Source organism: Rhinolophus sinicus, linkage group LG02 (genome assembly GCF_036562045.2).
Source record: "Rhinolophus sinicus isolate RSC01 linkage group LG02, ASM3656204v1, whole genome shotgun sequence".
Taxonomy (NCBI): Eukaryota; Metazoa; Chordata; class Mammalia; order Chiroptera; family Rhinolophidae; genus Rhinolophus; species Rhinolophus sinicus.
The window spans coordinates 151,085,761-151,348,023 of NC_133752.1; the positions used below are offsets into that span (position 1 = coordinate 151,085,761).

The window sequence follows — 262,263 nt, forward strand, 5'->3', positions numbered from 1 at the left end:
TCTTTCCTGTATCTCCCTATATTCCTTGCTTCTGGTGAAGAAAGCCCACTCTATAGCAGAAACCTGGAAGTGTGGGGAGGTTAATCCCTGAGAAGTGTCTGTAAGCGGCGGGAGGAGATCAGGACATAAGTGATAGACTGTGGGCATCTCGTGACTCAGAAATAAGCTTCTCCAAGCACTGCAAACATATAGGGTCCAGAAATGAATTATAGCTTGAATTATAAGTATCCCCCATAATTAGGAACTCGGAGGTATGTGGAAGTTCAGAACAGGGCAGGAGACACTGCGCTAGGGCAAACCTCTCCATTGGTGACATTTTTCTCCAGTGCCCTTCATACACTTGGTTTCACCCAAGCCCAGGGTGTCCAAATCCCTTACTGGTTCCTAATTAGATATGTTCTCTGTGCGCAGGAAAGCCCTAGACTGTGCTCCTCCTGAGTCTCATTCATTCACTGACTTGTTCACTGATTCACACATTCGCTTTTGTTTTTAAATAACAGTTTTTGAGCAACTCCTTTGGGCCAATGATAATGCTAAGTACTTTTGTATGTTTCCTTTTAAAATGAGTTCCTCTCAGGCAACTAGTCTTTGGAAATGATACAGTCAGCTAACTCCACTTAATTGTGATAATAACTGAAAACATATAGTGCTAACATTCTCAGAGCTGTTTCTATTCTAAATTTGGACCAGTTTGAATAATGAAGCCTTGAGAATAGTGAAATCACAGTGGCAGGTAAAGGTGAAGATTTTACTTATTTCTGTGACCCTTTAGGTTACTGACACAGTGCATCTCTACCTGTGAGGGAATCTGGCCTCTGACAGGATCCAGTTTCCAGGCTTGTCCTTCATGAAAATGTCCTGTGCATGATTTTCACATTTTGGCCTTTATCCCTAAGAGAGAAAGTATCCCCAAAGTTTAGAGAATTTCTAGTGCTGGTATGTGGGGCTCCATTTGGAGATGAGTAGAATGGTGGGAACCTTTCTTTTTACTGCCCTTCAAAATATTAATGGATGGTTCTCTGTCTGTATTTTATGGCTTGATTCCTTGCTTTTCCAGCATCTTCTGTCAATGATGTACTCTTCTCAGGATCAATCCAGGTCACTGTAGCTAGAGCCAGAGTGGTGAGTGAAAAAAAAAAAAAAAAAGTCGTAATAATAGAGACTGAAGTCTCCATATGATTGAAAGCATTTAGCTTTTTAGAAGCAATATATGCAATTTACCCATTTCCTTTCCTCTTTTAGAAATCAAGGAGATCTATATGCAACAAGAATTTTCAGACTGCACCTTCATACCAAACTCTCACACTGACGTTCAAACTTACTCATCTCTTGGACCACTGGATTTGAAAAAGTTTTTCTTTAATTCTGTGCTAGTTATTGCTCAACTTGATGAGAAATATAGGTAATGTGGACTTGATTCCTAAGATAGCTTTAATTCTTTGTGTTTTTTGGAATAACAATGGGAGAGAAATCATAAGTCATGGGAGAAATAGAATGTGCTGGTTTTGCAGTATGAACACAAGTGACAGAGCAGTATGTGAAGGTCAAGATGGTGTGGTTACTGTGTGGAAGGGTTCTCCCGAGTCATAGCTGTAATCTGGGTTGTCAGTTCAGGGTCAGCAAAAAAAAAGGCCACGCTTTAGAAAATAGGTAGATAGTCTATATTTACACAAGGCACGAGGGCACAGACCAGAGCTGAAACTGGACACATCACCCAAACTCGCCACGGAGGTTATGTCCAGGGTACGTTTGCATATTGGTCAACACTTTTCTTGTGATAAATTACATAGCATCTGGGATATCTCTGTGCTACTTTCTCTCTAACTAAGTCCCTTTCTTCTCACTCTTGTAAATGTCCAGCCACTACCCCTCTTCACTTTCCATTAATGATCTTATTTAAATATTTGTTTAAAAATAAAAACTATTAGATGAGAACTGCATCCTTTCTGACACCAAATCTGCTGACTTCGTGCTTGTTTGATGCCATGAACTAAACCTGCTCTCATCTAAGGCCACGCGCCGCTTATGCTCTGAAACCCTGCTGCTCTCGGAGACGCCATTTCTGAGGTTTATCTTACTCATCCTGCAAAATTCTCTCTCTCCTCGATTATTATCTACAGTTTACAAGCATCCACTGGTAGATTGAATAATAAAACAACAATAACAAATAAAGTCTAAGACATTAAGGAAAGAACAATAAAGGTGGACAGGGAGCTATCAGGCTCCTAACGAGCCTGAGGAAATATTGTTACAGGTTTTAGGAAATCTAGGGATTTAGGAAATTTGTCATTTAGAAACACACGTTTTTGAGGAAGTATGAAACTTTGTGAAAGTAGAAGATTAAGACGCTGGGATATTTGTTAGACGTAAGAAGAGGCTCCACCCAATTCGTTTCTGCCATTCCCGAGGAAATCTCAACGGCAATGGGAAACCACAGTGTTGTCTCTGAGTTCATCCTCCTCGGGCTGTCTGCTGACCCCCAGGTCCAGGCCCTGCTCTTTGTGCTGTTCCTTGTTATTTACCTCCTGACCCTGATGGGGAACCTGACGCTGCTGCTGGTGATCAGGGTTGATTCCCGTCTTCACATCCCCATGTTCTTTTTCCTGGGACAGTTGTCCTTCCTGGATCTCTGCCACTCCTCGGTCACTGTGCCCAAGCTGTTGGAGAACCTCCTGTCTGAGAAGAAAACCATCTCAGTGGAGGGCTGCATGGCTCAGGTCTTCTTTGTGTTTGCCACTGGGGGCACTGAATCCTGCCTACTCACCGCAATGGCCTATGACCGCTACGTTGCCATCAGCTCTCCCCTGCTCTACAGCCAGGTGATGAACAGACAGCGGTGCATGGGGCTGGTGTGGGCCTCTTGGGGTTTGGCTTTTCTGGATGGTCTCATCAATATCCTTGTGGCTCTCAGCTTAGACTTCTGCGAGGCTCAAACTATCCACCACTTCAGCTGCGAGCTGCCCTCTCTCTACCCTTTGTCCTGCTCTGACGTGACTGCAAGTTTCATTACCCTGCTTGGCTCCAGCTTCCTCCATTTCTTTGGAAATTTCCTTCTGATATTTTTCTCCTATGTTCGCATTTTGTCCACCATCCTGGCCATCAACTCCACCACAGGCAGAAGCAAGGCCTTTTCCACCTGCTTCTCCCATGTCATAGCAGTTTGCTTCTTCTATGGCTCAGGTCTTCTCCGCTATCTCATGCCACCCTCAGGCTCTCCCCTGGAAGCCGTCTTCTCTGTGCAGTACAGTGTGGTCACTCCCATGCTGAATCCTCTCATCTACAGCCTGAAGAACACGGAGGTGAAGGCAGGTGTGAGAAGGTTTTTGCGAAAATGTTTCTAGTGTTTCAAATAATAGACTACAACATGAGAATGAACAGAAAACTGGGTAGAATTGCAGTAAGTAGTCCCCAGATATTAAGGAGAATTCTCTGATATCAGGTCTGCCGGATACCTTATAGCTTTTTTAAAAAAGTACTTAAGAAGTGGTGGTGTTAATTTTCTTGGAATAAAAATTCAAAGTTCAGTCCTCGTCAGAGGAAGGTGGGTAAATAACCTTGTCTAGCAATTTTTCTTACAGAAACATTGCATTTATTACAGACCGTATGGGAGACATTGTCATTGCCTGCTCAGGCTCTTTACCATCCTTCTAGTGGCTAAACTCCACTCGTTCAATATGGTTCCAAGGGACTGTTAATCATGGTGTCCCCAAATCCTTCTTCTCCACCCCCCATCCCCCCATTTTCTACTCTTTCTTCTCTGCATAGTGGCTGATTCTGGAACGAGCATATTGCCAATGTTAGGCCATTCACTCAAGGAGGAATTTTAATCTTGAGGAGAGATTCAGAGAGGCAGAGGTCAGCCATTTGTTTGCAGCAGTCTGACAGGCTATGCCAGTGTCCCTGCTGATAAGATCACTAGTGTTATCTGGATTCTATTCAAGGCAGATTTATCAACATGAATTGTAATAAGAGCACATGATTAGACATTTGCATCATGTCAGGTACTGTGCTAAGCCCTTTACATACATCATCCCATTTAAATATCACAACAACTGCTTTAGGTGAATGCTTTAGTTGTCTTATTTTAAGAAGAGGAAACTGACTCTGAATAGTGAGTGGTGGGGAGTGGAATTTGCAACCAAAAGAACTTACCCCAAATCCTATTTTCTTTACCATCTGGAGCTACTGACTCTCCTCTTGATGTTGTGAGCTACCCCAGACACAGTTCATGAATTTCCTTTTTAATGCTTTATTATTTTAGTTCTCTTTTTTTATTTTGCTTAAGTCAGAATTAGATTCTGTATTTGCAAGGAAAGGACCTACAAGATATAATGGAATTGCAGGTGTAGACGTCCAAATACAATGAGAATATTTGAAACTATTTGTTGGACCTACGCATATCTAATAGAGACTACAAATAACACATTTGTTTATCCCGCTTCAAACCATTTCTCCAATGGCCAATCATCCAGAGCTGTGGGTGGCCTCAGGACAAGAGGACATTCCTCAGCACACTGCTAGACAAGTGGTGCTGCCTCTCAGCCCTAATGATGCTGCAGCAATGGCAGAACATGAGAGCCTCAATGGCAGAGCAAGTGCTGCACAGGGCCTTTGGCATCTGCAAAAAGAAACCAACAGAATTTCAGCAAAGGTCCCTTAGATCTTAAAACGTAATTGGAGAATTAGTGAGAAGGAGATTTGGAAGAGGTGTGTAGATTAAAACTATCATGGTCAAAAATTAATTAGTGGTTTTTTTTTGAAATTACCTTTTAATTTTTGCTTATTTACAAGCTTCAACTGTCATCATCCCCTTCACGCTGCACTCCCCAGCAGCGAATATAAACTCAAAGAGATCAAGGACATTTTTTGGCAACTTCACTAACACTTTAAAGAATATAAAAATAGTTTCAAACATGCTTGTTCCACAATAAATATATTTTGAATGTGAAATTATGGGCAAAGAAATGAGAATACATCTAGGATAGCGTCTCACCAGAGGGACTCCACTGTTAAAGCAGTTTGAAATAATTACATGAGTAGAATAGCCTACCACGTGAATGCACATCTCTTTCTTCCTGGTGAGCCTACTTCTGGTTCATGGAGCCACAAACAGTATGGCCATGGATTGGCAAGGTGGTGGCTGTGCAAAGGTTCAGTAAGAGTTTTATGCATGAAGACTGTTCTGCTGTTGCCACTGCGAAATTTCTTTTGATAAAAGTCACACACAAATTTTGTTATATATATTACGATACTTTCTTGTTTTGGTTTCTATTTTGAGTAAAAAATTCAATTACATTTACTACTTGGCTATTTTTAGTATATAGGGATGCTGTGGTATTTCGCACACTGATCTTGTTGAAATATCTTCCTAGTTCTAATGGCTTGTTTATAGAGACTACTGGATTTTTAAATTATGTTTTCATTATTTCATCTTAAATAAAGGGAAATAATTTATTTTTCTAGGCAATTTTTATATATTTCATATTTTTTAATTCATTCACTAGCCAGGACTTTAGTACAGAAGTTTTTTTATTGGGATCAATGAGAAAGCTTCACATGCTGCAGCATTAAAGATGATGTTTGTTCTGGTTTTGATCAATACCTTTGACTTATTGTAAAAGTTGTCTTCTAACTATATTTTGCTAAGAATTGGTATAACATTTTACCAAATATATTTTCTGTTCCTATGGTGGACCAGAACTTTTTCTCTTTTGTCTACTAATGTATGGTGTCCGTCACATAATAAGCACGCAATAAAAAATAAGTTTATTGAGATAGTCATATGGTTTTTATTATTTAATTTTTAAATAATAAGTTGTATCAGTAGTTGTTCTGGTGTTGAAGAATTGGTGCATTCCTGGAATCACCCTACTTAGGTGAAATAGTGAAAACGGAATTAACTTTCATCAGTATTTAATTTAAGAATTTCCTCTTTATGTTCATAAGTGAGATAGTGTAGTTTATTCTTACATTCCTCTGGTCTTTTCTTTTTAAAAGCTTTATTGAGATTATGTTTCACACATCATAACATTTACTTATTCAAAGCATATACTGCAATGGTCTCTAGCACATTCCCAGAGTTGTGCAACCATCATCACAACCCCATCTCAAAACATTTTCATCACCCCAAACTCATGGGCAGTCACAGGCCAAACCATCCCCCTAAGCAATCACTCATCTATTTTTTTCCCATGTAAATTTGCCTATGCTAGACGTCTGATCTTGGCATCAATAGTATACTTTATTTCATCCTTGTATTTTCCTAAAATAGTTGCATAAAAAATGAGAGTTATCCTTTCCTTGAAGGTTTTATAAAACTCATCTATAAAATTTTGAAGACTTCTTGTCTTTTTGTTATTGTGGAAGAAAAATTTTGATTGCCAGTTTATTCTTTGAATGGTTAGTGATGTATTTAGGTTTTATATTTGTTCATAAATCAATTTTAGTAATTTGTAATTTTTGCCTGTTATTCATTTCATGTTTTAAATTTTATTGGTATTTTGTTACTTACAATATTCTAATATTTTCTGCATTCATTTAATTTGAAAATAAAAAACTTCAAACATAGAGCAAAGTTGGACGAGTTCTACAGTGCACATATATATAGTCACATCTAAATTTTACTATTAATGTTTTAGTATATGTGCCTTATCAACTACCTATCATCTATCTATTCACCAATCTACCTTTTTTTAGTGCATTTCAAAAAGTTACAGACATCAGTGCACTTCATTCTAAATACTTCAACATGTATATTATTAGTCAAAGTTCAAAATTTGACTACACCCTCTCCTCTTCTTTTGAGGTAAAATCTACATGCTGAAATATTAAAAGTATCAGTCAGTGAATATTGAGAAATGCAAACTTCTATGGCTATATAACTCAAATTTCTATTTAGATATGGAGCATTACTACCATCCAAGAAAACGACCTCATGTCCCTTTCCAGTCAATTTTGTCCCCACTTACCCACTTGTTAACCATTGTTCTGCTTTTTCCATTATAATCTTGCCTGTTGCAACACATCATATAAACAGAATTGTACAGTATGCATGATTTTGTGTCAAACTTTTTTCATTCATCATGATTTTGAGATTCATCGTGTTGTTCCATGTATCAGTAATTTGTATATTTTTATTGTTGAGTGTATACTTTTATGAATCCATCTCCATTTGTTTATCCATTCTATTGAGCTGCTTCTAGTCTGGGGCTATAATGAATAAAGTTTCTATGAACATTCTTGTAAAAGCCTTTTTGTGCATAATTGTTTTCGTTTCTTCTGGAGAATATCTAGTATTGAAATTATTTGGTCATAAGTAGATACAAGTTTTATAAGAAACCATCAGATATTTTTCCAAAGAGGTTATATTCGTATCATTCTATAGTTCCATCAACAGTGTTTGCTAATTCTGGTTGCTCTATATCTCACCAACCTTTGATGTGGTCAGTTTTTTCATTTTTTTTCATTTTTGTGTCTGTTTAGTGAAATATCTGTGTGATTTTAGTTGGCATTTCCCTAATGACTAATTTTGTTGAACACTATTTCATACATTTAGTAGTTATTCATGTATTTTCTTTTAGGAAGTGTTTAAGACTTCTGCTCTTTTTTATTTTTTTATTTTATTTTATTAAATTTATTGGGGCGACAATTGTTAGTAAAATTACATAGATTTCAGGTGTACAATTCTGTATTACATCATCTATAAATCCCATTGTGTGTTCATCACCCAGTCAGTTCTCCTTCCATCACCATATATTTGATCCCCCTTACCTTCATCTCCCACCCCCCACCCCCCAACTTCTGCTCATTTTTAAATTGGATATTTTAATTAAGTTCTTATATATCTTGGACACCAGTCTTTTTCAGATCTGTTTTGTAGATATTTTCTCATTTGTGGTTTTTCTTTTTGTACTTTTAACAGTGCCTTTTAAAGTGCTTTAAAATTCTGATGAAGTCTAATTCATTTTTTTTTCTGTTATGTACTTCCTGCTTTTTCTATCCTGAGAAATCTTTGCCTGACATAAGGTCACAGAGATTTTCTCCTGTGTTTTTTCTAGTTTTCTTTTTTTTAATTGAGGTTCAATTGACATATAACATTATGTTAGTTTCAGGTGTGTAACATAATTATTCAGTATTTGTATGTTTTGTGAAATAATCACCACAGTTAACATCTGTCACCATGTATCTATAGTTACAAATTTTTTGAGATCAGAACTTTTAAGATCTATGCTCTTAGCAACTTTCAAATATACAATACAGTATTATTAGCTATAGTCACCATGCGGTACATGCCATTCCATGACTTACATATTTCATAACTGGAAGTTTGTACATTTTGACCTTTACCAATTTTGCCCAAACCCCATCTCCCACCTCTGGCAAACACCAATCTGTGCTCTGTATCTATGAACTTGGTTTTGTTTCTTTATTCCATATATAAGTGAGATCATATGGTATTTGTCTTTCTCTGGCTTATTTCATTTAGCATAATGCCCTCAAGTCCCATCCATGTTGTCTCAAATGCCAAGATTTCATTCCTTTTTACGGCTGAATAATATTCCACTAAATATATATATTTTCTTTACCCAGTCTTCCATCAGTGAACACTGTGGTTGTTTCCATATCTTGGCTATTGTATGAATAAGGGAGTATTTTGAGGGGGATTAATGGCAAAGTGTCTTTTACTGTAATTTTTTATTTATTTAAACATTCACCATATTTTTTATCACACCTCGTAAATAATGCTGCAATGAACATGGGAGTGCATATATCTTTTCAAGTTAGTGATTTTGGTTTCTTTGGATAAATACTCAGAAGTGGAATTGCTGGATCATATGGTAGTTCTATTTTCAATTGTTTGAGCAACCTCTATCCTGTTTTCCACTGTGGCTGCACCAATTTACATTCCTACCAACTATACACAAGGAGTCCCTTTTCTTCACATTTTCATTAATACTTATCCTTTTCTTTTTAATAGTAGTCAGTTTAACAGGTGTGAGGTCATATCTCACTGTGGTTTTAATTTGTATTTCCCTGATTAGTAGTGATATTGAGTATCTTTTCATATACATGTTGGCCATTTGTGTGTCTTTTTTGGAGAAATGTCTATTAGGTTCCTTTCCCCATTTTTTAATCCTAAATTCAGTTTCTCAAAAGACTGATATTCTGAACACATCTGATGAAATAGTTCTGTATGGTTAACCGGGGGTGGAGTTGGGGATGTGGGTAAGGAGTGAGGTTGACAAGAGTGATAAGATAGGAACCAAATTTTGGCCATGTCAAAATTGGCAGTTTTCGTTAATAAAATAAATAGCATCTTTAAATGTCAGAGAGTGTTGGAAAGAGTACTTGGATGTTGTAGTGGTTAAGTAAAGGAGAAAGTATAGAGGACTAATGTCACGGCTCAAGATGGAGTTTATAATTCTTATTTTGAAAAAGTACGGTGTAGTGGTATAAGCTTTATATTAAGTCAAATGGTCTTTAAGCTCAAGGCCTGAAGCTTTCCACTGCTCCAAACAAAAAGAAATGCAGGGATTTTTATTTACCATGTTTGCCCCAAAATAAGACCTAGCCGGAAAATAAGCCCTAGCATGATTTTTCAGGATGACATCCCCTGAACATAAGCCCCAATGCATCTTTTGGAGCAAAAATTAATATACGATCCAGTCTTATTTTTGGGGAAACATGGTATTTGGTTCACTAATGTGTTCTTAGTAATGAGAACAGTGCATAGCAAATGGTAAGCATTCGATAAATGTATGTTTAATGAATCTGCAGAAATGATTATATCATTTTCAGTTTCTTTGTTATTGTAGGATATTAATAAATTTCCTCATATTGAACTATCTTTGCAGTCTCACAAAAATAACGTTAGGTCACAATTTATCATTTTTTGATATCATGATATACTTTCTTTGCTAATATTTTATTTAGGATTTTTACATCAATGTTAGTTGTCTTTTTTTTCTTTGAGCTATTTCATGGAGCTTTAATATCAATGGTATACTCACTTTATAAGAAGAACTTGAAAGTTTTCTTCTTTTTCTATTCCATGGAACAATTTATGTAGTGTTAGGATTATAATTTCATTAAATATTTGGTAGAAATCACAATGAAATATCCTGGGCTTACTGCTTTTGGCAATGGGAGAAGAGGAAGAATTTCTACTGAGGAGAGGAATCTTTAACAATATATTTCTGATATTTATATGGTAATTAGTTGGTAATGGATTCTGTTTTTCCTGTATCTGTGGTTATTTACACATTATTATTTCTCATTTCAGTGATTTTTTCCCTCCCTCTTTTTTTTTAAAATTCGAGTTGTTAATGGTTTATCTATTTTAATCAGAATTTCTTCATGAGACAAACTCTTGGATTTATTAATTCAGATGTTTCTTTGAATTAATTTTAGCTTATCTTTTTACTGACTCTCCTTTTACTTTCTTCAATTTATTTTGTTTGTTTTTAAGCAGCTTTTAAGGTGAATACTTAATTCACTTATTTTTATTCTTTGTTCATCATTAAGATAACTAATTAAGGCTATAAATTTTTCTTCCTATATCTGCTTACTAATATGCCATCATAATTGATATGTAACTTTTCAAAACATTTGTTAGATATTCTTAAATTTTGATTTCAATTTTCTCTTTGCCACAAGTTTTTATAAGAGTTGTTTCAGATGGCAAGGATGATTTACTACTCCTATTGCATTTGACAAAATGTCATCTATGTTTTTTCTTTTTGGGAATATTTATTAAGGTTTTTTTTCTAGCTAAATAAAATATATAGTACATCTAAAAACACTCTATGAGTTATATAATCATAAATATATAATTAACTTTTATTACTAAGATCATCTATATCTTCATTTTTTTCTTCTCTGGGTCTAGGATAAATTGAATAGTTGAATTAAAATCTGCTTTTATTAAATTGTTTCAGTATATTTCTGGTACTTCTGATTATTTTGGAGGTTAATTTTTCCTGTTTTTGAAAGAGAACTACTTACAATTATTAGTTCTTTATCATAAAGAATAGTCACTATTATATAAAACGCTCTTCTTTGATGGGAGTAATATTTTTACCAACAATCCAACTTTATCTGTTACTAAGATCTTAACCACATGCCTTCTGTTTGTTTTTGTTTAGCTGGTATAACTTCACCTATCCTTGTGCTTTCATTTCTTTTGACATTCAGTATTATTTTATATTAATTTCAGGTGTACAGCATAGTGGTTAGACATTTATATAATTTAAGTTATGATTCCCCTGACTAGTCTAGCACCCAGCTGGCACTATACACAGTTATTACCATATTATTGACTATATTCCCTAAGCTTTACTTTACATCCCCAAGACTATTTTGTGTTACAACTACCAATTTGCGTTTTTTTATCCCCTCACCTTTTCCACCCTGCCCCCAATCTACCCTCCCATCTATCACCCCAATAAATCTAGTACCCATCTGATACCATACACAGTTAATACAAAATTATTGACTATATTACTTATGCTATACTTACATCCTCATGACTACTATGTAATAACCAATTTGTACTTCTTAATCCTTTCCACTTTTTCACCCACCGCCCAATACCCCTTCCATCTGGCAATCATCAAAATGTTCTCTGTATCTATGAGTTTTTTCTGTTTCATTTGTTTGTTAATTTTGTTGTTTAGATGCCACTTATAAGTAAGATCATATGACTTTGTCTTTCTCTGTCTGACATACTCCACTCAGCACAATACCCTCCATGTCCATCCATGCCACTGAAGATGGCAAGAACCCATGCCCTCCCATGGCTGAGCAATATTCTATTGTATATATGTATCACCTACTCTTTAGCTATTCATTTATCGACAGACACCCAGGCTGGCTCCACTTCCTGGCCATTATAAACAATGGTGCAATGAACATATGGATGCACTTGTCCTTTTGAAGTAGCATTTTGAGTTTCTTCAGATAAATTCCCAGAAATAGGATTACTGGGTCCTTCTTTGTCTCTTTTTATAGCCTTTGTTTTAAAGTCTATTTTGTCTGGTGTGAGTTTGCTATCCCAGCTTTTTGTTGTTGTTGTTTCCATTTTCATGAAATATCTTTTTCCATCTCTTTGTACTCCATCTCTGTGTGTCTTTCTGTCTGAAATGAGTCCCTTGTAGGCAGCATATGTATGTGTCTTGTTTTCTTATCCATTCAGCCACCCTGGGACTTTTGATTGGAGTATTTAATCCATTTACATTTAAAGTAATAGTTGATAGATATGTAGTTACTGCCATTTTATTATTCATGTTTTGATCTTTTTCTATTTTTATCTTAAAGCAGTCTCTCTAAGATTCTTTGTTATATTGGTTTGGTGGTGATGAACTCCTTTAGCTCTTGTCTGGAAGCTCTATATCTGTCCTTTGATTCTAAATGATAGCATTGCTGGGTAGAGTAATCTTGGTTGTAGATCCTTGCTTTTTATCACTTTGAATATTCTGTGCCAATCCCATCTGCAAAGCTTCTGTGGAGAAATCAACTGATAGTCTTATGGGAGCTCCCTTGAAAGTAACAGACTGCTTTTTTCTTGATGCTTTTAAGATTCTCTCTTTCTCTTTAACTGTTGACATTTTAATTATGATGTGTCTTGGTATGTGCCTCTTTGGGTTCATCTTGTTTGGGACTCTCTGTGTTTCCTAGGGTTGAATATCCCTTTCTTTCACCAGATTAGAAAAAATTTCCATCATTATTCCTTCAAATAGGTTTTCAATTCCTTACTCTCTCTCTCTCTTTTCTCGTTTCCTTCTGGTACCCCTATGATGTGAATGTTGGTATGCTTGATGTTATCCCAGAGGCCTCTTAAACTCTCCGAATTTTTTTTTGGGGGGGGGATTCTTTTTTCTTTTGGTTGTTCTGATTGAGTGTTTTCTGCTACCTTGTTTCTAAATTGCTAATTCGAACCTGTGCTTTATCTAATCTATTGTTGAGTCCCTCAAACGTATTCTTTGTTTCAGTTATTGTACTCTTTATTTCTGACTGGTTCTTTTTTATGTTTCCCATCTCTTATTTTTATGTTTCTTATCTCTTTTTTGAAGTTCTCCCTGAGATCACTGAGCATCCTTGTAACCAGTGGTTTGAACTTGTCATCTGGTAGATTGCTTGACCCCATTTTGTTTAACTCTTTTTTTGGAGCTTTGTTTTATTCTTTTCTTTGGGACATGTTTCTTTGTCTTCTCATTTTGGCTGCCTCCTTGTGTTTGTTTCTATGTATTAGGTAGGGCTGCTATTCTCCCAGTCTTAGTAGAGTGGCGTTATATAGTAGGTATACTGTGGGGCTGTCTCCCTGGTGACCAGAGCTGGGTGCTCCAGGTGTGTCCCTTGTGCAGGTTGTGAGTGCCCTCCTATTGTTGCTGAGACATAGTTGCTGTTTGCACGTCAATAGAAGGGATTGACCCTTGGGCTCACTAGTTGTGAGGACTGGCTATGACGACAGTGGAGGAGCTGTTGTGTAGAGGCTGAACCTACAGAGCAGGACTTACTTTAACAGGGCTCTGGTGCCTGCTCAGTCTTCCCTTTGGGTGGGTCATCCTTGGAGGAGGCTTGGTGATGCTTTGGCCAATCTGATACAGGCCACTGAGCATGCCAGCCCCAGGGCCTCCTGGGAGGAGACCCACTTCAGGACAAGTTTAACTGCAGGCTGTACCCTGCCCAGGGCCCCCTGGCATGAGCCACAAAGTAGACCACAGATGGCTGTGACTCCAGTTGTGCTTGGAGGTGGCTGGAGAGGCCAATCCATGAACCTAGGCTGGCTGTCACTAGTGCCAGGCTTAGGGCTGCTCAGCCAGAGGTATGAGACAATGAAGCCAGATGCTGCTTATTTGCATTTTGTGAACCTTTGAGATATTTTAGGAAAGTTTTCAGCATAAGCCAAAGCAGGTTGTTTGTACAGAAAAGCCACTGGGAGTGGTTTAGCTGTGCCTGAAAGTTGGGTAGGACAGGGTTCAGAATCACCAGGGTGGGGCAAACGAACAGTGTTAAATAGGTTGGTGGATGCTCAGATATGGTGACTGCCTGAACCTAGGCTGGGAAGGGGGTGGGCTCAACAAAGAAACATTGGCTTTCTGCCAGCTCCTGTGTCTGGGAGAAAATTGCCCTTCCAGCCCTTGCCAGACAACTCAGTTCCTCCCCATATGTCCCTGTTGCCTTTCAAGCTGCTGCCCCAGAGCTGGAGCTCAGAGTAAGTGAGTTTTTCAGTAAGTCTTTGTGCAAGCCCTTTAGGAGGACAGCAGCTGCCCTTTGTCTCACTCAGTAAAAATGTCAGCTGATTTTTACAACTAGAAGTTATGGGGACTTCTCTCCCTGGCACTGAAATCCTGGGCCAGGGAGCCTGGTGTGGGGCTGGGACCCCTTGCTCCGATGAAGGTGTCCTCCATAACTGAGATATCCCTTCCAATTTTCAATGGTCACACAGGGTGTGGGACCAGCCTGTTCCATGTCTCAGCCCCTCCTACCCGTCTTGAAGTGGCTTCTTCTGTATGTTCTTAGTTGTAGGGCTTCAGTTCAGCTAGACTTCAGGCAGTTCTCAGTGGTGTTTGTTCTGTAGTTAGTTGTAATTTTGATATGGTCATGAGAGGAGGTAAGTACAGCATTTACCTACTCTGCCATCTTGACCTATTTTCTTGAATTTTTCAACACTTATAATATGTTTTCATATCTGAAGGACTTAGCACCCATTACACCTTTTTTTTTTTCTGGAAGTTTGCTGAGTATTATCATTGACATGAGGATAGAGCAAACTTTTCTGAGGCACTTCCACCCATTCCCACAAATACTTTTCAAGCTTTGCTAGTATGGGTTTGGAGATATAAGGTACCCTTGAAGGGATCTTGAAATGTTTGGAAAGCTTCTTTCAACCTCTGATAGCATCATTCAAGTCCCTTTATACAAAACTAAAATGCCTATGATAAGATGGTAAATTCTATAGTTCCTGGCTCTAAGACCCAAACCTAAACATAAAAAGACTTGCAAATAAATTTTCTAAAACAATTTCATTTGAAGCATCCTTTGTTTGTTCTTGTAAGTATACTCTTAATTGTCAAAGCATATAATCCAATTTTGTTTCCAAAATGTCTGCTATATTCACTGACAAAATTAAGAGGCCTGCTGGGAAGGACCAAAAGGGCAGAAACTCTGAAAATCCCTGAATTTGTTTCCTAGGGCTGATGTAACAAAGTACCAGAAAATGGGTCTTAAAACAATAGAAATTTATTGTCTTACAGTTCTGGAGGTTATAACTCTGAAATCAAGGTGTTAGCAAGCCATGATCCCCCAAAACCTATAGGGAAGAATCCTTCCTTGCTTCTTCTTAGCTTCTGGTGATGGCTATCAATCCTTAGCATTTCTTGGCTTTCAGGTGCATCATTCCAGTCTCTGCCTTTGTTGTCACAAAGATGTCTTCCCTCTGTGTGTCTTTCTTCACATGGTATTCTCCTCTCTCTTATAAGAACACCAGTCATATTGGATTAAGAGCCCACCCTACTCCAGTATCATTTCATCTTGACTGCTACATCTGCAAAGACCCTATTTCCAAATAAAGTCACATTGTGAGTTAGTGGGGGTTAGGACTTCAACATATTTTCAATAATTCAACCCATGGTAGTCACAACTGGAATTACTCAACTGCTTTCCTTTTCTATTCTGAAGCTGAAAGAAGTATTACCTGAGAAGTTTTAGGGTATGGGGATGATATTGTGATCACTAGAAATTACTCAGATTCTGTAGTATGGTTGATTTATTTCTAGGAATGAAATTTATAAACAACCATAAATGGTCTCACTTTCTTCACTGAGTTCCTCCCTTTGGGCTGTCTGCATTGCCACATCCAAGCTCTGCTCTTTGTGCTGTTCCTGGAGGTTTCTCTCCTGATCCTGATGGGGAATCTGGTGATGATCCTGGTGATCAGAGGGGAGTCTCACCTCCACATCCCCATGTATTTCTTCCGCAGATACCTGTCCTTCCTGGGTATCTGCTTCTCCTCAGTTCTCATGCCCAAAATGCTACAGAACTTTCTGTTTCAGAAGAACAGCATCTCACTGTGGTGTTGCATCACCCAGAGTTCCTTTTTTCTTCTATCTGGGTGTGCTGAAGCCAGTCTTCTCTCTGCCATGGCCTATGATCACTATGCTGTTCTCTGCCACCCTCTGCTCTACACCGTGGACATGAACAGGCCTGTTTGTACTGCAGTGGTCAGTGAAGCTTGGGTGATGGGGTTTCACCCAAGTCACTATTGACTAATGTTTTCATCCACAAGTTACATTTCTGTGGGTCCAACATCATCTCCCATTTCTGCTTTTAACTGCCTTCTCTCTTCCCTCTGTTTTGTATTGATCCCATAGCCAATGCGTTCCTTATGTCAGGGTCCAGTGCATTTCTGGGGCTGCTGACACTTTCCCTGATACTCTTTTCTTACTCCAGAATCATTTCTGCCATTCTGAGCATTTGCTTCTCTGAGAGCCAAGGCAAAGCCTTCTCCACCTGCTCCTCACACCTCACTGTGGTGCTTTTGTTCTATGGGATGGCTCTATTCAAGTACATCAACCCCTCTTCTGGCTCAGTGTTGGAACAAGTGGTCTCCATTCAATACAGTGTGATCACATCCTTGATGAATCCCCTCCTCTACAGACTCAAGGAGGTGATAGCAGCTCTGCGGAGAATGCTGAGGCAACAAAAGTGGGCCTTAGGGTAAGCAACGGCTGTGTAATTCTGCTCAGAAAATAGAAAAATTATCTCTAACAGAAAAAGATTTTTATAGGCACAGAGCACTTGGGGAAATTGCCTTTCAATTCAGCTCAAGTATTTGTCTGGACATTGAAGTAAATAAATTTCCACAAAAACGGAGGCTGAGGGAAAAGAGTTTGATGTACAGGCTGCTATCCAGCAACCCTTTGCAAAAACAGTCTGAGAATGGGATCTTGGCTCCATCTGAGGAGATAGCAGGGCTGACACAGATAAAGTGTATTGGAGCAGAACAGGGTCTCTGGGCAAATTGCGGACTTTTTCTTGGAATTTTCACAAAGATACACAGTAAAGAAAGGGACCTACAACAATTGAAAGAATCAGGTATAGATGATGCTCCAGAAGGGAGACAGTCAGAGCCATTCACTTACCTGACCTCGTGGTATTCATTGGCATCAAACGGCCTGCATGTAGGCTGGTGTGATGGTCAATTTTGTGTCAACTTGACTGGGCTAAGAAGCCCAGATAGCTGGTGAAACACTTATTTTTGGGTATGTCTATGAAGTTGTTTCCAGAAGAGATTAGCATCTGAATCAGTAGACTGATTAAGAAGATTGCCCTCACCAATATGGATGGGTATCGCCGAATCTGTTGCCGGCCCACATAGAACAAAATGGCCAAGGTAGGGTGAATATGCTTTCTCTGCTTGCACTGGAACATCCATCTTCTCCTGCCCCAGATATTGGTCTCCTGATTCTCGGGCCTTCACACTAAGATTGGGACTTCACCACCGGCTTTCCTGGGCTTCTAGGTTGCAGATGGAAGATTCTGGGACTTCTCAGCCTCCATAATTGTGCAAGCCAATACCTTATAACAAATCTCTTTATAGTCTATTGGATTTTTTTTTTTGAGATCCATGACCAATACAGCAGAGAAAAAAAGAATGAACAGACTGGAAATCAGTATATTGTGCCTATTTTATTTTTCCTAAGCTCTCCTACCTGAGGCCTAACCCTTTGCATCTATTTAATTAATAAACATAAATATACAGAGGGTGACAAAAAATGTATACACATTTTAAGAAAGGAAAAAACTGGGCCGGCTCGGTGGCTCAGGCGGTTAGAGCTCCATGCTCCTAACTCTGAAGGCTGCTGGTTCGATTCCCACATGGGCCAGTGGGCTCTCAACCACAAGGTTGCCAGTTCAATTCCTCGAGTCCCGCAAGGGATGGTGGGCAGCGCCCCCTGCAACGAAGATTGAACACCTTGAGCTGCCGCTGAGCTCCCAGATGTCTCAGTTGGTTGGAGCACGTCCTCTCAACCACAAGGTTGCCGGTTCGACTCCCCCAAGGGATGGTGAGCTGTACCACCTGAAACTAGCAACGGCAACTGGACCTGGAGCTGAGCTGCGCCCTTCATAACTAAGACTGAAAGGACAACTTGAAGCTGAATGGCACCCTCCACAACTAAGATTGAAAGGACAACAACTTGACTTGGAAAAAAGTCCTGGAAGTACCCCAATAAAGTCCTGTACCCTTTTCCCAATAAAAAACAAAATCTAAAAAAAAAAAAAAAAGAAAGGAAAAAACTATTAAAATTGTAATACTTAATATATACCGATAACAAAAGACGAATACAAGTCGCGTTTGACTTCAGCAATTACAAGAGGTGCTCAAAGTGGTTACCATCAGCATCCAGAAGCTTCTGATTACTGCTTGAGCAATGTTGACCAGTGTCATTATTTTGGCACCCCCGGTATAATAGCAGCTTATTGAAAAACATTAGAGAAGGCCTAAATAAATGGAGAGTAACACTCGTATACTATGCTTGTGGGTTGGTAGATTATTGTAAAGTTGTCAATTTTTCCCAAATCAATTCATATGTTCTGTATAATGTCAATCAAAATTCTAGAATATTTTATGAATTTGAAAAGTTGATTCTAAAATTTATGTAGAAGTAAATGGTCCAACAAATGCCAAGCTACTCTTGAAGCTAAGAACAAGGTAGACAGTCTTTTTCTACCAAATATCAAGATGTATCATAAAACTATGTAATTAAGACTTTTTGTTACTGACACACAAACAGACAAATATACCAATTTGTATATTGGAAAAGGAGAGAGAGCTCAAAAGTGGACCCCAAGTACAGAAGTACACACTGAGGGGCAAAGCAGATCAATTCGTTCAGGGTGAACTTTTCAATCATTAGTGCTTAGTGCAGGGATGATTAGGTATCCATGTAGAAAATTAACCAGATTTTATCCTAACCCATGATATGCAAAAATCCTCAGTAAGCTGAAGTACTAAGAATGAAAGGCAAAACTATACATCTTTTATAAAATAGTATAGACAATGTATTCATGATGGAGAAGGATTTTTTAAAACAAGATACAAAAAGCACCAACTACAAAAAAAAAAGTTGATGAACATATTAAAATTAAGAAGTTTTATTTATCAAAAATCCTCATAAGAATGAAAAGACAAGCCACAAAGTGGGAAAAATATTTGCCACACATATGAACATCAAAATCCTAGCATTTTATATTATCAAAAGAAAAAAAAATCATTTCACTAGGAAAATGGGCAAAAGACTAGAACAGGAACTTGACAAAAGAGGAAATCCAAATCCCTAAGGTTGTCAGCCTTAACAATAATCATGCAAATTAAAACTGCAATGAAAAGTACCATTAGACAGATATCAGAATGGAAAAAATTAAGAAACCCAATAAAACGAGGTATTGGCAAAAATGTAGCACAACGAGAATTCTCATTTTACCCACTATGTTGTAAAGTTAATTCAGCCCAGAATTCTATTACTAGAGAAATTCAGAACCACTGCACCAAAATAAATGTATAAGAATGTCCATAGTAGCACTGTTTGTAATAACCAAATCCAGGAAATAATTCAAATGGCCATCTACAATAGAAATAGACAAATTTTTCAAATATATGGTGATGGAAGGAGAACCGACTCTGGGTGGTGAACACACAATGGGATTTATAGATGATGTAATACAGAATTGTACACCTGCAATCTATGTAATTTTACTAACAATTGTCACCCCAATAAATTAAAAAAAAGAAAAAGAAATAGACAAATTTTGATAGATCCATATTGTGAAGTGACTACAGCCAATGAAAATGAATCTATTGTAGTCACATGGAATAGCATGGACAAATCTCAGATATAATATTGAACAAAATGATATGTAAAACATTATTCCATTCATATAAGGTTCAAATAAAGGCAAACAGGACTATACTATTTAGGGATGCATATATCAGTAGTAAAACAGTAAAAAAAAAAAAAAAAAAGCAAGGAAATCAGTAGGAATGTTAGGGCATCCTGGGTTATCATTAAGAGGGGAAGGAGCAGAGTGGTCTACATTCCCAGGGCTAGCAACGTACTATTTCTTAATCTTTAAAAATTTTTTTCTTTTTCACATCTATCTTCACTTTATCATTATTTATTAAATGATACATAAATGTTGCATGTATTTTTCAGTATGTATGGCATATTTCAAAAAATTTTTTAAACTATAAATATCAAACTAAATGGTGAAATACTGAAGTAATTTCTATTAAAACCAGAAACTAGGGAGAGATACCTGTTTCCTCCACTATTTCATAACATTATTTTGAAGATTATAACTAAGATAATAAGACATGAAGATGAAATACTTAGAATAATTATAAAAGACCAAATTGCTTATTTCGTATGCAGATAATATGATTATATTCCCAGATAACTCAATAGGCTGGGGGCAAATATGAAAATTAATGAGATTAAGTCAGCAAAATACAAAATAAATACAAAAAAAGAGCCTTTCACTATCTTATCCATAACCGATTTGAATGAGAAATGGAAAAAAATTCCATTCTCATTAGCAAAAAAAAATCATAAAATAACTAGTAATAAATTTAACAAAAAAGGTTCAGACTTTATATGAATAAAACTATATTGAGTGAATAAAACAAGATCTGAATAAGTGGAAAGACACCACATAGCCAACCTAAGTAAATATAATAATAATGGAATCTGTTTGAAGGACTTCAAGAGTCTCACAAAATCAGAGACAGCTGAAGGTTCAGGCTTTGGGACGATCAGGAGCCAGAGCACCTGTGGAGATCTAAGTCATGGAAACGAATGGATATTCTCTTTAGATCATAGATATTCTCTTTAGATCATCCGTATTGGACAACCATACCCTTTGTTGATTCAAATTCCTGGGTAAAAGTGTCCAATTGGCCTAGATTAAGTCATCTCTTGCCTAGAAAAGGACATTTAAAGTTTCTCTGTAATACCATTTTCCCTACCTAACCCTCCTTTTTAACCTGCCCTTTAAAAGGACCTACAACTCAGCATCACAAAGAAGAAAACAGTATTGCTGTTTTAGTGTGTGTGTGGTTGGCTCAATGTATAAGCTTGGTTTGGTGCATGTGTCTTGGGGTCAGACAGTCATGTCCATAAATTATCAAAGTTCAGGCCTGTGACCTTTACGTGTTTTCCCCCAGCTTTAAGGCTTATTTCTGCATCATTGCTTTGATTCTTGTCAGTGATTATATTGATCTATTTTTCTCAGCCTTCCTGAGTGGCCAGTTTCTTTCCAACAGTGATCCTATTGGAAACCTGTTTAAGTGGCCAGGACAGGTCTCCTTCACCTTTCACTTCATCCTGAGTTTCAGCTGTGAACCATTTTGAAGTTGCCCTTAGCCTTCTCCCTTCTCACCAGAATTAGGCCTCCTTAGCAGGCCACTCTCCTTACTTCCTACTGGTGCATTTATTGTTCTAGAGAAGGTCCTACTATGTCCAAGGGCTCAACAATCTTTGAACTCTCCTTGACACAATGGCAGTCAATGAGCCGAACTATGTAGCCTTGTCCAGAGACAAGATCCCTTCTCTGTCTTGAGACTCAGGTGCCTCTAAAAGGCCTGGTCTGATGACACAGAATTATCCTTCCCAGCCCTGGATGTGACCAAATATGATGGAATCTACTGCAACTGTGGTTCTTTTGCTTCACATCTAATCTTTTCCTTTTCTCCAATATCCTGCATCCTCACGGCCTATATTCAAATTAGGATTCCTATATCTCCTTCTGCTTTTCATTATTGCCTCTTTATATTTATTTTGAGTCTAAGTTGATTTTCTTTTTCTTACTTCTTAAGGTAGAAACTTAGACCACTGATTTAAGAACTTTCTTCTTTTCTAATATAAGCATTTAATTTCTCTTTAAATATTAATTTATCTGAATGCCACAAATATTGATATTTTCATTTTTATTCAGTTAAAAAATATTTGCCTGTTTTCTTTGTGGTTTCTTCTTTGGCCCATGGGTTATTTTAAAGTGTGTTGTTTGATATTTAACTATTTTGGATTTTCCAGATATTTTCAATTATTGATTTATAATTTAGTTCCATTGTGATCAATTTTCATAATGGCTCAGCATAGTTCTAGCTTCAGATTGTTCCATGTGCACCTGGAAGACACAACACAAACTGCTAGAAGATTGTTTGCAACACATGTAACTTATAAAGGATTAATAAACAGAACATATATTAGAAAGAACTCCTACAAATCAACAAGAAAAGCTTAAACAACTCAATAGAAAAGTGGGCAAAAGACAAAAACAGGCATTTCACAGAAGAGGAAGCATATATAGCTAATCAAATATGAAAAAAATGTTCCATTTCATTAATGATTAGGGAGATGCAAATCCAGACCACAATGAAATATCATTCATTTAGCTGTCTGACAAGATCAGGTGTTGGCAAGGATGTGGCTCAATGGGAAGAAATTCTCATACACAGCTGGCTGCTAAAAGTATATACTAATACAACTACTTTTGTAATTTGATATTATTTTGTAAAGCTAAACACTCCCATACTCTATGGTTCAATAATTGTAATCCTAAAAAAACTCTTGAAAATGTGCACCAGAAGTAACATACAAGGATGTTCACAGTAGCATAGTTCAGGGAGGGAAAAAAGAAAAACAAAAAAAGGGACAACTCAAATTTCCATCTACAAGAAACAAGGTAAATTTAGTTCCTATACATGCTCAGCCATAAAAATAAAAAACGGGATATACAAAGCATTCATTCTCTATTATTGAATAACAAATCAGCACAAATTTAGGAGCTTAAAACACGGCAAATTTATTATCTCACAGTTTCTATGGCTCAGAAGTCCAGGTATGAGTCAGTTTGATCCCCTGCTCAGGGTCTCATCAGGCTGAAACCAAAGTGTGAACTAGGGTTATGATCTCATCTGAGACTCAGAGTCCTCCGCCAAGATCATGTAGAGGTTAGCAGAATTCAATTTCTTGTGGCTGTAGGACTGAGGTCCCCACTTTTTTGCGAGCTGTCAGACAGGGACTGCTCTCAGCTCCTAGGAGCTGCCTTCAGTTCCTAGGCACATGGCCCTCTCACAACATGGCAGCTTCTAATCTCTCTGACTTTAGGAATTGCCTACTTATATGGGGTCACCTGCTTAGGTCAGTACTACTCAGAATAACCTCCCTTTTGATTAACTCAGAGTCAGCTGACTAGTACCTAATCATGGAAGTGAAATCCCACCGTGTTTACAAGTCACACCCATATTCAAGAGGAGGGGATTATACAGGACATACATACCAGGGGGCCAGAATGTTGGGGGACATCTTAGAACTCTGCCTACCACAGCCACATAGTAGGAAAATAATCCTAACCTGATGTGGGAAACAATATTATTACAGCCATTACATGCTGCAGGCATTTATAATCTCTGAAGAATTTTTAACCCAGCTTCTAATTCTTTCTACCACTTTCTGGGTATTCGATTGTACCAGGTATTTGTCTACAATGATTCAACAATCTGCTCTACTTTAAATAAATATTAAGAGTGAGATAATAGAATTAAAGATTATCTTTTCTGTAATTAAATTATAATTTCTTGTAAGTATAATGTGTTGTTAATAACAAATAGCTAAATTAAGAAACTCTACTATATCAATGAAAGTCTGCTCTAATTAGAGTGTTTCTGCACAATTAAAAAAAAAAAGACACTTCGAGATTACAGTACTTTGAAGCTGTCCCAGTGTAACATGATGTTTTCCAAGTGCTGTCTTGACCCAGTCTTGATGTCATGGCTAAAACTCTCAATTCCCCTTTGCTGGCAATTTGTCAGCTCCTGCCCCAAATACTTCCCTTATCAGACTCTAACACTACTGGGTTACAATATACACACTCAACTGCCAGAGGCCCCCAGATACCAACACCCAAGGGGAGCTTCTTCTTTCTTACCCCGACAGAATTATTCAAAATACACAATCCCCAGAAAGCCAGTGAATGCTAGCTAACTCCATTCTCTTTGTCATACAGAAACACCTCCTACAGTTCCAGCTTACTGGAACTTGTCCTTGGGTGCAACCCCCTGTGGCCACGCATGACAGCTTTCTCTGGTTTGGAGCTGTAAGTAACAGAGTTTTGCTTTTCATCTAGCTGTGTTTGAGTTGTATCCCACCATCAAAAACCAAACAAACAAATAAAAAACAACAACAAAACTTTAAATCTTATAAAACATCTAGTCTTACCTTGATTACAACACCAGGTGTCACAAACTGACGGTTGCCTGCACTCGGTCCACTATTTGCACTGACTACAAATTATTTCTGCCAAGTAATGCCCACAGCCAATATCTTACTTTTGAATAGGGCTTCATACATTTTGTACCATATGCCTAATTTTCAGTTAATTTATTCCTCAGAACAGCTTTTCAGGAAAGGAAGAATGACATTATGCCAATTTGACAGATGAGGTTAACGCTCTGATCCGTAACCTAAAGGCATAGCCGGAGCTAAAAAAACAACTAATTTGGTTCTTAGTTTAGTGCTATTTCTAGTACACCTTTGTGCACACTATTTAATGTAGCACTGTCTTTTTAATTAAAATTTTCCTACTTAAAGAGTACACAAGAAACTTTTACCATCTTGTGAAGCCACTCTTTCCCTCCCCATCAATATCAAGGACAGTATGATGTAAGCGTAAGTCACAGAACTTCTTCTTTTTTAAATTTTATTTATTTATTAGTTTTAGGTTTACAAAACAATGTAATAGTTAAACATTTCACCCCTTGCAAAAGGATAACCCCTCTCCCCCAATCTATATTACCTCTCTGACATCGCATACACAGAACTTCTTAAGCCTGACACCACCATGACCACCCACTGCCAAGCATGATTTAAGGGACCCTCAGAGCTCTGGCACTTTTGGAAAGATACCCCCTCTAACTTTAACTCAGTCCACAATAGGATTGTAAGAAGGCCTGCAGAGCTCAGCACTCTTCTAGTGAGACCCTCATTCTATCACCTGCATCTCATCTACCCAACCCCCTTTACACCTCACCTCACCACTGACAAGCTAAGAGACCAGTCCCCAGAAGGAGGCTACAATTAGAACTGATTATCCACTTCCCTCTGAGAGTACTAATTCCATCATGCCCTATATCTCTGCTTACAACACTCACACGAGAATCCTTGGTCTCCAGCTCTTCCTTGGTCATAGAGATTCTTACCCTTTTATAGTCCTCTACGTTGCCTAATTTGAATCAAACTCTTACCCCCAAAACAACCTCTAACTCCTTCTACTATGACTTCTGGAATTCGTGGTCTGTCATTAACAAAGTCCTCTTGTTATTGACTGAATGTTTGTGTCCCTGCCCCAATTCATATGTTGTTGAAACCTAATCCCCAATGCGATGGTACTTGGAGGAGGGCCCTTCAGGAGGTGATTAGGTCATGAGGGTAGAGCCCTCGTGAATGGGGTCAGTACACTTATCAAAGAAGCCTCAGAGAGCTCCCCTCACCACTTCCATCATGTGAAGACACAGTGAAAAGACACCAGAAAGCAGATTCTCACCAGACACTGAACCTGTCAGCCTCCAGAACTGTGAGAAATAAATGTTTGGTGTTTATAAGCCACCTAGTCTATAGTCTATGGCATTTTATTATAGCAGCCCGAAAAACTAAGACACCCCTATATCCTTCAACATCTTTGATAGATGTTTCTTTCACCTCTTTTATCTAACAAACCTGGCTATCCCTTTAGGACAAAGCATGCTTCCTGTGCATTCCTCTCAAGGGGTGGCTATTTTTTCTCCTACAACCAAGGCTTTTCAAGTGGTAAATTGCAACCTGTTATCATGTTGTGAAATCAATGTGATAGGTATTAAATAGAAAACTTTAAAAATAAAGTAATAGACTAGAAAACATCAGCATATACTGTATGTAGTTAAGTGCTGTTTCATGAAATTTCTGTTTCAAATGTGTGTGTGTATATATATATATATATATATATATATATATATATATACATATATACACATTCATATATATATTTGACAACCACTGCTTTATATCACCTAGAGTTAGAAGTGGAGTAAGTGTTCTCTTTGCTCTTCATTGTTGCCTCAAGGACCATTTCCCTCCTTCCTCCCTAAATAATGTCCTGCTACTATGAAGCACAAGCTATCAAACCACTCGCTACACTACGCTCCCTTGTTACTATCACTTACCATATTCCTGGTCTTTCTCCTTCTTTCATTAAAGACTCCCTCAACTGGCTTGCTATCTCATTTTCCCCAACTCCATCATCACTCTTGGTGACTTCAATATCCATGCGGACAATCCATCTCATGCCCTGGGTTAAATTGCACAATTATGGTTATTAAAATACTGAAATATTTTCACAGCCACTGGTGCCTCCAGGACTCTGCATCAGCACCATAGGCTCCATCCGTTTTGATGGATCCATGTTCATGCTAGTATTAAGTATTAAATACTTTGAATATTATCCCTCCTACCACCCTAGCCTCTCGGCTCCTTGACTTTTTCTTACCTTAAAGGATCTTGTCTACCACCTCAGCCACTCGCTCTCACAGTCATACCCTAGGCCTAAATATTACCAACAATTGCAACCCTTCCCTATCTCCAGTTCAAGCACCCCACTCTGCTACCTACATCTTCTGCTCACTTGATTTCAACCAATTTGTCTCCTTCACTGAGACTCAGGAATGAAATTTATCTTTCATCCCATCTTTGCATCATCCATAACCCTAGTAAATCCTCTTTTCACACATTATCCTGCTTCAATTCCTAGGTCTTATTTGAGTTCTTACTCTGTATTAAATTGTTTATTTACATCATCTTATTTATCTTCACAACAACCCTATGGAGTAGATATAATGACATTCATATTATTGATTAGGAAACATGTTTATATACATACATCTGCCCAGGATTATGGAAAATAAAAAAAATAATAATTTTAAATGTCTGAACTATTTCCTTAACCTTAAACTAAGGATAAAGATAATTTATCTCCCTGAGTAGTGAAGATCACATGTACAAAAAAGTTCTTTGTAAATTGTAAAGTGCTCTACAAGTGTTAGTTATAATTAGTAACTACTGACTAGGGAGGGGCCCTTACCCTTTCTCTCCACAGGAGTCTAACCTGACACCTCCCTCAACCTTTCTCTTTCCTTTATAACCATGGACATAAAGGATGCAACTTCTCTATGTCTTATTGGTAAAAAATTCATCTCTGACATCAAGCTTCAAAACTTTGAATGGAAGAAACACGTTGTCATAAATGGTGGTTAGGTTCTAATTAGCAATTGAAGGTATGGTTCATTATGGCTGAACAGGCTTTTATAAGCCAAGCTGATAATTCATTATAATCAACTGACTAATAAAGGAACTTTTATAACACAATCCTAAACTTGTGAACAATTGCATTGTAGTTTCTTATTCAAACCACAGCAGAACAAGACTTCAGAAAGGAGGGAGCCAAGGCTGATAAGCAAAAGACTTATCATAAGGTCCTGTAGAGAACTTGGAACCTTAAATGTTTGGGATCTCTCCTTGATCCCCAGGAAGACACTGCTTGTCCTAAGGAACTCTATATTCCACATGCTAGAATTGGCTATGGGACCAACTCATCACTTTATGTTGTTTCGAACTCTATCAACAGGGCCACCTTGGACCACCAAATTTCCTTAGAATTATATAATTAGACCCATCAGATATATCACTTCCTAATAACACTAAATATAGTGGCTCCCTATTATTTGAGGTGGCTAATAAAAATCCTGGACCCACTATTCTAACCTTTCTATCAGTTTCCCCATTTACTATCTTCTCTGCTCTAGATAGACACTCCCACATCTGTGTGTTTTTCATCCCACAGCATCCCACAGCATATCCATTTTTGCCTTCTGATTCTATCCACGATGCTCTTCCTACATTTTGCCTTCAATGATTATCTAGAAACCCTACCATCAGAAGGTCTTAAAAAGATGGAATCATCTGCCTGCTGCTCACTGCCTATTTAATTACTCTACTTTGTAACATTATATAGGAGTTTGGACTTGTCCATATATTACTGTGAAAGGTAAGGTACCACTTTGATGACAAGTGCACCAGATTATAAATCTAAGGCCAGGGCTCAATTCCCAATTTTGCCTGTTGGCTTACTTAATGCCCCTGAACCCATGCTGAGATAATATCTACACCTCACAGTTTGTTAATTGATAACTAAACAGATGGCACATCAAAATACAATATAAAGAAAGGTATTTTACATTTTTTCCCAGTGATGTTTAAGACAAAGTTCTGGCATAAAGTAGATGTTTATTATAAATATTAATGACCCATTATCATGCCATTAGGCCAAAGCTCATTTGCCTTGGTTTTTTGTTTGTTTGTTTTGGATACAATCTCACACTGGTTTGTTTCCCAAAGAAGAGAGGAGGGTCTGGGCTGCTTCTCATATCTATCTGCCAGCTCCCTCCAAATGTCCCTTTCAAGTAAAGTCAGGTTTAAGTACTTGGTTATGTTCAATTTAATGTTGTGTGGCAGAGGCAAGGCTAAGTGTTCATGAAACCACATTTCCTTTTCTACTAGGCACACACACTTTACTTCCCAGCAACCCCTGCAGTTAGGTAGGACCATGTGACCATGCACTTGAATTCTGGCTAAGGGAATGGGGTGAAAATAATGTGCACCACTTCCAGGGCTGGCCCCCAATATCTCCGACAAGTCATCCACAGCTCTCCTCCCTTACCTGAGGCTCATAGATTGGATGATTCCAAGGCAACAGAGGAGGGTAGAGCAACAAGATAGAATCAACCTGGTCGTTTCAGTGATGGCAAGGAACAGACTCCCCACCCACTGGCCCTAACCAACCTGCTACACACTGTGATTTGTATGAAACAGAACCCTTTATTGTTAAGCCACTGTGATACTGGTATTGTTAGCCTACTCCGAGTAACATACCATGTATTTGTCACCATCATAAATGAAAAGCCTTATTTATTGATATGTGTTTCCACAGACTGAGTCCTTAAATCCACAAACAGTTCTTTTGGGACTTTTGACTCCAGCATTTAGTTGCAGTGCTGGGCACACAGAGAAAAACAAATACATATTAAAAGAATAATTGTCACCTATGACCTTAAGTGAATCACTTACTTTTAAGTCTGTACAATTAAGTTTTAAAGAACTGTGATGATGAAATAATGAATGTAATTTGTGGATTATAAACAGATTCTGATGATAAAGGTGTTTCTTCTGTTCTGTAGGCCTTTCTCATCTTTTCCAGTCAATTCATCTTACTGCTTTGAGTTAGCTCTGTCCAATAGAAATACAATGCAAGCCACATACGTAAAATTTAAACATTTTAATAGCCATATTAAAAAGTTAAATGAAGTACATAAAATTCTTTTAAATAATATATTTAACCCAATATATGCAAAATACCACTTATTAGCTCTTTTATATTTTGTTAATGAAGTCTCCTAAATCTGATGTGTACGTTACAACACACCTCTATTTGGACTAGCTACGCATGGAGAGCTCAGCAGCCACGTGAAGCTGGTGGCTCCTGCAAATTGGACAGTGCAGCTGCGAGGCCTACGGTCTTGGTGAAGTCACCCTGACCATCCCTCCTACACAATTAGTGACTCCCTCCACTGCTCTTTCAAGGCCCCTCTCCTCGCTTTCTTGAAATCTAGAAGGTAAGCTCCTTGAGGAAGTCCAGACTGTTGTTTCGCGAAATCGTTCTCACAGAGACTCTCTGGCATATAAAGAGCGGTTATTAAATATGGAGGTAATTAATGAACCCGTGTGCGAAGAACCCCGTGGGAGGCCGAGTGGCCGGGACAGAAAATGGCCAGTCAGGGAGAGGGCGCCGGCCAGCGGCCACGGCAGGCCGGGATCGGGACGCCCGGGCCCGCGGCGTCCCCGGGGTGGCGTCCCCGGGGTGGCGGGCGCGGAGGACTGGGGCGCGGCAGGCTGACCCCGGGCGCCGGAGCCGCGGCCCGCCCCCTTCTACCCCCCGCGCCGCCGCCGCAGCCGCAGCCGCCGAGCCCCGGAAGCGGGCGGGGATTTCCTGTGCCCGCCCCGCCAGCGCCCGCTGGGCCGCCGTCTCCGCCTGTCGCTGGCTCCGCGGCCGCCGGCTCCGACGAAGCAAAGGGCGGAGGGGAGGGGCAGGCGGCGCCCAGGAGGGAGGCACCGGGCCGCAGGCCAAGCCGACCGGGGTGAGTGGGGACGGGCTGGAGGGACTCGCGGCTAGAGGGAGGGACGCCTGGCTTCCTGGGGCGGTGGGTGGGGGCCCTGTCACCCGTGGGGGCGGGGAGGAAAATCGACGCGGCCTCTGGGTCGCTGCCTTTCCCTGGGGTCGGCCCCACTGACATCCTGTGTGCGCCCGTCGCCCTGTGTCCCTCGTCCCCATCGTCGCTGTCAGGCTCGCGGTTTCCCGCCGCTGTCACTCGAGCACAGGTTACCCCATGGCTCCTTTCTCTTCACTTGCTTATGCCCCAGTTCACGGGAAACCTGTTTTCTGATCTCACTTCCCTTGCTCCAGCTCTGCCTCTCTCGGATTCTCTGAAATCTGACCCTCGTCAGGGGCACTGTGACAAGAAGGAGAGAAGAAGCAACCTTACTCCGGAGCAGGCGCCCGTCCCGCCCACGCCCCACCCGAGGCAGGGGCCAGGCTTCTCGGACAGAGCGCTACTTGTCCCTGTGCCCTTGGGCTATTCATTTCGATACCCTCCTTTTTCTGTCCAGCAGCGCTGGCTGCAAAACTAACTTCTGCAGGTGCCTTCTCCTGCCCCTCCCCACTCCCCCCACCCTCAGATATGTGAGGAAAAGGAGGGCATGAAAGCCCTAGAACCCGACTCCAATAGGCCTGGGATCATCCTGGATCCAGGAGAAACCAGGTTAGCGCTGACATCTTGACTGCCCAGGTGCTGGCTCTGACACAGCGAACATCTTATAATGCAGTCAGAGGATAAGTACCTGCCCACTCCCTTGCTGAGATTTTTGCCAGCACTTCCACAGGTTTTGTGTCAGTAGTCTGGGTGGGCTCTGCATAGAGAGGCCTTCCATCAAGGGACTCTGCTGCTGGGGAGATGCAGAAATGGGTTTGAGGTAGGTGTCCGGATACTTAGAGGTAAAGCCCTAAGGGAGGAATGGTGGAGGGAGCTAGACAACAAGGAAGAAGGACTCTGGTGAAGAGGGGAAATTGGTGTCTTATATGTTGAAAGTGAAGCAAATACAGGTGCCAGAATTCAGAAGAGAGCTAAAATGGAAGTTTCCCTGTATTGTTTTATTGGGAATTTTCCTTTCTTATGAGAAGTCTCTGAAAAGGAAACCTTCTAAACTGGGAATCAGTCCAGGATACTCCCATGAGACCTTGAGACATCTTTGGACTTCACAGATGAAAGGAGAATTTGTTCCCTTCCTGTGCATTGGGCTTAGGGTTCCCACCTACCTCTTTTATCAAAGACAAATGGCAAGAAAATAAACAATTTGATATCTGTCGTTACCTATCCTGGGCTCTGAGGTTCTTGCAGACGTTACTGGGTGGATGTGGGTGAGCAAGGGTGGTTACCAAGGTTCTGACCTGTTTTTGGAAGCATTTCACTGGCTCTGATGGCTTGGGTATTGGATAAGAATCACAAAAATATTATGTTGCCAAGGAGAAAGGGACTCTGCACAGTCTCATAGACTGTGTCTTTACCAGAAGGCTGCAAGGCCCGACCACAGCGCAAGTGGCACTTGTCCTGCTCCTGAGATGTCCAGAGAAAAGAAGAGCCCACAAACCCAGTCCTGTGCACCGGCGAATTATTGTTAATAATCTTTTTTAAATTTTTTTTATCTAACCTGAATCTCTTTTCTTGAAATCAAAAGAAAAGACCTGTATAGAGATAGAAAACATCTATCTTTTTATTCATTGGTAGCGTCATTCATCAGCCTTCTTCCCTAGGCCAGAGAAAACTACGTGCATCATTTTTAACTTTTCCCCAGTGGCTATAGTTCCCATCCTTTTCTTCATTTGTATTTCTTCTGAGGTACATATTCTGGCTTCTCCGTGCCCTTCTTTAAAATTGAATACATTTTTCTAATAAGATCTGACTGGTTCTTCCCTGTGTCTTAAATGACAGGCCTGTTAATTCGCTGCAGGTGTCGAGTTAGCAGTAACTGCTTCCCCTTTTTCCAGCTCTGGCCCAAACCCTTTCTGCTCTTTTTCGCTTTTCCCAATTAGACATGAGCTCCTCACTGAGCAGTAATTTCTCTTATCTGTTGAGGTTGCTTTGGAGTCTTATACCGCTTTTCCAAGTTATTGGTCTTTCTACCATATTTACTATCAGTTCTCATTTTCTCTATCTGAAGGACAGGTCACATGTCTCTTTGTTGAGACTTGTTCTAAGTGAGATACCATTTGTCCTCAGTATGAGTCGCAGCCAAAGGGTGTATTTGTGTTATGAGCACACGTGACACAGATACACCCTTTGGCTGGGAGTTATAGTAGTCATTTCATTCTAAACTAATTGATGAGAATGGGATTTGTGGCAGAAACCTTATCTGTGATTAGATCCATTTTTGTTGAGTGCAAGTCTGTGCATTCCTTTCTGCATGTTTCTAGATTGCTTACTTTAGTGTATTTTCAGTGGTTGAAATTAATGGATAACTTTTGAATTTACGGATTTTTTTTTTTTTTATGAAGTTCTTTCTGCTTTTAGGGATATTCTATTTCGACCATGAGGTTCCTAAAATAACCACTAGTGACTTTGCTTTGTAGCACCTGTTCATTTCTTAGTTCCTCCAAGACTCTTGGCTCAGGCTCAGTTGATTGGAACACATCAAGCTTTTAAAGTTCATCTTCCAGCAAGCCCTTCTTATCCAGTTTCAGCTTTTATCCCTGGGCTGTTCTCTATAACTCCCTTAGGAATATCAACCCGTCCCATTTTCATGGGCAAAGCTGATATGAATTTGTTCCAGGTCACAATTTGGGTTTGCAGCAAAAATGCTTTCAGAACAGACAACAGCCCTGGGGACAGGATGGGAGTCGATGAATGTTCAGCTGGATGGAACAGAGCCCCAGGTAGAAAGGGGCAGCCAAGAAGAGGGGCCGTGGAGAACAGCACCAGGGCCCCTGGAACACCTGTGCTGTGACCTGGAAGAGGAACCACAGTCCCTTCAAGAGAAGGGTGAGAGCCTGGAGGGTATTTGTGGGGTGGGGAGAAGCACAGCGCAGAGAGTAGTCTCCTAATCTCTGTTCAAAAAGTAGTTAAAAATTCCCAAATTGCCATGGACTGAACAGCACAATCAATACCAGTACTAGTCCATTCTTCCTAGGCCCTAGTCATGGGAATATAAGGAGCTCCTGGATTCTACCAACCACATAACTAGGCTTCTCTCCTCCTTCCACATGCTGCAAGAGCATGCTTAGTGACACTGAATGTGGAAAACAAAGGAAGTGACAGCAGCACTGATTACTGTTGGAGAACACACCCAGTAAGTTGCACTTTGCAGGATGAAAATTACATTCAAATAATACAAATTCAAACCATCGCTCGTCTAGTAGAGATGGGTGACATAAAAGCTCTACTAAACACCACTCAATACCCTACAGAACATTTTGAGTGAAGATCTCTTTTACTACATTTATGCATTTGAGTTTTACCAATGGGCATAGGTGCAGGAAAAAATGTGACCCCTGAGCCCCTCTAAAATGGAGCCTAGGCTCTTATTGGGAGAGGGTGGACAGTCCATCTCTAATGGTTCCTCTCTCCCCTCACCAGCTCCGTCAGCTCCCTGGGTTCCTGCTATTCCCCAGGAGGGGAGCACCGGAGATTGGGAGATGGCAGCTGCACTTCTTGCAGCCGGATCACAGGTGGGCTGTGTGCTTCCCTCAGCCTCTCCCAGGGTCTCACCCCTGCTGCCTTTCCATCGCCTTAGTACCATCCCACTGATTTGTTATTTCACATGATCACGAATATTATGTTCATCTTATAACTGAACAGATTCTATCCCTTTCCAAGGGGTTCATTACACCCTTGAACAAAATGAAGGGAGGCATAACAAGAAGAGAGGAATTCCTAGAGGTTAGGTTTTTTTGTTTTTGTTTTTTTAATAGATGGCTATGCTATCTGCAGGGGGATTTTAAGAATAATTCATTAACGTCCTTTAAGAAATAAAGCTGGAAAGGTTAGAAAAAGAGAACCTGAAGGGAGCTTGAAAGGACATAAAACGGACAGGATTGGGTGGATGATGGGGCACTTATGGAAAAGGACAGGAAGAGATTGAGGCCATAATGCTAATAAATGGCAGAGCTAGGAGTCATTTGGCTCCAGAATCTGGGCTCCTAAACACCATCCTATGCTGCCTCAAAAGATAAGGATGATGGGGGTGGGAAAGAATGTTGTATCTACATCATTTTGTGCTGATAGAAAAGGAAAGGTCAAGGAAAGGAGGGAGGAGATAGTAGGCGATTTCAATGAAAATCGTAAGGCAGGTGAGTAGAGACTGGGCAGACACCTGTAGTTAACAGAGGGCGCGGTAGTTTCTGGTGCCTCTGACTTCTCATGGTCCCACTTGGGAAACTCCTTAGAGATACTCCTCGCTTACTCATTGACCATTACCTTTACCCTTCTCTTCATTTCCCCTTCACCAAAACTGTGTGCCCTCCCCAGGGACCTCTGGGAAATTCTTTTTCTAGATCCTCTTTTGCCCTCTCTTCTATACTACCCTGGCCTTTTATACTGAGATCACATTTCCTTAAGGAACAGCTGGTGACAGATGATGCTACATTTTGTTTCAGGGCCTGGTAACCATCAAGGATGTGTCACTGTGCTTCTCTCAGGAGGAGTGGCGGAGCCTGGACCCTTCTCAGACAGACTTTTATGGAGAATATGTCATGCAGGAAAACTGTGGGATAGTGGTCTCTCTAAGTAAGCATGACCTTCCCCAGCCACTGAAAGACTGTACTCTGGGAGGTTGCAGCCATGTACTCCAGGGCTGTTGGATAGCGTCTATCTAGGGTTCTTTTCTTGGCGGGGAATCTGTCTAGACTTCCTCCAGAGGAAGAATACTAGGGCTAATCCAAAGAGGATGGAAGTGAGGAGTCGTTTTTTAAAGACAACAGCGAAATAATGCTGAGTTACGGAAAAGAGAACTAGGCTCTTCTTGGTTTGGAATTGGCAGGATCTTACCAAGCTGAGAGAAGGACATCTAAGAGCTGGAACAGAGTCCTTGGGAACTCAGAAATCATCTAGGGAAAGATGGGAGTGCAGGGGTGGCGTGGCTGTGTTGGAGCTAATTAAATGAAGTTATGACCAGAAAGGACAGTTGGGCTAGAAGTATTTGAAATATAACTGGAAGAGAACAGACTTGTTGGGGGAAAGTGTGATTTTTCTAGAAGAAAGAAGAGGGATTTAAGAAATGGGAGGGGGGAAGAGGGCCTTCTTATACCTGGCCTTCTTTTCTCTAGGGTTCCAAGGAATAATCTAGGAAACAGCTTTCTTCAGAAATATAGAATTACGGTTGAACTAATTGACATCTTTATTTTCCTTTCCCATGGGTAGGGTTTCCAATCCCCAAACTGGACATGCTTTCTCAACTAGAAGGAGGGGAAGAGCAGTGGGTCCCTGACCCACAGGACTTAGAGGAGAGGGACATCCTGAGGGTCACATATACAGGTAAGAACGTGGAGTGGATTTTTAGCCATGGCCTTCACCCCTCTTGGAGTGTCATCATTACATGTCCTTCTAATCCCTCCTCTGCCCCAGGGAGTTGTAAAGTCAAAAGCTTTAGAAATCTTTCTCTTCAAAAGCAAGCCAGTGTAGCAGAGTGGTTTAGAGAGCAGGCTCTGGAGCCAAACTTCGTGGATTTGAATTCAGGACCATACCTGTGGGACCTTGGAAAAGTAATTAACCTACCTCTCTATGGGTTTCTCATCTGTAAATTGTTGTGAGATTTAAATATGTCAGCGTAGTAGAACAGTACCAGGTACATAATAAGCACTTAATAAACGTTAGTTGTTGTTATTGTTGTTGTTGTTGTTCAACTTCCCACCCATTGCAGAAATGCCTTCCACAATGTCTCTATTATTGCTGATGTGTGGTCACCCAGCCCGTTACGATCACAGCACATTCCTTAACTCCATTTATTCTTAGGCAGGAAGATGATGATTAATAGTAAAAAAAAAAAAAACCAAAAAAAAACCCATGGTGAATAAATAATAGTAATAAATAAATAAATAATCACAGTAGCATAGACCACTTCCTAAGTGCTTACTAGTGCAGATACTGTGCTGTCTTATAATAATTCCCATTTTCACAGAAGAAGAAATGAAGGTTCACAGAAGTGGGAAAGCTGAGATTCAAAATTGGGTAGTCTGTCTCCTAAGCCTAGGCTTTTAAGTTCTACACCTCTTGCACTTGTACAACATTAAAATCTGTTCTCTCAGCCCTGGTGCGGTGAGGTTTAGGCCCTAACAGACATCATACAACCTCACCTATCACTTGGGTCCTGGGGTACTCTCTTGTGACTCCCCTCTTGGGGTCGGTATTTTCCCTTCTCCACAGGAGATGGAAGTGAGCACGAGGGAGATACCCCTGAACTAGAAGCAGAACCTCCCAGAATGTTATCTAGTGTGTCCGAAGATACTGTTCTCTGGAACCCGGAGCACGATGAGAGCTGGGATTCCATGCCCAGGAGCTCCAGAGGAATGCTCCTGGGCCCACCTTTTCTACAGGAAGATAGCTTCTCAAACCTTCTGTGTAGCACAGAGATGGATTCCCTATTAAGACCGCACACGTGCCCCCAGTGTGGGAAACAGTTTGTGTGGGGCTCCCACCTGGCAAGGCACCAGCAAACGCACACTGGGGAGAGGCCCTACAGCTGCCTCAAGTGTGAGAAGAGCTTTGGGAGAAGACATCACCTGATCCGGCACCAGAAAACCCACCTGCATGACAAGCCCAGCAGGTGCTCTGAGTGTGGCAAGAATTTCCGATGCAACTCCCACCTGGCCAGTCACCAGAGAGTGCACGCGGAAGGCAAATCCTGCAAGGGCCAAGAGGTCGGAGAGAGCCCTGGGGCTAGGAAACGGCAGCGTGCCCCACCCGTGCCAAAGTGCCACGTGTGCACGGAGTGTGGGAAGAGCTTTGGCCGCCGGCACCACCTAGTGAGACACTGGCTGACCCACACCGGGGAGAAGCCCTTCCAGTGCCCTCGCTGTGAGAAGAGCTTCGGCCGGAAACATCACCTGGACAGGCACCTGCTGACTCACCAGGGACAGAGTCCCCGGAGCAGCTGGGACAGAGGGACATCTGTCTTTTGAAATCTGTTTGTGCTGCAGCTGTGGTCACATCTATCAGCCAGTGCTACCAGGAGTCTGTGCGGGAGCTGCCCCTGTCCTGCACCCAGGCCACGATCATGAGCCCTGGCCCTACCCCCGGAAAGACGAGGCCAGCGCTGACCAGAGCATGTGTCACCAGTTCTGTGATACACCACACAAAATGGAGTTCTTTGGGCAACATGTTTGGGAAACAGTGCTTACTACATGGGCTGATATTCAGCCTGAGCCCTTTCTCAAGGGTACAGTGGTACCAGTGGTTTATGGCTGAGGTCCGTTTGATTGGTAGGAGCCTATGCCATACTAGTTGTTAAATATTTTGAGTATCACCGTTGTATACTATAACTGTTATATTCTCTTTATATATATGTATGTATATGTGTATGTGTGTATATATACATATATACACATATGTGTGTATGTATATAATATATATACATGTGTATATAATATATACACACATACATATATGTATGTGTATATATAATATATATACAGAGGGTCCCAAAAAATGTATACACATTTTAAGAAAGGAAAAAACTATTGAAATTGTGATATTCAATATATACCAATAACAAAAGATGAATACAAGTCACGTTTGACTTGTGCAATTACAAGAGGTGCTCAAAGTGGTTACCATCAGCATCATTTTAATACAGGTTTTTCCCTTTCTTCAAATGTTTATACATTTTTTTGGCACCCTCTGCATATATATGTATATATATATATAGAGAGAGAGAGACCATATTAGCATGTTAAAAGCTCCGACAACTTACATAGTAGAACAAATTGTTAAGCTTCTTTTAATGCAATGTTTCCTAAATGTATTTGACCTCAGTATCCTTTCTATCTCACATCCCACAGAACTGGTGACTCCATGAAACACTCTGGTGAGCACTGGGTTAGAGCAATGAGGGAACAGGAAAGAGATAGTGACCAGGCACCCAGAGCCCCCTTTTTTTACTCCAAATGAAAGCTGAGGGGCAGACCTCATTCCTGTGTGGGTCTATCACCCTTACCTCAATCATCCAAATATACATCCATACCTCTCACCCCCACCTGCTGAAAAATAGAAACACTTTCACCCCCTTATTCCTACTCCTTTCATCCCACACATACATAAATCCAGCTGAGAAATCACACTACCATGCTAAGAGGTGGACCTTATAGCCCCAAGTAACCCAGGCCCACACAGAAGAAAAAAACTTTATCCCCTTGAACAGACCCCTCTCCTCTTGACTGTGTCTCTATGTGTCTATGTGTATCTGTGTGCCGGGTCTTTGAAGAGCGCATGTAAAGTGCAAACTGTACAAGCTAGATTTTCTAGGGGCTGTGTTCTGGGGTTAAGGGTAGTGGGGATTTATGGGGATTTTTGTTTTGTTTCAACATAGGAAGTAAGCTGAGCAATTAAGGGAACCCTAGTGGAAAATGGTTAAGTGATGTTGTGGAATTTGAGGTATAAAGCTGTTTTTAGTGTCACTGAGATCAAGATAACTGTGGATTATACATATACATATACATATACATATACATATACATATACATATACATATACATATATATATATATATATATGTCTAAATCTCTGGGCTGCAAGTTCTTTTTGCCTGGGTGGAGAGAGAAAGAAACATCCTCAGTCAGGTGAGCTCTTTGTTGTTGATTTCAAGCAAGATGCATATAGAAGGTTACTGCTGAGTGGGTTTTTTGTCTTGTTTTAAGTGCTGGGAAATTAGGGCAGGACTCACAGTGCTTATAAGTTGTTGTCATTACTCTTGTTGGACGGTGATTGCCCCATCAAGAGGGCAGAGTTATTTTTGAGGATCTCATTCTCCCAGAAACAGAACTTTAGGGGAAATGGCTGTGGTTTAGTTTTTCAGCTGATGCAAGGTAATGAGCTTTCCAGTTGGTTTTCTTCCTAATTCTGGGAATGTGTCCATGCTAAGACTCTTAACTTCAGGACTTGCATTCTAGCATCTGTTAGTTGATGCCTTGGTCATTGTTTCTCTTTTTGATGATATATTAATACCAATCTTATAATTTAAAAATTATCTTGTATGGAAGAGCAGTTTGGGATTAGAGAGGAAAAGGAACAAAGAGGATGAAAGTGGGATATTTTCTCCTCAATGCTTAGATTCTGGTTTTTCCTTACACTTCTTTTTCAACTATAACTGGTAGAATTAGCCAGAGAGGCAAGAGGAAGTGAGCTGCAACAATCTTGTTTAATGATTGTCCCATTTGCTTAAGGAAAAACAAAGTGAATCACAGCTCCTCAGAGGCCCGGACCCAAATGGAGCTGAGAACAGGGTCATTTTGCTGACTGGGCTTCTTAGAGTGGGTCTGACTTGAGCAAACCAGCCCCTGCCTCCCTTCTGCTGTTCAGAGCAGCCTTCCTTCTTTGCCTGGAAGGCACTTCTCTTGCTTATGTTCCTATGAATAGAGCAAAATCGCCAGTCATTTGCAAGATGGCCTTGTCCTAGGTCCTCAGAGACAGGAGCATTTTAGGATCGGTATTAGGAGATGCCCCAAGGAAAAGAAAAGTATTGGATTCCAGTGGTAAAACTGAAGTATGCCATTTCTTTTTCCCTCCCACTATGCCTCTTTCATTAATGCAAATCAGCACTATATAAGCAGTGGTTCAGAACCTGTTTTGGATCACAGACCCTTTTGAGAATCTGATAAAAACCAGAAACTCATTTTTGAGAAAAATAAACATTAGCAATCCACTCAGTTTTGCATACACATTTAGCAGGTTCAGAGCCTATCCATGGAATCACTAAACTGGGGTCAAAGAAAGGGAGTTACCCTGACCCTATATGGTCATTATATATTTGTGTCAAGAATTACAAGGGAAGGGTCACTAAATATTTTAAGGACTAAGATACCAGAGGCAGTAGGCTATAAGGATAGAGCCTGGTCTTTAATGACTAGAAGGGTATTGCTTATAATCTATATATTTTTTAAAAAGATACTCGTATATGACATGCTAACAAATCCAGTTCCTCACAAACCTTGTTTTAAAGACTTGTAGGAAGCGACTCTCCATACTATCGGATCACACCTCTTAATAATCAGATGTTAACCTCTGACCTTTGATCTGTTTCAGTAATTGTAAGGCTAGAAAGTGAAGCCCCTAAAGTGTAGGTGCAGTCACACCACCCAACGGAAAGGCATCATGGAGGCTGAGGCCTTCTGCAGATGGGGCATCTCTTTAGGTCATTTCTGGTGCACCACTGCCTTCTCTACCTCGATCCAATACCACTTCCCTTGGACGAAAAATAAAATAAGCAACACCCATCAGATAGGTGAATAGATGTTAATGGTTTTTCCCACAGGGAATCAGCCTCAAACTCCCATCTTCCTCCCAACTCCATCTGCCACATGTCCACCCTACCCCTTTAAATTAAAAAAAAAAAAAAAAAAAAAATGTCTGTTCTCACTGGGCAAAATGTAAAATAGGGAAGTCTCTTCTTAAGGAACCTGTCACCTTACGTGGTGCTACTGCCCTATTCAGTGCCCAAGTATCCTCCCCTTTCCACCCCATCAAAATATCTCTGCAAAGAACCCCTTACACTGGAGAATGTAACCCAAAGTGTTCAGTCTTCCCACATCTATTTTCACCTTAAGCCTTAGCTCTAATATTGGAAGTGGAAGGAAAAGGTTTTCCCCTATTACAGTGATATTACTACTTTAGGGAGCTAAAGGGGTGATCATTAAACCAGTTTCCTATTTCCATTAAAGTCAGCCCTGACTCAGAACCATAGGTGGCAGAAGACAGGTTCTTTCCATTTGTATCTGAGTGGGGGCGAGTGGGCTGTGCAGTAACAGAAGAGTGAAATCTATTCCCTTAGACCCCTTAGAGATCCTGAGCAGGCAAAATTTCTTTCTCTTCCCTGTAGCGCTATACTAGGCCTCGGTCTCACAATGTGGTCCTTGGACCAGCAGCATCAGCATCACCTGGGAATTTGTTTCAGAAACGCAAATTCTCATGCTCTACCCCAGACAAACTAAAAGCAGGAATTCTGGGGGTGGAGCCCAGCAGTCAGTCTTTTCACCTGCCTTCCAGGATCTCTGAAGTATGCTAACATATGAGAACCTCTGTCTTGGAGATTCAAATTCCATTTCAATCAGTGGTACCTTGCCCTCTTCAAACAGGGAGAGAGGATCTTTATACACCCTTTGTCAAATTGACTTTCTGCAACCTCTCTAGGCTAGTTGCTTCTCAGTTCTGTTCCTCTTGAATCCCAAGGTCTTCTGCTACTCTTCAACCAGTGAAAGGTCTGGGTCAGTCACCAATTTCAGAAACTAATGGGGCAACTACTCAGCTGCTATGATTGGTTGGGGATGGAGCTTCTAAAATGGGCACTGAGGATTTGTGGGTCCAGAAATCTGAAAGGACAAAGAGGAGCAGACACATCAAAGATGGGAAATCCAACATAAAACTGAAAAACTGACATCCAAGGAAATGGTTCTCTTTGCTAGTTCTCTAGTCCTTTTCCAGGTGTACTAAGTTCCCCAGGAGACAGGCGGGGTGGGCATTCAGCACAGAGGTAGGGAGTAAGGCCAACTGTCCTAAGCCCTTAAGAACCCAAGTTTTCCAATTTCACAGTGCACTGGAGAACAGTAAGGTGCCATGTAAAGGATTTCTAACCATGATTTGGCCTGGTTAGAGGGAACCAGGCTCATGTCGTAAGATGTGACATGAACGAGATTTCAACCCAAACTCTACTAGGTAGAGGTTGTAATCAATTAAGCCAGGGTACCTATGTCAAAAATGCATTCCCCTACTTTGAAGATTCTGTCCAATTCAGGCTTCAGGAAGGGATCTGTCTTACAGGCCCTGGCCCTGTAACCTACTCCAGCTCTCCTCCTGGCACACCCACGAGGACAGACTGAACTGAAAGTTGCAAACCTGCCAGCCCTGTGGGGATCTCCAAGGCCAAAAGATTAGAGTGAACCTAAGTCTCTTTGGGGGAGGGGATCAGCCCCTCTCCCGTAAGGCAGAGAAGCTTGATGGTGGCTTTCTTCAACTCCAGGCCTCAGGCTCTCTCCCTCTTTCCTCTCACCGCCTCCATTTTCCCAATGAGCGGAACTCTTCTTCCACTCTTCACTCCCACTTCTTTTTCAGTTTGATTCGTTTGGTTTGGTATTTTTGTTTTGCCTGGGTAGTGCCACACCTTCCTGAGGCTGTTTGTTCTTCCCAATTCTTATTTTTCTCCTTCCATCATAGTTCCTCTTTTGAAGCTTCTGGCCAGTTCCATTCCACTCACTACTTGCCCCTTTGCCTGTCGTCCAGTTGCTTTTCTGACAGCTTTAAGCCTACTAAGCAGGGATCATTCCTCGTACTTCCCACTTTCTTTTCTCAAATTCTTGGCTTGGTTATAGCAGCTCAGCTGCCACCTCACCACTGTGCATCTCTCTCATACACACCTCCCCACATCTGGATTTGCCCAAGGTTGCTGGTACTGTCAAATCCAGGCCCTTTATGCCATTCCCTACAGGCTCTTCTTCCCTTCATGTCGCTTCCTAAGTGGCTTTCTACTTTCCTCCATTTTGATATACTCAGTCCCTTCCTGTGTGTTGTGGTTCTTGAGAATCAGTCTCAATTCTACAAGTCATTTTTTATGTGCTTACTATGTCCCAGGCACTGGCTGCTCCAGGCCTGGGAGATTGAGTGTGACCATGGTTCCTGGACTCAGTATGTTCCTCAGCCCAGCTGTCCCCGCCACCACTTTCCTGCCGTGCTCATGACCCTGCCCACCAAGGTGCTCTTTTCCAGGAAGCTTTAGGGGTGTGTGCCCATTCGCCATCCAGCCCAGCTCGTGCCTGCCAGGTTTGTAGCTATTGTTTGACTTAATTCCCTCTGACGGACTGTGAACTTCCCACAGATTACCCAATGGGGAACCTTTGTCTGTATCATTAGGGATTTACAATTTGCTCTTTATGGTCCCTGTCGGTTGAATAAAAGATGTATTGGCTGTGTTACTGATTTCCTCTACTCTTCCTTCCATTCTTAGCTCTTCTCTCCTGACAAAAAGGCTGTAACAGAATGGGGGGAAGCTGTGCGAGCCCCCTTGCTGCCACTCCTGACACAAACCTCAAGACATCACAAGTTAGGCCTCCCTCCCTCCCTTCTGATGTCCTGGCTTCCCAGTCAGTGGGGGCTCAACTCATCCTGGAGACTGGGGCAGCAGCGCCCTGAACAGGGCCAGGCCTAGGGTAAGGCCAGGCGAGGGAGGGCCAAGGGCACTCATTTAAGGACGTCCTTGGTCTTTGGGTCATTCAAGTGCCGACTCTGCTCTTGGGAGCCCCTTAGAGTCTGAGCCTTAGACACTTATAGTGCAGAGCCTGGAGCACATTGAGCCCCTCACAAATTCACAATAATTGGTGATTTGGGGAGAACCAGAGGAGGTGCACAGGGATGGGGTTAGGCAGGAACTGAGTCCACCAGACGCATTCACCTTAGAGGGTGAAGAAGCCGGGCAACTGGCAGAGGGTATCAAGAGGATAGATAGGGGAAGAAATAGTGTGGGAGAAAACATGGAAGCTTGCATGGGGGAAACCAGCAGCCTATGACCCACTCATACGGCCTCCCATGCCTGGAGCTGCTGTTTTGCAGGCCTCAAGGGCAACCCAACGGCTTTGCTCTTCCTCCATGGTAGTTGCCTTAAAGAGCTTCCAGCCTACTGCTTAGGGGCTGTTCCGCCTCTGCAGCTTTTCCATCACCAGCCAGGCTGTTCTGTCACCTGCCTCCATGCCTCATATGTTTTCCTATTTTCTTGCAGTTCACTCTCACTTCCTTTCAGTTATTGAAGAGTAAAACTTTTGACAAGTCTGGTCTTTCCCCTAACCAAAAGGGGGAGGAGGGAAGGAACATATAAAAAGGGGCAAAGAAACAGCTGTGATTGTTCATGGATGCGCCTGTTCCCTCAGCGAGCTCCAGTGGACTATTGAAATCCTGACTTCCTTCTTGCTCTCAATGCCTTTACTTATCCATGCCGTTCCCAGCCTCATCCAAGGCGTCATGCTGACAGTGCCTCAATCTTCAGTTTCTCTCTTCCAAGTCCTTTGGCTTTTTTTTTTTTTAAATAAGTCCTTTGCTGACCTGGTGTCCCTATATTAATTTCCCAAACATCCTGTCTCCCTGTGCTTGCTAGGCACTTAAGTTTTGGCTGAAGTGAACTCAGCCTTTCTATGTCAGAGCTCCCCAGAGGAGGAGGAAGAATAGGAGAAAGATATCTGTTGATTTAAGACCACTAACAAATGGAGATGTTCACTTGTTCTGAGAACAACCCCTCACGAATGTGTTTGAGCACATCCTCCGCCGCAAGAAACCTCTAAATCATTAAAACACTTTGTAGAAATGAATTCTAAACTTTTGACCTGCACGTACATAAAAAAGATGTCTCATAGAGTTAATGAGTAGATGGTGAGGCCCCATTCAACATATATAATTGTAGTGGAGAGAGCACTGGATTTGCAGTTAAGTCAATTTCTAGATTGTACATATTCTAAACATTAGTTTTTTTACATAGGATCTAAGACATTGAGGTGAAGGTGAAATGAAATAATTCATGCAAAAGTAGAAGCCACCTTATAAATGAAAAAGCTATAACTGACAATTACGTGGAAATTTCTACCTTATTTTTGAGCAAGTTACTATTTATTCTGAAAACATACAAAAAAAGAGTCTCATTTCTAGGTCTCCTCTACAATTTCCATTACCTTCCCTTTACAATAGAGAACCACTTAGTTTTTTGTGTGTATCCTTCCACAATTTGTTTATACAATTACAAAGAAATATATTTTCCTTCATTTTACACAAAAGGTAGTTTTGATATACTCAATGTCTTGAATTTTGAATTTTTTCCTTTTTTTTTTTTACTTAGGGAGTTTGTCATAACAATACATAGAGAATCTCCCCTTTTCAGCTGCATGCTATTTCACTGTATGGAAGCTTTGCAGTTTAACCAATCCCCTAGTGATATTTAGATTATTTCCGTTGTTTTTTTTTTAACTGCAATGTTGCACTGAATACCTTTGTCATAAATCTTTTCACACTAATATCTAAAAGATAAATTCCTAAAAGTGGTTCTGCTGGGCCCAAGGACATTTGCATTTGCAATTTGGAAAGCCAAATTCCCTCCATTGGGGTGGCGGAGATTTACACTCCCACTAGCATTGTATGTGAGTGCCTGTTTCCCCACAGCCTCGCCAAAGGAGTAGGTAGGTTCTTTAACTTTTTGGATTCAAAAAGCTATCTTACTGTTTTAATGAGCATTTATCTTATGAGTGAAATTGCACCTTTTTCATATTTTCAAAGGCCATTTGTATTTCTGTTAACTTTTTTCGACAACGATTGAATATTTGATGCTAGAGGGCATCTAAGTTTCATTACAATTTTCTGATCATCATTGCACCAGCCAGCTGAGATAAAAGGGAAGCAAAGGATTGAGGTCACGGATATTCCATTTGCTCTGACTAAAGTTAAATGCCCAAATATGCTACTAGAATGTAAGCGGTGGAAAGTGGGGATTATGTTTTATCCATCTATATTCCCAGCAAAGGGCCCAGCCTTTTGCAAATACTTAGACATAGTGAACACTAGGGATGAGATTTGCTAGGGGAATACCTTCCATATAAGTACCCAGCTAGGCTTATGATCTAGATAATCTGGATAGCCTGCCAATGAGTTAAGGTCATTTCTTCTATTTCTTCAGACTACAACCACCCCAAAGTTTAGCAAAGCAAAATAATCTAAAATGACCATTGTTAGTTACATAAGGTCAGGTTCTGACACAATAAATTTGATAAGTTTACTAGTGAATGAATGAAGTTTGCTTACATGAAGAAACCATCATTATACAAACAGAAGTGTGATGGTTCTTAGGAAATCTAGAAAGCAAATTGTTGCCAGTGTCCATTCCATCCTATCTTAGAGGGAAGGGCTTTCTAATTCTAGATCATCTGTTCTTTAGGGAAAAATATCCGGGACTATAAAGAAGCAATACATGTGGCTATCATAAGGGCATTTGTTAAGTTTGTTCTAATTGTGTTCAGTAGTGTTTCTCACGGCCTCTTTTCAGATGGCTCCCTATTCTGATTCTGTTTGCTTCATTCTGCCACTCACAGACAATTCAAGAGCACATACACCTAATTATAGTGGGGGGAAATTTCAAAGGTCAGAGCATCTATAGATGAGATACACTGCAAGCATTGTGCTGTTATGTAGCTTTGCACAGGCTTAAAGCAATGATTCTCATTTAAAGGTGAATATTAGCATCACTTAAGCTTTTTTTTAAAAATATACATACCGTTTCTCCTTTTAGAAGATATCAGACTCTCCTGGGAAAAGCTTGGTCAGGTATACTCTGCAAGGCTCTCCATGTTATTCTAACACCTTCCCACCTCCCACCTTCACTCTCACCTCTTTTCAAGAATGAAAAGCACCTCCCAGGTGCTTCCCTTCTCCCCACTCCTTTGGCTTCAGCTGGAAACAGCAAGTTACTTCCCTGAATCAGGTACTCTGCTCTTTCCCTCCTGAGGAACCATTTCTGTATCCTGTCATGGCCTATACAATAAGAACTACTTCCACGCTGTTCTTAACCCCTGCATTCAGAACTAAAATGAATCATACATTTGCTCCATTTGGTATATACGAATTAAGTTCGCGAACTTGTTGCAACGATGTTGCTAATCTTTTTTTGATATCAGAGGGATTATTCATTATGAATTTGTACCAACAAACAGTTAACCAAGTTTACTATTTGGAAGTGCTGAAAAGGCTGCGTGAGAAAGTTTGATGACTTGAACTTTTCGCCAACAATTCATGGCTCTTGCATCACGACAATGCACCAGCTCACACGGCACTGTCTGTGAGGAAGTTTTTAGCCAGTAAACAAATAACTGTATTGGAACACCCTCCCTACTCACCTGACCTGGCCCCCAATGACTTCTTTCTTTACCCAAAGAAAAGGAAATATGGAAAGGAAGACATTTTGATAACATTCAGGACATCAAGGGTAATACGTGGCCATTCCAGAAAATGAATTCCAAAATTGCTTTGAAGTGTGGACTAGACGCTGGTGTCGGTACATAGCTTCCCAAGGGGAGTACTTCAAAGGTGTCCCTGATGATATTCAGCAATGAGGTATGTAGCACCTTTTCTAGGCTGAGTTCGTGAACTTAATTGTCCAACCTCGTAGTGCTTAATACATGTTTTTAAGACAATCTAAAGAGCTAGGTATTCATTATCTAATGTTCCCCATCTCCTTATAATTGCAATATGCATTCTGTTAATCTTAATAGTTTATTTCCTAGGAGTTGCTACTTGCCCAGTTGAGAATCCCATTACTGCATTTTATCAATCAAAGCATTTGTCATGATAGTTAACTCCCTCGTATCATGTTACTGACACTTAAATCACTTAAAATCATCCTAATCCAACCCCCAAGTTTTTTTCTTGGAAGGAAACCAAGACAATGAATGTAATGACAGCTACAGTCACAGTAGCAGAATTTTGACTAGAATCCTGGTCTCATTAAATACTGATCCAGTAGTTTTCTGCTATAGCATATTATGACTCCATCATGATTTATTCATACTCAGATTTCATTCTCAGGGATGAACACCTACCCTATGCCAAGCCCAGTAAAGATGCTTCACACACACTGTCAGTTAACTGATAACATATAAAACTTTTTTCTTTTTTAAGATTATCAAGTGAGGGCAAAAACTACAAACCTATTACATTACTCTCAATTCTGGAGAAGGGACTTTTTCCTAAAAGGAATTTCAGGTAAGAACACTGGGTCAGCGGGACCACTCAACTTAAAGGCTAGCTACTCTTCTCTTGCCCCATTGATGCCCCCAGTTCTCTCCTTACGTGCTCTTCACCCCAAAACTCATTTTGTACTTGTTGGGGTGTCTAACATTAATTCAACACTTCTGTCTAATCTGGTGAAGTTGCTGGTTTTCTACCTGTTTTCTTCCTTCCTTCTGAAAGGCATTTTCCTGAGTCCTGCAGCAGAAAGAATTTCAACGCCTTTTTCACCACCCCACAATGCCCCTGCTACAGGCCTCGCATTAACACACCACCACCACCACCACCACCACCATCTTTCCAGGTGCGGCAAAGAGGAAACAGACACACGTGGTAGTGGAAAGGTCTCATGAATAGTTTGTCCATTACAATGAGTGTGAGAGCTGCTCTAATTGGAGCCTTATGGGGAAAGGCATCTGTGCCTGTTGGAAGGGAAATTGCTCTCTAGCTACAGATTCCCGGAGACTGCATTCTGAGGATTTTCAGATTTAGTGCAAGTCTTTGTGCAAGCAGCCCTTGGGACGGTTTTTACTGAGGCTGACCTCTGCTTGGTCCGTTTTACCGGCTTCTCGGGGTCATGCTTCTCTTCCCTTGGCTTTTTCTCCTTTCGGGTCCTAGACCTGTATTCCTTCGTGGTGCGTCCTCTCCTCTCGTCCATCACCTTGGCCCTCTTTCCCTCCTTGGCTCTGGAACGCACCGGGTCCTTGGCTCTTGGCCTTATCCTTCTCACCGTGGCATTCGCCCTCGCGCTTCGTCCCCGTCCTTCCCTGGCCTTCTTGGTTGCCCTGCCGCGAACTCGGGGCTTCCGGGGGCCCCGCGGCCCTGCAAGGCTCCTCCTCCTGGAGCGGACGCCCACCTCCAACCTTGGGCGTCCAGGCTTTCTCTTCGGCTTCGGAATCTTGCAAACTCTGAAATAGCCCGCGGCGTCGCTGCCGCTGACCCGGATGAGTGTGCCCTTAATATCAGATTTGGGCGCTTCGCTCGAGTGGCGGCAGCACTTCCTGCGCACTTGGTAGCCAGCATTTCCCAGCTCCTTCTTGAAAGTGGCCAGAGTCAGCCTTCTGTGCTCGGTGATGGCTCTGAGCAATACCTGGGACACTTTGAGCACGGAGCGCTGGCTCCGCCTCGGCGGTCGCCCGAAGAATTTTTCCGTGGGCTGCTGCGTTTTAACTTCAGCGCCTTGGGATTCGCCACTGGGTTCGGCCACCTCGGCCATGGCCCAGCTTCCCCCTCCGTGGGGCCTCTGGTTTGGGGCCTCACCCACCGCTATATGAGCTAAGGCTGAGGCTGGCTGGGCCACGTCACAAAGGCAGATTTTCAGGGCTGGCAGATCCTACCCTTTTAGGTCCCTCCCCCCCTCACCTTTTTAAACTTTTAAATAACCTATCAGGCCGCTTTCTTCTAGGTCTAAACCAATCCAGATCTTCCACACCTATGCGAACAATTATGAAACAATCAACCTTTATAATCGTCAGGGTTTTGTCGTTCCTTGCTCTCTTATGCTCACACTTATCGTTGATCTTGATCTCGGCCACTTTTTGAAGTTCACCAGTTTTCTGTGAAAAATAGTGCTTACCATCTACCCACATTTCTCTAAGGTGAGAGACTCTCTTCCCAACTATCCAAAACAAGTCATACAATGCCTTAAAAAACTAAATGTTGTCTATAAAACACAACCCGGCCTAGAAACACCCACCGTTAGGTCCCACTAGTTAAATATCTGCAGTCATGCCTCCCTGACCCTCCACTTGGTGGATTTTGTGCAAGAGTATCAAGCAAATGAAAGAACCACTGTGGTTCCTCTACCCGAAACAATAATTCCCACACCTAGGACGTCCAGGTGCCTCATTCAGTTGGATTGAAACAATCAGATTCCAAATAGACTAAGAACACTGGTCTAATCATTATTCTTTGAACAGACTTTGTGCTTTTCTAAAACCCCTCTTCTTGGATTGCCCATCCCCTTTCTCTGCCCAGATAAATCCTGCCCATTGTTCAAAGTTCTGCTAAATCATTTCTTCACTAAAGCTTCCTCAGACTTCCAGTCAAATGATTTCTCTCCTATCACAATTACTTTTGCAATCCTATACTGCTTTTTCTTTATTTTAAATAAATTTGGTATTAAAGGGTGCAATGTGGCACAATATTTTAAAAAAGAAAAAAAGTGGACTTGGAGCTGGAAAACATGGATACATATTCTGGTTAATATTTGGATCTGATTTCTTTAAAAAAAAAAATCTAATAATCCCCTCGTACCAACATTGCAGAATTATTGCAAAGGTTCAGAGAAAATGATGGTAGTTGAGAAAATCCTACCCATAAAAATATTTTAGGCATAAAATTATTTTACTCTGATCATTTATGTCTTTCCAACTAAATAAAAGGGTCCCTGAGCGCCAGATTGTCTTTGAACTTCTACGTCCATGTACTTAACAGTATCTTTCATTGTACGTAGCAGTCATTTGAGTTTACTTAAGCTCCTCCCTGGAACTTGGTTGATTCAGAAAATAAGCAACCTTTACTTACTATACTAAATTCTAAGAACATCAGAGGTTTCAATGAATCTCACTCATACAGAGTTATACAGCTCTAACTTCACCAAGGATAACTCCATGCCAGAGCACAACAAAAGTTAGTAGCACACTGATTTAACCTCAATCTGTATGTCACTGCCCCTCCCTAATCCCCAGGCCTAGGGTTCTAAGGTGCTAAGTCTTTCTGACTCAATTATCTTGTAGTGATTCAGTTTATCTCTCCCCAAACTGAATGACAGAAACGTGTTCAACAATGTATTACAACTCCCCTACTGACTTTAAACTGCTGGTTCTTTTTTCCCAAAAGGAACTTTTCTTCTCATTTTGTTACATATTCTAAGACCCTTTCCCCCTCCTGAACTACAGTGTGCCTTCCACTTCAATGCAAATGACCCCACAATAGTTATTTCAGCAAATAAGCCCACCAGTCCACTCATGGCTTTGGGGAAGACTACAGTAGTTCACAAAACGAAATGCAAAAATAAAATAACAAGATTTCTTACAAGCATAGAGGCAGTCTGTCAATTGAGCATTCATCCTGTTACTAGGTCAGAGAATCGAGATCCAGGTGATCTCACCGAAGAACCAGGCAAATCTCTCAGCAATTAGCCTGAAACTATGAAGTTCTGGTCTCCCTGACTCCTCCCAAGAAGCTCTAAACACCCCATGTAACACCCCCCCAGCCCCACATATATAAAATCTATACCACCCCCCAAATGTTAGCAAGAGAGAAATATGGACTTCAGTATTACCAAAGTCCTACCCAAGTTCTTACAGGGCACAAGAGAATTCATACTGGAGAAAATCTGTATAAATGTGTTTGATATGGAAAGGCTTTCAGCATACGTTGTACCCTCACAGCACACATAAGAATTCATACTGGGGAGAAACCCTACAAATGCCATGATTATGGAAAAATCTTCAGGAAGCATTCACATTTGATATGCACATGAGAACTCACACTGAAGGAAAAAAATCTTACAATTGTAATCAAGATGGAAAATCCTTCAGGAGAAGCATTTCCCTTACTGTCTAAAGTAGAATACAAAATGGAGTTCAGTCATTTTGGGAAAGCCTTCAGTGTTACTTACCCCTTAGAAAACATGACAAACCACACCAGAGAAAAGCCCTATGAATGTAATCAGTATAGAAAATCCTTTCACTGTAGTTCTTTACTTACTATGAATAAGAGAGTACTCAGTGGGGAGAATCCCTATGAATGCAACAAGTGTTGAAAATCATTTATTTCTCTTTCATTCCTTACACAACAAAGGAGAATTCACACTGGACAGAAGTCTTATGAATGTAACCAATGAGTAAGAGACAATTTCTTTTTACTGAGGTAATGGACGAGCAATCACACCATAGAGAAATACTTTGGATGTCACCAATGTCAATGAGCCTTCCATTTTGCACAAGATAAATCACACAACAGAAATACATAAGGAAGGTATATCCCTCATCTTTTACATTAGGAAAAATTCCTTTAATGTAATTAGCAGGGCCAGCTTGATGGGCATGTGACTAGTGTGCAATTACACAGGGCTCCGTGCTTGAAGTTTAATACTGAGGTTGCCATGTTAAAGTTCTCAATAATCTTATTTTTGAGTTTGTGTTTTGCAAGTGAAGTTGTATGGGACAATGAAGCCTGTTCTAGAAGCCTGGAAGCTCATGCACCGTCCTGCCTGCTGTCACCTCACTGCCTCCTGGGGACAGGTTCTATATATATCAATATACGCAAGAGCTCTGAAATTATTTTTACAAAGTTTCCTTTGACACAAATATGCCAAAAAGAGGTGCAGCCTTCTATACAAATTCTAAAAGAAAGAAATCCGTGGACCTGTAGACCTAGGCTAGAATTCTGGATTATTTACCAATACAACAAACACAAGCCAACTACAAACTGAACCTATTAAAGAGCTAACTTTGCAAAGCACTTAAATTGAGTCAGGAGTTATATTCTTAAAAACAGAATTCTACTATTCATATATTATAAACTGCCACAAAATGACAGCAAGTGCTGGAAACAAATACCACATATTTCAACCCCTTCCCTCATCAGCACCAAAGCAGCTTTGTCCCGCAACAATCAGACTGCTCTTCTAAAATAACACAGTATTCCTGTTGACCTGTCAGCTTCCACCTTAGATTATTGGCTTGAAATTGCACCACCTTTCTCTTTCATAATTCTTATGTGTCTCGTGGACCACCATTTTGTAGTTCCTCTGTTAATACCCACTATATTCAGAAATAAATTATTCCCCTGGCTGGCCTCCTTCAGAGACCCCTTCCTCCCATGAAGGGCCCCTCCAATCAGAGTTGACACTGATTATTGCTGGGTCAACAGTGATGGACCTTTAGCTGGTCAATGTAAATTCAGTGGAATAATTTACCTTAGAAAGTACCTTGGTTCCTGATATCCTCAAGTACCTAGAACTCTTCCAAGTATTAGACATCAACAGTATACTTATTCACACTGACTAATTTATTTCTTTTCTTCCTGTTTTTCAGTTTGAAGTTTTTTTTTGGTTTGTTTGTCTGCGTGCTTGCTTCTTTTTAACAACATTGATGGAGCTCAGCACTTAATTGGCTTAAATTGTAGCAGTTACTTCAACACCAGAAGACATCACAGCACATTTGCCATTACCTGCAAAGCCTGGTTTGCACTGTTGGAATGGCTAAGAAGAGCATGGTTTTGGAGTCAGGCAAACTTGGGTTTGAATCACACAGCTCTGTCACGTATTTGCTATGTGACCTTGGGCAAGTGACTTAACCTCCCTCAGTTTCATCTATAAAATGTGGATGTTAGGAGGAATAAATAAGGCTAATATTTCTAGAGTATGTAAAAAGTGCTTTATAGACAGTGTTGTTATAGCTTAAGAAAGCAAATACAGTACAATACATACTTTTTGCCTTAGTTCTTAATATCCTCCTTCTCATTTACACGTCAAAATCATAAACCCTCCTCTACTTTGAGACAAATGTCAAAATGCACCTCTTCATGAAGTTGTCCTAATTCCTTCAATATATAACCTTTGCTTCTGCTTAAAACCCAAACATTTTGTGCCTCTTTATAATATTTATTTTGCAACCTCAAAAGATTATAAGCTCCTTGGCACAAATCCTCCCTAGAACCTAACACATTACCTTGCATAGGCTGCCTAAATATTTATCGAAATTTACCACTGGTTACTTTTATATTTATGCTACTGTCAATGCCCTTCAATTAAAGACCATAAGAACACCTGCAGTTAAACAAACTAGATCTAGTACTCCTTGTAACAAGGGCAAAAACACACCATGGGGTATCTCAGTAAAAGGATGTTAGAAAGAACTTATTCTGGGCTCTGGTTGGATAATTTTGGGGAGAGTCTAAGGAAGCGAAGGTTCTAGATTTGGTATTGTCAAAAAGCAGGAGCAGCTCTATGACTAGGTATATAATAAATTTTATCTATAGGGAGTGCAAACTAGAGCAAAGGGAAAGCTGTAATAGGTAAAGAAGTAGCAGTCATTTATTTAGGTAACAGGGAAATGTTTGGCATTTTGTGGGTTGTACAATGATCTTGTCTGAAGTGGATGTTCTTGTTATATTGTTTATGTCCAATAGGAGGACAACACGTATCATAGCTGTGTCAAGTCAGTGACTGGATATTAAGAGTAAGTTTTGTTTTGTTTTCTTTCTCACTACATTCCATTTATGGAAATCTCATATTTGATGTTTCTCATTCAAGAATTATAACAGGTAATTTTTCTTTGCTCTTGGTGTTGAACTCTCCCAGCTAACTCGAGGGCTGCTGCTGCTTTATCAATTGCAGTTTTATCCATTCGATTCCTCCCATCTCTTAGATGGCTAAGATATCCAATCATAGAATTTCCCCACTTTCTGACAGGCTCTCCCCAAACCTAACACAAGTCCAAATCACAAAACAATCCCCTCTTAACCTCCTCTTACTGAGATGTCCCACAGGTTCCCCATGGTGCAATCTCTCTTGTTGCAACAATAAACCCAACTCTTGTTTGCCTACAGGTGCATTTCCTGGTACTTTAGGCTGGTGGACACAGACATCTGGATGTTAATTGCTGTCATGCATGATATAGGTATCTTTTTCCTTGTCTTTTTCTTGTCCCTTAACCTTGCTTATGGAATCTTCTGCTATTGATAAATTTCTAATTTTATGTTGTTAGTGTTATCAGTCTTCTCCTTATGACTCCTTAGTTTTGTGACATAAATGTATTCTATATTTTCTATTTTTAGTTTTCAACGTGTAGCTTTTTAATCCATCTGGATTTAAATTTTGAGTGCAGATAATAAGGATTGAAGTTCTTTCCAAATCTAGGACACTTCAGGATTAAAATTCACATCCATGGCTTTCTCTGGGAGTCTTTCCTTGACTCTCACCCCCTCCATTTCAACAGTCTGGGTTATAAGTCCCAGTGTTTTATTCCCATAGTACACATCACAACAATCATCACTTCTGTCTTAGAATAGTCTGCTTGAGAGCAAGGGCAGCGTTTTGTTTTATCTCTGTGTCTAGTGTGTTACCTTCACAGTAGGAGTTTAATAAATATTTCTCGATTGACCACCTGTCCTCCTTACTTCAACTCCTATAGAGCAAGGGCCAGACCTTATTTGGTGGGACTTTACTGGTGTTTGCTGATTTGAAAGTGAAGAAAAACTAGAATTTTAGTCCCTGGGTTATTGCCATGGTAATGAAGTGGGTTATTTAGGTCTGCAACATCAATTCTGCATTGAGGTTGGCTAAGAAATTGACTGCTTATCTCACTTCAGTACGTATTTTTCTCTCCACCTACTATGCAAAACTAAAATTATGCAAACTGCATAAATAATTTCCATGCAGTCTCATCGAAGCCCCTTCCCTGGGGCTGTAACTTCCTTCTTGCCCTGAGGCTGAGGGGATGCATGCAGCGGACTCCAGGGATCACAGAGGGACCATGAGGGGTCCCAGGGCTCCCGCAAGAGCCCTTTCTCCTGCTGGAGAAAGATTAGGTGCCTCGAGTGGGTAAAAGTTGAAAATTCGCGTTTTGTCGCGCACCCCTTTCCCGTACTCTGAAGGTTGGATGTGACTGACTTGTCCTATGCTCCAATGGCCTTGCCATTTCCATTCATCTTGTGCTAACGTTCAGAGCATGCGCACCCCTTAGGAAGGCCGTTCTGAGACTGGAAGACCGGAGCGGTGGCTTGTGGGAAATGTAGTCTCAGGGCCTCTTGTGTCGAGTCTGAGAAGGGGCCTGAGAGGCTGCTCCCCTTAAAGATGCTGTTGCAGTTATTAGCCCCTGAGAGAAAAGGCTGTTGTGTTCCTTATTTACGAGGCATAGAAGAATGAAAAATGGTGAGAGACTAGCTATAGGCAATCTGGGGTAGAATTTGGCAGCCTCCTAAATTCCAGCTGTCTGAAGAACTGGTCCTACTCTCTCCTTCAGTCTCTTTCCTTGAAACTGCTGAGGGTTTCAGAATCTGACCAGGACTTTTATTTTGCTCACCTAAGCACGGGAGGGGAGAGGGTAGGGATTGTGCTTAGTTTTTGTCTCTTTCTCCCTGATAGTGCTCACCGGAAAGCCGGAATACATGAAGGTGCTCAGCACAGCGCTTGACAGAAAGAGGCCAGTGGTGTGTGGCATTTGAGTCTCACATGGTTAAAGACTCTGGTAGTAAAAGTGACGACCCATTCTAGAGTAGGGGCTTGGGAAGGAGGAATATATGGTGTGAGTCAGAGGATCGGTAGGTCTGTCCTTGCCTGTTTGACTCCGCACAGTAGATCTTGGCCAGCTCCCCCGTTTCACAGAAGAAAAAACTGAGAGATAAGGGGCCCCTGCCCAAGGTCCCACCACTGCAGAGCAACAGCATCGAAACTAGTACTCAGGGCTCTCCCTCCCATTAGTTTACCTCTAGGGGAATCGGTGAAAGGAGAGATCAGCTTCTCACAGCCTCTAAGGATGAATAAGGACTAGGGAGGCAGTGTCAGGGAAAGGGGTCGTCAGAATCTGACCTTTCGGCCTAGACAATGGAAGTCTCCTGCTCCCTAGGAATCTATTGTGTAGCTTGGCTATACAAAGAGAACTTACCCTTCCTGTGAGCCTCAGGAAGGGAGGAATAACTGCTTGAATCCCCAATGACAAGGAACCTGGGACCCATGAAATTGGAAAAGTAGATATATTCAATTGTATCATACAGTCCAGCTTAAGCTGTATTATCCCTTCCATTTCATGTCCCCTTTTTCTTCTAATGGTTATTATTAATATGATCAGTTCTAAACTAGTCTCTGGAATGATGGAATTAGAGGATTTCATTCTTTCCTTCCTGGAAACCTTTAGAAATTGAATTACTAATTGAGTGATGACCAGAAGCAGGGGAAATGGTAAGAGCCTTGACCTTAGAAAAGCCTGGATTCGAGTCTCAACTCTATCATTAACTCTGTCATGATCAAGGCTTTGGTAAAGCACAAATGAGATTTTTGACAAAGTAAAGTACTTAATACATGGTAGAAGCTATATTGGTTTCAAGGGTTTTGAACTTGGGCTCTCTCAGGTCCCTAAATGTCCCTGAATTGTAATAGAAGAATTAGAAAAGTAAGAAACACAAATAGAAGTTTTTAGAGGGAGTTTTGGGAAGCTCTTTCTCCCTGGGAGGATGACCAGCAGGGGTGTATAACAGGAATTTGAAATGTTAGCACATAGATTGAGATGGTGTTTAATTTCCATGGAGCTCCTATACTTGTGCCATATAGGAAACTACAGTTCTGAAAGTCTGTATCTTTTCTTAGAAGCGGGCTTCCCTCTGGCTTGCAGTTGTCCTGTAAGCTAGATAATGCTTTCAAGGCCAGGCATTGGAGCTAGAAGAGGTGAAACTCAGGAATATTCCTCCCTGGAATCAGGAGTTCAACCTCAATGGTAATTCTTTTGGCTCTGAGATTTCCTGCCATAGCTTCTTTGAATTAGCCCTGACTCAATTCTAACAGCTATGCCTTAAGGGGTTGAGGGCAGAGCAACACCAAAGAACAGATCGTGGAGTTACAGGTGCAAATTCTTAATGTTCTTCCCAAGGATAGCTAGTCCTGGGTTTTGTAGCAGCATCCAAAAAGTGATGAGGAATTTGTGACCACGACATAGGAGAAAACTTGCTGAAATAATCCTGGAAGCTCATACAGTAGGTGAGATGGGGCACTTGGGTGATGTGGGAGGGAGGGGTGCTAGAAGGGCAGCGTTGGAGAGAAGGAATGGGGCTCATTGCCTCTTTGTTTCTCATAAGAACACATACAAATTCAGTATGTGGAATACTGGTAAATGTTTTTGAGAATTTTCTGCCAGAAAGGAGAACAGTAAGCAGTAAGGAAATGGTTTATGGTTGGGGCAGTATCCTTCTTCTGTTATATGAAGATTTATATTTATTTTGAGTCCCTAATATTTTGAGAGAAGAGGTTAGTGATTCCTTCCTGAGACCCTATATCCCCTAATGTTGTCTCTTTGCTTGAAGTTATTAACTAATAAAGCACAGCAGAGGTCATGATGGGAATGAACGAAACTAGAGGTATAATCCAGGGCAACAACGTTGAGTAGAGATTAGAAGGTCCTCCTGCCAACTCTCAGTTCTCCTATATTTCAGTAGATCCTAGCTCTTGCTTTAGGCCAGAATCTTTTGGAAATTTCTTTAATGTCCTTAACAACCCCTGAAAACAGGACCCTTTCCCCTTCTCTTATTCCTCAGGTCTACACAAAACTCAAGCCAGTTTTCCAAGCAGCCTTAACCCTAAATGCTAAAGCAACAAGGAATGGCCTTCAGGTCACAATCCAGAACAGGACCAGAGAGTTCTTTTGGTGGAGCTGGCATCACTGAGTTCCCCAGTAGAGTAAACTGAACAATAACATGAAGAACTGCTCTAAGAGGATGGCTCACAACATCTGTCTCCCAGACTAGAGGAACAGGGAAGGCCCAGGTAAGTGAGTAGAAATGTTTCAGTTGAACTGACTCTGGGTGGTGAACACACAATGGATTTATAGATGATGTAATACAGAATTGTACATCTGAAATCTATGTAATTTTACTAACAATTGTCACCCCGATAAATTTAAAAAATAAATTAAAAAAAAAATGTTTCAGTAGTTTGAACCTGATATGGACCAACAGGACAGAGAACAGTTTATGACCTCTATCCTCTGCTCCCACCTGAAACTTCTTAAGCTCACTTTCTGAGAGGCAAAGTCAGATTGGGACTACCCTAGGGCCTACCAAGAAAAAGTCTAAAAGTCAAACTATCTTTCTAAAATCAATTGTATGGAGAATAGACCTAGATTTCAAATTAATGATGAAAAAAATACAAAAAATACATTTCAGCTTTCATTTTCCCAGCGTTGCTAGTAGTGCTACCTTGGGGGAGATAGACCCTATTTAATGAAGAAAATCAGGATATTGCTCATTTCTAATTACTTCCTTCTTTTCTGGATCACCCACCTTTCTAATGTCCCTCTCATCCTGCTCACAGTAATGCTAGAGACTGGAAGATGGCATCCCCAATTTTCTTACAGTCAGATCCTAAGTAAGTTTTTCTTTGTTCTTGTGGAGAAGATGACCGGCTATATGTTAATAATTCAGAAATCAGAATGCTGGGAAATGGTACTGCCATGGAATTTCTGTGATGAAATTTGACATAAAGCTACGATACCAAAGCCAGGGGAGATGGTTTTCTGATAGTTTGGAGTGTGCGTTTGCTTATATGTCCATGTATTTCTGGAATAGATTTCAGAAGGGTGCTAAAAGAGGACAGGTGGTCCTACACATACCATTCTGTGATACTCAGTCACGAGTCAGCAAACATTCCCTGTAAAGGGCCAGATAGCAAATATTCTTTACTTTGCTAACCAGTCACTGTCACAACTACTCAGCTCTGCCCCTGTAGCACAAAAGCAACCATAGACAAAATGTACACAAATGAGCATGGATACAATTTTATGTGTGATATCATTTTACATCACAAAATATTCTTCTTTTATTTTTTTTCAACCATTTAAAATAGTAAAAGCCATTCTTACCTCATAAGTCATACAAAAACAGGCAGCAAGCCGATTTTGCCTAAGGGATATAGTTTATCCCACCCTATTCTATGTCCATGAGATTTCATTGTGCATTTTGGAGAGTAAGGAGGGGGATGTAAAATGTGGACATTTACAAGGAAAGAGCAAGCTGGATATTCAGCATGAGTATCCAATGTCAGTATAGGCCAAAATCAGGCATATGGCCTCAATTTAAACCCAGGGGTTTTAAATATTACTTTTGATTTTGATTAACATAATACATACACTAAGTATAAAAAGTCAAATAGTATTAAAAGACTTATTGTAAATATGATGGCTGTCTACCCCAACTCCTCATTGCTTCCCCAAGTGTTGTCTCCTGAAAGACAACTTCTGACACCTTTTCTAGCTATATCTTCTGACTTTTATATATATCCCAATTTTTTAAAAAAATATTTTTACATTTTGTTTTGTTTTTTCCTCTTTTATTTTCCTTATTTAAAGATTTTTATGAAACATATAGCTAACATATAATATTATATTACTTTCAGGGGTACACCATATTTATTCAACATTTATATACCTAAAGAAGTGATCACCATGATAAGTCCAGCAACCATCTGACACTGTACTATGCTATCACAATATTATTGATTATATTCCCTATGCTGTACATTACATTCCCATGATTTATTTTTTTTATACCTGGAAATTTGGACCTCTTATTCCCCTTCCCCTTTTCCCCCCCTTTAAATTTATCAATTACAATTGACATTCAACATTATTTTATATTAATTTCAGGTGTTCAGCACAGTGGTTAAACATTTATGTAATTTAGGAAGTGATCCCCCTCACTAGTCTAGTACTCACCTGGCACTATACACAGTTATTACCATATCATTGACTATATTCCCTATGTTGTACTTTACATCCCCATGACTAGCAATTTTTACTTTTTAATCCCTTCACCTTTTTCATCCTGCTCATTTCGAATTATTTCCTTCTTCCATCTATCAACCTAACAAATCTAGTACCCATCTGACACCATCCATAGTTATTACAATATTATTGACTATATCCCTTATGCTGTACCCTACATCCCCATAACTACTTTGTAACAACCTATTTGTACTTCTTAATCCCTTCCCCTTCTTTCATCCACACACCCAAACCCCCTCCCATCTGGCAACCATCAAAATGTTCTCCATATCTATGAGTTTGTTTCTGTTTTGTTTGTTAATTTTGTTCTTAGATTCCACATATAAGTGAAATTACATTGCGTCTTTCTCTGTCTGATATACTCCACTCAGCACAGTACCCTCCAGGTCCATCCATGCCACCGCAGATGACAAGAATACATTTCCTTCCCTGGCTGAGCAATATTCCGTTGTCTATATGTACCACCTTCTCTTTATCCATTCTTCCATCGATGGACTCCACATCTTGGCCATTGTAAACAATGCTGCAATGAACATATGGATGCTCATGTCCCTTCTAAGTAGCGTTTTGGGTTCCTTCAGATAAATACCCAGAAGTGGGACTACCGGGCCCTTCATTGTCTCTGCTTATAGTCTTTGTTTTAAAGTCTGTTTCTTCTGGTATAAGTATTGCTACCCCAGCTTTTTAAAATTTTTCTTTTCCATTTTTATGAAATATCTTTTCCATCCCTTTACTTTCTGTCTTTGTGTCTTTCAATCTGAAGAGAGTCTCTTGTAAGCAGCAAATGTAAATGTTCTTTTTTTCTTATCCATTCAGCTCTCCTATGTCTTTTGATTGGAGAATTTAATCCATTAACATTGGAAATAATTGTTGATAGAGATGTAGCTATTACCATTTTATTATTCATAATTTTGATCTCTTTTTTTCCATCTTAATGAAATTCCTCTAACATTTCTTGTAATACTGGTTTGGTGGTGATGAACTCCTTTAGCTTTTTCTTGTCTGGGAAGCTCTTTATCTGTCTTTCTATTTTAAATGATAGCCTTGCTGGGGAGCATAGTCTTGGTTGTTTCATCACTTTGAATATTTTGTGCCAATCCTTCTGGCCTGCAAAGTTGCTGTTGAGAAATCAGCTGACAATCTTATGGGAGCTCCTTCATAAGTTACTAGTTGCCTTTCTCTTGCTGCTTTTAAGATTCTCTCTTCGTCTTTAACCTTTGCCATTTTAATTATGGTGTGTCTAGGTGTGGGCCTGTTTGGGTTCATCTTTTTTGTGACTCTCTGTGCTGCCTAGACTAGTATGTCTATTTCCTCAGGCAGGTTAGGAAAGTTTTCAGTCATTGTTTCTTCAAATAGGTTCTCAATCTCCTGCTTTCTCTCTTCTCCTTCTGGTACCCCTATGATGCAAACGTTGTTACTCTTGATGTTGTCCCAGAGGTCTCTTAAACTATCCTAATTTTTAAACATTTTTTTTCCTTTTTGTTGTTCCTATTGGGTGTTTTCTGCTATCTTGTCTTCCAAATCACTGATTTCATCCTCTGCTTTATGTAGTCTGTTGGTGATTCCTTCTAGTGCATTCTTCATTTCAGTTATTGTATTCTTCACTTCTGATTGGTGTGTTTTTTTATGGTTTCTATGTCCTTTTTTATGCTTGCTATCTCTTTGTTGAAGTTCTCACTAAGTTCCTTGAGCATCCTTATATCCATTGTTTTGAACAATGTCTCTGGTAGGTTGCTTGCCTTCATTTTGTTTAGTTCTTTTTCTGGGTGTTTCTCCTGATCTTTCATTTGGGACACATTTCTTTGTTTCCTCACTTTGGCTGCCTCTCTGTGTTTGTTTCTATATACTAGGCAGGTTTGCTGTGTTTCCCAGTCTTGGCTGGGTGGCCTTATGTAGTAGGTGTCCTGTGGGGCCCAGTGGCACAGTCTTCCTCATCACCTGAGCTGGGTCCAGGAGTGTCCCTTGTGTGGATTGTCTGTGCTCTTCTGTTATAGTTGAGCCTTGATTGCTATTGGCATGTCAGGGGGTGGGATAGACCCTCAGGCTGACTGGCTGTGGGGTTTGCCCACATCCACAGCTTATGGGCTGTTGTGCAAGAGGCTTACACCAGTGAGTGGGATTTGCCTCAGTGGGCTCTGGTAGCTGTTGAGACCACCCTTTGTGTGTGCCACTTGTGGGGCTAATTGGGTGGTGCTCTGCTATGATCTGAAGCCAACCTCCAAGTATGTTGGTTCTGGGGCCTCTTGGGAGTGCCTTTGGTGTGGGCCTAGGTCAGCCACTGCCTGTGACTGGCTGGGGGCTACCTGGTAGGAGCTAATAAGTGATCCATGGTTGTTTGTTGCCTGTGCTAAACCTGGAGGCACGTGGGAGAGGCCATGCTGTGAACTGAGGACAGCTGCCACTAATACCAGACCTGAGGTAACTCCAAGAAAAGCCAGGACACCTGGATTCCTGCTGCCACCTGCCAGCTAACTTAAGGCTCAGCCACTGATAAAGTCTCGTGTGGTATGTGATTTGGATGAGGCAGGGTCTCAGGGAGTCACTAAAGTGGGAAGAGTTGTGGTCCCCAGGTTCATGTAGACTCTGGTTTGGTGCCAGTGCTGGGCATGGAGTGACTCAGCAAAAGTCTCAGAGCACATGGAGGCCAGTCACAGCCTGCCTGGGGCCCATGGACTCTGATTGTTTTCCAAGAAAGAGTGTGATGGGGGAGGGGCTGGCTGCTCTCAGAGAAAGTGCCTCCAGTGGTGCATGAGTTGGTGCAGTGGGGTCCCAGTTGAGTCAGCAGGGCGGAGCAGTGGAGCACACCAGGCCAATCAGATTCAGGTTTGGCATGTGGGGCGGGCTCAACATAGGAAAGATGGCGCCCGCCTGCTGGCTGCAGGGGAGGAATACTCTTCACTGGAAAAATGCCAACTGTCCTCTAGTCCTCCCCCTGAAGACACACATGTCAGTCTGTGCCCCATATGTCTGCGAGGCCCCCTGAGTCACCATCCCTCCACTGGAGCCAAAGGTGAGTGCCTGTAGGTGAGTTTGTTTGTGGGCTGTTTAAGAGGATGTCTGGGTTTCCCACAGCCTTCTGTCCCACCCGAATGGTTGGAATTACCACTGTTTTCACAGTCAGATGTTGTGGGGGCTCCTCTTCCCGGCACCAGTACTCTGGGCTGGGGAGACTGGTGTGAGGGGCTGGGGTCCCTCGCTCCTCTGGGGGGAACCTCCATGGCCAAGATATTTCTCCTGATTGTCAACAGCCACAGGGGGGTTTGGGGCCCATTCTGAGTCTCCACCCCTCCTACCAGTCTCAGCGTGGCTTCTTTATAATTTTATTTCTAGGATTTCTGTTCAGTTAGACTTTAGTTGGTTCTCCAGGTTGATTGTTTTATATTTTAGTTGTAATTTTAATGTGTTCATGGAAGGACATAGGCACAGTGTTTATCTACTCTACCATCTTGGATCTCTCTTATATCTCCAAATTTCTAAATATCACTCACCTTGTTTACTCAGGTGAAGAAGTTAAGTTTGGAGTTGTGTTCCTGAGAGAGGCATTGTTTAGCTGGAGGAGCAAATATTTTGGACATTTCTGGGGACTGGAGTGAAGATAGAGAGAATTTCTGGAATAAGGTAGAAGAGATTCTCTAAATGGTATGAGTATTCATGGATGGCATAATGAATCTGTGTATTGGTGTTTCCTGTGTAGTCATTCATTTAATAAATTGTTAGAGAATAAAGTTCCACAAGGACAAGGAACTTTGGCTCTTGTTTACTGATGTATCTCTGGCCTTCAGAACAGTGCCTGCCAAATGATAGGTATTCTGTACCTATGTGTACAATGAATAAATGAATGGGGATGACACAAATAAATCATCATGTCAGCCATGAATACTAATTCTGGATGATGCCATGTGCTTCCTATCAGTGGAATAGCTCCCCTCTGTCACTCCACATCCCTGCTTTCCAATGAGGGGGGGAAGCTCTAGAGGAACAAAGGGGGAAAGAAGCTACTGAGGGTGAAAGTAGCTGGGGAAAAGACTAGAACAAGCAGCCCCAGGCCTAGAATGCCCAGCCATAAGTTTCCCTCTGATTTTTTTTTTTCATACTCTTGCTCTAACCTCAAGATAATACCAAAAACACAGCGTCCTAAATTTGTGTGGTTGGGGTTGGTGGCTGGGAACACAGATCTGCTCCTAATTTGCATATTCAAGTGCAATTTAGAAAATACGCACAGATCTCTCTTTTCTCCAGCTCAAATGGCTTGCTCTAGCTCATGTTAAAAAGTTTTTTATTAATTTCTGATTTTTGCTCCTTTGATTATGCAAAGCATTGTTGGATATTAAAAAACAGATCCTCTTCCATTTCAGGAATTTATCATACAGGAATAGTTGTTCAACTGTGTCAAGGATATGTGTATAAGATGTTCATTTACTTGTAACAGTGAAAGTTTAGAAACCTAATTATCCAACAATAAGAGAATGGTTCAATAAAATATGATCTATCTGGAGGCAGGGCATGGAATAGTGGTTAAAAGCATGGGCTCTGGAAGTAGAATGTCTGGCTTTAAATCCTGACTCTGCTATTTACTAGTTGTGTGACTAAACCTCAATTTCCATATCTATAAAATGGAGAATATACTAGTCCATACCTAATACAGTTATTGTGTGACTATGAATAAATTATTTCATCTGTTTGATCTCATTTCTTTCACCAGTAAAATAAAAGTAATGTCTTCCTCACTGGGGTAAACAAATGACTATGTAAGTTGCCTAATTTACTGTCTGACATAAGTTATAATAATGTCTCACATTTATTGCACCCTTGTAATGTGTCAGGCATTGTTCACTTTATGTACGTTGATGGATTTAATCTTTACAAGAGATATATTACATAGATACTATTATTACTCTAATTTTACAGGTGAAAAAACCAAGGTAAAGACATTAAATAACTTGTTCAACAGTTAAATATTCTGTATGTGATAGCTGCTATTTAAGAAATAAGGCACACTATTATCTGTTGGGATGCTTTCAGTTGCATGTAATATAAATCCAACCAAAAGTGACAAAATAATAAATACATTGAATCCCTTTCCCGAGTAGACATAGCCAAAAACATTGTTAAATCACATAACAGGGACTGCAAAGATGAATGATCCAGGATTGGTTACCGTATTTTGCCACATATAATGTGCACTTTTTTGCCCAAATTTGTGAGGGAAAAATAAGGATGCACATTATACAGGTGTTATACTAATTCCGTATCTATATAAATGTTTTTAATTCTTTTATTTATGCTTATGAGTTAAAAGTGTAACTCTAGAAATCAATAATGATATTCGTATGCAAAAGAATACACTGGAATATGATAATTGGTTTTGTTGAACTTATGATGAACTTGCAGTGACAGAGTTCTTGACCTTCTATGATGCATAAATATCATAAATTTGTTACCGATACATAAAATTTTTTGTACCTTGTATTTGTTCTTGTGTTTTGTAATTATTTGTTACATAACATTTCTTGTACCATAATATGTTAAAAAATAAATGATAAAATTCCTTTATAATACAAAAAACAAGTACCTAAATGTAGACAAATAAAAATTTGAATTGAAAGATTTTTTTCCTGAAAGTTTGGGCCAAAAATGTGGGTGTGCATTACACTCGTATACACGGGAGTGCATTATACATGGCAAAATACAGTAATTCAACAACTCGATGATCTCTTCAGAATCCCAGATGCTTTTTAAATCTTTCCAGTCTGACATTCTCACTTGGTTTGCCTTCTTAGTTTGAATGCCCATGTGCTTTCAAGATGGCTGATATAGTTCTAGACAGCAAATGCCCAAAACTACATTCAGAGGATCAGGAAGTGTCCCTGTCTGTATCCCCCCCTTTTTTTAAATAACGTTTATTGGGGTGACAGTTGTTAGTAACATTACATTGATTTCAGGTATACAATTCTGTATTACATCATCTATATAGTATCACATTATGTGTTTACCACCCAGAGTCAGTTCTCCTTTCATCACACATATATTTGATCCCTTTTACCCTCATCTACCACCCTCTCCCCTACCCTGTGGAAACCACTAAACTTGTTTGTGTCTATGAGTTTTTGTTTCTTCATTTGTCTTGTTCCTTTGTTGTTTTCAGTTCTATATACCACATATCAGTGAAATCATTGTTCTCGACTTTTTCTGTCTGACTTATTTTGTTTGTATCCCTTTTAAGAGTGAGGATGATCTCCCCAGAAGCCTCCGAGGAGATTAGCTTTACGTATTTTTTACTAGATTTTTATCGTACTCATACAAATACTTAAAGTAACCCACGGCAAGGGAAACAGGATCACCATGATTGGTTAAGACTAAATTAGATTGACCCAACTAGCGCTGGGAAGGGACCCAACTACCTCTAGAGCATTTGGTCATTGGGAAGAGGGGGAACAAAATTAGGAGTCTATTAGAGAGAATGAAGAGGGACAGTGTTGTTTACATTTTTGTTTAATTCTTTCCCCTTGACTGTGGACTGGACCTACTGACTTGCTCTTAATAAACATAATACAGGAAAAATGATGGGCTGTCACTTCCACAATTAGGTTATAAGAGATTCCAACTTCCATCTGGGTGGCATTTTCTCTCTCTGGCTCTTCTTGGGTGCTTATTTTGATGAAGCAAAATGTAAAGGCCCATGTGGCAAGGAACTGAGGGCAGCCTCTCACCAACTACTAGGGAGGAATTGAGGCCTCAGTCCAGACAAACATTCTTGACACTAATAAATATCCAATGTGCTGGATATCTCTCTTTTTCCCTTACAAATCCATTCTCCACCCCGCTCAGTGCTCACAGCAGATGACCAGTATGATCTCCATCACGCGCTCTGGCTTCCATTTGGGTTCTACCAAGAGGGGCACTGGCTGGAGATGAGAGGTAGAACAAAGAGCGAGTTCTGGGTATTTATTCTCTCAGCAACTTCTCTGTGAATGTGACATTATTTGGAAATAGGGTCTTTGCAGATGTAATCAAGTTAAGATGGGGTCATATTGGATTAGGGTAGGCACCTGTCCAATGGCTGGCATCCTCATAAGAAAAGGGAAATTTGGACACAGACACACAGGGAGAAGGCTATGTGATGATGGGGTAATGTGTCTACAAGCCAAGGAATGCCAAGGATTTCCAGCAACCATCAGAAGTAGAAAGGCATAGGACAGATTCTCCCTCAGAGCTTCAGAAGGAACTAACCCTGTCAACACCTTAATTTTGGACTTCTAGCCTCCAGAACTATGAGAAAATAAATTTCTGTTTTAAACTACCCAGTTTGTGGTAATTTGTTATGGCAGCCCTAGGAAACGAATACATTGATCAGTGATTTTTCTTTGGTGTTTTTTAGAAAGTCATAACTCTGTGCTAAATGGCTCCATTACCATTTTAATGCATTTTTTTCCTGATTATGAAAAAAATAGCTATTGAAACTATAGAAAATTTTAAAGAAAAATAACAATTAGGAAATAGTATTCATAGTACTTCCATGGTTATCATTTTGGTATATTTGTATTTATCCCATGCCTAAATGTTATTTTATATAGCTTTTTCATAGGATATATAGAATTCTTCATCCTGATTTTTCATTAAAGTTATAGGTAAATAGATATTCGTGGCGTAAACAACTCATAAATATTCTGATGACTGTATAAAATGCCATTATATACGTGTTCCATATTTCACTTAACAGTTCATCTATTGTTGAATAATTGGATTGTTTTCTTTTGTGTTTTTGTTGTTGTTGTTGTTAGCAACAATCTAATGCAGAATACAATGAGATAAAGGTCTTGTTTTCAGAAAGGGATTTAATCTGGCTATTCGTGATTGGGGTAAATTGGAGAAGTGCATGTTAACAGAGATGTCGGAAAGTCAGAGACCAACCTCTCTTTGCTAATCCAGAAGTAACTGCAAAGGAAAGATTTAGGATGGGAGTACAGAGGGCCTTTTGGGAGCAGTCTTTAAGTTACATAACCCAGCCCTGAGAGCTGGCCCTGGAGCTGCCAGGTTACTCATTATGGGCGGAACAAGATCTGCAAGGATATATGCTGGACGTGTGCCCTTTGCTCACTCTTTTAATAAATCCCAGCTGTTCCTGATCCTCTTTGGGCTGTCTTTTGGGGAGTTCCTGTAGGCATCTTCCTAACTAACCTCCTGAGACTCATTTAGAGTAAAAGCAAAACTCAGGCTGATCTTAACTGACCTGAACTAAAGCTGCCTATAGGGATTTCCACACTTGAAACCTCTGGGAATCTCTAAGTTGCAAATGCTAATGAGCCACTGAGCGTTCCAATTTGACTCTACCTTCTCCTCCCCTTAGGTCTATTCTCACAGATACCAGAGAAGGAGGGAGGATGAGAGGCTGGCTGGGACCCAAGTGCGTCCTCAGTGTGCTCAATACTATTACCAGGCTTCCCCAGGTAGAAAAGTTTCGCAACTCAAAGTCGTTTCTATTGGCCTAACTGGGATGTGCTGGGAAATGCTCTGTATTATAATTCATTGGGGGAATAACAGGCTTTTCCTTGAGATTATTAAATCTGGAAAAAGATCAATCCATTATTTGCATCTTTCTTTGGTCAACACCGGAAAGAAGTATGGCAAGCTCATGCTCTGGACAAATTACCTTTGTAATGAGATTGGAAAACTTACAAGCAGGATGGGCCTCTCCCCAAAAGGATGAGTCACAGCGAAGTAATCCAGGTACTCAATCTATGGAGACCCCTTCCCCTCAAACCTAGAACTGGAAAATGTTCAGATCATTCCCTCATTCTTTCATTCAAAACACTTATTCAGTCTACTATGTGCCTAGCAGGGTGCTGCATATTATGAGAGACAGAAGAATAAAATACAGTCTTTGCCTAAGATAGATAAAAATCTGGCAGGAAAGAAGTCATTCAAAATAATCACCGTGAGAGTTAGGGAATGTTAAGAACCACAAATGAGGCCTCAACAGAAATCGGAGGACGTTCAGCCATGGGACACTATACTCAATTTCTGACTGAAGAGATAAGGATAAGCCTTGGAGAGGATGCGGCATTTAACCTGAAACTTAAAATTTTCAAGTGTTCTCTCCTTTCTTTCTCCATGGCCACTGCCCTGGATCAGACCTTTGTTATCTCATTTATTCATTCTTTCACTAATTCAACATAGAAAAACCAAAACCAAACAAACAAAAAAAACCTACAAAGTGCCAGGGTCAAGGACAGATGTGGGGCTATGACAATGAACAACACAGAAATGGCTCATGCCTTTCTGGTGCTTACCCTCTAGGTGAGGAGATCAGTAAACAGACAAGTCAGAGTTAGGAGAAAATCAAAGAGCTAGGTAGAGAATAGCAGGGGGACCAGCTTTGAGAGGAGGGTAAGAGAAGGCCTATCTGAGAAAATGATAGATATCACTATAAGCTGAGACTTAAGGAATGAGAATGAGCTAGTCATAGCAAAAATTAGGGAAAGAACATTCTAGATAGATGCAACAGCATATGCAAAGGCAATGAAATAGCAAAGAGCTTGGAAACTAAGTTTCTGAAATAAGACTCATGTGGCTGGAAAATAGTGAATAAAGGAAAAACCAGAATGAGATGAGATTGGAGAGATAGGTGGAGGGATGACAATACATGGCCTTGAATGCTGTTTTTAGGAGTTTAAATTTTATTCTAAGTGCAACAGAAAGTTATTTTCGAAGTGAATGAACAATGCAAAGTGATTTACATTTTAGGATCAGTCTTGCTGCATTAAGGAAAATTGATAGAAGGAGGGTAAGAGTAAAAATGAGAAGACCAATTAGGAGACTCTTGGAATCCGTGCAAGAGGTGATAACATCTTAGGTGAGGGTGGCAGGAAGAAAAAGTATGAATTCTATACGTACTTTGACAAAAGGTTTAGTAGGCTGTCCTGATGGATTAGATGTGGAGAGTGAGGAAAATGGAGGCGTCAAAAATGACTCCTGGGTTTCTGGAATGAGCTATTACATAGGTTGACTTAATATACTAGTTTCCTTCTTCTTGTAACAGGATAATAATCCCTATCTATTCTTATGTGACTATACAGTTCTGCTGATTGAATCTGGGCTTCACTATGTGACTTTCTTTGACTAATAGAATGTAGGCAGAAATGATAGTATGTTAATATCCTCAAGGTCATCTCATAGTTGCAAAAGAGCTTCTGGATTCCAATGGTGAGGTCTACATTCCAGGCATAAAAAAGGGGAGTGGGACGGGCAAGGGGCAAAACCCAGCAGAGTCAGCCCCTACCCCTTTTAAAGGAAACCCCATCCAGAGACTTTTGCTTATATCTGTCTCACTGGCTAGGACTTAGTCAAATGACCATCTCTATATGCAAGGAAGCCTGAAAAAAATGTCTTTTCAGCTGATGACAATCTGTATTCAATACGACTAGGATTTTGTTAAAATAATAATAATAATAACAACAACAACAAGAATAATGTGAATGAATATGGGGTAGGAAGGAGTCTGTTGTTTCAAGAAAGAAAAAGGAAACAGCTGAGAGACTGAATACAACTCGGATAAATAAGAGGCCATCTACATTATTGGAGACTTTCATGAGAACAGTTCCACTCAGCCATAAAAAAGAATGAAATCTTGCTGCCTCCAACAACATGGACAGTCCTGATGCCGTGCTAAGTTCCGGCTGCCTGCCACTTGCAAATGTTCAAAATCAAGAGACAAGGTTGGTGGAAAGAAAAACAGGTTTCTTCAGAATGCCGGCATTCTGGGAGGATGGCGGACGCCTGTCCAAAGGCCACCTCCCTGTTCCTAGACAGGTCAGAAGGTTTTATAGGTACACAAGAAGAGCAAAGGACAGGGGGAGTCAGTCAGGTAGGTCTGAGGGCTGACATCGCTTCCCAGGGTCTGGTCTGTTTTAAGATAATGTTATCTCTGGACTCCTGACTCGGCCTGAACCACCAAGGTCTGGGGCTTTATGTGTCTTACAGTGTCTGGACACCTGAAGATTAAGAAATTGCTCTAAACAAACAACCCAATTGAAAAATGGGCAGAGGACTTGAAGAGACATTTCTCCAAAGAGGACATACAAATGGCAAATAAACATATGAGAAAATGCTCAACATCACTAATCATCAGAGAAATGCAAATCAAAACCATAATGAGATCTCACCTCACCCCAGTCAGAATGGCTATCATCAACAAGACAAATAGTAACAAGTGTTGGAGAGGCTGTGGAGAAAAAGGAACCCTCATACACTGTTGGTGGGAAGGCAGACTGGTGCAGCCGTTATGGAAGGCAGTGTGGAGGTTCCTCAAAAAATTATGAATAGAATTGCCATATGACCCAGCAATCCCTCTCCTGGGTATCTACCCAAAAATCTGAAAACATTTATACATAAAGACAAGTGTGCTCCAATGTTCATTGCAGCTTTGTTTACGGTGGCCAAGACATGGAAACAACCAAAATGTCCTTCGATAGATGAATGGATAAAGAAGTTGTGGTATATATACACAATGGAATACTATTCGGCAGTAAGAAAAGATGATATAGGAACATTTGTGACAACATGGATGGATCTTGAGAGTGTAATGCTGAGCGAAATAAGTCAGACAGAAAAAGCAGAGAACCATATGATTTCCCTGTATGTGGTATATAAACCAAAAACAACAAAAGAACAAGACAAACAAATGAGAAACAGAAACTCATAGACACAGACAATAGTTTAGTGGTTACCAGAGGGTAAGGGGGGTGGGGGGTGGAAGATGAGGGTAAGGGGGATCAAATATATGGTGATGGAAGGAGAACTGACTCTGGGTGGTGAACACACAATGGGATTTATAGATGATGTAATACAGAATTGTACACCTGAAATCTATGTAATTTTACTAACAATTGTCACCCCAAAAATTTAATAAATAAAATTTTTTTAAAAAATTAAAAAAAATAAAAAGTATCTTTACCAACAGACAAAATGATTGTGCACATATAAAATCCACACCATGGACACAAGATTTATAACAAAGGTGCTGCAAAGAAGTGAGGAAAGGATATTTTTTCAGTTGGTGGTTATTAACTACCAATTAACTTGTTAACTAGTTATTCATACAGAAAAAAGTGACATCTGACTCCTATTTGATGTTCTAGATTACAAAAACAATTTTCATTTAAATTTAGATCTAATTGGTAAAACAATAAAGCTTTAGACATAATACTGGAGAATATTTGCATGATGTTGGATTAGGGAAATTTTTCTTAAGACACAAAAAAATGCTAACCAAAAAAAAAAAAGAAAAAACAGAGAGAAAATCTTAAATATGTCTACGTTAAAATTAAGAACTTCTATTTATCATTTCCCAAAGAAAGGCATGTACTTCTGTGAGTTGTGCGTAGTAGCATGTTAGTTATTATACTTCTCTACCATCTGTTAAATATCATTAACAGAGCTGAGCCATCCATCAGACTTGAACTTTAGCTAGCGCCGTTAGAAGAACTTCATAAAGTGTGGTAAAGACAAAGTTTTGCCATCCTTCTTGTACAGCTATGCTATTTCTAAAAGAAAAATCAAAGTTTTTGGAGTTAATCATCTTAATTCAGGAAGGCTCTTTCCCTTCAAGATACTCCACTACACTCAGCTTGAAAAATTGTCACATCACACAAGTTACTTGTTAAATAATTTGATCACCCTAAAAAAGTGGATGAGGGTTGTTTTTTTAACACTAATACCTCCAGATGGCGCAATATGTTTGATATTGCTCTCTCAGACTTAGTGAAAAGTGAGCAAAAGACTCAGGGCTTCATTTGTGGTTAAAGAACTAAGGGTCCGAGTTATTCCTATAGAGAGGTCTGTTTACCACCACGGAAGTAATTTCCCTCAAGAATGAATCCAAGGATGTGGGGAAAGGTTAGAATATGTCTCTTCACCTTGATGCGAAGCTAGAGAGATACATTCAAAGCTATCTCCATACTATTTGGATTGGAAGCTGTTTATTGTCTTCATTTCACAAATCATTTCCAAAATATCAGCCCTTCTCTAAAGAGACTCCTAGAAGAGGCTGACCCTGTTTCTCACCTTGTTCTGTAGATGACAGTCTCCTGACCTCCTGGCAGGAAGGCTGTCGTTTGCCTCATTCTCTCTCTGGTTTCTCCTCATGTTGCACTAATGTCCTAAGCGCCTGCAGTTCCTAAAGAAAGGCTGCTTTCGGCATCCAAATAGACTGTCCCTTGGCACATGGTATCAAAGATTGTTTGAGGAGAAGATGCAAATGGGGATAGAGATTTATGTGTGGTACACTAACTCATTACCAGTCCGGAAGTCCCTGGCAAACCTCACTGCAGAGACTGAAATGCTGCTCCAGTGGCTGCAGCCCTGTGCAATTGCTAAGCCCCTCTGAACAAGGCGGGACAGAAAATTAGAACTCCCCTCTGCCAGCAGAGGTGCGCCGAATTAGTCTTGTTGGGCCCACTCTTTCTTGTGCGGCTTATAAGTTCTGGGTCTTGTTTGGATTCTCATTCTATAATATTAAACCAACTTTAAAAAGAAACAAAAGAGTATGGGACAAGCTGAAAATTTTGAACATGACTGTATAGTTGATTCAATTTAGGAATTTTTCTGAATAGACATTTTTTCCAAAGAAAACTTACTTACTTACCCTTTATATTTCCTGGAATCTCATGTTGGACTGGATCTCCCTAAACCCTTTGGGTTGGGGGTCAAGGTGATTGGTTCTACCTGAGGATGGGGGTTCTTTGTCTGGCATAGGGGGTAGGAAACATCCTGACCCTTAGTTCTTCCAAACAGCAGTCCAAACTAACTCAGAAAGTCCAGGACCCTCTGCCAAGGGACCAGTCTCCCTGAGGATCCTACAACTGGTCTGATCTGCTTAAACTCCAGAGACCTGGTCAGACTCTGGCAGACCAAGAATGGCTTGTTCATCTGTTACAGTCAGTTTCCAGTCAGTGACCAGGGAGAGGCAGCTTCCACCTCCCTGATGTTGAGAACCTGTTGGATGTCCTGCTACGCTGTGTGTGTGTGTGTGTGTGTGTGTGTGTGTGTGTGTGTTGGTGTGTTGTGTGTGTGAGGAGACAGTAAGGAGACAGCATGGAGAGTAGAGTCAGAAGGAGTAGAGAATCAGGAGCTCATACTCCATGAGTAGCTGGTTTACAGCAGAACTCCCTGCTCCCCATTCTGGGCCTGATATCAGCACAGACAATGTCTTCACCTGTACATGCCAAAGCCCATAGAGAAGGTCAGTAAATGTGCTCACTTCTGTGTGGAAAGCTGCCTCTGCCTCTGTTGGCATCCATTGGAGATGAACACTCACTGGCTCCATCAGCAAACAACTTTGTTCAGATCACACCAGGGCTCTGCACAGTGGCCGTGGATGCGATATCACAGATCTTGACTCCATTAACCTCTCACTTGCTGCTTCTTTCTCTCTAGACATCTAGCTGATGTCTCTGCTTTCCCAACTCTCTCCAGTTAATTGCTTTTTCCTCTGTATCTTTCATCCATGTTTCTGTCAGGCTCTCTGAGACTGTCCACCTGCCCTCATGGCTCTGGCTGAAGGGCAGATGGCTTAGATGAGAGGGCTGGTCTGGTTTTGAGCCCAGAGAACAGACCAATTCTTCTCAGAGTCACCTGGTTGAAGTGAGAGGGTTCTAAACCCCTAGATTGGGAGGTTGGTTCCATATCATCCAAGAGCATGTGTCATTATGCTTCTGTGGGCTTCTCAGTCTATTCCTATTTGGCTTTCCATCTTTCTGGAGGTTTTCCCACCTCTTTTTCTAGTCTCTGTCTGCCTTCATGATGTCCTTCATCTCTCTCTCTAGATCCCCCCCTTTCCTCATTTTTCCATCTTCTTTCAGCATGAAGAGCAGAAAGGGCACTGTCCCAGGAGTCAGAAAGTTTATTTTGGCTTTAATACTTTAATGATGAAGTGGCCTCGATCCACAGAGGTTTTGTGGATGCTAAAAGACCACAATTAGAGTCTTGCCCCCATCCCTCTCTAGCTACTACTTGACAAGTCACTTACTTGACAAGGTCACTTACTCTTTCTTGAGGCTCCATTTCCCCATCTTAAAGTCGTCTTAGAGATGCCTTTTTAGAGCACGAATTTCCTCACAGGTTGTTGTGAGGAGCTTATGAGAGAATCTAAACCATGGAAGTCACAGAGAGGGGAGGGATTGTTGTGATTATTATGTTTTTCAAAAGCTCTTCTTATTTCTAACTTTTACATCATTTCCCTAATTAACATAATCTTTTGTTTTTTTCTCATCCACATTTTTTCTTTTATCTGCTTCACAATTTATTTCTTTTCTTCCTTTCCCATTTGTGCTTTTCTCTCAATCCATTTGCCTGCATGAATAGTTTTCCATTTTATCTGTGCATTTTTCTTTCTTTATCCTTTGAAAAAAAGATGGCTGAGGAGTCTCAAAGAGTTTGTGATATGTTACAAAATAAGGTCAGTAACATGAAGATTCAGTTTTTCATATTTTCTCTAAGATCAATAGAATGAATAAAATTAAAAGGAAATGGGGCAAGGAGTCAGAGATGGGACAGGAGTTTAATCTGCTATACAAAAGAATTTTCTGATCCAGATAAGTGATTTTTTTAAAAACCATAGTTTCCTCCCAGGAATTTTCCATGGCAGTGGAATATGGTTCAAGACCTTAAAAGATCTCTTCTAACATATGAGGTGCAAAGAAGAAAAGAAGGGAGAAAAAAAACAAAGGAAGAAGGGAGAAAAGAAGTAAAGGAGAAGCTAATGAACATGTATTAAGTAATTACTGTTTGTCAGTCACATTAAGTATATTATTTCCATTATCAATCTTTACATTAATCGACAAGTCAGAGACATTATCCCAAAATGCTATTAGTAAGTTGTAAAGCTGAGATGTAAGTACTAGTTTATCAAATTCCAAACCCTAAGATTTTTCTACATTTCTGCCATATATATGTGAATTTCAAATGTGGTTATTGGGTCTCAAAAAAGTATCTATTTTACCTCTTAATACTATTGATGTCATTGACCTGATAACTGTCCAGTTCTTTCCAAGACTTTCAGATGGGACAATCTCATCTCCCTATCTTTGTGTTTCTGATTGTTTTTACAATTAGTGCAATTTTTAGAGACAGGGTAGTTAGTTCACATTAACCATGACCACTAAGACTGCTGAAAAGAGCCAAGCTAATGCTCAGCTTTGCCCTCAGTAATCACAAAGTCCTTCTACATAATTTCCTACAAATCTATCTTACACAAATAGCTAAACTCTTAATAATCAGGAACTAATCATTCTATGTGTATATGAACTGGTCACCATTTCATCTGGTTTTCCCTCTATCTTTTAGGGTGTTTGAGAGGGAAGGAGGAAGTTTGGGGGGGTTGGCTTTTCCCCCCTAAATTATTTAAACCCCCTTCTAGAGGTGGCTATTTTCAGGAAGAGAAATGTATTCTCAGATGTATTTGAATTTTGCTTTATATATAGTTTAGATTGTGACTCTGGATGGATGGAAGATTATGAACACCCATCAAGTATTTTAATGGAGAGGATTAGTGGATGTGAGATCCATCTAGAATTAAGAAGATAGATGAAAATAAAGACCTAAAGTAAGGCTATTGGTGCTGCCTCTCACTCATGTGGATGCCAGACTAGAGCTTATGCTTCTGTCTTATCCATTGTGGTAAAGATCTGTCATGCCAAGCAAGCGCCCTCAAGATGTCAGTCAGACCATCAGTAGATATAAAGTATAGTTCAGGGTCCCTCAATTACAGAGATATGGAGACTTTGCCGTGGATCCAACTATAAGAAGGTAGAATCAAGGAGAGAAAAAAGGGAAAGAAACCACATTTACTTTGAAAAATGTCTAGATAAAATAATAGAAAATATTACAATTTTAAAAATTGTTAAATTTGTCTACTACATGGTAAAGAAATGGTTGAACATAAATCTCAGTCTTTGATGAGTCTAGGACAATATAACTTGTCCCATAATAGATGTAGGTTAGACCTAGCCAGGCATTTAATAGCAGTATCCCTTTTAATTCCCACAAAATTCTCCAAAGCCATTTAGATATTAATTTCACCATGGCCTAAAGGGAACAAACAAAGTATCCTAAAACCAATCCTCCTGTAAGCCTAATGATTAATTTTCACAATGACAGGTTCACCTAAAATTCACATTTATTAAATTTGTAACATCTTGTATGTAATTAGATTATATCAGCTCTTTTAGAGTTTTCTCTTTCATCTGTTTAGGGGGTCTGTCTTTGTTTCTCTTAATTTTAATATCTAAGGAAATCATCTCAGAATATGATTTCCTAAAGTTCATATGTCTAAGAATTATTAAATTTGATGGATTTTAGTTAGTTATACATGAGTTCAACCCTTCGAAATCTGTTTGAATCCTTTGAGATGTATATTTTTAGACATCTCAAGATTCTTTTAGCCAGAACCATCCCCACCTTCTCAATTGGTAATTAATTTCTTAGAGTAAATTTTAAAAATAGTTGAATATATTCCCATTTAGCAAATTTATATAGCATTATTCCAAAAATTTCACAAGTATGACTCATTTCATCCTTATAATGATCCAAGAATGTAGGTACTATCATACTATCATTATTATTTGCATCTTAGAGGTGAGGAAACTGAGGCATGTTGATTTAAATCACCTCAGTTTACACAGTTGGTAAGTGGAGAAACCAGTATTTGAATCCAGATAATTGGACTCCAAGGTCTGTATTATTAAAGAGATCTTATGTTAAAAGGAATGAACATTTTTAAAGCTTTTCGTACATATTGCCAAACTGCTTTACAACCAAGAATGGAGTACCATTTAATGAGCACTGATGTTATAATTTTAAAAAATTGTTTTTTAATTTAATGGGTAAGAAATGGTATCTAATAGTTTTAAAATTGTTGTTTGATTACTAATGAAGTTTGAATGCTTTGACCACTTCTACAAATATGAGTTCTTGTCCTTTTATCTCTTAAAATCTTGGTGTTTTTGATGAGCTCTTTACCTAATAAATTTAATATGTCATTGCCTCTGTATATGTATCTATTTCTAATCAGTTACTTGTTAAAAACAAGTAAGGTAGCTTTGTGTCTTTTTTCGATTGTACCAAAGTTTTCCATTTGATGCAGTGAAATCTCTTTCTCTTCATGATTTCTTGTATGACTTAGACAAAGCCCAGAAGCTCAAATCCCTCTAATGGTCGTAGAGATAATGCAATGAAGTGACAATTGGGAGTCTTGGGACTGGGAAGGATTTGAGGCTTTTTCAAACAGGGAAAGCGCCACAAAACTCCAATTAGTTACTGATTAGAATAGGCACAGTGCAGCAAGGTCTAGATTGTTTTTCCCTGAGAAGCTAGACTCTAGATTTTTATGTGAGATATCCTTCCAAGGAAAGACTGCAGGCTTAATAAAACATATCTTTCTATATGGGCCACAGGGCTAACGACTGATCACCTTTGGCTCAGAAGTTCCCTTTCATTCAAAATTAAATTCTACCTTCTTCCTGTTTTACTGTGGGTTTTGAAATATATTCAGAATTTTATACAACTATAATTAGGTTGTGGTGTGAAGCATCTAGTTGCTTCCTTAAAACAAACTAAAGGAAAGAGATTAATTTACATTTTTCAGTTCTCTTCCCTTGACCTCAAGTTTCCCTCTTCTGGGAAAGCAGAAGGATAATGAAATAAAGAAATAATAAATGTTATGATGGTGGTTTTTCTAATTTTAAAGGAACAATTGTCCCTTTTTCTCTGTATGATGAACTTATATTGAGTTTCTCATTTTCTGATTAATAGAATGTAATCTGCTTGTTTGTTTGAAATTAAGGCACAAAGGTCCATAGATAAATTGGAATTTAAAACTCCTTGAAATGCTAAAAAGAAAGCTAAATAGAAAACAAGAAATACACAAAATGTGGCAAATATATCAGAGGATTGAACAATCTAGTCATGTATTAAATATTGCGAATTTGATGAACATGAATGAATTTGATAAATACGTATGAATTTCAGGCAGATTTCAGTTAGTGTGTTATTTAGTTAGAAAGTGATCAACAAAAACCACACTGTTTAAATATTTATTTACTTGTTCAAAAATTATTAATCAAAAGCTTACTCTGTGCTTTAGAACTAGTAGATATTTTTGTCCCATTATTATGATCCTTTGTGTTTCCCTCACTATTTTGACCCCGGGATTGATTCTATGTTAATGAATACAAACATTTAAATGAGAATTATACCAACACCAATGGATTCTTGATATGAAATTACTTCTAATAATTAATTCCATCAATTCAAATTAATTCCTTGATCAGTTTTCTAGTATAGTGCTTAGAATATTTCCAATTTTGTCATGTGAATAAAAATACTGAAATCACTTTGACCCGGATTAATTAATTTATGTTTAACTTACCAACACAGTTCTATTATATCAATCTTTTGTCCATCCAAATCAATTTTTACCATAATAGCTTCTGCTATTATGAGTTTTCTTTTGTGGGCATTATTTTTATCCAATCCCATTTTCCCAGGTCAAAATTTGTAGACCTAAATCTTACCACATACAGTTTTACCTATTTTCAGTTGTATTTTGTATCGATTATTTCTATCAGTTATATTTAGTATGTATTTCTTAGCCAATCAATGATAAAACTGTCAAATATCTCAGTATTGGTCTATTGCCAAGAATTGTCTATTATAAAGCCAATTTAATTCTACTATTTGTTTTGGGGGCCTTGTATAAACTGTCCACAGCACTTGTGGCTCAAAGAGCAAATAATGGGATCGAAAGAGCTTACTTCTAAAAACAATTAAGCTATTCTCACTAAAAGAAAGGGGAAGAAATTCTAGGTTATTGGGTAAAACTTTGCTGAGGATGTGGCATATGATCTGCATCACAAAAGATGGGAAAGAATTCACCAGATGCCAATAGGGGTGAAGGACATTACAGACAAAATAACCAGCACGTGTAAAAGCATGGAGGCAAGAAGAGTGTGTGCACAGGAGGCTTGAAATAAAAACTGAACAAATGAATGGATTTGTGTATGGTAAATAGTAACTAGCATATAGGGGTGTAAAGGGGGAGGAGGAAGTTGAAATGAGACAATGAAAGGCTAATTGGATGTGGAGATCAGTGAGGGAGAAGTGGAAGAGGTCACCCAGTCTCCCATTTAAGTGAGCGGGATGTATCTTGAGGCTATTAAACAAGAAAGCAAACAGAAGGAAGCATAGTCTCCAGTCCACTCTGCTTTGGGGCCATTTTGAGCTGAAACAAGACCTTGTGCAAAGACCTCAGAAAAGATTTTTCATTACTACCTCGGTCAGTCACTTTCATGCTTTTAAATCCCTCATTAAAATTAGTGAAGTATTCCTTTTGTCTAATCTAATGCTCTTACTCTTGTTGCACTTAACCTCCATTTCCTATGGTTCTGTCTTGTAAAAGTTGGACAACAGCTGGTCACCATATTTGAATAGGGATATTTCTCTTAAGTCTCTTTTTACAGTGTTCTTCTGATTCAACCCCCTTTGTGATATATAATTTTTGTTTCAGGGATGATCTGGTCAGCCTGTTGACCAGAGGCATTATACATATTGAATTTTTTAAAATGTAAAATGTATGTGTTTATTTAGTTCTTATATACTTTCTTCCATGTCTCCAATCAATTTCTTCTTTAGTTGTTTCTTTTCTTATTTCTGGAAACTTTAAAGATAATGAGGAAATAAGGATAGCAAGGCATGGTAATAGGGCTGTGGATATTTAGCCTGAGGAAAAAATGATTAGTGAATGTATTCAAATCTCAAAGGGATTCCCCCCTCATAATAAATCTTTCTTTACCATGGATTAAATTTAAAGAATGAGGATATAACTATAATGAAATGTGGATTATAACACACGTGTGTGTGCACGTGCGTGTGGTGTGTGTGTTCCTGACTAAATGAGACATTAATTAATAGTATAACCTACAGGAAGTAATGGCATCTCTGCCCTATGCACCTTGGTTTAGCACCTTGGTTTTATTGTAAGGACTTCAAAGGCCCGCCCGGTCCAAGTTTCATTACTTTCAGTTACTAGTTGTATGACCTTAGGTGATTACTTTAGCTCTCTGAGCCTCAATTTCCTCATCTGTAAAACAGAGATAGTATCTACTTCGTAGGATTTTTGTAAGAGTTAAATGGAACAATATATGTGAATATGCTTTGGAAACTATAAATTACTGTAAATAGGTAAAGAAGTTTTATTCACAGTAGACATTCACAGGAATGATTTGAGAGATTCCATGTGAGGGATTATATAAACTAAAAGGGGCACTCTCTCTTCCAGAGGGGACCCCAACATCAGATGTCCTCCCTGGGGTAGCTCATCCTCGGGATCCATGAGATTGTCTTTCTTACCTATTGCAGTGAAACCGACCATTTCCAGCTATAGCAACAGAATGAGGTAAGACATGATTTCCACAAGGTTGTCCCATTTTATGTTTGTACATAATATATGTAATCAGTTCCTAACTGAGGGATATTTAGGTTATCTCTAGAGCGAAGATCAACAGTGGTATCAGAAGTGTTTCCTGTAACATTATTTCCTCCTGATTGGAGAAGTTTAGGTAGAAATTCAGGCCTCCTTAAAGGTTGAGGCAGAAACACAGAGAGGGAGAAATTCATCCTGCTCCTAGAAATACCTTCTGCAAATAATGATAATTCTACCCTTTCCTTTTTATTCTGGTGGTGTGCTGAGCCGGTTGGTACCAGCTCTAAAGAGCCAACTGTTGAATTTTCAGAAATGTTAAGAATTGGTTGTTAAATACAGCCATTATAAACAAATTATATAAACTTACTACTAAATAAATTATATTACAAAACAAAGGTAATAAATACTCAAAATTCATCACTTCATAAGATTTTTCACTACGTTTTACTATTATCTATGCTCTCGAGGTTATTTACATCTATTGTATTTGTATGGTTGGAAAACCATATAATAGTGACCTAATATGGGGCCCTTCCTAACTCCATGTTTAATGGTGTCACATTTCTAGCTTGAAATAGGTCACAGTGGGAGTACTTACACCATGAAATTGGCAAATGCTACAAATCAGGTGCCCCTCGCAGACCCATCTGTTAAACACACACAAACACACCACTCCTTTAGTTTATTTGTCAAATGCTTTCACTAGTCCTTGTAGGGCATCCAAAATCCAGAAGCTGTGGGGGTAGTAGAGAATGCAGCTTCTGGAATTGGACTGCAGATTTGCATTCAACCTTCACTACTTACTCACTGTGTGACATTGGGCAAATTACTGACCCTTTCTGTGTATCTGTAAAATGACAATAAAAGAAAGACTACCTGTCCCATAGTATTGTTTTGAAGCTTAAAAATCTTACTACCTATAACCATGTAGAACAAACAATACTTAACATATGGTATGTATTATGATTATTTTAAGTTAGACAAATTATTTTTAAACTAAGTTTAGGGATGACAATTGTTAGTAAAGTTACATAGATTTCAGGTGGACAATTCTGTAATACATTATCTGTATCACATAGTGTGTTCACCACCCAGAGTCAATTCTCTTTCCATTACCATATATTAGACCCTGCTTACTTTTTTCTGGAGCCCCCCTCCCCCCTCCCCTCTGGTAACCCCTATTGTCTATGTCTATGAGTTTTTGTTCCTTCATTTGTTTGTCTTGTTCTTTTGTTGTTTTCAGTTTTATATACCACATATCAGTGAAGTCATATGGTTCTCTACTTTTTCTGACTTATTTCACTTAGCATTATAATCTCAAGATCCATCCATGTTGTCACAAATGTTCCTATATCATCTTTTCTTACTGCTGAATAGTATTCCATTGTGTATATATACCACAACTTCTTTATCCATTCATCTATTGAAGGACATTTCCATGTCTTGGCCACCGTAAATAAAGCTGCAATGAACATTGGAGCACACTTGTCTTTATGTATAAATGTTTTCAGATTTTTTGGGTAGAGACCCAGGAGATGGATTGCTGGGTCATATGGTAATTCTATTCGTAATTTTTTGAGGAACCTCCACACTGCTTTCCATAGCGGCTGCACCAATCTGCATTCCCACCAACAGTGTATGAGGGTTCCTTTTTCTCCACAGCCTCTCCAACACTTGCTACTTTTGTCTTGTTGATGACAGCCATTCTAACTGGGGTGAGGTAATATTTCATTGTGGTTTTTACTTGCATTTCTCTGATGATTAGTGATTTGAGCATTTTTTCATATGTCTATTTGCCATTTGTATGTCCTCTTTGGAGAAATGTCTCTTCAGGTCCTCTGCCCATTTTTCAATTGGGTTGTTTTTTTGTTGTTGAGTTGCATGAGTTCCTTGTATATTTTGGATATTAGCCCCTTGTTTCAGGTCTTATGCTTAGGTCTTTTACCCATTTTGAATTAATTTTGGTACACGGTGACAAACAGCAGTCTAGTTTCATTCTTTGCACGTGGCTTTCCAATTCTGCCAGCACCATTTATTGAAGAGGCTGTCTTTTGTACATTGTATGTTTTTGGCTTCTTTGTCAAAAATTATCAGTCCATATTTATGTGGTTTTATTTCTGAGTTCTCAATTCTATTCCAGTGGTCTGTGTGTCTGTTTTTCTGCCAATACCATGCTGTTTTGATTATTGTAGCCCTGTAGTACAAGCTAAAGTCAGGGAGTGTGATACCTCCAGCATTGTTCTTTTTTCTTAGGATTGCTTTGGCTATTCAGTGTCTTTTGTGGTTCCAAACAAATCTGATGATTTTTTTGTTCTATTTCTTTTAAAAATGCCATTGGGATTTTGATGGGGATTGCATTAAATCTGTATATTGCTTTGGGTAATATGGCCATTTTAACTATGTCGATTCTTCCATTCCATGAGCACGGAATGTCTTTCCATTTCTTTGTGTCTTCTTCAATTTCTTTTAAAAGTGTCTTATTGTTTTCAGCATATAGGTCTTTCACATCCTTGGTTAAGTTTATTCCTAGGTATTTTATTCCTTTTGTTGCAATTGCAAAAGGAATTGCTTTTTTAAATTTCTTTTTCTGAGATTTCATTGTTAGTATATAGGAATGCAGTGGACTTCTGTATGTTGATTTTGTAGCCGGCAACTTTACTGTATTCGTTTATTGTTTTTAATAGCTTTTTGGTGGAGTCTTTAGGGTTTTCCATATATAGCATCATGTCATCTGCAAAGAATGACAATTTAACTTCTTCATTCCCAATTGGGTGCCTTTTATTTCTTTCTCTTGTCTGATTGCTCTGGCGAGGACTTCCAACACTGTTGAAAAGCAGAGGTGATAGGGGACAGCCCTGTCGTGTTCTTGAACGTAGAGCAAAGGGCTTCAGTTTTTCACCGCTAGTTATGATATTAGCTGAGCGTTTGTCATATATGACCTTTATTATGTTAAGGTATTTTCTTTCTATACCTATTTTATCATAAATGGATGTTGTATCTTGTCAAATGCTTTTTCTGCATCAATTGATATAATCATATGATTTTTGTCCTTTATTTTGTTTATGTGATGTATCACATTGATGGATTTGCATATGTTGAACAATTCTTGTGCCCCTTACATTTCTAAATTATGACGTGGAAGCCTCTTTCTAGTCCTAGTTTGTCACATGATTCCTAGGTACTTTACCATGTTTGTCCCTGAACGTAATCCCCTTGGTGGATGATCCTTTAAAATAGAGCTCTAAGAACTAGATACAATAGTTCAGGTGCAGCCCGTGCCACACAAAGTACAATAGACTCTCCCTTGGTTCATAATATGGTTGACCTTTTGCAGCTTACAACAGCCCTGACATTTTCAGTGCCCATGACACTGCTGACTCACATGGAGTTTTCTGAAACTCTTATCTTTCTCATTCCTTTAGTCCCAATCTGGTTTTATACAAGTAGGTAGCCCCTATACACAGCCACCTCGTCTGTGCCTTTCCTGTCCTCCCTCTTCCAGCAGACCCTGGTTGGTGGACGGAAGGAACGGGGGCACAGTGGCAGTTTATCCTCGTGGGCTTTGAGCAGAGTTCCCTTTCCACTTGGGCGTTGCTCTTTGCCCTCTTCCTAATTCCTTGCCACGGCATGCATGGCCTCATCATTTTCATCACCTGGGCAGACCCCAGGCTTCACAGCCCCATGGACTTCTTCCTTGGCCACCTGTGCTTCCTGGATACCTGCTTCAGCACCACCACCGTCCCACAGATGCTGATCCACCTGGTGGTCAAGAACCATACTCTCTCCTTTGCCTCCTGCGTGACCCAGATGTATCTGGTGTTTGGTGTGGGTGTGGCTGAGTGCATCCTCTTGGCTTTTATGGCCTGTGACTGTTATCCTGCTATCTGCCACCAACTTAACTATGCCCAGATCATGAGCCAGCAGGTCTGTGTGAGGCTGGTGGGTCTTCAGGCTGATTACATGACATTTCGTGGTCCATTCTGTGGAGACAACCACATAGAAAACTTCTTCTGTGAGGTCCCCACAGTGACCACCCTCTCTTGTGGAGACCCCCACTTTAGTCTGAGGGTGATCTTAGCTGATGCCATCATGGTGCTGCTCAGCCCCATGGTGCTCACTGGCATCTCCTATGCCCTTATCTGGGCCTCTGTCTTCAGCAGACCCTTCTCCTCGGCTCAGGGGAAGCGCTTCTCTACTTGCACCTCCAATCTGACTGTGGTCAGCTTTTGCTCTACCTCGGCCCTGTTCTCTTACATGAACCCCCACAGCACACCCATGTGTCACAGCACAGCCCTGAAAAAGACACGCCTTTCTCCCTCCTCTACACCATCACCGCCCCCATGTGCAAACCCATCATCTACAGTTTCCAAAACAAGGAAAGGAAGGGGGCCATGGTGAGGGCCCTGGACAGACCAGCCTGGCCCAGGTGGAGTCTGTCTAGCTGGAAGGCTCCTGGAAGGGAAGCTCCTTCCTGTAGCTCTGACAGTTGGGAACTCACCAATGCTGAAAGGCTCCGGGAAAGAAGCGTACTCATAGCGTCCTTTGTACTCGCATCACACCTGGAAGATCCTATTCATGTCTAAAGCTCATCTGTTTGACTTTACTTCAAGCATTATTTTACTTCGGACCTTCCTCAGGAGAATTTGAGATGCTTCTAAGCTTTTATTTCTTCTAAGTTTTCACAACACAATCTGATAAATACATAAGTGCATTTAACTCCATTTTATTTGTGTAGTACTTTGACAAGCTATTATTCCCAGCTTGAGTTTTGCATACACATTTTGGAGTAAACCTTTTCCTCTTTCAACTTCTCATTTCATTCTATTTTTCTTTCTCACATTCCACTCTCATATCCTGAATATGCCCTCCTCCACCCTGCTCCTATATGAGAAAAGTAGGGAAAGAAGTAAGAAAAAGATAATTAGGCAGCAGTGTTGATATTAAGAAAAGTCAATTAGAGAAAAGAAGAAACACTAAAGATCAGCAGCCTGAACTCCAGCTTTTTAACCTCCACTAGTCCTTGAGGTAGAATTTGTTGTGGCATTAAATTGCCAACACTGCATCCTATTTATATTTATACTTGTGTTTTGTTGGGGAAGGACAGGTGGGAGAGGACAGTGTGTCAAACCCCTTCTCCTAAATCCTCTAGTTTCCAAAGTAACATGACTGCTTGGTATTTGCCTTCAGATCCAAATAGTAAGTACCTCTACCAAGCTTCTCAGACTACCAGTTTCCTTCCGTTATTCATACCTCAAATTAACTCCCCACTCCCTCCAGCCTTCCTTTTTCTCAACCATCTTTCATTTCACTGCAACTCAATCCTATTCCACCTTACCTCCTCATCTTAAATGGATCCATTTCATTTCCTGTACTTTCAAGAATATCTTTCCACCCTACCTTCACCATTGCAGAAGCCTTTCTATTTGCAACCCTGACCTCTCTGGTTTCCTCTAGCTTCTCTCCTTAACCAAACCCAGCACCTCTTAAGAGGGTATTATATTCTCAGCTGTTCTCTTCCTTTGAAAATTGCATCTTTCTCATGCCCCTTTCATAATAGATAGGCAAGAAAAGAGGATAAGCCTGTTCTTTATTTTCTGGTACCACTTCCATAAGATGAATGCAAATCATTTAGGATGCCCTCAAATAGATGTTCTACGCTTTCCACATCTTTACATCGCATAAATTACCCTCTGAAATGATTTAAAGCAGTAGCTTCACTCTATAAGCTCTAACCCTTTGAGTCCAAACTGGTGAATCTCTAGATATCATGGGACATGTGAGAAGCACTTCTTAGAGAGGTGGAAGAAATGAGATACCACTGTAATCAAGAAAAAACAATAAGTGCAGAACCTAAAGATTTCCATTATCAAAGAAAAATTACACCAGGAAAAGTTAAACAGGCAGGAAAGACTTTAATACTGTTGCAATAGGAGATTGAACTTAACTCTACTGAAACAAGTGGCTGGGGAGTTTTTTAGAGCTGCAATGGTGGGGAGCCTCACCCAAAGGAAAAGTAAGCTTATTGGCGGTAGTTTCACAATTTGAACAAGGTGCCCACTGAAGTTTTGCTCTCACCCTCCCACAGAGACTAGGAAACAGGAGTGCTATCTTCCTTGAGGATTACATTTCAAAGGGATGGCTCCCAGGTCCTTGAGAAAGACATTCCCTGGGTCTTAGAACTAAGAAGAGGCTTTTAAGGAGATTTATATACATTTCAAAGGGGCAGAGAAAGAATTTGCAATTACAAGTTAAATGCTCTGAGAAAGGAGAGGTTGGGCCCATGGTCAAGAAGAAACCTGTGTAAAGTTTAGTCAAGTGGAAAGGGGAATGTTAAGGTCTTCTTGGTCACCATGGAGAACAAAAGAAGTGCTTGTTCTTTCCCATAGGATTTAAGCTTCTTCTCCAAGCCTGAAAATTACTGCCTCAACAAGCCTTTAAAAGGAAAAAGAAAAAAGTCAAGGAAAAAGAAAAAAGGAAGAAAGGAAAAGGAGAGGAAAGGATGCTTTTTAAAAACTTTTCTGAAAAATAATTTTGTAGCTTACATTGGCCCGGCACTGTTTGCTGACATCATAAACAAGACAATTCTAGCTTTTAAGCTCACATATAGGGCAGACAAGAACAAACAATGGTAATACAAAGGAAAAAGGTTGAAAGAGGCCTATAAAAAGTACGTTGGGAGGGCAGATAATAACAGCAGCTTATATTTATGAAGCACTTATAGTCTAACAGCTTTACATTTAATCTTCACAAAACCCTTGAAGCACTAGTATTACTTCCATTTTAAGATGCAAAGCCGAGGCTTATAGAGGATAAGTGGTTTGCTCAAAATCACACCGCATTTCAAATGGCGCCGCGGCAATTCTACCTGGGGCACCAGTTTCAGAGCTACTGCTCCTAAGGAGGTAATCGAATAACTGTCTCGAAGAATGGGGCAGGCTTTATGCCGAGGCGGTGATATTACAACTAAGCCTTAAAGAATAAGCAGGGAATTGTAAGGTAGAAAATGGGGGAAGAGGGGATAGAAGCCAGGGAGGAGTGATTCCGAGCAAGAGGAACTGCATGATTGTTTAAATGGTACGTTCAACGTGGATGGCAGGAGGTGAGCAGCGACCGGAATGCTGAAAAATCAGGCTGAGTGACCCAGAACTGTATTCTCAAGGGCGAGCACTTTCTCGTTCAAGGTCCTGGGATCCCGGGAGCTCCGGATGCCGGGCGGGAACACACAGAGTAGGGCTGTCGCGCATGAGCAATCCTGGATGCGTCTCCCCTGCTGCAGCCTCTGCCTTGGTCCCTGGACCTGGGACGCACACAAAGAGTCCCCAGAGACCCCAGAGGCCGTGAAAACCCACATAAATGCAATAACAAGAAGCTACCCTGAAGTGCGTGTCCCTTCCCAGTCCCCTCTCATTTCCTTGAGCCGGGCTCGGTGCCGCATGGCCAAACTACCTTAGAGGTTGCGGGCTCTGACCCAGTTACAGCCCGGCGTGGTCCGCGCTAACAGCCTGCCACCAATCAGCCTTCCACAGCCTCTCGGATCACAGCTATGACAGCCAATGTGCGCCTTCCCCTTGGCCGCTCCGCCAGGGCTGGATCGCGCTAATTGGACCACCTCTGGGAAACAAGAGCTATTTTTGGAGACTGGGCAGCCACCCTCCCCCGCTGAAGATGCAGACGCTGGGCTTAGGATGCCCTCCAAGCAGAGTGGAATTGTTGAAATGCCGCGTCCCTTTGTCAGAGGACAGGATGGGATGCGGGCGGAGCACGGCGGGAGGCGGGCCTGGGCGGAGATCTTGCCAATCGCACGGAGTCACCAAGCTCCCAGCCTTGTCCTCCGATCCCTAGCCTAGGTCCTTCCAGGTGATAGCGCCCTCCCGCCTTGTAGAGAATTGCATAATCGTTGGGTTCCTCTTACCTGTTTTGTAGAGCGGCACTGTCCTCTGAGCTTCCCTACCTCCCCTTTCCGGTTACCCACTCCTTGATCCCTTCCCCTTTCTGGGTTCATTGGACTTTCTCTGAGTTTCCTTCATAACTTGTGCGTTTTCCTAACACTGTACTCTTCTTGTTTATTTACTACTGTCTTCCTACTATTCTGATTTATTTTTGAGTCCTTAGCACAGCACCTGGACAAAGGAGCTCTATTTCCTCCATAAAATCTTAAGCAGAATCCTGATGTATTAACAAACCAAAGGCGAAAGGAGTGGAGAGGGAGTATGCAGGGCCCTTGATCCCACAAGGAAGCCTTGAGGCACCTATTAATAGTTAGTGACTTCAGCCGAAATATTCAGTTTAATATATTGAAATATGCCCAGGACATGAAAATTAAACATGTCTAGAGCTTCTAGTGGCAGTCTTAAAAATCTCATCGTTTTGGACTTCCAATCTGATTACAGGTGTTTGTTTTTATTTTCCAGTCTAAAGACCTAGGTGTCTGTTTGCCTCTTCAGATCAGAGCCTCACGCTCTTCCCCTGGCTCTGGGCTTGGGAGGCTGACCTGCAGGGACCATGTCAACAGATTCCCTTACCTCTGGCTTTCTGTGGAGTTCAGCCAATGCATAGCATGGGCAGGAGAGCAAAATGAAGCAGGAGTGTGAGGTCGGGTATTTAATCCTCTGTCTCTTTTCCTGTGGGGGTTGTGGCAACGTCCCTTGAGTCCCTTTAGCTAAGAGCTCAGCTCCTGTCAGATGGCCCTCTTTACCTAGTTCTCTGAGTATTTCTGACCACTATCGTCCATTACCAGTGTCTGGAGGGGGCAACGCTGGGCTCTAGTTACTATACCCTAATCCAGGGGCCAAAAATGTGGGAAGGGAACCCCAGATAGTTCCCTTTTTCTGAGTTTTGGAGCCACCATTCCCGTGACCTGTGCAGGTTTAGCCCCTCTAATACTAGATTCTGGGTGCTGTACCCACCTTGTGATTTTCCTACACCCTGCCACACCTTTGTAAATAATCCTTTGTTAAACTCTTCTCAAACTACCCTGAGTATGCCATCTGTTTCTTGGGAGGCCCAGCTACATCCTTGCTTTTGGGTTTTTGACATAAAATCTTGCATCCTTTTAATAAACTTCTCCCCCCTCCAAAAAAAAAAAACTATTACAGGTGGGTTTCTATTTGTTGCAACCAAACAAGTCTTAGTTAAGATAATATCTACCTCAATGTGGTTATGAGGATTAAATTAGATAAAATATTTCAAACATCTAAATCAGTACCTCCAAAAATGTTCCTTTTTCTCTTCTAACTGTAAATAACACCTCATGTGTCCCAAACGTCAGACTGATCTGATCTTTTGTACTTCTTACTGGGAATAACAAGCCCATTTCACTGTCAGTATTTTGCAAGGTTTTCCTCATTCCAGCTTTTCCTCGTCCAAGTGCTATTCTGTTCATGCTCTAGGTGCTGATATATTTGTGTTTTGCTCTATTTTGTATTGAAGTTTTTGTTCCTCAAAGGATTGAGTTAATCACACTCCTCAGTTCACGACACACCATCATTGGTCCCTGGCAAGGAAAGGCTCTCTTGTTTTCTATCTTTATTTCCTTTTCTATCTTTATACCCTTTATCTCCACCCCCATTACCCGCCCACCCCACAATATGCATTTTTCTAATGTGCTTCATGTGTCATTTCTGTTTAAATATGTTCTCAGAAAATAGTTATTATTTTGTAGGCATGCATTTTTAAATGTACTCCAAAGCTACTGAGCTATATGTCGCATTCTGTGTCTTAGTTTTTTCACTAAGCACTGTGTTTCATCTCCACCCACATTGCCAGATGCTAACATTCAATCTGTTGCTTCACACTGATGGTTAGCATTCCGTGGTGTGTGCTCACCACGCTGTACCTATCCACTCCCCCAGTGGTGAACACCAACTCTGTGCCGCTACAAATAACCCTGCGGAGAACACCCTCATATTAAACCCCTTCTGGACTTGGAAAGAATTGGTTTTATATTACTTAGCAGAGGAATTGCTGGGCTATCGGGTATGATTCTATGTAATGTGTCCAAGTACTGCCAAATAGCTTTCCAGAACTAGTGCAACCATTCTTGCAGCAGTGCAAGATTCTATATTTCCACATCCTTGACATTTGTAATTATCTAGATTTCTAATTTTTCTTGGTTTGATAGGTGTAAACTGATATCTCATTGTGGCTTTAAATTGCATTTGATTACTAATGGTTTTCATTAAATTTCCATACACATATTAGCTTTTTTTAAATTCTGTAAATTGTTCGTTGATATCTTTCGCACCCTTTTTTTCCTATTGGGTTATCTTTTTCCTGTTCATTTGCAGGAGTTCCTTGTATATTCTAAGATGATATTACATCCTTGTCAGTTTTAGACAAAAGCAAATATTTTCTTCATTCTGCCATTTGCCTATTAACTGTCCATGGTGCCCTTTATAGAACACAAATCCTTAATTGTTCTGTAATCAAAGCCCTCAGTTTTTGCTTTATGGCTTGTGCTTTTGAAAGTGTTGAACTATGTGGACTACTTTCTTAGTTATGCCTACTCTCTGCCCGACATCTCTAAATCTGAGTTCATTGGAAAGGTCCCTAGAGTCATTCCATCCACGCCTCTTCATTGGACACCAAAGTAATTGCACTGACTGAATTTCATTCTTAAGAGAATTTCACCTTCCTTGAGCCTTTCCCTCAGGCTATGAAAAATCACATCTTTTAACTCTTTGAAGTTAGACTTCCCCTAGCCCTGGACACACATCTCACCTCATCTCCTTGTCTGTCAGGAAGAACCAAAATGGCAGTTCCTTTCTCTTGAGATTTTTCCTCACTCCCATTTCACTAATCAATTCCATCTTTGTGAGTCAGAATTAGATGCAGAATTGCTATTCTGCTCTGCCATCCTCTTCCTTCTGAAGGACTATTTTACATTAGATGAACTTTTCCCTCACATCTGGAACGTGGCTTTGCGCTGGTTTCATTTGTTTGTTTCCGGGATCTAGATGATCCAGTTTGTGTTTTGGCAGACTCTAGCATGTTTTTATAATGATATCACTTCCTTTCTTCTCTTTTATCTCACCTTGAGAATTTCTTTCTTGTTTCCACTCTCAAGCACATATAATCCCATATGAGACTCTTTGTGATGGGAAGTGCTCCTCTGATTCTACTATCATTTTCTTTCGTTTTTGTTTTATTCCTCCTACTTACTGTCTTCTGTCATTTTCCTTCTTTCCTCCCTTCCCTCCCTGTTCTTTTCCTTCCTCCTTCTCTGTTCCAATTTTGGAAATGCTGAAGGCAAGGGCTGACTTTCTGTAGATCACAGTAAAGCTGCTGCTTCTGTTCCAGAAGCAGGTTCTTCACAAACATATGGTGTGTGTCGCATAACTGGTAATTCCTTTCCAATTACACATTGGAACCCAGTTCTGTTTCTTTGGAACGATGCACTGTATCTTTTTTTTACTGCATGTTCCAGGCATGAGTCCCATCTTACCAGGGTTTTATATATATATATATATATATATATATATATATATCTGTGAGATATTATTTTCCTCATTGTATAAAATCTCAAGTTCTATTTGTGTATTTCCTGTATTCTGTGCACTGATGTAAAGGCCATAAGTACTTTGCCCCCCACCCCAACTCCTTTCTACTTACTTTTTCCGGAGAATTAGAGGATGTCACCCTTGCTACTGCTGTTCTTCCAATGTCATACTTGATGTCCTCTGTAGTATAAAATTTGGGGGTTTTCTCAGTATTTTTAAAACGTTTGTCCTCTCCTGGCCACCAGCACACACACCATTCCCATTTTTAGATTAAAGTGCTTTTAATTCAGTTAACAAGGCTAACTGAAAACAGATTTTACCTTCAGTATTCTGAGAAGCACTCTGTCCCAAGTCCTTCCTTCATCATTAGATTGTGAGCAACTTAAGGGCGGGCAGTGTAATTTCTTGGCGTCTGCCCCAGAGCCTAACACTTTCCATAAGACATGCTAGGCAGTTGGTAAAATCTTTGCTGACATCAAAATTCAGTCAAGTTTCCCTTCTTGGATGTCTTTTATCATCATGCTTATAAGAGTTATTTGCTTGCTTCAGAAGGAATTTTGACTTTTTTATTCCCAAAGCTGAATCCAAGCCACCCTACGCTTTCCCTAGCAGATTGTGATCACTTATAGCAGAGTAAGGTGCAGTACCATTTAATAGGGGGGAACCCCACTGATCTATAATTCAGATGAACAGGGTTCTGGGCCTAATGCTATCATTAACTTGCAACCTTGGGAATGTCACCCCATCCATTTCTTTAATTATATGCAATTATATGTTATTCACTGTAACTCCTCTTAGAAGGAGGCTATACTTTTTAATAAAATACTTGTGATAGAAATAGGTAAATTTTCACCACCCATGGGATAAAATGTGAGAGAAACTATTTTCCTCAAATGCTCCTTACTGGAACAGGCAGGAGGAGGAAGAGAGTAAAGGAAGGATAGGGTGAAGGACCTCTGAAAGGTATAAAGTCCTCAATGGGAACTTCCATTCTGGTCACTCCCCCTGTGTATTTTTTTTTTTTTATTCAAGTCTACAGTAAAAAATTTTAAATGCCTTGTAGGGTTATATTTCTTATTGAAACCAGTAAAAGGGTTATTTTATTTGTCCCAGAGCTGATAAGGAGTCAACTGAGGCAGCTTGCATGGATTCAGGGGTGTGGATACACAAGGAATCAGAAGCAAATAAACCAGAGGACATTGCAGAAATTGTATGAAATGCTGTGGAATTCCCAGATTTTGGAGATTGACTTTGGGCCACATTTAATCATCTATCTGAGACATTGGCAGTCTCATCAGACATGTGAGTTAACATAAAATGGCTACATGAGCATCACTAAGGTTTCTTTCAACAATAACATTTTTGAAGATTCTAAGAGATGCTGGCATATTATTTTTTATTCCCAGCTCTAAAACCCTTTAATTTTTCATTTATATATTTAAGACTCAATTAAACACTTATTTTCTGCTTATTATGAGAAAGGTCCCTGGCTGATAATTTCATTGATTCCAGACACACTGTCCCCCCACAGTTTAACATCTCTGCAGTTGGAGGGGTCCATAAGCAATTATCGATGTCAGCTTACAATTACTGTTGGCCAAGCAGCAGTTATGGCACAGTTGTCATTGCCTACACATGCCTGGCTGCGCCCCGTTGTTATTCTAGGTGGCATGACTAGAAATCTACAATCCCCTGGTGTTTCATTTAATTAACAGTTTAAAGATCATTTGAAGGAATATTAGTCCTGGCTGTTGTCTGAACATCTTCCTTGAACACTTTTTGGCACGATAAAAAAAAGTCCCAGCTTTAAAACTTGTGGAATAGGTGTTGTGGCCTAGAAGAAATTCCCAGAGACAATAGTGAAGCTCTCTTTTTAAGAAATGCTGCTTCAGTAACACTAACATGGTCCAGAGAATATAAATGCATGGAAAAATACAGACATCAACAACTCTGAATCAATACGTGATTCAGAAGTGTCAGACTCAATATGAAGAAAGTATAAGAATATCGTAATGACTTTTAAGTTATATTTGTGTGCATTGTAGTGATATAAAAAAGTTTTATCTCTAAATAAGTCTAAATGAGCTCTTTAAATACAAGTGAGATTTTAAAATATAAGAGATAAGAAAGCATAGTGATAATTTAATTGGCAGTATTTTTTCTGCCGATTGATGTACCACACAATTGATGGGGCGTTAAAGTCAATAAAATAAGGCAAATACTTCAGAGACTGTAAAAATAAAAAAGCAGTTCCAGTTCTCAAGGTATTCATAATCTGGAAGGAGGAATAAGAAGCACATGAAGAAAAAGTAATTGTCCCAAAAGGAGGCCCAAACAAAAAAATTGGGGCACTTAAAAAGGAGGAAGAAATCACACTGGAATGGAATGGAGTAGGAAGAGTAAAGAGACCGAGCCAAGAATCAGATCAGGAAAACGAGCATTTCTGGGGAATGGTGAATAACATATTTGGACTATAGGGTTTGCTCATCTTTTTGGCTTTATAGACCACTTTAAGAATTTGATGAAAGCTATGAATCCTATGGCTAGAATTAAAACACACATTCATAATCAGAGTGCTTCGCATATTGTTTCTGGGGATTTCCCATTTACAGGTAGTAGAAAAGAGGGAAGAGGGAAAAGCAGCCTTGGTGGACACCTCATGAGAAGCTGGTGCAGGTGACAGAGGTAGAAGTCCCTTTTCTGGAGTAAAGGTTTATATCTGACTGCACTTGGGAAGACTAAGGGAAACGTAATTAACAGCCAGGCAGAACTCATCCAGGGATGAAAAGAACTGGGATACCCTTGGGAATCATTTCTAGCTGACTGGCTGGTACGGACTTCCAATTGATGGGCTGGTGACTAGACAGTGTACCTGGGAAGTGAACTGTACGGGCAAAACAGCACGCCAGGTCTTATTAGGGAGGCTCTGACGCCCCTCCACCCCTGGATTTTGTATTTAATTCAGGAAGTGATGGGACATCATACAGATTTCTGAGGAGAATGAATGTGTTCAGAGCTGTGGTTTAGAAAGATTAATCTTCAGGATTATAGGTGTGTGTGAGGCTGGGGGAGACGTGTTAGGAGTTTATCGCAGTTGGTTTTTATGTTCTCCAAATACGTTTTATTTATTCAATTTCCTCTTCTATCCCTGCCACCCACTATTTGGCAGACAGCCCGGCGGTTAGTAAGCATTTGGTAGTGCTTGCTGAATTGAAAGCCATAAATTCCCTTTGAGGGTCCCCTTGTAATGATCCCGCACCTCGCCAGGTGGCACCATTACGGCAGTATTTACAGAGCAGGCTTCTTTTTATAAGCACAGTGCTTCCAAGCAGAAAGGCTGTGTTTCTCTGGGGGAATTCACCTCTGGAAATAGTCGAGGTGGGAAGGCGGGGAGTGGTAGCTGGGATAAGCGTCAAGAATACTCCTTTGGTACTTCTATATCGTGTCTTATTGTAGCTGAGTATCTTGGCTCAATTTCTATAGTGATGTAGATGGGGAAAAAATGCTTAGGAAAACCTGCCTTTCGAAAGATGCAGTTTTTTTGTCTCGTAAGAAGGATAGACTTAAATATATTTGGGAAAGAACTGTTCCTTATTTGTGGGGAAACTGGGTGAGCCATTTCATTATACATATCAAGCGGAGACCATGTCTGTGGTGATACTGAGTCCACATAAAACTGCGGACTTATGTTAGAGGCCAGTTTGCAACTCTTACAAAAATAAGCTATTTCTATTACTCTAGTACAGATTTTAGTTGTGTCAGGCTAAAGTTGTAGCTTATTTCTACAGATGTGTATGTGTTTGTCTTTTGAGATGAAGAGCTAACCCTGAGAGATTTCCCTTAGACCATGAGAGGTAGGAGTGCCAGGAACTGAAAGAGCTGTGATGAATTACACGCAGTGTTGTGTGGGGCCCAGACGTGAAGCGCAGCACAAAGCTACGGAGGGGACCATCTCCTCACCTCTGTGTAGCAGTCGTGTCCTGGCAGATTCTAAGTTTTTTTCTATTCTTAGCACATTCTAATGGATACCAGTATAATTTGGATTTGTTGAGTAGGTGGGGAGTAATCAGATTCATGTGAAGAGCTCCATTCAGTGTAGGAAATACCCTGGAGGCCCCAGGAAGCAAGGGTGTATTGCCAGTTCAGTATAGTACCCGTTCAGGCAGGATTTTTTCTTCTTTGCTTTGGTGTTTTTCAAGTTAAAAAGTCTCATTACTCTTTGGCTCACTGATTCTTTTTGACTTAATTCTTACCTTTAAGAATTAAGTTGAAATAACAGACCTTTTCTCTAGACAATGTATATACTTACATGATTTTTGCATTCAATTTCAAGGGGCTATGGCCCCTGAACTTCCATCGTGTCCCAGGTTAGGAATTTCATCTGAAACTCACTCATCAGGAGCATTCCAAATGAGAAATGCAAGAGGAGAGTGGGGAATAGGGAGGAAGGAAGAGGTGGGAGACTAACCTGTGTTGGATCCCTGTGAGACGCTGGTGCAGGTCACTGAGGGAAGGTGAAGAATTGCTTTTCCTGGGGAGATATTTTTTCTCTATCTGGACTTAGAAGGAATAGGTGGAAAACTTCTAGGAGGCTGGGCTAAGGGACTGATGACACATTTAGGACAGTTGGCATAGGAAGGGGAACCAAAATAGAGTCAAGGCTGCAAGGGTTCAACCAGACCCTTCTACAGAGGCTAAAAGGGCTGCACTGCTTTGGGATTCTCATCAGACTCTGCAGAACGTGAGCTATAGGGAACGGGAAAGAACAAGAATGGAGCTGTGTCAGGGAGTATCTGGGAACATCAGCTTCTTCCTCTCAAGGAGCAGGTCCAGAAGACCATCTTCTTGGTGCCATTCTTGTATTGCCATCCACTGGTATCTGAGAAGGGTCACCAAAACCTGAATTGCAATTTCTTGTTCCAATTGAAAAGATGAAAAAGTGACTGAAAGTAACGTTATTTCCTTTTCAGGACTCTTAGACTCTTGATTGGGGAATAAGGGACTTTCTTCTCTGAAGATCCAAATAAAAGAGCAATTAATAGCATGGCTCCCATCAAGGGTTCTTTAAGTCAGAAGACCTGGGTTTAAGTTCTGCCAACTGCTAGCTGTGTGACCTTGAGCAATTCTTGGAATCTGTTTCTGGAACTGTTAAGTGAAAATAATAGTACCTACTTTGTATAGTTGTTGGGAGATAATATTGGGCATGGTGTCTGGCACACAGTAAGTGCTCAATAAATGATAGCTACTATTGTTGATATTGGTGCTGAATACTGGAACCATAACAGGACCCTATCTCCTAGCCACTTCCAGGGACACATTCCCACTAATATGCTTTAGTTGCCTTCTCTAGGGCCCCAGCCCACATTCCCCAACCGCTGTACAACTCGAAGCTTCCTCTGGTCATACTATGTGTACAAGGCTGGCCCCCAAGACCTTTTTGGCCCATAACTGCATGACATTTATGATGAAAAGACCTATTTCAGCTTGGGAATCTCATCATCCCCCTTTACTTGATTATTCTGAAGGATAAGAGTTCTTTAGGTAGGGAAGGAGTATATAAAAAGAGAGTTTCTAGAACCTTCCCTAGGTAGTTTTGTTTTCCCAGAAGAGCCAGTCATCACCATCACACCTCCCGACCCCCACCAAGAAAACTACATATAAGAAAACTAACATTTGCACAGACTTCCCAGGGGCCTTAGATAATTTTCTCCCCTACAACTTTTTGTCCCCATTTTACACATACAGAAACTAAGTCTCAAGAAGTCAGTGTTGGAACTGAGATTCTGTGATTCCAATGCTCTTTTCACCTCTCTGCCGCAAACAGCAGCAAACACACACACACACACACACACACACACACACACACACACACACCACCCTATTTCATTCTTCTCCCACATTTTGTTTGGGATAGCCTTGGGAAATCTCCAACGCCCAAGGGAGCTGACTAGAGCTGTTGTCAGTCTAAGCTCCCTGGGGAACACCTTACCGGCATTCTCCACTAGAGGCCGGAGGCAGTTATTGCGGTTTCCTTTGTGATGTGTCACTCTGCCCAGAGATCCCCGGCAAAACCTCCAGAACAATACCCTCTCCGGAAACCTCCCAGGAAACAGGTGTCATGCCTGCCATTCCAGGACTCAGATTTGGAAATCATTTATCAGGGGCCAGGTGTCTTCACTTGAAAAGAAGTCTCCTGTACATCTGGAGTTCTGGCTACTAAAAACCCTAATTAATTTGGGAGTCTCAACACGTACCCTTTCTTTTCCCAGTCCAGCTGGAGGTCAAGGTCCAGGATGGAAGGGAAAGCAGGTAGAGTTGGCAAGGACTGTCCAAACCAGGGCAGGGATGGTCAACTCCTTGGAACTGGAGGCAAGGAGAGAGGAGGGAAGGCATGGTCCCTGCGGTTCCCACTAAGTCCTGGTCCATGCAACGGGCCCAGAAGCCCGACCCTGACATCGCCCTAGGACCAGTCAGCAAGGAGGGGAGATGATACCTCTTTATTAAGATTAATACCAAGGAAAGCATTCAGAAGGAATACACAGAGGAGGAGGAAGGGCACACAAAGTCACCACTTGAGGAGATGGGAGGGAGGCACATCAGTTAAGAACCTCAGGACAGCCACATGCTCCATGCCCTGGTTGTGGGGGAAAAGAGGAAAGGAGAGGGGAAAGCGCCATGATAGCCAGGGGCTCACAGAAGGGTCTGAAGCCCCCTGAACCTAACACCAGAGCCACAAGCCCTGCCCCTAAGGGCTCACACACTACTACACAAGTCAACACACGTAACACACACAAGACATTATGGAGGCAACACCGAGAGGCAGCAGGCAGGGGACATATTGACAGGAAAGGAACTGAAGTTAAGCGGGTGTAGCCAGGAGAGAGACAGTTTTTGGCTGCGGCCCCCAAGAGTCCCTCAAATGTCCCCTAAATCTGGGCTGTTGCTGAACACCCCAAGTCTCTGCCTGTGAACTGGGCTCTTTGTTCTCTAAGCCCCAGTGGGTGGATAAAGCAATTCCAGATGAAGTCAGTGGCAAGGCAGGATCCGTTCTGCATGCAAAATCCTAGAGGTCGACCTATTATGTCTTCATGCACATTCACAGCCAGCTCCTCCCAGCCCAGGGGCCCTGGGAACCCCATTCTCTCAGATTCCTAGGGCTGCAGTTCCCTCCTCAAGCTTCCTTTACCAATCAGCAGCCGCAGAGATCTGTGAGGGGGAGAGGCTTCTGTAGAGCGCTGAATATCTTGGATTTCAGCAGAAGGGTAAATTTTCTGTTGCCAGAACAGAATACCCCAATTCCTTAATTTCTAGGTAAATCGTTAGAGACTATTTGCCATAGTCCTAGATAAGTCCTTTTTCATAATAGAAAAAGCAGCATTTTATTTACACAATTCAGGGGTTCTCCTGTTGGCTGGGCAGGGGGAAAGGAAGGTTAGAGAATGGATGGGAGAGTCCAGAGATGGGCGCTTCCTCTCCGGGAACCTCACCTTTCCGCAGTTTGCTACGTCTCGCATGGTTAGGCAGAAAGAATTCTTGATGCTCCCAAAGTCCTTCACCCTATCGATCTTTCCTCCAGGGAGTCTTTCTCTGCCTGACCCACAAGAGCAGCGATCGGAGTGAAGCGTGCTGCACCGCGCTGTTGAGTCCGCTGGCGTCATGCACTCGGAAACCCAAAGCCAGCCCGGGAAAGTAGTGCCCCTCGCAGTCCCCTCACAGGGAGGCCTCGCCCTCCAGCTGCAGCAGGGTAATGTCGGGCAGATCGAGGGGCTCCACAAGTGGCCCGGCCCCACCAAGGAGACCAGCACGGGGGCTCTCGAGGCGCTCACAGTGACTAGTGGGTGTGGCGGAGCGGGGCATCTTCTTTTCGTCCTCTTCATCGTCGTCTTCCTCGTCCTCAGGATCTCGACCCAGCAAACCGCTGTCCTCGATCCCAGGAGAAGGGGTCTCAGGTTCTTGGGGGGCTGCCGGGAAGCTCCCCTGGCCGCCGACCACGCCCAGGCCACCCTGGCGGGGCGCCGTGGTCATAATCTGGCACATGGAGACGATGGCCCGCTGGTTGGCGCACACGTCGTCCGAGAGCACCTGGATGTGCGAAGCCTGCTCGTCCAGGGCCCCCCGCATCGCCCTCACGTCCTCAAACAGGGCCTGCAGCTGGGCCTTCAGGTGCTCCATGAGTTCCTTCATGCCGCCGTTGTACTCGCCGGAGATCACGTCCCCCACGGCCGGCACGGTGGACACCTCCAGAGGTGCCGGCATTTCGCCGCCGTCCTTGGTCATGATCTCCAGCAGACCGTCCTCCATTGAATGGCAGAAGCGGGCGGTGGCCGCTCTGGGTCCGGTCCAGCCCGGCCTCCAGAGTGGGGGAGGGGCGGGGAGGAGGCGAGGTCCCGGGAGGGACTGGGAGGAGCCGAGGGAAGGGGCAGCTCCCGAGAGGGGCGGGGAGCCGACGTGAGGAGACGAGTCCCGGGCAGAGGGCGCGGCAGGATCCGGGGAGGCCCGGAAGAGCCTGCGGGACGAAGACCCGACGAGAGTCCCAGGGCCGGCGTCTCTCCCGCTTGCCCCGGGGCGAAAGTGCCGTCTCTTGCTGCCTCGCCTCCTGAATTGCGCTCGTGTCAGCGCCGCCCTCCCGGAGCCACGAGCAGCAAGTGCCCGCCGATTCCCTGGATCACAGAAGCGTTCGCGAAGGGACCCGGGTCGAGGCCAAGGCCAGCAGCAGGTCCAGCGCGGGACTCCCCCCCGGCCATTAACTGGCAGCGCCTGCAAGTGTGACAGGAGCGGCAGGGGCGGGCTTCCCAGCAGCGCCGCGGATGCTCCCGTTTCCAAGGCGACGCACGGTACGTAAATGACGTGTCTCCATGGCAACCAGGAAGTGGAGAAGAAAAGGGAGGATGGCTGGGAAGCTGCAGTGGGGCTCTGGTGTCTGAGCTAGCGGGTGGGGCGGGAGGGGAGGGTACGCTGCAGTGGCCTCAGCTGAGGCTGGGAAGAGCGTGTGGTTGCACTATTTCTTAGGGAAGCATGAGAGCAGTGTGCTGCATAAACCCCCAGGTCCGGGAGAGGTCATCCCCTTTCCTAGTCTGGGTGCTACACACTGAGCCTACTACCTAGGAAGGATATTCACCTGCCCGCAGTCCTTCAGAGGATTGCGCTAGAGCCCAGTCCTGCTTCTCTGTCCTCCGGCGGTCCGCAGGAAAGCAGAGAGGATACGGAATCCTAGACGAGCTGGGACGCGGTGGTGCCCTGGAGCCGGCCCGGCCGGCCTTAGAGGTGTAGAGGGGGGAGGACACTCTGGAGGTTTCCGCATCTCTATTCGGCTTCTGCAGTAAATCAGCCCTCTGCGTGTAGATACAGCACAGGAACCGAGAAAGAATGAGATTCCCCCTCCCATATGAGACCCACCCACTCCTACCCAGGGCACTGGGAATTTTTCCAGGATGGTGAGGCAAAGTACTTAAGTTTTGAAAAAGAAAGCTCCATAAGAGAAGAGATTTTTGTCTCTTCCGTGCCTTCCATCACCATCAGGGAATCCCCAGCACCTAAAATAGTGCCTGGCACGTAGTAAGTAAGTGCTCAATACATTTGTTGAATGAAAAACAAGAACCCTATGTCCTGTTTCCCCATCGGTAACCCTCCAGCCCACACATAGTGGATTTTAGGAGACCTGAACTCAGTTTTGTATCTGCCACTTTTTAATTCAGAGACCTTAAATAAGTCGTTTTCCTGATCTGTTAGAGGATTGGACTGGATAATTTATAATGTTATTTCTGAGTAACCCTCTGCATCAGCTCACAGGTGGAAAGGATGGCAGTGTGTGGGATGGGTAGATGGGGGGGCTGTGTGTAAGGATAGCCCCCCCTCCTCAGGCCTGGTGCCCAGGTACAGACCTACACTGAGTGTCTCAACCTTTGTGACAATTCCTTTCCCTACTTAAGGGGCGAAGTGGGAGGGGAGCAGGAGGAAGAAAAATGGGATTTAACATATTTCCAGATGACTTCAGATTGAGAAGTAAACAGCACCTGCGCAGCAGCATACAAATATAACCTTGGTCAATTGGAGAAGCCAAATGATCAGAAACCAAAAATAAAGTTCACAAGAAGAAATAAATCTGGGGAGGAGAAACAAACTATATCACTCCAGGATGGGGGACAGCTAAGTATGAGTGAGTGTTTTGTATACTGGTGGTTCAAGTTTTCCCTGGTTGTGTACTCTGGTGAGGAAGAGTAGGACTGGCCCAGAGGAACTCTTATGGGCACGAAAGAACTGTTTGGCTTATGCCTGTTTTACTGCTATTAAAATAGAAACAATTGGGGAAATACCCTACACAGCAGAGTGTTTAAGGCATTGCTGATATAATAAAGTATTGTGCACCCATTAGAAATTTGATTTTCTAAACAAAGATATGAACAAATTAAAACCCCTATAGTATTGTATTTTCTAAAACAAATGATCCCATCCTATTTGCTTGCTCATTCCTTCCGTACTCATTCCACAAACTTGTGGCGCTCTCACCTTGGTTATCTCTCCCACCTTTGTCATGTGCCCTACAGGTTATTCAGAAAGCTCAGGAGAAAACAAAAATGCTTTTCCTTGGTTTCCCTAAGCACAGCTGACCTTACCAAAAGACTTTACAAAAAAAATCTATACTCTGCTCTAACCAGAAAAGACGGTTGTGACTTGCAGGGTTTTTTGCCTGGGTCTGTAGCTTCACATTTCTTGACCAGCACTTGGCATGGACTTGCTGGCTCCTTCACCCTTCAGGTGAGTTCTTGCTTCCATCTACAAGGAGTGACCCTGTCCCCAGTATAGGGCCTCCCTCTGAACCTTCACCTTACATTAAATGTAGCCCCCATCTCGTAGGAGCTGGATTATACCATCATACAAGGCCCTTTGCCACTATTGTTGAGGATACCGCGTATGTCAAGTCTTTCAGCATAAGATTACATCGTGCTCCCAGAGGTGCTGGCAGAAGTCCACTGAGAGTACAAGGGGTCTGAGCCTAGAGGGAGGGGAAATTATTGGAGAAGCATGAAAGACCATGGGAAACAGGGGCAGAGATCAAGGGGTGTGGCTGATCCACTCAAGCTCCAGGTCAGACATTTGAGAGCCACGGGTGGTGGGAACTGGGGGAACGGACAAATAGCAGAACTTGAAAACATAAAGAGGAAACAATTGGTGCATCAGATTCAGAACCAGATAATTTTAGGAATTCCATGTGAACATGAGACAGGGAAAACAGGAGAAGGGTCTAGTCTCAGAAAATAAGGGGGGCAGATGCAGAGAATGAAGTAGAGCCTCAGTTATCTTGCTGGATTACAGGGCTGGGCCCTCTGGACTCCAGTGCCCCAGGGTTTGTTGAGTGGATCCATTCCCAAGGAAAAAGAGGCTGAATGGGTACTCTGGCCATGTCGCTGGAGTATTCACACATAAAAAGTATGCCACATAGCAAGAAAAAAAGAAACCCTGCATACTCTTCTTCTGCTTCCCGCCTTTCTCTGTCTTCTGGGAATCACCTAGCTGTTCTGTTCCTTCATTCCAGTCTCATAGGCCAAGGAGGGGAATAGATTCCATGCTGCATACATGTAAGTCTCCATATAGGTACACCTAGTTCCAAACATCACATTCTCTCTAAAATTATGATTCTCAGTAGTTCTGCCAGTTTTTTCTAGCTGTTCTGTAGTTTATCTCCAGTCTCTACATAGCTGGCATACTTTTTGCATTATAAATCTAACAGTCATGGTGAAGACGCTCGCTCTGTTCATCTAGGTCTAGAATAACTGTTTCATCCATAGGTCCACAATCCCCAATATGTCTCCCCAAATTCAACTTTTATGAAGCTGAGTTGCCTTGTGGCCCATCTCGGCATGATATCACATTCAAAAGAAACATATCTAATAGCCAAATAGAATTAAAAAGCAATTTAGATTTTTTATTATAATCTCTGGGAAAACTCTAAAGGGGTTTAGCATAGAGGAAGACGTCTTATACTTCTCTTCCCTACTTCTTTATTCATCATTCACTTTATGGCACAGCTGTCTGCCATTCTCTCTCCTTTCTCCCCAAACACCCCCAAACTTTCTCTCAAGCATGGCCCTTGCTTTTTCACTGCCTGCCCCCCTTCACTTCTTGGATGTATCCTTTTTCTCTTCTACGAGAAGAAACTCCTTGTTTCAGCTCCTTTGATTCTGTCCCCCATTCCCCATCATCTGCACAGGTGTCAGGAGCCCCAGCTGTCAATGACAGGGGTCCCTTCTTGGAGGGTGAGAAAGATTGAGAGGCTAAGAATACTCATATTGTTGCAGGTTTTGTCTGTCACATATTAGACTAAATTTTATCAGCCTGGGAGGGAGGTTTGCCTCTCATGGGGGTTTGCCACCCTTTGCTCATCTCCATGCTTATACAGAGAAATTGGCATGGTAGTTTACAAGAACCCTCAAATCTTTTGAGCCTTTGACTGGAGAGGGGTTCCAACTGCCTACTCTCTCAAGAGACTCTAGTGTCACAGACATGGCCACGAGGTCACACACACACACACACACACACACACACACACACACACACACACCTCACTTAAGGCCCGAGTTACTAGACTTCCAGTTGCTTGCTGTGTGCCCTCAAACTACTTGTAGGAGTCCTAAAGGACAACCCCCACCCCACCCCCATTCCTTTCTCTTCCATATTAACTACTCAGCAAGAATTCCAGGAGACCTTCTAACCTCTCCTGTAGTCTGAATTTCCATGGAAAATAACCTGTCGTTCCAATTAGACCTGTTTTTCTGGTGTTCACCGTGTCTTCCCTCTCTGCATTGCCCACTGCAACAGCTTCTCGTGTCAACACTTGCAGGGGCTTTTCCCCACCTTCAGTGCACATTCAGTCCTGTATCCTGTTCCACTCTGACATGACTGGTTCCAGTCTAGGTTTTGCTGGGTAGTTGGCCACGCACACACAGGCATTCGGAGCCCTGGGCAGGGCCTCATGCACCCTCCATCCTCTCCATATATTTTCTGCCCCCAGAAAGTTGCCAACAGCTGAGGGCCTGGTTTGGCTCCAACTCAGAATCCTCCTCAGGCTGTGAGAGTGCTGTACCCTCTGAGGACACTCACAATTTCTGTTGTCATGGCACAATTTTGCTTGACAAATTGCCTCTCCCAGAGTATCAGTGCAATTTAGAGGAAGTATCTGGGCGGGATACAGACTGTGGTATGCCTGCCACACACTTCTCTTCCAGTTAAAAGAATTTTTAGAAATTTAGTGTTCCTCAGTTCTGACTTATGTGAGCTTCCAGACCCTTCTCACCTGTCATATCTTGAGGAAGTCTGTGGTATTCTAGCGTAGAAATTCATACAAAATTTTCTTGGTCTCACTCTTACTAATACATCTAGTTACGCTCTCTCCATACCTCCTAGAGGCCCTAAAAATACCATCAAAAATGGTTTCTATCACTTCCCCTTTGCTGTGAGGTGCTATCCCACGGCCAGCAAGGCATTGTTAGCTGCAATTTCGCAGCCACTGTGAGGGTGCACTGTGGTTCTATTCCACACGCACAAATGAGGACTGCCCTGGTATTCGTGATGTATCATGGACAGGGCCCCCAACAGTAATCCATAGCTTCCAAATACTGCAGCGTAGTGAGGAGAAGGGCCCTTCCCCCCAACTTTTTCACTCAGACCATAAAGCCCGTGTTTTAGCAAGTCTTGCATGAAAACAGCTCCTCCATCTTCTGTGGTCAACCATGTGTTCACAGGTTATAGGCACAGTACCCGCTTTGTTTTTTGTTTGTTTTAAGGCAAAAGTAAAGTCCCTTTACTTTTCTTTATTCTTCTCCACAGCAGTTATCAACATCTGTTATACAATATTTTTACTCGTTTGTTTGTTTATTGTCTTTCAACTTTCAACTAAGGTATAAGATCTATTATGACGGGGGGTTGGTTTTGTTCGCTGCCATCTCCAGCACCTAGGATAGCACCTGGCACGATGACTCAATAAATATTTGTTGACTCGAGGAATGAATGAAGCCTGAATCCACACCTGGAGAAAGAAACATCTTCCTTAAGGACATGTAGTCTGCAGACCTCCATCTCTGTCTTACCTTAGAGAGCAGTGCTTTCAGCTTCTTTAATTTTGACCATCTACTTTGACGATTTATGGTTTGTGTTCACACAATTTCATGGCCCTTTTAGTGGCTTTTTTTGAACAAAGAAATACTATAAGACACATGGAAGTCTCCACCTCTTGCAAAATATAAAAGTGCTTGCGGCTTTGAAATGAGAGTTATCATCCAGTCACCCAGTCTGTCCCCCAGCAGCATATTCTACCCCTATTCCCATCAGTCTCAAAGATACTGGGGCCAAGTTTTAGTCAGGAATCAAGGTCAGAGGACTGCGTGTGCTCCCCTCCCCTCAATATTGTTTGAGGATAGGATGATGCTAAGTCTGTATTCCCATCCTGTATGTCAAGGAGAACTCCTGACTTACACTCTTATTGTACTAGAGACAGGCTCAAAAAATGTACCCTGCTACTCCTGTTTATAAGATTGGTAGCTAACGAAGAAGAGACAGTATAAACAGAAGTGTTACTGCACTTCAAAGGGAGTGTTTCTCTTCCCTTTCTGTTCCTGAACTGGTAGACTAGTAATTTAGGATAATGTTAGCCCCAGGTACTTTTTGCTGTAATAAAATTGAGGCTGTTTTGTCCTTTGCTTGTGCCTTCCCTACTTCTGTTCTAAAACCAAACCAAACAAAAACAAAAATTATCCACACTTATCAAATATATAACAAAGGACCTATAAAGTTCAGTCTTTCCAGGATCGTAAAACCAAATTAAAATCAAAGCTGGATCAGAAAAACAATACTCCAGGAGTCCAGGAATTGAGGTTAGTCTTTAAACAACCTTAGCAGCACAACTTCAAGAAGACCTTGCTCTTCTCCACAGTGCTGCTGTCTGGGTCTCTAAGAAGTAGAGGGCGATTTTATGTGACATTCACTGGTGATTGCCCAGATCGAATGCATTAAACTGGGACCTGATTCCCCTCAGAGGGTGATCCTGAAATCACTTATCCGATCTCCTGGTCATCCCAGCTCCTCCATTACCATATCATACACCTGCTTCCAGTTGCTTTTTATGTTATTAAAAATCAATTCCCTCTGTTAATGGCCTTAGTGGCTTTTGCTGCTCAACATGAGTACCTCCAAGACACCTCCAGGTGTGATAGATAATAGACTGCCCACAACTTCACATTATTAGAACATTGAAATCTCTGGTGTTTAAGTTGTAATGAGGTCTGTGGGACATAGGCCTCTCGGCTTCATGCTTGTGGACTTTTATTAGTGTTTCAGGGGACATATCTCCATAGAAAAGAGTGGTTATGGACAAAGGTACTAAGAAGATGGAGATGGAGCATGGAGATGATGCCAGGGCTGTAATTTGAGTCTAAGATCTGATGGGAAAAAAGAAATAATCAACAGAGGTGTATGAGAAAAGGAAAAGCTAGAAAAAAATATTTCTCAGTAAATGTTTAGCTCTGAGACAAACTAACACAGAGGACAGAGAGCACCATGGTTCCCTGATTCCACTATGAGGGCAAGAGGCAGGGTGAGGCATTTGAGTAACATTTCTTCAAGTGTTGGGTATGTGAGAAGAAGGAGCCTCAATCTCCTTTTTCAAGAGGTCTCGAAAACTGGGAAAAGTCTTATTTGAGTTTTTGGGGAGAGGAAATAGATTTATTTATCCCTGACACCAGCTTTGTCCGCACCCTACTGCCCACGTTTTAACCACAAAAGAAAAGTTGAGAGAGTCCTGAAGTGATTGTGTGTTTTTTCAAATAAGATTACCATCGTCTCCGATACCCACACATACTTCTCTAATCCATTTCCTCTTCCCCATTTCTACAAGCAAACTTCAGGACCTAGTTATCTCATGCCTGGAGAATTAGTTCCCCTTTCAGCCTTTCCTCTGCACCCTTCTCACTTCTCCCGCCTCCCAATGTCTCTGTCTCCTCACAGCATTCAGAAGAATCCACCTGAAATTCATATTTGAGCCTTTTCACAACCCATCTTAAAATGTCCCAAAGGCTTCCCATAACCTCCAGCCTCATATTTTTTCACCCCTTTCTGCCACACTATTTACCCTCTAGATGCACAAATCTACCTGTAGTTCCCATATACCCAGCACTTTACCTTTATTCATGGTGTTCTCTATGTTTAAAATGCCTTTCTGGCCTTTTTCTTTTCTTTTCTTTTGGACTTTTATTAATTGTGAAATATAATACAAATTTATAAAGTGAACCAACATACATGTACAATGTAATGAATAAAGATAGTACCTGTACAATCACTACACAAATCAAGAAACAGAACATGACAAGCATCTCCCTCTCCCCGCCACCTGAAGTCCCCTTCCTATGCTGGAGTCAAAACCTTCTCCCTCCTAGGGTAGCCTCTATCTTGATTATTATCTTGATAATAATTTCCTTGCTTTTCTTTATAGTTAGTTTATCAATCACATGTTTATACATCCCTAAACAATAAAGTATAATTTTGCTTGTTTTTGAGTGTTATATAGGTGAATTTATTCTTTTGAACTGGATATGAATGGAATCACAGAATTTATTGTTTTGTGTTTTGCTTTTTCGCAATATATATTTATTTACTATTATTATTTTTATTGTTGTTATTATTTTTTATTGGGGAATATTGGGGAACAGTGTGTTATTCCAGGACCTCCAGGAAACATGTCAAGTCATTGTTTTCAATCTAGTTGTGGAGGGCGCAGCTCACTGGCCCATGTGGGGATCGAACCAGCAACCTTGGTGTTATGCGCACTGCGCTCTAACCACGTAGCCAACCAGTGGCCCCCCAACTATAAATTTGTAAAAGTCATCAGTGTTGTTGAGGTACCTGTGCTTTGTTCATTTTCATTGTCCTACTGAATTTCATTGTATGAATATACCGCCATGTATTTATCTGCATTCTACTGTTGATGGACATTCCAGTTGTTTTCAAATTTAAGCTATTGCTAGCAATGCTGCTTTGAATATTCTAGTACATGTCTCATGGTGCATATAACAGAAGTTTTTCTAAAGTTTAGACATATGGATGGACTTGCTGAATCATAGGGTATGGTATGCTTATCTTCAGCTCTACTAGAGAATATCAAATTGTTTTCAAAAGTGGTTGTAATAATTTATACTTCACCAGCAAGGTAAACGGTCTCATTACTCCACATTCTCTCTAACACTTGGTATTGTTAGATTTTTAATTATTATTAGGTTGGTGCAAAAGTAATCACAGTTTAAAAGGTTAAAAATAATTGCAAAAACTGCAATTACTTTTGCACCAACCTAATTTCTCTCTAATATAATCCCAAGCGCCTAGAACAGTGTGCCTAACTCATAATAAGCACACATTAAGTATTTGTTTAATAAATGAATATTTCTTAATTTCCAAGCATGGGACTTTACTAATTGTCTTTTTGTTATTAGTTAATAGTTTAAATCCATTTTAGTTGAAGAACACTTCCTGTTCAATATCAACCTTTAGAAATTTGTTAAAACTTGTCCAATACACAAATTTTTGTTTATAATTGTTACGGATATGCATTGTGAAAGGATGTGTTTTGCATTTGTTGGGTGCAAGGCTTAGATAGTTCCATTAGTACATTTAAAACAAATGTGTAAACTATTTATAAAAATTTTCTATATCCTAAGTGATTTTGTCTACTTATAAACTATTAAGAAGGGATTATTATAATCTTCCACTATGCTTATGAATTTATCCTTGCAGTTCTGATAATTTTTGCTTTATACTATATTCTGGTGCTATATTTAAGTGTAATTTACATTTTTAAATTGTAATATTTTCCTGGTGAATTGCACATTTTTTATTATTAGGTGGTTTTCTTGTTTAGTAATATGCTCTTTGCCTTAAATTTCATTTTGACTGATATTAATGTACTGGCACCAGTTTTCCTTTGGATGGGGTGCATGATATATCCTTTTCCATTCCTCTACCTTCAACCTCTGTTTCCGTAAGTTTTAAGTATGTTTCCAGTATATAACATATAGTCAGATTTTGTTTTGCTTTGCATATTACCCATTTTGGCATCCTTTGTCTTTTATCTAGAGCACTTAGTCCAGTTATATTTAATATTAATAAAATTAATATTTGGATTTAAACTATCTTTGTGGATTTATCTATTTCTCATTTCTATTAGTTTTTGCTTCCTGTATTTTGAATGTCTTTTATTGTGTCTTTAACAATTTAGGATTGTTATGTGCTTTTGCTTAATTCACTGCTTTATCATTATGAAATGATCTTTCTTTATGCCTGGTACTGTTCAATGCTGTAATATTTACTTAGTCATTAATGAAACCCTTTCAGATTCTTTTTATTAATGTTTGAATAGCATATTATCCCATTTTTTCTTTTGCCATATCTATTTAAGGTAGATTTCCTATAGGACAGAATATACATGGGTCTTACTTTTTATCCAACCTGACCATCTCTACCCTTTAATTGAGATATTTAGCCCATTTACATTTGTTATAACTATTGATAAGATTGGTTTTCAATCTAGCATCTTGCCGTTTGTCTCCTATTCATCCCATCTATTCTTTGTCTCTTTCTTTCTTATTTCCATTCCAGTGTTTAGACTAACTGAAATTTTTTTCAGACTAATTGAATTTTTAAATAATTCCTTTTTACCTCCACTATTGGCTTATTAGCTCTTCCTCTTCTTTTTCTTCTGTTTTATTGTCATTGTTGTTGCTTTAGAGCAGTGCTTTCTCATAGAATTTTCTGTGATGGAATCATTCTATATCTGCACTGTCCAGTATGCTAATCACTAGCCACATATAGTTATTTAATACTTGAAGTATAGTTAATATGACTAAGGAACTGAATTTTTAATTTTTCCTAATTTTAATTTTAATAGCCACATGTGGGGAATAGCTATTGTATTGGACAATGCAGCTCAATAATTTAACAATATACACCCTTAATTTATCAGTCTACCTTTAAAGAGTATAAGAATCTTACAACAACATACTTTGATTTCCTGCCTTATGTCCTTTGTATTTTTATTGTCACACTTATTACTTCTACGTATGCTAAAACCCCAAGTGCACTTCTTTTATTTTTCCTTTAGTCATTTATCTTTTCAAGAGTTTAAATTTGAGAAAAATATTTTAAATATTTACCTATATATTTATCACTTTGCACACTCTTTATCCCTTTGGTTGATCCAAATTTTCATGTTATTTTTCTTCTGCCTGAAGAACTTCCTTTAACATTTTATCTTTTGTTTGTTTAAAATAGTCTTTATTTCACCTTTATTTTTGAAAGATATTTTTGCTGGGTAAATCTTCTGGGTTGACCTTGTTTTCTGCTTTGCATAGTTCTTGTAAGAAATCTGCTGGCATTATTTTCTTTGTTCCTCTATAGCAGGAGATGGCAAACTTTTCTGCAAAGAACCAGATAGTAAATCTTTTAAGCTTTGCAAGCCATATAGTCTCTGTTGCAACTACTCAACTCTGCCATCATAGCACGGTAGCAGCCATAGCAAATACATAAATGAATGTGTGGGGCTGTGTTCCAACTAAACATTATTTACAGAAACAAGAGGTAGGCCAGATTTGATCCATGGGCCATAGTTTTCCAATTCCTTTTCTCTATGTAATGTGTCAGTTTTCATCTGGCTGATTTTAGAATTTTTTTTTTTTTTTATCCTTGGGTTTTAGCAGTTTGATAATGATATGCCCTGGCATGGTTTTCTTAAAGTTTATTCTGCCTGGATTTCATTGAACTTTCAAATTTGAAAATTTTTTAGTCGTTATTTAATTTTTTTATTATTTATTTATTTATTTAAGCCCCCAGCTCTTCTGAATCTTCAGTTACATGTATACTAACCCACTTGATATGCCTCACAGATCACTTTGCTCTGGTTCTTTCTTTTTAAATCATTTTTTTTTTCCTGTGCTTCATTTTCTTTTTTTTTAACTTTTATTTATTTTGAGTGTGTTTTTCCAGGACCCGTCAGCTCCAAGTCAAGTAATTATTTCAGTCTAGTTGTGGAGGACACAGCTCACAGTGGCCCATGTGGGGATCAAACTGGCAACCTTGTTAAGAGCACCCGCTCTAACCAACTGAGCTAACTGGCCGCCCCTGTGTTTCATTTTGAATAGTTTCTATTTCTGTGTCTTCAAGTTTTCTAATATTTTCTTTTGTAGTCAACAATTTGCTGTATTTCCTCCTGTGAAAATTTTTAATTTTATTCATATTTTAAATTTGATAATCCTGCTTTTATTCAATATTAAATTATAAAATTTTTGCCACATTATTGAAGTGTTACTTTGACTCACAATAATAGTATACATATTTAAACTTAACTCAATTACAAAATAAAACTGTTCACTTAAGCAGTATAATTCTCCTCTAGTAAAAGTAGCTTTATATAAAAGGTTTGACTTCAAACTTTCATTGCTATCCCACTCTTTGACCTACATTGTCCAGAACCAGGCACATTTCTACAAATTTCTTTAATCAATATTTTGCAGCAAGTTCCTGAAGTTTTCCAATTTTTTTACACTTATAGAAATTCTTCCAAATGCATTAAACAATGATACTATTTCTTGTGTGTTAGATAGAATTCATAAGTGGGGCCACTTTTCTGTCATGTTTCCTGTCAATTTCTTTGCAAACAAGACTTTCAAAGTAGTGCCCAAACCCTGAGTCTGAATCTTGTCCCACAGTTGACATGTAAGCCAACAAACAGTCCATAATTTTGGAAAGATTTCTATAATGCAGCCTAAAGTCTGCCTGTAATTATCTTGCTTCTTTTTTTTTTATCCCAAGTAAAAAATGAATTCCATAAAAATGCAAAAGAAATTATTTGATTTTGTGAAATATTTCCAAGAATAACTTTGTTTTCTGTATCTTAAACTTCATTGCCAGTAAATAGTTGAAAATCTGGGTGCCCAGAGAATGGTAATACTTTAGATAAAATCCTTAATTCTTTTCAGTAGAGAAAATGCAAGTTCTTGAGACTTCTTGGACCTTCCCCTTCAGTCATAATTCCATCAAATGCACTGGTGAAATTCTGTAATGTATGTCTCCATTTCTTCTCCAAACAGGTATCGTGTAAAGGCTATCTTGCACTCAAATGCTCTTTAATGCCTGCGTGTAGTCCAGATATAAGTCTGTAGAATGCCTGCCCCCCTTTTTACACAGTGACCTTATAGCTATTGGTGAAAAATGTTCTCTTCACATTTCCCTTGACCAAAGCCAAAATATTTAAAGGTCTTTTAATTGCCTGTGACTTGAAACAGTTTTCTTTGTAGATGATTATATTCCCTATCTTCCAAACATCTGGTCTCTTATAACTGTGTAAAGTTTAGGATTAAGAACAAAGTACGTGTTCAGTATCAGGGTTTTATATGTCCTCAGCTTCACCGAAATTGTCTGAGGAATCATCACACACCTGGCCCCCTGCACAATCTTCTGTGTTTCTTCACTCGGATTCATGCATAGCGCCAAGTCATTCAGCTTCTTCATATCCTTCAGTGAGATTATCGGTTCTTTAGAATACCTGTAGTTTACAGATTTAATGTAACTTTCACAAAAACACTAAATTTTTTAATTATGTGATTTTTACATTTGTATTACTTACACTGAATTTGTTTACTTTAGCATATACTATAGATAAAACAGTTTCACAATACCAGTATTAGTACTAACACTAAAACTACAGAATGAAATTTAAGGGTTCTTTGCAGTTTATTTTGTTCTTAGACTATATCCCACTAAAGAAGGACAAAGTCCTGTTTCTAATAGTCATTTGAAATAAATCTTTCTTTTTGGTTATGTTACCAATCTCATACACACCTAGTTTTCTTTCACTCGTTTTCAGTTTTAGGGATTGCTTTTTCCCCCCCTCTTTTTAGTTTAATTGACTTTTCGAATATGTAAAATAATTGCATGATTCTAAAGTCAAAACTATATAAAAAGGTATAGCCAGAGTCTCCCATCCCCATCCCCTGGTCCGAGTTCCCCCTTTCCACTTCCTATAATAACCATTTTTATTTGTTTCTGGACAATTGTTCATTTTGTCCAAAAAGTAGCTACCATATACACTGTTCTGCACCTCACCTCACATAATACGCGTATATTATGAACATTTTATAGCAACACGTAGTAAAATAGTCCTCATTATGCTTATAGCTTCAGTGCTCCACTATGTACCACGGTTTATGTAACTATTCTCCTCCTCACTGTTGATAGTGTTTGGGGTATTTCTAATCTTTTGCCATTACAATAATGCCACAATGAATAACCTCGTGCATTTCAAGTTTGTGTAGATGTACTTTTAGTATAGATTCCTAGAAAATGTGATTGCTGGCTTAAAGGGTAAATGCATCTATTTGGAATTTTGCTAGATGGTACCAAATTCCCTTCTTTGTAAATGACTCTTCAGTTCATCTAGGAGCTCATAGCAAAAATCTAGGAGTCACTCTTGGCAATAAGTACCTCGTCACCTCCAGCTTATAATCAACCACCAAGTTTTATCAATTCTTACCTTAAAGTATTTCAAACTCACTTCTCTCCCTTTCTATGGTCACTACCCTAGTCCAAGCCCCCATTGTTTCTTGCCTAGATCACTTAACTGCTGCTTTTCCTTTTGCAGTCCTTCCCTTTCTGTAATCCATTCTTCATCAGAAAATCAAATGATCCTTTTATAGATGTGATCATAAAACCTATCAATAGCTTCCTACTCTTTTGGGATAAAGTGTAGAACCCTTAACATGTCCCCCAAGACCATGCCTAATCTGGAGCATCCCTACCTTTCCAGCCTCAACTTGTGCCCCCCACCTCTTTATTCTGGCCTCTTCCAACTTCCTAAGCTCTTTGCCTCTTGGAGTCATTAAATAGTCTTTTTTCATTTGCTAGAAGGCCTACTCCCTACACTTCCTCCACACTTTTGATCTGATCATATCTATTCATCTTCCAGTTCTGTGCTCAGGGAAGTTTTCATTAACCTCCTAGTCTGATTGCTCTACTGAATAGTCATATTGCCCTCTATACTTTTTCTTCTCACTACTGTGGTTATTAAGGCATTCAGGTGATTCTTTATTTAATGTTTATTTCTCACATTAAACTATAATTTCCCTGGAGGCAGGGCCCGTGTTGATCTTATTTTCAGATAGATCTTCAGCATCTATCACAAGGAACACAGTAATAGGAATTAATAAGTATTTGTTGAATGAATGAATGAATGAATGAATAATTAATAACTATTAAACTCTGAGCAAGAAGCCTGAAGGAACAAATGCTCTATTTCCCCTCCAGGGGGAGACATACTCCAACTAGAAAAAGCGCAGGCCTCAAGAGAGCACAAAATTCTGAGATCAACCTAACTGTGCTTCTCAAGCCCCTGAAATTGATTCAGAGAATCTAGTCATTTCCTTGCTAGTAGGATTCTCCAGATCAGTCTGGACCACCCACTGGTACCAGGCGTTTGGGCATTTCCTCTGTTAATTTTCCCCCCTTGAACAATCTTAAAATCTCTCCTGCTAGAGTTGTCCACTGCAGTCTTGGTTTGCTAGGAAAGTTTTGCTGTAACTGCCCAAATTTGGGGGGAAGTAGTATTATGTGTATATATAATTTAAAAACTATCACAAACATTGTTATTTATATTCTTACTGTAATGTTTTCCCCAAAATTCCTCAGGTAATCTTTCTCTATGCTGTCTCAAAAGGTTTCAAAATTATTCTGATAGTGAAAAATATTGGTGACATGTAGGGCCCCCAAAAATAACAAAATATTGATGAAAAACTGATTTTAGAAACACAGTGATTTATAAATTTCCCTGGGCCTTGGGGAAACTTACAAGAAAGAAGAAAAAGAGTGGAGTTTAATATTGACAGCATGTCCGCTTCTGAGCTGTTTCTGAAAGAAGTCCTTGTTTAATTCTGGTGACACATCTTGGGAGACTACCCCTGCTGCACATTAATACTGTTCTTTTCTAAGCTGAATTACTTTCTCTAGGACAAGGTTTAAGTGTATAAGAAGTTTTATGAGGCTGACATATTTCTCTGAAAATTTTTTTGTTTTTCTTTGCTGTATTTCCAAAGCTCCCTGGCAGTTTTCCTTTTATATGTGCCTCTGAGTTCTTTCCCGATCAGGGATCAGTATATAGAGGCATTCCACTATTCCTTTTTTGGGGAGGTTAGTTCACTTTATGGTAATTCAGTTCGCATTTATCTAATACTGTGTGTTTGGGACTGTGCTATGGCAGGGAGGTAAGTGCGGGAAGTCTAAGTCTCTGTGCTAGAAGTGCTTACAATGGAACTGGGAGGACTACACATTTGGTAACCTCGTTGAACAAATATAATATAATACAAAGATGACATAGATGAGAACCAACATTTATGTAGTTTACAAAACCACTCTTCACAAATGTGATCTAAGTTTTGTGAAATTCACCCTTGGGGGAGGTCCTGTTACTCTCACGCTGTTGTACAGATGCTAAGACAGGTAAAGTAACTAGAGCTACTATCAGAACTGGAACCTTGGTCCTGATGGTGTTTGCATCATATTACATTGTTTCTAAAATGAGGAATATGCTATAAGCAATATCCCTAAAAATTGAGAAATTCAAAGTAAAGAGGAAATAGATTATGTTAATGAAATAAAACTTATTTTTCCCAACTAATCGGACACTTGGATCTTATTTTTTCATCCTACTTTGTTAATTTTGACTGATCCCCTCTCTCCTTTGCTCTTAGGGTATCTCAAACTTCCTTTTGTTTCTTTTCTTTTACTTTGGTGATAGGAGAAGGGCTTTTTTGGAAGGAATCACTTCTTACTTAAGTCGCCTTTCTTTAGGAAGGGTGTCAGGAAAACTTTGCCATCAATATTAGCCAGGTGGCCCCTGAAAAAGGATAAAGCTTTTTCAGACAGAAGAGTGAGTAATGAGTTCTGGCCAGAAGCCAGAAAACGGTTATGAAGAGCTTCTTGTTACCACTTAGAGAGATTGTAAGGCAGAATTCCTCTCCTCCAGCACACTGTCACTTTAGAGGATTGCACTCAAAATCAGGAAAGAGTTTGGAGCCAGCAGGTAAAGAAAGGAATTTTTCACTCCAAAAAGGCCTGTGGTCAATAGGTAGCCACAATGCTCAAAGAGCAAGACACCCACATCTGTCACCTGGGACAGCTTGATGGCATCTATCCATGGAGACTGGATACTGACACAAGTTGAACAGTGATAGCAACAATAATTACAAGCAAAACATTATTATCAAATTTCTAGTTCGTTTCTGCCAAGGTCTGAAAATAGAAACACTAGTTGCACTGTAAATCAACCCTAACTAATGAACACTTCTTGAAAGCAGAACTGGAATTAGCAGGAGGGAGAAGAAAAAATATTGACTTAAAAGTTTTATGAGAGGGCTGGCCCGGTGGCTCAGGCGGTTAGAGCTCCATGCTCCTAACTCCGAAGGCTGCCGGTTCGATTCCCACATGGGCCAGTGGGCTCTCAACCACAAGGTTGCCGGTTCAACTCCTCGAGTCCCACAAGGGATGGTGGGCAGCGCCCCCTGCAACTAAGATTGAACACAGCACTGAGCTGCCGCTGAGCTCCCAGATGGCTCAGTTAGTTGGAGGCACGGGCTCTCAACCACAAGGTTGCCGGTTCGACTCCCACAAGGGATGGTGGGCTACGCCCCCTGCAACTAGCAACGGCAACTGGACCTGGAGCTGAGCTGCACCTGCCACAACTAAGACTGAAAGGACAACAACTTGATTTGGAAAAAAAAAAAGTCCTGGAAGTACACACTGTTCCCCAATAAAGTCCTGTTCCCCTTCCCCAATAAAATCTTTAAAAAAAAAGTTTTATGAGAGATACAACACATATAAAAAAACTTAGGGAGTCACTTGTAATCAAAACATGAAGAACAGAAATAAACTGAAATATATATAGAGAGTTAGGATATTGAATGCAAGATTCATGGGATGTCATCAAAATACAACTTTGTTTTTTGGCTTTTACCATGTTTTAAAAATAGTCATTGGGAAGGGATAATCTCCCCCTGCTCCTGAATGGAAAAATGAGCACATTCCCTGACTTTTTGTTTCATTCTTCCATAATTGACAGTCACTTAAAGTGAAAAAAAAAAGAGAGAGGCTTGATTTAGTAATTAGAATGTTGCCAGTCCAAGATAGTGAATGAATACTTCAGTCTTCATTCCAAGTTACTAGGTAGTCTAAGACTTCTCCTTCTCCCCCTCCCCTAAGTAAGGCCTCTTGTGACTGGTGGCTGCCTGCATCCAGCTTTCTGCTCAACTTACCTCCACCCCAACTAACTAACTGCTATTTGATCTGCTGTGTGGAGGAGGGAGGACAACTAAGGGGCTAGGGCAGTTCTGTCCTGATAGGCTGGGTCTGTACTACCTGTGTCTGGCAGATAGTTAGAGTTTACTCTTTTTCTTGCAGAGTGCTGTTAAAGGTTCTCTGAATATTGCCATCATCAGAGACCTCTCACTGGAGTCCCTTTGGCCTAGACTGACACAGATGGTTGCCTGTCACATCCTGTGTAGGTTCTAGGATTCCTGTGTTCATCTCTAACTTCTGATCACTGGGTCCCTCCACACCTCTAGACAGCCTTTTTGAATAGATGAATGGCAACCCCGTGCTGACTGTCTTGTATGTGGCTCACATCTGGTCCAGAGGAACATTTACACATTCATCATCCGTACCACATCTGGGAGTACTAGTAGATCGTAGTGCAGCCACCTCTGCCTTGTGGTACCTCCTTCTTTAGTTTTATAGGCAAGAGTTGGTGCAATTCTCTGTGTTTTCAAGTATTGGGAACAATTTCTAAGCTCTCTAGTCCCACAGAAGCCCCTTTTTGGCTTGAGGAAAACATACAGCCCAAGTACTGCTTTTCCCTCTGGGTGTGAGCAGAGTGGGAACTCAACAGCTCAAACAAATTTCTCCCCAAGAAAACTCTTCACAGACCCTCCTTCTCTCTACCCTATCTTGATCTCACCATGAAGTAGAACTATTTTTCAACATTCACTTTGTACATAAAGCTTCACTGAAATAATAAACTTTTATTGCAATTGACTATTTGCAAATCTGTCTCCCAACCCTTGATAGAAAGGGAATGTGTCTTTCCATCTCTGTCTACCCTGCATTGCACTGCTGAGCACAGAGCCTAGAACCTAGAACCTAACACTGTCCAAAAAGTGTTTGATGAATGGATGAATGAATGGATCTGAAATCTCCTTTGGTTGTGCAATCGCTTCTCAGAGACACTATAAAATAATCTATATGGATCGTCTATTGTAGAGTCGCTGGGAGACTCTAATCATTCTTACATTTATAAGACGCTGGGAGTTTCCCAGAATTTATATACCCCTTTTTTTACCAGCCAAGAAATTTTGAGACATGAAACAAACACAGGTAAAAAAATTTGTCTTTTTTCAAGGAAGCAATGTATAAATAAATATGAGATAGTTCAGGTTTTTAGGAAAGTTATGGGATGTCAAATCAAACCTCAGAAAAGAATTTCTCCCAAAGCTGTGGGAACTGTGGAAAATAATTAGTTTATTTCAAAACCCTAAAGCTGGACAAAAATAATAAAGAAACAAAAAATTAGATTAAAATATTTAGCAAAATGTTAATGTGTTAAATATAAGTGATGGATATAACAAGTTCATCATACTATTTTCTCTAGTTTTTTTTTTTTTTTTTTTTTTTTTTGGTGTGCTTGAACATTGTTTTGATAAAAATAACATTTAAAACTTGAAGCTGGGAATTACTACTGTCTTTACATTGTCTTAGAAATGAGCCAGAAGAAGCAAAAATGGAACAGAAACTGTAGACTTGGCCATCTTATAATTAAGCCTTCATAGGTCCCATTAATATGTTAGTGTTATGCTAGACATAAAGCTGTTCTTATTTGGACTAGGGAGTAAAAATTTGGAAGCAGGAAGTTTTGCTTGGGCATTAAGTATATTCAGAATTTATAGAAATAGAAGGATATTTAGAAATTACTTCAGCCAGTGTTCCCACTTTACAAAAAAAAAAAAAAAAGAATGAAAGAACTATTGATCTCAGAGCCAGGACAAAAAGCTAGGTTTTCTGTACTATGGTTTTTCTTTCTACCACCCTGGTTGGTACATGACATTGAACAAGAGCTGCCAAAGCATGGAATCTCAGAGAAGGGACAGATGCCACCTTTCAACTGTGGTACTTTCCTTTGCTGGGTCCTTTGACTCTATCATTTCTGTTGTGTTCAGGTGGGGACCTCCTTCTTTTGTGCAGTTGATTTTCCAAGACAGAGTGGTGGACCCACCAGAGCTAGACCTAAAAAGATGAAGGCCAGAGAAGCAGTCACCAAACCCTCATTATGTCAGGTGTGTGAAGCTATACTCCACTTTGAGAAAACTATGGGTGGTGCCAAGCAAAGCATCACCTTGATCTATAATAGAAAGAGGGAGATTTAGCAGGCCTGGGCCCATGGCATCATGGAATGCAATTTATTACATCTCTGCCTCTTATCTTATTAATTCTGCAGCCAAGTAGGATCCAAGGAGCTCAGGGGAGAATATACTACTGGGCTATTAGTGTAAATCACACAGTTCTAGACACAGGAATGGGAGTTTGACAGGTACTGACTGAAACGAGGTTAGATCTGGACAAGGTATGTAGGTGGTTTGATTTTTCTTGATTTTTTCCTGCTGGTGGGTAGCCAGGAAGGACTAAGGTTCACAGATGAGCTCCTCTATTTTGGATCAACACCAACACAGGTATGCCTTGCTCCTATGTTTGGAGGTTTAATGTTCTTTAGGGCCCAAATATAGGTTTCTGGTTTAGAAGCAGTGAACACAGAATCAAACTATTTCCAGTTCACTGATTTGATCAAATGCCTTACAGTAGTTTGGTGGGTTGGGGTGGGGAACTCTAGCTTCCACATAATCTCATTCAGGTTCCTTCGAACTTTCCCAAATAAATCTATGAATTAAAAACAATATAGTTAATATGTAGCTACAGTTTCAAATCAACTCCCCAGACTCCCTCCCAATCAGAGGGCTGCCCCTAAACCTCTCTTCCACAGAGCTGTCAATGACCAAAGCAGCCTTAAATCCAGAGTCTGGAATTGGTGGCTTGCAGGCTGAATGTTGACTGCTTTTAAAAACGATTTTTTTAAAAAAAGAAAAAGTTGCCAACATTTGCAGTTTGGGAGAATTCACTTTTTTAAAATCTGGATTTCAGTTTCTTTTGAAATATTAGACAATCTCACCACAGTAGAGTGGCAGGAAGTGGAGGACACATTCCTGCATGGCAAAAATCCTTTTCAGTTTGGAATTCAGAGGAGGCTCACTCAGGGCATGATCTTTTCCAGTTTGCCGCCCCCTCACTGAGGTATATGAATTGTCTGAGCCCTGCTTTACTTTCAAACTGGTTATATTTTGTTGCTTAGAACAAGCTTTGGGGAATGGGCGCTGGGCACTCTTGGGCAAACGGGCTGCCAGGTGGTCCACAGCCTTTACAGTCTGTGTGGGCTGCTTCATTCTTCACATACATGGGCCTCTATGTGCTCCTGGCTTCGAAATGTTTATGCTTTGTATGGAAATTACATCTCAGAGGCGTCAGTATCTCCCCGGTGGGCAGGGTTATTGTCAGCATGTACCTCTTTTTCAGTCCTCAACATTTGGGCTACTACACCTCTTGGATGGTTGTTTATCTTTGGTATAGCTCCTTCTGAGGGAGGGTGGACAGTATCCAGCAAGGTTCCAAGGAGCATAGTTGCGTTCCAATATTATGAGTAATGCTGGAAGTCTCTTTTATTTGCCAAAGACATTTCTTACTAACAATTTGTCTCCTAAAATACTGAACCAGTGTAGCGAATTTGGGAATAATCTGGGAATGAGATGCCCAGGCCTGATCACAGACGGAGACAGTTGGAGGCAGCAGAGGGCGTGGACGAACGCACTGCGGGCCTGGACCCACAGATTCGGTCCAACAGCCGGGACCAGTGAGTTTTGTGTCCACCGCCGCTCGGCGGCCGAGAGCGCCACATTGCGCCTGCGCACAAAGCCTCAAGGCTATGCGAGAAAGTGACCGGTTAACTAGACGTGGATAGGACAGATGCTTCACCAGTCTGCGCAGGCGCGTTCCGCCCACAGCCACTGCTCGGTGCGCAAGCGCCCATCCTAGTCGCCTTCAGGTCCTGTAAACAGAGGGCTCCACTGGAGACAACTTCTGCTTCCGGGTCACGTCTTGACAGCGGCTTTCACGACCCAGATCAGCCCCGCGGTTTGGTGAGTGCGGCCCTCTCTGCGGTAATGCCTGCAGCCAGGCTCCCTAACCCGGTGCACCATACCCAGTAACGCTTCCTCCGCTCCCCGCTCGGGGTCCGCGAGCCCTCGAGGCTGAGACATCGTTCCCGGCCTTGGGGAGATCCGAGCGGGGGTTGGTCCGCCTCTGTGGGTCCCCCCGCGCAGATTGTGCGACCCTGTTAAAGGACAGGCCCCGGGAGATCTGCGGGGATTGAAGCGATCTTTGGGGAGCCCATGCGGAGAGTGACACCACACGTCCTCCCATTTCGTGCCCTTACCCTCCGTCCCCTGCCTCGACGAGATAAAGCTGCCGCGAGCCCTCTCTCAGCAGGTGCGGTGGGTTGGGGGCGCCTCTGGCGGGGCCAAGGGTCTCCCCGCCCGGGCGGAAGCCAGGGCCTCACTAGCACCACAGCTGTTAAATATTGCCTCTCTCCCACTTTGCTGCTAGCTTCGCAATAAAAGCGCCTTGGTGTTTTCTCTGGATCCGAAGGGAAAGAAAACGGGGAGAGGGTTTTCAGCTCCAGCAGAGGAAAGGGGCCTCTTGGGGGTCAAACCGTGCACGGGCTGCTGTCCGGAGATCGGTCGAGTTTAGACTTCCTTGACCCTTCCTGACAGTGCATGTTGTCAATGTGCCCTGGAGTTTCACTACTCACCAGTATCTTCGAGGCAGCAGCAGAGGACCACTGGTCATATTCTGAGTTAGGAGTTCTGGGGTCTAAGAGCGCCCCGAAAATGATTGCAGGGTTTATTTAGCTTCTTCCGATTATCATGGGCTAGAAACGGTTAACAGAACCACTTCAATCTAAGCCTTCCACTTCAGATGCTCTGTCTTCTGCCCCCATTCTTGGAATCGCTGACTCAAATGCCTCCCCCCCCCCCATTTTTCCTTGCAACGAAGAAGTGTAAGATACAGACCCTTGTCTCTGAGGAGTTTAGTGGCTGTTGGAGAGATGAAAACATATGCCAAGTCTAAACTATCTAGAAAATTTGAGAGAGACATATAACAAGTGTGTAACCTTATTCACTTATAATAGGGGAGAAGAATTCCCAATTTGAATCATTGATACCTGTGAATCGAATATTTTTAACTTGTAATCTATTAATTAGTATTATATATATTTTAAACAGATAAATGGCTAGTAATTAGAAACCATTAGAGTGTATAGTATGTTACATAATATATGAGCAGATACTCTTATCACAAAAAGCAAAAATTGCATAGTATGAAATGACCAAAATAATTTTAGGATTTTTTTCCCCCTTAGTAATCATCATATACATAATGTGCTTAATTACTGCAAGGCTTGAATTAATTTTTTTATTTTTCAATTACAGTTGACATTTAATATTATATTAACTAATATACAGGTGTACAGCATAGCGGTTAGACATTTATATGACTTACCAAGTGATTCCTCGGGTAAGTCTAGTACCTACCTGGCACCATCCATTGTTGTTACAATATTATAAGTCTTGAATTGGTTAGGATCCGAAGTAATAAGCTTTACATTAGTTCAATAGATATTTATTGAGAAGCTGGCATGTACAGGGCACTATTGAAAATAATACTGTATTTACCCCCAAGCAACTTATAGTTTAATAATAACATAGATTCCTAAACAGTTACACCTAGAGAGCTGTACTTCATGGTATTTTCTGTACAGTTTTTGATATCTGCTTTTTCATTGAAATGCTCTACCTTGTTTGCTGTAATTTTAATTGTTTCCCAAATAGTACTCATATATGGCTGTTACACAGCCAAAACTTTAATCATCGTTGAATTTAAGTATATTGCATTATTTTTTTTTCTATTCTAGAATTCTTTGTCATGTTGTGGTTTCAACATATATTTGCCCAAATCTGTTTCTCAGTTGTCACAAGTGGCCAGTTATTAAAATTTTTAATTCATTTTGCACTCAAATCTACTTGTTTTCCAACAACTGCAAGCATGTGTCATTGGTGTGAACTTTGACATTTTTTTCTGATTTCATATAGATGACTCCAGAATTGTTATACTTTTGCATTCCTTCCTTATTTTAGAATGTTACCTCAACTAGTTCCCCTTTTTTTTCTTTTCAGGAAACATTTTAAACTATTTTACAATTGCCTTGTCATGAACATAGATGTATTTGTTCCATAGCCTTTTTCATCTCTTCTCACTTCCATACCTTTTAGCCAGTCAGTCAACCAATATTTATCAGCTACTTCTTTTTGTGAGACTCTGTGGATGGCCTTACATGGGCAAAAAAGTGGAAGACAAGGACCATGCTTGTTTTCCAATTTTTTATAATTTAGATGGAGAAGCCATATGAACATAACTATACTGCAAGGCCAAATGTAACAAATAACCTAAAATTGGTGCTGATAATAAAAACCACAAACTTCAGAGGAGGAAAAGAATGTTTCGCGGCATTTTCAGCCTTTAAAAAAATCCCCTTCCTTGCATACTCTTGTTGTTAAACCACACAGAACTCCCTGGGGGTCTTGGAGTCTCTTGGGGAAATCTTGTGCTAGACTTAGGTCAGAGAGTAGAACTGAGAGTCAGATCGTCTGTGTCCAGGTTTACCCGGCTCCCTAAGCAACTATTATTAACCTATTTCCTTACGATTAAGAGAAAATGATATTAATCAATCACTGATCATTGAAATCTGCTCTTAGTACTGGGAAGGCCCCAGAGAACGCCTGCCCCTAAGGACAGGTGTGCTCAGTGATACTGTGTATGCCTAAAACTTCTTTGTTCCAGACAGCTTGGAGCATGTGAACATACCCTGAGCCTTGATGAGTTCCAGTATGTGGTATATTATGCAGAGCATTCAGAGCAAATACTCTCTCTCAGAGCGCTTAATCCGAACAATTGCTGCCATTCGTTCCTTCCCACATGATAATGTAGAGGACCTCATCAGAGGGGTGAGTGTGCTGTTATTGATGCCCGAGTCCTTGGGGAGGTGAAGCGGGAATGTTCCTGGGGAATCCTCATAGATTACACATTTGTAGCTTTGACTCAGCTCAAGATCACAAAGAGTTTTTACAATCGTCATAAATGTATTGACTTGACCATTGAAGTGTAATTTTCCTGTTTTGCTTCTCTTCCCTTCGCCTTTTCACTTTGAGCATCTGATGTTTTTCTTCAGGAAATATGTTCTAGATAACGCCAGTTTCATGATCGTTGTAAAATCTGTCTGGAAATGGTGCATATGGGATCTAGCAAGCTCAAAGTCTTCTGTACATGTTGTACTAAGGGAGGAAGGAGATGAGCAAAGCAGACGTGGCTTTCAGATCCTTGTGCTTTATAATGATTACATAGCTATCAGTTGTCTTCTATTTTAACAACCGCTACCTCTTCTAGTTCTGTAGAAAATATCACCAACTCCTAAAATGCATGGTAATTTTTGACTTTAGAAAACACCTTAGTATCTGATATCTGACCACTGCTGTTCAGTAATTTTGTTATACGACTAGTGTATCCTAGAAGGTCTTTATACCTTTTACTGTATATTATTCCTGTTGTAGAGAAGTTACAGGGTAATTTTTGATCACTAGAAAATGCATCCAGATGGTTACTTCTGTACATTCTTTTCAGCAACTTTCAAATCCTTATTTACAGCCGAGAGCTCTGTATCTGCTTCAGAATTGTATGCCACGGCTGTGAGAAGAAAATGTCATAGTCTTAGTTTGTTCTCAGCAAAAGTGGTGTCAGAAGGCTCAGCAGTAGAAATTTTGTCATGTTCTAATTCTAGCTCTGCTGCTGAGTCATTCAATGACTTTGGTCTGACTGTGGTATTTCCATCTCCTTTATCAGATTTGAAATAGAAGTACGAGCAGGGGCTAGGTGGCAGAGAAGGCTGGTACTAAGAGGCTACCTTGAAGATGTTTGTAAACAAAAAGATGATGTTAAGATGACCTTACTATTGTCTGTTGAATGACAAAAAGAGTGCGCCAGTTCTCCTGGCTTCAGTCTGACAGACTCACTTTCCTGACTTTTTCAGAGCATAATGGCCAGAGAAAGCTTTTCCAGCTTTCCTGCCTCATGATGAGGTTCCCACTGTTTTCTACACATCAGTTTATGTCCGCAGTGATGTCCAAATAACCTTCTGGCAGGCTACCTTGTGGAGAAACTTAATAACTTGATCTACAGAATTGACAGTTCCTTTATTCCTCTTCAGCGTATTTGCTTGGTTTGGACATTAGCATCATCATGTTATTTAATTAATAGGAATAGGAACTGAGACCAGTAGTCTGTTTACAGTACAGCCCGAGTTAGAATCCTCTTCCCCCCTGGACTCAGTTCTGAGTCTTATCCTGCTCGATGAGCCGGAGCTGAGCACACTGATTGAAGTTTCCTTCTGCCCATAGGGAGCAGATGTGAACTGTACCCATGGCACACTGAAGCCGCTGCACTGTGCCTGCATGGTGTCAGATGCTGATTGTGTGGAGCTACTCCTGGAAAAAGGAGCTGAGGTAATGTTTTACCACTGTCACATTAGTGATTCACAAAAATGTGAGCTTCTTATTTTCTTAAAATTTCTTATCTCTTCTCCCACCTTTTCCCTCCTTCTAGCTCATGGTCACATTGGCAGTGCCAATATTAAAGCAAAACGTAATGGCCAATATATGAAATGATCCAAAGGATTTTATTCCTTTGTCTTTCTTTCTTAAGCTGTCCATGGCTCCACGAAGAGGGAATTTTATCTCCCCTTTTTCTCCCAATGGAGTTGTTTGTATTTCCATTTAATCCTCTCAGTGCCTCTTAACTGTCCAGGAGCTATTAAGTGCAAAGGTCCTTCAACTCTGATTAAATCTAAACTATTTCAAACCTGCTACCGGATGTGCACTTCTAATGCCACTGTCACTGGGAGATAAATACGTATCATTAGGCAGTCTTATCCTCAGGATTGGACTTCTTGTGCTATTTCTGCCCATTAATTGTTTTCTGTTTTAATATATCTTGTTTTCTGTAGTCTTTCTAATGAGTATGTTAACATAAAAACCACAGCTTAATTTATGTTGGCATTAGCAAAAAGCAGCATAGTACAGTGAGTGATTAAAAGAATAGACTGTCTGGAGCCTGACTTCATTGATTTGAATTCCAGCTGTCACTTCCAGCTGCGTGACCTTGAACAAGTTACTTAAAGTTTCTTTGCCTTAGTTTCCTCATCTGTAAAATGGGGATGCTAATGATATCTTCTTTATAAGGTTATAAAGTGTTTAGAATGCTGGCATGTAGTAATTGCTAAGTAAGTGCTTGTTAAATAAATATATTAGTGGTTTTGACTCTTGGTGAGCAATCTTGAATGTGTATATGCTAAGGTGCAATTTGAATCAGACATGCCGTGAAGCCATTTTGCAGGCCCCAGACACACTGGTCAGTAGGCCTAAGGGGCAGCCCCCAGCGTCCTCATCTCCGCACAACCATGTTCTTCTCTACTTGTCATTATCTACTCCATCACTTTTGTGAGTGACCCTGGAATGAAAGCCAGTGATTTATGTCAATGATGAAAAGTGAAAACATCTTGGGGGAAAAGAAGAGGTTTTAGCTAAATAGGAAGTTTAACTCAGTTAAATATTTCAGTTATTTATTGCATTTTATGGGGGAAGGTAATATACCGTTTAAAAATTTGGGTTTTGAAGTCTTTGTAGCAGCCTTCAGAAATTAGAGGTGATGCTGCCTCTTAGCAAGCCAACTGCTTTTTCGGCACGGGGAGGTTTGTGCTCTTTCCTCCACATACTCTCACCCAGGTTCTCTTATGACTCCGCAGCATATTTTTGCAAGGGGCTGGCTTGGATGAACAATTTGAGCTTCTCTGCCTGGTTAAAGAGCACAGCAGAGCTATGTGGGCAGAGCTTAGTTTGGCCTCATTATGTTTCAGTCTGGTTGCCTTAAGCCACAGGATAGAGTGAGTTAGGGTAGATAAAATGCTCCAAAACCCTTACTCTGCTTAGTACATTCAAGCTGCTTTTTAATAAACATCTTTCAAAGTAGTTACAAGGACAGACTTCATCTTCTCTTTCTTTAGCCCCTGTTCTAATGTTAGAGATTCTAGTGAATGGTCACTAAGAACATAGCAAACACCTGAATAATGCCGGCCAGCCACTCAGTGCACATAATAGAATGGTGTTGTTTGCGGACAGATCTTTTCCAGTTTGTTGCTAAGCTCCTGTCATATCTCCACCTTGATCACCAAGGCCCCCTGGGAATTGCTTATTGACCCTGTTGTTGAGAACATTCCATAGCACAGGTAGTGGATACACACATGCAAGCTTCTTTGCCGGCCTGTCGTCCTCTCAGTCGTCTGTCTACTGTAATATAGTTCCTCGCTCTCTACAGGTAAATGCCCTGGATGGTTACAACCGAACAGCCCTCCACTATGCAGCTGAGAAGGATGAGGCTTGTGTGGAGGTCCTCCTGGAGTATGGTGCAAACCCCAATGCACTGGATGGCAACCGAGACACGCCACTGCACTGGGCGGCCTTTAAGAACAATGCTGAGTGTGTGCGGGCCCTCCTCGAGAGTGGGGCCTCGGTCAATGCCCTGGATTATAACAATGATACCCCGCTCAGCTGGGCTGCCATGAAGGGAAATCTGGAGAGCATCAGCATCCTTCTCGATTATGGTGCAGAGGTCAGAGTCATCAACCTAAAAGGCCAGACACCCATCTCCCGCCTGGTGGCCCTGCTAGTCAGGGGACTTGGAACTGAGAAAGAGGACTCTTGCTTCGAGCTCCTCCATAGAGCGGTTGGACACTTTGAATTAAGGAAAAATGGCACCATGCCACGAGAAGTGGCCAGAGACCAGCAGCTATGTGAAAAACTGACTGTTCTGTGCTCAGCCCCAGGAACTCTAAAAACACTCTCTCGCTATGCTGTGCGCCGTAGCCTGGGACTCCAGTATCTGCCCGATGCGGTGAAAGGCCTTCCACTGCCAGCTTCTCTGAAGGAATACCTATTACTCGTAGAATAGCCTGGAGGAGACGTTTGCACCATCACGCAGGCAACTCTGGGTGAGGTTGTTTTCCTGCAGTACTGTCTCTGTGTCTTGGAAAACGGGAAAAGCAGCTGTTCCTGTTGTGTGGTTTATATTTTGAGGCAACATGTCACAACAGTAAGCGCCACACCATCTCCCCTCCCCAAACCAAGCAACCAAACAAACAAAAACCTCTCCCTTTGTTTTCTGTGTACTGCTTACTTGGCTTCTTATATTGCACCCTGCAAAAAAGAGATCTCTCTTATCTTCCCCTTTTGGGAAAATGTCAACAGTACAACTACATTTCTCTAGGAAGATGAAAATCACTGAAAGAACGTGTGTTTGGTTTTCCTTTGGGGACATAATTAATGTTTCGGAAGAACCCCGCTAGAAGCATTTTAGCTGATCTGTGAACAACTTTAAGAAAATTCCAGCTAACATTATGGCCCTCAAATGAAAGTACTACAGCCTCAAATAGTGTGCAGATTGAGAATTGGCCTGGGTGGTGTCCCTAGAATGCCACATTATGGGGCATTCAGAAGGGACTGGCCCCCTTTCTCACCAACAAAGGAAACAGTAGTCTTTGCCTCTTTTTCATGGTTGTGCCCAAGGGTTACAATAGTCGAGCAATGTTATTTCAGAAAGATTGTCTCCAGGCTTTCCACATAGTAGAAGAGATAGCAGGTCCTAAGTAGTCCTAAGAACTTTTCTTCTAATGCAGTTCTTTCTCTTCCTGAAAGCCAGTTTGCTCTAATGGCTTAGCAGGCATTTCCTGCATCATAGACGAAGGTGTTTGCTCTAGTGGAGGAGGAGTTGGGCTGCCTTTTCCCACGAGTCTTCCTCATTCCCTATACGAAGCTCACTCTGCCAAGAGTTTGGAGTTATTTTTCTTTCAGTTGTTTTGGAAACTTTGTTTTTTACTGATCTGTACAAGACATTGGTTGGGGTGGGCGGGGGAAGAGCATTACAAGAGCTTCTTTTGAGATGGCCCCCCTACCCAAAAGTAATCTGTTTTAGTGACCAACACTTAGTCAACAGTACTCTTCTTTTTTATGTTTCTAAACTAGATCAAGTTGTTATTGATCTTAGATGACCTGTATGCAAATTTGAAAAACCTTTTTTTAAAAACACTGATTGGGAACTACAAATAAAACTGAACAGAATCGGCTGACACAGCTAATTTTAAAAAGTATGTCTGCTTTTGCCCTTTTGCTATTGGTGTTTTTGCTCACTTCAAAAAAGAAATAAACAGTTCTAAAGCACGTCTGGCAATTTCTACTATTCCTACTTTTCTCCACGATTTAATCACCGAGCCCCCGTGTCCTCAGCTCTGAAATGGGGCTGTTGCCACCTACCTCATAGGCTGCTTTGAGGATTCCATGATAACAGTGCTTGATCTTTATTGTTAATTCCTGTACAAAAAGCACTGGCTGCTTGAATTCTGGGCTCTGATAAGGCTTCTCAGTCACTGCGTAGAATTGTTTGTAGGGTACAGCAGTAAGACTTTGGGCAGCCAGCAAAAGTGATGCACTAGCGGTAATTCCTTCTTCCACCCCTTGTAACTTTGAACCTCCTTCCTGCTGCATGAAGCATGTGAGGAAACTGTGAGTTGGAAGGAATATATATGCCTGTGCTGAGAGCCAGGATGTGGTTTTTGGAGGCTAATCTTAAACCTGGCATTGACAGGGCACCATCCTGTCCATTTGGAGTGTAATCTGTAGTCCCAGTTCTGAAGACCAACTGCATTACATGGGTACTTGGCTACTGAGGAAGCAGCAGCTGTTATGGAACAGAAATTATGCTGAATAAGAACTGACATCTTTCCAAAGCAGTATGTCAACCAACCCGCAAAACCAGGTCCCAGACTTGGTGTCTCAATTTCCCAGACTTTCAAAATGTACATGTCTCCCTGCAAGTGGAGTCTTGCTTTCATCCAGGAAGTAGTATAGGGGGAAAGTTGAGAAGGAAGAACCCTAGGTCATCAGCAGAGGAAGAGAGATCATGCGATGGCTAGAAACATGCTACTCTGGTAAAGGGCATATGTTCAAGAGGTGACACACAACTTTAGCTTAAGGGAGACTGGAGCATCGTCCTGGCTGCAGAGGATGCAGGAGGGGCTAGTGCGGGACGAGGGTGAGGACCAGTGTACTATGTTCTAGGACCCCGTGTGAGCCAAGACATGCCGCAGAAGTCCACGGGGCGATCACCTCGCTGCATTTTCCCAGGTGTTCTGTCTGGGCGGAGTGTGGTGCTTGGGGTCAATCGTGCTATATTCTACTTGTGAAAACGGTAACAGGAGAACCAAAAACAGTGACCAGTTGGCATTTATTAGTGTAGTAATTGTTTGTCACTGTAGCAAAAGTAGTAGAGGAACCAAGGCTTTGTTATCACAAAGAAATAAATAAAGCTTATTTTTAGGAAAGTTCTAACCGAGTAACTGAAATCTAGCAGTAGCACTAGACGAGCCCAGCCTGTGTGACTGATGAAGCTGGGTAGAAGTCATGAAGAATTCTATCTAAAAGGAGCTTCCACTCATTGCCCCCTAGTCAGAGCTGATCATGGCTGCAGTTACCAAATAAAAGGAACCTAATGGAAAATGAGCTAAAACACTTGCAAATACACGGACTTGCATCTAGCAGGAGGTGAGCTGACCATAATCAGGCAATCCGTTCCCCTCACTCCAAAGATGCTTAGACAGGAGCTTCCCCAGACCGCTTCCGACTGACGTGCTCCAGGTGAGCGTGCTCTGAGGTATCCAAGTCGATCTCGTACTTGGCTAGGATTTTGAGGATGGGTCTCAGCTTCAGCCACCACTGTTCCTTGGGGATGCGGTGCCTACAAAGGAATGAGGTAGATGATGACTTAACCTTTCAGCACCGTAATGAACTGCTATCAAAGGTTATGGGGAAAAGGTGAGCAAGAGGCTGGATTTAGGGCACGGGCGTCAGCTCTGAAGTAGGTACAACTACAGGTGTTACTCCTAAGAGAAAAGGATTGAAGACAGTAAACAGGTTAGGAAAAGAAGTTCTTGGACCTACCAGAGAGGGAACCACTCCAGGAAGTAGATGTACTCACTCAAAATCTGTCTGGTCCTTTAGCTCAGTCACTGGTTGAAATACCAAGGCTCTCTTACGCATCCCCAGAACACAGCCCGAGTCTGGCGTATTGGCAAAGATCCGCCCTGTAATAAGGGATGGTCAGTCAGCTTCTGTACTGGGGAACCAGCCTCTATGCAGGGGGCTCACCCTCTTATCCCACCTACCATTACGGTAACTCTCTTTGATTTTCCCAGTCATCCAGTTCATAGCCTTGGCACCCATCTTAGTGGCAAAATTCCTGTCAAATGGAGTTGGGCTCCCACCCTAGAAAAAGAATCATAAAAATTACATAGTGGATGGACTCTAATGAAGTAGCAGAGATAGCTGAGTACACAGAAAAAAAGGAGAGCCCAGGTTTACAGCCAGAAATGGGAATCCAGAAATCAAACTATGAAAGGAAATCCTGAAACCGTTCTGGGAACCAGGATGAGCTGCCCAGCATATTTGGCCATTTGTCAGGTATAAGTTACTAATTAGTTAAAGGGGATGACTGGTCTCACAATGGCTTCTTCTAGCTCCATAGCTCTGACCCTGTTCATTGCCTTCTAGTCTCACTGGCCACTTGGTCACTTCCCTACCCCCTCAGGCTGGCAGCTTTGGTCAGTCACCATTATCAATGACACCGAAGTGTTCCTTATGGCCCAGTCTAGATGGCCCTGGTAACACCTCAGAATAATGTGAAACATGTCGATTTTCTCTGAACTAAGAGAAAGTAAGTGGGAAAGTGGGAAGGAAGGAAAAACAGGAAACAGGTCTTCATACTTTAATCGATTAGGACCCCATTCCTGCCGGGGCTAATAAGCTCATTTAAACTGAGATACTAGGAATTTATTTGCGGATAGAGAAAAGTCAAAGGTCAATGCTTAAGCCGCATCAGGTAGGGACGTTTGGCACGGGGGAGCCTCAGACCACTAGTGCCAGCTGAGTGAGGCCTGCCTTGGGTGGGCATGGAATGTGGGTGCTTGTGGGGACAGAGCCAGGAGAGCAGTTTCCAGTCTCTCGTGGAAAGGTGCTGGCTAGGATAGTAGATGGTCATCAGCTGTGACTAGTTGGCCATCAGCTGTTACCGGTTAGCCATTAGCCACTGATACAACTGCTGTGGCTGAGCTGGCAAGCACGGATTGTGGGTTGTGGATGGCAGAGAGGCGGATTGCAGTTGGCGAGTGAGGTTGGTTGGCAGGAAAGCAGACGGCGGGTTGCGGATCGTGTGGCTCCTGCTTCCTGTGTCTCCATCCCAGCCGCCAGCGAGAATATAGTGGTATGATTCCCCTATCTATGGCTCCGTGGGTGTTCCTTTTTGGCCTCACCATGTCCTGTGTTCTTATGTGGGGAGCGGGACCAGAGACCCCGCATGACACCCTGCCGTGGTAGAAAGGAATTCCTTTCCTCTTGAAACCCAGTTAGTGGAGATGGAGGCCAACAGCAGCGAGGTGCCTGTCCTCATTCCACAGGTTCCTCAGGAAGTCTGTGTGGTGGGAAGAGCCATGGCCGCGGCTGTCTGGCTCTTACCCAGGATTGATGAATGGCCCTGACAGAATTGTTTCTCCTCTCTGGGCCTCATTTTCTTCATCTCAATCAGTGGTTCTCAACTGGGAACAATTTTGTCCTCCAGGGGACATTTTTTAGTTGTTACAACATGGGATGGAGGTGCTACGAGCATCTCGTGGGTAGAGTCCAGGGATCCTGGCAAACCCACAATGCACAGAACAACCCCCCCGCGCCCAAGAATTATCCAGCCCCACATGGCCATAGTGCCGGGGTCGAGCAACCCTGCCCTAAATGAACAGGATGGCCACATAATCTGTAAGGCCACTTCCAGGATAATGATGTTTTGATTCTATGACTGTAAAAGACAGCAGGCTCGTGCTCCGTGGTGACAGCCTCCAGTAGTGAGAGCCCACTGGGAGCGTCGCTGGGTGTTGGGGGTGAGCGCTGATTGGTGGCGGGCGTGACTGGGGTCTTTCCTACCTGCTGCATGTGGCCGAGCACGTTCTTCCTGCTGTCAAAGATGCCCTTCCCCTCCTCAGAGTACAGGTTGAAGATGAAGTCAGTGGTGTAGTTCTCATTGCACTTCTCATTCCTGCCAGGTAGACACCAGAAGCCTGTGACTGTGCTTGTCTCCCCACCCCCCACCCCCAGCCACTTTCTGCCTTTGTAGGCTCTGTTCTGCCCTCTCGATTGCCTCCTGTGGTTCAGGTTCTCTCCCTTTGTGCCCACAAGTTCCTCAGAATGCCCGAACCCCGCATCCATGCCGGGGGCCAAGACCACAGCCTGACTATTTTCTCTCTTCACTTGGGGACAAACCGTGGTTGAGGTACCTTAACACCAAGCCCCTTTTCACAGTTGTTTTCATCTTGTGCACCAGATGTTCAACATTTGCCTGAAAATGAAACAGTGAATCCTAAGACTGGCTGGGAGTGAATAAGCTCTGGCAAGTGCAGAGACCTCTTTTTTTCCCATCCGGCCTCTCCAGGAGGGAGAGGGAAATAAAGGAAGCTGTTTACACTCTTGAGCCTGAACTCTGCCTGATCCCTTTACAAAGTTCAGTGCAGACCGAAATTTAAATGAAGTTCCAAATGAGACAGGCAGAACTGTAAGAGGGAAAGTTCAAGACTGTCAGTTTTCAGCCCCCCTCCAAGCCTTCTGTTTTCCTTTCCAGGTGTTTCTGGTTCCCCTTTCCTCGGAGGGGTGACTCTGCTCTCAGTGTCAGTCTTTAAATGCTTGTATGTACCTGGGAGGAACCAGTTCCTTCACTTGGGCTTTGAGTTGAGGGTGGGGGAGGAAAATTCCTGCCCTTCACTCCTGCAGGGGCTGGCTGGGTTCTTGGGTTAGGATCAGCCTGCCACCCCTCCATTGTGTGATTCTTTTTCCCCCCAGGGAACTAGGATCTTGGAAAATAAGGATCATATGGTCCCTCTGTGAAACATGAGTCAGAGCTCCCCTACCCCCCGGAGGTGAAAGGGTATCCCTCTCAAAAATGGAATGAGTCCACTTTGGTAGCAAGGGAAATCAGGAGGGGTGGCGTGATACAGTAGAAAGTCACCTATTAATGAGATTAGAAAAGCTTTGGACCTCTCTAAACCTTCCTCATCTGTAATACGAAGACAGCATGTCCCTTGCATGCCTGTTGTGAAGATAAAATGAAAAACATATAAAGGGCTGAGCAGCATGCCGCACCTCAAAATGAATGCTCCCACAGCAGGCACTGTGGTCCGTATGTGAGATCACACCAGAGAATGCCTGCTTGGGGCTTTCTGGTCCCCTCACAGGACTCCACAGACCAATCAGCTCCAGCCTCATCTTATGCTCTCATGGCATAGGTCACTGTGGGAACAGTGGGGACAGACTGGGGCAGGGGACAGCTACCCAGCAGGCTCTGGGTGGCCACCTACCTGCAGGTCTCGAATGGTAAAGGGCTCCTCAAAAATGTAAGCAGCATCGGCCCCAGCTGCCAGTCCTGCCATGGTGGCCAGGTAGCCACAGTAACCACCCATAGTTTCAATGATAAACACCCGACGCTTGGTGCCAGCTGCTGACTGCTTGATGCGGTCACAGGTCTGCAGACAATGGGTCACAGAAAGACAGGGTCAGGGGTCTCCTTCTCATCACTTCTGTGGCCCTTGTCATAACCCGACTCGAACTATCTCCACTCCAGGCCAGCAGGGCCCCTACATCTCATCAAGTTCTTGCCTTCCGGGATGGCAGGCACATTTGCCAAGCACAGTGTGGCACTTCTCTCCTGGGAAGGAAGGAGTACCTACCCTTTCTGTTGCTTAGACTAGGGAAATTACACTGTATGACCTCAGAGAGGAACAAACATTTAGTATGCAGAGTCCCGATGCATTTCTAGGTTAGAAAACTCACAAGGTGAGGAGAATAAACACCACATGCATGGTTAAATAAAGTCTGTGCAAACGCCTGGACTTGAAGAAGGATTTTTCAAATAGTGCCCCTTGGTACAAAAAATATAGCTCCCTTCCTAGAACCGGACTCAGTCCAGGACTTATAATCGAGGCCAGAGGCAGTGGTGGTGGCGGTGGGCGCTCACCGTGCAGATCGTATTAAGCGCTGTGTCGGCCCCCACACTGAAGTCCGAGCCAGGGACGTTGTTGGAAACCGTAGCGGGAATGATGACAAATGGGATGCAGAGCTCATCATACTGCTTCCTGCCCTCCATCAGTTCCAGGCCCCCCGTGTAAGCCTGAGGACAAAGGAGCACGGGCAGAAGGGAGGGGACACAGGGAAAGGGGGGCGGGAGAGAGGAAGAAATGGCAGGCACTCACCTCAAAGCCCCCAATGATGATAAGGCCTTGAATGTTAAACTTCGTGATGTTGGCACTGATCTGTTCTAAGCTCTTCTTGGGCAGAGTCCTAGTGGATTGGGGGGAAGGAGAAGTATTGGAATTTGGGGAAGAGATAGCAGAATTGAGGGAGAGAAAAGTTAGAATTAGAAGACACTTATAATTTCTCGACTTGTGCCCTCTTCCCTACCCCACTTCTCTCCCGTGTCAAAGGACACACACTGGGGCTCTAAATTATCAGAGCTGCTAAATGATGGACGGTCATGTCTGCCCTCACTGAAGCAACTGTAACCTTGGGGGTAGAGGACCCAGACAACAGCAATGGTCCAAGCAGACCCTGACCATGGATTGTTGCCCACATTCCAAGGGACACATTTTATGGGGTGACTAGGAGGTGGTGTTCCTATAATGCCACTTACCTTTTAGTCCCAAGTTTAGAACCACCTTGGCCAATCCAGCCCCCAACATAGCTCCAGCCAGCTTCCTCGATCTGCAGGGGAAGGACACACGGGTCTGCATCATGGACTGGCACCACTAGAGTTCTGACCCCCGCCCAACACCCCTCCGGTTGGAAGAGGAACACCAGGGATTGGTTTTCCCCACCTCATTGAACTTCTTCCACCCTTTTGTTTTCCAAAGGAAAGAAAATATATTTATTGGAATACAGTTCCCCTTTTTAATAATTCTTTTATTTTTTAAATTATAGTTGACATATATTATTATGTTAGTTTCAGGTGTACAACAGAGTGGTAACTTACAAAGGGATCACCCCAATAAATCTAGTACCCATCTGACACCATACATAGTTATTACAATATTATTGACTTTACTCCTTGTGCTATATTTTACATTCCCATGACTACTGTGTAATTACCAATTTGTACTTCTTAATCCCTTCTGTTTTCACCCCAAGCCCCCTCCCAACTGGCAACCATCAAAATGTTCTCTGTATCTATGAGTTTGTTTTGTTTATTTTGTTCTTCAGATTTCACATATAAGTGAAATCATATGGCATTTGTCTTTCGCTGACTTACTCCACTCAGCACAATACCCTCTAAGTCCATCCAGGTTGTTGCAGATGGCAAGATTTCATCCTTTTTTTATAGCTGAGTAATATTGCATTATACATATGTACCGCCTATTCTTTACCCATTTATTCATTGATGGACATTCAGGTTCATTCCATATCTTGGCTATTGTAAATAACGCTGCAATGAACATATGGATGCATATTATCTCTGATAAAGAAACCCAAAAGTCGGTTTATTGTCCTTCTTTGTCTGTTATAGCCTTTGTGTTAAAGTCTATTTTATCTGGTATAAGTATTGCTACCCCAGATTTTTATTGGTTTCCATTTTTATGAAATATCTTTTCCCATCCCTTTACTTTCAGTCTGTGTGTGTGTATCTTTCAATCTGAAGTGAGTCTCTTGTAGTGTGTGTGTAAGTCTTATTTTCTTATCCATTCAGCAACCCTATCTTTTGATTGGAGCATTTAGTCCATTTACATTTAAAGTAATTGTCGATATATACTTATTGCCATTTATTATTTACATATATATTGTTTTCTTCTTGTTAAAGATCCTCTAACAATCCTTGCAATACTGGTTTGGTGGTGATGAACTCTTTTAGCTTTTTCTTGTCTGGGAAGCTCTTTATCTTCCTTCGATTCTAAATGATAGCTTTGCTGGGTAAAGCTATCATTGTTTGTAAATCCTTACTTTTCATCACTTTGAATATTTCATGGCAGTCCCTGCTGGCCTGCAAAGTTCCTGTTGATAAATCAGCTGACAGTCTTATGGGAGCTCCCTTGTAGGTAACCAAGTTTTCTATTGCTGTTTTTAAGAGTCTCTGTCTTTAATTTTAATTATGATATGTCTTGGTGTAGGCCTCTGAGTTCACCCTGTTTGGGACTCGCTATGCTTCCTGGGCTTGCATGTCTATTTCCTTCACCAGGTTAGGGAAGTTTTCTGTCATTATTTCTTCAAATAGGACCCCTTGCTCCTCCAGGGGGATCCTCCACAGCCAAGATATCCCTCCCAATCTTTTTTTTTTTTTAATTGGGGAATATTGGGGAATAGTGTGTTTTTCCAGGACCCATCAGTCATTGTCCTTCAATCTAGTTGTGGAGGGTGCAGCTCACTGGCCCATGTGGGAATAGAACCGGCAACCCTGTTGTTAAGAGCTCGTGCGCTAACCAACTGAGCCCTCCACCACCCTTCCCTCCCGATTTTTAACAGTCACACAGAGGAGTGGGACCAGCCCATTCCATGTCTCTGCCCCTCCTGCCAGTCTCAAGGTGCTTCTTCTGTATGTCCTTAGTTGTAGGACTTTGTTCCAGTTAGACTTCAGGCTGATTCTCAATGATGGTTGTTCTGTTTAGTTTAGTTGTATTTTGATGTCACACTAGTTCCACCCTTACTGCTCATTCAGATACCGAGCACCTACTTATGTTAGGCACTGTGCTGAGCTTTGGGATAAGACATTCTCATTTAAAAGTTAAATATGACATGTTGCTTGCAAAAGGTTCGTTTGAGTGGCCCCTGTGTATTCCTACCGCCCTAAAATTAAATATTTACTTCTGCTCAAATCCTGAGCGAGAAAGTTAGTGAGGAACAGGGGAAGGAAAGGGAACAGACAGGTCACCCCAGCTACACTTCTCGCCCTATGACTGCTCCTTGGTCGCAGAGTATCACCCCCCTTTCCTTTCAGCCCCCGTACCTGACCCTTGGCCAAACCCTCGAAGCCGTCATGCACAACCAGGACTCGGTTGCCCTGGATGAGGCCAATTCTCACAGTGGAGCGGACGGCAGCATTCATGCCTGCGGCAGGGGCCCCCACATTCATCACGGCCACTGTGTGCAAGCCAGTCTGTGGAGAAGGAAACAGAGAGGGACCAGGAGAAAGAGGGGGACAGGTCAGTAAGGAAGCTGAATGGAGTCCCTTGTGGTCCTAGAATCAAGACATCTGCCTGACAACACATCCCCTCTCTCAGGGAACACCAGCACACCTTGCTCCCTCAGACTATCGAAGCAATATTCTTTATCACAAATCAATAAAGCAAGCTGCTGCCCCTGATCCCAGATACCATTCTAAAATGAATAAGAGACCTTCCAGAGCAGCATTTCCCAACATGGACCACCTGCATCAGAATCCAACAAGGGAGCTTGTTAAATCTGCAGCTTCCTGACCCCTACCCCAAATCTGAATCCCCTCTGAGGGAGGCACCCAGGAATCGGCATATCAACCCAGCTAATTATGATATACACTAAATATTGAGAACCACTAATCCAATGGAAGAGGTGGCTTAAATACACTTAGATATGATTTTTCCCAGATTTGCCCAGAGGACACAATACATAAGCCCTTCTTCCCATTCTTCGCATGCTATCTTGTCGCCCTGAGTTGGATATGGGTCTTAGGTTAGAGACACCCAGGGCACACTAAGAACACAGTGGTGGTATCTTGGGTGGCTAAGAAAAAAATTATCTGAGTTGAGTCAGGGACTCAACACTGAATGTGAGTGGGACAAAGAAGTTGGCAAGGCTGTAGGTAGTAGGAATTGGGAGAAGCACTTTGTAAAGGGAAACTGGGGGTGGGAGAGGATCAAGTGGGGAGAGCAATTTGCCAGTACCTTAGATACTGGGGGTCTGACATGAGCCAGAAGCTTGTATACCTCCCAGTTGTTCATGAAGCTCCTGTAAAAAGCACAAAGAGAGAGAGAGGTCTCTTCAGGCCATTCCCCAGGCCAGCAGCCAAGGGGATCTGGTCTGAGGTTTTGCTCCCAGCTGAAGTTCCACAGGGCAAACCTCTCGGGACATAATTGGGGCAAGAGCAGGGATTGGGCAGGGACTGCAAAGGGGCCACTAATTCATCAAGCATTCCTGACACTCTTCCTCCAGGTTCAGCACAAGAGACTGCCGCTTACCCAGAGAAACTTATAATCTAGCTGGGATCCACATATAGAAACAACAGATTATAAAAGGCTAATCTCAGGGAGGGCATCCTTGGGATGAAATGAGGCTCCTCGTCACCTCACAACTAATTCTCTTAGGGAAGAAATTGTTGCAGAAACAATAAGAGGAAGAGGCAGAAGCTCATATTTTGGGTCTGAAGCTATGTTGACTTTTGGCTTCATTTCAGCATCTCATTTTTGTAACTTAGCGAGCTTCTGGTCATTTCCTCACCGGCCTCTCAGCTTCATGGCTTCCTCAAATTTCTTCTCATTCATGGCCTTGGTCACCTCTTTGGTCTGAGGGAGGAGCACAGCAACAGTCACAACTCCAGGGAAGGTTCTGCAGCTGGATTTCCATCCCATGGGGAGATTGCCCATCTCTGGGCTTGTGTCTAGCTCCTGCCCACTTTGCATCCCACCTTTTCTATGCCCCCCCAAACTTTCACAGAAATGTTTTTGTTTTTCATTAATTTTCTGAGTAATGAGCAGCAAAAGAATAGGGCTGATTCAATGTTCTTTTTATTAGAATATGGGCAGTGGAGGAGGGGTTCACAAATAAAATAGGACCTCCCTCCATCTCACACTCAGCCTCAAAGTAGCCTCTGAACTAGTGAGTGAAGGAGGGAGATCCTGCAGATAACCCAGTTAGAGAGAAAGACTAATCCCTACCATGTGTTTCCCAACTACTGATTTCTGCTCTGTGAGTCAGGGCACTAGCGGTGGGGCTTTTAGAGATACCGTTCCAAGCAAGGCCTGTCTAGGCTGTAGATCACTGGGACTCCCAAGTCTCGGAGAGAAGCAGACCACGAGGTAGGGAGCACTCAGGCCAGACCCCTTAGCTCCCAGGCACAATGTTCGCTCAGTGGTATCAGAGTGATTCCTCAATAAGAGCCACAACATTTCCTGAGCATTCAACAGTCTCCGGGTACTGCATCAGACCCTTTACATATCTTCTCTCCAATCCTTCTAACCACCTTCAAGGTGAGTGTTAATACTCCATGATGATTCAGAGAAACATGTCCAGGATAGAAATCACAGAAAGATTTAAGCTACCCAGCTAGACCTTAATAACATTCCCCTGCTTTTAATAAAGTTTAGAGAGATATTGCATTTCTGTTTCAGTAAAGACATGATGAAAGCATTTGAGGTTGGATATTATGAGATGATGGGTCTCATTACTAGGGAGGATATAGAGTCTCCTAACTTCTTTAGGAACATTTCACACATGGAGACACTGAGGCTTAGTTAGAGAGGGAACAGCTGCTACGCAAAGCCCACTGCGTTCTTTCCCCATACGTCTCTTACTCCACCATGCTGCCTTCTGCTCCTATCCCAGCAGACCAAAAGGAAGTTGGTCTCTTTTCCCATAAACTCCAGCTCAGACACAAGGGCTTGGAGCTGTTAGAAAGGGGCGTTGGGGTTAGTACTTACCATTTGGACACACTCCATAAGAGGCAGGCGCACAGCCTGGTTACCAGAGAGGCTCACCACACAGGCTGGGGTGTCTGGGGTCCCCTCCAAAAGTGCCATCACTGCTTCTACACCCATCCTGCTGCCCTGCAGGAACCCAGGGAGAAAAGACAGTCTGGTTCAGGCCTCTCCATCTTGGATTGGCTTGGATAGCCAGTGCACTCAAAGCCCTTCCCAACTCACAGGGTTGAGTTCCTCAATTAAGGACTGTAGCAAAGAACTTACTGACTTTACCTCCCTACCCACATTTCATCTAAAGCTTCGTGACTCTTGCCATCAGAACCCCAAAGATTGTACCTGATTCCAGAAAATCATGTCCCCTATAGTAGTCAAGAGGATCAATGAGGCTTAATAATATTCCCTTCTTATTAATAAAACAAGGAAGGATATTGCCTCTCTGAAAGTAGAATTAGAGGGTTCAAACTGAGTGTCTGAGGGTAGATCTTATTAACTTCACTAATGCTCGTAGCTCTAATATATTAGCCCTCACCATTGGGGACTCACATAGTCTCCCATCATTATTTGCAACAGAAGAGAACTCTTGAGTGTGTGGGAAAGGGCCGAGAGCCACGCAGTCGAGGCTGGTGGCGGGCAGCATGACTTGTGGTTTAAGCCCCTGTGCTGATGACGGGCAGTCCCGCAGGGGAAGGACACCGAGTTGGGGGTTCTAAGGCAGGAGGGCCACCGAGCCCCAGGACTTACCAGGATTCGGTCAAAGGCAGATGGTGTCCCACCCCGCTGCACATGCCCTAAGACAGTGACCCGGGTGTCATATCCCAGACGCTTTACCACCAGCTGAAGAGACCAAGAGAGGGACAGAGAAAGGGATACAGAGAGTCAAAGAGAGAAAACTAACAGAGATGTAGATAAACCATGGACGACTTAGCCCCTTATCTTATAATGATCCCAGGTGGGAGGAAACCAGAGGGGCAGGAAATCTGGGGAGATGTGCAGAAGGACTAAGGGGAGACTCAGAAATCACTAAGGAATGGGGCCGGTGGTGGGTGAGGTAGGTGCCCAAGAACTCCCCGGCTTCATTCATACTAACATTCTTGATGTCTTCAGAGGTGATTGGTTTCCCATGCTTGTCAATCGCACCCTCAGCCACAATGATGATGTTGAGACGAGAACCACGAGTCCTGGTCTGGTCAAGCACAGAGAGAAAAGTGGTCAGTGGAAGGAACCTGTGGATGGGAAAGGGTCCATCCGTGGAACAGGGTGAGACATTTTCTTAAGGGCAAAGAAAAGTGCCAGTACCTCGGTGAGCCGGCGACAAAGGTGGTCCTCCCAGTCATCATCTGGTGGACATTCAGGAATAAAAACCCAGTCGGCGCCACAGGAGAGAGAAGTGACAAGGGCCAGATATCTAAGATGAGAGCCAGAAGCATCACGCTAGGAGCTCGATTCCACAGGTAGCCTCACCCGTACCCAACAAGTTCGCACGTCCCCAGAGTTGGCGAGAGGACTAAGGATCCTCCGTTTCATTCTTGGGGTGAGGGTAAGAGCACCCTTGAGACAGCTTCTCAATGAGATTCTGTCCCCAAAGAGCACCTTCTATTCATGCTCACCTGCTGCAGTGGCTTCTAATCTCAGAGCACTCTGTTCTATAACACTGCCTGTGTGTCTGTGCAAGTACACACATGTACACACATGCAGAGGTAGCTATGATGGGGGAAGAGTGGAGACAGGGAAAAGGGCCACACCAAGAGGAACATGCCCACGTCCTGATCTGCTACCACTGGGAGACCTCTCTGGACTCCCCAGGGAAGAGGAGAGGGCTATTGCTGGGTCCACAGGATAAATGAGTCAAGACGGAAATCTTACCCACAGTGCCGGCCCATCACTTCTAGCACAAATGTCCGCTGGTGGCTGCAAGAGACAGACATTTATACAGTCCAAGTGTCCCTATGGCCAGGATCAAGCTGCCACCCACATTGAGGCCACGTAACCTCTCTGGGAGATGCATTTATGCTACTAGGCCTTCCAGCAGGTTTCCTAAGAGAACAGGAAGACCTAAGGGAAACACTTTAGCCACAGGGTGTCCTTCCTAGTCCTGAGGAAACACCGCAGTAAAACGTCTCAATACTGAGGCTCTGTTTCAAGAAGGAATGGGGCCCAGGAAGGGAGGGAGAGAAAGGGAAAAGTAAAGAAGAGAGGACTCAACTCACCTGGAATCCTCTAGGATTGCCCTGGGGCAAACTGTCACCCTTTCCCCCTCCCATTCTCCCACACTGCCTCCCAGTCCCCTAACCTCTGAGCCAGGGTGGTAATGGCCTCTACAACCGCTATAATGTGCTTACAAAGGGTGGCTCATGTTTTGGGTTCCCTGGATGTGTCTCCGTCTGGACACTAATAATTTGGGAGACGCCACAGGTATTAAAGACCTCAGAGCTACAAGTTTGGATGGTGGGCTAGACAGTGGCAAGAGGCAAATCTTATAGCATTTAGCGAGCAGTGCAATTTCAGCGCTCTATGGATAATTCCTAGTTAAAAATGTGTTCCAGCCTCAGAAAAGTAGTCATTATTGTCACATAGCTCAAACACTTGGATCTTCCTTCACCCTTTTGGCTGTCTCAGCTGCCTCCTCCACCCCCTTACCTCTGAGCAGTAGTAGTGATGGCATCTACAATCTCTATTATTCGATGCAGGGCAGAGTCAGTGCCAATGGTCATATCAGTGCCACAAAAGTCATTGTCAATTGAGCCAACCAGGCCCACGATGTTCAGGTAGCTGGACTTCTTAGCCTCCTCAGCCGTGATCTTACCTGACAATGGGAAGCAAACCAGAAGCCCCTGGGTGAGGTGCCTGACACGCCTAAGGAGCAGATGACTGGAGAGAGAAGGAACTGTAGCCGATGGGAATTGTAAGCAGTGGCAGAAAAGGGAGGGCAAAGGCTGCCTATTTGTGTCTGGGTAACAATTTTCCTCCAGGGGAGGTAAGGGGTGTACTCGTGTATGTGCAGGCACACATACTGATGAGAACAATGTCTCACCTGCTTTCTGGAGGTCATTCAACAAGTCACTCCACTCAGAACGGAAGGTGTCAGCCCCAGTGAGGCTGCCGTCACCCCCGATGACACACAGATTGGTGATCCCAAGCTTCACAAGGTTGTTGGCAGCTCGGAGTCGTCCCTCTCGTTCCCGAAAGTCCTTGCACCGGGCACTTCCAATCACTGTGCCTCCCTTTGGGGAAGAGGTCAAGTCAGCTCACCAGGCGACACAACCAAATTTGGGCTCAACAAGCTAAGATCTCCCCTACTCCAACACTGCGATGGGCTGACGTAACTGCTCCCTAGGAAGTTCCCTGTCATCTTGAAGAGTCATCTGTCCCTTCTAAAAAGGCAAGGGAAATGATGGCGGCTGGGATGTCACAGCATCATTCCTGTATTCTGCTACACCTCTTGGAAGGTAGCTAAGATCAACCCATTTCCTTCAAGGCTTTGTCACCAAAGTGATTATCAAAGAGAATACACACGTCTGTTGGCTTTTGAAATAATCTCCATCTTTCACATCTTTTTAGAAGTATAAGAATGAGCAGTGACTTCAGTTTTTGGAAATTCTCCCTAATGGCCTGACATTACTGGATTGTGTTCACGTGCCTGGTAGTATGTTTCCCTCTCCGCCACACTGTGATTTCTAATTGTAACCAGGCACTGCAAGTCTTTTCCCCTTTGTTCCTTGGGATCTATGGTGCTAGTGGATGGGGCCATCAAACTCAGGTAGTCACAGGAAAAAATAGCTCTGGGTATAGAAGCCTCATATTACCAGGGGTTTATATATTACCCCAAGAGAAGTAAATATACTTAAGGTTTTAAAAAGTCATATAAACTCCTGCTATCCAGACTTCAGGGGTACTGATGGAGAATTCTGGCTCATTCTCAGACTGCTTTATGGCACGCACTAGCACCTGTATAGAACCTTCATTATGCACTGCACATTCAATTTCTTCCCATGGATTTGAAGCGACTGAGGTAAACAATGGGGATACAAATGTAATTTGTAGATTTTTTTCAGTAAACCAGAAAATGGATTATAATTACTTAGAGAAAGTAATGAAAAGGGCTGTGGATATGATCGGGATAGTCTTAGGTCTTTTTGGAAACTGTGAAAGGTTCTCTGGGTTCCTTCCTCCCTTAAATAGTCTGGTTTCAGGTCACCTCATCACCATCATATGAGGACTGGCAGATTTCAGCTCTACTTCTGGCTCTGGCTCCAGTCCTCTGCTGAGGTTATTTTCAGGGCCAGACCTTCCCCGTGGCCCCAGGGCAGGACTTGCTTACGTACCAGTTCCCCAAGTCTTGCCCATGACCTTTATCTAAAGAGCAAACTGTCCTGTGATCACATCCCCACTCCCTATCCCACTCTAGGAAACCAGGGTGGTATTTCCACATTTAAAGATTTGTAAAGGGCAAACACAGCCCCTGACTTGTCACTGAATCCCTTCCCATCAAACCACGTGGCAGGGAATTTGGGAAACCATGAGCCTAAACCAGAGTAGGGTGAGACAAGGACAGCACACATATGAGACAGGAGTCCTCGGGAACATACCAGCTGAAGCATCATTGAAACGCTCTCCCAGGTGGCTTCACGGATGTGGTTTCCACCATCCACCAGGCCTTGATAACCCTGTGGGGCACATTATATCCGTTCAGCATTGGCTAGGCTTCCCCTTAAACTCCCAGGATTAAGACAGGATCCCTAGGAAGAGGTTCTCTGAGAATCAAGTCACCTCCTCCATTACTGATTCCTGGATGCTTGTGAAACTACCATACTTAACGCAGTCCAAGGAAGGCGGCATTAACTTTTTCAATACCCTCTTTTAGTTTCTCCCATTCTTGATGTCCTTCCTAATATTTAATCTTAATTCATCTTGTTCTTGGCTCATCCCATTTAATCCTATCTGCTTCCCAGGGGATCTAGATAACAGATGGTTTTGGTAACAACAGAGGGAAAGAGAAAGGGATGTTCGAGGGATGGAGGGGAATATGACTTGAAAAGACAAGAGACTATAAAATTTGAAAGAAAGGCAGGGTGACCTTTCCTAAAGAAGAGTAGACACAGAATGAGAGGGAACGGAAGTAAGGAAACCAAAGAGGAGTTAGAACCTTAGAAAGTAGGCAAGTTACAGAAATCTAGTGAGACTCTTCCATCCTAAGGCTCTCTCTGTGGATAGACTCAATTTGCTATGAAATACTAATTCATTTCAGCTTCTCTCTCTGTTTTGAGGGAGGTGGAGGGAAGACAGTTACTTCTTCCCTTAAAATAACAGACAACACGAGGACCCAGGGTGCCACCATCGTTACAGGAGCCAAGAGAGGGGAGGAGTAGACTCATGTAGACAGGGAGCCAAGACAAATCAGACATAATGATGTAATGGGGAGGTAAGGAAAGAGAAAGTGGGGAGACAGAAGGGGCAGGGTAAGCAGATACAGAGAAAGAATGATGGAGAATAAAGCAGATAACCAACCTCATGGACAAAGAAGACACGGGCACCAGTAAAAATACCAACTCGAACCACAGCCCTGACAGCAGCATTCATACCTGCAAGGAGGGAAGAAAGAAGTCAGGGACAGGTTACTTCTGAGAAAAACATTCCTGGACGTTTAAGATAAGAGACAGTGCTTTTTTAAGGCTTTTCTCTGAATCTAGAATATTCCTCTCATCCAAGTCCTCTGGCCTCCCCATTAACACTGAATTACTGTATTCAATGTTAATGTAGCTCCAGGTACCTGCATTTATCTTCCATCTCCCCCAAATCCTGTCTTTCCTAAGACTTTTCCTTGCCAGGGCAACCTGGAGAATAATAACCTTAAATGTTTATTGTGTTAAGTGCTTGTCAAACATCATCTCTTTGAATCTGGAGTTGCCTCCATTTCACAGATTTCAAAACTGAAGTGTAAAGAGCTAGTACTCTTAGAAAGTTCAGATTGGACTACAATTCCAAAAATACCTAAACCAACACTACTGATCTCCATGTATGCCCTGCTAAGCCCAATGGCTGTACTAAGTTTTCCCTTGCCTTTTGCACTGAATCTAGACATCCAGCTTTGGTAGGCTTTTGGGGACAAAGACCTGACTCTCTGAGGCTCAGTGAGCTGACCAGTTAATTACAATCTGTTTATCAGTACGTCCATTACTTGTTGGTGGATTCTACCAGTTGCCACACATACACAGCTTTTTAGTGTCATTTGAGTTGGTGTACGAGGTGTAATAAAAAAATACAATAAATGTTTAAATTAAAAAAATTTATTACACTAAAAGACACATTGCCATTAATCCCTCTCAAAATACTCCCCCTCGCTTCAAACACACTTATCTCATCGTTCTTGCCATTTTCTGAAGCAGTTCTGGAAGTCCTCTTTCGTGAGTATCTTTAGTTGTGCTGTCGTGGCTGCCTAGATGTCCTGAATCAATTCAAAACATTTATCTTGCATGGTCATTTTGACTTTGAGAAAAATCCAGAAGTCGTACAGTGCCAGATCTGGGGAATAAGGTGGATGAGGACATACTGTAATGTTTTTATTTGACAGAAATTGCCGTACCAGAAGTGATGTGTGACATGAAGCCTTTCCATTGTGATAAAAAAAAAAATACGGTGACTGCTGCTACTGAGTGCCATCCAGTGGAAAAGCAGGGATCTTCAATACGGGAAGCAGCGTGTTAAACCTTAGTAAGTGTGACAAGTTTCAACTTGTTCAGTGCAGAGTGCAGTCAGTCAGATGTGAGGTACAGTTGAGAGAAGGTGTGTTTTAAAGAGAGCCATAAATGATCATCATGACAACACTCTGTGTCACACAGCACTTCTGGTATATGGCAATTTCTGTCAAATAAAAACATTATGGTGTGTCTGCATCCACCTTATTCACTGGATCTGGCACTGTATGACGTCTGGCTCGTCCCCAAAGTCAAAATGATTCAGGACATTGAGGCAGCCACGACTGCGCAACTTAAGACACTCATGAAAGATGCTTTCCAGAACTGCTTCAGACAGTGCAAGAATGATGGAATAAGTGTATTTGAGGAATGATGGAATAAGTGTGTTGTGATGGAAACAAGGTGGTATTATATGGCTATTAGCTCCAAATCAAATTGAAGGTCCATTTGCTCATTGAACAAATATTTATTGAATATCTATCATGTTCTGGCACTTGGTAGGCACTGAGAATATAGCACAGAATGATACAGAGTCTGGAGACACAGAGATAAAGGACTTGGTCATGGTCCTGAAGACTTGTAACATGGTAACAATATGGATCCCTATGAAGGAGATTTATACAAAGTGCAGTGGAAACAAGGAAAAGAACCATCTCAGCTGCCAGAAGGAAGTTTGGAAAGGCTATAGAAAAAAGATAGCATTTGTCCTGAGACCTAAGGGACAATTTTCTTTTAAATCTTTTTGTCAGTTGGACAACTTGGGGGAAAGTGTTCTAGGCAGGGAGAATAGCACAAACAAAGGTGAGTGTCAAGCAATAACCTTGAATAATTCAGTATTATAAAGAATAAAATATTAGGTAGGAAGTGGTGAGAGATGAAGCCACACAGGTGGGCAGACACCTGTATGCCACACGAAAAAGTCTGGCTTATATTCTGAAGGCGAGTGTTTGACTAAGGATCCATGGGTGATGGTTTTGTGGGCATGACATTTCTCTTGGGAAGTCTACAGCTTTCATTTGATTCTTAAAGAGGCCTGTGACTTAAAAATAAGGAGTTGCAGACAATGGAGAATCATTGAAAAATGTTGAGTAGGGAGACAGGATGAGATCTATGTATCAGAAAGATCATTCTGGCAATCAGTGTGGAGGACAGACCGAAAGAGGTGACATTAGGATTAGGTGGCTATCAAGCAGCCTAGACAAAAAATGATGAGGGCCTGGACTGGAAGAGTGACATTTGTGACAGAACAGACATACTGGACAGGAGACACCTGGGAAACAGAAGCAACAGGACTTACATCTAGGCAGCAATGTGATTAGATTTCAAAGTTTTGGAGAGGAAGAAAGAAATGCCCGTGACTGACTTATGCAAAGGGTAAAACTGCAGTGCAATTAACTGAGCAGAGGCAGGTATTGATTTGGGAAGGTGAGGTTGGAGACGATATATTCATATTTGGATATGCTGAGTTTGAAGTTCCTGTGGCACATCCATGTGGACTTGGAAGAAACTGTCTCAAGAGAATATGTAGAACTAGAAGGGAAAAGGGGAAGGAATGGAATCCTGAGGAAAACCAACATCGAAGGAATGGGCAGGGGAAAGGGGTTCCACGTAGGCAACTAATAAGGAGCAATAGAAAAGATAAAAGGAGAACTCGGACTTAGCAAAGTCTTAGAACCCAAAAGGGACAGTTTCAAGAAGTTGGAACAGTGTCAAATGCTTCTGATAATTGATTTAACATAAGAACTGCAAGGTTGGGCTTGCCAACAAGAGGTCATGGGTGAGCTCTGATGTCAAAGCTTATTTACGACATCACTGAGGCAAAGCCCCATGAAGGCTATAAGTCTAAGTTCACACCCTCACATTGAAGGAATCAAAACGGAAGAATCCGTGAACAGTTACCCGGGAGACTTATCAGAAGCTTTAGGAAAAGCCTGTGTGCATGAAAGGAACAAGGTCAGAATCCACACAAAGCCATCAATGCTTTACGAAAGATGAATACAATCAATTTCAGTAAGATCAGGACAGATATGAAACTACGTATTGTTTATTTTCTAGACTTTCACGAGGTCTGTAGGATTTTCTATTGGATACCTGGAGTTCTGGGGTATGAATTTATAATCTTAAGAAACAAGGAAAAAACATTCTTCCGAAATGTATAGCTTGGAATGTTGTTGATTGCTCTTGAGCTGACTAAGGGTAGAGGAGAAAAGATTTAAGAAAAACAAATGACCTAAGAGGTTTTAGCTGTAAAGCAAAAAATAAATGGTGGGCATGAAATATCCAAGTCTATTAGGCAGAAGAAAAATCCCACAAGTAAAATACATTCTTTCCCTTCTCTCCTTCCTCTGCCTTCTTCTTACCTCAGTTCTATCAACCTTCAGAGGTCATCCTTCATGCCTCTAAATTGGATACCTGTTTCCCTAGAAATCAAGCTTTAGGACTCCCTTTATGCTCCTGGACGTCTCAAACCCCTACTCCCCTAGAAATCAGACGGGGATGTATAGAGAACTTATACTAGGGAGTCCCACTCATTCTTTGGACTCTCCTGTCCAACCTCTTTGGCCTATTCTGGCCCCAGGCCAGTCTTGGCCAGGCTCCCCTTGGCAGTTCCCTGTTGCCCTAAATAACCATCTATGAGCAGCTGTGTGACTTATTAGAAGCAAGATGAAGGATAACATTACAGGCATCATCCAGGGAGTATTCTGGGTTCTGGAGAACATCAGAAGCATGTACTTTGGAGTCTCTAATTACATATAGCCTGTTGGAAAGAGGCTTTGGGGAGAACTATGGGTGATGGTGCTCTGTGAGATGAGATGGAAAAAAGTAATAAATGACTTGGTCACTACCTTTTTGAAAGCAGATGCTAAAAAGTTTCTACCTTAACTGAACTTTGATAAGAAAAAAATTATTTAATTCCAACATGAGGAATAAATACATGATTATTAGATATGAATTACACTTTCTGATAGACATGTAATTAAAAATATAAATCCTAGAACAACAATCTAGAGAGATAATAGAATCCCTGTTCCTGTAAACCTGTAAAAATAGGATGAATATGCATTTGGGATGGACTGCCGCAAATGACTGGAGGTCCTTTCCAGCAGAATATGTGGATTTCACAAGGCCAAATGTGGCATGGTTTGGGGGGCCTGGGGCCTGGAATGAAAATTAGGATTTGGTATCTAACCAGCCTAGCTTCTGAGCTCAGGATGTCTCACTCCTGACCACTCTTCTACTTTAAGAGGTTATTAGCTTTGCTAAGATCAGGGCATGACAGAGCTATGGCCACCATGGATCTTACTTTCCCACATGGCCCATAGCCTCTAGGGAAAACACATTTCTGTGCTCTCTCTCTGGGAGAACTAGGGACCTTTAAACTTATCTCTGGGCAGGTTGCTTCTGATTTGAGCTGCTCCTTCAGGTGGGACCTCTTAGCTCTACTTTGAGTTTTCTACTTTGCTTCGCTGCCTCACTAGAATTTCATCCTCTATCACTCTCAGGGCCTACTGGCATGTGTCTGTGATGTTATGTGGACTCGCAATGGGATATCTCCCTGGGTACACTGTGTCTGTCACAGAGTGCCAAAGGCCGGGCCCAGCTGGGCCCTCCAAAAACCAGTTTATCAATATGCCCCACTTCCATGGAATATGATCTTCCCCTTAAAGCAGGTGATGGGCGTCTCTACAATCAGAGGGTCTCTCTGTTCAGGATCAGAATCTGGAAGAGCCCTGCTGCTCTTTTCTTTTGTCCTTTTTGTTTTACCTCTTTCCCTTCCCAAAGAGCTCTTCCTTTTAATAATTTCATAACTCTGTGTGGCTCACTTGGATTATTTAGCAGGTTCTTGCTTCCCCCAATCTCACAATCCAATTCTATAGGCCTTCCTACCAAGGTTTTAGGATCAACACTCAGAGTTTACATTGAAAAACCCAGTATTGGCCTGGGATTCTCTCCAGGAGGCCAGAGAGAAGCAACAGAAGCCAGGTCAACAGTCTCTACAGCCTCAGCTAGGGGCTGCATTCCTAATCTGGCCACTAGTCTTACACTCAGACCTCTGTGCCCTGCTTCCTCATTCTAGCATTCTTCTACTCAGAATATATGTCACATTTATAATGAAATATACAAAAGACTGGTGTTTCCTCATACAACACTGGAAAGAAAGAGACTAAAATAGACTTAACGTCTAGCTTTATGAATATACTCATGAGAAGGATAATAAGAGCAAAGACAATGTGTGACTTTTTCCTTAATGTATCCATCCTTAGTACCTACTACCATCCTGCTTGGCACACAGCAGATGTTCAATAATTCACCTTTATTTAATTAGCAATACATTTATGGAGTACTTACTATGTACCAGGCACTGTTGTAAGCACTTTAGTTGAACGAAGTGTTCAGTTTCCTGAAACTTACATTCTCTGTGAAGTTTTCCCTAGTTAATCCAACCAAGGCCTATCATTTCATTATATAAGTGGATTCCATTTTGGTTAAGGCACACTTGGTTATTGTTATTTCTGTGCCCTCCCTAAGAATTCTAGTAATGTATGCTATCTTGTCTCATTAAACTGTAAGTTCCCAAAGGAAATCAATTTCTTCACAACATATGAGACAGGGCTCCATACAAAGTGGGTGCAAAACACAAAGTCTAGGAAAGCCTAAGGAGAGCGGTGCAGAGGGAAGGGGAGACTAGCTGAAATCTCTTTCTCTCTTTTTCTCACCACATTCTCTATGTCCTGGTATCCCTTTGAAAGAGATTTTGCCTCTCTTCAACATAGTATAAATGAGAATATACAAGATCATCAAAGGAGCAAAAAAGTACAATGAGGCACACCTCCCCTATCTCCTGCTTCATTTTCCCATATACCTGATTTTTCTGAGGCCTGGGTTTCTTAGCCTCAACCCAGAAATGGGTTTTCTCTGGCTTTCCGCCCACTTGCCCACCCCACCACAGATCTACACTTGAATAACTGCTGCTGTTCTGTGTGTTCAAGGGCTAAAGAGATGGGAGGGGAAGAAAGGCCAGAGGAAACAGAGAATGAAGCAGAACTGTGCCTAGTAGAAGAACATGAGCTATAGGAGTAGGTGCCTGACCCTGGTCAGTGCAGGAACTCTGCAGACATCAGAGTTGGTACTGCAGATCTAGCTAGAGCCCAACAAATACCAACTCTGGGTCTCCCCTTTCCCCGTCATTTCCAATGAACTTGAAGGGAATCCACCTACTGCCTTCTTGACAATTTTATCTCTTTAGTCTCTTTCTTTCCAATGTTGTCTGAGGAAACACCAGTCTTTTAGGTACCAAAGGACCCAAATCATCCTACATCTTTAGAGAAACTTGGAAAGAAGTTTTCTGAAGATTTGGGTAAATAAAAGTAGAGCAAATAAAATCCAAAAGCAGTTGAGGACTTAGACCTGACAGAGATTTTTTTTAGGAAAGCCCAGGATTCCAGTATGAATCTATAGCAGGAGGCTATTAAGGAGGATAGTTCTGTTCTACAGGCTAAGGGGAGTCAAGAAATGCAAGGGGGCTTGTCAGCCATGTTTTTTGTCACTAACCAAGCAGGGCCCTCCTCCTTACCTTGGGCATCTCCACCAGAGGTTAAGACGGCGATGGCTTTGCCAACTCCCAGGGTTCTGGCTGCATGGTGCTCTTCATGGGTCATGATCCACTCTAGAATTCAAGAGAATGATCAATTAAGACACAGCTGGATCAAGGTGCTCCGAGCTCTGGCAATGGCTCGCTAGGCTGGATAGAGCCACCGCAGTCAGGCTCTCCCACTATACTAAGTCTGGGCTGTGCAGCCTGAGAGCCTGGACTTCTTCCAGAGGAGAGCCCCACCCCCACAGAGTGACAAGCTAAAATGTCACAGTAATCACGCCCAAGACTGCAAAAGTCCTGGCTAATCCTTCCCACTCCAACTGGAGCCTATTTGGATAATAAGCAAAGGTCAAAGAGAAGGGCGGTTGACTGAACAGAAATGAGAAAGGAAGGAGGAAAGTTAAGTTAGCTCACGGATTCCTTCCTTTTAATGAAGTGGTGGAAGGATTGTTGCAGAGGATAGGAATCAAATGAGAACCAGCAAAGCAGAAACAGAAAAGTGAGGATAGGTTGGGTTATGGTTAAGATTAGGGTTAGGTGTTACAGAATTGGGCTAAATTGGAACTGGAGTTTCAGGTTATAAAGGCACATTAGAGCTTAGGCAAATGAATGGTGTCAGGCTCAGGAATGGGTAGGGAATTTTCTATGGCTTTTCCCATTGCTCCTGAGCATCTCTTGAGCCCCACCTCCTGAGCATCTCTTGAGCCTTTGTTTTCAAGCCTTGCCCCTCACATTACATTCGATCCAATGAGAAGAGTAACACAAAATCACCGTCACAGATACACAGATATGTACACAGGACATGTGAATACCTTCGTAGTTTTGTCTTTAGGGCTTATCGCTCTCAAAGGAACACACAAGACATATTTTTGGATCCACAAAATGCCAATAGAATCATCATTCTCCCAGTTATCCAGGTTAAAATCTGTTATTTTTAAATTTAGCTCCTCCTTACTCTCAGAATCAAAGTTACCAAATCCTATTTTTCTCCCTTCTTATTATCATCCCTTTTCTGTTCTCCTCTTTTCTATCCTCACTGTCTCTTTCCACCTGAATTGCCTACCACAGTGGCTGGTCTCCCTCTCCTTGTGTTTCCCTTTTCCACTCTATTAGAGACACAAAATAAACCTCCATGGGAAGGTCATAGACCCAAGGCCTCAGTGGCAAGAGGATTCATTCACAAGAACAGGGGCTGATGACCTAGCATAGCTCATGTCTCTGCTGGGAATCTGGGGAAATCAGCGCAGAAACACATAGATCCACACATATGCCAATAAAATACATGCAATGAGACACTCATGAACACATATGCACACAAACACCCATAGGATTATTAAGAGACACAAATTCACAGACATAACTTCATATAATCAGTACTGACAGACAAAATCCAAACTTCTTGGGTTGGCATTCAAAGCTTCCATGATCTAGCCTTTTCCTAGAGCTTCAACTTTTGCTCCCATGAATTCTGTTCCATCATCACCTGAACATTACTTTACTCCTCCCCACTTCCATGTCTGGGCGCACTGCGTTCCTTTTCCAGAAGCTTTCCAGTTCCTTATTGATCTGTGGGCCTTTTCCACAGCTCAATACCCAACTCCATCATTTAAGCCTAGTCCTAGTCGCACCCCTATTAAACCTATTTAGCCTTCACTGATTACCGCAGGTCAAGGGGGGCTTCTTTTGGGGCCTCCTCTAATCACATATTGTCTGGAACAGGATCATGCATGTAGTGAACTGGATCATTCACTTAACGACTACTTTATGTAGTATTTTAATTGCTTGTTATATATTGAAAATGTTAGACCAGGGGTTAACAAATTACAGCCCATGGGACAAATCCAGCCCTCCTGCCATTTTTGTACGGCAGCTAACTATGAAAGGATTTTATATTTTTAAATAGTTGAAAAAATTTTTTCATGGCATGTGAAAATTATATGAAATTCAAATTTATCTGTCCATACCACTCTCATTCTTTCACGTATTATCTATGACTGCTTTTGTGCTACAACAGCAGAGTAGATTGTTGCAACAGAGACCAATAGCCTACAAAGCCTAAAATATTTACTACCTGGCCTTTTACAGAAAGTTTGCAGAACTATGGACTAGATGATTGCAAAAGTCATTTTCCCTAACTAGACTGCGAATTCCTCTAGGAAGGGATCACGTTCATTTTTAAAACTCTCCCAGTCTATCAAAGCCTAGCGAAGTCTATGCACATAACACGAGTTCAATAAATACTTGCTGAAAGCATTAGTGAACTGACCGACAACACAAAAATGCACATAAATACATGAAAAAATTTAAATATGTTGAGATACAGCTCTGTATTCTCTGCACTTCTAACACATACAGATACAAATAGAACCTAAGAAAGCATATAGTGCCAAATAGTGAAAGAAATATAAACCCACATGAATAGAGACACTTCTTCAACTAATGTTTATGTCCAAATTTCTACTGTTCTCAAGAAAGGAAAGACTACGTGTCTGCTGCAAACAGGAAGGCAAAAATTTGGAAAGAAAAGAACAAAATATGAGTATGCTGATCTCTTTTCCTGAGTGTTTTTCCTTCTCATCTACTCTGGGAGCTCATCATTGATAGAAATTCACACAGGGATCTTCCACTCCTGGAGACTTCAGTGAAGGACAGAAGTCATTGTAACAAGGGGAAGGTTAGGAGTGCTGATGGCAAAAAACAGCTCATTTTCTTCTCCTGCATCTCTAAGACAGTTTTTGAGGCATAGGACACAGAAATGCACACAGATTCATAGATAAGCACCCTTTAGAGATCCACAGTGACACGCACGTAGAAATAAAGATATTAAAACATAAACATAAAATCACGTGTGTAGAGAAGCACGCGTGAGGGAGAAATACATAGAGACAGCATCATAGGTGCACTGATTTGAATAGGATGAGGACCAGGGTAGGAGTCGGGAGGCCAAGGGCAACGAGGTCCGAGCACCACACACCCACCCGATTCCCAGGGAATGGGGCTGTGCTGCAAGCCGAGGGACAGGAAACAAGGGGCGAGGGTTGTTCACGACTGCTCTACCCATCCCCCCTATTGGCTCCTGCTTCTGATGCCACAACACCTCTTCTTTTCCCTGCTGCTCCTTTCAGTTCTCCCCACCGCCTCCTCCCTGCACGTCCATTCCCACCTCGGTCTCGGCTTCCCCCTCGCTCGTTATCCAAGGACCCCTCTTGCCTTTCTGTTTTAGCTCTTCTCGACCGCGGATTTCTTGCACACTGTCCTTGGGGAAGGGGGCAGGGGAGCCAGCGAACACAGGGAGGAGCCAGGTGGAGGCCACAGGGAGGGGAAAGCGGAGAGGCACCCAACCCCCACTGGCTGATGCTGGTCAGGAGGCTCCGCCTCCCCCTGCTCGCCTTTCTCCTCCTCTTCCTCCTCCCCCCAAGAACGCAGCTCAGATTTGTTTTGGGCTTAGTTTCTTCACTCTCCAGAGGGTTCTCGGGCCCGATATCAACCTCCGGAGCCTTCAGCTCCCGTATACAGCGGGAATCAGAAATCAGTTAGTTGCTTCCCGTGCTGTCAGCAGATACCTCTCCTAGTCAAGCATCCTCAGCAACTGATGGGTGATAACCTCTCCCTCAGGCCCTATCCATTCTCTCTTATTTCTATCACTCTTTGAACAAACACGCATTGGAAGGCTGTGTGCCAGGTTTTAGGCGCTAAGAGATGAAAAGATAAATGAAACAGAGTCCCTGCCCTTCAGGATCATTAAACACTGGTATTTACTGTAGACGGACTTCAAAAACTACTTTTCCATGTATGTTACCTTTCAGAGAAAATATAGAAAAACTGGCTAGCAATGGGAGTACCAAGAGGCAAGACCCCTGCGGGAATAACCCCCTCTCACGCCTGCAACACGAGGGGGTGCAGGATCCTGGTGGTGAAGCCAGCATGTCTGCTGGGCTGCAAAGCACACGGGACCCTCCCTGGGACGTGGGGCAAGGACTCCCAGAGCAAGAGATGCATCCTTTACTCAGAGCCTCTTTACTCCTTCCTCTGCTCCACCCATGTCTTTGCTTCAATGCCTCTCCACAGTCACCTCTCTTCTTGCTGCTTCTACTGCCCTTCCTCTTACTTATTTTTTGTTTCTGCCTCTGCACACTCTGGCCACGGACAATAGGAATGCAAGTGACTAGGAGATAAAACCATTTGACTACACAAAATTAACTTTCGTGCTGCAAATGCTAGTATCAAAAAATTGAAAAGACAACCCACAGGATGAGAGAAAAAAATTGCAAATCGTATATCTGATAAGGACCAATATCTGGAATATATAAATAATTCTTGCAACCCAATAATAAAGATATAATAACCCAATTTAAAAATGAGCAAAAGATCTGAACTGATACCTCACCAAAGAAGCTGTACAGATGGCAAATATGAAATGATACTCAACATCTTATGTCATTAGGGAACTTCAATTTGAAACAGTGAGATACCGTTACAACCTATTAGAATGGCTAACAAACAAAAAACCTGATAATACCAAAAGGTGACGAGACTGTGGAGGAGGATCCTTGGTGGGAATGCAAAATGGTACAGTCACTTTAAAAGACAGTTTGGCAGTTTCTTATAAAGCTAAATATAGTCTTACCACATGATCCAGTAATTACACTCCTAAGTATTTACCCACGAGTTGAAAACTATATTCACATAATAACCTGCACATGAATGTTTATAGCAGCTTTATTCATAATTGCCCAAAACTGGAAGCAACTAAAATGTCCTTTAAAAGAGGAATGGAGAAACTGTGATGCATCCATACAATGAAATATTTATTATTCAGCAATAAAAAGAGAAACTACAGAAAATCTAGGTAGGAATGAGAGTGCCAGGAGGCAAAACCCCTGCCATGATATGACCCATCAAGCCAAAAAAAGATAATGAAACTTAAATACATATTGCTTAGTGAAAGAAGGCAATCTGAAAAGGCTATATACTGTATGATTCCAACTATATGACATCCTGGAAAAGGCAAAACTGTAGAGATAGTAAAAAGATCGATTGTTGCCAAGAGGTTGGAGTAGAGATAAATAGGTGCAGCATGAGGGATTTTTAGGGCAGTGAAACTATTCTGTATGATGCTATAATAATGATTACATAGCATCATGCATTGTCAAAACATAGAACTGTACAACACAGTGTTAATAACGGGAAAATGAGCAGAGAAGAGCGATGATAGATGAAACACTCTGTACAATCTGTTCAAATTTCTGTAAGCCTAAACCTGCTCTGACAAATAAAGCATATTAATCTCAAAATACATTCTGTTTGATGAAATAGCAAATGAAATTGTGATTATTAAAACAAAAAAATGGGCAAGGGTTTGAATAGACATTTCTCTAAAGAAGATATACAAATAGCCAATAAACACATGAAAAGGTTCTCAACATTAGGGAAATGCAAATCAAAGCTACAATGAGATTCCTTTTTACAGCATGAGGATACCTATTACCAAAAAAAAAAAAAGTAAGTGTTGGAGATGATGTGAACAAATTGGAACCCTTGTATATTAGCCAATATGAAAAACAGGTTGGCAATTTCTCTAAATTAAACAGAGTTACCATATGACCTAGCAACTCCATTCCTAGGTGTATACCCAAGGAAAATGCAAACATGTACACATATAAACGTGCACACAAATCTTCACAGCAGCTTTATTCATAATAGGCAAAAAGTGGAAACAGTCCAAATGTCCGTCAACTGATGAATGGATGAATAAAATGTGCCATATCCATACAATAGAATGTTACTTGGCAATGAAAAGAATAAAACATGCTGCAACATGGATGAACTTTGGAAACACTATGCTAAGTGGAAGAAGCCAGTCACAAAAGACCACGTAGCATATGATTTCATTTATAGGAAATGTCCAGAATAGGCAAATCTATAGAGACAGAAAGTAGATCCCCAGTTGCTCAGGGCTGCAGTGAAATGAGGAGTGACTGCCAGAGTATAGGATTTTGTGTGTGTGTGGTGGGGGGAAGGGGTGATGAAAATGTCCTAAACTTGGAGTGACTACATAAATCTGTGAATGTGCTTAAAAACTGTTGAATTGTATACTTTAATTTTAATGAAGTCAAGCTTATCAATTATTTGTTTCATGGATCATGACTTTGGTGTTGTATATAAAAAGGCATTACCATATCCAGGGCCATCTAGTTTTCTCCTATGTTATCTTCTAGGAGTTGTATAGTTTTGTATTTTACATCTAAGTCTATGATTCATTTTGAGTTAGTTTTTGTGAAGTGAGTGAGGTCTGTATCTAGATTTTTATTTATTTTTTTTTTTTGCACATGGATGTCTAGTTGTTCCATCACCATTTGTTGGAGAGACTATCTTTGCTCCATTTTATTGCCTTGGCTACTTTGTCAAAGATCAGTTGACTGTATTTCTGGGCTCTCTATTATGTTCCACTGTTCCATTTGTCTATTTTTTCACCAATACCACTTGTCTTGATTACTATAGCTTTATGGTATTCTTAAAGTCAGGCAGTTTCGGGCCTCCAACTTTATTCTCCTTCAATATCATGTTGGCTATTCTGGGTCTTTTGTATTTCCATAGAAACTTTAGAATCAGCTTACTTATATCCATAAAATAACTTGCTGGGAGTTTGATTGGGATTGCATTGAATCTATAGATCAAATTGGGAAGAACTGACATCTGGACAATATTGAGTTTTTTATCTATGAACATGGAATAGCTCTCCATTTATTTAGTTCTTTTATTCCATTAATTAGTTTTTTACTTTTCCTCATAAAGATCATGTATGTATGTTATCAGATTTATCACTAAGTATTTCAATTTTGGGTTGCTAATGTAAATGGTATTGTGTTTTTAATTTCAAATTCCACTTGTTCACTGTTGATGTATAGGAAATTGACTTCGCATGTCAACCTATCATACAACCTTACTATAATAGCTTAGTTCCAGGAGTTTTTTGTAAATTCTTTCAGATTTTCTACATAGATGATGATTCCATCTGTGAACAAAAATAGTTTTATGTCTTCCTTCTCAATCTGTATGCTTTTTATTTCTTTTTCTTGCCTTATTGAACAAGGACGTTCAGTAAAATGATAAAAAGGAGTGGTGAGAGGGAACATCCTTGCCTTGTACTTGATTTTAGTGGGAAAGCTTCAAGTTTCTCAACTGTAAGTATGATGTTAGCTGCAGTCTTTATCAAGTTGAGACAGTTCCCTTATATTCCTAGTTTACTGAGAATTTTTATCATGAGTGGGTATTGGATTTTGTTAAATGCTTTTTCTTCATCTATTGATATGATCATATGATTTTGCTATTTTGGTCTGTTTATATGATGGATTATATTGATTTTTGAATGTTGAACCAGTCTTGCATACCTGGAATAAATCCCCTTGGTCATGGTGTATAATTCTTTTTATAAGTTTTTGGATTTAATTTACTAATATTTTGTTAAAAATTGTTGCATCTGTGTTTATAGGAGATATTGATTTGTAGTTTTCTTTTATGTTTTTGTCTGGATTTGGTATTATGGTAATGCTGGCCTCATAGAATGAGTTAAGAAGTATTTCCTCTGCTTTTATCTTCTGAAACAGATTGTACAGAATTGGTAAAATTTCTTCCTTAAATGTTTGGCAAAATTCACCAGTGAAACTAGCCAGACCTGGTGTTTTCTTCTTTGGAAAGGTACTAATTATTGATTCAACTTCTTTAATAAGCATAGGCCTATTCATATGGTCTATTTCTTGTGTGAATTTTGGCAGATAGTGTTTTTCAAGAAGTTGATCCATTTTGTAGAGTTCATAGTATTCCTTTATTATCCTATTAATTCCCATGGGATCTGTAGTGATGTCACCTCTTTTCATTTCTAATATTAGCAATTGTGTCCTCTTTTTTTTTCTTTGTTAGCCTGGCTAGAGTCTTATAAAGTTTATTAATCTTTTTCAAGAACCATTTTTGGATTCATTGATTTTCTTTACTAATTTCCTGTTTTTAACTTTATTGATTCCTGCTCTAATTCTTATTTATTTTCTTCTGCTTACTTTGGACTTAATTTGCTCTCCTTTTTCTTGTTTCCTAAGGTGGAAACTTAGATTACTGATTTGAGATCTTTCTTCTTTTCTAATATATGCATTCAATGCTATAAATTTCCCTCTAAGTACTGCTTCTGCTGCAAATTTTGGTAAGTTTTCATTTTCATTTAACTCAAAATATTTTTAAAATTTTCTTGAGATTTCGTCTCTGACATGTGTTATTTAAAAGTGTGTGCTGAATGTCCACATATTTGGGGATTTTCCAGTTATCTTTCTGTCAGTGACCTGAAAGTGGGCATTGTATAATTTCTGTTCTTTTGAATTTGTTAAGCTGTGTTTTATAGCCCAGAACATGGTCTATCTTGGTGAATATTCCATGTAAAATGTGTATTGAGAAAAATATTCTGCTATTGTTGGATGAATTGTTTATGTCAATTATATTCAGTTGATTGGTGATATTGTTGAGTTCAACTATGTTCTTACTATTTTCTGTCTGCTGGATGATCTATTTCTGAGAGAGGTATATTGAAATTTCCCACTTTGATAGTGAATCCATCTATTTATCCTTGTAGCTCTATCACTTTTTGTCTCATGTAGTTTGATGCGGTGTTGTTAAGTGAATACACATTAAGAACTGTTATGTCTTATTGGAGAATCAACCTCTTTATCACTATGTAATCCCCTTCTTTATCCCTGATAACTTTCCTTACTTTGAAGTCTGCTCTGTCTAAAATTAATATAACTACTCCTGGTTTCTTTTTATTAGTGTTAACATGGTATGTTTTTCTCCATCCATTAATTTTTCATCTAAATGTGTCTTTATATTTAAGTTGGTTTCTTATGGACAATATATAGTTGGTCATGTTTTTTCATTCACTCTGACAATCTGTCTTTTAATTGGTGCACTTAGACCACTGACATTCAAAGTGATTATTGAAATAGTTAGATTAATATGTAGCATATTCATTATTGTTTTCTATTTGGTGCCCTTGTTCTTTGTTCCTATTTTTGCCTTCCACTCTTTTTTCTGCCGTTTGTAGTTTTAATTGAACATTTTATGATTCCATATTCTCTCCTTTCATATAAGTAATACTTATTTACTTTTCTTAGTGGTTTCCCTAGAATTTGAAATAAATGTTTATATCGAACCCAAATTCACTTTCAAATAATATCATACTGTTTCACAGGTAGTGTAAGTACCTTATAATAACAAAATAATCCCAATTCCTTCCTCCTGTCCTTTGTATCATTAGTGTCTTTCATTTGTTACATATAAACATACATAAGCATATGCATATAACATATACCTGACTATACCTAATCAAATATATTGTTCTTATTTTGAACAAACTGTTACCTGTTATACCAATTAAGAATAAGAAAAATAAAAGTTTTTCTTTTATCTTGACTTATTCCATTTTTGATGCTCTTCTTTTCTTTATGTAGATCCAAGTTTCTATTTTCCTTCTCTCTAAAGAACTTCTATTAACATTTTGTGCAAGACAGGTCTATTGGCAACAAATATCCTCAATTGGTGTTTGAGAAAATCTTTATTTCTCCTTCACTTTTTTTTTTTTTTAAAGATTTTATTGGGGAAGGGGAACAGGACTTTATTTGGGGAACAGTGTGTACTTTCAGGACTTTTTTCCAAGTCAAGTTGTTTGTCCTTTCAATCTTAGTTGTGGAGGGTGCCATTCAGCTTCAAGTTGTTGTCCTTTCAGTCTTAGTTGTGGAGGGTGCAGCTCAGCTCCAGGTCCAGTTGCCGTTGCTAGTTGCAGGGGGCATAGCCCACCATCACCATCAAACCGGCAACCTTGTGGTTGAGAGGACGCACTCCAACCAACTGAGCCATCCGGGAGCTCAGCGGCAGCTCAGCTCAAGGTGCCGTGTTCAATTTTTAGTTGCAGGGGGCGCTGCCCACCATCCCTTGCGGGAGTCGAGGAATTGAACTGGCAACCTTGTGGTTGAGAGCCCACTGGCCCATGTGGGAATCGAACCGGCAGCCTTCGGAGTTAGGAGCACGGAGTTCTAACCGCCTGAGCCACCGGGCCGGCCCCCTCTCCTTCACTTTTGAAGGATAATTTTGCAGGATACAGAAGTCTAGGGGTTTTATTTTCTCTCAATACCTTAAATATTTCACTCAACTCTCTTCTTGCTTGCATGGTTTCTGAGAAGTCAGATATAATTCTTATTTTTGGTCCTCTGTAGGTAAGATTTTTGTCCTTTGTCTTCTTTCAGCATTTTTCTTTATCTTTGATTTCCTGTAATTTGAAAATAATACGACTAGGTGTAGGGTTTTGTTGTTGTTGTTTTGTTTTGCTTTGGTTTTTTGCACATTTATCTTGTTGGTGTTCTCTGAGATTCCTGGATTTGTGGTTTGATGTCTGGCATCAATTTGGGGAAAATTCTCTCTCATTATTTTTTCAAATATTTTTTTCTATTCTTTTCTCTCTTTCTTCTCCTGGTGTTCCCATTATGTGTATTTCACATCTTTTGCCATTGTTCCACAGTCCTTGAATAATGTTCTTTTTCCCCCCGCCCCAGTCTTTGTTCTCTTTGCTTCTTGGGTTTTGATGATTGTATTGATGTATCCTCTAGCTCAGAGATTCTTTCTTCAACCATGCCCAGTCTACTAGTAAGCCCATCAGAGGTAGTCTTCATTTCTGTTGCAGTATTTTTTATCTCCAGCATTTCTTTCTGGTTCTTTCCTAGGATGTCCATTTCTCTGCTTACATTGTTCATCTGTTCTTGCATGCTGTCTATTTTACCCATTAGAGCCCTTAGCACATTAATCACAGGTGTTTTAAATTCCCTATCAGATAATTCCAACATCCCTGCCATGTCTGGTTCTGATGATTGCTCTGTCTCTCAATTTTTATTTTTATTTTTTTGGCCTTTTTATATATGCCTTGTAATTTTTTTCTTGATGGCCAGACATGATGTACCAAGTAAAACAAAGTACTGTTTAAATAGACCTTTAGTAATGTGCTGGTAAGGTGTTGGGGGAGGGGAAACACTCTATAGTCCTATGATTGTGTCTCAGTCTTTTAGTGAGCCTATGCCTCTGGACTGTGAACTTCACAAGCGTTTCTCAGATTTTTTTCTTCCCCCTTTAGGTGAGACAGAATGGCTGAAATGGGCTGGAATTGGGGATTTTTCTTCCTCAGGTCAGAGAAAACTGATAATACCCCAGCAAGGTAGGCTCTGGTTAACTACGTAGTTTCCTAAGGACAGCCTTTGTTAAGGATAGAATGCTCTGGCATATTTCAAAATGGCTTCTTTTTTTCCTCCTGCAGCCAGAAACCTCAGGAGATTTTTCTCTGATGTTTACTGTGAGAATTTGGTCGAGGCCCTAGAAAGAAATCTCACAATATTGTGGAGACCTCCCCTTGACTCGGACGCCCTTGTAGTTTTTAACTCCCAGAGTTGTCAGCACTGAGCCTCCAGCAATTACAATTACAGTTCAGGTTTTCCTACCCCATCATTGGCTCCTGAGGTTTCTGCTGGTGAGTCTGTGCTCCAGTAAGCTGTGATAAACTGTATTTGCCTGTCTGTCTCTCCATTTTGGGGTCAGCAGTTTGCCCTCTGTACTCCCCTCTCTTATGGATCATGGAAGAGTTGCCGATTTTTCTGTCTCTTTACTTTTGCTTCTTATGGTGAAGTGGTGACTTCCAAGCTCCTTGGAAATCGTAAGTCCAAATTATACATGATAAATAGGTGAATTTTATGATATGTAAATTTTATCTCAATAAGGATGTTTAAAAATTTGGGCAAGTAAAAGCTAGAAAAGCTCCCCACACATTCTGGGGTTTGTAACTACAACAATGAAACCGAAAGCTGAAATTGGAGAGGCAATCCATCCCTTCCCTCCTCTATCCACTACCAACTCCTATGTCTTCATTGAAAGTGATCTTAATAAATTACTGCATTAATGAGTCTACAGTAATTAGGTAAAGGCAAGGAAATGTTAGTTAGTTACTCAAAGGCTTATCCCCAAGACACTTGATCCTTTAGATCCCTTTTTTCTGTCCAGGATCGATGATCCCCAAGAGGTCTTGGAAAACTAAATGAGCACAAATCAAGGATATATCATCTCAAAAAGGCACCTAGGGAACCTTCAGGTCAGTTAAGGTTGGGAGTTCCAGAAAAAAATAAATTTTCTCAGAAGTACTTAGGCCTTGCCTATGGTTATATTAGTGTAATTCCCCAACTTGAAGATGTTACTTTCTGAGAGTTAAACTAGTAAAAACCAACACAAAATAAAGAGGAGTTAATGGAAGAAATATGTCACCTTAAGAAATAGCTGAAAATATCTTCCTGATGATAATCTTAATAAACCTCTATTCACTATTAATTCATTCATACATTTAACAAATGACTCATTATGTGCCAGCCATTGTGCCAGGTACTAAGGAATAATAAGTTCTCATGGAATTTATAATCTAGAGGGACTATCAAATGTTCATAGGAAGCTTACATTTCATTGGACCTGGGATATAATTGAAGAAATCAACAAATCAATTAACAATTGTAATGTATCAAATTCTTGTAGCATAAATATGTTTGTTGAGGGTAAATGGAGTAAAAAAATTGGACCTGGATAGTATGAATTAGTAGTGTCTATTTAGTATTACTTAAGAGAAAGACACTGGTAAGACATAAATATTCCAGCCGTAGAGAAATGGATGATATGAGGAAACAGTCATAGATCCTTAAAACTGGATTTTCTTTAATTTTGTTCCTAAACTACAAATGATACATTTCACATTTTCCTAATTTTCTGTTTGTCAAACAACTTTTAAATTTCAAATATAGTTTCCCAGGAAACTTAACTTGGAAAGGGGTACCTTAAGCTAACTATGGTTGACTTATGAATCAAAGTTTGGATGAATAATTTCATGGTGGCCTGATGACAAGAGAATGTATAATATCTAGGCAGTTCTAGAAAATACATGTCCAATCCTCATCTCTCCAATGGGGGAGGCTGAGAAGCATCCCTTAAGGTAGGGTGTTGGTACATGAAGCCTCCAGGTGAACACAGTATTGTAACTAAGGAAGAGTGGGCTGAGGAAGGGGTCTAAACATTGCCATACAAGCTAGGGTGCCTAAGGAAAGTGTTAGTAGTAGGGTTCACAGCTTAGCAGAGCTAGAGGACCAGGGATCACAAGAGCAAAGCAGTAAGTTAAAGAGTCAAACAAGAGATGGTGCTGACGAATTCCAGAGGCAACCAAACTAAACTAGTAGCTGAATTTGTACTCATTCCAAGATTATTTTTATTGCTGGTATAGTTTAATGGGGCCAGAAATGGGATACCCTGAATCCTTCCTCCAGAGGAGAAAGCTAAAATGTTCTGGGTTTGCACTGGAAAAGAAGGGGTCATCTGATAGACCTCTCAAGAGAACTTAGGTCCATTCTAATGGCTCAAGTATAGGAATTAGCTAGGGCACTGAAGAAATCTAGAATTTTGTCCCAAATATAATCAACTTTCTTCAGTTGTTGAGGTTGCTAGAATTCAGGGTGTAGGGAACTTGACAGAGAGTGAAGGGCAAAAAAAGGACTTAACCTACAAGAAGAAGGTCAGTTGGACCCAGAAGACCATGTGATTAAAGTCCATCTTTCTTTCATCTTGTACTATGTAGCTGCTGGTGGTCTTCCTGTTGTCAGCATGGCAGGTAAAGCTAATGTGCACAGAGGAGAGTCAAAGGACATTTAACCTCATGTGTGATACCTTGGTACCCAGCAATGAAAGGCATATTCTTTATATTGATCCTCTCAGTGTATAGGAAGGCATTTAAAAGGTCCTCTTAGGCTTCCCAGAGCTGTCTAGGTATCACTCAGCTATTAGGGTGTTGGCATGAAATCCAGGCAAACAGTAGGGACAAAAACTGTAGTATTATGAAAGAAGGCATTCTGGAGGAGAAAAGTGTAAGAATATGTTTGAAAATAATTCTGCAGCAGCTAGAGAGGAAGAGCACTTGAGTAACCAGCTTAGGTATTCTGATGTAGACCTGGTTCATATGCTCTGACCATTAACCCTGTAAGTAGTGGATAGGGAAATGAAGACGTAAGAGCTTTGGACAGTATCCTCCAAACCAGGATAAAACTAGACATTACTACCAGGAAGTTGAGTAGTTCATGAGGACAGACGATCTCTTTGACAATGATTATCAAAGGCTGGCATAGATGGACGGCAATAAAGGGGATGTTGTATGCCATACGGATGAATCCATTCATGCCACCAGGAGGGTATCGTGACTATGGATGGGTACAGATCTATGGTTAGACCACTGTGAAGACAAGGTGAAGGTGATGTTGAGGATAATAGTTTTGGTGTACCAGAACATTTAGAAATGAGAAGTAGGCATGGCAGTCATCCAGGTGTGATTCTAACCCAGGAGAATAGGAACTAGCACACTATAGGTTTCATGTATTCATTCAACAAATACTGAACACCTATTACATGTTAGGCACTATTCTAGACTCCAGGGGATCCAGGATTGGAAAAATAAAAACCCTGTCTGTCCTCATGGAGCTTCCATTTTAGTGAGGAAAGCAACTAATAAACAAATTAGTTAGTAGTGATGAGTGCTTTGAAGAAAAACAAAGCAGGGCAAAGAAGCAGAGCGACAAGGGTACTATATGAAGTAGGCTGGACTGGAAAAATCTAGCTGAGATGACATTCTAAGAGGTCTGAACAAATGAGAGCAAAAACCATGATACCATTTGGGGGGACAGCTTTCAGATAGGGAGAATAGCAATTGCAAAGGTGCTGAGGCAGGAACAAATTAGGAGTATCATACAAGAGGATCACTAAGATATCCTCTGGGTTAGAATCAGAATTGTAAATGGGTAATTATGACGTGGTGGGTTGATGTTGTGGAACATGGAGCAATTAAGTATGGGCCTCTCTCTGGATTGAAACAAATATACATCTGGTCTTCTCATTTCTATACAAACCCTGGATCTCATCTAGTCATTACCTAACTAATATACTATTATCTGTCTTCCTCCACTAGAATATAAGCTCCATGAGGACAGACCCTGGGCATAAGCATGAAACCATTGCCTGAACTGGAGAGTCATCTTTTGCTCTAGCTGGGATAGGATGACCCCTGGAGATAGAACAGCCTCCACCAACCACTAATATTAAAGTTTCTGACATACAGCACTGGCTTAAGACAATGGTTCTCAGTTCCAGTCCAGTAGATTCAGCATAACCTGGATACTTGTTAGAAATGCAAATTCTTGGGCCCTACCTGGGACCTCCTGAAATCAGAAACTCTAGGGGTGGGGCACAGCAATGTGATTTAACAGTCGATTCTGATACATGATAAAGTTTGAGAACTACTGTTCTAAGTTGTGGAAGTCCAAGAACACTATCACTTGAAGAATAAATCTGCATATCTCAAAGGCCTGGATGGCTCCTAAGAAGTCATTTCCACCAATTAGGATCAACTTCTTCAGAAAGCTAGCTCAGGGAAGAGGTCACAGGTAATAAGATGATCCCTACTGCAGGTTGAAGGCAATACTTTCAAGTTTTGATTAGGGCAGAGGTAAACGAACTCTTCAGCTGAGGTATGTATCCTCAAGCTTGGACCAGATGCATTTTTTCTTTCCTTGAGGCAGTAAACTTTTGGGGATATCAGAGCAGAGAAGACAAATAATCATTATATAAGATGATCCTGCAAGTCTTCTGTCTCAGATCTGCTAACACCTCAAGCATGATGTGAAAGACTTAGCTATTTAGTAAGTATATGGGCCAAGGAATATACCTCGGCTCCTAGATACACTTCCTGGGTTAACTGAGAGGTAGTTCAACAGAGGACCGCCTAGCATAGGGTGGTCCAAGAGGATATTTAAGATCATCTCTATTTATCAGTGGAAGGTGAAAAAGTGTTCCACAGGTCTACTGGTGGGTATCCCTGCATATTGGCTGAGAAGTAGAGCATCTGTAAAGCTCCTTTCCCACTCAATGATCTTCCCAATTCAACTGACATTATAAGGGCCCTGAGAATTTTAGCTTCATGAAAACCCAAATTCTCTAGAGCTGGTCCTGGAAGATTGGGATCAGAAGCTCCACATCGGGATTAAGGCAGTCTTGATAGAGACAGAACTCCCACTGATTCTCCTTCAGCCAAGAGTGCCAGTTCTTAGAGCACAGTGTCTATATGTGGAGAATCTTGTCTCTGATACAGAAAGCAAGTATACCTGTTTGGAAGGAACTCTGGGCTGTGGAGAGCAATTATCTCTACATATCTGTTGCACTCACAATATTAGGGTAACTGCATCCTGGTCTGCATAAACCTCCTAGGTGTGAGTGTACTGTCAAAGGAACAGAAGGGTGGTGGGGGCATGGAAAATGCTGGTGACTGACAGCCTAGATGAAGTATAGAATATGATAGTAAGGGTTTATGCTTCTGGGGAGAAACTGTGGCACTGGAGGCACGTGGATGTGACACTACTTACTATCTTGGCATGATTCCCCCATTGACAGCCCAATAAGAAGTAGTCTCAGGAGTCACCGGTTACCAACCAAGGCCAGTTGCCCATTAGTGAATAGGAGAGATTTTTGCACAAGGAGGCTTTAGATAACAGTTGGATCTGCTGGACCAGAGCCTGGCTGACAAAGCTGACCCTGAGCCTTTTTCCTGGAGGTAGCTGTCCCCCAGTCATGGCTATCCGGGAATGTGAACCACCTTTCTTTGCAAAGATTAGGGGCCTAGGTGACTCACTCCCTTGCTGTGCCCCAATGCAGGACCACATGGCTTCCTTATTTTGGGGATTGATCCTCTATAGGCCAGAAACACACACACACACACACACACACACACACACACACACACACACACAGCCTTCCTCATTACAGAACAGGCAAAGTACTGTCTATACTGTTGACTGGCAGGGAGTTGGAGAAAATAGCAGCTGTAGCTGCTTCCCAGCCAGGTGTGAGACTAAAAACAAAATGTATTCCTTTTCTTGAGGACTAGAGCTTGGCATCTTCAGTCAGAGCAAGGAGCAGAACATCCTGGAGGGAGTCCCTCTGAGTTTTCCAGGCTGGCAGCAGCAGCAAAGGGACATTAGGCCAGGGTTGTTTTGGCATCAGTAGCTCTGGCCTCACCTCTGCCAACCATGCTATTTGTGGCATGACTTCTTCATTCGTGCCTTATAGAAATGTGTTGCCTACATGCAAGGAATGGAGCAAGGCAGTGGCATTATCCATCCTACCGGAGCAGGTAACCACTCTTGACCTTTCCAAACCGTCCTCAAACCAGGAGCCAAAATGACCTTTTAAAAACACAAATATCATCCTGTCACTACTCTTCAGTGACATAGCTTGAGAATGGTAAGACTTAGAATGCAGAGCATGATTTGGCTCCTATACCATCTTTCTAGTTCACTCTCCAGCTACTCTTCCTCTCACTCAAGTTGTACTGGCCTTTTCTACTCCTCCAATGAGCCAAACTCCTTCTCATTTCATAGCCTACTGTCCCTTTCCCCAGAAAGCTCTTCCCCCTTTGCCTGGCTAATGCATACTAATCTCTCAGGTCTTCCTGAGAGAGGGTTTTTCTGACTTCTCAGGCCAGATTAGGCCCTGTTTTATACTCTGAATACATGGTAGGTATTATTTTCTTTCATTGTACTAGCACCACTCGAATTATCTAACTATGTGATTACTGTCTTATTCCCACAAGGTTATAAGTTTCATGAGGGTAGGTAATGCACCTATTTTGTTTACAGTGCCTGACATAGTATGTGCAAATTTTCTTGGAAGGAACAAAAAGAAGGAGGGAGGGAAGATGGAAGGAAAGGAGGAAATGATATAGGGAAGCAGGCAAGAAAAAGGCAGAAAAGGAGGAATGGAGATCCCAGTGGGGCTAATTGGGAAGACATTTGATTTTCCGACTCTAGTAGGAAAGCTGGAAGGGTTAAATGCAGCTCTTACCAGAGGCTTCAATACTTAAAGGCTGAAATTGAACATCAGAATTTTGTCCAGAGGATAATGCTGAGTTCAAAGCACAGAAGTCCAAATGAATCATCACAACAAAGGGGGTCTGAGATGAGAGTTAGGTATGGAGCAAAATGACACTGGAAAAAGCATGGGAGATGAAGGCAAATAAGAACTAATCTATACATATTCAAGAAACTGTAGGATAAGGCTCCCAGCTGGGCTTATTTCTTGTACCTAGTGGCTTTTTATGCATGAGCAAAGCACAGCTGATTAAAGGGACACAGACCAGACACACAGTTGCCATATATAGATCTGACAATGTAAAGGTCTGAAAATTAAGTTCGCGAACTTGTTGCACCGATGTTGCTAACCTTTTTTGATATCAGAAGGATTACTCATTATGAATTTGTACCAACTGGACAAACAGTTAACCAAGTTTACTATTTGGAAGTGCTGAAAAGGTTGCATGAAAAAGTTAGACAACCTGAAATTTTCGCCAACAATTCGCCAATGGCTCTCACATCACGACAATGCACCAGCTCACACAGCACTGTCTGTAAGGAAGTTTTTAACCAGTAAACAAATAACTGTATTGGAACACCCTCCCTACTCACCTGATCTAGTTCCCAATGACTTCTTTCTTTACCTGAAGAGAAAGGAAATATTAAAAGACAGACAGTTTGATGACATTCAGCTCTGATGGCTATTCCATGACAGCTCTGATGGCTATTCCAGAAAAAGAATTCCAAAATTGCTCTGTAGGGTGGACTAGGCACTGGCAACGGTGCATAGCTTCCCAAGGGGAGTACTTCAAAGGTGACCGTAGTGATATTCAGCAATGAGATATGTAGCACCCTTTTCTAGGATGAGTTCGCGAATTTAATTGTCAGACCGCATATTGCTCCAATAACTTAATAGATTGGTATTCTTGTATATAAACCATTTTTTTGTGAGTCTGGTTAACTCTTGACATGCTGATGAGGCTGAATTAAGTTAGATTTTATGCCATTTCAAAGCTTAGGACTGGATTGGACCACGATGCCCTTCCTACACGCCAGAGCTCAGTTAAACTCTGCCTAAGCAATCGGCTGGCCCCTCCTTTTCCTATATCTCTATGGCATCCTCTTTTGAAATTCAACATTTTGAACCAAAGTTATCAAACTCTTAACTTACACATTGTCTCAAACTATGTCCTTTCTTTATAGTCGGCTCATGGGGGGCAGGGAGTATCTAGTTCATTTTCTCATCTCCTACTGAGCCTAGTACAATGACTTCAAGTATTATGTCATTACTGAATAAATGCAAATAAATACAAAAAAATTACTGAATAAATACTGCTATATATTTCTTACATGCTGTGAGTGATCACGCCAATGAATTGTTAACTTCTTGAGAAAAACCATTTTAGACCTAAATTCCTTCTGACAACATAAGGAGTTGGACTAAATAATCTCTAAGACATTTCCAAAATGTGAAAAATTGGGACAATGATAAGGTTATGGCATATATATATTCTATCATTTCTCGTATATTACTGGACACATAGTGGGAACTCGATAAATGTTTGCAGTGAACTGACTCCAATATAGATGTATTTAAGTTGAGAAGAAACACAGAGATGTGTTTCTGAAGTTTCATATAAATTACTTATGAGTTGAACACTACTTCAAATATACAAGAGACATTTGTTATTAAAGGAATTCCTAAGGTGAATATTTTTTTACAATATTTGGAATCACTTTGCAACATAACTCTTCAATTTAATCAATTTTTAAGTCTCATATTTTTACATATCAAGGTTGCTGATAAAACGTAAACCAGATTAGGAGCTTACAGTTATGAGGGCACCAACTGACTTACTGTTGAGTAAATCAAGCTGTTCTTCAGAGAGAGCTGTCACTCTTTCTACAGTTTCCCAGATAATCTATTCTCTCTCTGTCTCTCTCTCTCTCTGTCTCTCTCTCTCACATACACACACACACACACACACACACACGCACACATTCTCCTTTGCGTTTTAACTCATATTTCAAATTTGGTAGGTCTATCCTAAATTATAATGCTATGCATAAATGTTCCAATACTCCTTTCCACATTCCTCGCACTCATTTAACCACATGCCTCACCATTTCCCAAAATAGGTGTGCTTTCCACGGTGTCTGGATCATCCAAAGTATCTAGACTCTTCAAGGCATCTGTCTCAGGTGGTGGCTTTTGTATGAGCATGCTGGAAGTTGAAGCTTCCCCATCTGAGAAGCAATATCTTTAGGTCATCCTCAAGGTGGGATTCAGGAAAGGCAGTGCTCCTTATTCTCTTTCATTTTCTCTATGACTCTTGCCTGTCCAGGGCCTTCTCTCCATAAATCCAGTAGAAAATTAGAGAAGTGATGACTTCTCAACAATTATCTTACCTTAAAAAGGTTCTACTCCTTTGACACAAATGGGGAAAAGCAGAACTTGTAACTAGATTCTTTGAGACTGGGATAGAAGAGAAAGCCAGTTTTCTTTGGGACTCTATTTTATAAATTTTGGAGTATCAATTATAATGGCAGCAAAAACTCCCACAGAAAAGGTTGAAATGATTCACAAAGAACAGAGAAATTAACTATCAGCTCATGTGCTATAAATCTTGTTCTCCCTCAATTCCTAAGTCCTCCTTATCTGCCTAGAGCTTATTCTCACATATCAGGCCATAATCTCTCCTGATACTTGTACCAGGGAAAAATATGACTCAGTAACAAATATTTTATCATAGTGAGGATGGAATAAACAATATCAGTTGACGCCTAAAGCCTGAATTTACACTAGTAAGTCTCGCAGCCTATATTGAGACTCCATGTAAGAGAACCCATTCTGTCACTGGAGTATGATCAAGAGATAATGGTACCTGGTCTCTGAGGAGTCCTGACTACCTGGCGAGATTGAATGACACACACGAAAAATTTCAGATGTAATTCCTCTTTACGCATGGCTGTCTCCTAGAAATAGACAGAGTTTAATTTAAATGAACAGATTTGTGAAATGATTAAGATGGACAAAAGTGACATGGACCAGTTATGCTCAATACTAATAGGCCTTAGGACCTGACAGTCTAAACATCAGCATATGAAATGATACAAATAATCTACTTTTATACATTTGACAGGTCAGGATCCCCTGAACTCAGCAAGCATCTCCTTTTCCCAGCTGCAAGAGTAGCTTAAAGGCTGGGGGCCTCCATTCTTCAGGAAAGAATAGAGGCTTCTTCAAGAAGCCTCCATTCTTCAAGTCTGAACTCAGACTGTGGCTGTCACCTGGGTTTAGAGCATCTACTCAGAAGAATTTCTCCAAGACTTCTAGACAGGGCCTAAGTCCAGAGGTCCACCAAGTTGAGGGGCTTGGTAAAAAGTCTGAATGAACATATTTCTTTCCATTATTTTCTCTTAAAAAGTATAGCACGGATTACAGGTTAATAAATTTGGTCCCAGGAACAACACCAGGGCCATTTAGTTCTTCAGAGGGCAGACTCCTGGGTCTTGTCCGATTTTTACTCAGAAAAGTAGATCTCTGGTGGACCGCTTTCCTCACACCTATGCCCATGTTTCAAACTCCTCCAGAGTTGTGGAAAGTTGGACATGTTATAGTCTAACCTATGCCAATCCAAAGCTGCTGCCCCTCCCTCCCTTTTCGCGAATGACTAATCAAACAGGATGCGGTGCAAAGAGTACAGGACCGCAAATTAAGAAACTTGTTACCTAATCCCAGACCTGCCATGCGCTTTATAACTTTGGGAAATGACTTCACTTCTCTGAAACTGTTAGACTAAAATATCTCCAATAACATCTCCAAGCACCAACGTTCTGTGATTCTCAATAAAACATGAACTAGCCTGAGATCGATTTAGCTCTCAGATCTACATCTGTCAAGGTGGTCACAGGTTCCCAAAGATGAAGGGCCACAGAGAAAGCTGCCATGAAAACCAGAGTGAGCAAAAATCGCCAAGCGGAACCAGAAATCGGCGGGTTAGGGGACCGAGGGAGCAGACAAAAGCGAAGGACGAAAGGCACACTAACAGTACTCCGAGAACAAGAAAAAGCTCAAACTGAAACGGGAACTGGAAAATTATGACTACGGTCTTAGACTCTCCCTTGGCGTCTTGGGCCTCACCACACTGCGCAGGCGTTTTGCGGGTCATCTCTGCTCTTTGACCCCCCGCCCCACCCCCCTCCTCCGCAGTCACCGAGCGGCTCTTCCGGTGTTGTGGAGGCGGTTCCGGTTCGCGGCGGTTCCCGGGTTTTGCGTTCCGCGCTCGACCGGAAACCCCTTCGTATAGCAGCCGGTTCCGGTTCGGTGAGTGGCGGCGGGAAGCTGGGGGAGGGGTGAGGATGGAGGGAGCCCGGGCCCGGAGGCAGTGCTGCTCCGGACCGGGCAGCCAGGGTTGGGCGGAAGCGGGGACGGCTGTGGGGACGGCGCTTTTTCCTCTGCCCCGCCCCCTGGGACCACCTCCCCTCCCCACTGCTGTCCGCGGGCGGCGAACTGGCCGGCGGCCGTTAGTGAGGCTTCCCGAGGCCGGTTATTCAGGCCTCTTTCTTTTGGGTGGTGGAGAGCGTGTCTCCCTGCCGTTACGCCAGTCCCCATCTCAGCGGCCAGCCCTCCTTGTGGGGAATAGGCCAGTTGGGATTTCGGGGCTTTCCCGGCAGAGCAGGGTCGTCTCAAGGGAAAGCTGTTTTCATCGGGAAGCTCTGCTTTCTGTTACACCTGCTTCACCTCCCGCTTTCCTTGAGACCTGAATGATATTTCTCGACTACTTCTGCGTCTCACGTAAACATTTCTCCAACTCTTTTACGCGGTGGTATCTCCCTGAGATGCGATATCGCTAGTGCCACCACCGGAAAGAAACGTCTGGACCCTCCTGCCCAGGTTATGAAAATCCCCTTAACTGCCACAGTTTGCTTACCTGGCTCATCGCCTCCTGGTAATTCCCTTGAACCGTCTCTTTCTTGGTGTGTCCTAACGTGGTCTCTCTGGATATATGCCCTGTTTCTCTTGAGCTTGGTGATTTCTGTTTATCGGTGCCTCTGCAGTATTTGCACTATCTTATTGGCAATAACTTGCTCCTTTATCACTTTCAAGTCAGCCTTGTTAAGTCGTTTCACTTCACGTTTGGTACACTTATTATATTTGGGGTGGTGGTGATTCTTATAAAATTTATATAAAGCTACCAACGATGTGACTTAGGGCCCATGTTTTAATTGGATATTCTGGATGGAATAGATCGCCTCATCGCCTATATCTTTATAAAGATAATTGGTGTGAAGGATGCGTACTAAAAGATACATTACACTAAATTTGAAATTACAGTTACAGTGAAACCGTAGTCATCTGTTGAAGCACGATCCCTTAACTTTCTTCCTATTTAGAGATTCCCTTCCTTTCCCCCCTCTGATCCAGTTCCATTTTGGAAGCGTCCCTTGTTTTATCTTCAGAAGCCTCATTCATTTTTACCTTATTCCAATTAATTACCCCATTGCAAAGATGGTCTTCATATCACCTGTCTGATGAGTTAAATCTAGAGGGAGCAAGTGGATTAAAAAACAGGTTCTGCTACTTCAGGCCAAGGTGATGTAATTCTTAACTACTGCTTTGGAAGTCTTTTCTTTACCTGACTCCCACACCTACTAAATTGCACCAGGTTTATTGTCTTGCTGTAAATATCCATTTATGGATCTGACTTCCTCCTGTAGACAGTGAGCTTCTCAGCAGCAGGGACTAGTTCTTATTCTTTTTATCCCCAATACCCTTGTAATTGGTGTACAGGAAATGATTGTGGATGAAAGAAGTTGAATACTTAGTGTTTAAGGTGTTGGGAGTCTAATTGGGAGAGAATACATGTGAAAATATGAAAAACAGAAACGTGATGACATAGTACAAATTGTATCATATGCATAGTTTTCCAGAGTTCAGAGTAGGGTGATTCACATGATCACTTCCACGCCCTTTTCATATCATAAATTGTTCTAACCACAGTCTTGTTCCTGGATAAAACTAATTGTACAGTGTTTCTCCATAGTGGGTGCTTTCTGGTAACTTCATCACAGTTCTAAACATTCTCTTTTATAATCGCCTCTTTGCATGTATGTAAGCTTGTAAATGTTTTACCATACATGTTACATTCTGTTACTGTCAGGGCTTTGCCATTCTTTTTGTCTTTCAGATTTCCTATTGTGTTCAGCTACTAACCTATCTTCTTCACCTGCATATCTGTAACTGCTTATGTTCTTTCAGTAAATTAAATGACCAAGTAAACTAGGAAATGAATTATTAGAATACTTTTCTTAAAAGGGAAAAAAATTTATGCTTCTAAGAATTTGGTGGCATCAGTGGTTCCAGATCCAGCATTTCGTGTTGAATCTTGGGGTAAAATATTCTCCCAATGGAATTGCAAAGTGGCAAAAAGTACCATAAGCACCCTGAAGAAGCTGGATGTATTTGTATTAAAATGTAAATTTAGGGCTTTATTTATTAAAATTATAAAACGTTTCCCAGAATTAGCTAGAGTTACTTTTATCTTGTTAAAATGTATGAATCCTTGAATAAGGGTATGTTTAAGGATGTAAAGTTCTGTGATGTTTGTTGAAAGCACATTTTCTTGGGAGTCAGGATACCTGAATTTTTGTTTTCCCTTTGCCCCATCTGTGTGATTTTAGGTAAGTCACTTAAACCTTTCTGGGCATAATCGCTAGAATTCTTTGATTTCTTGTTTGCTTCCCTCCTCACATCTATCTCAGCAATGCAAAAGAAGTTAACATGGGACTGTTTGACTGGGCACCAAGTTTTTAAATTGGCATTCTTAATACAACAAAAAAAGCTAGAGATGACAATTAGGACATGACCTGATAGAGTGAAATGTAAAAAAGCTACTGCCAATTTATTTGTTGATGGGATTTTTACCCCCTTAATCTGAGACCCAGGGAATTCTTCTTTATTAAAAAAGAAGTAAGGGGAAAGAGTAACCTGGAGAATTTCTAGATAAAAGCCTTTTGTTAAGTTGAGCGTTTAGAAACATATTTGGAGCCTAAATCTAAGGCTTAAATATTTGTGGGACTCCTCCCTGGCAAGACTAGGTAGGTAACCAGATGTACTCTGCTGAGTTTGTAGCTATACCAAGACAAGCTGAAGCAGCCTTTTTTTTTATGCACTTCGTTGTCGTGACCGTCAAGAATACCTCTTAGCACCAACCAGTCCTCTTAGTAGATTGAAGCCCTGACATTGCCATGTAGTGGATGAAGTACTCAATCTTTTAAAAAATATGGTGATAAGATTATGAGTAATATAAGTGTGACTATTTTCCTCCCTAGTGTTCTCTTGGAAATCTGCCAAGAAGCATGTGTGCTGAGGGTATGTTTATTAACCTAATTCCAAGCAGTTAGGCTTCTAACTTCCTTTTCCTGGGAAAATTAGATACATCAGAGGAGAAAATAATTTGACATAGGCAAAGGGGCTTTGGTTTTTAGCAATTTGGTAAATGATGGGGGAGAAAGTACTTAGTACAACAGTGAAGTATTCCTTGATTGTCCTCAGAATATCTGTAGCTTTATGTTTGGCCACTGAGTAAGCTGTGTATGGAAGAGAAGTCTTAATAGGACCACTGCAAGATCTGACACTTGTTTGAAATGGTTTAACATGAGGTAATAGAGCGATGGATTGGGAAGAATTTCTAGGTTGTAATTTCAGTGTAGTCACTAACCAACTTTATGACCATATGCAAATTACTCTCCAAATGGTTGGCTCTCCCATCTTGCTTCATGCTGTAATAGTCTGTGATTCTGTGGGTAGCCCACAACTGCTGTTCAGTATAGCACAGATTGCAGAAATGTTTGGAACTACCTCAGGCCAGTTTTAGTTCTTATTCTCTTGCCATCAAGTCAACTCTCCTTACCACCTCTTATTTTTCTCCACTAGAAACACAAATGTCACTTCTGAGTGGCTTCCTATTTTATAATTATATGAAGGAGATGTTTCAGTATGTAACACTTCTGTTTTCTGTCTTCCTTTATAGGACTCTGTATCTCTGCTAAAGTCAGTGATGTGAAAAGACCTGACATGGGTAAGACTGACTATGAACTAGTCCTTTGGTCCTTGTAGTTACCCTGATTACTTAAGCAGGAGTGAAAGAACGGGTTTTCCTAACATTTTTAATATTTGCATCTTTGTGCTTAATAATGTTAAGAGAGATCTTGTTCTAATTATGTTCTACTGTATATCAAACAATTTTCTTTTGGTTGAGACATTGTTTATGGCATTGTTTGGAAGCATTTTCTCATTCATTGTATTGAAAAGTCAAATACACATTAGCTGACGCTTACTATGTGCCAGGCCCTGTTCTAAGTACTTAAAATAGATTCATTTAATTTTTTACAGTCACCTTAGAAGGGTACATTATTATCCCTGTTATATCAACAAGAAAACTTAGACACAGAGGTTAACAGACTTGCGTAGGGTCACAGAACTATAACTGGCAGAGCCAGGATTTAAACTTAGGCGACCTGGTTCCAGAGTCCTTGTTCCTTAGTACTATGTTATTCTCCTATATGATAAATAATAATTTGATTAAGGCAAATTTTATTTTATTTTATTTTGATTAAGGTAAATTTTAAATTTTATTTAGCTAGAGGCACTGACATTTGTGATTGGAACATTTTCCACTATTCATAGTACTTTATGTCTGTAAAGGGAATTGATATAAGGTAAGGACTAGTAGCCAAATTAGGAATAAACTGAAAATCTATACAGTTAGAGCTTATAACATCCCATATACTCCTTTTCAATTCACATTTGTCTTCTCTGTACTTTGGTTTTTTCTTTTACTTTGTCTGCCTTCTCTCTCTCTCTCTCTCTCTCTCTCAGTTGTTTCCCTTTTTTCTCATTGCTGATGTCATTGAATTTCCTTACTCTCATTTGTTCGTATTCCAGCTCTTTTATAAGAAAGTAACAAGGGTCTCAAAAATGGTTATAGTAAGGTTCTGCCACAATGTTATAGTGATTGAGCTGATGTCTGTTAAGAGCCATGTGAATAAATTATGCTTTTTGCAGAAAAAATTTCCAGGTGGATTAATTTTTAAAGCACCCTTTTGAATTAAAACAATAAACCAATGTTAACAAGTGTTTGTATTTGAATGGTGAATATTTTTCCCCATCTTTTTATACTTAAAATTTTTTCTACTGTTGAAACATTCAAAAATTTCTTTTGGGAAAATTTCATTGTTTTTAAAGCTTTAAATTAAGCTCTTGTTATACTCATACAAGTTTTGAACTATTTAGTAGATAATCTCAGTCAATTCCAAATGAGCCAATTCCTGTACATGGGCCTCTTTTATTGACAATGACATTTTGAGATTTCTTGCCAATGGTTATTTATGAAGGAGAGCTTTTATTTAACTGTAGAGCTATTCTTTGGGAATCATTTTTGCTAGGTGAAAAGATTGGTTCATAGGAAAATAGTTATTAAATAATTATGTAACTTGAACTAATCCAGACTCTTTCCCCAGATGATATTGCTGATAGGATGAGAATGGATGCTGGAGAAGTAACTTTAGTGAACCACAACTCCGTATTCAAAACCCATCTCCTGTCACAGACAGGTTTTCCAGAGGACCAGCTTTCACTTTCTGACCATCAGGTTAGGAATAGTTTTCTTCCCTTAATTAATGAATTATTTTGGCTTAAGTTTTCATCTGATGTAGTTTAAATGCCACACTCAAGACTATAAGCATGTATATAAATTTTTTACAATCAATAAATCTAGTGTTTGGAATTCTGTTTGATATATTAAAGTTAAGACAACAGCCGGGCTATGTATGAGTTCTTTGAGAACAGTACCTTTGAGAAAACTATTATTCCTCTGAATATTAGTTACCAGTACCCAGATCTGTGTTCTTTTAGACTAGTCTCTTGAAATTGCTGAACATTAAGTGTGTGTGTGTGTGTGTGTGTGTGTGTGTGTGTGTGAATACATAGCAGCTTTGAGGTTTCCCTGCTATGAAGCTGAGGTTCTTAAAGGATCCGCAGCATCAGCATCACCTGGGAGCTGGTTAGAAATGCAGAATCTCAGGCTTCATCCCATGCCTACTGAATCAGAGTCTGCATTTTAAACATTGCCAGCTAGTGTATGTGCACATTAAGGCTTGAGGAGCACTATTAATAAAGCAGTCCTTCTTAGTAGGAAACCCATTATTAATTTGAATGAGGCCATCCTTTGCTGTGTGAATCTGGCCTAAGCATAACAGAATGTTTAACATTCTTGGCCCCTGGGTACTAAATACCTATAGAATCTGCCCCCAATAATTATTTTGATAACTGAATATATATATTCACACATTTCCAGATTTATACTGGGGTGACCCCTGATTAAAAACTCTGTAGTTTCCAAAAGAATCAAAACCGGATCGATTTTGCCCACCTTTTTGATATATGATACAACTGGCTTTCAGAACAGGGTATACTAAATGCATATTTGCCTTCCATTGAACATTCTTTGAATTAAGTTGTGTAACAAATTTTTGCCCATTTTCCCCTTGAAGCCTCAACCATTTCATCAGATTGTGTATTTTCCTTTATTATTAGTATGCTGTTTAATTTATAATATATATAAATTAATTATATTGAGTTCTGAAGTATGTCATAATCTTGTTTAATAATACATTTTTCCTAAAAAAAAATAAAATAAAATAATACATTTTTCCTAGTATAAATTTTTATTCCATTTTATTGTCAACCATATGATTTAATAAAAATCTTCTGCTTTGTTTAGATACTACCTTCCACGCAAGGAAATTTGGACCGATCTTATACATGTTCTACAAGAAGTGCAGCTTATAGTCCAAATTATTATTCAGGTATGACACATTACTTGGAGTCAAGACATTTATACCATTGAGATTTCTTCCTACCAAATCATTTGTGTTTATCATCTCTAAAAGTATAAAAGCATCGTCAAAAGCAAAATAGTATTTTCTCAACTAAAACATCATTTTAATGAGCTCTGTGTATGTGTATGTGTGTGGTTGCTTTACTGACGATACTTTACTGATCTAGTATCAACCAAATATTTTATAATGGAAAAGTGTATTTGAAGTCTGTTCTCCTACTTGTTCATTATACCATTGTAAAAAGCACTACAGCTTGTTTTTTAGATGTGCATATGTGATTTAAAGGATAGTTGTTTTGTATTGATTGAAAGCACAGAGTTAGCCTATTTCTATTCCACTTGAAACCATGAATCCTGAACATTTATTTCTGCCCAAGTTTATCCCTCCATCAGGGCAGGAAATGTTAACTACATGTCTCTATCTAGCACCTGCCACAGCCATGCTTGCATATTCAAGGGCTTGCTTATTCCACTTGTGATCCATGACAGAAGTCAGCATTCTCTAGGCTATTCTAGCCCCTGGCCTGCCTGACTTTTCATCTCCCCTTCCTAAGGTTTGGACTTCCAATGATCTTCTGGCTCTGTCTTGGGGAAACGAAGAGTGTTTTTGTTGGTTAGCCTCCTGGTAGCATGACCCAGGAAGGTTATAGTGTCTTCCCATGTCTTTTCACTCCTCCTGTTTCAATCTCCTCATCTTGCCACAAATAAGGGAATATTAGCAACACCACTGAACCTGTCTCAATGGGATTTTTATGAGGATAAATTGAGATAATAAATATGAAATGCAAATAATAATTATTGTTGTTATTTGGCTTCCTCAGGATTCTTTGTCAACAAGATGAGATCTCCTCCCCTAAAAAGACGTTAGTATGTTCTTTTAGATTTATGTTATATTTAAATGTCATTTAGGTGGGTGGTACTTTACCCTGGGCACTGGATTTCCTCTCCTGGGATGGAAAATGGTCTCTACATAGTATGTGCATACTTTGTACAGAAAAATCAGTTATTTTGCTCTAAAAGTATCTCTCCCATAATTATTATTGAAAAGGCCTTCCTGGTGAGCACAGAGCCTGAAATCTGGTGTGATAGCTCATTATTAATCCTAGGGGAAGGACAATTGAGTGGGTAATGAAATCAGGTGATTAATATTTCCATTTGAACTCAGGTTGTGTTTCCTTGTAATTTCATATGCTAATTTATCATTGGGCAGAATATTTGCTTGTAGTTTAAAATAATTACTCAATAATAAACAGTTATATCCAAAATCTCTTGACCATAACTCAACTCTTTGTGGTCTTTTCTCATTTTTACCTGTGTGTACATGTATAGTACACATTGTATGATTCGATACATACAATCTTTTTTTAGCCCAATATTTTACTTTCCATCTGTTTACGTGTTATTCTTTATAGTTACCTTTTCTGTTGATTTCTAATAATCCATGGAATTGATATGCACATTCACAGTCCTTTATGTGCAATTCCAAAATCCAAAAGGCTCTGAAAACCAAAAATGTTTTTCATAATTCATTTAGTATCAAAATTTGACCTAAATTCTTTCCTTGGCAAAACCTACATGAGCTGAAATGAAGCTATTTATATTTTGTCTTTCATCTATCTCTGTAAATATGAGTACTTACATTTTACTACATATATATCAATATGTTTGATTATAGCATGCTGCGTCAGATTATACTTGGAAGTGTTACGTAGTCTATTCCAGGTTATCTTTCTAAAATTCCAGAATTTTTAACTCAGAGACTGCTGAACCCAAGGGCTATGATTTAGGATAATGAGTCTGTGCCTTTATTTGCTTCATTATTTTCCCTACAGTTTACGTTCCCTTCACCCTCTCCATTTTCAGCTATTATAAATAACTTAAAACATTTGTATATATAGCATTTTTTTCTTTCAAATTTCAGTACACCCTTGATATTCACAAAGGATATATGTGAAGTCATCTTAAATCATCATATCTTGACTGGTGATACTTGACCAGATTCCTGGCTTTCTACTCAGTTACGTGATTCTTGAGAGTTACATTTTTCCTACGTTTGTCCTTATACCACAAGTTGATCCCCTTACTAAAATCTTAACACCGAAGTTTTATTTCTCACTTGAAGGCCATCATTTTAGGAAAAGAAAAAAATATTACTTTATAACTGTTACTGAATAATGATGATGAAAAGAGAGTAACAACAGTGAATAGTAAAGCCACATTGAAATGGGGGTACTTAGCTATTAGATTTATTCTCTAAATTATAGCCTGAAGCAGAGGATTCATATTTGTGCCTCTATCAAATTTCATCTAGTCCCTGACCAAATATGGCATGTCACAGACCTCCAAGGTCACTCCCTAACAATCAGAATTTTAAATCTTGAATGCCAAGGATCTATAGGTATATATACTTTTTTCTTACAATAAAGTCTTTAATTCAAACCTACTTTTTACTGTGTACTTTTTAAAACTTTGTTCCTTTGCCACACCCATTCCAATTAATTGCATGTCCTGCAGAATTTTGTCTCTGCTATCTCCTTTGGATGTGTTCTTTTCTGATAATCCCCATACTGATTTCTGTGGTCTGTTGCCTCAAGCCTTACCTTTTGATTGGGCAGGCCTGGGTCCCCAGTTTACCTGCCCTAGTCATCTCGCTCTGACTCTGTTGGTGTTTGTTTCCTCTTTCACCTTGTCATCCTTTCCTTCACCAGTATGAAAACAAACACAGGAAAACCCAAACTTTAGAATCTAGGGTCTGGAGCTTCCTATTTACTGCTTTACTGGATCTGCTTCACTATATCAAGCTTTTAAAAAATCTGCTTCTTAATCCATTTAAGATTAGACTGTTAAAACATTGATTTTAAAAAAATTTTAGCAAGCAGAGAATAGTAACTTTCAGAGCAGAGAGAATAATAACTAGCAAGCAGAGATTGAATAACTTAGTGCTTGTCAGACTTCAAGACCTCTTGAGGTTATTAAGAGTACAATTGAAACGAAAATTAAAACATTTTAAACCCTAAACAAAGAAAAGTAGATTAAGATGAAAAGAAATGATTTTGCTCATGCTTAGAATCTTAATCTTCCCTTTGGAAAATACAAGTATGTTAAATTAGGCTGCCAAACTGGCATTTAGTAGGTAAGATGATTTAAAGCATCCTGCTATTTATAATAACAAAATAAATCCTTAAGTTAACAGGAACAACTGTTGGTTACTTTTATAGTAAGTGATTGGCTGATACACTTTTTTGAAGATACAAAGTTTACTTAATTTTGTTCATAAAGGTATTGCCTGTCCTTGTAGAAAATTTACAGAGAAAAGTAAAAAAATATCCATCATTCTATTAGAACACAACCAAAATTAAATTTTTGTGTATTTCCTTATAGTTTTGTGTGTATTTATGTGCACATAATAAGTAATCTTATTTGTGGCATTTGCAGTCTTATTTCTTAATGATAGACAGAATACCAGGTTAAACCATTACTAAAAAAAGAATGTCTACAACACCCTGTGGTCTCCTCTAGCTTTGCTTGATTACATCAGCAGTAGAGGCCTATTCAGTGATTTCATTGAATGGGGTTGGAACCACCTTATTCTGGTTAAACAAACTGCTTGATCCTGTGCTTTTCCCTTGCATTTTAAAGCAGAAGCCTCTGTCACATGCCATTGAGGAGGCTACTCTAGCTTATCCTTAGTCTCAAATTTCACACCTGTCAGGGTAATTTGCATTTTTTGTAGACATCTCTAGTTGGATCATTCCCTAATCAAATTTTAGCAAAAAAGTGTAAGAGACAAAAATTTATATTGTTATTCACATTTAAAGATAATTTTCTGGTCATAAATGAGACTCATTTTCATTAGCCTCATGTCTGTGTCCTCGAAGCAATGGTAATAGATGCTAAGCATAGGTAATGATTCTAACAGAAAAAAGTTATAATTCATTTTGAGACGAAATTTAATTATTAGATTAGATTCATCCACTGGGAAATCAACTGGTACTAATACCATCCCTCACTGCTGCTTTTTTTCTGCCTTATTTATGCTGAATCCTGATCAACTGAAAATAAAAAAGCCACGAAACTTACATTTTTGTCAGTTGCCTTACTTTTTGGATAGAGTATCAAAAGCTACATTAAATATTTTAAATAACAAATATGTAATATTGTGCAAAGTTCTATAGTAATATACTCTGAAAGAGAACCTTCAAAATGATGTTGACATTAGATAAAAATTCAAGAAGTAGAGAATTGTCATTCTCATTTTTCTGCTGGCACTCCTCAGAGTGCCATAGCCTAACATCGGAAGTTAATTTTGAAGGCGTTGTTTTAAATTGTCCAATCCTGCTGATAAGAAGAGGGTGTATAAATTATTTTACTCCTAGCTGAAACTTCAGGAGATTTCTTACCACCCCACCTTGTAAGCCACAAGTCGGAAAATTCAAATAATGAACAAAAAAATCCTCACTTAGTCTGATTGTAGTAGCAAACATTGCAGTATTGATGTCTGTTGATTATGGCACTGACTGAAGGTTATCGTACCAGAACCAGATGCATATGATGGGTCATTCCTGCCATAAGCTGGCCAGAATAAGCAGCCTTTAGGTTATCTCTGCTCTTAGAGCCCGAGTTGTGAACATGGTAATTAAAAACAAGAGACACCAGCTGCTTATTAAACAATAACTGTTGTTCATTTGAATTACAATTCTCCTTGGCCCTCCACCTGCTTTCTTACTGGTCTGGCCTACCTTCTTTCAGGCCCAGGCCTGGGAGTGCTTGCAAGATATAGTTGGGGTAAAATGTTGACTTTTGGTGGACACCACGGAGTCACATTGATGCAGATAAGGCACATGGCTGTGGCAGGATTCAGCTCCTTCAACAATTTTCAGGTTAGTATGGCTGAATCAATTCTAGTTTGTAGAAGTTCCCTTACTTCAGACTTTACTGGCAGTTGAGACTGGGATCTTCCATGAGAGACATGGTAATATGCCACATTACTTTGGAATACGATGTTGGACATGGTTGCAGTCATATGGAGAACCACCGTAGGTATTTGTTTAATTTATTGAAACTTTTATTCTTTTAGATAACCCTTCCTCAGACAGTTTTCTTGGCTCAGGAGATGTAAGAACCTTTGGCCAGAGTGCAAATGGTCAGTGGAGAAATTCCACTCCAGCATCAGGTTCAACTTTACAGAAATCAAGAAACAGCCGAAGTCTTTACCTCGATACCCGAAAGACCTCAAGGTAGGTATTCTGGCTGCTTCGTTCACAAGCCCTTCCTGCCATATAAGAGAAAATGGCTATAAGATAGTTGTTACATTGACATTTTAAAAAAGTAACACCATTTTTGAATTTTAAACCATGGAGATACGGACAAGTCCATTTTAAACTTTCAACTTTTCATTTCCTTGGTGCTGAATTTTGGTGACAGCCAAATCTTATTAGAGGAGAGAGTTTTGAAATCTTTGTGGATGTTGAGTATATTACTACCCTTCAGGATCAGTATGGCTATTAAGAATCTTAAAGTGAAAATCACTCAGTTTCTACAACTTCAGTAACAAAGAAACTAGCACCTTTTGTGGGCTCTCACATGAACAGAGACCTGACTTAAACCAAAGCAGCTCTGCACCTCATGACCTTAGTCAACTAGACCTAAGCTACTTCTGTCAGAAAGTAGCGTCACAAAGAACTTTATCCTATTTAGCCCAACTTCATAAGCTCTACCTATTCCCTCACCAAGCATATACTGATTCTTAAAGGCACATGACGTTTGGCTTAGAAACTTTTCCCTCAGGTACTTTATTATATTAGTAAAATATTTCTTTTTTAAAATAGTACTTATGACTTCTTAAATTTTACTCTGGTGATGGATTTTAGGAATGTGGTGTGTTTAATTTCCTGCTTAGTCAAGGCTAAGCTTTTTGGTGTTGACTGAAACCAATAAGATGGCTTTTATTTTATTTTATTTTTTACTTCATGATTATCAGAACATAGACTCTGTAAACGTGTCAGCACTCCCAGGGGTCGTCTTCCCACTTGTTACTATTTTTAAAAATTACACCAGAATTCATTAATACATTCACATTGTAAAAATCAAAACATTACTGGTAACGATAAAGAGCGCTTGACCACTAATACACAATCTTGTTCCCCTCCTTTTGGTATGTTTCCTTCCAAACTTTTTCCTATGCTTGTTTCACGCTCACTTACTTACATAGAGGGTGCCAAAAAATATATACACATTTTAAGAAAGGAAAAAAACTTGAAATTGTAATACTCAATATATACTGATAACAAAAGATGATTACAAGTCACGTTTGACTTCTGCAATTACAAGAGGTGCTCAAAGTGGTTACCATCAGCGTCCAGACACTTCTAATTACAGCAAACTACTGCTTGAGCAATGTTGACCAAAGTGTCTACTTGTATACATTTTTTTGGCACCCCTGGTATATAGCACGATATATATGCTATGTATGCTATGAAATGTATAATATTTTCTCTTCATTAAAGATGTTTTATACGCATCACTTGGCAAGTTGCTTTTTTAATTAAGCAATGCCACCCTGTTATTTTTTAAGGTAACATCATTACAGAAACAGTACACGTGCCTTGTAAAAAATTGGAAAACACTGATAAGCAAAAATAAAAGCATCACATTTCCTCTAGCTAGAGATCACCTCTGTAATATCTTAGTATATATCCTTCCTATTTTTCTCTGCAATCACACATTGTTCAAAAATGAGTTTATACTGTGCACACTCTTTCGTAATCTGCTTTTTCAGTCAGTTATCTCTTCAGTAAATTTTATTCTGTACACTCACTAAATTATATTTAAATTATTCTAGGTGACCCGAAAATATCTTTCTAGCTAATTTGTCCAAACTAGTATCCAATCTAGATTGCACCTGGTGGTTAACGCTCATAAGTCTCTTACAAGCTAGAACAGCCTCTTTTTTTAATATCATGACTTTTTTCCTGCATAATTTTCCATTTTTTGGATTTGACAGATTTCTGCCTCATAATATCATTATTTTGTCCTCTATTTGCTGTATATTTTTGTAAACTATATTTTTGACTTTAATAAAAGCTGCTGCTGTATTATACATTAGCAAACCTACAGTATCTGGTTTTCCTATCATTAGTGATGCTGGATTGACCTCTGGATTGGGGAGATAACAGTCTGGTCCTTATTTGTGTAGTTAGGTTTTTGCCCCCTGTGTCAAGAATGTAATCTAAATGAGGTTATTTTGGCATCACATGAATGACCAGTTTCACATCAGCCTGATAGTTATTAATATCAATTGATAATCCTTATCTGATGATAATTTTTTAAAACCAAGGTATAATTGACATATAACATTGGTTTCAGGTATGTAACATGATTTGATATTTGTATGTATTGCGAATTAATCACTGTAATAACATCCATCACCATACATAGTTACAAAATTTTTTTTCTTTGGAGAACTTTTAAGGTCTTATCTTTTAGCAACTTTCAAATACACAATGTAGATTATTAACTATAGTCACCATGCTCTACATTATATGCCCATGACTTATTTTATAACTAGAAGTTTGTACCTTTTGACTCCCTCTGACCTGTGATAATAATTTTATTAGAGTTAATGAAATAGTGCTTTTATAATTTGATCATTTTTTTCTTCACTTATTAATTGGCATTCTGCTATATATAAAGGAAGGCTTTTTTTCCTCATTAGCTGGGGCTATTTGGTTACCCTGAAATACATTTCCTACTAGGAAGACAGGGTATATGATTAGATCTTTCTTTTTTTTTTTTTAAAGATTTTTTTTTTTTAGTTGGGGAAGGGGAACAGGACTTTATTGGGGAACAGTGTGTATTTCCAGGACTTTTTTCCAAGTCAAGTTGTTGTCCTTTCAATCTTAGTTGTGGAGGGCGCAGCTCAGCTCCAGGTCCAGTTGCCGTTTTCTAGTTGCAGGGGCACAGCCCACCATCCCTTGCGGGAGTCGAGGAATCGAACTGGCAACCTTGTGGTTGAGAGGATGCGCTCCAACCAACTGAGACATCCGGGAGCTCAGTGGCAGCTCAGCTCAAGGTGCTGTGTTCAATCTTAGTTGCAGGGGGCGCTGCCCACCATCCCTTGTGGGACTCGAGGAATTGAACTGGCAACCTTGTGGTTGAGAGCCCACTGGCCCATGTGGGAATCGAACTGGCAGCCTTCGGAGTTAGGAGCATGGAGCTCCAACTGCCTGAGCCACCGGGCAGGCCCTAGATCTTTCTTTTTCATTACCAATTTTTAAAGCGTTTTTTTTAAATAGCCACTTCATGTGGTTCAAATGAAGTTTCTTTTTTTTTAGTGTTATTATGGATTCAGTGTGCTTCAATCCACTACAGTCATTATTATTTTAATACTTACATTCTCACAACTTTGACCAGTGGGAGCTTACTTCTGTTTCTGGCCCAACTTTGTTAATTGTTGGTAGCATCCTTGCTTTCCAGCATTGCAAGATGCCCTCATACTGTTTCCTTAGAAAAAAGAATCTTTTGTATTAAAAACACAAATACAGCACACACTCTCTACGAAGCATAAATACAAAAGACATTGTGGGGAATTCATTATATCGTTAGCAAACAAATTTTATTGCCCTTGCCATCCTTTCCTAGCTGCATCCACCCATCCTAAGAAAATCAGCCTGTTCCTGAAATTCTGAGTCCTTCGCCTTTCCCCACTCTATACACATAGAAACCGTTAGAGTTTGAAGAGTTAGAGGCTATATTTGTTTTTTGATTTTCTTAGACCTAGTCTGATTTCATTTGGATCCAGACCACATGTACTGACTTAAAGATTTGACTTTATTGAATTCAGTTTAGTCAACTATGTAGCTCTATTTTGCATCCTCAGCAAAAAAAAAAAAGAGAGAAAATTCATTATGTCGATAGCAAGTACCTCAAACTTGCTAGATAATGATGAGAAAGAGCACCTAGAAAAAACTTTATTTACCTAGCCTTAGAGGTAAGACTGGGTTTTGAGTTTACAAAAATATTTTTTCTGCCAATTTTTCTCATTATTGGGGCACAAATAGTATAAAGAAACCTTACCTCTAAGGCTAGGTAAATAAAATTCTCCTTCAGAGGAGGTAAACAGTGAGGCCAAAAGGAGCATTTACAGAGAGTGATGCAGCCTAATAAAAAGCCTTCTGGTTGTTTTTAATGAAGGATGGGAGCCCTCTGTTGGTGTTTTAGGAAATTTTAAAACTCAGTTTAAAAGCTTTAGCTGAGAGGCTTCAGTTTTATCCATCTTTGCATATTTAATCTTAAACTAATTCCCTAGGAAGGACTTGGGGCAGGGGGCTGTGGGGAGTAAATAGGAAGTGTATGTGTACGTTGGCATACATAGAACCTAGGATTTCTGAAGAAGTCTGATCTGATAAGCTTTCTGCCATCCCACACAGGTCTATGGTTCCTGACCAAAGGAACTTCATGAAGCTAAGACATACAATTTTAGGTGTTTGCTAATCATATAGTTTGGCAATCTAAGACCTCTTAGTGACAGCATCTGATGCAGCAACCTATATATCATCTCTTGTATATTTTCCTCAAATGGTACATATGTCATTCTACCCATTAATTTTTGTGTTTGTTATTTCTTGAAAGTGAAAATAATCACTAGGTTAGATTTTCTTACCTACTGTTCTTACCTTTTCTTACAATTTTTTTTTTCAGTGGATTATCAAACACCTTTACAGGAAAATCAAACCATCACTGCCATGTATCTGCATATGAAAAATCTTTTCCTATTAAATCTGTTCCAAGTCCATCTTGGAGTGGTTCATGTCGTCGAAACCTTTTGAGCCCCAAGAAAACTCAGAGGCGACATGTTAGTACAGCAGAAGAGGTAAGGAACACCTGCAGTGAAAGCTGTTAAAAGTTAGATTTTTCCCTACGTTCCATTTGTTCTTTCCAATTTAGATGTTTATTAACCATTTCATTTACTTAGCCCTTTCTGTGTTTTTCTTTCTTAATTACTTTTTTTTTAGTGCTGTCATTTGTTCTTAAGAAATTGGAGATATATTAGTAAGACTTCATTATTTTCCTTACCATGTCCTATTCCTGTTGGACAGTAGACTTAATCCTCAGTGTTGTCTGAATGGCTACCCACACATCAAACTCTTCTTTTTTAGATCCTTTCTAAACACTTGTTTCATGTGACAAAATTGTTAACCTTGCTGGGTTTGATAAAATACCCACTGTTACTTCTTACTAGGACAGTTTTTCCTCAAAATAAAAGAAAAATCAAGAAGTCAGCTAAATAACTTAAATCCTTTCATTATGAGAAAGATCTTTGAGATCATAGATTTTCCCCAAAGGAAAGATGTTCTCTTGGCACTGGGTTGTTATATTCATTGCCCTAAAGGAAAAAATAAATTCTGTCAGTATAATATAAAATATGATTTATACAATAGCAATGTGTTTATACCTGTTCAGGTAAATATTTATTATGCTTCTGGTCGGCTTTGGACTGATTGCTGTGGAGATACAAATGAATAATAATGACCTTACATTTATGTAGCATTAGAGTTTCCAGTGCGCTTTCCACATGTGATTTTATTTTTAATCCTTTTAACCCGGTGATTTAGGTAGAAATGAGGTGACATCCATATTTTGCAGATTTGGAAAATAAAGGTCAGAGATCACACAACTAGTAATTGGCCAGCCTGCAACGCAGGACTTCTGAAGGAGTCTAGTCTCGTGTGCTTTCTGTTATACATACAGTCTGGTGGTATGGTTCTTGTCCATTGGAACTTACAGATCATGGAGTCAGAAATAATTATCTAATTTGGTAATGAAGGTCTCTTAGGTGGCAAAACTTGATTATTTGTGACATGGTTAGTAAAAATGCTGTACATTTTTTTGGTTTGAAGTTTGTATGGAATCTAAAATATTCAAGCAGAGGGTGGCAGATTTAGTAAATCATATTTAGTAAGAAAAAGGATAGACAGGAGCTCGGCAACAATTGGTGATAAGAGCTGAGCAACAGTTACAAAAAGGAGAGTTATTTTTCACTGTACCTTTTGTACCATTGAATTTAGTACCATGTATGTATTTATTACATGTGTGATTTTTTTTAAATGACTGGAGTTATGGGGCTTGTGCTTCTGCTGGAGTCTAGGCAGCCTATGGGGTACAGAGAGACTTGTGGAGAAAGAGACAGCAACAGCATGGCAGCTGGATACAGGCCTTCCAACACTCCCCTGTCCCATGTGACTGCTCCTGGAATCAGTAGGGTCCTTTACTGTTCACTCACTAGCCAGCCAGGCCTTTGGACGACTCAGCCCCTTCTCCTTTTGCCTCCACTTCTAGCCTGAGGACTTGGGCTGGACAGGTCACAGACTGGGACACTGAAGGACATGAAACAAGGGTTCCTCTTCCTTCTACAGTAGAGTCAAGGAGATTCCAAGGATTTAATCTGTCCTATGAAACGAGATGAAGGAAATTTTGCCTCAATTGATTTTAGGTCTATATTCTGCTATGAAAAGTGATAGAACGGAAACATGGAATAACCCATATAATATGAGTAAGACAAAATATTGGACCAAACTTGATTAAGTCAAACTTTCAACAGATTATTTCTATATTGAGTTTTGGGTATTACAGATAATCTAATTAAAATATAATCCACACACACACCCCGTCCCCTCGCCCCTCCCCTGGGACTAAAGAATTTATTTATTGATGGGAGCTTACAGACTGGAGGAACAGTTATTTTCCATGGAAATGTTGGGATCTCCAAGGGAGATACAGTTGCTTATCTTAAAGAAGGAAAATTATGTATTAATCTTACTGCTGGATTTGTCCATCACCTTCAGGAATATGAAGCCATTGACACAATTAACATGATGATGTTACCACTGCATTGTTCAGTGTTACAGCAGGGTTTGAAGAGAATACGTGAAGACGAATTTGGAAATAAGCAAGTGGTGGCTGTACCACTACTTGTCTGATGGCTGATTCAAGGGTGGCATTTAAAAACTAGCCACATGTGCTACTTAAATTAATTCAAATTAAATAAAATAAAAATTTAGTTTCTCAGTCATACCAGCAACATTTCAAGTATTCATTAACCACACATAGCTAGTGAGTACTATATTGGACAGTGCAGATACATCTTAATGTTTTCATTATCACAGAAGTTCTTTTAGCGCTGTTACAGAAGATGTGAATTTCTGTTTGGGAAAGAGAAAATACTAGGGACAATAAAAATGTTAAATGTAGGTACACAAGTAATTTCTCTTCAATTATATGTTGCTTCCAGAGATGCTTCTCTGCAACATACTGAGCAACGTTTTAAAGTGTTGGACTTCCTTAATAAACGCTTTTTTTTTTTAAATACAATTTTATTATAAGCCAAACGTTTTGGACTTAAAAACAGAAAGTTGTTGAATTATTTACTTTTCATACTTGGAATTTATATAGTATAAAGCTATTTAAACAAAATCAAAGTTGGGGGATTTATGAAGTTATTTGGGTGATTTATAACAGGATTTACTGGTTTGCTAAAATTTATTTTGTGTTCTCTGTTAAACTTTTATAATTTTACAATTCATTTTTATGATGGAGCCCTGTTGCAGAAGCATCTAAATGCAAGAATCTGCTACATTTTTTTCTTAATAGAATTCCACATCTTAATTACCCTTATACAGTTTTAAACTTTCCTTCGTCCTTTATTAGGTTTAAAACGTAACGTTAACCAACTTCGTTTACTTAAACGTATTATCCAATTATTGCTTCCTTTCATCTTAATTTCCTGATTGGCTTACTCAATAGAAAACAGTTTAATAAATAATGTAAAGAGAAAGATGATTTCATTTACAGTATCACATGCCCCAAAAGATTGTGTTTGAAGTTTCAAGTGACTTTTCTCTTTACATTTGCTTTTGGTAAAGCCAAATGTATATGTTCTTTTTAGAGTTGCCTAGGCTATCTTTTTCTTTGACATGGTGCTAAATAAAGTATAATATACCCAATGTGTTTTGTTTTAATGAAGCCTTTGCATCATTTTTTTTTAAAGATAGTCTTGTGACCTCCAAATTAACATGTAGAACAATGAAAAGTTCTTAACTTTTTTCTGTAATTTCTTTTTTAAACCGTACATTAAACTGAAAGCATGAGGCTTGAAGAGACTTCAGATCAGTGTTTGGAATATGGAACGTTTATTCCTGTTTACTTTATATTATCTAATGACTGTGAGGTTGTTTGGGCTCAGACAGCAGCTTTTCTTTGAAGATATATTTATTGGGGAAAATGACTTGTGGGGGACTTGTGTGCGTTAAATTGATTTTTAAAAAATAATTCTTTGTATGGAATTAATCTAGATTTCTCATAATTTGCATTAATTGAGTCAGTTAATGGCACATTGGTTCTTTATGTTTTATTTATAAGTATACAAATTTATTCTAAGAAAACATTTTGCTTTGTGGTGTGAAGGAGGAGGGAAGTGTTTTTAACTTTATGGTTGAAGTCTTTTAGGGTACCATAAAACAAAGGTCCTTTCTGTTACACTGTTCTCTTGAGGTCTTTATGAGAGAATAATTTTTTTTTTTGCATTCCCTTGGTATGCAAAGTAACCTCCTACACCAGTTTACTGCTTTACTTTCTTTCCTATGATGTGATAATGCAGTCAAAGCCTTTTAAAATCTAATTTTGTGGGACACTGTAAATGAACTAAAATGACTGATTAATTAAGAGTTAATATCCATGACCACAGTGGTATTCCTCTTCTGATTTTCCTTCCCTCCTTATGTTTTACCATCCCTGAAAGCAAAATACAGTTAACTCCACTGTATTGTGGATTAGGTTATTTGGTGTAGTGGGAAAGTGGAGTCAAGATTTACATGGGGTGAGGGTGGGGGGTGGTATTCAAAAATTCTGGTCATTAAAGGGTAAGATAACACAGCTTTCTTTTCTGTATATAGATAGATCACTGTGGAGTTGGTTGGCAAAGGTCTCTCTTACAATCTAATAATCTGTAATGATGTTTCATTCTTCAGACTATCTTCATAATAGCAAATTTTGGTTTTAATAAAGAGGAATTTATTTTAATTATGGTTTTTAAATTTGTTTCTCAAATACTCGTATCCTCTCTAGTAGAATAGCCCCAAAATACAGATTTGGTCATTGATGTTAATTTACACCTGGTAATTGTGTTTTTCTAAACATAATTTTGTGCTGTCCCTGAAGTGCCTGCCCAATACCATAGACACTTTCTTCATAAACACTAGAAAAGTGGACTGCCATCAACTGGAATAAAATATTAATGTCGAAGGGATAAAATAACGGGGTTTATTTTCTTCACATAGAACATTACAAATTTGTTTTTTCTCTTGGGTCTATTTTTCCACCAAATGGGCTCAACTAATTCCAACTTTCCTTATCATTCAACTATTCAAATTTAAGGATAGCTTTTTCTCATTAGTAATTGTCATACATCACAGTTCAAGGTGTATCTTGTTAGATCAGTAACCTTATACTGACAATGTAATTGAAATTTACTATGTAGCAAAAAATGATTCAAAAAGAAAAAAATTAGTATTTCTGTACTTTTACATGGATCGTTGCTTAATTCATGATGCCTCTAACAAACATTTATAACTGAATAAAATGCTGTGTGCGTATTGAAATGTCATAATGCAAAATGCTGCTTGCCCTGGCACAAAGTATTACAGTTATTTTGTGAAGTTCATGATTGTAGTAAGATGTATGTAAGATTTAAAGAAAAAATAAGTACTGGGTATATTATTTAGTGAGTGCAGCCCTTTGCTGTAGTGGATCTGAATGGAATAGACTCTTTACCATGGTTACAAGTCCTGTGTAATCTGATTTTCTGCTAAGTGATCTCATTTCGTACTACTCTTGTCCTGACTCACACTGACCTTACTATTCCTTGAACACATCAAGCACATTCCTGTTTCAGGGCCTTTGCATTTGCTGTTCCTTTGTCTGGAATACTCTCTTATAAATTTCTATGACTTACTTCCTCCCTTGATTTAGGTTTCTATTGAAATACCACCTTTTTAGAGAGGTCTTACCTGTGTCTTCTGTTCCCCTTCCATCACTTTCTATTATTCCCTTCTTTATTTTTGTTCATTTTACCTGACTAGTTTTTTGTTTGTCAATCCTTTAACTGTAATGTAAGCTCTACAATGGCAAGAACTTGGGACTTAGGAAAAGTGAAATAAATGTTGGAGATGAAAACCATGTCTGGAAAATACCCTCTTAAAAATTGAATAGAATAGAAAACTGTTAGCAAGATATCACACTCAGATCTTGACTGTTCTGGTTACTGCCTTACGATTTTTCTAGCAGGTATCAGGAATCAAGGGGTTTTTTTGAATCTTAACTTAGAGCTCCTCACGTGTTTTATTTCTGGGACTCTTATCAGTTTATTCAGAAGTGATTGCCTGCTGGCCTTCTGGTTTCATATCCTATAGCTTCTCTGCAGTATTATTTATGTGTGTGCCCTATGATTTTCCAAAATATACTATCTGATATTTACTTTACTAAACTCCTCTTATATGTACTTTATAATTTTGTAGAATATCCTTAATGAACTGTAATTCTTAATTTTCTTGAGGACTCTGCCTGAGCTTTGGCAGGGCTTGTGGAAATCTAGATTCTACTTTGGGAAACACTTGCCTCATTAAATGTATTTAAGATTTCGTTTTTCTTTTATAGACAGTTCAAGAAGAAGAAAGAGAGATTTACAGACAGCTGCTCCAGATGGTCACAGGGAAACAGTTTTCTGTAGCCAAACCTACCACACATTTTCCTTTACACCTGTGAGTCACAGAAACATATTTCAGATGAATTGAATTCTCCATTTTGTTCCATGATACTAAAACTGTGTTCTTCCCTTGCTAGTTCTCGATGTCTCAGTTCCGGTAAGAACGCTTTGAAAGACCCACTGTTTCAAAATGGAAACTCTTGTGCGGCTCAGATCGCTGGCTCTGACGCGTCATCCTCTGGATCTGCCAGCGTTTTAACTTCCCAGGAGCAGCTGTCCCACCGCACGTGTCCCTTGTCGTCTTATACGCCAGACGCTTCCTTCGCATCCAAAGATTCCGACCCCCTCTCCCCACCCCAACATCACCAGTCATTTCCACATCAGCTAGATAACTTAACAGCTTTGAATAATACACAATCTGAAGGTAAAAATGTTGTGATAACTGTATTTTCCATGTAATTCAACTCTTATTTCCTCACAGCCAATTAACTTTATGGGACATATGTGAATTACACGCTAGGTTGTAATACACATGTAACTTAACATAAATAAATAACTTAAATACATTTAATTCAGTTAGCCACGCTATGAGTAAACTAAATCTACAAGTAACATTTTTTTTTAAATGGAGATGCCAGTGATTTCATGTAGTATTTTATTTAAAAGATTAACTTCCTAAGCAAAGTCATAGTATGTTCAGCCCAATCACTTCAGTACTTTCTTTGTTCTAGTACTTTACAATGTAAATTAAGTACAGTTGATCCTTGAACAATGCAGGTGTTAGGGGCACCACCCATCCGCCTACCCGTGTGCAGTCAAAAATCCGTGTGCTGTATAACTTTTAACTCCCCCAAAGCTTAACTACTAATAATAGCCTATTGTTGACCAGAAGCCTTAACAATAATATAAAGAGTCGACACATATTCTGTGTGTTGTATGTATTATATACAGTACTCTTACAGTAAAGTAAGCTAGAGAAAAGAAAATCTTAAGAAAATCATAAGGAAGAGAAAATACATCTACAGTATTTATTGAAAACAAATTTGCATCTAAGTAGACCGCGCAGTTCAAACCCATGTTGTTGAAGGGTCATCTGTACTCTGATGTTCTAGGAGTTTTAGAACATCAATTAAGTATTGAAGTGTAAGTTCTTACTCAAGTAATACTTACAAAATCTGTATAATGGCTGTATGCATTTTAGAATGGTCATCAACAAGTTTTGGAAACAAAAAGAATTTTCTGCCTCACTTTCAGCTAACCAAAATATTCTGTCTTAGCATTCCAGTTAATTAAGGTTTTGTCATCATAATTTTCTTTTTTTGCTTAGTTTCCCCTTCTTTAGGTATGTGTTATGTGTATACTTCTGGTATGCATTTAGGTATGTAATTTAAAACAAGTTTTATGTTAAGTGTTTAGACATTGGGAATCTTTTGATAGATGGATTTCTAAGGCTCTCCTTCCTAAGACATTTGATTTTTTTTTTAATCTGTTCCTCGCTTTCAAAAATTCTCACAATTGTAATCCCCAATTAAAATTAAAATTATTGGTGGCATCATTATATAGCTACACATATTCATGAAAACTTGTGTTAAATTTAGTGAGGTGACTTCGAGCTATCATTTTTTTAAAAAGCTTTTAACCTCAGAAACACACATTGTATGGCAGATGCTTAGATACAACTAAACTGGGACAAATACCTTTTTTCCCCAAAAAATAAGACCTAGCCAGACAATCAGCTCTAATACATCTTTTGGAGCAAAAATTAAGACTGGGTCTTATATAATATTGGGTCTTATATTAATTTTTGCTCCAAAAGACACATTAGAGCTGATTGTCCACCTAGGTCTTATTTTTAGGGAAACACGGTATACTACATCAAACTGTTTAATTACTTTCCTATTTAATAAATATTCTAAATAAGGTTTTAATTGTAGTGCTTTAAAAGGACATGATTTTTGCTTTTATTAATACAGAAAATAAATGATAGAATGTGATAGAATTCAAACTTTTTATACTGCTACTTCTCCTATAGCTGTTTCATTCTGCTTTCCCTTCCCTTCTTCCTTCTCCTTCCCTCTTCCTTCTGCTTTGCTCTTTCACCTTATTCAGTCATATGGTAGTTTATGAACTAAAGATTTTTGTTCTTCATTCCATCTTCCACCATGTTCTTGTTCCCTAGGAACAGAGAGGAAGCACAGGGAACAAGCACAGCCCAGAAGTAGATGCTGAAGGGCACGTATACTTGTATTTTAGAGTCACTGCTTTATTTGCAGGCTCTTTAGTAAGCCCTGTTCTTGGCTCAGTGAAAATGAATGTGCCTTTCTTTCTCTTCCATCTTCCCTTTATCCTCATACTAGGTTATTTTTATGGAAATAGAACATAACAAAGTATGGGAACTTAAACTACAGACATCTAGAATATATAACTGTGGAATTCTATTAATAATGATAGGCTCTTGTGTTTCTTTGTTTAGGATCAGACTCCGTGATTTTACTCAAAGTGAAAGATTCCCAGACGCCAACTCCCAGGTAAATTTTAGAAAAAGGACATTATTAACATACTGTTTTCCCTCTGTTTAACTACATTTTTTTTCACTAAGAGTTACATAATATAAAACTAAAACTGCCTCAATTCAGACCTCTGTCATGTGTGTTTGAATTATTTCAATTACTTTCTAAGTGGTCTTCCTTTCTCCAGCCTCCATTTTGTTCTTCATTCCATCTTCTACCATGTTCTCTGATCCGTTCTATGAATTGTTCTTTAGTCTTTCATTCTGCAACCAGAATGATCTAAAATGCATATTTGATCATTGATTAAATTCCCTCAAGGATGGCTTATCAGACAGAAGCACTTCCTCTATAAACCTGGCTTTTTATCATACATTCTTTCCTTTAACAAGTATTTATTAATAGTCTACTGTGTGCCAAGCAGAAGTCCAGACACTGGGGATAACAGCAGTGATCAAAATGAAATCCTGCTCTCAAGGAGCTTACATTCATGGTGTTGCTCTAAGTTGATACAGTTTCCCTTACTCTTTACCCTTTAGCTCCTAGGGAATTGGACTCATCCAAATTGAGAATATTTCCAGGAATGCTGCAGGGATGGAGTGAGCTGGAGATTAAGATGGGTGACTTGAAATCTGCACACTGGTATTTAATTCAAGAGTGTGCAATTCTAGTTAATATTCTGCAAATATGGAATATGAATAAATAGATAAGATACTTACTATATAGAAAGTAATAAGTTGTATTTTTGTGGTACATTAAAATCAAATTCAGATAAAGATTTAAAATCATAGCATAGCCAGAGTAACCATTTGATAGGTATGTATAAATCTATATTAGAGGTGTGCGAACACAAATTATGGAATGCCAGAGCAAGTTGATTGAGGCTGCTTTTTCCCTAATATAAATAATAAACAGTGCTGCAAATATTCAATTACACTTAAAAATATTGGAATATATTTAAAAAATAATTAAGTAGTTAAAAGTATCTACAATACTAATTCAAAGTGCACAGTATTTTTGCTTTAAAGTGCACTAATACAATTTGCATTTAATAAAAAAGGAGCTTATCTTCTAGTTGTAAGAAGTGTAAGGGGAAGAGTGGGGGACAAATAGTGAACAAATAAACATATATGCCTGGTGGTGATAAGTTCTGTGAAAAAAAAGAATAAAGTGGTAATATATCGATTGAAGAAGGGGATGCTGTTTATCAAGGATGGTCACAGCAAGTCTGGTAAGGTGACAATTGAGAGACATGACAGAGGTGAGTGAAGGAGCCATATGGAAATATGGGACTCTTTCATGTGTTTATTATATGCTGTGCTATAATATGATATATACTTTCTTACCTTCACATTCAACATTCTTTCTGCCTGATATGGCCCCCCACCTCAACTTGTCTATCTGGCAATAGTTGCTTTCTTATCTTTTAAGCCTCAATTCCAATGTGACCTTCTATATGCAACTTGACCCCCTGGGAGGTATCAAGTACTTCTCCCTCTGTAATTCAATATGGTACTAGGTAGATTGCTACATCTTTGCCATATATGGCCTTAGCAATTCAATTGCTAGGATGCTGATAGTACCAGTTTTCCATTGAGAAGATTAGTGATGATAATAAAATGTTCTTTCTCATCTCAGTTCCACTACTTCTTTGCCACTCCCCTACAGGTTCTAAAGTTTAGATATTTATAAAATAGTCTCTGTTTCTCAAGGAGACTTTACAGTTTGGATTCTTTATACTTTTTTTTTTAGAGTCAGGCCTGGGTTCTGCTCCTGCCTTTTCCAGGCTTCACGTAACTTTGAACACGTTACTCTTCTGAACCTCAGTTTCCTTATCAATAAAATGCCAGTATTATTATCTTACTATTGAATTGTTGTGAAGATTAACTTTCAGATAAAGCACTTAGAAAGGTGTTTCACAGGTAGTGCACAAAAGAAGGTGTTCTTTCTTGAAACGGTCGGTCTCCTGTGAAGGGTGTTTTCAGTTCTGTAATTGTTTTTTATTAAATCTGCCTTTCCGTTATGGAGGAGTTCTCCTAGTGGTGACTGAAGAATGAGATAGAAGGAGAAATGGTCTCTTGGGTAAGACTGATTGGATAATGCTGTTTATCGAAATTGGAGGCTACTGTCCCAAGTCTTGGTGGATTGGCTCTTTATTCTTAATCTCCTACCAGCAGTGAAGGTTTGCCCCTTATTTCCCAGACTATGCCATGTCATTTCATGCCTCTGTGTCATTGTACATTCTGATCCTGCCGCCTGCAATTCCCTTTCTCTTCTTGTCCACTTGTTAAACTCTTATTTTGCTTTTTGAAATCCGACTCAGGCTATTTTTTCTCTGACTTCTCCAGGTAGCATTTGTCTCCCCTCCTAGAACTTCTGTCACTGTACCTTGGGAGCAATCATAGTGCCCGACACATGATGGGTACTTAGTAAATAAATCTTGGTTAGGTGAGTGAATTTCCTAGAAGGCCTGCGGTGCTCTCTCGAGGAGTTCAAGTACTCACCATCTTCGTTTTGGCTTAATGCTTTAGTTATTAAAAGGTACTTTACATTTGTAGAGAGAATGCAGTCCTTGAAATTGGACAGACACAGTTTCTAATCCTGGCTCTTTCAAGACAAATTATCCTTCTGAACCTCAATTTCCTTTTCTGTATACTGTGAGTAGTAATTCCTTATACCTGTTATACGTGTATGGAGGTTTAATTGATATGTGAGGATTAACCTGAGGCTTAACTAATATGTAATGCATCTAGAGCAGAATTTTACAGCTGGAGTACAAAGTAGGTGTTCAGTAAGTTATTGTAGTTATTACTGTGTGCTTCAGTTGTATGAGAAATAACATATAATCTCTTTGAAAAGCAAAGAGATTTTGCTTCCCCCCCTGCATTTTGTGTTCCTAAGCCAGCAGATACCTCCACCCATTGAAGAAAAGTCTTGTCCCCTGCATTATTCATTTATTCAATAAATACGGAGCGCCTGCTATGTGCCAGGCACTATTCTTGGTGCAGAGGATACAGTAGTAAATACAAAAGACAAAAATTTCTGACCTTATGTAGTATATATTCTAATAAGGGAAGTAGTCAAATGTGAATAGCATGACCCAGTACTGTGCAATTCTGGGTGGTTCTTATCAACTTTTCATATTGTGCAATAAATGCGTTCTCATGTTTATTTGTTTTTGTATCACTAAGTAGACCCTAACTGCTACCACTGATCTCTGTGGCTTTCTGTTTTAGTTGTTATGTCAGTTGTTCACTGCACCAGGGGAATAGACCACTTCCTCCTATGTTCTCCCCTTATTAACCTCGGTGCCGGTGGGGAGGCAGTAGAATAGCATTTTCATTGCCAAACCCCAGCCTAAGGATGGTTGGCAATACTAATTCTCAAAAGATAGGCTAAGGAGCAGACTGCCTTCTGAGCCTTTGTTCTTGCCTTCACTAGGACAGATTGTAGCGATTTAAGCACTGAAAGGGTCTCTAACCTCCATATTTTACAAATCCAGAAATTAAGGCTCATGGGAGTGAAGTGACTTTCTCAAAGTCACCAAGCTGATCAGGGACAGCTCCAGGAGATCCTGGTCTCTTAACTCCCAATTTGATGCTATAGTCACTTGTACTGTGTATCTAAAAGTTTTCTTTGTGAAAGTGTTCACTCTTCTTCCATGTGTTTCTGTGAGATCCTTCAGTTAGGGCTTGGCAAGGAGATGAGGAAGTGGAGAACAGCAAGAGACTCTGGGGCATACACTTAACATGCCTGTGACTCTGCTAAGCATTTATTCACTCGGGTTGTCTGTCAGCAAGAGCCGCACAGAATAGAATTGATCTCTCCCGTTTGGAATGGAATTGTATTGTCGATTCTCCACTTCGATTTATTCATTGACTCATTAGCTGTTTGATATGGACTGTTCTGTGGGTGGGGATTTTCAGTATCTACTGTGATTTGGTTGAACGTATCTTTTTGTTACGACTTTTTTTTAATTTTTAAAAATTTATTTTTCAATTACCGTTGACATACATTATTATATTAGTTTCAGGTGTACAAAACAACATAGTGATTAGACTTTTATATACCTCACAAAGTGATAACCCCAATAAGTCTATTACCCATCTGACATTGTACATAGTTATTACAATATTATTGACTATCTTCCCTATGCTGTACTTTACATCCCTGTGACTATTTTTTTTTCAATTATAGTTGACATTCAATATTACTTTTTATTAGTTTCAAGTGAACAGTGTAGTGGTTAGACATTTATATAATTTATGAAATGATCCCCCTGATAAGTCTAGTATCCACCTGACACTATACATAGTTTTTACAATATCATTGACTATATTTTCCATACTGTACTTCACATCCCTGTGACTATTCTGTGACTACCAATACCAATTTGTACTTCTTAATCCCTTCACCTTTTTCACCCAGCCCCCCAACTCCCCTCCCACCTGGTAACCACCAGTTTGTTCTCTGTATCTATGAGTCTGTTCTCTTTAGTTTGTTCATGTATTTTGTTCTTTATAGTCTACATATAAGTGAGATCAAATGGTATTTGTCTTTCTCAGTCTGACTTATTTCACTTAGCATAATACTCTCTAGGATCATCCATATTCATATGGTTGAATGTATTTGATTCAAGTAGACTGACAAGTCCAAGAACCTGTAAGATTTGATTAAATCAATAAATCTGTCAGTCTGAACCATTTGGGAAGAATAATGTTCTAGCTTAATGTATTATCTTGACAAGTAATATACTCTTTCACATAATGTAAGTAAGGAGCTATGCTAAACTTAATTTCTATGTTGAACTTTTTAACCAGTATGTATGCTAATGACTCATTTGTATTCCTTTAGTTACCAGTTACAATTATTTTATGTAATTTGGGTTCTTTTATTTATTCCCTATTTGTAAAGCATTCTTGTAAATTATTTAAATCATTGCTTTTCTTGGTGAAGATATTTGAATTTTCTCATAAGCCTCCTGCTCATTTATCACATTTTTCTTTTCCTACCCATAGTCCTACTTTTTTCCAGGCAGAGCTGTGGATCAAAGAATTGTAAGTTACTATTTTTGGTATCATTTTTCCTTTTCCATCACTTTCTTTTCAGTTAGAAGAACTCAATGAGCCAATCATCCTACCTATTATTAGTTAATAAAAATTCCCTATTTATAGCTATTTATAAAACACCTTTTAAGTTGTTGGTTTTTTAAATTCTGTTGGTGTTAGGACATTTCTGTGTTCAGGTTTATTAAATTTATAACAATTGTCGAAGCTAACTTGAATTGGAAAAATACTTCAAAGTTAGCAGTTATATAGAAAGGAAAATAAATGCCCTTATTTTCACATTGATAAAACTAATTTATTGACTGATTTCTATTTCTGGAGTTTACAAAATCATTGAAAACCTTTAGTCTCCAGTTTTAAGAACTCAATTTGAGTTATCCAATGTCCCGGTCTTGTTGATTTTTTTAAAGAAAAAAGTCAACCCATATTTCTTCTTTAGGTTAATAAATACAATATTTTAATTAAAACCTCATTGACATCTTGTATTATTTTCTCCTTTGGGATTCAGTCTCATTTTTGGATTTCTAAAATAAAGTTTCATTTTCTGTAGACTCTTAGAAACTGTTTTTAAAAAGGACAGCACGTTTACAAGTATCCACAAAAGTCACCTGTTCACATTTGGTCACAACTAATTTCATCATTTCAATAAAAACAGTAGGATGATTTCAATAACTCCATGTGGTTTCACTCTGTCTTGAAATAGAAGTACAGTGATAAGTTGGTGTAAGGATTTAGACTTTCTGTAGGAGGATTTTATATTTAATGCTCATTGTGTATCAACAGTGTGCTTGATGCTAAGAGAGGGGTCTGCATTTGTCACATTTCTTTTCATTTCCTAGAACTAGTGTTTATGATTCTCGAGCACGGGAAAGATTGCGCCAGATTGAAGAGCAGAAAGCACTGGCATTACAGCTTCAAAACCAGGTAAAAAAAAATTGGGATAAGATTATAATAGCATATATAATCGTGTATATACATACATACATATATATATATATATATATATATATATATATATATATATATATATAAATAGCATTTCCAAGTTGAAACTAATTTGGAAGCTTACCTGGATTTGGCGTCAAAGCTGTTGTAATGCAAGATTGTGTGACACAGCATTGTATGGTAAGTGGTGTATGTTCTTGGTGTATCGAGCTAATACTACTCAGTGTAGAGAGAGAGCATATGTCTTTATCCCACTTATCTGAAGTTCTGTCTTTCAGAGATTGCAGGAACAGGAACATTCAGTACATGATTCAGTAGAACTACATCTTCGTGTACCTCTTGAAAAGGAGATCCCTGTCACAATCGCCCAAGAAACAGAAAAAAAAGGTCGTAAATTAGCTGATAGTGAAGATGAATTTCCTGAAATCACAGAGGTAAATTACATAATATAAATTCCTGTACTAACAAGTGTTGTGTTAAGAAAGAATACTTTGAAGGAATTTAAAACATAAAAGTAGTAGAACACCTGATATTTAAATTGTATTGCGTGCTCCTGCTTTCATTTGTATTATATCCCAATATTGGCTTTATTTTTAAAGGATTGAAAATTGAGGGAATAATTATGGGTGGCTTTTAATAACGTTAGTGAAAAAGCATTTAATAAACTTGTTTCGTTTGCATTTTTTTTTCCATTTAATTTGCATCATCAACGTGCATTTTTACTTAATGCATATCTATAGTATTTTGATATCAAATAATAAACTGAGGTTTACTTTTTTTTAAGTAATAAAAATTCAGTATAAAATTTGGAACATACATAAAAGTCTATGTACATTTTAAAATAATCTGTTCCTTAATCCAGTCTTCTGCTTGAAAATCTATAATATAGCTGGTGAGTATAGCACATTTATTATAGTTGTGCTATATTACATATTTTACATTAAAAAAATGAAATTTTCCTGGGAAAGTGTATCTAAAAGAGACTACCTTTACTCCCTGACTACCTTTTAGGAAACATTCTATTTCTCAGGAAATTGTTTAGACCAGAGATATAAAATATAATTAGGTCTTCTTATGGACTTAGAAAATTTGAAAGCGGAAGGTTATTTTAGACTTTAGGAATAATATGAAACAAGGGTCTGAAATGTGCTGAAAAAAGAGAAGAGAGGACAAGATGGGATGGAAGGAGGTAATCAGGAAGATCACTGGAAAGAATGGAAACCAAACGTTAGAAGTAAACAGTGGATTAATGATAAATAGTCTGGGGATTGTATGGGGTTTAGTGAGAACTCAGGTGTGTCTGAAGCCATGTATGCTTGATCTCGGATGCCTCTTCTTGGTTCTTTAGGAAATGGAGAAAGAAATAAAGAATGTATTTCGTAATGGGAACCAGGATGAAGTTCTGAGTGAAGCATTCCGCTTGACCATTACACGCAAAGATATTCAAACTCTAAACCATCTGAACTGGCTCAATGATGAGGTAATCTTGCACCCATTTTTACATTCAGATAGGGGGTGAATATTAAATGAAAATTAAGTCAAGGCAGTGTCTCACTATTTCTCAAAGTGTGGTCCTTGGATGACCTGACTGAGAATCAGCACTCACATGCCTCTCCTGAATAAGTATGAGGCAGTGTGGTAGAGATGCACATTTTAAAAAGCATCTCAGGAGATTTTTATATACCTTAAAGTCTGAGAACTGCTGATGTACCTTTTTATGTATTGACGATTTGGACACTGAAGGAGAGGACATTCACTCACTGGTATTCTCACTCTCTTTAAGGCCCTTACCCTGCAGTTCACATCTTCTGAGCAAATACTTAATAGCTGACTATGTTGTAGCAGGAAGGAATACTTTGCATGCAGGAATCCATTTCTGCTTCCCCTGCTCTCTCTACTTGTTCTAGGTCACAGGTTATGACTTTCTAAAATAGCCTACATTTTATACATGATATTTAAAAAACTGACATTAAAAAGTTATATTATTAAATATTTGATGTACTGGGTTAAAAAAAAGTTATGGTCCTCATCTCCCAAGGGTTCTAATTATTTTAAGTAAGTTGATTACACTGTAGTCTTCAAACTGATCTGTCCTAGTCCTAAACCTCTAGGAGCCTGTTTTATTTCAGAAGGATATTTTCACAACAAAAGAAAATGGGTGGAGTTCTTTTTGGTGTTTTTTTGTTGTTGTTGTTCTTTCCTAATTACCTGCTTCCCTTCTTAGGCCCACTAGGAGCATCCCTGCCTCATATTTTTGGGTGTACTCAAGCTTTCCGGCTATGGAGGACTTTTAGATACTCAGCATAGTAAGCACTAGATAGTCTAGATACCTGTGTTTTGGTCTTGTATGCTTAGGACCTTCCAAATAATAATATTGGCTAACATCTATTGAGCATTTACCTCATGTTAGGCACTATTCTAAGTTTTCTACACATGCAGTGGTCACCACAACCTTTGGAGGTAGATACTGTAATTTTATCATCTCCATTTTATAGATGAAGAAGCAAGGCATAGCAAGATTAAGAAACTTGCAAGATTACACAGCTAGTAAGTAGCAGAGCTAGTAAGTAGCAGGATTCAGGCCCAAGCATTGGCTCTTATGTCTGATATCATACTGCCTCAGAATCTTAAATTGGATCCTGGTATATAGAATTTGAGAGGCATATGTCATGCCCAACATGTTGATTTTCTCTAGGGCCAGTTCAACTACCCCATTCTCTTTGCCACTGGTGAGTTTATAAGATACAAATTTCAGAAGTTCATTACTCCCTGAATAATATCTTTGACCAAGAATAGCAAGGAAGATACGGTTCAGTACTGTCTTGCTTTAGGGGAAACCACCCTTGCTTCTTTTGGCTCAGAATAATGATATTAGGTCATATCAAATAACAAGAAAAAAAGAGCTTACCAAATCAAAGGACAAAATGAAAATCAAGGACAGCAGAAGTATCTACCAATTAAATGTTTTTGATTTGGAGACATTAATCGAGGTCCCTTGCTGTTTTTTTTTGCCTGCCGCTGATAAATAGGAGGGGGTTATTTATTCTACAGGGATTGTAGCCTGTTTGTTGTGAATTATGCAAAACCTTCTAGGGGGCAGCAATGAGTAGGGTATGAGCTGAGTTCTTGGTAGTTATTTACTGTGGCAGTTACCTCAGTGAGATCCCTTACAGAGGTGGCATTCATCAAGACATATTTTCCATTCCCTAGGCCGATCAGAGGCTGGATTTTTAGCAAGCAAAGTTAATGGAAGTTACATTATTTATAACAGATGAGGGGAAGGACAAATTCCTTGTCTACTTTATCTCTACCACACCTATCCATAATTTTTGTAGGGAGTGCTTGTCTTCTGAGTTCAGAATAATGGTAATCTTGAAAGCAGGTGCCAATTCACATGTCCATGATAATGAGAACCATTTTCAAAGTACCACACTTCCTAAGCTTTCAAAGTTATTGCCCTTGAGAAGCTAACTTCTGATGGGGAATTAGTAGTTATCCTTAAGTATTTGTATTCATTTAAAAATATTTAATTCTGTTTCTCAATTGTGGACTCTCAATTGTCTTTTGCAAGTCAGTTTGTCATCTCTTCAACCCTATTCCTCTTCCCTCAAATAGATATTTTCATTAAAAACGATTTCTTTTCTTTTTGTATCTCCTCTCAGTTTTATAGATTTCAGTAAAACTTTTTCCAAAATAAGGTGACTGACAAATTATTCTTAACTTTTTATAGACAAGGATTATAAGATCCTGGAAGTGAAAGGGATCAGATTTAGTCTATAAGGAAAATAAAATCCAGAAGTTCTGTATTTGGGATATGTACAGAAAGCCATTAGGCTACCCTTTGTCTGGTCTCTTTCCTAAAAGAAGAGTAGGCCACAGTGCCTGTTCATCCAGTAGGCTTTCAAACATGTTTTCATGAAAGGATTTTTATGTGGGTGAATAGTTAAATTCTGTATAGCTTCAAAAGACTAATGATTGACAGGATTCACATTTTACCTTACTGTAAGAAAGTGAAAAATTTTCAAACATGGAATGTGGGAACTGGCTGCCTTGTAAAAAGAATAAAAAAGGAGGCTGGAAGAGTGACAACATCAGGGACATTAGATGGGGATTTCTATACTGGGTCTGGTGATTAGTTATTAATAGAAATATTTAAGGGAAGGAGGACCGGGTTAAAGCGAAGAGGAATTAGGTGCAAAAGTAGATTGAAAGCCAATCAAGAAATAAATGGAAATATTTTAAAATGGATATCAATACTAGAAATTATTTATTAATTCCTAGAGATTGAATTGGCTAACTTCTGGAATCTAACCTAAGATTCTAACCCTTAGATTCTAATGATCCTAAGAGAGGACTGCTTTGGGCTTTGTGTTTCTCTTTATGGCTTGATGGTTCTGCATAGAGTGTCTGAGAGTTGTTTTTTAAGACATCAGATAAATTTAGAAATACATGGAAATTATTTAGGCATACAAATAAATGGATCTGACTTCTCCTTTTGGTCAGGATAGAATAAAACAGATCAAATTTACCCTTGCAGCTTAACTAGAAAACTAGACAAAACATGAAACAGCAATTTTCAGACATTGGATAACAGTGATCCCTGAAAGAAGGGAAATGAAAAGGAAGAGCCTATGATTGCCACAGCTTACTGGGTTTGTGTGTTGAGGGTGCAGAACTGGTAGAACTTAGCAGTGCCTGACAGTCTTGCTGCATGGAGGGGACAGAGTTTAGTTCGGAGAGGCTAAAGTAGCTAAGATTTGTGAGGTAAAATACTGGAGGGGAAGTTGCTGCGTAAAGGGAAAGCTCCAGGAATGTGCAGAGCCTCCCCTCCTTGAATCTTTGGCTGAGTATTCATTTGTACATATTTGGGAAGAAACTACCAGAGGCTGGGAACCACCAGGAAGAAAGAATCAGAACAAGCCTCAGAGCTAACACAGGTGCCAGAAATAGTTCATGCTTCGACCAGCTAGAGTGGAAAAGTCATGATTGACTAGAATCCTCAAAAGGGTTATTGCTTCAGGAATGGGGCCAAACTGGCCCTAGAATAAAGGCTACTCTAGACCCATGGTAACAAAGCTTAAATACAAGTCTTAAAAGCTTGAAACTGATCCGAGTAACTTAACTATATCACAGAACAAACCCCAACAATATTTAAAGGAACATGACAAATTCTAGTAACAACAAAACCTAACAACATGAAATTCACAATATCTAGCATGCAATCAAAAATTACCAGGCATGCAAAGTGGAAGGGAAATGAAACTTGTAACAAGGGAAAAATCCCATCACTAGAAATACCCAGAAATGACAAAAATGATAGAATTAGCATATAAGGATATTGAAACAGATATTCTAAACATATTCTGTATGTTCAGGAAGGTAAAGGAAAATGGACAGTATGAGAAGAGAAATGGAGGATATAAAAAAAGACCGAAATTGAACTTGTAGAGATGAAAAATACAGTATCTGAATTGAAACATATGTGAGATGGGATTAACGGTAGATTAGACACTGCAAAAGGAAAAAAATAAATGAATCTGAAGATACAACAGAGGAAGCAAGTGAAACACAGAAAAGGGCTGAAGAAAGATGACTAGAGCATCAGTGAGCTGTGGGACAATATCAAGCAATCTAAGCATATAATTGGAGTCCCAGAGGAGTGGTGGGGTATAAGTGGTGTCAGAAAAAATTAAGAAACAATGGTGGAAGATTTTCCAAATTTGAAAACTTAAAGCAACAGATCCAAGAAATTCAGCATACCCCAACTAGAAGAAACACTACACTAAAGTATATAATAATCAGGTTGCTGAAAACCAGTGATAAAGAGAAAAATAATAAAAGCAAACAGAGGAAAAGAGACATTATGTACAGAGGAACAAAAATCTGCCAGAAACCATGTAGGTCAGAAGAAAATGTACTTAGTTACATCTTTAATGTACTGAAGGGAAAAAAAATTGGCAAACTAGATTCTATACCCAGTAAATGATCTTTCATAAAGCAGACTGCTTTTTTAGACAAATGCTGAGAGAATTCATCACGAGCAGACCTATACTATAAGAAATATTAGAGGATGTTCTTTAGGAAGAAGGAACGTATGAGGTGGAAATTTCCATCTACACAAAGGAATGAAGAACAATGGAAACACTCTCCTTTTTTAATATCAGAAAGACAATTGACTAACACTTAAATAAAATAAGGTACTGCAGGATTTGTAACATGTAGAAGTAAAATATATGACAATTCATAACACAAAGGAGGGGTGAAATGGAAGTATGCATTAGCCTAAGATTCTTACACAGTACATGAAGTGGTATGATGTTATATGAAGATAGGCTGTTAAAGACATATATTATAAATTCTAGAGCAACCACTGAAAAACAAAGAGTAGTTTAATAAACCAATAATGAAGATAAAATGGAATTAAAAATCCAAAGGAAGGCAAGAAAAGAAGAAAAACTATGCAAAGAACAGATGAGACAAATAGAAAAAAAAAAGCGTCATGGCAGATTTAAACTCAGCCATATCAATAATCACATTAAATGTAAATGATCTAACCCAGCATATCCAATAGAAATATAATGTGAGCCATCTATGTAATTTTAAATTTTCTAGTAGCCACATTACAAAAAGTAAAAAAAAAGGTAAAATTAATTTTAATAATATATTTTATTTAACCCAATATATCCAAAATATGTCATTTTGTCGTGTAATAAATATTAAAATATTAATTGAGATATTTTACCTGTTTAAAATGTGGTATGCATTTTACACTTACAGTAAGCACATTTACACTTAACAGCACAATTTGGATTAGTTATATTACAAGTGCTCAATAGTTACATTTGGCTAGTGGCTACCATTTTGGACAGTATAGACTAAACATCCAATTAAAAGTCAGAGATTGTCGGATTAGGTAAAAAAAAATTGTCTACAAGAAATCCATTTTAAGTGTGAAGACACAGATAAGTTAAAAGTAAAAGGAAGGAAAAGAACGATGCAAACTCTAATCAAATGAATGAGGAAGTAACTATTAATATATCACACCAAGTAGATTTCCAGTGACATTTCATCATGATAAAGAGTTAAGTTCATCAACAGGACTTAACTTAGATATGTAACCATCTAATAACAGAACTTCAAAATACATGAAGCAAAAACTGATAGAACTGAAAGGAGAGGTTGACAAATGTCTAATTACTGTCGGAGAATTCAATCCCTCTCTCTCAATAATCAATAGAATAAGTAGACAGAAAAATGATTAAGGATATAGAAGACTAGAATAGGGAGATGGATGCCATGTACCTAAATGTTTGTGGGCAGGAGACACTTTGTCCTCTACACAACATGTATGCCCTCTTCCGTGTGAAGAAACAGAATGATACGGCATTTCTCGTCGCTTTATTTTCCCTCCAGCACCCTATCATTCTTTACTAGTAATTTACATGGATGGATTGGAAAAATAGCAAGCAGACATGTCTTTTTTTCTGGTTCTGTTTTGCAAACCCATGTTAATTATTGCCAGTTGTTTCCAAAATGCAAAAGCATTGGACTGTTGGAATACTGTATTTCTAACTGTACGCGCTGAGGAAAGGCCAAATAGCAAATATGGGGAATGAGGGAGTGCAGGAGAAATTAAGGTAGAATCCACATAGCAGACTGACTATACTAATGACAGTTAACCAGGCAGACTAATTGCCTATTTTGTAAGTCTCCTCTCTGAAAGGAAAGAGATGTCTTAGCTATTCAGCATTACAGTAGACTTGTGTATAGGGAAAGAATTCTTACTTGATAGTGGAGAAGTAAGATTTTATAAGGGATATAAACCAAGGTCACCTGATTTTTATTGCAGAATCAGGATCTGGAATCAGAGCACATAAATCTTTGCCTAGCATTCTGACTTTCAGAACACAAATGTTTGATGAAAATAGGGAATTGGTAGTGGTTATAGCTTTCTAATTGTTTCCAAGGAGCAGTTAAGTTTAAGTGATACTTAGTAAAGAGGAAACAGCTTACAAAACATTAAGTCCAACTAGACAAACCTAGCACCGGCAATAGATTTTCCTTAGGGAATAAAAACTGATTGCTTAAGGGAAATAACTAGACAAAATGAGATAAATTAGTTAAGGGAATGTGATAGGTCTGCCATATACTATGCGTCTTGCATGTGGAATAGAATGATCAGAATGGAAGTTGTAGCATTTCTAACATGACTCTTTGGGTAGATTTCACATCATTGTAGTTTACCTCTTTAAAGTGTTTCATAGTAAAACTAGCCCTTTTGATTAACCAGGGGGTCACAGGGCGAATAGTTACTATAGTTGTCATGACTCCCTAAAAATAGGTGTTGCCTGCCTATCTTTCTCTAAAACTTTAGCAGTAATTCTAATAATTTGTTGCTTGAATTTGCATGTGAGAAAAATCCTGGGTGCATGTTTATAGTGAGGAGTACAATACACAGAGCTTACCTGAAGTCTGCCTGCTTGGATTTTATATTATTAGGCTGAATCTTAGGAGTGAATAACTTTGACTCATGATATTCAAGTGCTGCTGCTTGGTTAGTCTTTTGGGCTTTGTGGTTGACAAGTCATATTGAATTTTAAAAAATCAGAGTGGGAAGATCAGGGTGAAAATCTAGAGGTAAAATAGGGGGAAAACCAGCCCCCCCACCCCCACCCCGCCCCACCTAAAAGTTGCCTTGGTCTCTGCTCAGGAGCACTGTCATGCCCAGGACTTCTAGAACATTTTTTTTCTAAGCCTGTTAGAAGGGTTCAGAGTGTAAAATTGAGAAGAGTTAAAAGTCAAGATTTTACTGTTAGTAAAATGTTTTACTTCTAAATGCATGAGAAAACCATAGTTTGGCTGGTGTACTGGGCAAGAAGGAAGATACAAATAGCAGTGGTCATTTCTGTCATTGTGGTAACATACAGGAAAAGGATTGAGTCCTCAGTTTGAAAACATTGTAGGCTTTTCTTTTAAAGAGGAGCTTTTTTTCAGCTTCAGCCTGGCAGCTCTTCAAATAAAATCACAAAGGAACAAGACACTCTAAACAAGCGTCCCACCCCTGGACAGGGCTGCATAGACAAGCAGGCGCTCATGGCCAAGGCTGTGAAGACGGCAGGAAGGGCAGCTCCGTGGGCACCAGGAGCTGCAGCAAGCAAACAGGCTGTGTGAGGCCCACAGAGGGACAAGTGGACCGACGCTGGCAGTCGTCCTCAGATGCCGATATATTGGCAAGACTGACAGTAGGCCCAGGGCTGATTTACTACTTTTAGCCCCCTATTTCAAAGGGAGTTCAAGATCTTTTGGGGCTAAGAGAGTCTTGTGGGCAGAAAGGCTCTCGCCATGGGAGGGAAGGGACCCTTGACGGCACAAAATACAAGCAAATGCTCTGACCATCACTGCTTCTCTTTCATCTTAAGTGCTGTGATCCCTTCTCTCATTTCTTTTTCCTTCATCTTTAGCCCTCTGTGAGATGACATGTAGAATTCTTTTTGTTCTCTATCTCCTAGCTTGTATTTTTGGTATGATTGTGTTTTGGCTAAACTAGGGCACTTTTCCTCATTTAGACAGAGTAATAGCTGAAAAGCTGAGGAGAGAAACTTGGATCGAAATTCTGCCTCAGATGTCAGATTACACATCCTCAGCTAATGGGAGGGAACGTTGAGGTCACCAAGCTCCCTCCTACTGGGATATAGGGGAAATGAAAAAGAACCCAGATTACTCCTTAGAGCTAATTAATGAGCTGACTTTGGAGGAGGCCATTTTCCTCTCAGTGGAGACATCTTGGTTGGAGGCAGAGCTAAAAAGCAATGGAAGAGGGATTCTCAAAGGAAACAGTGTGGTATCCTGATCGCTAGGTTTCTGTTCTGGTCAGCTGGGTCGGTCTTCAGCCTTATAGTCCAGTCTCTCAAAATAAATAAAAATTAAAAACCAAATAACCCAGGCTGTGTAAGTCCAGCTAAATTTAATTGGTTTCTAGAATTCTTTCTCCCTGAAAAAAATAGGATAGTCATGTGTAGCAAGACACGCATTTATGTCATTCTATTTTACTTCAGGATAATTATCCCAAAGGTCATAATTACCTTTACGGGCACCTGGAGGAGAAATAGCTCCATGGCTTTCATGTACTCGGCTGTTCGTCTCTCTGCCTGATCCCTCCACCTCTCCCTTGAGTCCTCATTGCCTGTTACATAACTTGTCTGCCATGGAAGGTTTGGTTACAGTGACTGGCAGGTCACCCCATGGATTGAAGGGTTTAGCCTCCTAATATGGCCAGTATTGTGGGATGGGTAGAATACCAGAGGAATCTGTCCCTTCTTGCTGACTTTCTCTCACTAGAGAATGTAGTTTATAGCCTAGAAATCTGTGCTTGCTGGGCAGACCCTCCTGTGTTCCTACCTGTTTCATTCCTAGAAGCATCTTTAGCACCATTATCCTCGGGGTCAGTTAGATTGGAAACGTAGGTGGAGAAATCTATAATCCTAATTATGTCTTGATTCATTATCATTGTTTAAAATAGCTGAGCTGTAATTATGTATGGGCATCACACTAGGCCAAGAATTAGCCACAACCCGAATCCTCTGGGCCTGCTGGGCCTTTGCTCAGGCTTCAGAGATTCAGGCAGAACAGTGTCTGTCTTCAATCCCAGCTTTCCCCTGCCCCCCTTGGAGCTCTGCCTCACGGCGAGTGTGGTTTCCCTGCAACTGCCTAGGCATCCTCATCTATAGGCCCTTTCTCTGGTCTAGACCATGCTCCGGTGTGTTCCTGGCAGTGGTCCCTGCTGCCTGCCTGGTATGTAGTTGCCTACTGTTGGGCAGTAGCTCATTGCTCTGGCATCCTAGTGTGTAAATATTTGTCAAAGGACGGGGGCATTTTCCCATTCCCCAAAAAGCATTCTGAAAAATGTGCCTGTTTTCTTAGTCATATGTCCAAGCCATGGATCAGTTAGCCCATTCATTCCTTGCAGTTGACAGACACTGGCCTGGCCTCATCTGACCACATAAAGTAAGTATGCAGCAACTTCCGGCCCAGTCACTTGCAAGCTTTAATACCAAGGAGTCCTGGACCTAAAGGAACCTAGACAACATAGTCAGTATTAGAGAACACATTGTTTCATTAACAGAAAGAATCACATATTTCCTATATCAAGCATTTTAATTTCTTTCCCTCATACTTGACATTGAAGGCATAAATGGAATCAACGAAAAAGAGAAAGCTAACCATACAGATTCTGGGAAGAACGTCACTTCGTGTTTGTGACTTTCCTTTAAGTCTCATGTAATACAGGTTTTTTATACTGCATGCATGTCTGCCTCTATGAAAGGTGACATTGCTGAGCTACTCATCAGTTTAGAGGTTTTTTCCCCGGTGCAATTGATGGTTTATCCTGTCACTCAGGTCCGCTTGAGTCCAAAACAGTTTGCCTCTGTGAGGTGGCTTATTAGGCTGAAAAAGCTGTCTTTGGCCATGGAGCCAAGTTTTCTATCTTTGTGTAAAACCTGGTGACCCACATATAAGCATTGAACTCTTGGTCTTAGCCTTGTTAATACTAGACTCTGAGCTCAGGATTTATTTAAATTGTTCACACAGTTCCAATAGGTTAAGCTAACTACTAATGTGCCGTATTAAGCGGCTGTACTCCTTCCTTTCTTCTTCTCTCAGTCTCACCTCTGTAGCCCCCCTTCCACCTCATCCTGCAGTCTTTTGACCTAATCCTCAGTCTTTTGTCCGGCTTCTGCCCATATGTATATCCATCCCCATTATATGTATATCTCACCTTTTTCTTTTTCCATTGTTTATAACCACCTCAACCCTTCTCCCTTCTAGTCAGAATTTGATATAGGGACATGAGGCTGTTAGGTGTTAGAGTCTTAATTGAATTGATTAGGCAACAATACTTACGCTGTATAATACAGCCACTGCTTTCCTTCGTATAACATTTTGAAAAGCCTGAGTATTTTAATATATATAATTTCTTCCCACAGATCATCAATTTTTACATGAATATGCTGATGGAGCGAAGTAAAGAGAAGGGATTGCCAAGTGTACATGCATTTAATACCTTTTTTTTCACTAAGTTAAAAACGGCTGGTTATCAGGCAGTGAAACGTTGGACAAAGAAAGTGGATGTATTTTCTGTTGACATTCTTTTGGTGCCCATTCACCTGGGAGTGCACTGGTGTCTTGCTGTGAGTACCCTTTTGTTTTTGATAAAATTTAAGATAAATCTATAATTTTAGAATACACAGAGAATAGTAATTAGTTCTATATCTTCACTGGATGATTGAGAGAAGAGCAGTGTTTAGTTGGCTAAAAATTGGAGAGCTCAATGAATTTCCTGTCAAGAGTGGGAGATACTTAGACTTTGAAGAAAGCTGTGGAATTTCCTTTTCTGGAAACATTTAAAAAGGAGTTATAAGACTTATAACTCTAAGCAGCCTCGAGGCAAGGCATGGGAAGAAAAAGTGACTTCTTAATGATGCTGCCAACTCAGATTCTGTGACGACTATTTTCTGCTGAATCATGACTTGCTTTGTATAATTGGTAATTTAGTATTTTTATAACTCTGAGAACATGGATATGTTAGCTTAATGTATTAATAAAAATGTAAAAGTTATTTCACAGTCTGTTTTGAATTACATTTGAAAAACAACGCCAAAAAGGAATTCTCCAGGTATAAAAACAAAACCCGGAGTCTGTTACCATCTTTCTGAAACTGTGTGGAAATGATCTTAGTCATCTTACGTTCTCTGAAGAGCATGTTGTGTCTTCACTGTTGCCCACACTGTAGGTGGGGACCCTGAGTACAGCAAAAGGTTTTAGGGCAGTTAATGGGGCCACCAGTTGATCAGTCCCCACCATAGTTCTATATAAATAATCCTGCTGTTCTTCTGTCCCCTGCAGATTAAACATGGTATGATGCAAAATACCAATCAACTTGTCATGATTTCACAGGAAATCTGACAAAGGTTCTAAGTTTCAGGGAAGGGAAAAGCTAAGAAACCAGTTTTCTTCACTTTATAAACACACAGATTTTTTTTTGATTTTTTTTTTTATTCCCAGGTTGTGGACTTTAGAAAGAAGAATATTACCTATTATGACTCTATGGGTGGGATAAACAACGAAGCCTGCAGGATCCTCTTGTAAGTAGGGAGTTGAAGACAGAAGAGTTTGGTGTCAGATATATGTTGTATTTTCTAGCTATTGCCCTCAGTTCTTTTATAACTTCAGTGGAGTGATTAATAAAGGAAATCACCATATTAAGTAAGAATGAATATTTCACATCTAAGTAAGTAAAGTTTAATGGTAATATAGTAATACCAAATATATGCCCTAATGGGGACAATTACATCTTAGTGCACTAAAATATAGAGTGGATATATACATATAGATATAGAAACTACTTAGAAATCATCTAATCCAACCTCCTACTTTTTCAGATGAAGATACCAAGACCCACAGAGTGATTTTGATTTGCCCAGGTCCTACTAGTTAGTGGCTCAGCTGGGAACCAGAATGCAAATCTTTTTATACCGCCTCTGTTTCTCTTTCCAAAATGCTTATTCCTCACTGTACCACCCTGGTGGGCAGGAGGAGGTAGGTTCCAGAATGGTGAGCACTTTGCACTTAAGAGTGCTCTGTATGAGGTATACATTCAACAAACTACTGATTTGGATTGAATTTTTGCACAGGACACTCAAGACTAAAAATGGTAAATAAATACTTTGATATTGCTAGAGAAACATTTGTCTTCCATTAGATTGAGTTCTAAAGGATCATAGAAACCAAGGAAAAGAATCAAAACTCCTTCCTCAGGAGTAACAGTAGGTAGAAGGGACCTGGATGTCAGAGGCAGAGGCCGTATTTCTCTTGGGCTGACGGGGGCATGAATTGGGCAAGTTGCGAAGGACGCGTAGCAGTCCAAAGATACCCGGCCCAGCGTTATATACTGTTTTCCTCAGAAGTGCATATGAAAACTCTTCCTGAGGATTGTCAGCCCCATTCTTTGGGTGGCAGCTGTCGTCAGTGTTCCCCACAGCTCATCTCATTCTCTCCCAATACTTTTAGGCAATACTTAAAGCAAGAAAGCATTGACAAGAAAAGGAAAGAGTTTGACACCAATGGCTGGCAGCTCTTCAGCAAGAAAAGCCAGGTACATTTTATCTTGATGAGATAGAAAACCCGACAGTATGGTATTTGAGAGGAAAGGATTCTCCTGCTTGATTCCCAGGGACCGTCCTATCTTAGTGTCTAGCCTGGCTTCGACTTGGTTGTTTGGTTCCTTGGGGAAGATAGAGCAAGCTATTTGTGGGAAAACTGGTGGTGTGTTTCTTATGTAGAACTAGGTTTCCTAGATGCCCAGCTATTTTGCCAAGCTTTTCACTCCTGTGGGACATGTTTGCTGATTGTTTGGCTCTTGTGGGAGGGACCAGTTTTTATATCCTAAGGTGCCACGGAAGTCTCAGATAGTTTCCTGTGTGATTAATATGAAGTCCACAGGCCCCACTAAGATGCTGTGTGTTTTTTTCTCTGTGCCTGTGTTGTTCTGAGTGGGGAACAAGGGTCATCTCTTCTGTAACATTTATATCCTTTGGTTCTTATTTATAACCTAATAAGAAGGAAGGAATGTTGGAAAGATGTCACCTTTTTGTCGTTTTTGGTCTTTTAGGAAATTCCACAGCAGATGAATGGAAGTGATTGTGGGATGTTTGCGTGCAAGTATGCTGACTGCATTACCAAAGACAGACCGATCAACTTCACACAGGTGAGCTGAGCCTTCGAGAGGGAGCTCTGTGACCACCCTGTCTCTAGGCTGCCCAATAGGTGTTTTCTCTCCACTTGCTCTGCTTAGAGGGCTCTTCTTCAGCCTATAGCTTATAACACTGGTGGTTACTGCCTGTGCTGCATCACAAGAAAAAGAAGGCTAATAATAAGCCACATTCTGGGTTCCCATATATTACATATTGAAGTCAAGGAATCCTGGTCAATAGCAGAGCCTTCTTCACTGCCCGTTTTCCCCACCTACCTCAAATCCTATACAAAACAGAACTGGGACAAGAGCACATTTTCATCAGTTTCCCTTTGTTTGGTTAGCAGTCAGGTTTTGGAACATGCCAGCCCTACATCTCCTAGTGTAATGTGTTATGCTGCCCTCCTCCCCCACCCCTCACTTGCTGGCAGCTGCTCAGGCTTCTCTCAGTTTGTGATTGGTTGTTTCTGTCCATGTGGTCCTTCACAGACCCAAATGGATGGAGACCAGAGGTTATGGTTTATTCTGTGTCCTCCACTTAACTCTTCTGTTTGAATTAATGGCTTTACCGGATTTTTCCACCATAGCCCTTGAATGAAACATTCTTGAAGTTCCTATAACACTTTATCTAAAAAGTGACTTTTGGATTTTCAGGCCTCAGGTCTCACACCCTCTTAAGATTTCAATGTAGAAGATTTGATAGGCTTCATTCTCAGAATTTTTGGAGACATTTGGGTATCCCCTGGGGACACCTAGCAATACTCAATAAAACATCTAAGGCTACAACAATGGAAAATAGCAATAGAAAAAAGCAATGGAAAGAAAAAATATCACTTGTAATCAAGAATGAGCAATTTGAAAGGCCAGAAATGCAAGAGATTATTTTAGTTGGGGGAGGAAAGGAGTATTGGGTGTGGATAAGAAATGAAAATTAAGATGTCTCTGTGTCCCGACAGCAACACATGCCATACTTCCGGAAGCGGATGGTCTGGGAGATTCTCCACCGAAAGCTCTTGTGAAGCCTGTCTCAGCAGATGTTGACGTTGTGGGGGACCAGCTCTTTGTTGTCTGCAGCCAGAGACCTTGGAAACAGCTGCTCCCAGCCCTCTGCTCTTACAAAGCCCTTGATCCTGGACCAGACCCTGGCGAGATGCATTCACAAGCACATCTGCCTTTCTTTTTGTATCTCAGATACTATTTTTGCAAAGAAACTTTGGTGCTGTGAAAGGGGTGAGGGACATCCCTAAGCTGAAGAGAGAGACTGCTTTTCACTTCTTCAGTTCTGCCGTCATGTTTTCAAAGGGCTCCAGCCTCACTCAGTCCCTAATTAGGGGGCTGAGAGAAGCTTGGAAAGACTCTTGGTTTCATTTAAACTCTTGTTGTTAGGCCTTACTAAGAGGTAGGAAAGGGCATGGTTGAAAAGGTAGGGATAAAAACCACCAGCATATACACGCACATATACATGCACACATGATTTTCAAGATGTGTCATCAGGAAAGTGACTCAACTGGGCTTTGGGGCACATACATAAGTCCCTCCAGGACTGTTCCTATTTATATGCCCCTTTGTGAAATCCGTCTGCTTCTATACGGGCTGTTCTATCATCTAGCTTCCTCCCATCCTGAGGCACAAAACATGAGCCCTGGGTGGACCCCAAAGTCTCAGGCAGTTCTTTCCGGAAAAGCAGGGGTTTGCATGTACTCACAACTCATGATATGGGGAAGACCCACCCAGGGAGCGGTTTAGTGGAGCAACAAGGCACCACTTTTACTGCCGCCTGCTTCTGACCAAGAAGAAGAAGGACCTCAGTCTTTAGCATAAAATTCCAGCATTGGATGAATGCGAGTCTAGTTTGGTCTGTGGCTAGTTATTTTAAATGTTTCTAACCACAGAGAGAATTTAAAATATATATATGTATACATATATATATGTATTTCACAAGGATATGCATTTTTTTTAAAGGCTGAATGTGTTAACCATTTTAGCCTGTAGATTTATTTCCATTTTCTAAATTTAGCTCCAGCACTCACACATCCCAGCCCCTATATGTAGGGTGTTTGAGGACTTCCTAGCAGAATATTTTGAGGCCTGGATGAACTTTGGCTTAGGGGTAGAGGTTACAGAGGGAGGAGAGATTTTCAACTGGAAAATGGGTAGAATTTGGACTGATCAACTTGAGATTTAAAAAACTGCTATTTGTTTTGTTCTTTCTAGCATCTCCCCCACCCTCTGAGCGTTCCTCAGGCTAGATAGTGAAAATGATCCAATGCCAGTGTCATTTTTGTACTTAAGTTCCAGAATAGGAACGTTTTATACTTTTTTCTGTATTGTAATAGGTAGTTTTGTATGAAATCTTTTCTCCTCTTCCCTTGTACCCCGTCCTTTTCAGCATTGTGCTTTCTCCCTGGGCTTCTTTGAAATTTTACTCTGTTTTATACCAAGCTTGTTTAGTACATTTTTCTATGTTTTACCACAGGTTACAATTTGAAAAGAAAACTATTTTTTTTAAATATTCCATTGTTAACTGAATGTTACTGTTTCCACTCCAGCAACTAGATGTCCTACCTTTTTCATAACTGCCTGCCTTTTGGGGGAAGACCAGCTTTTGTCTGTTTTTTCTTTCCTTTTTTTTTTTTTTTTTTTTTTTGGTGTTTTCTGTAGGAAATAAATAGCTTCCTATATATGAGTTGCTGGGACCTTTCACATTCTCTTTTAGAAAGCAGTGGCGTGCAGGTTTATTGTAGGACTCCTGAACATTGACTCTTGGTACTTAATGTATTTAAGTGACAACTTGAAAGGTGGCAATATGGTGTAGGTTTTGGATTGTCAATCAAAAGACCTGAGTTTTTCAGTCTCTCTCTGTTTGGGGGCTCAGAACAAGATAGTTCTTTGTACCGATTGTCCATTTGGATAACATCTGTCTTTCCTCCCTCACAGACTTTTTGTACTGACCAAAGCAACAAGTATTTATTGCCATGTACAGCAGAAAATGAAACATGCAACAAAATCACTTTGAAAAATACATAAGGAATTGTTGAGCCTGTCTGAACGTGGCCCCCCTTTCTGACCAGTGCAGTTTTATACAATGTTAAGAGTTAGGGTCCTTGAGACCCCCCTTCATGGTAGGAGTGGGCCAAGCTGAGACCTAGGTTATGGCCCAGGTGGCTCAGTGGGAGCCAAATAAAGACTGTTATAGTGGGCCATTCTATCCAGAAGGCTAGCCAGCACGAGCAGGAGCAGCATCTGGAAACTTCCTGAGGCCTTTATTTAAGGGTGGGCTTTAATGACCAGGAGAAAAAAGGCATTCCTGTATTCCATGACCAAGGGCATGTTAACCAATATCTCGTTTAACCTGCTTTAAACTAAATAAGCCTCTTGCTTTTATTCTATTTTCCCCTCTCCCCTTGCTCAGTGCTCATACTCACCTACACACACACACCACCCCCGGAAAAGGAACATTTGAGGGTTGATAAGCTCTAGATGCCAGATACAGTGTCTTCAACAGAAACCATAGTCCCAGCAATCACTCCTGGGCCCTGCATAGAGAAAGTCAGATAGACTGCTCCTGCGCATTTGAAAATACACGGTGAAGGCACAGAGGCTAGTTCCATCCTATTTGTCATCTGGGTCCCACTGTTGCTCCTGAGAGCCCTGTTTAAGGTTGAATGGAAGTACTTTTTCCTCATCCAGCCTGGAGACTTGGTGTAAATTGGGTGCTTTATATATGAAGTTCTTCATACTTCTCTCTGATACAAACTTCTGTCTTCTTTAGCCTCTGTCATCATGCTAGCATCTACCCACCATCTCTGGCAGTATTAGCCCCATGTTTTTTTAGTGGTCTTGGGGTAGAAACAGAGGTAACCTACAAGAGCACTTCCAGACCCCCACCCCATAGCCTGTCATCACCACCATAAAAGGCTCCACAAGGTGGAGCGGGACAGGTTCATTTATGAGCCCCAGTGTTTGTTTGTTTTTTGTTCTGTTTTTTTAAGGAGGGCGCAGCTTACAGTGGCCCATGTGGGGTTCGAACTGGCAACCTCAGTGCTACCAGCACCATGCTCTAACCAACTGAGCTAACCGACCACCCCAAGCCCCAGTGTTTTTAATGTTTCAGCCTGTGGTCCTTTTGTGCTACCCCTCCAGCTCTTGCCAGAGTAAGAGACATTACTGATACCTGGGCTTTGTCTTGTCCCTTACTCCACCTGGACGCACCAAGGTGAAGTGGAATATGCTTTCACCCTGTGACTTTACATACCCGAGAGAATCGGGAAAAGAGGTGCAAAGCTATCAGGCCCTATGGCTTACTCAAACGGGCTCCATGCTGAGCTGGGAAAGTTGCCATGTTTCCCAGGGACAATCCAGAGTTTCAAATTCATCCTAAAATTTTGGAAAGGCTAAGTAAGGCTCAGCCCAGTTCCTTCCTTACAGTCCAGGGCCTTACTTCACCTGTGCTGAATCCTAACATCTGTCGATTAAGAGCCCACAGCTACCATTCCCAGCTTTGGAGGTGGGAAGGGCGTAAGGGCATGTCATGCTGTCACCCACTAAGATAGGAGAGAACTTATACGTGAATCCCCTGTGGGAGAGACAAGAAACTAGGAAACTTGGAGCTGGAAGGCAAACCTTGAGGAAGTGTTAGTGTGAGCTGCCTCTCTGGCGTGTCACGGATGGGGTAGGGATGAGTCCAGGGTCTCGTCAAAGTGTAAGATTCTGAAATGTCAGCTCCATGGTGCTGTTTGGAATAGAAATTGGTCAAGGTAGAGATTCAAAGCTCCATTTCAAGGCCAATGTTATTACTGGCTTGGTCTTAGAGTTAAGGCTCAGATCAGTCTTACCCTTGTGGGACATATCATAGCTGCTGACTTTTCTCCATTCTCAGCTGAGAAGTCATCAACTGCTTGACTTCTGGAGGTTGTCTTTCCATCCTACACAGACCGTAAGTTCTGGAAAGGGGAAGTGTGTGGCAGAGAGGTGCATAAGGAGCCCAGAGTCTTCAGTCTGCGCAGCGCCCCCTCATTCAGTTACTCTTACTCCTCTCACAAATACTACAGAGCACTCACACCCACACCCGCCTCCTGGAAGCCCTCCATGGTCACAGCATTTCTTATCTGGACTTCTGCAGTCCTTACAATCAGAGAATAAGGTAACTTCTCGTGGGATTGGTATTGTAATCTGTCTTTTACATCAGGGAGGGACTGAGGTGTGGCCCCACTGACGGCAGGTGGATGATTTGGTGCCTTTTTGTGCAAGCCAGGAGTGTAAGCTCGCTCTGGCTTGTCGGGGAGGAGTTAGGGGTAACTCACTGAAACGTTTCAGAAAGACTGTATTGCGGGGCTCGGGGGAAGAAGGACCACTCACGACAGCCTGTGGGGAGGCTGCACCTCCTTCGGGGTCCCAACCGTGATCTCTGATCCCAAACCTCATGCCCCACTCTGCCCTTAACAAAAACACCTTCCTCAGCAGTTCACGCTCTTCAGGGGTGTCGACCTCTATCCCCAGGGGCTAGTCAAAGTTTTTTCTAACCACACATGTTTCTATTATGTACAGTTTTCTCCATCTTTATTATTTCCAGTGATATTGTACATCACTTACAGATTGAGACTGTGGGTCCCTCTCTGCCTTGTCCTTTAAATGGACTGTTTTACATGCTGCCTGTGCTTTGTCTATTAGTCAGAGCTAAGTTCCTGGGAGGCCTTTGCCTTATACTTCTGGGGAGCCCCTTAGGGTAGGTGTTCAATAAGCATGTGTTTAAGCACAGGGCGTGGGCTCCCTGAAAGGTGGAATGAAGAGATGGTTTGGCCCAGGAAATGGAAGTCACCTGTCCTCACGGACCTTATGGTCCTTATTTGGGATGCCAGGCAGACACCAAGCAATGTACTTCACCAAGAAGGCAGACCCCTAGGCACATGGTAAAGCGTGAAGCTGGATGTGGGCGACGGAGGGGCCGACGTGGAGATAAGTCAGGGACGATGTTGCCTTTATCTGCCAATCAATGTGTGACTCCCTAGTTTATAAAAGGTGGTTTATTTAAAATAAATTCTGTGGATTTTGCTTTCTTGCTTTGACTGGAAACTCCCTGGTAAAAAAGACCCGATGGTATTTGTCTCGCTAAGACTGTCTCTCTGTCTCTTTGACTGTTTGTTCTGTCTCTGCTTGTGTCTATGTCTCCTGATCCAAGCTGAACCAGTGATTGGATCTTCAGTGTGGTCTAGATTCCTGAGTCCACCCCTTAACCAGGAGTCTGAATACTATTCATTCATTCATCTCATTCCACATACCTGGAATTGAATCCTGAACACAAATAACATGCAAATCCTGGCACTTTTTAAAACCAGGTCTGTCTGTGGAGCTGGCCAGAGAGCCCTCCTGAGCCAAACACACCAGTCGGGACTCCAGCACACCCTGCTCACAGCACCCTTTGTCTCCTTGCCCCTCTTGCACCCCTTCTCCTCACAATCTAACCTCAAAGAAGTGCTCTCTCTTGCTCTGCCTATAATGTGCTCACACTCCAAAGAAGGAAACATAAGAAAGCACCAACTTTTGAGAAAATCTCCCACTATGTTGATGAAACGGGGTTTTTCTCTGTGTTGAGTTAGAAGAGCCCCTCGTAGTCTCCAGGGCATTTTTGAGTTCTCGTATTTTTCTAGGCCTGGTTAAGATTTTCAACCATTTGACAATGGCTGGAGTGAGGGGGGAAACCTGCAAGCCACCCTTATTTTCTGGTTCCTGAATGTGGTTAAACAGCTGACGATTGCCTTGGGTCTGCATGGCTATCACTGAACGGGGAGAGAATGCCCTCACCGTGTGGACCTCAGCCCAGTCGTGAGTCAGAGTCAGCCTCTCACCCCAACTGCTCCTGGGGTGCCTGGTTTGGTCTTGGGTGCTGCAAAAAGTTACAAAGACGAGGGTGTTCCTTAAGGAACTTGTGTTCTAGACACTTCCTGAACCCCAAGAAAAATGTCTGGCTTCCATTTGTACCTGTGCTGCATTTCCCATCAGCCCTTCACTGGCTCATTATCTGCCTCCAGTGGTCTATGAGGCCCCGCACAGTCAGCCCCCACCTCCAACAGCATCTGCTACCCCTCGGCCCAGGCTCCCTGGTCTTGGCCACACATGCCTTCCTAGGAGTTTGTCTAACAAACCAAGCTTGCTTCCACCTCATGGCCCTGGCCCTTTGATGTGCTGCTTCGTGTGTCTGCAGGGCTTTTCCCCAGATAGGCTCCTGCATCCCTCCCTCACATCCTCCAGGCTCTGGTGGAATGTTATCCTCACACCCCGATTCTTACACTCCCTAGCTCTCTTACCTTCATTTTTTTCCCTGTACCATGTAATATCTGACTATGTGACTCATTTGTTTTGTCTCTCACTAAATGTCTCTTCTGTTCATGCTATGTCCCAGGTGCCTGGAGCCCTCGAAGGAGAGAATTGTTGAAGTGAATGTTACTCGACGTCTCTGAGCTGTGCTTCCCTCCCGTTGTGACCGCTTCCTCTCTCTTCAGGTCCTCACTTCCTCATGACCGGTTTACAGTGCATCCTTCTCCAGGGTCTCTGGCTTTCAATTATCCTCCACTTAGCAGTTAAAGCTGTCTTCTTCCCGTAATAATAAGAAGAGTATTGACTCCCTAGCCCCAGCCTGATGTGCCAAACACCATGTACGTTACCTCATTTAAGCCTCACAAGCATATGATGTTGGTACTATTATTATCCTCATTTCTCAGACGAGAAAACGAGCACAGAGATTGAATAATTTGCCCAAAGTCTCACAGATGCTCAGTGACAGAAATGGGAACTTGAAGCCAAGAGCACGTCTCCAGAGCCCTTAAAAGCCCGGTGATCTGCTGCCGCACACAGCAGTGTGTTTCCTGTCCACAGGGCAAGTGCCTGACCTAGGCACTGGGCTGCACCAGAGAAACCAGAGAAGAGAGACTTCAGAGTGACAGTCCGCCCTCTGCTCTACTGAGCAGGGCTGAGGTTCCCATGTGCTTCTTCACCTTCATTTGGAAGGTCCAGTGGAATGGCAGGGTCCCTCTGCCTTTGTGTTCATCTCCTCTTGGCTTCTCTAAAAGGGGTACCAAGGAATTCCCTCCCCTGTCCCCTCCCACCACAGCCCTTTCCCTCACTGTCCTTTTTCTTGTAGCCTCCCGCTCTCCTGCCCAGCTCTAGGCTGCCTACATTAACAAAACTTTTCAGTCTTCCCGCCCTAACCCAGGAAGGGGGCAGAGCCCAGGATTGGAAGGTGGGGAGTAGGGAGGCCCCCAGCAGATCCCGCTCCACCCCACAGGGTCTCAGGAATCAAGGGTATGTGGGGGGACATGTGGAGACATTTCTGTTGCTCCGCACTGTTCCAGTTTATCTTTTCACTTCTCTATCTCATGCTCTGTCCTCTCAGTATGGAGTTGCCTTTGCCATTCCATTCCAACTGGTTTGAGAATCTCAGGAATGCACAGCCCTATGCCCTCCTGCTCCCCCTTCCATCTCCACACAAAGTGCCCCTGGAGAGGTGAACTTAGTTCAAGCTAGAGGCGAGGGGGGAGGGGTCCTGCTCCCTCCTGGAGAAGAAAGACGACACACACTCAACCCTTCCACCCTCTCTCCCCCAAATCAGTCTGCCACTTTCAGCTTCCTCTTAAACAGAAAGCCTTTCCCACCCTCACCCCTCACTGGGGGCCTCTCTGGATAGTAATTACTCCTAATTGTTTTCCCTTGGCTCACAAGGGCTTTCCTTGTCTGCCCTGAGCCAACAGTTCTGTCTACTCAGAAAATGAACTCAACTTCGACCAGGAGCAAGCCCTTCGGTCCTCTAAATCCAGGCTTTCCAGGTCTAATTCAGCTTTGCCCATCGATAAGCTTTAAGTGAAGACATCCACTGGGGCTCTCCCGTGGCAGATTGGAGCGAGGAATAGCGATCGAACTTTAGGAGCACTGACTGCCCAGCAGCAAGGTCCTCAGGAGCCCTGAGCATTTCCTTTCATGAAGATCTTAGCACCAGAGAAGATCTATTGGGTCTGGCCTGAGGAACAGGACTCCTAAATGGGGTCTCCGAGCCCCATAGTTCTGGCTTTGGTGGTATGGAGCTGCCTATTTCATTAAGCTAAGCCACCACCCCCACACACACACCAGAAGGGGAACAGCCTCCACCCACCAAACCCATACATCATCCTATGCCCTGGCCAGTAGGGTGAGGAGGCCTTTTGCCAAAGCTTGAGAACATCACAGTCACACACACACACACACACACACACACACACACACACACACACACACGGCTTTGTGTTACTCCCTCCTGGTGCCCCCATCAACACCATGGTGACTGGTGGTGAGGGTAAGGGTGAGGGAAGAGGACCGTAGGTAGCGGAGGTGGAGATGCATACGTTGTCCCTTTTTCCCTCTGCAGGGCTGTTGACCCTGATTCATTCTACCCCCAGGGGAAGGTCCTTAGTGGTCCAGAACTCTTGAGAATCTATATACCCCTTAGAAAAGGATTTTGGGGTATAAGCCATAGAGAAGAGGATGTAGAAATATTTTATTCATTCATGCATTCATTCATTCATTCATTCATTCTCATTCAATAAATACTAAGTGCCTAATATATGCCAAGCCCCTGTGTTAGATGCTGGAAATGTCCTCCATCGACTGGTCCAAGCACACAACACTTTGCTGTAGCTGCAGCCCAAATCATTCTGTCCCCAGGTCCCTATTCCATGGCACTCCCCATCAGCCTGAGGCTCATCTCTTTCCACCCACCTGTTTCCTGACTCAGTACTCTGTGCAGCTAGAGAGCACCTTTTCTAGCGGGAAAGGAAACCTCTGCAAGAAGGAGCCTGAAGGGGCGAACGGGTGGCTCAATTGGTTAGAGCACAAGCTCTGAGCAATAGGGCTGCCGGTTCGATTCCTACATGGGCCAGCGAGCTGCGCCCTCCGTAACTAAAATGAAGTCAATGAGCTGCAGCTGAGCTCCCGGGCGACCAGATGGCTCAGTTGGTTGGAGTGCGGGCTCTCAACCACAAGGTTGCCGGTTCGACTCCCGCAAGGGATGGTGGCTGCACCCCTTGCAACTAACAATGGTAACTGGACCTAGAGCTGAGCTGCGCCCTCCACAACTAAGACTGAAAGGACAACAATTGACTTGGAAAAAGTCCTGGAAGTACACACTGTTCCCCAATAAAGTCCTGTTCCTCTTCCCCAATAAAATCTTAAAAAAAAAAAAAAAAAATCTTTAAGAAAAAAAGAAGAAGAAGAAGGAGCCTGAAGACTATCCATGAGGATGGAGAAAGAAAAGGCCAGTTTCATTCAACCAGACCTTCAGGGGAGTCTCAAAGACACGCTATAGAGGATCTGGGAAAGCTCTTAGATTTCCTTTAGATTCAGAGCGAAGATGGCTGCATCTTCTAGACCTGTGTCTCTCCTTCCTTCATTCCCATGTTTGGGAACCAAGGAACCAGTTTGGGACCAAGGAAAAAGATTAGGTTTTTATCAGACTGTCTACTTGGATCTAAGAGTCATTTATTTATCCATCTACCCATTCACCTGTCTACCCATCTACTCATCCATCCATTCAACGATTCACTCACTTATTCTTTTTAGGACCTACTCTGTGCCAGGCACTGTGGAGAGAGGGATGAATGTGGTATGATTGCTGGTCTCTGTGGGCCTACACTTTGGTACCAGGTATCTTTCTCAGCCTCAGATATTTCCTCAGAACCCAGATCTCCCTTCTCCCCTCACACTGGGGTCCAGACTCCAACTGAGAAGATCTCCCAATGGGTAACTAGAAGTCCTAAACCAGAGGCCACTGGTAATTAGAGCCAGCCAGGGGAATGGAGGCCAGGCTAGTGTTTGGAGGGATGACGAAGGCTCCCAGCCAGGCCACTGAGCCCATCACCGTGGTTTGGCTCCTATGGTGAAAAAAATAGCAAGTTTGGACAAGTGTCTCCCTGTATCCTGAGCTCTGGGTTGCTCCCAGACAGGAGTCGCTCCATTAAACAAACCACAGCCAAGGACAACAAGGGCCCAGAGGGGACTAGGAGGGGGAGTGGGAACATGGGGCTCAAGACAGGATTTGAGCCAAGCTGTGCATCACAGGCATCACGGTGCAATGAGGCCTATCGGCTGGAGGGAAGGTCTGAGCGTGCGCTGCAGGAGCTGCAGGTGAGGCAGGGGAAAGAGGAGCCACACCCAGACTCACAGACAAGGAGAAGACAGACACACAGAATGTAAAACTGAGACAGCCACTAAAGCAAATGAGGTTCACTCTCTAGAATCTGTTTTAGGACACTAGCTGAAGAATCTTCCTCAAAAGTACCCAGATGAGTAACAGGAGGTTGACAATAGGATTGAGATGAAAAGGTTAATACGTGGTACCAGAGGGTGTGTGTGTGAACTCTATTCATAGATGAGTTTGGGTCTGTATAATTTCTTCTGTATCTTCTACTTCATTCTCAAATCAGAGGGACTTGGAGTGGTTTGGGCTTCTCTGTGCTTCTCCTCCCTTTTCCACATGTGGCTGAGGGCGAGTTAATGGGACCTGTGCACACAGAGCCTCACACAGCCTTGAAGACAGAGGCCCATTCATACCAGGACACTGGGGCACCTCTCTCCCAGGCTGGCCTGCAGTCCTAGTCCTGTAGCTCCAACACGCACAAGTGAGAGACGTGCGTTTTTGCACATGCAACCTTGCTCTCGAGCACACACACACACAAAGCCACACTCAAGCTCTGTTAACCCTTCACCACCATGTGCAGGGGCCTCTTGGCTCTTAACCTGGGCTCTGGCTTTGCCTTTCTCAATCCCTTCTACCCAACCTTGGACACACCTGAGTTAACCCTTGAACAACCTCCTTGGGACCCCAGGGAAACTGCAATGGGCTTGCAAAGCCTCCCAGTGTCTTCCTGGGAGGGGAGATAAACACAATCTCAGCCAAAGAACAGGATGGAGGCATTTCCTTCCAGTGGAGGAAGGGAGATGACTATTAAACTCTGGGTTCAAGTCACAGCTATGCTCCCTGCAAGCTGTTGGTCCTCAGACAAGTTATTTAACCCCCCTGGGCTTCAGTCTTTGACCTGTGAGATGAATATGGAGAAATCTGAGGCCCATAGATAAACCTACTAAAGTTATATGCAAAAATGTAGAATTCTACTTTTTGCTGGGAAGAGGTTTCATAGGTTTAGCCAGCTTCTCATAGGTCCCTTGAACTCCCTCAAAACCAGTGAACTTCTTAGACATTCCAGGACTCTATACGAGTCAAGTGCTTTGTAAGTGATGCAAATGTGGCCGTTGTAAGTCTATGGAATCATAGTAGGTCAATGTCAACCTCCCACTGCTCCTAGTGCCTGAAGTTCTCCCATGTGATCCCCACTCCTATACCCCATTTGGGGAACTGCACACCTCATCACCTCCATGAAGAGCCTGTCTCAGGCTCAGCCAAGGCTCTCTCATCTGATGGACTCGTTTGCTGGGATGAGGTCAGAATGGGGTCAGGTTGGAGGGTCAAGCCTAGCAGGGGCCAAGGAGCAAGAGAGAATGGAGGATGGAGTGGATTTTAGGAATAATAACTACGATACTGGTGTTTATTGAGTGTTTACTCTGTGCTGGACATTGTGTAAGCAACCAATGAAGAGAATAATACCATTATTCCCATTTTACCGATGAGGAAACTGAGACTCAGGGAGATTGTCAGTTGCTCAGGATCACTTGACCAGTAAGTGATAGAAACTAAGTGAAAGGAGGTCTGCCTGACTCCAAAGTCTTTACTTTTTGAGAGGACACAAAGGGGATGGCTCCCTCCCTGGTGACATTTCAGATGAATTAGACACCACCCTGCAGAATTTGGGGCACAAAGCTGCATAAGGAATCCCCTTCTTGGAGAAGGAGCCAGAACCAGCAGTCTGCCTGAATCCTTGGGAGTATGAGGGCAGCTGGGCCAAAGGTTCTTCAGAGCTTTCTCGGACACCTGCCTCAAAGGTGTGTTTGTTTACTGCTCTGACTTCTACAAGGTATTCTCCACCCCAGCATCCTTCATCTCCATCCTCAGGGACCTTGGGCTACTCCAACCATATGCAGGGATCTCTAGTCCTTCCCACCCTTTGTTCACCCAGAGAACAGACAGCCCTCATCATACCATAGGGTCCCTAAGGGGAGGGGTAGCTCAGGGACCAGGGGCAGGACAGCTAGAGATGGGGTGGGCAGGAGGGACTGTCAGGGAGAAGCAGAGTGGAAGGGCTGTGTGCTGGCCACTCCCAGACAATCAAACACATTTTACTTCTTTGTTTCTGGCAGAGAATCAAAGGGTTATTTGCTGTTTATTTTTATATTGAAAGAGTTTTGCAAATTCTTATTGATTTGCTCTTAGGGCTCAGAGTTCTCCCAACCACTTGTTCATACTGATCCCCTATCCTCTTCTTCCCATAATTCTTGCCATTGCCCTCGTCAACCTCTGTGGGAGCAAGAGGAGCGGGGAAGATGGGAAACCACGCCAGAGGATTATTGATGGATACCCCTGAACTTAATCCCAGCCCCTTTGTCCCCAGACTAGAGTCTAGAAGGAAACAGAGAAAGCAGGAAGAAGCCCTAGCCCTCAGGCGTTCTGGAGAATGGGGTTGGGTCAACTCTACTAGGCAGTGGGAATCAGGGAATCTCCGACTCCTTCCCTAGTCCCCTTGATGGACACTCCTAAGACTCCATCCTTCTCACTCTTTCCACCTTGGACCTTCTGGATTTGGGCTCTGCTTCCTTCCTGAGGGTAGGGATGGCAGTCATTGTTGCATTTCCCAAGTCCAGGAAGAATATGACTTAGAGTTCTGCAGGAGCCTCCATTTCTGTGACCTTGTTTCCTTGCCCCCCTTTTCTCTCGAGGGCAAGCAGGAAGCAATTTCCAGACAGGCTTCGTTCCTCCTGCTTGACTCATGGAGCAACCTCCTGCTCCAACACAGGCATCTTTCTACCCTGGAAAAGTCAGCTCTCCCTGGACCCAAAAAATGGGAGTGGAGGGATGGCAGTGTGCCATAGAAAAAGGGCATAGGATTTGGGGCCAAGGGGCTCAGGTTCAACCCCAGAGTCATCATTTGCTACCTAAAGGACCTTAGTCTTACCCTCTCTGAACCTCCATTTTCTCCTCTCTACGATGGGCATAATATTATCCATCTGTCTACTTCAGTGGATTGTAATGAAGGTCAAATGGAATTGCAGATGTAAAGTACATTGAAAATAGTTATTATATCATCATTAATCATCTTTTTTTTTTTTAGGTGACACCTATCTGTTCAGCAGGTTACACTTAATGTTTCCAATGAATCAACACACTGCTGTTTTTAACAGGTTATACAATTTACTTTTTTTTTTTTATTGGGGAAGGGGTACAGGACTTTATTGGGGAACAGTGTATATTTTCAGGACTTTTTATTGGGGAACGTGTGTTTTTCCCAGGACTCTCATCAGCTCCATCCAAGTCAAGTTGTTGTCCTTTCAATCTTAGTTGTGGAGGGCGCAGCTCAGCTCCAGGTGCAGTCGCTGTTGTTAGTTGCAGGGGGCACAGCCCACCATCCCTTGCAGGAATCCAATTGGCAACCCTGTGGTTGAGAGCCCGCACTCCAACCAACTGAGCCATCTGGCCACCCGGGCGCTCAGCTGCAGCTCATTGACTTCATTCTAGTTGTGGAGGGCACAGCTCACTGGCCCATGTGGGAATCGAACCGGCAGCCCTGTTGCCCAGAGCCCGCGTTCTAACCAACTGAGCCACCTGTCCACCCCAACATTAATCATCTTTAGAGCAAAGGGTGGAGGGAACATCCTGGAGAGACCACCAGAAGCTTTATGATGGCATCTTATCCACCTCTTGGCCTCTAGTCCAACCCAAAGATATCCAGGGAAGGAAACCCCAGGCCCTCTCAGTCTAATTCTGGCCTCACAACTTTGTGAGGGTGGTCTCAATATAGTTGAAATAAACACCGCTGGTTTACATGAACAACAACGGTTCAAGTTTAATTAAAGGCAAATTTCCATGAAGGACTCCCTTTGCTAATTACAAGCACAACTCTACCAGACCTCCAGGGGAAGTGGAACCCACTTTAGGGAGCCCCAGCCAGGTAGGGCTTCTTGGTCCACGTGGTGTCGATGGGGACTGTCATCTCTAAGCTCACTGTCTTACTTCTGACTGGGGTAGAATGTGGGCCATTGTACTCTTTCTATCATTTGGGCACAGTCCCAACCTATTAGTTGAAAATTGGCTCTCCTTGGACAGCCCTCCAGCACTGCATTTTTTTCAGCTACTCTTACCAGACCCACAGATGAATTTATCTTCTCTGCGTGCACCGTTTGGCTGTTTCTGTTTCAGGGAACTTTGAGCTCAATACGCTCCACTGTTCTACCAAGCTGGCCAAACAGCGGCGTCTCTGTTCTCTCAGCCAGACCCTGGGGCCTGGAGGACTGCCTCCGGGAATTCCAGAATTCAAGAATGTTAGAGCTGGAAGAGACCTCAGTCCTCACCTAGTCCTCCCCAAACGCTGCACAGATGGGGAAACTGAGGCCCAAGGAGGGAAAGGCTTTCAGGAGCATAGAACATGACCTTTCCTTTGAGCCAGCATCTGCCTCATGCAGGCACCAGTTGTCTCCTGGTGTGCTGCTGGCCTCTCAGCCATGGAGAATTCAGCCTGTCGTAGGCAGCCCACCCCATTGCTGGAAGAATAGGAACTCTCTTCCTAATATTGAACAAAAGTTGACTTCCTGCCTCCCTTGAATGCTTACCTATTTGTGCAATCTCCATGGAGAAATAGGACCAACCTGTATAGAGCAACTGAAATCAATTCATTTTCAAAGGGAGTGGAGCAGACCGTCCTGGGTCATTCTTGGGCAGCCTCTGCCCACCAGATTGGATAGAACGACCAGCATCCTGATCACAGAGACCTGGATTCAAATTGCTCTCTATTGCTTACGAGCTGTGTGACAGTGAGCATGTGACTCAAACTGTTTAAGCCTTAGTGCCCTCATCTGTTAAAATAAGGATAATAGCAGTTTCCATCTCCAAAGGTTTGTGTAAGGATGCAGTGAGACAATAGGAGAAGTGATTAAGCGTAGAGCAGGTATACAGTCAGTAGGCACCAATATTGGTTTTGCTGATGCTGTTGTAAGAGCATAAGCTCTAGATTTTCATATTGGCTTCATTTGAATACCAGCATTTTTACTTATTATGTCTACTACTTGACTTTGGACAAGTTACTTAACTTTCTTGGGCCTCATAGTCTGCATACTTTTAGTTGCAAGCTACCAAACAAACAAAATCCAACTCAACTATCTTAAACAATAATGGATTTTATTAATTCACATAACTGAAAATCCTCAGATCATGAAGTTCTCAGGAATAGTTTGATCAGGGCTTCAGCTTGTTTTCTGTGATTCTCTTTAGCTTTGCCTTCCTGACATGACGGTTCGTCCTCAGTGTGATTCACCTATGATCCTAGGATGGCTGCCAGCAGTTCCAGGCCTCATACCTGCATATATCACAGTCTCACACAAAAAGGAAAGAGAGGTCTTTTCTTCTCTTATCATTAAATCAAGTTCTGCCTTATACTGTGTTTGGACCAGCCTGAAGAGGTTCCTTTGGCACAAATGATGAGATTACCCTGATTGGCCCAGATCTACCAGGGCCTACCCTTGGAACTGGGACTGAGGCCAACCCAACCAACAGCAAGTCTGCTACACGGTGGGGGTGGGGTGTGATGGATGCTGGGGGAGGCCACCACATGTCCTCTGCAGAGGATATTTGTAAGGGCTAAATGCAATAATGCATGGCAAAGTGTTTGGAGCAGTGCCTGACTCACAATAAGTGTTAACCATTTTTTAGTAACTATTATTGTACGTAGTTAGTATCCTGAGCACATACCACGAATCCATATTCAAATGCAGCGCTGAGGGCTGGTTTGGGGTACAGTCCCCATGGCATCACCAAGCCTACTCCTTTCTATTTCACAGCAGCCGTGTTGCTGCAGCCCCACTCCCTGTTTCTTTCTCTCTTGGGCCTCTGTTCAGCCTCGGGCCACTGGGAACACTTTAGGCTCTGTAGTGCCAACAGCCTGCTTTGGATTATGGCTCCTGTAGTTCCCTAGCTTCGGTACACAGCTGTGCTACCTGGCTCTCTGTCCCAATAGTACAGCTTCCTTTATAGTCTCTCCATATTTTAATTTCTGCCTCCACAAGTTGCTTTAAAGCATCGTGGGGGATGGGGGGTGGCCGGTTAGCTCAGCTGGTTAGGGCCTGTGCTAATAACACCAAGGTTGCCGGTTCTATCCCCATATGGGCCACTGTGAGCTGCGCCCTCCTTAAAAAAAGAAAGAAAAGGCATCGTGGATCCCAGCTCCATTCTCCTCTTTGATCTGTGTCACTCAACACCAGTTCCAAGACCCAGGGGGAGATAATATGTCACCTTCTGCTGGCCCCATAAATTTTCTAGGAGAGAGAACTCTTCCCTCCTAGACAAAATTTCAAGCGTGTCTTCAACAGCATGTGTCCTTTCAGCCTCTTATATGTGAATCAATCCCAAGTTTTGGTGATGAAAAACTATGGGAGATATCTGACAGCAAAGGACTTCACTTACGTGGGTAACACTGGAACCTGTTCTCCTCCAAATGGCTGATGCTGTGGGCTTCCCTTTGACCCTCTTACTACAACAGAAAGAACCTCTCCTGCAGCTTTCAGGACAGACTAAGGCTCTGATGAATGTTAGGTCAACACCGGCCTATTGCCAGTGTCTGGAGAAATGTGTCCGAGCGGGTCTCCTCTCTGGCACTGCACAACTTCGAGAGCCCACTTGGATGCCTGTCCATGGATCTGCCCAGTGGCCTTGGGAGGTGGTGGTGGTGAGGCTAATCATTTCTAGTTTACACATAAGAGAACCAGGCTGGAAGACTTTAAATAGTTTGTACAAGACCACCCAGCTCAAAAGGGGGAGAATCGGGACTTGAATCCAGGCTTCCTGAATCCAATGCCAGCTTTCTTTCACTCCTGCGATTCGCTTCTTACTTTTGGACCTGACTCTTGGGAAGGGATACCTTGAGGAACCTGAATCAGGCCTATGTCTTCATGCCTAGCTCAGCCTGAGTTGGAGGGGTGGCGGGGAGGGGGTGGGGGGGGACAGTGGGGATCCCAGGAATGGGAACAAATCCTCAGCTACATCTGAAAACATGGCCGCATCACTGTTTCTGATGGGATCTGTTTCTGATCCCTGGAGCTCCACATCACTGTGGAGGAACATCTCTCTTCTTTCTCCTTGGACTTCAGCCTCCTCCCCATGTCGCTTCTCTCTGTTGGACTTGATTTTCCTGTCTGCTGACCCCTTTGTCTGTCTCTTGACATCCAGTGTATCTCCGTTGGCTTTTATCGCTTCTTGATTTCTTCTTTCTTTCCCTTGGTTTCTCCTTCAGAACTTCCTGGGTCAAACAGGCAGGGAGATGCTTCAGCAGTGCTTCCGCCTTCCCCTCCTCCCTCCCCTTCCCCACCGCCTCCCCTTCCCCCCTCCCCCCACTGCCCTCCGTTGGCAGCCACCCCACTCCCCTCTCACTTGGGCCCTGGCCCCTCATCACCATAGCCAGCTCCTCCTTGATGCTTAGGGCTGAGGTAAAGGTACAGGGAGGCCGTTAGAACCACTTCTCTGGATACAAAAGCTTCTTTCTCCCCTTCAGAGATGAGGTTTCCAGGCAGGTTATTTTTATAGCAGGGCTCAGGCAGGATCCTTCAGAGAAAATAAACAAAGTCACACACACCAGTCCTTCACACCCCTCAGCCCCTTCCCTGGAGAGGGGCCCAGCCTGGCTGTGCCGACACAGGGACGCCCACCGCCCCAGAGGGGCAGCAGGGGCTGCTGCCTGGATGGGGAGAGGCCAGAGGCCGGGAGGTCTGGGCTGGGGGAGGGGCGCCCAGGAGGGAGACAGACAAAGGTCCTCTTCGGCTGGCCCCAGGCTGGTCCCAAGAGGGTTGGGAGAAGAGAGGTGGAAACCTGGGACCCCATCACATAATCTGGGCCAGGGTCCCAGGTCCTGCATCTGTAAGGGAGAGTCAGATTCAAATTCAGATTTAACTCAAATATTCTAAATGCCTGCAAGAGCTTGCAAACACATCTCACTTATTCTCATCATTGAATCTGGTAGAATTCAGTTGGACAAATTGCAGTTTTGCATGCACTGCTATGTACCCTGTGTTAGGTGCCAGAGAGTAGGGAACAAAGAGGGCTTTCCAGCGGTGGGGAGCTCAGATGGTGACTACAAAGACTTTGAGGCCGGTATTGTTATCCTCATTTGGCAGACAAGAAAACCTGGGCTCAGTGAGGTGGTGACTTCTCCATGGGAAGCTTGGGCCTTGGATGCAATGGGATCAATGGCTCTGAGATCTCTCCTGGCAGGTTTCCGCTAAGAGGATGTAGAGGGCAAGCAGCCTGAGCAGGGATAGAGAACAAGGCACACATCCACGTGCAGTTCTCCTGGGCTCCCTGAACCCCACCAGTCGGGACCTAGGGTGGGGCACACGGTTCTTAATCCTTGAGGGCAGGCAGATCCCCAGAAAGGAAGGTCTGTCATAACCAGGTTCCTTGTCGTCTCCTCAAAGCGCCTTTATGAGGGAGCCTCAGGTTAAAGAGACTTCATAAATCACACACATTCCCCGTTGGGCATGACAAAAATACACGGTCCCTGTGTGTCCCTGCCCAGCAAAGGCAAACAGAGCTCACTGAGCTCACTGCAGCAGGGCAGGCTTCCACACAGGGGGCACTGTCCTCTGCCTCCCTGAGCAGAGCCTGTCCCTCCACAGGACAGCCCCTCCCCCCTCAGGACAGAATTCCAGATTCCAGCCATTCACACTAATTACCCTGCAGGAGGAGTGAGTTTCAACTGTTGCCTCAGCCCCAATCCTCATTCAGCTTTTTTATGACTAATCGTGGAAGGAAGGAATGTGCCTGTGGTTCAGAAGTTCCGAGTATCAGTAGGTGGAGTGTTAGTGAGCTCTTGAAGGACCAGAGGAGCCTCAAACAACACATTTTGGAATCTACACTTCCTTATCTTTCAAATGGAGCTAATAATACTTACGGATTGGCGAGGTGTTATAGATAGGCAGTGCTTAGCACAGCACCTGACGCATAATGAGTACTCAGGAAATCTAAGCTGTTGCTGGCCCTCCTCCCTGGGAATAGGCTAAGTATTCATTCATTCCTCAAACATTTGTTGAGTGCCTGCATGTGCTGAGCCTCCAACCTCCAGGAATTCACGTGATGGAGGCTGGTCAGACCTCACCTCTGGGACTCTCAGGATCAGGCAAGAAACACTGGCAGCCCTTTCAGGTCCCAGGGCCTCCCCCTCCCAGCTTGAGCCCCGGGCATCCCCTTTGAATTCCCCAGTTCACTTCCCACCCCTCTCCCAGGTCACAGTGTATTTTCATTCTATCAGAGGCTGACCTCAATATGGTTTAATGGCCTTTTCCTCCTGCGGCCCCTCAGCGGACACCTGGAATGCTGCTCTGAGCTGCGTCCGCCTTTCTGTCTCTGTTAATGAGGTTTTCTAACAAAGCCCTGCGTCCCTGGAGTCTGCTCACAGGGGGACTGCTGGACTGCAGCCTGGGGACCTGGGCTCTGTGGGAGGAAGGGGACGGGACAGAGGGGAAAGCCAAAGAAACACAACTTCTCTTTCAGAAAAGACTGAGGGCTGGGTGCGGCAGGGAAGGTAGCTTCGGGCCTGCTCCAGGGTGGCCACAGGCTGGTCATTGGAGAATCTGTCCTACCCCAAGGCCCTGAGGCTGTCTCTGTAGCCAATCTGAGCAAGGGTTATCGGGGCCGGGACCAAGGAGCGGGGCCTGTCTGTCGGAGGGTGCTCCTAGCACAGGGCGTCACGATGCACCCCTGGCTTGGCCTGTGCTGTGGCCTCTCTCTAGTTTGTCTGTGCAGATGGGATTCAGAGAAGATGGGCTGTGTGTGTCTGGCACCGTCCTGTCTCTACCCATCTGCTCTGGGAAAGCTTCCTGTGCTGGCTCCTGGGAAGTCTAGCCTTTAGGCCAAACATGAAGGAAGAAGAGGCAGCTCCACAAAGAGCCCTGTAGACCAAAGATAACTCAGCCCAGAGAAGAGAAGACTTCACATGAGATGGCCCAGCAACAGATGCTCTTCAAGGTTGCAAAGGGCCTTTAGACCCAGGAAAGGGGACGCTGCCCTCAGGCTCCGTGGAAACTTTGATCAAGAGAAGCATATAGGAAATACATCACAGGAGAGCCACAATCAATCAACAAATGTTTATCACACACCCATTCCCTGGAAAACGAGTGCCAAAGGCTGCTCTTAGCAAGAAGTAAACACATTCGAGGAAGGCGCAGTCACCACAGTTTACTTGTTACTCTGTATGTGGTGCTAAGCCAAGAGTATCATCTCATTCAAGTCTCCCAACAAACCTGGGAGGAGGTAGATGTTGCTCGTTACAGATGAGGCAGGTGGGTAAGAGAGGTTAATTGGCTCAAGGACACACAGCTAGCAAGCACGAGTGCTGGAATCAGAACTCAAAGCCTGACCTTGAGTATTGTGCTGTATTAGCGGCCCCACCTGCAGGGAGGAGGATGTTTGGGGGCCTGGGAGGAGGCTGAGGAGGAGCAGTACAGGTTGGAGGTGGATAGGTGGTTCACATCAGCAGTGTGAGCAGAGGGGAGACCAGATGTCTGGGCAGTGAGCCCACTGGGCCTGGGGCAGAGATGGGCAGAATGGATTGAGAAGGTCCTCGAGTGCCCAGCAGGGGAGCTGGCCTCTATCCTAAAGGTAGTGAGGAGTTACAGAGGGCTTTTGATCAGTGTGAGTGAGACATGATGAGAGTGATACTTGAGGACAGCAAATTGGGCCAGGTGCAGACCGGACGCAGGGGACAGAGAACCACAACTGAGGGAGCTTCACTGGAGCTTTTTGGACACGGAGAAGTCCCTTTCTCTGGCCAGCCCAGGGTAGGGCCACACTGTTTAGATCGAAACTCTGCCCATCCATTTGCCATGTCCAAGAAGATTTAGGTGAGGGTTGAGATCAAGTGTGCAGTGTTCCCAGCTCTCTTGGTCCGATCTGAGGGCCACCTCGCCTACTATTGATTTCATGCTTTCCTTAGATCAGCTCTCTCCTCTTTTGCTTTATTCAAGTCTACTTTAACCGAAAACTCTGTATCATGGGATTGATATTCTACCTCCAATGACAAAAATAAATATATAACTATTAAAATAAAAAGCATTTATCCATATTCCACTGAAAATCACCCCAGGGACGTCTGCACTTAGGAAATATTGGTGACCCTCCCCTGGCTCCTCCAGTCAAAGTGACCTCATTTCAAGATTTCACATTTGGAAAAAGCAAGTCAGCACTCAGAGCCAGGGGAGAGGAGAAGGCCAGGCATTGGGGGGCCTCTGTAAACCCGGCCCAGAGGGGGTAGCTAATGGGTGTGGGACTGAGAGACTGGGGGCAGCTGAGGGAGCTGCCTGGGGAAGTGAATAAGGCCTTGTTGCAAGCCAGGCAGCTAGGCAGTGTGCAGAGACCGTGCTGTAAAGGTGAAGTTCCCAATAACTTTTATGGGTGGTTTCTTAATGAACATCGGAGCCGTCTCTCTGCGCTGAGAGATGTGTTGTCCCAGGCAACTGGGATGGGGCTGACTGAGGGGCTGCTGTCTGCTGCGTCAGGCCTCTGCACCCCTCCCATGGTGTCTCCTCTCCCCAGCCTTGACTTGCCCCTTGTTCTTTCTTTCTGCCATAATTAGAATAGCTTTCATTGGCTGAGCGCTGACTGTGAGTCAGGATTGTACCAAGGTCTTTCTATGTTTTGTCGCACAAATCCTCACAGCCACTTTATAAGGCAGCTGCTAGTATTGTGCCACTTTTACATGTCAGGACACATGGAAGCACATCTTGCACTGCTGTTAGGTGGCAGAGCCTAGCTAGCTAGCCCTTTGGGCCCAAGGCTCCGTGACCCCAAAGTCCATGCTCTGAGCTATCCACACCTTGATAACTTTTACTCCATCCCTCTTCCTTGCCTTCCTCAGCACACCTCCGCCCCTTTCCTCCTCCACATCTCCTCTCAGAGCCAACCTCAGCCAGTGCCTCTCCTCTGAAACATCACTGGGGAAATACCTCCTCCCAGGCCCCCTGTCAGAACTGGCACCACTCATGAATGCCACACGCCCGGTCTGCAGCGCAGCTAATGTGTCTGTGAGGGAACTGGTTAATGCTTAGAAACCTTGTTAACCATTGAATGCCATTTGTATTATTGGCTCTGGCTTCAGATAAACAGGATAAATAAACTTCAGCCAACACAGAAATGGTTCCTGGGGTCTTTCTCTGAATTTGGTATCTCAAAGCCAAGTTCCAGTTGGAAGCATGAACTTCTCACAAGCACCTTCCAATGGTGCCCCTTGCTTTGTTTAGTTGACTTAGCACTGGGCTATATGAACTGATAATACTTTTTTTTTCAATTCTAAGTGCTCAATGGCCTTGTTGGGTCTATCCAAAGATAGACTGTTATAGGAGAGGAAAACATCTCAAGAAGAAAGGTTCTCAGATGTCAAGAGACAGAAATGGTGGCCTTGAAGCATTTCACCTATGGCCCTAGCAAACACTCAATGCATCGCTCGTAACGAAGCAGTTGGCATGCTGTATTAGCCCTGCTAGAACTGGCCACACTGACTTCACCCCTTTATTTCTTGGGTCTACAGCTTTTGTAGGCCCCATTTGATCTGTAAATATATAACTTTCAAAAACTCCCAACGCGGAAGCAGCCACCTTCTAGTTATAAGCCATGAACAGGAGGTACTGTGCTGCTTGTGCAGAAGAAAGTCCAATTGAGACTATTCAGATCCCTGGATTGACTGATGTGTATCCATGTACCCGCAAATACTGGACGTGCACCCTCAAACAGTGTCTACGACCGCTCGTATTTTGTGTTTGTATGCATAGTATAAGGCCCCTGAGGGCAGAGACCAGAAATGGAGACAAGAGCAGAGAGGCTGGCCGATTATAGACCTCAGGACCCACGGGATGCCACGTCCACACTCCACGCTCTGATTTAGCGTCTGGCTCCCGGTGTTGTGGACCTCTGGGATGGGAGCACCCCGGTTTGTTCTACCCTAAGATAAAAGATAGGAAGATAAAACATTAGCTAAGGAATCTCAACAGCTGATGAGCCAAAGCACTGGCCCTCCTTTGGATGGGGGCAAAGCCCTCCCTGGCTGGGACTCAGGCTGGACAATTGCCCCAGTCCCTCCCTTTGCCTCATCTGTGAAGCCTGCTCAGGGGAAAGAAATGGGAACCCAGGCTCTTGGTGGCTTCACTGAAGGACAGAGGGCGCTTGTTACAAGCAAGTCCTTCAGGATTGAAATTCCACTGCAGGTCTTAGCACCTAAAGTCATTTTTCTTCCTTGTTTATGTTTCCTGCGGAAAGTCTGAAGGAAAACTTGTGGAGCATCTTTCGAGTTTGCATTTGGAAGGGAGAAAATATGCTCCTTCTCTTCTGGGCAAACATTGCAAACCTTGGTGCTTTCATAACCCAAACACAAGCTGGTTTTTGAAGCCTCCCGCTTGGCCCGGGGGAACTCGTCAGAGGGGAGGAGAGGGCTGCTGCCACCTGGGCTGAGGAGGTTTGCTTTGGGAGCAGAACTTGGAATTGGTGAATTTTCGACTCCAAGCACATCCAAACGGTGCAGCCGCAGCCCCCTTCTGCACAAGCTCGCTCAGGCCACCAGGCTCCATCCGCCTGGAGTGGGAGTGCAGCGCCAAGGGCCTCAGGGGACCAGCTCCTTGCCCCCAAGAAGCGCGTGTGGGGATGTAGGAGGCCCAGCAGAGGATGGAGATGGTCTCAGGAATTCTAGTCCCTCTCTTTGGGTAATGCTGGGGAGAGATGGTGTGGGTAAGAGTGAATGCGACATGATTCTGCACCCACAACAATTTTCAGGCTCCCAAACACTGATCAGGGAAACCAAGGGGCGGAAGTAGTTCCTGTGGAGCTAGAGACCAGCGCTGAGATGGCAGCTACTCACTGCGGGCTGTAGCAAGGGGTTCCCTCCCTCCCTCCCTCCCTCCCTCCCTCCCTCCCTCCCTCCCTCCCACCCTTCCTTCCTTTTTTCCATCCTTCCTTCTTTTCTTTCATGAGAGAATAACTTAATAAACTCCAAGCACTACTAGCTTTAACAATGATCAACCCTTGGCCCATCTTATTTAGTCTATAACTACACCTATTCCACCCACTCCGTGCCCTCTGACTGGAATGTTTTAAAGCAAATTCCAAACATCAAATTATTTTATCCATAGATTTTTTTAAAAAAAAATAGTATTGGATTCTGATGAACACCAAGAACCCTTCCCCCCACCCCTTAGAAAAAAATGCTTCCCCCAAACCTATGTGTAAATTTGGAAAATCATTGCAGGCGTTCAGGAAACACCTGAAGTGCATCCAGAGACCTTACTTTTAAAACCTCTGGAATATAGGATAGTTTTTACCATCAAAGGAAAACATTCCTTTTGATAGCTGGGCGCTATTAGCTGTTTCCATTTAAGGAGATTTATTTTCTTATTTTATTTGCAATAGCTATTTATTGAGCGCACGGGGACCATGCTATGTTATTGCAGGGAAAGGCGAAAGAAGCTGGAGGCAGTGCAGCTGCCTTCCAGGCGTTTCCAGTCCAGTGGCGGGGTGGGCGGGGAGGAGGGAGATGGGCCGGTGCTGAGGGTGCTGAGGGAGCAAAAACTCAGGGGCCACCCCAGGGGAGGAGAACTCTTCTGCATAATCTCTCTTGAAGGTTTATTTATTGGCTCGCTTTAGTTAGGTCTCTTAGCGGCTGTTAATGTGTTTGTTTAGGGTCTGTTGTAATGTCTTTAAGATAAGGACCAGCTCAATTTACACTGGACCATCAAGTACTGGGCTTGGGGCTTAGGGAGCCTGTGAGGGAAACAACTCGGTGATCAAAGCTGCTCCCAGGCCTTCTGGCCTCGTGACAGTGGCAGAGAAGGCACCAGAGAGAGGATCAGCAGAGTGCACAGCGGAAAGGGGGTTCCCTCTGGGCTGGACAAACAGATAGTCAGATTTTTAAATGAGGAAACAAACTTCTTTGTTCTTGTTTTGTTTTTCTTTTGAGAGGAGTTATGGGAGCAAAGCCATTTTAGATGTGGGGTTCTTTGGAGAGAGCTTGTAAATTTTCTGACGTTAAGAGCCAACCCTTTTGCTATCCACCCCTGCCTTTCCCACTCCAGGGTCTGCAAACCCAGTGACCCGTAGCCAAGTCCAAGTGGCACGTAAGGAAGAAGAGAGAGTGAGGTGCTGGTGCCTGAGGATGTTGGCCAAGGGGACAGACACCAGAAGAAGAGCTGAGATCGTCACAAACTCTGGAATTTACTACATAATAAATAAAGATGGCATTTCAACCAGTGAGGAAAGATAAACTTCTCAATAAATTTCCTGAAACAACTGAACTGGGTAGACACTCAAGGGAAAAAAAGTAAAGTTCAGATTCCTACCTCACACCTCAAAATGAGATAAATTACACATGGTTTAAATGCAAATATTAAACCCTAAAGAAACCATGAGATTTTTTTTTAAAGTCTGTGAATGAAACCAGAAACTACAAAATAAAATAATGGTAAATTTAACCATAAAAAGAGAAGGTGTTTTGCATTGCATCCCCATAGGCAAAGTCAAAAGACAAAATGTCAAACCATGAAGAAGTACTTGCAACTCTTATCATAGACAGGTCTAACGCTCTGTACAAAGAGCGCATGCAAATCAAATACAGCACAAAATACAAAAATACAACAGAAAAAGTGGACACAACGTATGAACAAAGAATTCCTAGAAAACAAAACAGAACTCATAATTATTTAATAAGAGAAATACAAATTAAAAACACACTGAGATACCATTTTTCCCTTTTCAGATTGACAAAGAACAGAGGGTTAATTGCATATGGGGAGTGGCTGTGATTTCTCCAGGCCTAGAGTGAGGCAAGCAAGGCACTCGCCTTGGGTACAAACTTTAAGAGGCACCAAAACACTCAGGAATCAAGATGAAGAGTATCTTATAGCAATATTATAAAAATAAAATTAATGCAAAAAATTCATGATGAACAACATATCAAAATTTTAAATAAAGATGGGATCAGTATTACTGATGCTTTCTCGCTGTAGGCTCCAATGTGGCTCACAGCTCTTCTCCCTAGGCCTCATTTCCCCATCTCTAAGTCAAGAGGATTGGACCATTGGACCTCCAAGTAGCCTGCGGGGCCCTAATGCTATGGCATGCTAATCAAGTGCCACTGAAGAATTAGGGAGCATTTTGCGAACTGCTAATTGTACAGCCCAGACAACAGTGCAGGTGGGTGACAGGGAGTCTTTATTGAGGCAGTGGGACAGCAGTTGAGTTGAGACATCTGGAGGAGATAACACCATTGCACAGCTTTTTCTGTTTCCACTGGGCACAGCCTCACCTACGCAGCCATGGAGGGGAGACAATCTTCCCTCTGTCTCTTTCTTGATTCTTCCCTGAAAATGGGTGTATGTTCGACCGGAACACAGAGAGAGCCTGACTCAGAGGTGGCTTTGTGGCCCAGGGGCCTGCTGGCTAAGGGAGCTTTCTAAGGCTGTCTGGATGTCTGCAGGATTCTGGGTAACCTGCAAGTGGATATGAACATGGAGGGGAGAGCAGCAAAGGCACTTGGTATGGCTGGCTGTCCTGGGACACGCCCAGAGCTGGCCCTTGCTTCTCCCTTGCCCCATATGGACAAAACATTATGGCTTACTCTCTTGTACCCTTCCTGAGGACGTCCTTATCTTGACTGGGTCTTCTAAGTTTGACATAGCATGCACAAGAAGAACTGTGGATGTAAAGCTTAAGAATCTATGAACATGCCAAGACAAATGAGCTAATAATCATATAATTGGGGATCCCATTTCCAAAGTGAAACACTTGTATATCCATCTCACCCAAGTCAAGGATGACATTCCTCAGGGAGACTCTGGAAATCGATGTTCCACGTGGGCTGCAGCTCCATCTCTTGGGACAGCCTTACCACTCATGGGACCTGATTTCCTCAGATCCTGATGTTAGACGTGCTTTTTCTGAACCTGTACCAGCTGGGAGATGAGGACTCATCTCTACAAATGTCATTCATCACTAGAAAGTGGCTGGGACTTCTCAGGTCCTGTTTGGATCAACAAGGTGAGAGAGTCTGGCTCTTCAGGAAAACCCACCTTTTTGCTTTGGCCCCAGTGGCCCTCGGGCACTGGCTGAGCTACAGGGAGAAGCAACTGAAGACAAGTGGCATTGGAAAAACCAGCCACCTCCACCCTGGATGGGAAGAATAGGTCCCTTCATGGGACTGCTCTGGGATGGCAGTGTGATCCAGGTCCCAGAGTGAGGAAGTGAATCAGTCCTTCCCGGCCTTCAGTCATCCGGCCAGTTCAATATTTTTTTGTTGGTGTGGCATTTGGATGCGTTTTGTCAAAAACTAATGAACATCTCACTTAGGCATTGGAAACAAACATAAGCCCCAGCCAGCTCTCACACTTGCTGAGGATGAATAACTCCCTTTGGTTTCCCAGAAAGCCAGGCTCAACAAGTGACTGTGGAGACTGAGAAGTGAGTCGCTGGTCCTCACATGGACCCGAGGGCAGCCATTCTCAACCTTGGGTGCACTTTAAAATTACCTGGGGGCTTAAAAAACCCTGATGCCTGGGTTCTACCTTCCCAGAAATTCTGTTTCAATGTATTTGGGGTACAGTCACAGCGTTGGGAGTTTTAAAAGCTCCCAGAATGCAAGTGATTCTTATACATAGTCAAGTTGGGAAGCACTGCCCTAGACTAGAGCTTCTCAACCTTAACGTGCACACAGATGACCTCAGGATCTTGTTAAAATGGAGGTTCTGATTCAGTAGGGTCTGGGGTGGGGCCTGAAATTTTGTATTTCTAATAGTTTCCCAGGTGATGTCATGCTGCTGGTCTGCAGAACACACTTGGAGTAGCAACAATGTGCTGTGTGGTCCAGGATCGTAGCTACTAGCCACATACATCTATTCAATTAAAAGCAAAACCAATTAAAATGAAATAAACGTGAAAGTTCAGTAACTGACAGGAGACGGGTAGAGCTGGGAGAGAGGTGCTGAGTCCTAAAGGCAGCTCCGGCTCCATCTGACTTAGCCACACTGGGAGGGGAAGCTGAACCCTCAGCCTGCTGCTCTCTTGTCTTAGCATCACAGGGGTTGATTCCGATTCAGTTGATAGGTCATTGAAAGGAAAACTAAACTCTGCTAGGATTAGGGTAAAGTGATACAGGGAAAGGAATTGGAGCTGGTGCCTCATCACAAAACCACATGCAGCTACCTCACTTCACAGGTGAAGCATCTGTCGCCCACAGAATAAAGCAATTTGATCAAGATCACATGGCAAGTTAGCTACAAAGGCAGGTGTAAAATGTAGCTTTGCTGACTCCAAGGCCAGTGTTCTTTTCACTGGCCTTGCCCAAGAAATTTGCAAGGATGTATCAGCTATTCAAGAAAAGAAATAGAATATTACATAAATATGCATCTGTAGTACAATACACAATGTAGGTGTTCTTTAAAAGTTTACTGGAGGGGAGACGTGTGGCTCAGTTGGTTAGAGCACGAGCTCTGGGCAATGGGGCTACTGGTTCGATTTCCACATTGGCCAGTGAGCTGCACCCTCCTCAACTGGAATGTAGTCAATGAGCTGCCGCTGAGCTCCCGGTTGGCCAGATGGCTCAGTTGGTTGGAGTGTGGGCTTTCAGCCACAAGGTTGCCGGTCTGACTCCTGTTGTGCCCCATGCAACTAAGATTGAAAAGACAACTTGACTTGGAAAAGTCCTGGAAGTACACACTGTTCCCCACTAAAGTCCTGTTCCCCTTCCCCAATAAAATATTTTTTTAAAAAAAGAAGTTCACTGGAAAGGATGATAATGAAATTACTTTTTTCCTGCCTTCTCACTCCTACCCACCACATCCTACTTCTGGATTCACCTTGCAGACACTCATTCTGGAATAACTAAACCTCCCCCCATCCCACACACATATTTCAGCAATAAAGCAACATCTTTAATTAGTAACTCACCATGAGTAAAGAAAGGTGAAGCGATTAGCACTGTAATCACAGGGAATGTTTCCAAGCTGATAAAGAAGAGAACGGTAGATCGTTTTGTGAGTCTCCAGACACACCACCCTACACATTTGCAAGCTGTGCAGCCCAAGGCACCAAAGCAGTGATCAGTTTGCTCTTACTAAATGCATAAACTTACAACAGCCAACATTTATTGAAATCTCATTACCTCTTCCTTTATTCCAGCTCTGATCATGGTACTGACCAGTTCTCAGGCTAGAAAACTCTCTGAGAGTTATCACCATTCAGGGTTATCTCCATTGAGACTCGGTGCTAGACAAAAGTAATCATTGCCGTTTAGTTTAATGTCAAGGACCAACAAACACACCAATAGTGGACAGACACTTAGAAGGCATTAATATTGGGGAATCTAACATTTGCTAAGGACTCTCATTTAATAAACATCAGTAGGTGTAATCTCACACACAAAAAAACCATATTAACTAAATTCACAAGTGAAATGTTAGGGATTTACGACCATCTAGAAGAGGAGATGAGATTATTTTGGTGTTAGGTTGCATTTGCCAAGTCAGCACTCGTCTGGCTCCTTGCTCCTGGACGCTTTGCCTGCAATTGCAACCCTCTGCCACTAGGTGGAGGCTCTGTCTTACCTGTGGCCAATCTGAATAACCTGGCACCTGCAGTTATCTATTTGAATATATCTTCCTCGACAAACTAGAACTCTTTTTTAATACAGTTAAGTATAAAGGTCACAAAGGATCAGGATAAGTAATTTATTGGGTTGGTGCAAAAATAATTGCGGTTTTTGCAACTATTTTTAACTTTTAAAACCGTAATTACTTTTGCACCAACCTAATATAAAGTTACACAATTCCAGGCAAGATTTAAAGAGACAAACACTTAGATACAATCAAGCATTTCCCCACTCGTTTTGAACTGTTCTTCCTGACTCGGAAATGTCAAGTTAGTGCTATCCTGCCCCGAGGAGCAGCTTCTCCCTCATATGTTTTGAGTTAGATCCTCTGGAGATTCTCATCAAACCAAATCAAAAAGGCTTGCACGTTGTTCCCCTCAAATCTTGATCTTTTCACAGTTATATCAAACTTGTTTATTTGTTGACGCTGATAGCTGTTGAGAAGGTCAGTCACTATCCTTGTTTTCCTGGCTTTCATGCTAACCTTGTGTGGGGACAGAGCCAGGAGAGCAGTACCCAGGCTCTCGGCCTCACATGGAAAGGTGCTGGCTCGGGTAGTAGATGGCCGTCAGCTGTGATCAGATAGCCATCAGCTGTAACCAGTTAGCCATAGGCCACTGATACAACTGCCGTGGCTACGCTAGCAGGCGCGGAGTGCGGTTTGCAAGGGTTGGTTGGTTGGTTGGTTGGTTGGTTGGTTGGTTGGTTGGTTGGTTGGTTGGTTGGGTAGGTGGGTGGGTGGGTGGCTGGCTGGCTGGCAGAGAAGCGGAGGGTGGATTGCACATCATGTGGAGACCGCTTCCTGTATCTCCAACCCAGCCTCCAGCGAGACTGTAGTGGTATGAACTCCCTATCCGTGGCTCCGTGGGTGTTTCTTTTTGGCCTCACCATGCGTTCTTGTGCGGGGAGCGGGAGCTGAGTCCCTGCATGACACCTTGGAAGTTCCTCTTCTCCTTTTTAGGGAAAAGTTGTGCTCAGTATTGGGCCCATATATCCTCAGTGCCATGTTTCCTTTTCAGGTAATGTTGAAATTTGTGAATGCCGAGTTTGTGCTACTGATTTCAAAACAATTCAAATGTCTTCAACCCTACACCTCAAATTCCAGGATATTCATCAATCAACCCAGATCCTACCAATTGTTATCCAAACTCATGGAAACATAACTGGTAAGATAAAAATGTTAACAGTACTCAAGTGAATTAAAAACGGAGACATGAAATTGTTTCTTTCTGGTATGGTAAGTGGGGCAAATATGTGGGGCGGAGACTGAGGAAGGCAGTGCTGAGGATACTGCTACAAAGACTCTGAGCATCCTCTGTAAAGCTCTCTGCTGAGGCCCCTCCGCTGTGACTTCATTTTTCCTCATGATGACCCCAGGAGCAAATTGCTGTATTCCCTATTTTATTAATGATGATCAGAGAAGCTGAGTAACTCACCCGAGAGGACGCAGCTGGAAAGTGCAGTTGCCACACCCAACTTGGGCAAGGTGAAGGGCAACCCTCATTCTTTTCATGTTTACCCAGGAAAGCATTAAGCATATTGTGCATTTCTAGGCACTTTTAGGGTAAAACTAGACAGGCTCTCAATGGGCGTAGGAGGAAACTGGGTGCAAGCAGGATTCTTTACTCTTGTTTCCATGAGAATGGAGCCCTGGTATAAGCAGTTGGGGATTCCAGGGCAGGGTCCTACATGACAAGTAACAAAGCCACTGTGAAGGCCTCACTGGTGTCTTAGTTAAGCTGCCAGAGGAAGACACTCATAATTGGAGATGGAGGGGGTGGAAGCAGGCAGATCGCTGCAGACCCTAACCATTAACAGTAACAATGTGGAACAGATTTGACCAAGCTGCCTTCACTGCCCAAGGCTGTGTCAAGAAGAGCTATTCTCAGGTAAAGACCAGCACAGAGCGCTTCATCATACGTCATTGCACTGTGCTGTGTCACCACATTCCACTATATTAGATGATAAGTTGTTTATCTCATAGTTTGGCTTTTTATGTGACTATCTCTCCTGAGGTGGTAATCTCCTTGAGGACAGGATCCATGTCAAGTAGATCTTTCTTGGTTTCCCCACCCCAACTAGCAAGTGCTTGGGGCATAGTTGGTGTTCAACCCAGTAGAGCTGAAGGAATGCTAACCAAGGAATGGGAGGGGGAAGGGGACAGGAAGGAAGACTGAGTGACGACTCTTAGGGATTGAGTCCAAGAGTCTGGGAGGAAGGGGTGTCAAAGGCAGTGGGTGGTGTCAACCTGGGACCTGGCCTTCTGGCTGGCGTCAGCTATGGGCTTACAGAATAGAGCGGTGCCCTGGCTGCCCCTGGATAGGTGCCTTGGGCAGGGCAGACAAAGCTCTCTCACTGGGTTTGCAGCATGGGCAAGGGCAGCACGCACTGTCCTTCTGCTCCCTCCCAAGGTTGTTCTTGGCACAGGAGCCCACTAGAAGCTGACCACATGTTCCCTTGAGCTTTTCAGGGACTTCTTGGAGGGCTGGCCCACCCCACCCACTGGAGCAGACTAATCTTGGTTTCCAGGTGCCTGGGTTTTTCTGAGGGGATACATACCCTGCTAGATCCAGAGGCATCCCAGTCTAGCTAACTCCTTGCTTTCCATGGTACTTCCCACCCAGGAAGAAGAGTTCGTGGGTCAGGAGTCCCCAGGAGGCAGGGCTGAGAGGCTATTGGAAAAGAGATAGGACATCAGCCTGTACTCCACTCCCAGCTTTGCCCTGACACTCTCCCCACGGAATTCAGGACTGAGTTCTAGAATGGGTCAGTCTCTTCTTAGCACTGATCTCTTTTCCTATTGGAGAAATGGAACATGAGAAGAGTTACCTCCTATCTACTCCAGAAGGAGACGGCCTTTGCCTTTGAGAGTTAACACACTCACATCCCAGCAGTGGGCTTTTCAAAGTTGTACATCTGTCGCCTCCTCTACAACCCTTTGTCCATCCCTCTCTCTCAACTCACTTCTCCTTTCCTCCAACCCTTACCTCGGATGCCCTCTTCGCCATGGCTGTAGACGCAGTGCAGGTATGATCCCAGTCCTCTGGAACCACAGACCACCCCACTCTATTAGCCAGGGCCACACATCACTATTCATCAACCAATATTGAGACCAGCACTTGTCCAACCTTAACTGCCAATCCTGATTTAGTAGATACTGTTTTTCTAACAAGCTCGCGGAGAGGTTAATGCTGCTGGTCCATGAACCACACTTCCTAGCAAGAATTTAGAACACTTAATATGTGACAGCACGGTGCTAGACAGACTCTATGGTGAGACTTCAAGTGGGCAAGTTATGGCCCCTGTTCTCAAGGAGGTATGTGAGTAGCCTCAAACAGGATCTCTACATGTTTGAGGGATAGATGAATGAATGAATAAACAAATGAGGACACAACACGATACTGGCCATATATAAGTGCAAAGAGTTCAAGGGCGGGAGAGAGATGGGAGATAGAAGCTACCACTGGCAGGTTGCTGGCCTCTCAAATGGTGTCCTTGGAGCCACTGTGCTATACTCTTGCTTGCTGAGTGCCCACAGCTAATGCATGTAACCTCTGCTGGGAGTGCTCAGACACCTTTGCATTGAGGCATTTATGTTTTTCCCTTCACTCCAGAACCCTTAGGAGCTGATGAGAGAGGCAGACATATGTTCCTTAAAGCCAGAAACCTACGCACTTAAAGAATATGCAAGATTTGGCACGAAAGGATTTTGTCTTTTAAAAAAGTTTTTAAAAGATCATTTCTGTATAAAAAGTACAGCCATTTCTTCAAGAAGTAAGCCTAAAAAACACCCAGACATCTTTCTTGTTTCCCCAGAAAGCCTATCTAGCAGGCGATAAGTAGAAGAGGGAAAAGTGAGCAGTGAGAAAGACAGGTCTGAGCCGTGAGAAGGATGGCTCGGTGACACCTGGTGGCATCCATAGAGTCCTCCGTGTCTGGCCTCGATTTCATCCTTAGTGCCACGTCTTATTCCCACTGTGGCTGACTCCACACTGCTCTGGGCCCCTGCCATGATTTTTGGTTCATCTGTCCTTCTTTGTTTTCTGACAGGAACAATCCTGCCTTCTCACTAGACCTCTGCATTTCAAAACCTCACCCACCCTTGGAGACTTCTCCCAGGAACCTTCCCCACCTTGCTCTGTGGCCCCCACCCCCAACGCTGTTCTTTCATTCTGTGTTTTTGGTTGGTTGGTTTGTATTTGAGGAGGGAGGAGGACACCTTTCCTGCAGCATTTTTCAGTCATTTTTTTTCTTGTTTCCTCTACAGACTCAAAGATAGGCTCTTCAGCCTCTTGGTCTCTCCATTTCATATAGGAGAGGGTGTTCAGTCCAAGGGCTCAACTGAATTCACGTGGTGCTGGGGCAATACCGAGGAGACTGGCTGGGCTTCTTAATGTTGTTTGTTTGAGAATACAGAGTGCCATATTTATGCTCCTGTGAGATGGAATGTAAGCCCATGAATCTGGAAACCCTCTCCTGCACAGTCCTGATCCTGTTACTTTGCCCCCCAAACGCCAAAGCAAAACATAAACACCTCTTGAAAGGATGTCTGACCCAAGCCCAACCAACAGAAGTGGAATGTCACTGAGTGAGCTGGACCCACTCTCCTCCACCGGGGCCTTCTGTGTGAAGTGCGGCTGGAGGCTGAGTGAAGGGTACGCATTCACCACCTGCCATATTTGGGGTGGGCTTAACCTCTTTGGAATGTGAATCCTTCCTCACTTTTATCACGATTTTAAAATGGGATTTGTGTCAAGGGAGAGAAAGAGATCTTTTCTTTACCATCCACCTACAAATATCTTTCCCAATAAGGCTGTGTTTACATGCATCTAAATTTAATATCCCCATAAAAGAGAGAAAAATAGTGAAACAGTTATTTTGTCTCTACAACACAAAATGACTGGTTTAATCCATTTGTCTCACTGAGCTGGTCTCATTGGGGTAGACACGCTGATTGTGTCTGTTATTTCTAACTGTTCTGCATACCGCTAGGCCTGCTGTACTTAAAGGGGCACGTGCATGACCAAGGTGGGACCTCCATCCTCAGCCACGGGTGTCCTCCTTCCACCTAGGAGCGAAAACAGCAGCTCTGATTCCATTTCTACAGTTTTAGAAACTGCAGTGCTTCCTCATCTGTCTAACCCTGCTAGGATATGAGATCTTTCACATTAAGTGAATGGACATTTATTTTCATTATATTTAATGGAGACCTTTCTAAAGCATAGTATTTCCCTGTCTCCTCAAAGACACCATATTACATTTAAATAACATTTTATTGGACATTTAAGTTCATTGTAAACCCTGGGGACTATAGCAGATGCTATGAACCAGGGTAAGGAAACAACCTGGAACAATGGAGACCACAGAGCTATTGGGACCAATAGGACTGTCCTATTGGCCCTCGGCTACCATGTTTCTTATTCATTGTCAACATATCTTACCTTTCTGTCTCCTCTCTTATCATCCCTTCTTGCTCTTCTTACTGTATTTTTATCCAGCAGTTGCTCTCCTGTCTTACCTCTCTTTTTCTGTATCTAAATGGTGAGGTCAGATGACACTACCTGTTAGTACAATATCCAAAGTATGAATGAATAGACACAGAGTAAGAGGGACTCTTGGATGCACAAAATGCATGAGATTTAGTACATAGTGTAAACTCTGGCTGCTCAGAATTCTGAGTGCTGTTGCTATCCTGGCTCTCAGGTTTATTTCCCCTTCTTTTCAATTTCTTGGCTATGTTCTAGATAGTGATATTGCTAGATAAATAATCTCAAAATCTGTGATTTTTTCCCCTATACATATAGGTTCCATTCCTGTCAGAGTCACAAATGAGAGGTTTCTAAATTGTAGTTGTTTGGATTCATGAATGGGTAAAATATTAATATTGGTGTTTAGTTGACTTTATAATTTAAATAATTTACATAGTTTATTTTGGTTTTGTCAATTTAAGTTTTATTTTGCTTTTGTCAATTCTCATCTGTGATGAAAAAACTCCCCCTCCCGCCCCACCTACAGGGAGTGGAGAACTAAACTTTGTATCCACAGATGAACCATGATTAGTAGAAAAATCCAGAGTTCTTATATGTAGATACAGTTCACTGGCAAAGACGAACCACAGAGTTAGAGGATGAAATCAAGAGCAACTTAGCAATACACATACGTATTACTTTGCTGCCTACTGAACTTCATCACTTTAAAATAGGCTTCAATTTTTTCATGGATCTTAGTATTTTCACCAAAGCTCTTTTTTTTTCTAGTTGAACTTTTATAGCCACTTGTATTTGAGGTCAATTGTATGAATGTCTAGCTTTATAGCTGCTTGTATCATAAATCATATTTTGCATCTAAATGCATTAGTCCATAGGGATTTAGCTGAATTTTTCTATGTGCTAAAATTGTGCTAGGCCCTGTTCTTGTCTCCAAGGAGCTTCCAAGCTCATTGGTAAGACCTATGAATACAAGGGGAGGGGGAGTGAGAACTACACGCAAAAGTATGTAGCTTAGAGTGTAACTGTGGATATAGGCTATAAATGCCAGAAGGATTCAGAGAGGCAGAGAGACACTGCATTCTAGAGATATCAGGGGACACTTTTATGAGAGGTTTAAACCTAGAAGGTCTTGAGAAATGTGTGGAATTTGGTCATTCTACCTTCTAGGTAGAGAAGATAGGACCCATGGCCCCAAGGAGGGCATGGGACATTGTGGCTGTGAGACCAGCTTTCTCTTGGCAGAGGCTGGAGCTGGTGAGAGTGTCAGAGCTCAGTGCAAGGCCTTGAACAGAAGGATGGGAAAAGAGCCAAGGAAGGCCCATGGCAGGAGAGGAAAAGCTGGAACCACTGGTTTAATCCTTCACCCACCTCTATCCAGCCTGGATAAAATGTGTTGGCTTTTCTATAAATAATAAAAGTGCTTTCCTTTTCCAGCCAGCACACTTTTAGAGAAGTTCTGCACACTTGGAACTCAAGAGACTTCAAATCATGGGGTGGGGGGAAGCCCGGAACCCCCTGTGGAAGCCTGAGGCCAGGGTGGTAGAAGCAGCTTCTTCCAAGTGCCCTCAGTTCCAGGAGGAAAGTGCTGCAGAAACTTCACTGCTGGAGAGGGGAGTTCTGGTTAAGTCAGACCCCAATTCTGAGTTTTGTGAAAGTTTGCATTTGCCTAAAGTTCTTTGGGGGAACCTTACAATCCTCAGGGACAGAAAGCTATCAATCCTCAGGGACAGAAAGAGGAAGAAGTCCGTTTGGGGGCTTTTTTATCTGGTATCAAAGGAGGCACCAAGAGCCAAGCGAAGAGCACAGCTGAGCCCTGGGAAGAAGGCAGAACTTGGGCAAGGTGCCAGAGGGCGCTCACCGGGGAAGGTGAGGCGAGGTGGGAAGCAGAGGGCCAGGGGGCCAACTAGGAAATTCTGGCTTCTGCCCTGGCTCAGAGAACTCTGTCCAGCTGGAGCGGCCTCCTCTCTCCCTGGACAGGGCTGCAGCAGTGACCAACCGTCTCTGGCCAGAGCTGCTCAACCC

The 262,263-nt window shown here is 41.4% G+C and overlaps 8 protein-coding genes and 1 pseudogene across 23 annotated transcripts; 5 read left to right on the plus strand and 4 right to left on the minus strand.

Annotated features, from left to right (window-relative positions):
* Positions 1–2,423: 2,423 nt before the first annotated feature.
* OR8S1 (olfactory receptor family 8 subfamily S member 1) lies at positions 2,424–3,341 on the plus strand. Its single transcript, XM_019748353.2, has one exon. It carries the CDS (start codon positions 2,424–2,426, stop codon positions 3,339–3,341), a length of 918 nt encoding a protein of 305 aa, XP_019603912.2.
* Positions 3,342–30,123: 26,782 nt separating this feature from the next.
* On the plus strand, positions 30,124–43,369 carry ZNF641 (zinc finger protein 641). Of its 3 annotated transcripts, XM_074325770.1 has the most exons (7): positions 30,144–30,280; positions 30,607–30,961; positions 33,027–33,235; positions 33,830–33,921; positions 34,849–34,978; positions 35,612–35,725; positions 36,614–43,369. In XM_074325770.1, the coding sequence occupies exons 2-7, from the start codon at positions 30,900–30,902 to the stop codon at positions 37,366–37,368; spliced, it is 1,362 nt and encodes a 453-aa protein (XP_074181871.1). In that variant the 5' UTR covers positions 30,144–30,280; positions 30,607–30,899; the 3' UTR covers positions 37,369–43,369. The 3 variants fall into 3 exon arrangements, with proteins under 3 accessions (XP_074181870.1, XP_074181871.1, XP_019603969.2); XM_074325769.1 differs by lacking the exon at positions 30,607–30,961 and having other exon boundaries at positions 30,124–30,280; XM_019748410.2 differs by lacking the exon at positions 30,144–30,280 and having other exon boundaries at positions 30,315–30,961.
* A 5,281-nt stretch (positions 43,370–48,650) lies between these two features.
* H1-7 (H1.7 linker histone) lies at positions 48,651–49,432 on the minus strand. The gene has a single exon (XM_019748345.2). The coding sequence runs from the start codon at positions 49,416–49,418 to the stop codon at positions 48,651–48,653; it is 768 nt and encodes a 255-aa protein (XP_019603904.2). The 5' UTR covers positions 49,419–49,432.
* A 22,035-nt stretch (positions 49,433–71,467) lies between these two features.
* Positions 71,468–86,618, plus strand: OR10AD1 (olfactory receptor family 10 subfamily AD member 1). The gene is given in 5 exon segments (XM_074324897.1): positions 71,468–71,511; positions 82,234–82,270; positions 85,724–86,449; positions 86,452–86,578; positions 86,581–86,618. Coding segments are annotated over 5 exon segments (972 nt in total).
* A 13,535-nt stretch (positions 86,619–100,153) lies between these two features.
* CCDC184 (coiled-coil domain containing 184) lies at positions 100,154–102,116 on the minus strand. Its single transcript, XM_019748366.2, has one exon. It carries the CDS (start codon positions 101,974–101,976, stop codon positions 101,386–101,388), a length of 591 nt encoding a protein of 196 aa, XP_019603925.2. The 5' UTR covers positions 101,977–102,116; the 3' UTR covers positions 100,154–101,385.
* A 4-nt stretch (positions 102,117–102,120) lies between these two features.
* On the plus strand, positions 102,121–132,230 carry ASB8 (ankyrin repeat and SOCS box containing 8). 7 transcript variants are annotated; one of them, XM_074325776.1, is made up of 4 exons: positions 102,121–102,509; positions 126,755–126,914; positions 128,361–128,465; positions 130,333–132,230. In XM_074325776.1, exons 2-4 carry the CDS (start codon positions 126,786–126,788, stop codon positions 130,963–130,965), a joined length of 867 nt encoding a protein of 288 aa, XP_074181877.1. In that variant the 5' UTR covers positions 102,121–102,509; positions 126,755–126,785; the 3' UTR covers positions 130,966–132,230. The 7 variants fall into 7 exon arrangements, with proteins under 7 accessions (XP_074181877.1, XP_074181878.1, XP_019603923.1 ...); XM_019748364.2 differs by lacking the exon at positions 102,121–102,509 and adding an exon at positions 123,664–124,338 and having other exon boundaries at positions 126,751–126,914; XM_019748363.2 differs by lacking the exon at positions 102,121–102,509 and adding an exon at positions 123,664–123,989 and having other exon boundaries at positions 126,751–126,914.
* Positions 114,204–115,407, minus strand: LOC109456193 (ERO1-like protein alpha; annotated as a pseudogene).
* A 1,046-nt stretch (positions 132,231–133,276) lies between the features above and the next one.
* PFKM (phosphofructokinase, muscle) lies at positions 133,277–179,196 on the minus strand. 4 transcript variants are annotated; one of them, XM_074325772.1, is made up of 25 exons: positions 178,181–178,207; positions 176,922–177,012; positions 176,161–176,283; positions 156,020–156,112; positions 149,258–149,331; positions 148,339–148,416; positions 146,784–146,973; positions 146,390–146,555; positions 145,616–145,660; positions 145,049–145,157; positions 144,840–144,935; positions 144,494–144,586; positions 143,753–143,878; positions 142,554–142,618; positions 142,001–142,064; positions 141,088–141,237; positions 138,787–138,857; positions 138,350–138,437; positions 138,115–138,267; positions 137,459–137,623; positions 136,385–136,446; positions 136,035–136,146; positions 134,231–134,330; positions 134,044–134,149; positions 133,277–133,803 (listed from the first exon to the last, which is right to left on the minus strand). In XM_074325772.1, the coding sequence occupies exons 2-25, from the start codon at positions 177,001–177,003 to the stop codon at positions 133,659–133,661; spliced, it is 2,556 nt and encodes an 851-aa protein (XP_074181873.1). In that variant the 5' UTR covers positions 177,004–177,012; positions 178,181–178,207; the 3' UTR covers positions 133,277–133,658. The 4 variants fall into 4 exon arrangements, with proteins under 4 accessions (XP_074181873.1, XP_074181874.1, XP_019603914.1 ...); XM_074325773.1 differs by lacking the exons at positions 176,161–176,283; positions 176,922–177,012; positions 178,181–178,207 and adding an exon at positions 178,971–179,196; XM_019748355.2 differs by lacking the exons at positions 176,161–176,283; positions 176,922–177,012; positions 178,181–178,207 and adding an exon at positions 159,251–159,403.
* Positions 178,280–226,476, plus strand: SENP1 (SUMO specific peptidase 1). 5 transcript variants are annotated; one of them, XM_019748361.2, is made up of 19 exons: positions 178,280–178,363; positions 182,073–182,120; positions 183,562–183,692; positions 184,824–184,908; positions 185,762–185,803; positions 190,018–190,177; positions 194,640–194,811; positions 200,649–200,752; positions 200,835–201,121; positions 203,171–203,225; positions 208,223–208,261; positions 209,110–209,194; positions 209,494–209,649; positions 210,564–210,695; positions 221,200–221,403; positions 222,278–222,357; positions 223,283–223,367; positions 223,884–223,979; positions 224,921–226,476. In XM_019748361.2, the coding sequence occupies exons 2-19, from the start codon at positions 182,117–182,119 to the stop codon at positions 224,981–224,983; spliced, it is 1,980 nt and encodes a 659-aa protein (XP_019603920.1). In that variant the 5' UTR covers positions 178,280–178,363; positions 182,073–182,116; the 3' UTR covers positions 224,984–226,476. The 5 variants fall into 5 exon arrangements, with proteins under 5 accessions (XP_019603920.1, XP_019603919.1, XP_019603916.1 ...); XM_019748360.2 differs by lacking the exon at positions 178,280–178,363 and adding an exon at positions 178,378–178,988; XM_019748357.2 differs by lacking the exon at positions 178,280–178,363 and adding an exon at positions 178,378–178,933.
* Positions 226,477–262,263: the final 35,787 nt, after the last annotated feature.

Bases quoted from the DNA above. Each gene is read 5' to 3' on its own strand.
- OR8S1 (XM_019748353.2), top strand. From the start codon at position 2,424: ATGGGAAACCACAGTGTTGTCTCTGAGTTCATCCTCCTCGGGCTGTCT.
- ZNF641 (XM_074325770.1), top strand. From the start codon at position 30,900: ATGAAAGCCCTAGAACCCGACTCCAATAGGCCTGGGATCATCCTGGAT. The intron at 33,922-34,848 runs GTGGGCTGTGTG...ATTTTGTTTCAG, and splicing joins TTCTTGCAGCCGGATCACAG to GGCCTGGTAACCATCAAGGA. The intron at 34,979-35,611 runs GTAAGCATGACC...TCCCATGGGTAG, and splicing joins TGGGATAGTGGTCTCTCTAA to GGTTTCCAATCCCCAAACTG.
- H1-7 (XM_019748345.2), bottom strand. From the start codon at position 49,418: ATGGCCGAGGTGGCCGAACCCAGTGGCGAATCCCAAGGCGCTGAAGTT.
- CCDC184 (XM_019748366.2), bottom strand. From the start codon at position 101,976: ATGGAGGACGGTCTGCTGGAGATCATGACCAAGGACGGCGGCGAAATG.
- ASB8 (XM_074325776.1), top strand. From the start codon at position 126,786: ATGAGTTCCAGTATGTGGTATATTATGCAGAGCATTCAGAGCAAATAC. The intron at 126,915-128,360 runs GTGAGTGTGCTG...TTCTGCCCATAG, and splicing joins TAGAGGACCTCATCAGAGGG to GGAGCAGATGTGAACTGTAC. The intron at 128,466-130,332 runs GTAATGTTTTAC...CGCTCTCTACAG, and splicing joins TCCTGGAAAAAGGAGCTGAG to GTAAATGCCCTGGATGGTTA.
- PFKM (XM_074325772.1), bottom strand. From the start codon at position 177,003: ATGCGTAAAGAGGAATTACATCTGAAATTTTTCGTGTGTGTCATTCAA. The intron at 176,284-176,921 runs GTACCATTATCT...ATTGCTTCTCAG, and splicing joins CAGGACTCCTCAGAGACCAG to ATGGGGAAGCTTCAACTTCC. The intron at 136,447-137,458 runs GTAGGTGGCCAC...TTTCATTTTCAG, and splicing joins TTACCATTCGAGACCTGCAG to GCAAATGTTGAACATCTGGT.
- SENP1 (XM_019748360.2), top strand. From the start codon at position 178,937: ATGAAAATCCCCTTAACTGCCACAGTTTGCTTACCTGGCTCATCGCCT. The intron at 208,262-209,109 runs GTAAGTTACTAT...TTCATTTCCTAG, and splicing joins GAGCTGTGGATCAAAGAATT to AACTAGTGTTTATGATTCTC. The intron at 210,696-221,199 runs GTAATCTTGCAC...TTCTTCCCACAG, and splicing joins TGAACTGGCTCAATGATGAG to ATCATCAATTTTTACATGAA.